Below are 288,358 nucleotides of genomic sequence, written 5' to 3' on the forward strand. Positions count from 1 at the left end.
TAATTAATGGCAATCTCACGACCTTATTTAGCCTTAATTAACTGGTCAATGCATCGTTTTATAAGTATATCAGGATCATAAATGCCATCATTTTTTTGGGATATAACATTGTCATGGTTATCATTTTCAAGGGAAACAAAGCAAAACAGTAGGAGATATATTATAATATATCATTATTTTTTAGTACATAATGCTGTTTTTAATGGCCATTGATTGTCAAAATAACATTTTTCTGTGTGCAAAAACCGTGAAATGGCGACAAACTTATTTTGCTACCACCAGACATAGAAACGCCTTGTATAAAAATAGTTTTGTCATTTTTTGCAGGAGTCAACGGCTAACAGTTCCTAAAATTATTTTCGAGAGCAGTCAAACTTAATCATTTTTATGTTTATCATAAAAATATTCAAAGTATATTTGGAATCGTATTAGAACATTTGCGACAACGGCAGGCCAAAATATAACCAAATCTACTTATAAAAATCCCCATCTCAACTCATTCTACCAAGTAACATCAAAAGTTATTCAAATTCGTATATGTTTTTACAGTTTTAAAAACGCGCGTTCACTCAAAGAAATATTGATTAAATACTCTGCTTAAGATTTCATATACAGCCAAAAACAATAACTGAGAACAAATATGTTTTTAACAAATACTTTAGTACACTTTTTGCTTAAGAGTTTGTTTTCATATACTGATAATAAGTTTTTTATCAACAGATTCTTTAAGAAAATGCGTTTTAAACATAGGAAAAAACATACAATATTTTAAATTGAACTATGGAAGAGTGAGCTTGATTGAGATTGAGATTTTTATACTCGTATTTTTTGTTATATCGGGTCCAGATGTCAAAGTCATTATGACACTTGGTCACGTTCTGCTGGGTAACACATAGAATCATTCGGTATACCTCGGCCATTTTGCATCGAAAACATCCTCGGATGACTGTAGGTACATCGGTGGAAGTAGTTCGTTAAATTTTAAATAATAGTATTTATTTATTGTAGTGTTTTAACGTTATTTCGTATAACTAAGTTTAAATTGATTGCCAGTGAAGTGTTTTATGCTATAAATAATTAAGACTCCCAAGAATGAAATCATTGAGTTTAACTGTTAAATTGAAATCATTACGCGATCTTCTTGCAGCGTAGGTAATTGTAAAGATTTCTGACATTGTAAACCGTCCATATACCTCCGAGGTTGTTTTCCATGGAAAATGGCTGAGGTGTTCCAAATGACATTAAACAAACAATTTCGCCGAAAAGCGTTAGAAAGGACATTGAAAATAACAGTTTCTCAGGCTTGGATTTACCATATTCAGTTCAATTGAGTAAATATATAAAAATAATTCAATTTCAGCAAAACTAAACACCATAAAGTCCTTTAAAGCCCGATGCGGAAACAAAGGCAAACGTTTTTTTTTCTTAAAATAAAAAGTAAAAATGATACAATAATAAAACTTACGCATCATGTAGGCCTGTGAAATGGCTGAAAAAAAGAAGAAATAAAACGTTATAAATATGTGAACAAATTGTAGTTAATGAAAAAAAACGTTAATCATATACTCAGTAACTAAAAAACAGCACTTCAACGAATTGCGTTTTTGTTCTTTTCTCAGAATAAAAACATTACTTTCTTACTTTTATCATATAAAGTTTTTAATTGTTTAGTTAATAATATACGCAATTTCTTCGTTATACCCTCCGTAATAAAGAAAGTAATACTTCAGTAATAGTCATTATTACATATCAAATACTGATGAAGGTCTGTGCCCAAAATATTTATTTAGTGTATACAATTGAAAAAAACAACAACCAATAACAACCAAAATAACAACATTAAGTGAAAGTACCACAACAAGTAATGTTTTCGTTTTTAACCGAAATTATATGTGTAAAAAAGAGAGGCAAAAGGGCTTGTACTTACCCATAAAGCACACGAAAATTAGTCCTTTAGTAAACATGGTCGAAATTCAAGTCGAGAACTCGCAGATAGCGATGTTTCAATGGTCCCAGTGGTTTATATATACCCCTAAAAGGAGCTAGCCCAGACTGACCATCAGACTAGTTTGACAATTGGGGTCAATTAAGCTAATTTCTTTACGTCAATGTTTTGTTTCGGTGCAAATGTCTTCATTAGTTGCATAGTTGTGTTTTTAATTGCTGATGAGTTCGTCGTGACGACCCCTGGGGCATATTACGGGACAAATTGTCTTACTTTTAGGTAATTATCGGTGTATCCGTGTATTGATGTTAAAGGGACACAACTGCTTTACGTTTGGGTAATTGTAAGTGTACCCGTGTATTAATGTTTAAAGAGACACACTCGCCTTTCTTTTTTCATTTTTTTTTTCGGATCCATACACATATGTTTTTATTAATAACACATAATTATCTTAACACAATAATAGACCGAATTATACCACCTAATTTAAGTATACAGTATTTATTTCTACTTGTACACTCTACGTCGTCTATGCACAGTATACATAGCTCATACTAAATACAAGTTTTTCACAACGTACGACAGCATAGAAAAAATGCCAAGTAAAATTGCATCATCGTATAGAAAGCGTTTAGTGATAAGGAGGAGCTAGTGTTCAAAATATTCATAAAGCGATAAAATAATTGTGTCTAATAGTAAATACTGTAGATCCGTTGTAGACAATTTCGTTGAAATAATAATGCAATTCTTAACCAAATCGTATATTATAACATGCAGATATCACTAGCGGATCCAGGGGGTGGGGGTAATCCGGAGTGCCCTTCCCCTTAAATTTTCCAAGTTTACGTTTTATTTCGACAAAGAAAGTAAAAAGTAATAAAATACTTCCAAAATGCATCATTTCGGACTAAGAATGTTAAAATCTTCTATAGGGTCAGTACCCCCAAACCCATCTGCCAACACTTTAAACCTAATAAATTTCGGTTATTAGGGAGGGTGCAAGTTAAATGGTTATGTCCGTTATTTACGCTCCCTCTAACATCAAATCCTGGATCCGCCCCTGTATACGAGTATACATAACATCCACTGCCCCTGGCATGTACAGAAGTTGTCAGTTTCTTGCAGAGGTGAAGGCACCCAGTACTGGTTCTGCCCAGGATAGGTATGCGGTGGTTGAACTGCCACCTTGGGACCCGGAGTATAAACTACTAACACCACCTACATACATCAGTAACATAACGGTACCGCTCCCCGAATACCGGTAACCGTACTTTGCTACTGTGTCTAAAAGTGCTTTGTTAGCGCAATGAAAACGATTTTTTTCTTCCAAGAAACATTTTTTAAATGTTTCAAAGGACATTCATTCGTTATGTGAACCAATATAGTGAACAACAAAGAAATGAATAGCAATGTTTAACTTTATTTTAATTATAACCCAAAATAACATTTCAATAAGACATCATTGAATGGCACAATGTCTGTTATTGTTTTGTGTTGTTGTTTTTTTTGTCCCGATATATGTTCATTTTGGATGTAACGTACCATGCTATTTTAAGCATATTTGGTAGTGTCGCACTGGGATGGTGATGGTTTGCTTTTGTGGTAAAACCGGCATTTAACTTTAGGTGTAATCATTAACATGGGATGAGATGGAAGTTCTTGTAAAAAATACTGCGTTAAAAAATGATAGAAAATTGTATTTCTCAAAAAAAGTTGAATATTTGTAAACGTGATTTTCGATTAAATGTATGTAGATCCAAGCCAAGAAAATACAGGTTTGTGCCCCTTGATTTGTTTGTTACTTGAAACGTGCAGTTTTGGGGGTAAGTGGTACAAACGGTCTGGGAAGCCTTCTAAAATGTTCATAATGTATACATACTAAGAAAATGCACGTTTGTGCCCATGGATTTGCTTTATTACTTAAAAAGTGGGTGTTTTTTTTTTTTTTTTTTTTTTTTTTTGGGGGGGGGGGGGATAAGGCGTTCAAACGATCTACGATGCCTTCTTAAACATGTTTATGGTTATGTATATCAAAACACCATCCCCTGACCGGTTCTGTCAGATGAACCTCTTCAATATCCTGTACAAAATAGTGTTGAAAGGGAACAAAAAAGATATCAACATTTTCTGTCTGTATTTCTTTTCATGATAAGGTTTCTGTATATATTTCCGGGAAATACAAAAGTTATCCAGATAAAGGTCTCTGGGGTTAGTGTCAATAAAGGATTTTAGTTGACTTCAATAACCATAAATCTGTATAAACGTCATAAATGTCAACACATTGTTATTTTTTGTTAACAATAAGTCATGTGTATTGAAATAGACAGCTGCTTTGACGTCCTGTCTGGGTACAGGCGATGAATTGAGGACATGTGCACTTTTGTTGTAGTCTGTACTAATTGTGTGGACTGCTGAAAGATGATAGGAATGTCTCGCCGTTTGAGAGGCAATGAGAAACTACCCCTGATGGACATTGAATCATACAATGAAAACTACAGGAACAAGCCCAGTAGTCGATCATTCAAAATAAACCATGTTAAGGGGCACAAGGGAAGGGCCCGAACAACAATGAACTAGAGACACAAACAATTTACCCCCACATACCAAATACAAACACCACAAACAGACGACACATTCATGAAAATCGTGATTTCATTACCTATTGGGATAGTGGCGGTCACCTATACCGCTAGACCTCTGACCGAAATATACTTGTTAGTACACGGACATATAAGTTAACTAATATTGCGCATAAAGGAAACAATTGTATGCATATCTGCCCTCGAACTATCGCGGTGAGCCTAAGGAACTGCTTGAGTGTATAAAACTAACTTCCAAGATAGACTTTAAGTAGTTTTCCGGAAAAACGTTTAATATTTTCGAACAGGATTTTCACAAACGTTTTTGTGAGTCTTTTAAAATAAAATATGCTTGCATGCATGTGCTCATTTTTTTGCTTTATTGCTTACTTGTGTATTCGACAACTAGCAAATCTTTCTATTAGACAACACCTATGCGTTATCTGTAGGCTTGGTTTTAAACTACATATATATATGTATATATATATATATATATATATATATATATATATATATATATATATATATATATATATATATATATGTTGTATGTAAATATATTTCAAAATTAGTTGACCGTGATTTAAAAAAATATTTCAATCAAAGAAAAAATGATTATTCTATGTTTGCTTTTATTGTGCACAATTACGTTTCTATTATATCAAAATTGGCCTAAATGAAAGTGATATGATAAATAATGATATCCTTTTTGTTTTCACTCCATGTGATTAATATGTTAATTACGTGAGTTGAAACATAGCAACACACTAGTGGTATTATAAAGGAGGAATTCTGGATGTGTACTCGTATGGCCATCGCGGGTCTCTCCTTCTTACATTTCGTGTTGATGATCGTGCCTTTGAGGCTTCGCCAATGGGATCGCCGGGCAGATTTTCACGTTTTATCATTTAAAAGAGCTCTGACAAAAACAAATCCATTGGACCGATTACAACCGCTAAATTACCATTCAGTAAGGGAAACAATTTAAACATTAACAAGGTTTAATAAAGTGAGTTATATTAGCTCAAGCACACGCACGTGGCTAATATAATGGTTCTCATAGGACATTTCGCGCAGAACACTTTAAAAATAAGCAATTGTTTTGGTCTCCCTAACAATTAAGTTGGCATCGAACTGCACCTGGCCTTTCGCTTTATTTGTTTAGAAAGAAACAATAGTAAACTCGTGTTCATAGCACAAATGCGCCAATTGCATGCAAACTATAGCAACATGGGGCTGCATTTAACAAACACAAGATCGATCAAGAATAAAACGTTGGTGTTTTATATTGCCTTTATTGGGTGCGGGCGTGTGAACGTTAAGATGCGTCGTACATTGTATGAAATCATTATACGTATATTGAAGAAAAGTATGCGGGCATTCCCAACTAAAATGCCCTCCGCAGTGATTTGTCCCCACGATCTCATTAATGCAATTATGACATAAGCCTGTATTTGTCTTACACGACCAAAGGTGCACTTTGACAACTCTTGACCATATACTGACACGTTAAGTGCAATCACTGTCCAGTACATCTGCAATCCCCCTCATGAATGTTCGTTCAGACTTTTATGTGGCCAGAAATTGGTCACCGCATTGTGACCACGAAGTTCAATGAGTATTCGTTCTCTTTTTTATCATTGCAAGCCCTAGAAATATACTAAAGCTGACCGCTCCGAAGCGGTTAATTCTGGTCTAGAGACGAGCCAACAGTGACCGTGAAGTTTAGCCTATTCACCCGTATTCAACAGTACATATACGGCATAAGATCAGTGATCTATGAATATTACGAGTTAATGTGATACAGGAAGATGAATGTAAGAAGAACCATTTGTTTACTAATCTGAAAATAATAGGGGCCATATATTAGTCATAAACAACTAGGGATTCGTGGTGAAAGCGTTCTTTAGTTATTGAGCGGAACCCATTTTCACTGTAAGGTCACCGCCAACGAATCATGTTTCAACTGAACGTCACCTTGACCTTGACCTTTGACATCTCAAAATCAATAAAGGTCATTTACTAGTCATGCCAAACTAGCAAACCAAGTATATAACTCATGGACCCAAAGCATCTCAAGTTCAGTTATTGAGCAGAAAGATTTTTTCGCCTTAAGGTCACTGCGACCTTGACCTTTGGCCTACAACTTTCAGAATCTATAGGGGTCATTTACTGGTCAGGACAAACATGCATACCAAGTATGAAGTTGCAGGGCCCAAGCATTCTATAGTTATTGAGCGGAAAGATAGTGTAAAGAATGGACAATGTCGAAGCCTATGGGACCTCTGGAAATACTTCAAGATAACGAGCATTCGATATAAAAGAAATTCAAAACATGAATAACTTTACCCACCTAACACATTCAAAAAAATGTCGACATAACCAATACACCTAGATAAAAGGGTTTGGGATAGCGAGTATTGACTGTTGTTATTACAGTCTTGCGGATACCTTTCGATATAGACGTAAAATGCTGCTTAAATCCATTGATTACCGAAGACGATTCTCGATTACAGTACAAATGCCGAATGATGTATTAAAAGATTCAATTGCTGCCTTGCATATTTGAAAAAAAAAATCATATAAGATTTTTCAGATAAATTGTCCAATCATTGTCCAATCGGGTAGCCACTGAGGTAGAACATTTCTTACCTATATTGTCCAAGATTAGAGTCAAAGTCAAATTCTTTTTCTGCTGAACGTCTACATGAACTCTATTAAAAAGTGGCATTTATTTTTTGGCTCAGATAGATATCCATGCAGGTAGGAAGAATTCCTATTTATGAGTGTCTATTTCATTTGCACTGTCAAATCAAAAATCCCGTTTTTTCTGTCTATGTCAATTCAATAATATTAATCTCCACAATGAGCTTATAATGCTGAAGTCAAAATAAATATTCTGTTCTTTTCTGAACAAATTAGATTGTTTATATACTGACATAAGAAATTCACAGATAAGTTGCAAAGTATCACACTAAGTGAAATTGATTTTTTTTCAACGGACTGGTTTGTTTCCACCACAACCAATGTTGAAAAAAATTCTTAACGTGTATGTCATTCGCTTATCAAAATCTGAACTATTACATAAACTTTGTGATTGGAATGACAGCAACCGTGTAAGGGAGACTAATGCGGCAACCAAATAGTCGAATGTCAGGCGAAGATCACAATTAACTCCCTTGTGTAAAACCTTTCTAGTTTGATATCGGTTTCATTTTAATACACTAATAGTCGCTGTTATCTGTGTGAAAAGCAGCTTTAAACAAAGCTCGAATGCGCATCTGGAATATGTTGTTTACGCAGTTGGATAAAAACATTTAAGTATGGTGATGTCTATTAATACTGTTATATTTATTATACACAAGTAGCTTGTATATTTTTTTTAAATGGCCGCATATTTATATGTAATTGTAATTTCCTTCTGAGCCAAATAGCATCTTAAATGTCTTGCATTTCGTTTCGTCAGTGTATCTATCATTGCTATTTATTTATGCTGCTTCCCCTAACATACAATATATATATAGATATCATTCTAGAAAGTACTGCTCATTTTGAGAGGCCATGAGTAGGTGATCGAACCCACAACCTCTTAATTGAGAGGCGGCCATCTGTATCACTGGCCATTCTCACATCTAAACAGATTAGAACTCACATAGCACTTTTATCAGATTTTTTTCTGAAATCTTATAAGTGAGTTCTAACCTATATGTGGATTCTTTGTATCATATGTCATATGTAAATGTCCCAACCTACACCGCCCCCCTCCGTTAAGAATGAAGTTAACGATGAGTTTGCAACCTTTAGCAAAACTGAAATGTTAAGAATGAAGCAGATAAAGTTTAACGACCTGTGCATACATGTACGTCCAGTAATTTATATTATATTCAATATAAACTCGATGGAATTACTTCAATCACGGTTGCATCAAAAGAGTTATGTTTTTTTAATAAACTATGTTGCCACAACACTTGTTTTATCGGAGTTTATGATGGTCTGCCCGCGCCTAAATGACTGCATTATGGTGACAGTAAATAATTTTTTGATGCCAAAGAGGAAAGTTTATCCCACCGGTTGGTGGGATATGGTGTGGTATAAGAAAAATCCGAAATGATGTGAAAACCGCATTTTAATTGAAATCTGGATTGTCCTATTGCGCCGAAATTTTGTCTATTAGGGAAGGCTCCCATCTTTAGAGCTTAGTCAATGCTCCAACAACCGCATACAAGATACAGTTGTATGTATTCATCCAAGGGAGCCCCGTGCCTCTTTGCAGCGTGCATGCGCCAGCGGATTGAAAACGTGTGTTGTTGCCCATACACACTGTTTACGTGTGTTGTTGCCCATACACACTGTTTTATGTAATATTAATTATATCTTTGACAACCATACGCCATATAAATCATTTTCCTAACTTGCACCTGCTAAGCTGACCAGCAATACACATCCCCTGTCATCCAAGTCGTATCATCCAGAATGGTGGACAGGTGTGGGAGTCAACCACGGTTCGTGTGTTTATTTATACGATGGGCCTGCCACACACAGAACATTTGCTTTGCATTAACAGGGGGTGTACAAAACGTAAATGGAGTCTATGGTGGTTAAAGTATTTTTTAGTCTAATTTCGTTTGCGGCGAAAATGTAGAAATCGCCCCTTTTGGGCCATAATTTCACCTGGTAAGTTGTATTGATATTATATTTCCCCTAAATGACCCTGTCCATTGTTCTCTACTTTTTGTAGGCGTAGGCCGCAGGTATCGTCAAAACTAATTTTTGACGGGACATGCTAACAGAATTAAAGGGACTGTACACCAGATTGGCACCAATAAAAAGTCTTTTTGTAACGAATCTCAGGACAATTATTTAATAAAATGTTTTACTCTTTGATAACATAATTGTAAAAAAATGCCAAAATGTAAAATAAAAATCGAGTCGGAGACCAAGTTCGATCCGTTGTCGCCAAAATTGCAGTCCAGTGTTGTATCCACTGTGTAACTAGTAATCTTTTTTAATGGAAAACTACAAAAAAATAAATTAATTGAAAACTATGTGGTCTTTCAGTAAGTAAGTTTTAATGCATTGTACACATCGATACCAAGTTTATATCAGTTTTCGACAATTTTCTCTTTTTTCCGCAATTTCATCATACGGAGTACAGCCCCTTTAATGCGCCGGGGCATTCGGAGCTCCTCGGCCATTTTATCGAAAACAACCTCGGATGTATTTGGACGGTGTACATACTCAAAAAGAGGTACGTTTAAGTCCGCTGCAAGTAGATCGCGTAGTTATTTTATTTAGCAGTTAAACTTTGTGACATTACTCTTGGGATTCTTAAATATGTTTGCAATAAAACAATTCAATGGCAATCAACTTAAACTTAGATCAATAAATACAACTCTAAAACACTACATTTAATTAATGATATAATTCAGAATTTTACGAACTACTTCAACTGATGTACCTGCATACATCCGAGGTTGTTTTTGAAAAAATGGCCGAGGAGTTCCGAATGGCGCCGGGGTTACAGAATGGAATGTATGGTGTTATGCGGTTTAAAACAGTGCGAATTAAAATACCACTGTGTACGTTCATAAGATTGCAGCGTTAATGTAAATTTGAAAGCAAATCGAAGAGCCTTAAATTAGTCTTGGTGAGGAACTAAAAGGCAATTAAAATTATTGATAATTACGCACAAAATGGAAATGAGTTGGCTACAAGTCCCCGCCTTCTTTTTCAACTACAAATGGTCAAAACGTCCCTAGCCAATATCGGTTTGCATGAAATTAACTTTTCACTATTAATAGATTTACTAGATTAAAGCAAGGTTTGTATTTCTTAGTAGATATAAGTTTATAACTAAGTGTTAACAAATGTGCAAGCAATGATTTGGTACTTTGGTGTACTGTTTTTGTTCAAAATACATAGCAAATTGCAATATTTTCTCAGCCAATGTTAGAAAAATGTTTACTGTCCTGACAACAATTGGGTTGGAATATTTATGAGAAAAAATATATATAATACCTACCATGACTGGTGAAAGTATGTCCAAGGAATTGGTGGTTTCTACATTTTCAAGAATAAACCTCTGTCCTTTGATCATATTAGTTATATTTTACGTCAAAATTGACCAATTTTACTTTGTTAATCCTCTACAGCTTGCATTTTTTTATCCAATTTTTTATCAAACTTGGAAACAATGTGCATATGCATAATATCGCGACCTAGTTTATTCCATCTCCATATTGCATTATTATCTCCCTTGAAATTTCCGAACTTGATTGACCAAATTAACTTTGTTCACTATCTAACTTCTTTACAATATTTATGGCTACAATATCTTGTAGAAGTTCAATCAAAAGCCATATTGCATTAAAACTTGGGAGTTATGGTCCTTGATCAGTAAAATTTGGACAAATTTACACCGTTCTCTAATTTAAGCATTTCTTATAGAAATTTGACTACACTGGGTTACAGTATTTAAAAGTATATTAACTTATACAAGTTAATCTACAGCAATGTCACTTTTAGGTTACATGTAGGCAATTTGGCCATCAGATTGTCCAAACATGGCCCAAATCACTTTGTCCTCTCTCTTCCTGGGGCATTTATCAAATGCTTACAGGCATAGTTACACAACTGATTCCAATGAACAACATCATCAAACTTTACCAAGCTGTTACTGCACTTTTATTGTGAACATTGGACAAAATTAACCTTGTAGTTTCCCTAACTCAATTAATTTGTATGCAGTGATTGCCTGCAAGATTGTAATTTTAATTTTTTACTCTCTACAAATATAATATTAAATGTAACATCATTTTTAATATTTAATCATTTTGCTATGGTAGTTTTGGTCATACTTTTCTTTTTTTCCATTTTGAAAAGTTTACCCTTCAAGCAGGCGACATACAAATGTAATTCTAGTCACATCATGTAGACTTAAGGTTCATGATGCCAAGCATTCTATTATGTTTCAGGTATAGGGTCGTTAATGTGTCCAAAATATTATTGACATGGTTTTTACCTGATAATTCCCATAATCAAAATAAATATACATTTTACAAAGACAAATATTTAACCATAGGACTTTGAAACCAAAGCTTGCTTTTAAATCTGACTCAGCTCGTACGAAAACTGGAACCTTTTTTTAAGATGACTTTGGTACCCCCATTATTTATTTGGCTTGGTTTTAAACAACAAGGCAAGGTTGCTACGACAATTTAATTACAAAACGTCTACAAAACATGGTACATAAATGGTTGTCATGATAGGTCATGTGGCTGTACAATCAAACATAACATTTCATAATCATTTCAAAATATGTAACTATGGCTTTCAAGTATTTTCTTTACACATTTTACAATGGAAGCTACGGATAATAAATACAAGCAACTGGAAGCTTTCAAAAGATATTTACATTGATAACTATTACACTGCCTTTCTTCATGTTGAACGTTCAAAATTGTTATAAGTTTCATGACCATTGCACAAAGATGTATACAGCATGAATTTAACTGATCTAATTGGCAAGGTTTGACAACACAAAGCACTTGAATTGTTCAGCATAAACTTAGCAACATATTTAACCGGTTTCTGTTCATAAGAGTACATCAATTTAATCCATTGTCTTTTGCGTCAGTATCAAAACAAGAGCACTGTTAGCGGAGGCTAACCCTTGTCTGCTTTTCTCAGTCAACCTTGGGCATAATCCAACAATTTGACCTCTGCACTGGTTACGTTTATACAAAGTGTCATGTGATGCTCCAGAATATTTTGTTTTCTTTGAGTTAAGGCTTAAAGTCAGAGTATTTGCACAACAATGACGTAGTTGATACCAAGGCCACAATAACTTAACTCAAGTTTTTCTTCGAAAAACAAAACAACAAAACCTTATAATATATTTATAGAAAAATCTAAAATTTAACAATGCATTATGGGAGGTATTTCATCAGCTGTAAAAATTACCCCAAATTAGCCACAAGTTCTTTTTTCTGTGATACAACCTTACAATTATATAATACAATGTAATTCAATGATTGTGAAAACTCTTCACCTTGAATGACAAGCATTCAAGAAAAAAAGCTAATAGATAGATAAAATAAATGAACACTTATATCAAGCAAAACTGACATGGTAACATATAAATGAAATATGAAAACTGGTTTGTTACATATGAGATTTTATCACTACAATAACAAACCGAAAATTAATGTACATAAATAAACAACAGTGCTGTGGAGTGGACGTCAATGCTGTTCTGTTTTTTTCAGTTGCACAAGGGGTAATTCTGAACTATTCTTGAAGCAAGAGTTATTGGCCTTCCTTTACATGTGTTTATTGCCCTTAGCAACATATGTTACATGCTTTATTTGAATATTTTTAACATTTTTTGAGTTATGGCAAACATTTCAGTTTTTTAACAACAACGACAACGATATTGAAAACACCAAGGCTATCAATATATCTAACCTTTGTTTTGTTTTTCGGCTATCACAATACCTAAACAAAATATGAGAAGCTACTAAAAGCATGCATATTAAACTGATAAACCTCCCCATATCAAAACAATGGCAGTTGTCATATAACTGTGCATGGATTTTTGAATAAAACCAAGGCTACAACCCGATTTGACATTATTCGACATGTTTTATTATAACATAATAATAATATTAAGTAATAATTAATTCATTTCAGCATGACTAGAAAATACAATTTTTTTGGTTATTATACATTATGCCTAAAAGCCTTTCAAGGCAGTTAAAACACTTACTAAAATTTCAATTTCATTTTTCATGTCATAAAATTGTACAATTAGGAACCCACAAAAAATGAATTATATTTTATAACATCCATTTTGGTGAAATATATGCTCATTATTATCACATTTTAAGCGAAAATTATTAGATAACTGATTGGATCTAAAAAAAATATTGAATTTACCTGAACATTTCAGATCTTGAACATGTAAATAAGCGGTTAAAACGGAAACCACATTAAAGCCAGATTTTAATTTTGAAAAATGCAATTTCGCAGCAGCATTTTTTTTGACAAAAGGAAAAGTAAGAGATAACCTATATTCACACTCATTTGACCTAGTTTCGTATTGGTCTGTTCTAGTTTCACACTGGTCTGACCTAGTTTCACATTGGTCTGACCTGGTTTTTGACGTTAGCAGACTTTTATTCAGATTGTTTGTAAATATCATGCTAAGAAATATTCAGACTGAGTTTCTTGAAGACCAGATGACCACTAGATGAATTTGTGAAAGGAATCAGAAGCTTTAACATAAACATTTTGTCTTGATATTTGACCTAGTTTTACCAGAGATGACCAATATTCAAACTTGAGTTATTACATCATGACAAATATTCTGTCCAAGTCTCATGAAGATCCAAAACTGTGAGTGATATCGGAACACCTGTCAAGGACAAGCCCGCCTTCCTGGTATTCACTAATCTATAACCCTGATGAAATTATCGATGAAAAATGTGAATAATGAGTTTTATCTCTTCCTTTTTTTTTAAATTTATAAATTAAACACTCAATGCGATATAAATTCACACATTATCAAGTAGACAAATATCACAAAAGTTAAATCGTGTTCTAATGACCATTTCTGTAGAACATGTATGTTACAAAACTATATACTGTGAAAGAGAATGGCCAACTGGATATTTCTCAATTTTAGAGACAAAATTGATTGCATTAAAATTAGGGACTATTAGAACATTATTCTACAGACCTTTTCCCAGATTAACAATTAAACCAAAATTTGCACCAAGTTGATACAAAGAATAGCCATTCTCAGATTGCTTCAATAGCAATTTAATAGCTGAAGTATCCAAGCATAATCTATGAGGGGTAAAATGTAGCTCGGGTGGTATCTGTGAAAAGGACTACAGGAAAGCTATGCTAAGCATTACTGAAAAATCCTCACAAGTTAAACATGAAATGTGAGAATATAACTGCAAACTGACAATTTCAAATTTCCGTAAAGACACAAATCCATTCATCACAGTTAGTTCAACCTACAGTAGTATGTATATAAATATCTGCTTACTGTCTCTCTTGATTTAAGACTTTAAGAAGTCTAATAAAATATATGTCTCTAATTACTTTGTAAAAAAAACAGTATTAATTTACAGAACACACAGATATGAACAATTGCACAGGTTAGAAGTGAATCTATCACAGACCACAAGAAATACATTTAAAAGTAAAAATAAGGTAGGCAAAATATTTTCATTTCATTTTTTATGTTTTAAACTGCTAGACGCATTCCGATGATGAGAATGTTACAAAGTTCCCAATAACTAACATGTTACAAAGTTCCCAATAACAAACCCCTAAATATATAAATGTTGCTCACACTTCATAAAACCAATGGCATTAGTGGATGCTACATGTATTTCAATTTGTTACAACCATGAAACTTAAATTTAATAAAAAAATTTACAACACTTGGATGTACAATAAATCACCTGTAAGTAACAAAACAACCTATTTTGTATATTTAGGAAACCTTTAGTAAAAACCAAATTACAAAATTATTCATATAACACAAGCTATCAGGAGAAATACAAAACAAATGCAACATAAACAAAACTTGAAGCACCATATATATATAAAAAAATTAAAATCTACCAAGCAAAAAGTGTATTATAGCTTTGATGTGATATGACCAGTTTTGAACATTTATTAAAGGCTTTATGTGCCTATCTTATGAAAAACTTGGATGCCTGGTCTCCCTATATCATTTTGGTATCGTTTGAAAGGGTTTTGTGTACAGAGAAAAAAAATCAAAAGAAAAGTTGAAACCGAAAGTAATATTACAAACAAGTATTTTTGTTCTTGAAAGATGGATGAAAAGGACATTTCAATCCTGATTTTAGATGAAATTGAGAACAAGAGTTATTACAAACTGCTATGTCTTTTTCTGTTATGTAAGTTAGGTAGTTTATTTTACATATAAGTAGTCAACAAGTAATACCCTTTCATATGATAGCACAAAATTACATTTGGTTACCAAGCAACAAGATTTAACATCACCGCAAATGAAACGATAAAACACATTTCTTATTTATACATCAAATACTTAAACACATTTCATTCCAGATACAATTTCTAAAAACAACTTGTAGTGTCCTTTGCGAACATTGTTTTACCATAAAAGGTGAAAATCCAACTAGAATACAATGCAACTCTTTAGTTTAGAAGCACTTGGAAGTATATTACCCTACATAAAATTCCCATTGATAAAAAAATCCAACAAACAATAAATTTCTTTCAAAAGAGTAAGAAAATCCACATGTCAAAATGTAAAGCAGAAATTCTTTTTGTTAAACAACTACACATATTAAAGTTACTGATATTAAACACACATGATTTTTTCATATACAACTGTGCTCTATGAACATTAGACCATGGGACTTTGCCATGGTATGGGAGAGAAACAAAGTCCTGCACTCAGTGGAACACATGTAACGAGGTTTAGAGCAAGTTTAAGGATGCGTCCAGATATACTGGTTGACTACTAAGCCAATGAAAATATACTAGTTTTTCTCTTAACACGCCTTTAATATTATGCTTCCATTAAAGCCTAAAGCCCATTTATTTAACATCAAAACTATGTTTGATTACCTCAGTTGGAATCTTTCAACTAAGTACCTCTTTAAAATACCTTTATTTAAGCTCAATTAAATTCATTTTATCGCTTGCTCATGAATTTAGAGTGAAATGCATTTTATAGAACAAATAATGCATGTAAAAGTAAAGAAATAAATTGTTGAATGAAAAATAAATTGATGATTGAAAACATATATTTGAGTGTCTTTATTTTTTTAGGTATTTTAGCAAAAACAACAACATTTAGGCCAACCTATATTACAAATGAAAAACTAAAAGAAATATACCTATTAAAAATAATGCTCTAATCCAAATTTTATAAATATATGGTACAGGGGGTCAATTTTTTATTTCTTTTATTTTGATTTAAAAGAATAGTGCCCGCTTGTTTGTTTTTAATCCTTTGAAAAAGGGGAATTATTCAACAGTTTAAGTTTACAAAGCCAGAGTTATAGGACCTTGCTGTACAATTGTGTGTATATTTTCTCTGGCAACATGTGTACCAAGTTTGAGTTGAATATGTTGAACAGTTCTTGAGCTGTGGCCAAAGTTAACGGTTTGGCAAAACCATAACATTGACAAAACCTTAAGACTATCACAATACCCTGTGTTTTATTCTTCGAAATAACAGACCAGATAAAAGATTGTGGTACATTTAAATAAAAAAAAAATTCATATAACTATTTAAAAAAAATATACAGAAAGGACAAAAGTTTTACATAAAAGAAGCTCATCCTCAGATGTTTTTTTTATGTCAAACTTCTGTGCTTTTTGTATCATTTTTTCTCTACTGAATAAAATTTTGATTAATTTGTATTAATACTTCAGATTGTTCACAGTTAGGGATTAAAGAAAAAAAAAACTACAATGATTAATTTAAGAAAATGTCATGTATGCGTAAATGGGTTTTTGTTTCATGTGAATAATTCATATGCAAATGAAATATAATATATAGTAATAACTAAATATATAATTGCCTTACTGCAACTTTAATATAAAACTCCATGCAAAAGCACTACAACAAATTCATACACGTATTTCTACACAACAAATTTATGGTCAAAGCGACCATAAATAGCTTTATAAGCTAGTAACTATCACAATAAAATGGAGGTCAAAATAACTACCATGTAAGCCTCAACACCCCTGGAAATGACTTAGCAAAACTATACACAACATTCATGAAAATATCTTATCTTTATGTACAAACAATAAGTTCATTCGGTCATGTAACAAAATTTCATTTTATTGCCGAAATTCGGCTCAATATAATATGACATGGAAATAAAATGTAAAAGATAAACTAAAATCTTAAAAGATATTGATATTACTGGGTGCCTGACAAAGTCTTTATTTTAACCACTGATTGTAATTTTTTATTTCTGTTAACAAATTTAGAACGCACATTTGTCATAAAAGTCATTTTATCTCAAATGCTGGAGCATATAATGTGAATCTCGTATTAATTTTGCAATAAAAATGAGTAGTTCCTGGCATTTCATTGACAATCAATGTAAATTAAAAAAAATAAAAAATAAATACAGAAAAAAAAATCACAACATAAAAATCATGCAACAAATATGTTTTCTTTTCGGCCTACATCAAGAAGCACTACCGTGTACATTTTAAATCTAATCATCAGTTCAAAATAATTTCTAAACAAATCAACATACATAAACACTAAGGTTCCTGCCTAAAAGTAAAGTTTCATAACAAAAAAGAATCAATCCTTTATTATTACCAAGTTCTATGGAATTACTGCTCATATCTGCAAATGTGTACCCATAAAATGATGACATCATCATTCATGAGCAAATCATGATGACATTTTGCCTCAAAATTCTGTTCTCATTTTAGAGAAAATATTTTGATTCACTGTATTTCAATAAAGACAAAATCATCTAGCATGAACACAATGTTAAGTTTAGCAACTAGTTATAAATTTTACGGGAAAAACCAATCTTACAGTAATGAACACATAAACTCATGGTTTCAATGCAGTATCAATAATAAAAATGGTGTCATCACTAAAATATTTACTTCCACGATTGTCAGGTCTAGCTATATAAAATATAAGGGTATTTCGTTCATCTTAAGTCACTCACAATAAGCTTTACAGCACTCAAGATGATATCAATAAACATTGTACACATGAAGTGTTGACATCAGAGAGTACACACAAACTGATGACATCATCATTATGAATATATAGTGATGACCTCACTTCCACTCCCGCGCACCATGAGAACATTGTCCAGACCTTCAGTGAGTACTTCAAGAAACTCCATATCTATAGCAGGGTCAAGGAAAACAATTACTTGTATATACATATAAATGATATGCTTTGTAACTTTATTTCCCTATCAAAATGAAGTAAATGTTAGTGATTCCTGACTTTTTTACCACAGATGAACATTTTATTTTTCAGACTTAAAAAAAGAAAGCTTGTACATCACTTGAATGGAACATAAGCATCTGTTAATTTTACATTCAGAGCCCATTGTTTTATAGAAGGCTGACTAAACACTAAGAAACTATGCACTTAACCCAAGCATTCTACTGAAGTTCAGCACTGTTAAAAACCCTTCCTCAGCCCCTGACTGTTTCCATAACAGTTAATTAAGCTATGAAAATTTACTTCAGCCTTATTGTTACAAAAGCGGATAGAGTATTGAGTAACCTTACAGCCAGTTTCCTGGGTAAAAACCCAGTTCAGTTCCGAACCAGTATTTATAAAACATCTTACTAACTTTAGTCAATTTTCTGAAATTTGCATCCAGCCAAGTAATCCAGAAACTATAAAGTAATTATATTATATGACCAGTGAAATACTTAAATTAGGAAAACAATGACTTAAGATGTTTTATGTATGCCAGCCTGTCATAACAGGCAATGAGCAAATGAATCAGATATGAATCCAGACACCTATACCACTTAACCATCTCATCCTTTATTCAGCCTACAACTCTTCGCAAGATTATTTCAAGGATACAGTTTAGTTCTCCGGCCTCGTGTTTTGGTGGAGCAGGCAGATTGAGAATGACAAGTTTGGCCTCATGGGATTTCTGGATGATCACTTCATTGAGACGAACCGCCGTGTGCATCCGGCGTACATTCTTCTGGTCTCTGAATAAAAAAGAACATAAAAGAATATTAATCTGGGCTTTAGATTATCACCGTTCATGTTTGAACAAACCTGAATTACAACTGCGCCAATGTTTAAAAATGTAACTAAGCCCAGACGCCTGGGGACTCGAGAGCCATGGCCTTTCAGGTTATGGACCAGTTTCAAGTAATTTGGGTAGCTTATTACATTTATTTGCCAACTTTCAAACTATATAGGATACTATCGGCTTAGGCGCTGCATAGGTGGGGTCATTATTCAATGATACCCTGAGTTATTAATCAGGCATCTCACCGATTATTGAAAAGAAGAAATTATCATGCATTATTCAGTTCAAGTGCCAGTGCCACTTTAAAGTACTATTTAATAATGTAAACAGTATAACATACGGTTTGATTTCAAGAAGGTTTTTATTGATGGTAGATGCCATATGTGCAATTGATACACCCTGGTTACGGAAATTGGGTGTAAATGTAAACTGGTTACGGTCTGACAGTGTCTCGTCCTCGGTGACTGATTCTTCGGTGACTGTGTCCAGATTGACTGTAATGTAAAGAGAACAAGAGCTGTCACAGTATGTGACGAATGCCCCCGAATGTGACATTGACCTACGAACAAGGTCAGTACATGAAAAGTTGATCTTGCCTTTATGTGTCAAATACATATGTCAAGTTATTTTAAATTGCCTCTGAACATAAAAAAATACCACCCATACTTGACAACCTACACTGTTATGTCCTTATATTCAGAATTCCCTTGTGAATAAACACTTAGTGTATCTTTTACCTTAGAGGTAGGGACATGGGTCTTGCACACGACACGTCGTCTTCGTATGTGGAACACATGTAGCAAGTGATTTTAAAACCTGTTCATACAAGGGAAAGTAACAGCCCGGACACGACAACCTATACTCTATGTCCTTTTATGCAGCACTCCATTGTGAATAAAACACTAAGTGTGACCTTGACCTTTGAGGTAGGGACACGGGTCTTGCAGGCGACAAGTCGTCTTGGTATGTGGAACACATGTGGCAAGTTATTTTAAAATCTGTCCATACAAGGGAAAGTTACAGCCCGGACACGACAACCTATACTCTATGTCCTTTTATGCAGCACTCCATTGTAAATAAACACTAAGTGGGACCTTGACCTTTGAGGTAGGGACACGAGTCTTGCAGGCGACACGTCGTCTTGGTATGTGGAACACATGTGGCAAGTTATTTTAAAATCTGTCCATACAAGGGAAAGTTACAGCCCGGACACGACAACCTATACTCTATGTCCTTAAATGCAGCACTCAATTGTGAATAAACACTAAGTGTGACCTTGACCTTTGAGGTAGGGACGCGGGTTTTGCACGCAACACGTCGTCTCGGTATGTGAAACACATTTGGCAAGTTATTTTAAAATCTGTCCATACAAGGGAAAGTTACAGCCCTGACACGACAACCTATACTCTATGTCCTTATATGCAGCACTCCATTGTGTATAAACACTAAGTGTGACCTTGACCTTTGAGGTAGGGACGCGGGTTTTGCACGCAACACGTCGTCTCGGTATGTGAAACACATTTGGCAAGTTATTTTAAAATCTGTCCATACAAGGGAAAGTTACAGCCCTGACACGACAACCTATACTCTATGTCTTTATATGCAGTACTCCATTGTGAATAAAACACTGTGTGTGACCTTGACCTTTGATGTAGGGACACGGGTCTTGCAGGCGACAAGTCGTCTTGGTATGTGGAACACATGTGGCAAGTTATTTTAAAATCTGTCCATACAAGGGAAAGTTACAGCCCGGACACGACAACCTATACTCTATGTCCTTATATGCAGCACTCCATTGTGAATAAACACTAAGTGTGACCTTGACCTTTGAGGTAGGGACGCGGGTTTTGCACGCAACACGTCGTCTCGGTATGTGAAACACATTTGGCAAGTTATTTTAAAATCTGTCCATACAAGGGAAAGTTACAGCCCTGACACGACAACCTATACTCTATGTCCTTATATGCAGCACTCCATTGTGTATAAACACTAAGTGTGACCTTGACCTTTGAGGTAGGGACGCGGGTTTTGCAGGCGACACGTCGTCTTGGTATGTGGAACACATGTGGCAAGTTATTTTAAAATCTGTCCATATAAGAGAAAGTTACAGCCCGGACACGACAACCTATACTCTATGTCCTTATATGCAGCACTCCATTGTGAACACTAAGTGGGACCTTGACCTTTGAGGTAGGGACACGAGTCTTGCACGCCACACATTGTTTTGGTATGTGGAACATATGTGGCAAGTTATTTTAAAATCTGTCCATACAAGGGAAAGTTACAGAGCCGGACGGACGGACGGTGCGATTTTAATATGCCCACCTTCGGGGGCATAATAAAAATCATTCGTGAACAGTATAGCTAATTGATTGTGTTTGGCATAATCAGGAAATGTAAATGTCGCAAAGTCGAAATCTGAGGAAAAAATATTATCAGACCATTTTACATTAGCCAAACACTACTTCAGAATACCACATACTCTTGAGGCAAAACTTACCGAAGAAACAACCTATATCAAAGTAGCACTAGCCAGTTAAATTATATTAAGTTAACCAATAGAAAAAGAGCATTTTTAGTGTTTGCATACCACAAAGACACCAAGTGTACGAACTACAGACAAGCTAATAATTATTGAAGAGCCAGCCATATGGTTAACTTACGTATATAAGTCATTTTTGGTTTGATTCTCATCCTGCTAGTATTTGTGTTTCATTGAAGGTTACCAAGTTTCATCCATGGACTTAGAACATAGAGATATCCTATTTTTCTCAGTATTTACCTACCTTTAACATCATTGAGGGCAGTAGCAGCCTCATGACTCCTGTCTACTATGGTCTGTGGCTGGGGCATTTTGCCGATCCTCATGTTCTTCAGAATCTCTATACACTAATACAGAGTCTACTATTGACCTACCTTTAACATCATTGACGGCAGTAGCAGCCTCATGACTCCTGTCTACTATGGTCTGTGGCTGAGGCATTTTGCCGATCCTCATGTTCTTCAGCATCTCTGTACGTTGTTCCATCATCAATGTACGCTCATATGTGTACGCAGTGATGTCACTGTCAGCCTGGAATAAGACAAGACAAAGTATGTATTCCATATTATGGCATAACTTATTTTCGACTACAGGGCTTGTCCCAGTATTTATCATTGTATTAATAAGATATGATCAATGATGTTATTCTAACAGCAACAAAAAATATCAGAATTCCCTCTAAAATTATTAATTTCAAGAATTTCCAGTATTATAATAAATGAGAGACATTTCTTTAAGATCAAAGCTGTTTGCTTTTGCAAAACCAATACACTATAACTAATTGGGGCTTGCAGATAAAACAAGAAGTGATATCAATTGACCGGATGATGCATTATCTAAAAAACAAACAAATTGAGAAAGCAATTTAGAGGAATAACTCCGCAAAGAGAAGTTTAGATGAGAGAAGAAATAAACTGTGAATCGCAAAACTCATTTTTTAAATAAGGGAAGCAATCAATTTATTTTATATTATGCTGTAATTAAATTCCATTTTAAAGGTAAACAGAACACCAAATCTGTATCTCTCTTCCAAAAGTATGACTCAGTTATACATATACAATAGAATTTAGCGACTTGTAATCTGTCACCTGTAAGAAGAAGAGCCCATCATTTTCTAGTAAAAGGTCACTACAACCTTGATCTTTGACCCCATTATCAACAGGGTTATTGCATCTACTGACCAAGGAGCATACCAAGTTTGAAGACTCTACAACAAGTCGTACAAAAGTGATTGATCAGAGATAGAAAGCGTGACGCTGAATCCCTATGCGTCTGCCATGCTTCGCAGTTGAAACAATCATGATAGCTCACCATTTCCACGACTTCAACATCAGCATGTATTCTCAACTGGTACATGAACTTCTGTAGATCTGCCTTCATTTGTATAGTGTTGTCTTCCAGTTCTGGAGGACTTGGTTAAGGGAGATAATATTTCCAGAAGAAAAATACTGTCACACTCGACTTTAGTCAGAATATGTGTTTATAATTCAAGATTAAGTTCACGAATAAAAATCCAAATTACTCATTGCATAAGGCCTCTTGAACACTACTTTTCATGCTTATGAACACTTTCATGCTTACAAATTTATTTCCAAAACTTTTGAAAGTTTGTATGTGGTAACTTCAATATCACACCTTGTTGGCCTTTTATTTTACAAAGTTTAAAATCTGAAAAATTCCGTAGGGTGTTAACATTCTGAATATTTCAAACATATTAGAATAAACGCATTAAGAATTTTAGACCTCACAAATTGGGACAAAACGTAAAACTGTGAAAACAACCGTGCATAATTGAAAGAATTTCTAGTAAGAGTATTTTATCTGGAAGCATGCAATTCCATTATTTTGAAGTTGCTCATTTTTCAGGATCAGACTGGATTACATTTAATTCAAAATTAAATGCTAAACCTAAAATGGATTAAGTGAATTAAGTCAATTGTGATGTCAACTTTTGAAGGATTGTAGGCACACAGACTGCAATAACTTGACCAGTATTCAAAATAACCAATTTTAAGAGCAAAAAAGAAGAGGTAATAATGTTGTTATTGCTGAAGTTAGTTTCCAAAAGACCAAATACATGTAGGCTGAAAAAAATATTACATGAAGACTTAGTCCAGTGTTTTTTGTGCAGTTTTTCAAATAGACAAAATATTTAAATCGGATTTGAGACTCAAGAACTCCAGCATTTATAACATAATCTTTTTAAACCAATTTGTCTTGAATGGAAACTATTTTATAAACATGCACATGTTTTTTAAACACAAATGTACACATATATATATAAATATCATTAACTAGAACTCCGCGAGTCGGATGTGTCGCCTGACGAATTATTTACTGTCGACATTATAGCTGTTAGATTGGCATTTTATTCATTTATAGACAATGATGTTGCCATTTAACTTTCAAGTGTAAGTGGCATTTGAACCCTCAATCAGATATACCTACGGAATAAGTTTCAGGTTGAAACCTCCTATAGTTTACGAGATATGCCACGGACAAAACCTAAGCATGAAAATTAACAAAGGGCAATAACTCTAAAAATATGGCAGCAAGAGTAACGGTTCTTGTGCACTGCACTTGCCCTCAATGAGATCTATCTAGCTATGAAGTTTCAAGTTGATACCTCTTATACTCTTCAAGATATGCCCCGGACAAAACTTTAAGCATGAAAATTAACAAAGGGCAATAACTTTAAAACTAAGAAAGCAAGAGTTACTGTTATTGTGCACTGCACTTGCCCTCAATGAGATCTATCTAGCTATGAAGTTTCAAGTTGATACCTCTTATACTCTTCAAGATATGCCCCGGACGAAACTTTAAGCATGAAAATTAACAAAGGGCAATAACTTTAAAACTAAGAAAGCAAGGGTTACTGTTATTGTGCACTGCACTTGCCCTCAATTAGATCTATCTACATATGAAGTTTCAAGTTGATAACTCTTATATTCTACAAGTTATGCCCCGGACAAAACTTTAAGCATGAAAATTAACAAAGGGCAATAACTTTAAAACTAAGAAAGCAAGAGTTACTTTTATAGTGCACTGCACTTGCCCTCAATGAGATCTATCTAGCTATGAAGTTTCAAGTTGATACCTCTTATATTCTTCAAGATATGCCCCGGACAAAACTTTAAGCATGAAAATTAACAAAGGGCAATAACTTTAAAACTAAGAAAGCAAGAGTTACTGTTATAGTGCACTGCACTTGCCCTCAATGAGATCTATCTAGCTATGAAGTTTCAAGTTGATACCTCTTATATTCTTCAAGATATGCCCCGGACAAAACTTTAAGCATGAAAATTAACAAAGGGCAATAATTTCAAAACTAAGAAAGCAAGGGTTACTGTTATTTGGCACTGCACTTGGCCTCAATGAGATCTATCTAGCTATGAAGTTTCAAGTTGATACCTCTTATATTCTTCAAGATATGCCCTGGACAAAACTTTAAGCATGAAAATTAACAAAGGGCAATAATTTCAAAACTAAGAAAGCAAGAGTTACTGTTATTGTGCACTGCACTTGCCCTCAATTAGATCTATCTACATATGAAGTTTCAAGTTGATAACTCTTATATTCTACAAGTTATGCCCCAGACAAAACTTTAAGCATGAAAAATAACAAAGGGCAATAACTAAAAATATGGAAGCAAGAGTAACAGTTCTTGTGCACTGCACTTGCCCTCAATTAGATCTATCTACATATGAAGTTTCAAGTTGATACCACTAATAGTTTAGGAGATATACCCCGGACAAGCGAAAATGGGACGCGGACGCCGCCGCCGCCGACAAAAGTAACCCCTATATGTCGTCTTTTCAGGCAACACAAAAATGGGCTTATTATGGGTTATATAAAAAAGACAAATCTAGAGTTAATCCATTCGGAACTCCTCGGCCATTTTTATCGAAAACAAACTCGGATGTCAATTGACAGTTTACAATGTCAGAAATCAGTACATTTTAACTACGCTGCAAGTACATCCTGTAGTAATTTCAATTTAGCAGTTAAACTTCATGACTTGACTTTTGGGAATCTTAATTATGTTTGCAATAATACACTTCACTGGCAATTAATTTAAATTTAGATCCACAAATACAAGATAAAACACTAAGTTTAACTTAAATAACATAATTCAAATTTTTACCAACTACTTCTACTGATCTACTGGCAAACATTTAAGATTGTCTTGGATAAAAATGGCTGAGGAGCTCTGAATAGAATAAATCATACTTTCTCTTTTTCTATTCATCTGTATACACTTAAAAGGAATTACAAGGATACGTGCTACAGTAAAAATGCGAAGATTGCAGTTTCTCCACGTTTTGTGCTGTTTCAATAAAAACGGCAACAACATGAGCAGCCCTCCGTCATGTACGATCCACCATATGTCAATAGTGCCTTTCAACTTCTCGTGACTACTGGGAAAGGTGTTGGTACCTTTGATCACCAACAACGCCATCTGACCAGCACCAACGTTGTTAATGGTGTCTGAAAATGATGATTCTTGCAAATACTTATGTTCTTCTAAAGACTTAACAAGCAAAATTTGAGCTTAAGTTTTGAACAATTAATTATCAGAGATATTCATTAGCTCTGTAAAATTTATTCTTTTCTTCACACACTACTTTTTACTTTGATACAAACTAACAGTGATATAATACTAAAGATTCAGATTTGTAAAGCCTTCAATTTGATATCAAAGTTCATGTATTTATGTATGAGAACCCCTCTATAGGGAAATAGCATTTTTCCACCCAAAACGTTCCTGCATTTCACAGAAAATTAGAATGTAATAACGTCAAATTTAAAAGTCATAGATTCTTTACAATGATGTGAAAAGTCTTAAAAATAGTACAACATATTTTTATGTCTACATACCTATGAAGACTTTGTAGCTGCGTTCATCCACATTGTGTCTCCAGCCGTATGGCCATCCCAGCACAACTGTATTGTGGCGTAGCCCTCCAAGACCAGAGTTCTGCACCCTGCATTGAGAAAATGTGACATCAGTACCGAGTAGTTGCATAACTGGCAGCATTGGCCAGAGATGGTGAAAAAAATATTGATATAATTATATTGTATTTCAGCCCTTGTCCAATAATTTTTTTAAGTAATAAAACAAAATTTATGGGCACCTGCATTTGTCTTAAAGAGCAAAGATACAGAAACACTTTGTGAAAACTGTGTTTAAAATGATCATGACATTTTGAAAAAAAAAATTCCCCCCCCTCCAAAAAAATCAATATTTTTTTGTTACCCACTCTAACTGATACTATCACCTATGGGTAGTTGCATTATTGGGTGTTGCAAAGCTTACTAATGTTGACGAGAAAATCACCCCTTAATTTCAAGGGGTTAGAGAGAAAACGTTCTATCTGATTCTATATGTGATGTCACTTAGAATCATTTCGTTACATATAGTTGGAATGGAGTTTGTCTGTCTTTGAGTTTGAGTCCTTACTAAGCACTATATAGTTGGACAAGACTTAAACATGTACATAATAATGTACATGTTTGATGCACTTCATGCTTACTTGTATTCAGGTCACATTGAGAAAAATTCATTGTTTGCTGGATAACAATTTTTATTTTGCTGTAGATTTCAGGAACAATAAGTGATAGTTTCTATAACTTTGTAATTTCTAAAGGCAAAACTACAGAAATAAATCACCCCCAAAATACAAATTCAATTTGAAGAATCTGTCAATTTAATTAATCCTAATTAACATTTAACACAATAACCTTAAAATTGCCAATAAAAGTGTAAACAAACAAGAAGAGCTAAAAATCAGTCGATACGTTTTAAGAGTCTAAAGGTGATTAAGGTGAGACTAAACCGTACAGATCTGGGGCCATGATTACAAATAGTCTCAAGTTCAAGTCCAGACTCAGACTCAGAAAAGAATTTTAATAAAGGAACAAAAAAATATATTTCTTTTACAAAAAGTTATGTAAATAACATAAAAAAATTCAAATCGTAATATATTTCAGCAAATTTTACCATCAATGCTCTGATAGAATGAAAATTACAATGAAATGTGAAGTTTTGCCGTTATGAGTCTTGAGTCTGAACTTACGACTTGAGACTGTTCGTAATCACTGCCCTAGGAGTTGTTCACTACATTCATGTATAATATCTAGAAGTATTTAAATCAAAAGTTATTCACTACATATATATTTATATATATATATATATATATATATATATACATAAAACTAAAACATGTCCATTAAATATAGCTGTTTATAACAAGTACCAAAACTACAGTACTAAAACTAGAAATGTATTCATTTTACAAGAAAAAAATTGGATGGGAGTTGTTAAAAAGGGAAATTAGAACAAAAAGGTGTAAACTAACAGATGACACAGTCCACCGGTAACGCTTTCCGACACGATCACATCGGCGAATCCTTTCACTCCCGTGCTGTCAATGACCTTTTGTAGGTTCTGCGGTAAGAGGCATGAAAAGCATGGTCAATTATGGATATGCATGGATCATGATGCAGTCTTACCAATGAGCATATCAATTTTTTTAAAGAAAAACAAAAACAGTGCACAGTGGACTAACATAAAATGTCCGAAGATCAAGAATTTCAGCTGACTATAAGTTTCTCTTTAGTAAAGTCATCGTCAAATAACCCCTATATACTACTAAGCTATTCTTCGTTGTGTACTGTTGGTCATTTGGCTAAGAAAATTTCCAAATAAATATATAGTTTTCTGCTTAGTATTATCAATTCAAAAACATAAACATACATGATAGTACAATATGCTCATTGATAAGACAGGGCCCATGGGAAAAAGCTTGTTAGCGTGTTAGAGGTATTGACCCAACAAAGACAGGACATTTTTTAATACTATGAAGTAGTGAGTGACATTTTTGTTAGGTAAAGATTCTTTTTATTTCAATCTAAAGTCTACTATTTTGTGTGAATTACTAAGTATTAGGTCAAAATTGTTTTTATTTCAATCTAAAGTCTACTATTTTGTGTGAATTACTAAGTAATTTTAATGTCTTACAAGGTAAGCAGTTCAAACTACATTATTTCAACTACACAAAATTACCTCCCTTTTATATAAATCCAACTTAAGGGCTCGTAAAGGACTTAGGTTAAGAAATAAGTCATGTAAGGGGTTTTGTTTTGCCGGTCCAGCATTCTGGCATTGTAGCACATTTGTGACCATGGTTTACCACCCTTAGAATAAAAATCCCAATCAAGGGCAACAACTTGGGTAAAGGAATAAGCCACAAATCAAGAGTTGTCTTACCTGTCTGGCATCCTGAGGATATTTTCCTTCCACTTGCTTTCAAGCACACTTGTGATCAGGGTTACCTCCCTTTGCATAAAAAATCCCAATCAAGGGCAACAACTTGGGTAAAGGATAAGCCACAAATCAAGAGTTGTCTTACCTGTCTGGCATCCTGAGAATATTTTCCTTCCACTTGCCTTCAAGCACACTTGTTCATCAGGGTTACCTCCCTTTATAAAAAATCCCAATCAAGGGCAACAACTTGGGTAAAGGAATAAGCCACAAATCAAGAGTTGTCTTACCTGTCTGGCATCCTGAGAATATTTTCCTTCCACTTGCCTTCAAGCACACTTGTTCATCAGGGTTACCTCCCTTTATAAAAAATCCCAATCAAGGGCAACAACTTGGGTAAAGGAATAAGCCACAAATCAAGAGTTGTCTTACCTGTCTGGCATCCTGAGGATATTTTCCTTCCACTTGCCTTCAAGCACACTTGTTCATCAGGGTTACCTCCCCTTATAAAAAATCCCAATCAAGGGCAACAACTTGGGTAAAGGAATAAGCCACAAATCAAGAGTTGTCTTACCTGTCTGGCATCCTGAGAATATTTTCCTTCCACTTGCCTTCAAGCACACTTGTCCATCAGGGTTACCTCCCTTTATAAAAAATCCCAATCAAGGGCGACAACTTGGGTAAATGAATAAGCCACAAATCAAGAGCTTACCTGTCTGGCATCCTGAGAATATTTTCCTTCCACTTGCCTTCAAGCACACTTGTGATCAGGGTTACCTCCCTTTGCATAAAAAATCCCAATACAGGGCAACAACTTGGGTAAATGAATAAGCCACAAATCAAGAGTTGTCTTACCTGTCTGGCAGCCTGAGCATCAGCATATCTCTCCTTCCACTTTCCCTCGAGAACACTCGTGACCAGGGTCAGCCCCTTACCTGGCAACATAGCAATATACATTTAATATCATCAAGAACCATTGATAATAATATTCACAACATGGGCAGTGATAGTTTAACTTAATGTATATTCATATAAGACTTGTGCTTGCACAAAGAATTTTCAAATTTTTGAAGTCAAAACTAAACAGTTGAAGTGTCCATACACACAATTAATATAGTGTTTATGCACATAATAAATGAAGCAAAGATGCACACAATACTGTTTCGAAAGCAAGACATAAATTTACTAGTTTTATATCAAGTTATGACTGTCTTCCAATAAGATATGAAGATGTATATCAAAAATATTCTATTTTCTGGAAAAGAAAGACAAACAAAATGTTTTGCTACGTAGAACACAATTTAACCACCAAAAGTAAAATATTGATTCAATTTCAATACCTGCTTTCAATTGAGTGGCAAACTCGACCATCTTGGGATATTTTGCCTGGAGATTCTCATCAAGTTTGAACAACACAAGCAACTGCGGTCTGAAATGAAACCATATACATGTTAACAACATGTAAATAAGAGCACTGCTACTGGATGCCAATGCTCGCCCATTTCTCTCAGTTGGTCAAGGGGCGTAATTTGATCATTATCAAAGCCTGAGTTATGAGCCCCTGCTACACATGTAAATGTTGACACTGGTTACAGGTTTATAAACTTTAGGGTAAATATCTCAAAAGTTTTTAGTTTCACCCTAAGCATAAGTTTTTGCACAACAATATCAATATGGTATATGCTATGACAATGCTTTGACATTATTTCTTTAAACAAGAACCACAGTATTAATGGATAGACAGAAACCGACAGACACTGTGACTACCATATGCCTCCCTTCAGGTGCATAAAAATGTTTAAACACGACATTTTGCATTACAAGGAACCTGTCATGCATACATGTATGAGTTGTCTCATTGTTTACACATCATGGTCCATAACAGACTGAAAATCCAAATCCTGAAATATTAGTACAAGCATGAGGCATTCAGACCTAAAGCTGGGTGAAGGTGATTAAGACCCCTGTGGGAATAGTTCCAAAGCCATTTATATCCATTTAAAGATACTTCTACACAATAGTCTAGCAGTGCAAATACACATTAGTCAAGCAGTGCACATGAACGATAGTCTGATATTAAATTCTCTCAGTCTTGCTTTCAAGACTAATCCTAAATTTTATGATACCTGACAGTACCAGACATTATTTTTTTCAAAATACTATCCAACATTCATGAATTTGTGCATGAGCCTGCTGACTACATAATGAAAGATAAATTACCCTACCTCCAGTTTTTGGTATGTGGTGGCCCCTGTTGAACCCTCAGAAGAGAGTAGCGGGCGGCAGACATGGCCAGACCCCGGATACCATCTCCCCACTCTTTCTCAGCACTGAAATAGTGGTAACAATTATTAATCAAAGCTTCCTGGCTAGAGCCTTCAGTGTTTTCATCTGAGAGTGCCTCTGTGGTGAACCCTAAGAAGAGAATAATGGGTTGCATACATGGCCAGACTCTGGATACAATCACCCCATTCCTTCTCAGCACTGAATTGATAGTGTTCTATGATAATATATTGCTTAGTATGGGAAGTCCTTTGTTGGACCCTTAGAAGGGAAAATCCAGCTGCAGACATTGGCATTGAACTCCCCATTCCTTTACAGCAATGATATATTATAATGGTAGATTTACAATGAAGACGGAAATAAAACTGCTTAATAGAATGTGTGTTTTTGTTAATTCTATCATTAAATTATGGGGTGTTTTCCTCTCTGAAAATCGATTCACAGTAATTGCATCTTACAAACTGATTTCCCACTAAATACCACTTCTAAAACCTGTAATTTATTTTTGTACATTCTGAAATGCAAAGATTTATCTCCTACTTCTTACCCTTGAAAATGAGGACTGGGATCTCCTGCCCTAACGTTCAGTGAAACTATGAATGTGATTTACCTAAGTCACAAACCCATTGTATTAAATGATGTTGTCCTTAAAGGATGAAAGATGAGGTGCACCTTTGGGTTAATGGTTTTCTTGCAGATACCCCCATTGATACATTTAGCACTTCAAACATTCACATCAGGGATGCCGACACAAATTTGTAAAAAAAAAAAGATAAACCAGTCAAAATAGGAGTATCCCCATCACACTATACAAATAGACATTTTTTTGTATAGATAAGATAAAAGGCAACAATTTAAATTTAAGTTTTGTGGCCAAAAAAGTGGAAATTAGTTGAAAAGAGGAAATTGGCACCCCTGGTTCTAGTACAAAAATGGATAACATCAAAATTGCCATTCAGAAGTGGATAGATTTTTTTAGCAATTCCGGTGCAAATTGGGACTAAAAATGCTATCTGCTACAAGGTCTATACAAGAACAATGAATAATTAACATAAACAACACCTTGCTCAAGGAGAGCAAAAAAGGGGTTAGTTTTTTAGCAATTCCGGTGCAAATTTAGACTAAAAATGTAATCTGCTAAAAGACCTATACAAGATCAATGAATAATTAACAAAAACAACACCTTGCTCAAAGAGAGCCTGAAACGGGCAGTGTTTTTAGCAATTCCGGTGCAAATTTGGACTAAATATGTAATCTGCTAAAAGACGTATACTAGACCAATTAATTATCAATACATCTTGCTCAAGGACATACCCCTTGTATTCGATGTACTTGTATATACAGACAGCGACGGCAATGGCTGTTAGGGCGTAGTACCAGCTAGAAATGAACATCAGGCACACACACAACGCCAGGCCCAGTAATGACAATGTCCTGGAAATAAATAATATCCTCGTGTTAGTAACCATGACAACAACATATTTGAACGTCCACAATGCTTAAAATTTTATCTTTTGACAACAATTGCCCTAATTTGCCAATATCCTCAATTTGCATATAAAATGATTTGAAAGCATGCAAGATTTCACATGTAGCATGTAATAAATGGCAGATAATTGTTGAATTTCAGTGCAATTTTAAAATTTATTAAGCAAGTCATAGCAAAAATCAATGTTTAAAAATAATATTCTGTAATGATCAATTTTGATCTAAAACCAAAATAAAACATATTTTATGTCTGTTTTCAGCTAAACTGTTTTTAATCTTTTTATTTGGTCTTCATTGGAATATCGCATGAGAAACATAATTATCATTGTGGAATCATAATTATGACATCCTTTAAAAATATTTTATCCAGCATGGTGAACATTGCATAGTTCTTAAGATTTAAGACTTGAAAAAATATCTATAAGAACAGTGATAATATGCAATGAAAATATTAGCCGTGAGAATAACATATTTATACATTCATAAGGATAAGAAGACCTCATACCAGTGGTAGAATCGGAACCTTGGTCTCCAGCTTGGGGTTCTTATAAGTGTCTGCAGGGCACAAGCCATGTTCACAAACCCGTAACACATCAGGAAAAACCTATTAACAAGAGTACTGGTTGAATACTGATGGCAAATAAAAATAAGAGTGCCCAGGATCAAACCCCAACGCTCCTCTGTTCTGTTTCACTTGAAAAAGGCGCATTATAAATTCAACTGCCGTACAAGTTCATATTGTCTCATGCAACATGTGTACTTAGTTTTATTATAATATTTTAAATAGTTCATGACCAAGGTTAAAGTATTTTACACACAGCTGATATGACAATATCTCAACATTTTTTTCATTTAAAAAAAACACAACAAGGTAAAAAAGGAGATTTAGATATGCAGTATAATTAAAGTATAATTTTGTTCACGATGAAGTTTTTTTTTTCATTGGTATAATACCAATGAAAAAACTTCACATGACCACCAATTCTGAAAACTTTTCAACTACCTGTGACAGTAGAAATGCCTCTACTGTTGAAAGAAATGAACCAATCAAAGTCACCCGACATGATGGTCAGGCAATGTACGCCATCATATAAATATGACCTATACTTAACTAAGATACCAGCCAATACAATTACACAAAAATTATGACCTATACTTAACTAAGATACCAGCCAATACAATTACCGGTACACAAAATTTGAAGAAGAATTCAAAATTGTAATTTTAATTTAAAGTAAAAGAAATGTGAATGTCATAATGTACTTGAATGGTGACCTTTAACAAAGCAATATTAAAATAGAATATTAAACTGCATTGAATGCCAGTTAAAAAACAAACAAGGCTGGAATATACATTCATGTCAAACAATAAACAAACTACCCTCCCACATACATTGTAATAACAGGTGCAACCAGATCCAAGTTAGCTATGAGAATGCCAATCTCCGAGATAGCAAGAGTCAGGAGCAGAGCTCTAAATGGCTCTCCGCGCTTTGTTGTCACGGAAAAGAAATTGAGAACCGGAATGACTCCATCCATCGCAATGGCTTGGAGTAATCTTGGAGCTCCTGAAAAAGAGAAGTATTTAAAAACAAAAAATTTAACTTCTAACAACCAAAAGGATCACTATAAGCAGATACCATTATTCTTGTCTATTGATGTTTGTTCCATTGAATAGGGGCATGACTCAACAACTATTAAAGGGACTAGACACCAGATGATACAATTGCAAGAAAAATAGAAAATTGTCAAAAACTTACATGAAATAGATAGTGTGTACAACACATTGAATCTTACTTACTGATGTATCACATCTCTTACAATACATGTATCTTTCACAGTTTTTTGCATATTTTTTCAATTCCAAATTTACTGGGGTTGTCTACTACATAAATCCCAGTTAATTTAAAAATAACATTGGTATATGTATCAGTACTTTTCATGTGAGTTTCACACGCTAAATATACACAATAAAAACTGGAAAACCATTATGCTCTTACTTTAAACAGCTCAGACAGGGACAAATTTTCTCTTAATCATGTAAAATGATGTATTATCCAATTTAGCTTCAGACCATCTGGTGTCTAACCCCTTTAAAGCCAGATCTTGAAACCTTGCTTCACATGTGCGTCTTGTCTCTTGCAACACTTAGAGAATTCTTGAAGAGCAATTTTTGAGTGATTGCCAAGGATAATGTTTTCATGGGTTTCGAGAGAGGAAAAACACACTATTTAATTATTGGCCCAACAAAAAAATGTAATTGTTTCTTTAAAAGAGAACTTTTGTATGTTATCCTTAATGCAAACTACAAGTACTTTTTAAGATAAAAGAAGATTAAAAGTATAACATACTTGAACTATGTCCTTTTTTATTGGCAAATAAAACAGCAAAAAATTAATCGAACATGAAATAAATGAAGATAAGGTCTGGTCAAAGTATGCGACTGGTTCAGACCAGCACAATGGCATTCATACTCAGATAATGACATCCATCCCGCAATTATTTCCTTAAGTGAGAGACAGTACCAACCTCTACTGTTGAAGGAAATGAACCAATCAAAATCACTCCACATGTTGGTAATGCAAGGACACTAACATGTGGCCAACAATTTTGAATATTTTTCATCTACCTGTGAGAGACAGTAGGCCAGCCTCTACTGTTGAAGGAAATGAACCAATCAAAATCACTCTACGTGGGTCATGCATGGTCACCATCACATGACCAACAATTCTGAAAACTTTTCAACTAACTACCTGTGACAGTAGACATGCCTCTACTGTTGAAAGAAATGAACCAATCTAAGTCACCCGACATGATGGTCAGGCAATGTATGCCATCATGCGACCAACAATTCTGATTTTTTTTTACCTGTGAGAGATTGTAAGCCTGCTCCAACTGTTGACAGAAACGAACCAATGAGAATCACCCATCTTGTTGGCCACGCAAGGTACGCTATCACAAGACCACCATTTATACTTTCTCCGAGCCTGGAAAGTGAACAAGCATGGGAAAAACTGATTTTTGGGGCTGTCTAAATGTATCTTCAAAACATGAAACAGCACAATATTGGACAGAATGAAAACTTTAACTGGAAACTTATTAGAAAGTGTTGTCTGGTTAGTGCACTTGCTTCTCACCAAGGCAACCCGGGTTCAATTCCCAACCTGGGTGCATGTGAGTTTGGTTAGTGGTCTCCAAGCCGGTCAAGTGGGTTTCCTCCGAGTACTCCGGTTTCCCCCACAACACAAGACCACACTCTCGCGCAACATCGTGCCAAAGAGAGTGACTTAGTATAAGCTATCATAGCTTTCTTTACAATCGTTGTAAAATATATAATGTTTAAACTATTAGAAAGTGTTCTTCCCTTGTAATTTGTAAACAAAATGTACATTTGAACTTACTTGTCTCTAAGTAGATCTCCCTCTATAGTTCCAGCAAAAAAAAGTGTACATGTAATATCTACAAAGTGGTTAAGAAAATAAAACACCGACCTTGAACAAGAACACTAAAGGACAAATGAAAAACGTACAGTCATCAAAAAGCTGTACATTTTTTTACATATATAATTTTGTTTGTGAAAGGTTCATCATTATACAATAATTTGCATAAATGGATGGATAGCAACAGCCAAGGTAAGAATAAGTGTGAGAAAACGCCTTGAATCTTAAAGCTTTGCATACAAAAATGCATTGGATTTCGTCAAAATGTCTTTCTTATCAGCCATATTGCATATCAGCACATGGTAATATGCGATTAATGTTGGCAGAATCGAGTATAGCAATATTCTTCACAGTGCTTTCTTCTCTTTAAAATATGTACAGTATACTTCAGGACTTTTAACCTTTTCTCATACAATGAAGAACAGAAGTTAATACAGCATTAAAGCAATTACAATCTGCATAAAGTGAAGGATACAGACAAGACTAGTGGTTACTATGGCTGCAATGGTTCCTACAGGAATGGATTTCTGAGCGTCTTCCAGATCACCAGACCGGTTGGATCCTGCCATTATACCTGAAATATATAACAATTGTCACCTTGAGAATACAATTATGAAAAGTTGCCGGAGCTGATGTGAAAGAGGCAGTGCTGGCGCCACAATATTTTGACTAAAAATGACTTAAAATGAATAACAGCAAGCTCCATTTACATGATGTAAATAGAAATAATCTTTCTTTCAAGCTATGCTTTGTGAATAAACTGTCCACATGTAAATAGCAACAGTGTCCATGGAAATTGCATTCTGTTCCCCCCCCCCCCCCTATCACCAGCTAACCCATCAATATATGAATATATAATTGAAAAAAATCAATTTAAGTAAAACTGTTTAAAATTGAAAACATTTCCATTTGTCAAAACTTTTCTAATATATCAAGTGAAGCTATCACAAAAACATATTTCAATATATTTGAGGGGTCCTCATTGGTTTGAATAATATACTTAAAAAAATACAACTTGTTAGTTTTGGCACGTATGCATTGACAAGACAATTAATATAAAAGCTTTGGTCTAATAGCATTATATTTATCTAACCTGGTACATTTCAAATTTGAAATTATCTCCTAAAGAAATAGTTCTTGAATCGAAAATTCTCCCTGGCATTTAGCTCCCATACTCAATAGCGATGATTCCCATAGCACCCTGCACTCAAGCAGTGTATAGCATGAGATAAAAATAGATTGAGTCACATGACTATCCCATTTTCGCACCAAGCTTAAACACTTTACGCCAGCACTTTCAATAACTACATCTTTGTTTAACTCTGTTCAGACTGACAAAAAACTGACAAATTCTCCATGGTTTTAAAACAAATTTGTTGACAACTAATTTTTAAATAAAAAATATTAAGCCATATGGAATTACTTTGGCCCCTTTAAAGCCTTTAAATTGCTTTTACCTGTACAAGATGGGAAATAAATAGCAAGCAGGACAACAAATGAAGACGTGATATCGGCCACAATTTCTCCGTGGTCACGATTTCCCTCTGTTCGCATTCCAATAATGTCTCCTTTCACTGTGTAAGAGTTATGAACATTTCCTGAAATATGAATCGAGAAATAACTTGTAGCGATGGATTTTCCATTCAAGCTATAATCTCACAAATTGACAGTTTTTACATTTTTTTATTTTTTGTCTCAGAATCAGCTGATTTTTGCTTATTATGCCTTCAATTAAGTCATATAAGATAACTCACTTTGGAACAGATCTCAATTGTTTGGAAAATTTTAGTTTTCCCTAAGCTTTCAGTGGTTGAAATTAACACAAGCCCGCAAGCACTGCACTGGTAAATTGCCTTCCGGGCTTGCTCAAATTTTGAATTTTATTTAGCAGGGCTTGTTAAAAAAAGTGATGCCATGCAATAGAATTAGAATTTGGGCTTGTTCATCCAAAAGTCTAATTTTGATGACTGAGCTTTAGTAACGCTTTAAGCCATAAAACATCAATTTATGCATTTTTGCAAAAATATTGGCTCGTTCCAAGGCAAAAAAATACAAGTTGTCAAAACAGTTAATCTGTGAGAGTACAGCTTTCAAGGTTTAGATACAGACTGCCTAGACTTACAACAGAAATATCGAAGTAGATGCTGAATTTTCATTTCATGCACATTTTTAACAAACGATTTGTGAAACCTTAATTTACAGATTTATAATACCGAATTATTTGGCACAATAGTGAAGACAGTTATTAAGGCTTATATGAGTCAAGCTTGAGTATATTTCCTTGGTAAAAACCATGACTACAAACAATCTTAAGTCCAAGTCTAGACTCAGACCCAGAAAAACACTTATATTAAATTACTAAGAATCATCTGTATTCCTTTCGTTTATAAAAATAAATATGAATATTTCTACAATTGTAATAAACTTTAGCAAATTTCATCATCAAAACTCCCCCACTTTTATGCCTGTACCAATTATTCACCCATTAAGGGAAATTTCAATTGATAATATTCTATGATTCTGGAATAATTCAAGAAAAACCTTCATTCCCGGGTGAAAATTGATTTTAAACCAATACATTATCTATTTTCATTTTCAAACAATATATTGCAATAGTCGTTTTGTGATGTGCTGATGAAATATTATGATATATGGTGATACGGTTTGTCAATGATATCCATCCCATATCGATTGAGATGACCACAATCATGTTCCCTTTCAAAGCAAAAATTTAATAATATTATGTCATGTGCTATGGAAATTGCGGATTTTGATAATTGCCAATCAGATTTAAATCTTAACCCTCCTTTAGAATGTTAACAGCAAAAACATGTTGTGCATTTACTAGTGCATTAATGTATAAACCAAAATTTAACCTACTATTAAAGACACCGCTTGCGAGTCCTGGAATTCCAGACTTTGTGTACATCTCATTAGCAGTAAAGTACGGATCACATTCTGTTTCATTTCCGACAAGGTGACAATATTTGTGGTAGATCGGAGCTGTTTCGTTCTTTATACACATCATTTCTCCATCCAATGTAACAGAGGCCGATGTCAGTAAGCGATCACCAAGGTAACATAAGCTGCAAAGACGGAGATAACATAGTAAACGTAAGATTTTGGCAGCTACTGTAATAGTCAAGAGAGTCCAGATATCACAAGGTTTTCATTGTAATGGTGGAGAGAATCCAACAGTAACAAAAATGATTTTCTAACTTGTTAATGAATTTTAAAATCCTGATTGGCAAATAGAAACCCAAATGAACTTTTTAGACATTGTACATTTTACATCATCATAAAATTTGCCAATTTAAATATTTTATAATTACTAGAACTGTAAGCCATAGGCTAACGAATACCCCCCACCCCTCCATGTCTAGGTTGTTTGCCCTGGAGTTAGGCCGGACAAAGCTAATTTTGCCTACAAGGGGAGATAACTCCAGTCAGGGTCATGTGACCTGTACCAAATTCACAGAGGTGAAAGTTTACAACATGGCCATTAATTTCTGAAAGTTTGATAAAGATTTGTTGAATAATAACAAAGACGAATCCCGGACAGGGCTTATTTTGCCTACTTTAACACATCAAGGGGAGATAACTCCAGTCAGGGTCATGTGACCTGTACCAAATTCACAGAGGCGAAAGTTTACAACATGGCCATTAATTTCTGAAAGTTTGATAAAGATTTGTTGAATAATAACAAAGACGAATCCCGGACAGGGCTTATTTTGCCTACTTTAACACATCAAGGGGAGATAACTCTGGTCAGGGTCATGTGACCCGTACCAATTTCACAGAGGCGCAAGTTTACATCATGGCCATTAATATCTGAAAGTTTGAAAAAGATTTGTTCAATAACGACAAAGATGAATCCCGGACAAAAAAAAACGGACGGACAGACGGACAGACAGACAGACGGACAACCCGATTCCAGTATACCCCCCCAAACTTTGTTTTGGGGGGTATAATAATCATTTAAGGTTGGTGTCTGCTTTTCTAGACCTGACTTTATTCATAAGTATGTGTAATGTCACTATAAGGATGCATGTCAAAATCAGCAAAGTCAGGTCTAGAAAAGCAGACACCATGAATGCATAAGGGATAAATACGGCTTTAATGTGAACTAAAGGTAAGTTATAAGAATGTTTGTAACCAAAACAGTAATAGTTAATTAATAAAATACTTATTAATTAGGTGATTTCATATTAGCCCAGTTATTTGTCCTCTGTCAGCTGTATTTATAAATACAGCTACCCTCGGACAAATAACTAGGCCAATATGAAATCTCCTAATTAATAACATTATAGTGTAATAATTTGTTTCACAATCATTGAAAAATAAATAAGTTTGAACTATAATCATTTTTGTTTACAATACAGTTATATTCAATGACTATAAAATCAAACTGTATATTAGCCAACTTTAATTGAGTGTTATTTGAGAATGTTCACAAATGAACTATATTATTTAATACTTTTCTCTGCAATTTCATTGCATGGAATCAAATTTCAAAATAGAAAATTTTCTTTCTGCACTTATTGACTATTTATCGAACCATAACAAACTTTATTGTCTTCAGAAATACGTCTCCTGTATTATTTAAATAATTCATGCAAGCTTTGGCCCACACTGGGAAATATGTGAGTTTTATGAAGACATATGTAGCCAAATAAAGATTTTATCAGGTCTACTTTATTATTCCACGCAGGCTGGTATACTAATCTGCTGATGATATGTATATTATTCCACGCAGGCTGGTATACTAATCTGCTGATGATATGTATATTATTCCACGCAGGCTGGTATACTAATCTGCTGATGATATGTATATCATTGTAATAAAACATACCCTGATTTTTGCTATGATGATCTACAAGTTGTTTCTGGTAAATGTAATAAGGTTCAAAACGTTTGGCTCTTTTCTGAATGTTGAAGAACATTTGTAAAAGGTTCATCTTGTAGTTCTTATATATGACCAGATGCTGACAGGATAACACTTCTTTTTGTGTGTGTGTGAGGGGGGAGGGTTTATGGGGTGTGGGTGGAATTACATGAAGAAATCAACTTACACAACGCTGTTGTCTTGATTTGCCACAAATATTCCAATGTATATAGAAAATATGGAGAGAATCACACAAGCAAGCGATAAAGTGGCAAACTTGCTAACAAACGCCACCCCGATAAACACGATCACACCCAACAGTAGTAGGACCGCGGTGCCATACACACGGTAGTTGTTTAATGCGTTGCTCTGATCTCCCACATCTCCAAATATCGAGAAACTTCGATTCATGTACGTCTGAAAAAATAAATGACCATAAAATTATATTTTTTGTATAAACATGTTTTCATAAATTGTGTAACATCACACGATTTGGGCTCATCAGAATGTTTTGTCGGCTATTTTATTTAATGTCACTAAGAGCCATTTAGTATCCACCCTTTATGGTTGATACATGTCAAGAGATGAAAGCGGAAACGTTTTATCTGATTCTCTATATAATTTCAAGTAGAACCTTTTACCTTCCACCCTTAATGGTTGATACATGTCAAGAGATGAAAGCGGAAACGTTTTATCTGATTCTCTATATAATTTCAAGTAGAACCTTTTACCTTCCACCCTTAATGGTTGATACATGTCAAGACATGAAAGCGGAAACGTTTTATCTGATTCTCTATATAATTTCAAGTAGAACCTTTTACCTTCCACCCTTAATGGTTGATACATGTCAAGACATGAAAGCGGAAACGTTTTATCTGATTCTCTATATAATTTCAAGTAGAACCTTTTACCTTCCACCCTTAATGGTTTACACATCTCAAGAGATGAAACTGAAACATTCTAATTGAAACACCTGAATAAAGCATTATACTTTTTTGCAACCCAAAATCCACATCACAGTTTTCCTTTTGTGCTTTAAAATTTGTTTTTTTGTCATGCAAAAACAACAACAAGGATTTCGTTTTATATTTAGTACAATTTCAAGCAATTCAAGTCCTACACGTATTTTTGTAAGTGAAATCACTGACAACTTCCCGGCAACATAAATGTGAACACATTATTCTACAACAGAGAAATATGAATGTTATGTTGGTAATAGAATGCCTGTGCAGACAATTGTTTCTGATATATCTATAAAGCAAAAACACAATATGTAGCCAGACACTCATCCTATTACAAATTAAAGAAATTCAAGGCCTACACCTTGTCTATAACAATTCAAAGCAATTCAATTCCTACACCTTATTTTTTTAAGTAAAATCACTGACAACTCCCAGCAGGCGTAACCAAAACAAATGTGCATGCTTTATTCTACAACACAAAAATATGAATATTTTTCGGTAATAGAATGCCTTAGGAGACAATTGTTATTGATATATGGCAAGAAAACAAAATATATCCAGACATTCAACAAGGCAGACTGCTACAATAACATATATGCAAGACATTGCGAAAATAATATCTTAACACGGCACAGTCTATTGTTTCAACAACATAGGGAAAATAAAGTCCCATTTAAATAAAACAGAAGCTTAAAATAAGATTGAAATTGGTGCTTTATGTCATTATTGTGAATCTGTCAAATGGCTGGGGATTTAATTCTCTATCTCCTCACGATATCAAACAGATTCTTGAAGCATTATCTATGCAACAGTTATGGCCAACCCTTTGAATGGTTGCTTAGATATGACGCAATTGCATTGAAGTTTAAAATGTTCCATAATCTGCACATGTTTTTATTCTTTACGATAACATTACATTTCTTTGGTGACTGAGCATGAAACATATTCAATGCATCCTTATATGATGAAATGACTATTTTGTGAAACATAATACAGTCAACATATCTCCTATAATTATAGAATAGGATGATATATTTTCAATCGAGGATCTAAGCCTCCCTTGGGGCTGATTATTGCAACTGAGCCAAGGTGGCAAGGTCGCGTGCACTAAGCCTGGTTGGCCACCATTTAACTAGGGCAGACACCTCTTTCTTCTCTTCTCTCGGTTGTCTAGCATTTTAGATGTTATTTATCATTGTTACACAGAACCACTGTTTACAGCTGAATTATTCTTTCAGATTTATACCTCGTTCAATGACGAGGAAAAATTTCCCCTTTTAGCTTCTTAATTTGTCTTTAAAATGTATTTGGAAAGCTGTAGGGTCAAGCCATAATGCATCCAATATGCCCGAGCAGACCTTAGAAACTCTTTAACAAATCTTCCTCAAATGCAATGTTAACATGGACATCATTACTAAATATGAGACTCTTACCACTAGAATCTCTATGGCCCCAATAATGTACATCGATGACGCTACTGTTGTACCAAGATAGAATAAAACTCCCACAGCACCTCCGAATTCGGGCCCAAGGGCGCGTGAAATCATAAAGTATGACCCGCCCGCTGGAACAACGCCATTGGTTGCAATGGCACTCATGGATATTGCTGTCAACATTGTCTGAAAAAAGAAGTTAAAATAACATGTAATACTAGTCTTATTTTCTTTGTTTCATTTATGTAGTTGATACATATAAATTAAGATTGACAAAATGTATTTTAAACTGTTTCTGAAGTTCTCAATAAGATGAGAATGCTATTCCAATTTGAGTGGTTTAACACACAAACAAAAATTCAGGAGTTCAAGAGTGGAGTTCTAACACTGGAAAGTTCGAACTGAGTGGTGTAAACACACAACCACTGGAAAAGTTCGAGCTGAGTGGTGTAAACACAGAACCGCTGGAAAAGTTCGAACTTCAGTGGTGTATTCACAGAACCACTGGAACAGTTCAAACTTCAGTGGTGTATTCACAGAACCACTGGAACAGTTCAAACTTGAGTAGTGTTAACCATAACCACTGGAAAAGTTCAAACTTGAGTGGTGTAATCAGAACCACTGGAAAAGCTCGAACTTGAGTGGTGTAAACCATAACCGCTGGAAAAGTTCAACCTTGAATGGTGTAAACCATAACCACTGGAAAAGTTCCAAACTTGAGTGGTTTAATCAGAACCACTGGAAAAGTTCGAAACTTGAATGGTGTAAACCATAACCACTGGAAAAGTTCGAACATGAATGGTGTAAACCATAACCACTGGAAAAGTTCCAAACTTGAGTGGTGTAAACCATAACAACTGGAAAAGTTCCAAACTTGAATGGTGTAAACCATAACCACTGGAAAAGTTCAACCTTGAATGGTGTAAACCATAACCACTGGAAAAGTTTGAACATGAATGGTGTAAACCATAACCACTGGAAAAGTTCGAACATGAATGGTGTAAACCATAACCACTGGAAAAGTTCGAACATGAATGGTGTCAACCATAACCACTGGAAAAGTTCAACCTTGAGTGGTGTAAACCATAACCACTGGAAAAGTTTGAAACTTGAATGGTGTAAACCATAACCACTGGAAAAGTTCAAACTTGAGTGGTGTAAACCATAACCACTGGAAAAGTTCAAACTTGAGTGGTGTAAACCATAACCACTGGAAAAGTTCGAACATGAATGGTGTAAACCATAACCACTGGAAAAGTTCAACCTTGAGTGGTGTAAACCATAACCACTGGAAAAGTTTGAAACTTGAATGGTGTAAATCATAACCACTGGAAAAGTTCCAAACTTGATTGGTGTAAACCATAACCCCTGGAAAAGTTCCAATCTTGAATGGTGTAAACCATAACCCCTGGAAAAGTTCCAAACTTGAGTGGTGAAAAGCATAACCACGGGAAAAGTTCAAACTTGAGTGGTGGAAACGCACACAACTCATTACAAGACATAAGATAAAATAGATGAATTATTTTATATTGTACATTATTCACATATAAAATAGTTGTACAAAGACTACAATCATGACAATATATCTTGTTCCGCTGTTTAGACTTTTATAAACTGCACCTTAGGAAAACATATGAGTTGAATCGGTTTTAAAATGGATATCTGATAACAGCACTTGAGACTTCAGACAACAAAATAAATGAAAGCATTATTTTAAACACTTTGCACAGAATTAATGATTGAGAAAGTTATTAAGACAGGTTTCACACCTCCATCAGACAGTATATTCTCCTGTGAGCTACACACTTCGTTTAAATGAAAGTGGATGCTAAGGACTGGAAATCATCTTGAAAATGTAATTAGTCGTTGCTTAGAAATAATAAGAATGTCTATTAAGAAAACCATAAATAAATATAAAAAATTTGTTGGAAAGAAAACAAACAAAGGTGTTTAATTGTTTCTAGTAATCAAAGTATGTTAAATTGTTTATAAAAAAAACACTAGACAAATTCAAAAATAATTGAGCAAAACATTCCCAATTATATATCTGTGTGTGAATACAATGTTTTCACACTGTATTCACACTTACTCATCATTGAAATAAATTTATTTTTAACAAGCTTGGATAGCTGATAACCCACAGGCCAGAATATAATAAACATACAACAAAACAATGTTTGGTTACATGTCCGGGCATGTGCTAATTGTCTTAGAAAAAAACGTTTTTTTCTTTTTAAATATCAAACTAAAATTGATGTGTATTTCAACTTTATGTTATTGGTACATTTTTTTCAGATGTGAATCTTGTAAATGTGAAATATTACAGTTCAGGAAATTTCAAATTTCCAAGAAAAGATAAAAATAAGGACATTTTTATGAGAACACCACATCCCCTTAATATTTTTGAAAACAAAGTAATACATATGGAATCATATGAAATAAGTCAATTTGCTATATAATCTGAAAACACCCGCTTACACATGAGCAGCAGACAAAGACAATGAAGAATCCTTCCAAGGCGCCGGCCATTCCAACAATCCACGTCATACGGATAAACAGCAGAACTCCGAAGATGTTCTGGATACATGGAAGGTACACACCGAGCAACGTTCCCAGTCGAGCCTAGAAAAGATAGATATATACATGTATTTTGTAATGAAAAATGTTCACCAGAGTTATGGGCCTTGATATATGTGTGTGAGTATTGTCTCCATGTGCATTTGGATATCTTGAATGGAGATGTATATCGTCTAAGCTAGAGATTTTGCATGCTGATGAAGCTGATGATAACAATGTCACATAGGCTATGGCATTACTATTCTTATTTTTTTCCTTTGAAAATCAGTCAGTCTAGCTAGCCTAGAAAATGTAGAAAATACGAGAAAAATAATGGCAAAAACAAGAAATACAAGTGTATTATATCTTCATGGATATTTCTGACAAAATTTTAATGAAATTGGCCAAGAACTTTGGTTCCAGAGGAGTTGATGTGTGAAGCAAGTGCTGACAATCCATAATATAATTAACGTCATAATTAATTGATAATAGCTTAATAACAAGAGCGCTGTGGAGCAAAAGACTAGTCAACTTTTCTTGATTTTTTTTTTCAGTAAAACAAGGGGCACAACTTGACAATGAAATTTAGCAAGAGTTATGGGCCTTAAAATACATGTTCATGTTGTTCCTGGAAACATGTGTACGAGGACTCGGTAGAATATCTTTAATGGTTTTTGAGTTATGGCCAAGACAATAATGCTGAAGATGACATGAAGGCTTATGACAAAACCTTGACGTTTTTTCTCAGTTTAATTTTTTTTTTCAGGTGAGCTAAACGGCATCAGGAGGTTCAATTTCACTACGTGTTTCAAAATAACCCACAATTATCATGATTCTGTTTTTCCCACATAAAAAAGATTCGGTACATTATATGTCTTTATTTTAGATCATTATTCCAACAAAAACTCATCAACATTTAAGCTTCCTCAAATGCCATGGGATATCAAAGAAAATAAAATAATATTTCACAGATCATTAGATTGAAAAGTTCTGCACATTTTAAGAACCAAGCCAGTAAATGTGTGAAACAGTTCCATTAATACCAGCGATTTGGGGCTTTAATAAACAACTTCCAGGAAAAAAATGATCAATCAAATGCATGTTTTCCATTAAAACTGCAGAATTTATAACTCAAATTACTGAACGACCGTGAAATTTCACACAAAAGTTGGCCCACAACATTAAGCATGTGTTTAATGATCATGCAACCATTTGATAAATAACTATTATTCCTTTCCTGTTTCGCTTGCCTGTTTTATTGGCAGGAAATAAGTCAAGCTATCATCTAAGCCGTGTTGCCTAAGTGCATTAAACCATTGCTCATAACTCAAAGATGTTCAAGTTAGTCCTATGAAACTTAGTAAACATGTTACCAGTGACAATGTCTAGCAAGGGTTATTACTTCGGCTTCCTATATAAGTCCTGCCCTTTGATCAACCATGAAGTAAAGAAGTGCATTAGCAAATTCAGTTTGTGTTCTCCACTGTATTAATGATAGCTTAAGGATGATTACCAGCTTTTCAGCCTACCGGGTATTAAACATAATCATATTCATGCAGGTGCTTGTATTATAAAATTCGAAAACATTTCAACAACCATTCAGAGAATAAACTTACTGGTCAAATATTATATAGTAGCCATATAAATAATTCTGTTGACTTAAATTCATACACATGAACATTAAAGAATAAAAAAGTACTTAAACAGTTAAAAACATCAAATGAACAAAATTGTAAGATACAATGGTACCATCGCCCAGGTTTTAGGAATCATTCACATTGATTCTATTTTCCTTAACTTGACAACCTGTCCATTTAGTTTCTTACAGACTGTGTCATGTTTGTATGCAATTTGATTGGATAAGAGCATTGGTTCGGCATGTACTCACGTGTATTCGCCATGTGGCATACCAAGGGTTGCGATATAAATCTGATTTAGCCAATACGAGGCAGAAGAATGCCAGCAGTTCTGACATTGGCAACCAAATTGGTTTCCCGATCGTGCCAAATTTTTGCCGATAGAATGCTTAAATGTTGCCCATTTGACAGTCGGGGTATATAAACGATGCATAACTACTATTTCATTATCTGAGTTGCTAGTGGGACACCATGTATGTTAGAAGCCTTCACCTTGCACTCAGTTTCAAAACCTAGCTGAAATGGATGTCATGCGTGCCTTGGCATTATATTTGAGACAGAGAAGAAGAAGAAGGCATCAAGGATTGTGTGTTCCGTCCCTGGCTCACAGACGACAGGAGGCTTCAGTATGGATAGTATAATACATTGATGCAGGAACTCCGAGATGTAGATGTTAACTCCTTCAAAAAGTATTTGAGGATCATAACAACAATATTTGACGACATACTCCAGCATCTAATGCCTTGCATTCAGAAAAAAGGACATCAGTAAACGCCCTTCCTGCTGGCCTAAAGATTGAGATGACACTGAGGTACATGGCATCTTAAAGGACACATACGCCTTCTTGGCGTATGACTTCCATGTTGCTGTGGAAGTGTATGTCATTTTGTCCCAGAAGTGTGTAATGCCTTGGTTCAGGAGAAAAAGGATGAAGTTCTGGCCATAAACGAATACCCAGTGGCCTGGCATAAAGTGGTCGCCCAATTTGAGAGATGTGGAACATGCCCCTTATGCTGAGTAAATGATGATGGGTTCCCAAACGTCCTGAATGGCTGCCGATGGTTTGCCGAAGATCCCAAAGCTGTCCCGAATACAACATTCAGTGTCCAAATTTTAAAACTTTTAGATTTGAATGGGGAAGATTTTTTAATACAGATTTTGCCCGAAATGTCGAGAGGGTTTCCAAAAGTGTTAATGAAGGACATGAAAGAATTCCAGATCATCGCCAATACATGACGAAACATCCTGACTATGCAAATTACCCCATTCAGCGACCTAATGGACAGCAGGTCTAACTGACTTCTAGCTCCTCCTGTCAAAGTTCATCAAGTGATATATGACATATATCTGATAAGTTTGTGACAGTTTATCATTGTAATAAATATGCTTGGACAAGACAAATGTTGTCGCATTTTGACAAGCTAATGGCCGTTATGAATTTTAAGGCCAATTTTTTTTATATTTTGTATGAGGTGGGTTTCAGAAGCTGTATAATGTTCCCATGTCTGTTAATAGATTCCTGTATATCTTTAACCCTCCCAGAAAGCGTAATTAACAATCCATTCTGTGTTTTTAGATTAAGTGTCTTAACAACTGTTTTCAAGCATCACTGAGTGATATTGCAATTGAATTCATCAGTATCCATTTTCTTCAAGATAGGTGGCCATAAAGCAGATAACATAGACAGACTTCAGCAAAAGAATTCAATATTTTTCATAATAGTCATTATGATTTTGATTAAATAATTAAGTATATCAGTGTTTAATCCTTTCATTTTATCATATGCATATCAATTTCCTTTTCCATATCCAAAAGTGAACATACAGCATTGCAATGATCAGGGTACCGCTGTGAAGGAATCGACGAGACCCATATGACCATGTCGTGTTGGCCACCTTCGGGTCCATCCACAGGTCCAGGACTCGAGCCTGGCCAGGCGGGTGCTGTATTGAAAAATCCATATCACACTACTGTCGTTGTCCAAACCAGTATCAGCTTAGTAGCATGTGTTGAGGGCTACCTTCTATAGACTGATGTCTTTGTTCAAGTTTTTTTATAATATAAACCAATCATTTGATAACACATTTTACACAGGAACGTCCTTTATTCCCTTAAGAAAGGATTTGGAATGTATTTAATTTCTGATTTGCCTTTATATTCAATAAGATGCACTGAATCATTTACGACGTCATTTCCGACATGCTATCTCCAGGAAAAAATCTAAGTGAAGTTCCGTTGGTTTTAACTTAAAAGCGGTGCATTTAAACATAGAAAAAATCAAAGGAGACATATAAGAAAAGAAATGTTACGATAAGACGATCTTTATCCTGTCTGGTTCGATATGGTGTAAACATGCATCATTCTTGACCGCTGTGTCAGGTCTCGACAGACAGGCGTTTACACACCAAACTCCACGTGACATAGGTAGTCAGAAAAGCGTCCTGTCATATGATCTTCAGAAGAATCTACCGTATTAAATCATGCATAGGACGCACTTTTTTACCCCAAATTCTCGTCTTAAAAATTGCCTGCGTCCTTTCTATGCTATTAGAATTTCATCTGGTTTTTTTCCCAAGTCCATTTCAGGTCGAAAATATCGGACCGGGGAAAAACACGGTAATAGTAAGTATCTGTACTGCGTCACCGAAGAGAACAACTGACCTAGGTAAAATCACGCAAGTTAACACACGCAGAAATATATTGAATGTTTACTTTAAAATGATTTATTGAGAAATAAATTGAAAACAAACATGAGTGTTTACTTTTTTACAAAAGGGACGCTACTCGCAAAAACTCGATGTGAGTCAGCATTTAACTGGATTGAGTTATAACGGCAATGGAAAATCGGGAAAGGAGGTAAATATCAATTAATCGTTGTTCATGATTTCAATGTTTCGATATTTTACAAAACATTTTGTTGTATGTTACTGTTTTAAAAAATTAATAAAGGAATGTGCATAACGCAAAGTAGCATTATTGTCACTATCAAATCTTTTCAAATGTGCGAAGGTGTGAAAAACACCAGCTGTCTGTCATTAGATAAACATCAATAGAACGAACTATTGCGATGGTAATACCGTATGGTTGTTTGTTCGCACTTTACCCATCGTGCTTTCCGCTGGCAAGGATAATTACCGACACGCATTAATTATGCCTGACATGCTTTATTCCGCGCAGCGACAAGCCTTATCAAAACAATAATCAGTTTTGACAATACAGTTTTGCAACGGTTGCAACGGTTGACTGTCATTCAGAAGGCATGTCGGAACTATTGCAACGGTTGCAACGGTTGACTGTCAGTCGGAAGGCGTGTCGGGACTATTACAGCATTTGTATAAGTCTTATAATATGCGTGAATGTCCTCAAAATGTCAAGACATATCATTGTTGTGTACACTAAATTACCGAAATGTTAAATTACCGAAATATGACGATAATTATCGAAATACACAAGACAGTTATCGAAATATGCCTTATATACATTTTTTTTTTTTTACTTCAATATATGTTATAAATACTTTACCAACCTCAATTTTTCGGGTCCGATTTTGACATTTTTCCGCTGCGTCCTATTAAGGGTTTTTACCCATTTTTTCAACTATTTTTTTGCCTGCGTCCTATCTATGCTAGCGTCCTATACATGATATAATACGGTATGTGCCCTCAAAGGCGTGTTTTCTTTGTAACTTCCAATATTGAATAGTACACATAGGTGGAGTTTAACCTTGCTGTAAGAAACGTGCGGTAAAAAACAATGCAGCTTTCCACTTAAACTTTTTATATTTATCTATTGAAATTATGATTTCAGATGATTTTTTTACTTAGCATTGTCCTTACAAACATCTATAGGTCAAACCGTTACTTCACCCAATACCTTTGTGATTGAAATTGAAGACTCACGCTGAAGCATGTAAAATAACCATAATTGGTTGTTGTTGTTGCAGTAACAACAACATATTACACCTAATATATATATTTAGTTTACTGTCATTTGCATAAAAGTCTAGAAATGCGTGCATTTATAAGACCTCCACAAACTGAGACAATGTTCCTTTGGCCAGACAATAAAAATCCAGTGTATGCAAGAAGGACAATTCAGCTAGAAAACTACACAAACCGATACAAAAGACAATAAAAAAATTCTACTATGGCTTAGACTATTTCTCCAAAATTGGGAAGATTCTTGAGAAAAGTTCATATCATGGTATAGGATCATATTAATCCCATTTTCCTCCGACAAAAGAGACAGCAATATTTCTCTTAGCAAAATGATAGTGAAGACTGCCTTGCGTCTTAAACAAATGGAAGTCAGTTTTGATTATGTCGAAAAATGTCAAAAAATCATACTTAGCTTTGATGTTTGTCAGTATAGGTATTGATGTTTCAAAGGGGGGAAGAAGAAAACACCAATATAAAACATTGTATAGGCACAAAAAATGGTTTGGTTAGCGTTATATCCTTTTCAAAAACAGGTAGGGAAGGTAGGCTATAAAAAAACAAAAATATTAGACTTTATGAGAGAATGCTATTGTCATCATTGGGGAATGGCGTTACGTGATCTTCAGGTTAAAGCGTTGAAGGTTTTAAACTACATAAAACACACACTTATTTTTTATTTTTATCAATTGACTATTAAAACTGAGTAGGGTCTACGTAGGATATTTTTTAAGGCCTAGGTTTTAAATAAAGTATCACAATTTAATCACATTTATTCCAAGCGTAGGATTTTTTTTTACATTTGAAATTACATGAACTATCACCATCTTAAAGGTTGAAACTCAGGTAAGCTGGCAAGTGTGACGTCACTGCCAATTATAAGAATCAACTCAGTCACATACGTAAATAAATGAAAAAAAAAAACAGGCATGAAAATGAAAAACAGCACATGAAAATCTTGGATCTGATTGGCATGTTTAGTGTTGTGCTATAAATAATCTTTATGTGCAAGCTTCAGTCTGCTTATAAACTACTACAATAGAATAGGATCATTTAATTGCTGCAAGATATTATGCATCCTCTGGAAGCTCGGTAGACGCATTTAAACAGACGGATCTTGAACTCACTGAACCACTTAAACGTTTGGGCTTTTGAAAAATAAATGTGTCACAAGATGCAGGAAGTTGGGAATGGCTTAATCATTGCTAAAAATTAACAAAAGCACCTGAACTTGAGTTTGATGTTTGCCAGGTTTCACAAAAAATCCCTAAACACAAAATTTTACGGGTGCAGCCTTTGATGATGCAGATAATTGAGTAATGACAATTAGTGCAACATCTTTTTGTGTTCTTTTTTCTTTTGCGTATCAAATAACCCTGCAGTTATACCTTAGCCTGTGTCTTTTTCTTTTCGCTGGTGTTGGGCTCGATGCCCGCATGGTAGTTGGCGAGCCGGTTGAGAAGTGTGGAAATACGACCTTGGTGGTGTATGTCATCCTGAAATGGTAAAAACATCACCATCACAATATGCATAATATAACTATGAATTCAAGATGAAATAAAAATTCAAGGTCAAAATCAGTGTTTTTTTTGGCAAGCTCTTAAGAGGCGAGGTTGTGTACGCCTTTCTGAAAATTGAAAATGGCAAAACACATTACAATGAAAAATGGGCCTATTAATATACAATCATAAAGCAGAATAAAAGTTGAAGGTGTTGTAGCAGACAAGCCACTTGGTTATATGACCCTGCTGGTGTATGTTTCTCTGAAAATTGCAAGAATTAATTGTGAAGGTGAAATCTGGGATAAACAAAGAAATAAAATCCGACATCAGATTAGATGCTGTCATGGTAAGTGGCATGTTGGTTAAAAAGTGTGGAAATTCCACTTTCAAGGTGTAAATATCTCCCCCCCCTCCCCCTTCGTTTTTTGGACTTTAAGATGAAATGTAGGAAAAACAAAAACAGACGATAAGGTATGATGCCTAGATGGCAATTGGAGAAGTGCGAATATACAAAGCTTGGGGTGTATGCCCTCCTAAAATTTGATCAATGTCATCATATCACAAATGCAAGATAAAACATTGTCAGAAATCAGACTCTCTGACGACATAATAGTGGGCAAGCTAGCTAAGGAACGTGGAAATAAGACCTCTGTGACAATAGCCTCCTAAAAAGACAGTTAAATTGCATTATGAAAGATGATGAAGACTTCGGGCAAAACACACAGTGACACTCAAAGGAAACACACCACAAATTGATCCGATATAATATTGTTATTTTATTTTGTGTTGAATTTTTTTTCTATGAAACTGAACATGTAGTATATATCCAACACATATATAAACAGTGAACTTATGTTATTTGTTTACAAATAATAAAATCAGGAATTGAAGGCATCAAATAGGAATTATTTTGTTGAAAAGCTTTGGTAATATATGTATTAGAATAAAATATTGCCTTGCAAAAAAAACAAATAAAATTCCAATCCCTATGACAAAAATCTGACTCACTGAGATAAAAGTATATAGAGATGAAAACTGGTATTTAAAATGTAATCATATGATAACAACCTCGCCAATGTCGGTCATTGCTTTCAAAATTGGGGAAGAGAACGACATGACCGACATCAGTGAAGCATGGAGCGTATATTTTCCATGCCTTATAACAACTGTTATTGACTTTGTTGTTTTTTTACTTTTTGACTCCAAAGCTGTCATTACGGTATATAGCGTCATTTACCAGTGTGTGTATACCACGAGATTAATTGCATCATAAATGCTACGTCGGAAGGCAACATTTTGCTTCGAATATAATCTTTAAACAAATATAACTTTCCTATTTCTTCACCCTTTTAAATAAAACATAGCGTAGTCTACGCCACTTCCGGAGCCCGAAAACGAAATTATAACGTGGTTAATACACACACTGTTTACGCTGTCAATATGATTTACTTTGTTATACTTTTGATGATAAGACTTTTAATTCATTTAGACAATTAATAAACATGAAGAGCCTTAACATGAAAAACATTTTTAACATTTGTATGTGGTGCATTTTCATTCACTGTCGTAATAGAAAAGCCACTCTGTGGTAAACGCAGTGTAACAGAAATATCACTTTATATCAAGGTGTCCACTTCACTTTCGCTTTTGTTGACATGCTCAAAATAACAAATTCTGTATTGAACTGCTTGTGTATGGACATCATCCTCTTTTTCTGATGCTGCCTTCTTATTTTATTTTCTGAAATGCATTTCAGCATTAAAATTTAGCAATTTCAAACAACCGGGACATTTTTTGATTCCTGGACAGACAATAAACATCTTCACATCTTAATACCACAATAACCTTAAACAAACTACATGCACACCAATTTTGGAATGTTAAGAGTCTGCAGCTACAGTTATTTAGCTTCCATCTTTTGCCCTGTGAGTCCGATTTATATACACATGGCTTAATGCATTTCGTAATGCGAACAATTTGTTATCTCTTACTTCACAAGTTATTTGCATGGCATTCACTATACTTTAACATGACAAGTATTAAATATAGCATTTATACAACAGGATTCAATGACATGCTTTATCTTTTTATTCCTTCCCTGGTTATAATGTTGGGGTTATGTAGTGCTAAAAACAAGCACAATTTTATAACAGAAAACGATTTACTAACATGAATTTGCATTGTTTGGCAGTTGTAATATAATGGATACTCGGCAGTTGTAAATTATAATGGATCATTTGGTTGTCAGACTCTAATCTAAATGATTGAATGTGAATCTGTCTGATGATATTATATATAGGCAGTGTGTGTACACTCCGTGATAAATTACGTCATACAGTGAAACTGCTTTCCCTCGAACAAGCGGTCGCTCGAGAACCGGCGTTCCCTCGAGGTCGGAGCTTGGTCCCGAACTTTTTTCCTTCTATTTTCATATAAAATATACCCACGCTGCCTCGAAACCTAATTATGTCGAGCAGTCGAGCAATATCCTCGGTCCCAAGTACACAAATCGTGCACAAAACCTTATGGCTCCCTCGAGGTAATAATTTCACACTTTTTCCCGAACGCGTGTTCCAAAATAAACAAACAATTGCCAGGTGTTAAATTTTTCGCAAGTTGTAAAAATTGCAATGACAGTTAAAAGGCAATTTGATAAGGTGTGAAAAACCGTTTATCACTGTTAACGCATGACCGATATTAGTTGATATGGGCATTTGAGATGATTATTATGACAAGTTAATGACGAGAAGTTAATTGTGAGAAATTTAAATGAGTAATAAAAATATGATTAAAACACTACCATATCGATCCAACATCGGAATCTCTGAAAAGAATTCCTTCTTGTCACTTTGTTTTGCAATATGGCAAATGAGAAAGAACTTACAAATTGTCGAACACCTGAGCAATCTAGTGAAGGACCCATGACTGGGGGGATAGCTAGATCGGGTTCCTTACTTTCAAAATGTCAAACCCAAATGAAAGAAAATAATTGTCGAACACCTGAGAAATCTAATGAAGGACCCATTACTTATACCAAGACACCAACACGCCCACTCACGTCCTTTACAGGAAAGAATCGGTGTCTTAGTAAACAGTCTGTTTGACGACTTCAAACTTAAAATACACTGAAAGATATTTCATATCAAACTGGAAAATTGAAAATCGGGTCGCTCGAAACATCGGTTCCCTCGAGGTTTTGTCTCGGTCCCTGGCGACCTTGAGCGATCGCAGTTTTACTGTATATGCTAAGACGGAAGGCAACATTTTGCTTAAAAAGAAGACTTACAACAAAGATATCTTTTCGTTTACTACACTATTTTAAATGAGACAAAGGGCAGTCTATGCCCATAAACAGCCCCTTATTCATTTTATTTTCGAAGTTTGATAAGTTTATTAGTTTCATCAAAAACTTCGACAAACCTGATTCCAAAATAATGTTTTGACAATGCTGCGTTAGACAGTCATTTTGTGAAAATGTTTAAAGAAACTGAAACTCTCAATCAAACTCTGGTAAAAGACCGAAGGCGGGCTCCATAAGCGGCGTAGACTGCACAATGTTTCATTTAAAATGCTGAAGAAATAGTGAAATTATCTTTGTTTAATGTCTTCATTCGAAGCAAAATGTTTTCTTCGACATAGCATTTATGACACAATTTATCACGTGGTAAACACATACACACTGATAGATTGGGGCATAAATTAAAGCCTGTAACATATATATTGTATGTAATTAAATGTGGATTTTACAGTGGTATTGCTTCCACCGCTCAATCATTTAGCAAATCCACATGTACCATACCTCATAAAGGGCCATCTGATTGGAGTAGTCTGAACTTGTAAGCTCATCTGCCACTGCAAAGGGTTCCTGGTCCGCAAGCCGACTGCCGCCATCTTCTCCTGAAATCGGTTTAACACATTATGAATAATTGGTTAACCAAACCAGCATCATACATTATGAATATTTGGTTAACTGAAACCAATTAAAATAGCACATTATGAATCATTGGTTTAAATGAAACCCATTTAACATATTTGCGAATAATCGGTTAAAACATCTCATAGAACCGGTTTAACACATTTCCAATTAAACTAACTAGGATCTTAATAATCAAAGAGAGAAGAAATTCATCCCATAATTTAATTATTACCAACAATTTTAATTAACAGCAGTCGCTAAAATTGCTTTTAATTAAGAAGAATTATAAAAATGATAAGATGAAAATCTGATTTGTTTATCTTGAATCCAGCAAAATGTATTTTGGATATAATGCAATGAAGAGATCATTTATTAAAATCATGCAATGATAAAGTGAAAGTTAAAATTAATTGACATTACAACAAACCACCACAATAAATTATTAATATTCTTAATGTTACACCAATGGAGCGATTGACTAGTCACATGATAACTCTGGATAAACAAACGCAGGAGTAACTTTGCATGATTCAATATATTCTTTCGTTGAACATTATTATTATAACAGTAGCTATCGAGAGGGGCCTTAATTTGATTAAGCATCATATCAATAGATATAGCCTGGAATTCACATAACTGGGTTTTCCCATGCGGGTACAAAGAAAAGGTGAATTTTGAGCTATTGAAATTCAAGTAAGAGACCAATGACTATTGTTTCCGACGGAACATGTGTATATTAAAACTGTATATTCTTGTTTGTACGGTATGAATATATAAACGGTATTTTCTTGTTTGTACTGGATGATAATATATAAATGGTATTTTCTTGTTTGTACCGGATGATTATATAAACGGTATTTTCTTGTTTGTACCAGATGATTATATAGCTTTGGAAAACCAGAATATTTATAATTCCAAGCTTAAACTTTTATCAGTACCGTATTTTCTCGACTATAAGACGGGGAAATTGGGTCCCGATTTTTACCCCCAAAGTAGGGGACCCGTCTTATAAGCGAGTCGATAAAATATTAAAAAAAGATTCAAGTCAAAATCAATTAAATTTTACATAGGGTATTCGTCTATCCAGTCTATCGTCTGCTGATATAAGTATGGGGCAATTAAGTAAACAACAACACGAAATCTCTTCACCGCGCGTGCTCTGACGTCACACAGTGTACCGTTATATCTGCATTTTTTCTCATGGCGCGTGTCAGTATAATTAGTATGACAGATATATCAAATCAATAAATTGGAATGTTAATATGATGTAGGTACCTAACTGTCTTTGATTAAGCAAACAAATGACAATGCGAATATGAATCATTTATGTTCGTCGCCAATCAAGGGACAATATTGCCTAAAGCATTATTGCTAAACAAACACCTATTCATGCCTCGGCTTTTCGCAGTTATGTTATTGAAGCCATTTATTTTGCCGAAGAACTTCATTGGTGTCTTCAATAAAAAATAAACTAAAACAAACATATGTTGTTATTAATTAATTATTACAATTTCGATAAGTAACGACCTGTCCTGCAAACGTATGTACTCATTTTTAACCTACCTCCAAATAGAGAGCTCACAGTTGCTCGCCATTTTCTTTGAGTAAAACAAAAACAGTTACCGCGAAGGTCGATAATTGTCCGTTGAGCTTGAACATTTTTACACATTAGGAAGAATTTTAGCATTTTAGATTTGCTTAAAAATTGACCCCGTCTTATAAGCGACTCGAAACAAAAAGCACCAGATTTCATAGGCAAAGTTAGGGGGCCGTCTTATAAGCGAATCGCCTTATAGTCGAGAAAATACGGTAATGTTTCTAAGAGTATAATCTTATTTAATGGTATTATTATCAATTATAACAGGTTATGCTGTTACTTGAAATGAGTAAATATTGTTCAGAAACAGCATTGAACAGCACAGAAAATCCTGTATATAAAGCACAAATTCAGGCCAAAAACCATGAAACCCACTTTCCGGAAAAATTCCAAAACCAGTCAGAGAATGAAACGAGTGTAAAAGACTTAATTGGTTTTATTTTTATAGGAAAGAAAGCAACCGCATACGTCAGTAAAGAGTTCCTTTTCTAATTAGTGAAATTTCAAGGGATGATCTTAGAAAGCCAATAAAATGAATTATTGCTCTTTAGGTTTTAAAACAGGATCTTTTATAGTACTTCCATCAAAAATTCAGGGGTTTACCACCTAAAACGCTCATAGACAACCAAGTTGAATGATTTGCTTACAGAGCATTTGGACCAAAACAACTCTGGATTTTTTACAACAGCTCAGTTTCGCAAAAATATACAGCTTTTCCCTGCAACCCGATACTTCAATTGTCTTAAAGCAGTACTTAAGAAAAAAGATCACAGATAATTTCCTAATTAACTGTATTTGAATTTCTTTTAGCTTGATTGGGAGCACAGTTTCAAGCTGATATGAATTACTCTGGAGTAGAAACAACTTCAACCTCACAAACTTGTGTCTTTAAAGGGACTATACACCAGATTGGCACCAAAAACAGTATTTTCTGTAATAATCTCAGGACAACTATTTAATAAAATGTTTAACTCTTTGATATCATAATTGAAATTATTTTAACCAAAATGTAAGAAATGGAATATTTAAGCTATATTGTAACCTAACTTGCATGGTTACAATATCACATGATAACTAGCCAATCACGCATAAGAATGAATTCTACTAGGTATACATATATATATATCTAGTGATCTTTTTTTAATGGAAAAATACGATATTACTGCGAAAAAGAAATTAATTGTAAACTATGTGATACTTCAGGAAGTTAGTTTCAATGCATTGTACACATCGATACCAAGTTTATGTCAGTTTTCAACAATTTTTTTTTTTTTTCGCTATTTCATCATACGGTGTAGCCCCTTTAAGAGTTTAGGCCTAGATAAAATCTCCTGGTGTGGCTCGAACCCAGGGATGATAAGGGCTTGAAAACAGGCCTTTTCAAGCAATCGTCAATTTCACTACAAAACTTATTCATGTCAAAATGGAAAGAAATGTTTCAATCACTTGTACAATAGTTTTATAATAAGATCTCCAACTGTCACAAAAATTTGCCTGTCCTAATTTAAGGACACCAAGTTCGGTGATAAGTGCCAGGTACATGTAGTACAGTGCACTCAAAGAGTTAGACCCACTTTCCACGCTCACTCCAAGGGATAAAGTCGATGATCGCGGATTTCCTCCGAGGATAAAACTGTTGCCCTCCCTAAAATCCCCCCAAGTTCCTCCGAGTGGTTGGCTAACCGCCGAGTTTAACGCTGGAAATAGTCCGATTTTATGATCCTGCCGTGGAACTCTGTGTCTAATCAGATAAGCAAGAAATCATTCTTGTTATTTGTTTTTATGCTTATACACATTGTTAATCGTAAAAGATTCTTACCAACGTTTAATTTGTATTTGTGTCCGTAAACGCCAATTGAATATTGTCTTGAATAAAAAACATTGAATCATTAAAGTATTGCCACTAATTGTATTGCATAATAAAGCAGCCAATATTTTACACAATTTTGAACCATGACCTCTGACATCAAGCGCGTGATCAATACAATGTAGAATATACTATTTATTATTGGTGGTTAAAAATAGCTATGACGTTTTAGGGAATTTTCCACAGAAAACGAGGCAAGATGGCCTTCAACCATGCGCTGTGAACTTTGAACGCGTGTTTGACCTCCTGATTTTCCAAAAATGTGTAACCTAGCCTTTCTCTGGTGAAATGTGTTTATCAATGTATTCAGTCATTAGCAAAAACACATTTATTAGATGCATGAACAACTAATGAATTACGACTGCGTACTTGTGGTATTACTAACTTCATGCAAAACGGGCAGAGGAAAAAGAATAATAGGGATTATTAGAGCCGTCCTTATCAGCTGAAAATTTAACAAGAGCACCGCGGAGTGGGTGCCAACGCTCGTCTGATGAAATTCCAAGTCGAAAAGGGGGGATAACTCAATATTAATTAAAGGCAAAATTATATGACCTGCTATAAACATGCATAGTGTTAATAGGAACACGTGTAGCAAGTTTAATGTGAAAATGTTGAACGGTTTTTGAGTTATGAGGTAAGGTTAAAGTTTTTGGACGACGACGACGACGCAGACGCAGACGCAGACGACGCCGACGACGCCAAGGCTATCACAATAACTCGACTTTTTTTCTTCGAAAAACAGACGAGCTAATAAAAAAGATAACTTTAGCTTAGATTCTTATCAAGCGTCCCCAGAGTTTAGCGGAATTAACCCCTCCGAGGAACGCCGCGTACCTTATTCTTATGTTGACTGATCACCCCCCAAGGGCCTTAAATTCAAACTCTGAGGAACGTGGACAGTTGATAAATTCATTGTGTTGCCCGCGATAGCGAAAATCTGCAGAGGGAAATGGAAAGTGGGTCTAACTCGTTAAGTGTACTGTATGTTAAGTCGAATTTAGAGAGCGGCCACTGTATTTATATACAGTTTTGGCCAATTCAAGGGTCATAAATCTAGAGTTATTGAGGTGACATGGCTGGTTAACAAATCTAACCAAGATATTCTGCCCATACACATTATGACCAAATTTGATGATGATAGGACAATTAAGGCTTCTCAACTTATTGATTGGACAAGATCAATTTTATGTTATTTTGATAATTAAAGGGCGATTTCTCTTGAGTGACTCAAGCAATATAGCTGAAATTGTCCAAGATATATTGCTCCCATAGACATTCTAAACAAATTTGGTAATGATTGGACTTAGGGTTTTCAAGTTATTCAGTCAGATCAGAGAATACTGATTTTAGGTAATTTCTATAAATAAAGGGTGATAACTCTCCAAAGACTCCAAGTTATTATGCCCCTACACCTTCTGACCAAATTTGGTGATGATTGGGCAAAGACTTCTAAAGTTATTGATCGGAGAAGACCAATTTTAGGTAATTTCTATATTTTTAGAGCAATAACCTGTCCTAGGATTTATGACTATACACATTCTAACCATATGGTTAGACATGCCTGGACATTTAAGGCTTCTATAATTATATTGATCAGACAATACCAATTCATATAATTTAAGGGCGATAACTCTCGAGTTACTCAAGCATAATGGCTGGTTACCGAAATTGTCCAATGGGATGTAAGGTTCTGAAAACTGCTTAATAAATTTTCAAAGCAAAAATAACTGGAATTTTAACAATTTCTCAAGATTCTTCAATGCACATCAATCTATTTCGAATGCAAATCGGGAATGGAACCAGGATTTTTGTTTGCAATAAAACATGAAACTTCTCCTGCATCTAAGCCACAGAATTGTTACAGAACATTCCCCTGACATAAAATCCAGTGCTTAAACATTTATATCTAAACAGATGCAGTATAGTTTTATCCTTAATGGTCCAAAAAGTTCTTTATATTGTGTAAACATAATAAAAGATGAAAACAAATCATTTTTTCTCCTTGCATCATTATCCTACTTTGCGGCTGAACCCCTCGTTTTAGTACATAGCATTCAAGTACTTTATAAGAAATAGTCTTCGACTCAAGAGGTTAGTGCACAGTTTGCAGAAACTAAAAATTGGCATCAATCTGTTGGCAGTTAAAAAAAAGAAAAGTTTAAAATGATTGTTTATAAGTTACACAGGATAAGCTAGGGTAGTTAATATTTAAGAAGTCTTCGATATGCAAAGGGGGCAAGCTTTCCAGTTTGTCAAATTTAAATTTTTCATTATATGCTTGCCGGTGATTTATAGAGATTTATCAGTGAAATAAAAATAATATTTCACGGTTTTAAACAGTGAAATAACATTTTGATATTTTTCACTGTTTTGAAAGTTTATCCTGCTCTCAATTCCAAATCAAACGTCACCGTACACAGGGCTGGGACACAATTTCAATGATGTCATTCAGTGAAATATATTACCATCTTATACTGAGAAAATAATTATCCTATATGTATACATTTTAGTACCAGACTTGTCGGCAGCTTGCTTCTAACTTCAATTTCAGACAATATACTTAAAATGTATTCCGAGATTTCCGGACTTATCTACCTTATACTAAATTATCTCTTGCAAACATGTTCCCTATTTCCCAATTTGTAAAGCATTCTCTCATCTTTCCCTAATGTTCCCTCATGCTTGACAAATTGAGTTACAAGAATGGTAAACTTGATTTTTCACCAAATAGCCACATAAAACATCATCTTCCCTTGTGGATTTTGAAAACATGAAAGATTTCTGAAAGGTCAATGTGCTAAATAAGCTGTTTTGACATCAAAGATGGAATATACAAATATTTATTGTTTGTTTTTCGGTGATTTAAAGGGGCTGTACTCCATATTGCTTGAAATGGCCTCTCCAATTATATGCGAAAATCAATAATGTTTTTTGTCCATTTTTCATGCCCTAATCATCCCTGGGTTCGAGTCCCACCAGGATATTTTATCTAGGGCCTAAACTCTTAAAGGGGCTATACACCGTATGATGAAATAGTGAAAAAAAAAGAAAATTGTCAAAAACTGACATAAACTTGGTATCAATTAATGTGTACAATGCATTGAAACTTACTAACTGAAGTACCACATAGTTTACAATTAATTTATTTTTCGCATTTTTTTCGAATTTTTCCATTAACAAAGATTACTAGGTATGTCTACCTAGTAGAATTCATTCCTTATGCGTGATTGGCTAGTCGATGTTATCACGTGATATTTCCAAGTTAGGTATATAGCTTAAATATTCCAACTGTTTAGGGTAAGCCTTCATAGCACAGTGGATTCAACACTGGACTGCAATTTTGGCGACACCGGTTCAAACCCGGTCTCCGACTCGATTTCTTTTTTTACATTTTGGTTGTTTTTTTTTAAATTATGATACAAAAGAGTAAAACATTTTATTAAGTAATTGTCCCGAGATTTGTTACAGAAAAATACTTTTTTGGGTGCCAGTCTGGTGTACAGTCCCTTTAAAGAGATTTATTTAATAGCAAAAATGCTATTACACTGTTTCAACCAGTGAAACAACACTTTGATATTTTTCAGATCTGAAATTATAGCAATTACTCACTCTTCCAAATCAAACAACAGCGCGCACAGGGCTGGGACAAAAATCAATGATGTCGTGAAATATTATAGCTTTTGGTGCTCAATCGGTGAAATAAATTACGATCTTACACTAAAACAAACAATTATCCTATGATGCCGAAGGATGAAGGTAATGCTTATTTAAATGTGATAAATTTGTATTTGTAGGGATCGAATCTAAAAAAAAAAAAAAAATGAGCTTGTTAAGCAAAAAACAACATCAATAAGCAAAAAAGTAAATTGTATAAATAGCTTGAACAAGAATTAAATTGCTTAAGACATTTTTCTGTGTAAAAAATCACTTTTGATCATGCAGGCAAACATTTTTCAATTTGGATGTGTAAATTTGTACAAAAAAATGCTTTTAAAACCAAATAAGCCTTTTCAGATTATGATATTGGATGAGTATTATTTTGTGGCTTGAATTTAAGATAAATAGAAAAATTGAATGCAGATACTTAAAAAAAATGTACATCCATATCACGCTAAAAGACTAACCATGAAAAAACCTAACATGGCACCTTTATCAAAATCATGGTCACTTTTAATCCTTGTTATAACATGGTCCCCGTTGTCCGTTGTTATAGTGATAGTTGGGAGCTTCTTAGGGCTCTCCGGTGCGGGACCCCCATTGGTCAGAAGGGGATCGCAGGGCGCGGGGCCTTCCCCACCCTCCCCATTCTCATGGTGATTATTCTCCTCCACGGGGCACAGGGGCTCCAGAGGAATGTTGTCTTTTTCTGGCACTTCCTCGACACTGAATCGGCGTACCATCATTTCCTTATTTTCAATATTTGTTCAAATTCTTTGTATTCTCAATTGTCATCCATTGAAGGACTAAGTTGTGATTTGTAAAATTTATAACTTCATAATATCTTATATATATATATATATAATAAAATATTCCAATTTTGCACTCCTATTTCACAATTTATTTATAACTTCTTATTTCATCTATTGGAAAACATCATTTACTCCTTTTTTCTACACTTCAGTTTCATTAATAAAATTCACCAGTCATTTATAAATACTGTTAAATTTTTATTCTTTGTGGACAGAAAAATGATAACGATCCAATTCTATAATTCAGGAAGTATTTTTTTCATCTCATAAAACACTTACAAACATTATATATATTCCCTGTAATTCCATTAGAAAAGCTTTGTCCCCTATCTATTCAATTACGATGTTTGAGTATAGCCTCATGGTTAGGTATGTTAAAGTACAAACTTATCCAAAAGAAATCGAGTGAACACCTTAGTGAATGAAAAATTCGATTAATCCACATAATATTACATCAGAAACAGACATCCTTCCACAATTAATTTCCATGTTTTTTACCTCCACAATTAATTTCCACCTTTAAAGCAATACGTGCAGAAAACTGCTCAAAAACAGAACGAGAACTCAAGTCATAATATTTATATAGCCAAAAAGCAATTGAAACAATCCCTCTTGATCGAAAACCTTGAGAGAACAGATACCCACACCAACACAGAGAGCAGGGAGAGAGACAGAGATAGTCGACTTGGGAACATCTGAGATACCAATATATCAGTGATTATTATCACTATGAACAAATCATCTAAAACCTTGCACAATCACTTTTCTTATTTTCAAATGATATTTTTGTCTGAATCTTGTCTATTGTAGGTAAGAAACCTGTACATATTTTAAGAAGAGGAATAATTATCAGGAAAATTACAGAAAAATTTAGAAACATTAGATTAATGTTGTATACAAAATCTATAAATATTTCAAAGAAAAACATTTTATTTTGGACATTTTCACAAAAGAGTGTTTTTTTTTTCATCTACTGAAATGCCGTTTAATTAAGACATTTAGGACTTGTACTTTCATATTGGGAAAATTAAAAGTTCTGCTGTCCAGCTAAGCACAGTGTGGCTGAACACCAGATAAAAGTCTCTGAACCTCAGATATATTGGGTCCTAGCAAAAATGTCAATTTTAAACGAAACACAATCGCTTGTTCAACGTGTAACCCTGCGTTCATGAGTGTCACTTATATCAAGGTCTGCCGAGTAATTACATGTTTTTTCCTGCCACTGTTGGCATATAGATAGGGCCACTAGAATTGCAAATACATTGAGACATGGAACGTTTTTCTGGCACACATATGGGAAAACTGGAAAGATAGATGCGAAATAATAATTGTATCTCAGATATTTGGGCTAGACTTATATTCCAACAAATTGATGCAAAAAGGCAAGAAATCAAATTTGTGCAAAGGGCATGATTTATACAAAAAGTTTTGACAGTATAAGAATAAGCTTCCAAAACCCTTTGTCTGACATTGGATAATAATTTATCAGAGAATTGTGGAGGCTGGAAAATTGCAAAAACGTGGCCCCCCTGTCCAGCAATATATTTTGGATATTACTAATACATGATCACCCATGTGTGGTCAATTGGATACAAGTTATCATAATTGCAGCATGATCACCTTAAAATCATTGGGAAGATTTATCCCTTATTCTTTTATCAAATCCCCCACTGCTCTGTCCACATTAGAGTAAAACATTGTACCTGCATTGATCACCCTGCATTGGCATCACCCACTGCTCTGTCCACATCAGAGTAAAACATTGTACCTGCATTGATCACCCTGCATTGGCATCACCCACTGTAGGTCATATAATCATTGTATAAACTTATTTATAGCTCCAAATTTTGTGAAGACACCTGTACTTTAGCTAATCTGAATCAGTCTCTCGCACAACCAGATCCACTGAGGGGCGCCAGGCCCCGCCCCACCCACTCTAAAATTGTCTAAGTTTACTTTTTATTTTAATAACAGGAGTAAAAAACAGTAATAAAATACTCCCAAAATGCACCATTTGGGACTAGAAATTGTTAAAATTTCAAACAGGGAGTATAGAACTCTAAGAACCCATAACCTTTGGGATGATCAAGAGGCAGATACAACTTCACCAATGAGACACATCAGTTAACATATATACTTAAGTTAATTAGTTAATTAAAATGTCATGTCTTGTCTGATTATAATTAAGTATATATCACTAAATATTAGGGTAAGTGTATAAAACTGCTTTAAACATGCCCTTAACACTATTTGAAAAACATAATAAAACACTGGTCAGATGCATGTAAAATGATGACTTGAATATCAGAGAAGCAGCAGAGCAGAGAGAATCTGCTGTACTTAAAAACCCATACACCTGATAACTGTTGATGACACTAATTCTACTCCCAAACGTTTTTCTACACCCACCATTCAAGTACCTGTATTTGTAATCTGACATTGTTGGGAACAATATCACTGAAAACAAAAATATAATAAAATGCTGATTGTGCAAAAATATACCAGTGCAAAGATTTACAGATCAAAGCACATCACCAGTAAAACAAAGAATATGCATCCTCATGGTCTTAATTTACAGGTTGGTTATCTTTTATTTACTTAGGAGATAATAAATATTGCAAAGCACGCAGACAGTGCACTTTAATCAGACAATCTGACGTAAGCTATGTCACACTACTGTTCATGCTCATCCAAATCATTTGCCACAATTTTTCACTTTTGTCCAATAAGTTTGTTTGTCGAAACTCAAATTAAGGGAAACAAAACGTATTAATTTCCTCTCCGAAAGTCAGGACTTTTGTCAAGATCCATTGTCAAATCTCAATGGATTTCACTGTTTTTTCTTCCTTTCTCCATTGAGAATCATGTTTTATACAAGTGTAATGAATTATGATTGTTGATATAACTACCATAATGTTCTTGATGAATTAATTTCCATATTAAATGAAATGCAAATCTGTTCTAAGAAGCAACATAGATCTTAGAAACGACCAAAGTCATTATAAATGCACAGGTTTTTACTTTGATTTGCGTCATTTACAAAGATGATTTTGTTTTATCAGTTATGAGAAACATAAGCTGTGTTAAATATATTGAAAACAGCGTTATTATACAAAAGTTGATATGTGAGGATTTTCGGAGGTCATAGCGGATAGCAAAGGCAACTGATAAGCCCCATCTCATCTGGATGCTGATTGGTCAGTCGGGTATCGACCAGCTAATTTGACTTACAAGCCGCCTCATGTTAAATTAACAAGGGCAACTGATGTGGACATTTTTCTATGAAGAAAATGGTTATTTATTTTTGTGTATTTCCATAAATATGTGAAATCAATTATGACAATCAATTTTGAATTAAAAAAAAGTTTTACCATAGTCATAAACAAAAATAAAGATAAAACAATAAAAACAAGAAATACAGAGACTTGCGACAAAACCAGGTGACCCTCACCTGATGACTCCTAAAATCAAAAGCGGTCATCTACTGGTAAAGCCCAACCCCCAGGGACATATGTGCAGGATTCAAGGTCAGTGACCTTGACCTTTGACCCTATGACTCCTAAAATCATTTGGGGTCATCTGCTGGTCATTCCCAGCTTCCATGTCAAGTTTGATGATCATAGGTTAAGGCATTGTTGAGATATCACTCAGAGAAGCCTTGTCAACCTTTTTGCGTTAAAGGTCACTGTAACCTTGCTTTTTGGCCCAATGACATCTAAAATCAATAGGGGCCATCTACTGGTCATTGCCAACCTTCATGTCAAGTTAAATGACCAAAGGTCCAGGAATTGTTAAGTTTGTGTTCAAGGTCACTGTGACCTTGACCTTTGACCCCTAAAATCAATAGGGGCCACCTACTGGTCAAGCCCAACCTCCAAGTAAAGTTTGGGGCCATGGGTGCATGCATTGTCAAGTTATCACTCGCACAACCCTTAAGCATTCAATGTCACTGTGACCTTGAACTTTAGTTTAAACTTATTTATTTTACAACGATTGTAAAACAAGCTTGTCCTCCTTGGTGATCACAAACCAAACTCAAATACACGTGAGAAGAGAGTGCACTAACCACTGCGCTAACCAGACAACCTTGACCTTTGACCCGATGACCCCTAAAATCAATAAAGGTCATCTACTAGTCAGACCAACCTTCATGTCAAGTTGGATGACCATACTTCCAGAAATTGTTGAGCTATCACTGAGACAAGCTTTGGTCTACCGAAAGAGTGACCGACAGACCGACTGACATTTGCAAAGCAATATACCCCTCTTTTTCGAAGAGGGACATCCTTATATATTCAGTACCATCCTATTTTTCTATTTTTTAGTAACAGTATACAACCTTGACCTTGACCCTAGGACCACAAACCCAATCCCATAAAAGATCTTGACAAACTCTTCCTATATACCAAGTTTTGTCACAATATGTCATCCCTGACAAAAGTTATTGTTTCACTATTTTTCTATTTTTAGTAACAGTGACACTTGCGCTAAGGGGCCCTAAATGCAATCTCATGAAAGGTCTCCATAAACTTTTCTATATACCAAGTTTGGTCAAGATATGTCAACCATAACTAAAAAAAAATGAAGTTATTCAGTTGCAACTGTTTTTTCTATTTTTAGTAACAGTGATCTTGACCTTCACCCAAGTGGTCCCAAACACAACACATTTTTTTTAATCCCATGAAAGGTATACATAAACTCTTCCCATACATTCCAAGTTTGGTCACAATATGTCAACCCTAACTCATATTATTTAGTTTCATTGGTGATGAACAACTGTCCGCCCGCCCAAACAACGGCATAACCTGTAGGTTTCACAATGTGAAAACCTATTTAATAATTTAAGGATACCTGTTTGCTAAACGCTAAATGTCATAAAAGATATGCCCATTCTTATTATAGTGATATAAGTGGTTGTATCATAAGCCAAATTGAGAGAGCAGACACTGTAAACACACAGTTTTTTGCCAATTTAAGGCTTATAACTCTAGAGTGATTGAGGCGACATGGCTGGTTATTAACCCTGACAGAGATATTTTGTCCTTACACATTCTCACCAAATTTGGTGATCATGATTGAAGAAAAAGGCTGGTTATCGAACTTGTCTGAGATATTATGCCCATGTACATTTTTACTTAATTTGGTGAAGATTCGATAAAGGCTTCAAAAAGAGCAGACAAGACCAATTTTAGTTTATTTCTATAATTAAAGGGCAATGACTCTTGAAGACTAACCTGATATGGCTGGTTATCAATCTTGTCCAAGACACTATGCCCATGCACATTCTGGCCAAATTTGGTGAGGATTGGACATAATAAAGGCTTTAAAACTTATTGATCACACACGACTGATTTGAGGTAATTTCTGTATTTAAGGGGCAATAACTCTCTCAAGTGACTAAAGCCAGTACGCTTCAGGTTAAACTACAATAGGTCCCGTTTATGGTTTCATAAACAGACATATATAAAGAGAAATAAGCTTCAATAAGGAAAATATCAGAATGTTTTTAATAAAAATGTCTTAAGCATTGAAAAACAACAATGATTTTATTATAATATGGTTGAAAATATTTTTGAATCAATGGGACAACAGAATTTAAGAAAGCTTCTAAGACTCCCCCATCTAAAACCTCATCAAATATACATCAATCTCAGAAGTGCCCCTGGAGACTCTACATCTGGATTTCTGGATTGATCCATAATTCAGAACCCCTGATATACCCCTCAAAATATACAAAAAACCTATAATTACAATCTGCATGCAGGATATTAAAGATGAAAAAAATGTTTTGAAACAATTATATGTATATGAATTTATATTTTTGTAAGTCCTCCACTGTGTTTAGAATAGCAAGATGGCAATTTTGTACAACTCATTAAGTGTTGCTTTTATGTTATAACAAACCCTATAAAGGGAGATAGTAAACCATGCCAATGTGACAATTTTAACATCTTGACAAGTGATTTCCCATGAGAGCTAGTAAACACATATTTTATAATGAGACTGAGATTGTTAAAATATTGTTAGCACTTAGAACACCCATATTTGATGTGTTTATTAAAGGATATTATTTTATGCAGGAGACAAAAAATAAGTCTGTGTAAAAAAAGGACCCAAGAGAATTTTTGCTGATCATTTGTTTTCGTATCACGTGTGTCCAACATGGTGAAAAATATGAATCGCCTTTTAAATAAAATATTAAATTAAACCGAGGCCTGGCTAGCCAGACTTTGCAAAATGGTACAAAATAAATTGTAGAAGTTAAATGGTACAGTCAAAACCCGTTGGATCGACTCGCTTGGATCGATTTTCTCGTTTGCTCGACCTACATTTTAAGCCAATGCAATTGCAGATAGGCAACCATTGGCTGTACCAGACTTAACCATTAAGACTTTCACCTTTCGCGGGTGTTTAAAGGTCTGCCTTCTGCCAATCATCAGATACGCACTCCCTGCGTAAGATTTTGCAATGTCAATTGATGAATCAGCCAATGAGGTAGTATTTTATAGTCATTTAGATGACCTGAAGTACGCTACCCTCACTCTGCCTATTCTTGTTCATTTCGAATTTACTTCCTGTCCTGTAACTATAACATAAAAGTGAAGCTTCTCTGCAATTCAGCATACACATCCCATCCACATCTTAGAAACCTGTTCCATCTCATCATGTGTTTGCTAATCTGTCAGTTATGACTTTTAAAACATCTTTGCAACACTCAGGAATCACCTGATGCATATTGCACAATCTTTGTTGAAAAAAGACCCGATTCTCCACTCAGAAAAAAACACTGATCTTTTCCGATGGATAAAACAGGCCAATTACACGGATATTCACTTGCGAAAAATATCTGAAATAATAATTATTTCTGAAAATTACAAATAACATTCTTCCCTGTACCCTTTCATTAACCAATATTTATTACAATTTTCGCATTGTAGTTCACTTAAATATGGCCTGCTCAATTAACTATAGTAAGAAGATTAGGCAAAAGAAATATCTATTTCAATATTCTACTCTTTTATTTGATAAATTTCTGGCTTGATTACAGAAATGGAGGAATTTGTAAAAAAATAATGTGGAAGTGGCGTACTGTGTATATTGTTTTCAGTTGGGAGATGTATGACTGGTTGTTTTGGGTGTTTACTTTATAACAGTATTATGATCATTCTTTTTGCATTATATTTTGTTGCAAAATATTAAATAATAATGTTTTAAGTACAATAAAAAATAAACATTTAAACTTAAAATTGACCTATCATATTTAGTATAGAAATGATTGTCTATTGATATAGAATTGACTCAGATAACTTACAATATCATAACTTGATATTATAAACATTATATATTATATTTTGTATTTTTGTCATCATATTTGCAACTTGCATAACTTCAGTAATTTCTTAAGCAAACACTTAATTCTTATTTTTGACTGTTGTCACTACATTTTAGCACCTTTTTTGTTCTATGGTTTTGCTAATCATAAGAATTAGGCTTAAACACCTATGCAAGCCAGACATGTTGTGATAAGCATATATTAGATCAAAGAAACAAAGATTATCTAAAAGGAAACTCTTAATTCTAAGCCAAGTAAAACTCTTAAGATGACAGTGCCAGTTGTTGGCAACTTAGCCTCAAATTTAGTATTTAAACCCATGACTTCCCAGTCCAGGTTGTCATTTAACCTTGGACAATAAACATCGGAAGTCTGATTTGGGTACTTGTCATCTTATTCACAGGTATGTGGTTTTACTCTGTTATTAGATTGTTATTATATTTTTGACTTAAAAGCTTGGAATTCAATTAAAAGTTCTTTAAATAGGCTAAAATAAGTATATGTATATTGTTGTTACAATTATGTTGCAAATACACACTGTTGACTTTATAATTCACTTGTACTTTATATTAGTCATACAAGTTGTTTCTCTATTTTAATACATTCATATTTATTGGTACCTTTCACATTGCTAAGCGTTGTTATTATCAATATTCCCCAAATATTGTTAATATTCTTAATAATCACATATTCATGTATTTACATCATTATGCTGATTTACTTTAATATTTTGTTTATTATAATTGGTCATTTAACCTTGGACAATAAACATCGGAAGTCTGATTTGGGTACTTGTCATCTTATTCACAGGGTCGACCCCCTCTAGCAATCTTCGCTGTGCCGTCTTCGGGTAGTAGTCCGACACCGAATTAGCGTCATAAAAGAGTGGTGAGAGAAAACCGGGCACATAGGACTTTTCAGCTTCTGTGTCAATCCGTTATAACATTGACATCGGCCAGCTTCTACAAGCCTGACCTCGTCGTATACTGACCTGACGAGAAGCCAGAAGGAGGGGAACCTGCTGAGTGGAGGTGACAAGGTACCATTGGATTTTAGCTGGTGAGCGTTCACAGGAAGTGTGGAGAGCGAGCGTAAGCAGCCGTTGCCATAAAAACCAGTTGAACAATAGCTTACTTTAGGAGGAAGGCTTTCAGTCAGTTTCCTCCAACAGCAACATTTCTGATGATGTTCTGGGAATGACCCTCGGGCCAACCACAACTTAGACTAAGGAACAACTTCTTATGAACTGTTCCAAGGTCAACCTGTTGTCTGGCCTGATGTACAGCTCAACCTGTTGCGACCAATGGTCCTCTGTCTGTTTGAGTTTGCAGACAGTTGAGACTGAGTGTCCTCAGGTTGAAACCACCGAACCTGTTGAGACCAGAATGAAGTTTCAAGGTCCTCAAGTTCAACCTCATTCAGGATGCCCCTTTGTGTGGCCAGAAATTAAAGGAAGTTATCTACAGGAAGTGCATGAATCAAAGTGTTGTGGATTAAGGAGTTCAATGACAAATAAGGAGTCATTGCTTTTCTGTGAATAGCTACATGGCTTGTAACCTATGTTATTTTTCATGAGCATGTGCTATCGGGACTATACACCCTGCTCACAATTATTACAACAACCTTTGTTTATTTTGCTACTTCCTCATGGTGCTACCTCGCTTTATTGCTGTCGCCTCTGGCGCTATTTTATTATGTCGACATTTTTTTTTCTTTCGTCATGACATTTCTTTTTCAGGAGCTCCATGTTGTTAATATTGACGTCATTGTACAAATATGTATATACTTTAATTTTTCGAATTTCATTTCTTGAATTCTTTTTGTTTCTTATTTGTATATAGATGGTACATGTATGTATATATGCAACCAAAAAAAAAAAAAAAAACAATAACAAAAAATACACAAGTTGAATACTAATGATTGTTTTTCTATGCTTCAGTATATTTTTTGCTGATCACTTAAACTTTACTGATGTGTGACCTATCAATCTTAGCTATCCACACGGATTACGATCATTCTTTTTAACCTTTGGGGTCCAAAGCTTAGAGACTCCAGGGGAACTATTATGATCATTCTTTTTGCATTATATTTTGTTGCAAAATATTAAATAATAATGTTTTAAGTACAATAAAAAATAAACATTTAAACTTAAAATTGACCTATCATATTTAGTATAGAAATGATTGTCTATTGATATAGAATTGACTCAGATAACTTACAATATCATAACTTGATATTATAAACATTATATATTATATTTTGTATTTTTGTCATCATATTTGCAACTTGCATAACTTCAGTAATTTCTTAAGCAAACACTTAATTCTTATTTTTGACTGTTGTCACTACATTTTAGCACCTTTTTTGTTCTATGGTTTTGCTAATCATAAGAATTAGGCTTAAACACCTATGCAAGCCAGACATGTTGTGATAAGCATATATTAGATCAAAGAAACAAAGATTATCTAAAAGGAAACTCTTAATTCTAAGCCAAGTAAAACTCTTAAGATGACAGTGCCAGTTGTTGGCAACTTAGCCTCAAATTTAGTATTTAAACCCATGACTTCCCAGTCCAGATTGTCATTTAACCTTGGACAATAAACATCGGAAGTCTGATTTGGGTACTTGTCATCTTATTCACAGGTATGTGGTTTTACTCTGTTATTAGATTGTTATTATATTTTTGACTTAAAAGCTTGGAATTCAATTAAAAGTTCTTTAAATAGGCTAAAATAAGTATATGTTTATTGTTGTTACAATTATGTTGCAAATACACACTGTTGACTTTATAATTCACTTGTACTTTATATTAGTCATACAAGTTGTTTCTCTATTTTAATACATTCATATTTATTGGTACCTTTCACATTGCTAAGCGTTGTTATTATCAATATTCCCCAAATATTGTTAATATTCTTAATAATCACATATTCATGTATTTACATCATTATGCTGATTTACTTTAATATTTTGTTTATTATAATTGGTCATTTAACCTTGGACAATAAACATCGGAAGTCTGATTTGGGTACTTGTCATCTTATTCACAGGGTCGACCCCCTCTAGCAATCTTCGCTGTGCCGTCTTCGGGTAGTAGTCCGACACCGAATTAGCGTCATAAAAACAGCAAAAAGGCCATTTCAGGCCTAAATCTTGACAACGAAAAGCCTCGGGAAGGCGTCCACTGGTTAGAAATAAGCTCAGGTTATCTCATCACAGAAATTTATTTTGTTTATAACTTGAAAAAAAAATGTGAATAGAGGATAAGACAAAACTGCTTTTATACAAGCAGTTATCAGAAAATGAAATTGTTCTGCCATTTGTTACATTTAATGAAATTAAATCCACTATTTACTGTGAATTACCTCAAAATACAATGTGAGCTAAGTTTATTACAACCTCAAAATACCATTGTGTAACCTTAAAATATAACTTGAGCTTACATTAGTTAATTGTGACCTCAGAATATAATGTGATCAAGCTTTGACCTCAACAACAAAGTGAGCTATAACTTCAAAAAACAATTTGAGCTGTAACCTCAAAATACAATGTGAGCTATGACCACAAAATACAAAGTGAGCTATAACTTCAAAAAACAATTTGAACTGTAACCTCAAAATACAATGTGAGCTATAATATATTATTTATATATAGGTGTAAATATCTACTTTAATTAGACAATATTATAAGGGAATAAAGAAAGTAATAAAGTTGCAAGTTGATTTTTCATTTTGCGAATAGCCTCAAAAAGCACTCGCAAAATTTTGCGAGTGCTCCTCAAAGTTTAATTCGAACCCTGCTGTCATTTATTTATGTTTTTAACCAAGACTATCCCATTCTAGACATCATATTTACTCCACCAAAAGCCTGAATGTAACAGCCAATGATTAATGGGCACGACTGTAAAGGTTTATCATCTTCTTACATTGATGTTTATCGATCTCGATTGGCAAGGCAAGTTTTCCAAAAATATTGTGGTTGTAATAAACATTACCAAAAATGACAGTGTTGTTTATTTCTTGTCTAAGTAATGATCAGTTTATTACGATGTTGAATGAAAACTATTTGTTTATTGTTCCTCTGCAAATCTTTAATCTATGGAACTTGTTTTCCTAAACATATGTGGACAGTAAAACTGGAAATTATTATGGAAAATATTGTGATTTTCACAGGCTTCGAAAATAACAAACAATAACTTAAATCTATTCAAGACTTAATTAAACATGATCATGATTAAGAGCCAACATAGCCCTATATCACTCACCTTAACACCTTGAGAAACAAGATAAGCAAGCAGCTATTCTTATAATCGAAGCTACTGGTTTCTAAGACAATATGTGGTTGTTTAGGAAGTAACTGGTTGCTAAGGAAATCCATGGTTGCTAGGGAAGGTAATTGTTAAAAGGAAGGCAGGCCATTATAGTGGAGGAAGTCAATGGTTACTAAGCAAAACTGTGGTTGATAGGGAGCTCCATGGTTGTTACGGGAACTTCGGGAAGTCATTGCTTGGTAAGTCATACTAAGACAAAAGTGGTTGCTAAGGAAGTAAGTGGTTGCTAAGGTGGTCCATGATTGCTAAGGAATGTGATGGTTAAATAGGGAAGCAAGCCACTGTCAAGTTAGTAAGAACAAGAGGGCCAAGATGGCCCAATATCGCTCTCCGGATTGGACAATGGATTCTTAAGTTATTGATTTTAAAACATACTATACTCTGCCTGCCCATCCTAATGCCGAAGGTGAAACTATAATACTTCCCTTTCTTAAACGGTTGTATTAAAAATATAAAACATGTGTTTATTGAAAAAGTAACAAAGGGCCATAACTCTTGCAATATTAAACTTGGAGTAAAAAATGCACATTGTTGCTGTTGACAAGTTCATGATGTTTGAAGTTGAGATTCTTCAATAATTGTAAAACAATAAAATAATTATATAAAATGAAATAAAACAAGAAATGACTAAATCAGGTTTTCAATGATTGACAGAAGAACAAATCAGCCTTCATTGTGAGATTCAGTTTCAACAGTTTTTCTATTTTTAGTAACAGTGGCCTTGACCTTGACCAAAAGGGCCCCAAATGCAATCCCAAGCAAGATCTCCAAAAACTCTTCCTAAATACCAAGTTTCAACAAGATATGTCAATCCTAGCTAAAGTTATTCAGTTACAACCATTTTCTTATTTTTATTCTATTATATAATTATTATTTTTATTTCTACCATTTTTCTACTGTTGAAGTAACAGTGACCTTGACCTTTATCCCACGGGCCCAAACACAATCCCATGAAAGGTCGCCATTAACTCTTCCTAAATGCCAAGTATAGTCAAGATATGTCAGCCCTAACTCGAGTTATTCAATTTCAACCATTTTTCTATTTTTAGTATCAGTGACCTTGACCCAAGAGTCCACAAACACAATCCAATGAATCCTTTTTAATTCCAAATTAAGTCAAGATATGTCAACTAAACATATTCAGTTTCAACCCTTTTTCTATTTCTAGTAACAGTGACCTTGGCCTTGACCCCAAAGGCCCAAAACTCAATCCCATGAAAGGTCTCCATAAACTCTTCTGATAAACAAAGTTTGCTAAAGATATATCAACTGCAATTAAAGTTAGAAACTAGAGTTTGACGCCGCCCGCCCAATCCGCCCGAACAATGGCATACATCATTCAAATAATATATAAATATATACCCCCTGGCAACCATTTTTTTATGAATCACAATGGGGTGAAGGAATTCGATATATGGTCACCCTAGGAACATTTCTGTGAAATTATTTTAAAATTGGGTCAGTCATGGTTTCTGAAGAAAAGATTATCAATGTCAATTCCATATAGACATGATTACATGATTCAAAGTGGAAATTAGCCCAGCCCCTGGCAACCAGGTTTTCTTTATGAATCAATATGGGGTGAAGGAATTTGACAGTGGGTCACCTTAGAAACATATTTGTGAAATTATTTTGAAATCAGGCTAAAAGTTTCTGAAGAGAAGATTTTCAAAGTGTTCCATATAGACATATAGTAAACAGAAGCCGTGGTTCTGGTGGCCATGTTCTCTTACAAATCAACATGGGGTGAAGGAATTTAATACTGGGTCACATAAGGAACATTTCAGTGAAATTATTTTGAAATCAGGCCAGCGGTTACCGAATTTCCAAGTTTTTCTTTTCAGTTGCCATGGCTATCAGAGTTCTGCATGGAACCACTTTTATTTAAGAAATCTGGAAGAGGACCACCCAAGGAACATTCCAGTGCAGTTTGACTGAATTGTCCCAGTGGTTTATGACAATGGACAATGTACAATGGACATATGGATGACAACAAGCAGATCCATGCTTGTTAAAGGAAGAGATGGTTGCAAAGGAAGCAAGCTACTGCTAAGGAAGTCATAGGTTGCTAAGAAAAAATGATGGTTGCAAACGAAGGAGCCAGGTTCATGAAGGCTCATTTTTGGTCCCGCAAATTCTCAACAACAAAAACCCAAAGGTGTTTGAACAGATTAGCAAACATATAATCAGATGAAACAGGTTTCTCAAAAGATGCAAATTGAATCGGTATGTTGCATGATGCAGAGAGATTGAATAGAAGCTTCACTTTGTCAATCAGTTATTTTTTTCACAGACATGCATACAGATACACATATTTGCATAGCCACTACACTTTTCAAGTGGTTCAGTTTTACCATACTGATGCAGATCTTAAACATTGATTATAGACACTAAAACTTTTTACAACAAGTTCATTTTTTTACACAGTATATATGCATTATATCATGAGCATATGGATGCAGAGACATTTAATGCATTTTTATTTTTTTATTCAGTTACTTTTTCATGAATGTGCATGCAGGGTGAGTACATATTAGGAATACAGCCTTCTAAAATGTAGTTCTCTGTTTGGACATAACTTCATAAATAACAGGCCACTTCATATTGATATTTCGATGTACATTTTTTTTTAAATTGCCAAAAAGTTTTTCAAGAGGCTGTTCCTTAGAATGATCAACTACCGTAATGTGACACACTTGATTACCAAACAGCTGCTAACAGTTGAATTTCTAAATCCTAACAATGCTTTTTTGTTTCACCCTTTAATAAATAGCCTGTTGCCCTAAGCCCCTGTCACACCTAGCCACGTTGCCACTGCCATTGCATGGTGGCTTTGTTAAATTTCACAGAGCGCTGTCAGATCGCTGGAAAAATGGATATTTTTCATGAATATGGTAGTGTCACAGGGTTCTCATGATGACCTTGGCGTTTCTATGGAGTTCCATGGCATTCTACTGCGTTCATACAGAGTTCTAGTTGGGAATTGTCTGCTCTCTCATGGTGCTCTCATGGCGCTTCCACTGTGTGCATCAAGTTGTCATGGCGCACGCACCTCATGTGAACTGTGCTTTCACGTAGCTCAAACTGCGCTGTCTGTGTGTGATTTTGCACTGCCTACAAAAACGATATCCCCATCAGTTCTCCATTCTACCATTTGCTCTCAAAGAATTTGAGGCCATTCTGCAACAGACTACCTTTGTCCACCCATGGTCGAAGCCAAAGCCTACTACGCCTTGGGGCACTCCTCTGTCATCGTCTCAGATTGAGATTCAAAGCATCTGCATCATTCTGGATCTGCTGGGCCTGTCTGCGTGTAGATCAGCATTCTTGATTTTTCTGTGGGAACGCCCTAGTGTGACAGGGGTATTACACACACTTTTACTTTTACAAAATGGAGTTTTTTGCAATACATCTATCAAATATGAGTTTACCAAGTGCTGACATTATTAAAACACTCTCAGTGACATAAAGCTGTGTTACTCTCATGGGAAATCACTTGCCAACACGTTAAACAAAAAATGTCACATTGACATTGTTTTCTGTCTCCCTTGATAGGCCTCATTTGTTAGAGCAGAAAAATTACCAAATGAGTTGTGCAAAAATGCCGAGATGACCAGCTAGCTTTTCTCAATTCAATTGTGGACTTACAATTACAAATTCTGTGATATTTTCTATGTGATAGTCTGACAGGGTCTGTCAAATCCTCCACAGTGGAAATCCCCTGCTTTCTGGTGAGTCTCATAATGTAAATCATATACCAGATGCTGACCCCACAGGCTGAGACAAAGCAGGTTTGGAATACGGGTTTTAGTATCTGAATACAACTGTGATATGTCTTTAAGCACGACTGACAGAGATTGAAGAAATGATCCATCATAGTTATTACACATATATAAGGGTATAAATCTGCACAGCTATATACAGCAACATTAATCTACTCTTTTGTGGCATCCCAATCATCATTAATGTAAAGGAGACTTGTTTTCCCTTTCTTTAGATGTTCATACATGGTATTTCTTCGATCTAATTTGGTAGTGTTTAACTATAAATAGAAAAATAAATAAAATAAAGACTATGTAATGACTTCTTAATAATCATTCTGATGATGATGAGCAATTATTCTCCCTCTATTGCTCTTCAAGTACACTCGTCAGCACTCTAAATAGCATACTTAATGCTAACAATATCCTCTCCCCACATCCCAGATAGGAAATTGACAGACTCTGTTACTGTATTGCCCATTGTACCGGCGCCATATGCAATTCCATTTAGGGGAAAGAAGATACTGAACTATATTGGCAGATTGGCATTGGACAGTGCTTTGCAGACAGTTATTTAATAACAGAAAGGGGAGCCAGTTCAAGACAATATTAGGTCAAAACCTTTTCTGGCCTGCATTTAAAAACTTGCTAAAATTTTCTTTCTCCAAATTTGCCTGAAAGATTTATATTAACATTTTTATCTTTAATTGCAGGTTTAATACTTATTACTCTGTTTCATTACTTTTCACTCCTTTTATCCAAAAATACTGCGGGTAACTTTTAAAGAGTTATGTCCCTTGATCAAATGTAAAACTGCATGACTGACAAATCATTTGCTTGCAACTTGTGTACTAATGATTGAATACAACCAGTCTAACTCTCTCCATGGTTGCAAGTTCTAACAGTAAACTAGAAATGTGTCCATAGGACACGGATGCCCCCACTTTGATTTTTTGTCACAGAAAATAAGCCATAATGATTATTCAGGATAATCTGCACATATAGGATAAGTTGAGTTGAGTTGGGTTTTACGGCATCGCAAGACTGTATAGGTTATATGGCGCCATTCAGGCAGGAAAAAACTTGTTGGATCCACATTGGACACATACTTTTCAAGAATTAGATTGGAAACATATATTTTTGAAGTATTTTTGGCAAAAAAGGGCCGTAACTCCTAAATGACTAAAGCGATTTCCATGACTATCGAACTTGATCAAGATATTATGGTCACAAACATGTGTTTAAAGTTTGGTGAGGATTGGACAAATGGTTTTCAAGAATTAGATCGGAAACAATCTTCGGGACGTACGTACGTACGTACAGACAGACAGACAGACAGACAGACGTACGTACGGACAAGGGCAACCCTATATGCCGCCACTTTGTGGGGGCATAAACATGTATAAAAAACAACAACACTGAATTATTTTGTAATAATATTAGTGCATCAAGTTTATGATTTCACCAAATCTTATACTAACAGGATAATTTTCTTTGGAAATTTGGTAGTTGCCTCAGGTGTAGCCAATTCCTGGTAATCTACCCTATCTCAGTTAAGGTGTCTAATGTTTTCTTCTGATTAATTGGGATCAACCCTGCTGATGTCAGATCATAATGATTTTAGGTACTCAGTATATTGCCCTCAATATCTCTTTTTTATACTTCTGGAAACATTAAGTATTACAGGCTCTGGAGAAACATTCTCAGTGATTTTTGAGTTTCTTGTCTGACCTTATGTTGATTAAGTGGTTGATTTAAGTCTATTGCCCGTAAAAGTGACAAAAATACTTAACATTTTCAAGTAATATTTATACATATTTATGTATAAAATCTTAAACAACTACATCCAGAAACAATATAAATTATAGCAGCTAGAGGAACATTAAACAAACCAGAGCTGTCACAGGAGCTAAAAATCCTCCCACCCACCCGCCACTAGGAATGGCAAATGATTTCTTTGAAAAGGGGCCATAACTCCACCAAACATTGGTCGATTTTAACAGAGTCAAACTTAATCTGTTGTTTATGGGCTGTGTACCATTGAAGTCATTTAAATCTGTTCAATTGTTCATAATCAAATTTTAAGTTGTAAAAGGGACATTACTCTGTAACAAATTGGTGGTTTGCAACCAAAGGCAGAATTTATCTGTATTTCTTGGTGTTACCAAAATCATTCTTAACCTTCTACCCATTCATTTGTTACCATATTTTTGCAAATTTTCATTTGGAAATGGAGTCAAAAACTCTGTCTAAAGTCAAATTTAAACTGCAAAGCATTCAGTGAGGTGAGCATTTATACAACATTTGCAAACTGATTTGATTCGTTTCCCTGTTTTTCACTGCAACACATACACTGCAAGCAGAGAACCAAACAGCAAGCGTTTGCCGCAAACATGTTAACTGAACGCATATAGCTGTATTTTATGTTGTTTAACATGTATACTAAAACCTATTGAAAACTGTTTGTCCTTTCATGAGTTATCATCCGGACAAGACAGACCATTCGAGCATGACAGACCATCCGGACAAGACAGATCATTCGAGTGTGACAGACCATCTGGACAAGACAGACCATTCGAGCGTGACAGACCATCCGGACAAGACAGACCATTCGAGCGTGACAGACCGACCAATCGCCAAGCTCAATCTCATATACCCTCCCAAACTTTTTTTGTGGGGATATAATAATTTTCGGATGATGTAAAAATAAAGTGATCATTACTGACAAGATAATAGCTTTACCACTGTCATTTTGGGTAATGTTTATGACAACCACTATTTTACAAATTTGGGGAAAAACTTCCCCTAGGGATCAATAAGCTATTAATATAACCATCAAGTGACTGAACTGCTATTATACAAGTTTGGGGATATTTCTAAATGGTAGCAGAGGTGTAACATTTTTAGTTCCACAGCTCATCAATCACAGGATGCATGCAGACTTTTGGTTATAATAAGTCTTCAGCCTTGGTTAAAATATAAAAAAAATCATCAGAAAATGACAGCATGCAGACAAATTAAAAAAATTTGGGATTTAGATCTGTCGAGATAATCTGTCATCTAAATGAAATGAAATATGACAAAAAGCTATTCTCAATGTTTGTAGGAAAATATAATTCAAAATCTTGAGGTTATTGATTATTTTATGGTCTTATTTTCCATTATTTTTATTCATTACATGTACTGCTTGCACAAAGCATTTTATTTCATTATGTAACAAGCAGGGTGATTATTTGTTTGTCTTAAATTGTCAGTAGATATTACTTTATTGTCATATATGTTGCTTGCCAGTAGATATTACTTTATTGTCATATATGTTGCTTGCCAGTAGATATTACTTTATTGTCATATATGTTGCTTGCCAGTAGATATTACTTTATTGTCATATATGTTGCTTGCCAGTAGATATTACTTTATTGTCATATATGTTGTCTAAATAAAAACAAAATATATTTTCCCCTGAAGTTCTTTAATCGTATCTGAAACATTTTATGGTTTTCCCAATTTTGTATATTGACGACATTATGGATATCATAAATATTTTTGACACTTCCAAAACCTTTAAAAAACATAAACATCAAACACTAAAAAAAGTTGGGCAACAAAGTAAAAACCCTTAGAACAGAATGATTCTGCAAAGCCTTATACTTGAGATTTCCAAAAATAACCAGTCCTAGAAATGTCAAGGGAAAAACTAGAAACCATATGCTTCTAGGCAATGACAAACCAGTCCTATCCATCAAATAGGCCAGCTATAAAAGATGCAAAATGTCAACATAATTCCTGTGACCGGCTTTGGTCAGGCCAGAAAAGATTTTGACCCAATATTTTCTTGAACTGGCAACAATTTCTGTAATTCAATAACTGTCTGCAAAGCACAGTATCTGAATGCCGATCTGCCAAAATCTTTCAGAATCTTCTTTTTCCTAAATGGAATTGCATACAACATTGGTAATATAGGCAATACAGTTACTTAGGAAATTTCCTATTTGGCATGTGAAAGAGTTTTGTGGAAAAGGGATATTGTTACATCAAGAATGTTACATTAGAGTGCCAAAGAGTGCACTTAAGGAGCAATATAGAGGGTATAATTGTCATTGAATGATTATAAGGAAGTCTTAATGTTCTTTTTATTGTATTTTTTTTCTTCCCTATGTTAAGCTACACATTTCCATTTATTCATGAAATACTGCATGCAATTAATGTATAAATGTTTAAACAAAAGTCTCCTTGACAAGAACATAGGATTCTAACAGGGTGGATAATGCTCATCATTCTCCTGTGCTTGGTTAAGCCGGATCATTTCTTCAACCACTGTTCAAATACTTGAACCCATCTTCCAAACCTATTTATAATGTACGTATCAATTATTTGTTTTGTCTTTTCCTGTGGGCTCAAGAAAGCAGCAGATTTCCACTGTGGACAATTTGACAAATCCTGTCAAATATGGCAAAAGGAAAACATTGTATCATTCATACATGTACTTGCAAGTTCTCAATTAAATCTAAGAAAGCAAGCTGGCAATTTTGTTTAACTCATCAGGGCTCCTACCTAGGGAGACAGAAAACCATACACCAATGTGACCATTTAACATCTTTACAAGTGATTTCCCATTAGAGAAACACAGCAGAGAGTATTAAACAGGATTGTTTTGATATTGTCAGTACTTTCAACATTCATATATGAATGATGATTTGAGTATTTAAAAAAAAAATCCCCATGAGATAAAAGTAAGTCAGTGTAAAACAAGAGGGTCATAAAAGATGGCCCTAAATGCTCACCTAAGTAAAAGTGTTTGGCCTTTGTAATCAATATAGCTTGATATCTGTTCTCAAGGCTGTACATGTGGTCCAAATTTCTTCAAAGATAAGAAAGTAGGTCAAAAGATCCCCTGACAAGGTCAATATTGATATTAGCTTTCAAAACTGTAAACATGCTCGAAATTTCATAACAGAGACTTCAAAAATAAGAAAGTAGGTCAAAAAGTTACAATTAAGGTCATCCAAGCGCAGCATTGATTTTTCTTTTCAAAACTGTATACATAGTCAAAATGTCATTGCTGTAGCTTCAAAAAAATAAAGTAGGTCAAAAGGTCACAGTCAATGTCATCCGAGGATAACATTAATATTTGTTTTCAAAACTGTACACATGGTCAAAATTTCATTGTTATAGCTTCAAAAACAAGAAAGAAGGTCAAATGGTGACAGTCAAGTTCATCCGAGGATAACATTGGTATTTGTTTTCAAAACTCTAAACATGACAAAAAATTTATTGCTGTAGCTTCAAAAGTAAGTAGGTAAATTGGTGACAGTCAAGGTCATCCATGCACAGTGTTGATATTTGTTTTCAAATTTGTGAACCTGGTCTAAATTTCTTTGCTGTTGCTTCAAAAAAAAGAAAGTAGGTCAAAATGTCACAGCCAAGGTCATCTAATTTCAACACTAATATCTGTTTACAAAAATGTACACACGGTCCAAATTTATTACTGTAGCTTTAAAAATAAGAAAGTATGACAAAAGGTCACAGACAAGGTCATCTGAGGAAACAATTGAAATTTGTTTTCAAAACTCTACACATGGACCAAATTCCATTGCTGTAGCTCCAAAAATAAGAGTAGGTCAAAAGGTCAAAGTCATCCGAGGACAACATTGATATTTGTTTTCAAAACTCTACACATGGTCCAAATTTATGATTGCCGTCGCTTCAAAAATAAGAAGTAGGTGAACAGATCACAGTCAAATTCATCCAAGCACAACATTGTTATTTGTTTACAGAATTGTGAACATGGTCAAAATTGCTTGGCTATAGCTTTAAAAATAAGACAGTAGGTGAAAAAGGGTGGGACCAGCTTTGACCAAAGGGGCATAATTTGCACAATCTTGGTAGAGGACAACTATATGATGCTTGTAACAAATTATTAAAGGTGTGGGCCTAGCAGTTTTAGACAAGAAGATTTTAAAGAATACCCTATATAAGTCCACAGAATACCTCAGGGGGTGGCAAGTTTTGACCACAGGGGCATATAATTTGATGTTCACAAGCAATTGTACAGACACACAAACGACGGACAGTGCACCACCCAATAAACTGCCTTAAATTAACTCTGAGGATTTGATAAAACTACACCTTTACCTGACAGCTTCAAAAAAACAATGTCTCATCTTCCATCCAACATATCATAGCATTCATTCTGAAGACATCAGTTTTAAATTCTTGTTTATATAAGGTGTATTCACTATCCACACAAAAGATAAGATTGTAGATTACAAAAGTATACATGTAGTTCAATGGAAAAGTCTGATTATTTAATTCATCATTAAGTAAAAATGAAATTCTTCTAAAAAATAAATAGATATAATAATTACTATTACCTATAAACCTATGAAAAAACAATCATCACCTTAGAATGACTATTTTGAAGAATTAATAAAATTTAAAAAATACTCCCTTATAAAAATAGACAATCTCCAATAGAAAAGGAGACCATATGTAAGACTTGCTGCCCTTGCTTCTAACCTTTACATAACTATCAGATTTTGTAACCCACAGGATGGGGCCAATTTTGACCCCAGGGGCATAATTTGGACAACCACTAGACAATGTTACACACCAAATATCTAAGCTCTACTAGGCCTCATGGTTTTTGTCAAGAAAGGTTTTGTAGTTTTTCCTTTAGGATGCCATGGCAACCAGAGTTCTGCATGGAATTCATTTTTTTGAACAATTTTGAAAGAGCACCAACCAAGGATCATTCCTATAAAGTTTCATTAAAATTGTCCTAGCGGTTTAGGAGAAGATGATGTTAATGGCAACAGACGCCGGACCGAGACCGATCACAATAGCTCACCTTGATGACTTTGTGCTCAGGTGAGCTTAAAACAGCCAAATATCAATTTTGATGAGAGGCAACAATTTGGTTTTAAAGAGTAAATCTTTAAATAATTTAAATATTTTTTGTGTGTAAGAAGAACTTTGTTTTTTAAAGTAAACAGATGATGGTAGGTAATCCATGCATCCCCGGACCCGGGATCTGCATCCGTATCCTCACACACCATGTTTAAATGAATAGATTGAAAAGTGTAGTGTCTATTCAATGTCCCGCAACCATATATATATGCCCATCCACATAAAAATGGTTAAAACTTGTGTCTATTCATTGTCTTTGCAACAGCATAAGCATCTTAGAAGCAGGTGTTTCCTCTTGTCAAAAGTTTGCTAATCTGTCCACAATTTATTCCAAATATCTTATTGCACTGTGGGAATCACCTAATGCATATTGCTCAGTCTGTGTTCAAATTGAGCATTCTCCACCCAGAAATAAAAATAAAAACAGACATTTTCAGAATGATAAAACAGGCCTATTACATAGGTAATCATTTGTGAAAAGATCTGAGATAATAATTATTTCAGAAAGTTACAAATCACGTCTATGCCCATACTCTTTCATTAACCTGTGAGTACATATTCTAATGTTGCTGATATGGTTCACTTAATTGTGGCTAGCTCAATTTGTAAAAGTATTGAAAAAGAGTCAGCATAGCATATTACAATGATCTATCAAAAATTCTTTTTTGGGGTTATTATAAAACATTCCAGCCAAGTTATAGTTGGATGACATGAAGTAAAATTTTCATGATTCAGAATGGGCGGAGTGAGTGTAGCAAACAAGCCCCTCTGAATCATTCAGATATTACTTCAGGTCTTATGTCTGTCTTAGAATACTCCCTCAATGGCTGACACATTATCAACGCAATATTTGACACAGGGAGTCACGTGTGTATCGGATGACTGGCAGTAGGCAGACCTTTAAACACCCGTGGTAAGTGAAATCATAATGATTAAGCCTATATGCAATTTCATTGGCTGAAAATGTAGGTTGTATTTTATGTTACAGATACAGTGGAACTGGGTTCTTTTGGTTAGTGTTGTGTTTACTGAAAAATGGATAGACTTTCATAATGGAGAGACAAGGAAATGCTAAATGGGAAGGAATCAGCTGATCATTTCATCATAGAATTTGTTCTTTCTCGTTAATTAAAGATGGCAAAATTATGTGGAGTCATTAGGCCTGCTTCATAATGAAATTAAATGCTATGTGAAAGCAGTTTAGGTAAAATGGCTTAAAATAATGAAATTAAACACACAAAAAAAATCAATAACCTCAGGTTTATGAAAATATTTTCCAACAAAGCTTTTAAATGTCATATTTCATATTGAACCAGCTCACAGATTCTCTCAACAGATCAAACTGTTCACATAAAAAAACCCCAAAAATATCACATTTGTCTGGCAACATTTTATGTTGTATTTTTTTAACCTGAAGGCTGTAGACTAATTTCAACCGAAAGTGACTGCAAAAGTGACTGCGTGCATCCATTGATTGCTGAACTAGAAACTAAAAATGTTGATCATCTTCTTCCATTGATGATTTAATCGATCCCTTTTGTAAGTTTTCCCCAAAGCTTGTATAATAGTAGTTGTCATTCATGGGTGAAAGCTTGGAAAAATCAGAAACCTAAACAAGAGGGCCCTGAAGGCCCTGTATCGCTCACCTGATCCAATTCAAGTGTGAAATAAGTGTTTTCAGGGCGAGGGCAATTGTGACAGGGGGAGGGAATAAGTGTTTTTCTGGGCGATATAAAGTGAAACGCAAGGGGACTTAATCAAAACAAATTTAGGACTAGTTTTCAATGCTACCTGTTAAATATTATAGTTGAGGGTATTACAGTTTTAGAGAACTTGAAATGTCAGTCTGGTGGTCTGCTACCTTTGAAAAGATGCGTACTTGTCTTTGTTTGTACATTTTTATTTTCTGTTCTTGTTATGGTTGGAGTATAAACATGAAAAATGTTTCATTTAATTCAGAATGTAATTTAGTAGTGAGTATGATTTAAGCACTTGTTCTACATGAAAATGCACGAAACATTGAAAACTTATTATACATACTTTTGACTACATCATGGAAGGACTTTTTTTATTAAATAACAGAGTATGTTTTCAATAAATCTGCGAAGTGTCAATATGTACATTTTTTTGTAATATTGTTTAATTTCTTATAGAGGATTATCTAATTTTCATTATATGGCAAAAAATGATTCAAGGGGAATTAGGCAAGTGGATGTTTTAATAGGTAGACTTAGAGATGATTAATATAAACATTCTGACCAACTTTCATGAAGATACAGTTATAAATGTGACATTTCTAGAGTGTTAACAAGCTTTTCCTTAAATTTGACCTGGTGACCTAGTTTTTGACCGCACATGACTCAGATTCGATCTTGGCCTAGAGCTAATCAATATTAACATTCTGACTAAGTTTCATGAACATACAGTCATAAATGTGACCTCTAGAGTGTAAACAAGCTTTTCCTTAAAATTGACCTGGTGACCTAGTTTTTGACCAAACATGACCCAGATTTAAACTTGACTTAAAGATTATTAATATAAACATTCTGACCAACTTTCATGAAGATACAGTCATAAATGTGACCTCTAGAGTGTTAACAAGCTTTTCCTTCAATTTGACCTGGTGACCTAGTTTTTGAACGCACATGACCCAGATTCGAACTTGACCTAGAGATTATTAATATTAACATTCTGACCAAGCTTCCTGAAGATACAGTCAAAAATGTGACCTCTATAGTGTTAACAAGCTTTTCCTTTAATTTGACCTGGTGACCTAGTTTTTAATCCCAGATGACCCAATATCGAACTCGTCTAAGATTTTATTGAGGGTAACATTCTGACCAAGTTTCAATACGGTTGTGCCCAAATTGTGACCTCTAGAGTGTTAACAGTCAAATTGTTGACGTCGGATGACTACGACGGACAACGGACACAGGGCGATCACAATAGCTCACCTTGAGCACTTCGTGCTCAGGTGAGCTAAAAATTAGCCTTGGTTGGGCCCCCTAGGAAACTCTTGAAAATTCATGTTTTTGCAGGTCTTAGACAGAATTATCCAAGTGCTAAGAGGACAATTTGGAATCAATCATTCAAGCCAAATTTATCTTTCCTCGTGCGTGATGGATCACAAATTGCAGTTTAACAAGTAAAGGCGACTTTGTGGACAGGAGCCAAAGGATTGAAAAGTTCCGGCAGTGATATGAAATTAGTAATAGGTTATAATGAGCTTCAGTATCTGTCCTTCTCTTTAACAACTGCTCACCTGTTACATCCTGACTTCTGTGAAGGAACTATTTTGTGTTGTCAATCAGAAAATATTTGGCTATTATGTAATGTTGCTTTTCCAAGATGGCTGAGAAGTAACAATTGGTCAGTGTTTCATCGCACAGCTGAATTTCTTTTATAAAGGAGATGTTGGTTGTAATTACTTTGATCAAAAAGGGATATATATGTACATACACTCCCCCCAATTCCCCCTCCCCACACACACCAGAAAACTCACTTACATGATTTGGAAAATGACCCCAGGAGGCTTAAGCTAGCCCTTTAAAACCGGAAATCCAGAATAAACTGGAACACTTTCACCCATATGTCATTTCATTATTATTGTAACTAATTGATCCCAAAGGTAATTTAGTTTTGTCCAGAATTTGTAATATAGTGGATGTCATAACATTACCTAAAATGACAGTGTTAATGTTCATATCTTGTAAGTAATGATCTCTTAATGCTTATGTTGTCTAAACATTATTTGTTTATTGCTCCTCTGACATTATTTTGTTTCTGTTTCCCAATTTTATGCATTCAATTTTGACAGAGCTATTGAAAATTGTAAGTATTTGTGTCACATTTATGGGCAATAGACAACAAACATAAACTTGAATCAACCACTTTATCCAATAAGTCAGACAAGAAAGTTAAAAAAAAAACACTACCAGTAAGAATGTTTCTCCAAAGACTATTCTTAAGATGTCCAGAAACATCTAATAAAAGAGAAGTTAGGGGCAGACCATGCTATAGAAATTGGCAGCATTGATCCAAATTAATCCAAAGAAAACATTATATAGACACTTAAAACAAAATGGATTCCTGAGAAAATCTGTGAATCAATCTCTTTTAGGTGCATTCCTGTCAATTTCCAAATACTGCAAAATCGTGAACCTTAAACATATTTACAAAATTATTCAGTGCTTTCTTAAATGTTTTATTGTTAAAACCAAGAAAAAAATTAGACTCGCTTGTATATTTAAGATTTACATTAGAAGCAATTTTTGTGTTAACGCTTCTGCAGTTTTTAATTTAGAACAAGGGACAATTATGAATCTAAAGTATATATCTCCTTGAAAAACAAAGTGTAATGGAAAGAAGGGGTTATTGTGAACTCGTTGTTGCTTATACCGAGACTAATGGAACTAAGGGACAAACCCTTTAAATATTATATCCAGAGTAGTGGAAATAAGGGTCATAACCCTGAGTAATGGAACTAAGGGAAATAACACTTTAAATAGTACACCCAGAGTAAAGGAACTAAGGGAAATAACCCTTTAAAAAGTACACCCAGAGTAAAGGAACTAAGGGAAATAACCCTTTAAATAGTATACCCCGAGTAAAGGAACTAAGGGAAATAACCCTTTAAAAAGTACACCCAGAGAAAAGGAACTAAAGGAAATAATCCTTTAAATAGTATACCCCGAGTGGAGGAACTAAGGGACATAACACTTAAAATAGTATACCCAGAGTAAAGGAACTAAGGGAAATAACCCTTTAAATAGTACACCCAGAGTAAAGGAACTAAGGGAAATAACCCTTTAAATAGTACACCCAGAGTAAAGGAACTAAGGGAAATAACCCTTTAAAAAGTACACCCAGAGTAAAGGAACTAAGGGAAATAACCCTTTAAATATTATACCCAGAGTAAAGGAACTAAGGGACATAACACTTAAAATAATATACCCAGAGTAAAGGAACTAAGGGACATAACACTTAAAATATTATACCCAGAGTAAAGGAACTAAAGGACATACCACTTTAGATATTATGCCAGAGTTGAAGAACTAAGGGACATAACTCATTAAATATTAAACAGAGGAATGTAACTAAGGGACATAAACTTTTATAGATTATAGCAAGAGTAATTGAGCCGAAAGACATACCTCTTTAAAGAGTAAACCAAGGGGAAAGGAGCTATGTTACATAATTCTTGAAAAAATATACAGAGTCATGGAATGAAAGGACATAACTCTTTAAAGATTTTACCTAGAGTAAAACAATTAAGAGACATTAACCTGTAAAGATTATATTCAGAGTAATGGAACAAAGGGACATAACTCATTACGGATTATACCAAGAGAAAATGAAACTCAGGGACATCACATCTTTAAAGATTTTACCAAGAGTGATTTAATAAAGGGAAATAACCCTTTAAAGAGTATAACCAGAGTAATGAAACTAATGAAAAGTCATTGAACAGATCTGCAAAAGGTCAAAAAAATTCCTGTGACCAGATTTTGAGATCCTGTGAAACCAATTTCAGTGGATTTACTTTTATGGCCATGAGGCTTTGACCCAATATTGTCTTGAACTGGCTCCCATTTCTTATATTAAATAAATGTCTGTGTTGCACTGTCCAAATGCCAATCTGCCAACATCTTTCAGTATCTTCTTCTCCCTATATGGAATTGAGTATGGCGCCTGTACAATAGGCGATACAGTTATATTGTCTGTCAATTTCCTATCTTTCACATGGAAGCATTTTGCAGGGATACTGATTGTAATCATGTATAGGTAGTGTTATTTAGAGGGCCAACAAATGCATTTAAGAGAAATAGAGGGAAAATAATTGCCCATAAATGAATATAAAGAATTCATAGCATTATTTGTTTACAACTTCTTTTTCCTCGAAAAGCTACAAAATAGCATTATAAGATCCAAGAAATAGCTTCTTCATTTGATAAAAGGAATACCACAAAAAAGCAAATGAGAAAACCAAATCTCACTCAAAGGATCATAATATTTTGATGCTTGATATTAGAACAGAAAGCAGGGAAATGCTGCCTCAGCTGTACAGTTATCTTGAGGGTTCTGGAGCATTCTCAGTTCAATGACATTTAATGCCCACATCAATGCTTTGCCTCAATACCTGTTGGCCACATCATAGCTGATAAGTCAAACCCCAATGTTGTTACAGGAAACTAGCATGTCCTCATGTATTTAAGCTGCAATTTTCCATTCTATGACATCCTTATTTGTCGTTCAGGCCCAGTAAAAGATATTTTGTCCAGGTATATGGAAAAATGTAATCCCGAGTTTGATTTAAAAATAAAATTAGCATAAATTTTATTGGGACCTCACAAACACCACGAATATAATCATGCAATTTAGTTGTGCATCTATACCTATGTATACACTAATCCCATTAGTAACAAATAGAAACCCAAGATCCATGTTGTATGTCTTTAAGTAAGCAGATGATTCCCCACAGAATGGGATTAGACACACCCAGTAAGATCATGAAAAGGTGATAGAACAGGCCACGATTTTCACTCACAGATTTTTGATGCCTGTTTACCTAGCCTGGCCCCACCTCTGCAGCCAGGCCCCACCTCTGCAGCCAGGCCCCACCTCTGCAGCCAGGCCCCACCTCTGCAGCCAGGCCCCACCTCTGCAGCCAGGTCCCACCTTTGCAGCCAGGCCCCACCTCAGCTATTAAACAAGCCTGACATTTCTTAGTTCTTTCAACTAAGTTAAGCCACTTCTGATAGTTATCACTGAAGGTTTGACTGTAAAATATATTTATCCTCAGCACCCCAGCGTATCATCACCTATATGATACCCTGGACAAATCAGCTGTAAAATTCTTGTACTCATGAATAATTAATAAGGTGAAATCCAGCTGCTTGATTGGTCCCATGAGACACACCTCATATGGTGCGGAAATGGCCAAGAAGTTAAGGATGTAATATCGGTTTGAAATAATCCAATGAGATCACGGCTTACAAATCATTTTAGGCAGGATATTGTTAAATTTGCCATTAGCTCTCCACAAAGGAGATTGTTTCCTTTGTGTTATCGGCTACTTCATTGGTCAGAAAATGCTTATGAATATTCGAGACTTATGATGTTTCCCTAGCCAATTTGCCCAGGGTATCATAAAGGTTATAATACGCTGGGGTGCAAAGGATGAATATATTAGGCAGCGCAATAAAGTCTTCTTCGAGTATAACCATAATTATTAGCTCAATCTTTTGGGAGAATGAATAATTTCTTGCAATAATTTCCACAAATATTGAAATCAATGTAGACAACTGACATCCGTGTGTAATGGTATTGACACAAAGCAAACAGGAAACAGAGATATCCATCACTTGGCGGCCATACGTTTGTCAATGTTTGCAGAGATGACAGACACCAAAAAAGCCCTGTAACCCTCTAAAACCTTATATCTATCCATTTACCAACCGCTCAAATAACTTCTGACATGCAAGCAATCTTAAGTAACAAATGAGAATATTAATGTCCGAAAGAAGATGTATGGTTGGTTTTGACAGGATGGTTAATGTGGACAGACATCTCTGCAACTCAAAAGCTTATCACTTGATTGAGTCTTCCTGTCTTTGCAGCTTTTCTGCTAAATAAGACGTTAACATTTAAAACAGACAATTCAAAGAAATATACCACACACTTTTCTCATTGTTTTCACAAGACATTGTAAATGCTTAACCAAGAATCTTTCCAAATGTACCAAAAACTTTAGTAAGGATTCAAAATGATTTTTTTCTTCTTCAAGGTAAGCTGAAAATGAAGCAAATGGTCTGATAAGCCCTGCCAGTTGTCTTCATAGGAATTGAAATAGAGGTAGAATGCACTAAATTTGACTCTTTTATCATGATAAAGTACCATCCTATCTTTGATGTGTCGAAATCCTGAATGTACTTGATAACCATGATGAAAGTCGTATTTTGAAATTTTAAAACCACAAACCTATCTTAAATATAATATTTTCCTAAAATTGCAGCATTTTCAACAAACAATAACAGTTTTAAATTAAAATTAGAGCCATTTCTGGCTTTTTGAGACAAAGACTTAATTTTCTTGTCAAGTTTCTGTCGGTGATTATAGCTCAACAATGCCTTTGAACCATTTTCTATGGCAAACAGTTACACTGCAATAGCTGTCATCAATTGTGAAGGCAGTATAAACAGCATTACCTGACATGTTTGAATAATCCTCATTCAGGTAGACATGTACTGAAGTACCATTTCTTGTAAAAAAAGAGAAAAGATTATGATCTCAAAGAACATTGTTGCTTATAGTATCTTTCAACTAACAACTGTGATCCCTTTCCATATGTTTTCTATAAGAAAGACCTTTGAATGTCTGCCCATGCATTAAAGTAAATTGTTTAAAAATATATGAACATAATTAGTGCTGTGTAACCTTTTGGGTCACAGTAGCGTGTATGTAATTTCATGCATAAACAACTTTTACTCAGGTTAAGCCATGTTTAAGTCCCAGGCCCCAATTTCTCAAAACTTCTAAAGCTTAATAGGCTTTAAAGTCACTTATTTCAATTAGACAAAACTCATACTTATATGTGATTTTGAAAAATAAAATATGGTTTATTGTGATAACCATAACAGTAATTCCTATTTAAAGTCCAATAATTTTTATTGAAGTTGATATTACGCGAATTAAAGACAAAGAATTAATATGCCCTTCTGGGCCATAAAAATAGTGTGATTAGCTTAATCCTGTTGTAAGGGACTTAAGAAGCTTCGAGAAACTGGGGCCAGATTCAGAGAAAAACACCCTCTCAATCTATTTAGCACCTCAGACTTTGATGACATATTTCGTCACTGAATGCGAGGTATCCTTTCTCATTTCCACCTTTTATCCCCCGCTGAATCGAAGGTTTTGGGAGGGAGATATTGTTTTGGCCTTGTCCATCCGAATGCCCCCCTTGATAAAATCTCATTTTTTATAAATTAGGTCACTAGGTCAAATCTTAGAAAAAAAAACAAGGGGTTTATATTATATTTATGGACAATTCTAAGCCATTGCAGAACTTGAACATGCAGTGAAAATGATCAGCCGGTACCATTAAATGTCATTTTTCACTATTTACGTACTGTTATTACTGCAGACATATTTAAACTATCACTTTGAAATCATTCGAATTCATAGGAAACAATTATAAATGCTATTCTATAAAAAAAGCTTTTAATTCAAATAATTCCAAACAAACTAAAACTCATATCCAATATTCATAACAGTGCATCTCTCTGCAGCCATATTACATGTTAATAAAGTAATATTTCACCAACTTTTCATTTCCATTCCATGAACTTTGCCAAATCAGGCACGGGATATCTATTGAAGAAATTTGATTGTTTTATTATTTTTAACGCTGGATTTGGATAGAAAATGAACGAGCATTCTGTATGAAGGAAGGAGGTGGGCTTCTCCCTCATCAAGTAACTGCAACTTGAAAGAAAATTATCATTTTTTAGATTCTTTTAAATATAAAAACATTAAATTTGAAAACCAATCAGCTGATTTTCTCTTATTTATGTTATTAGTTTTTTTAGACTCATTTGGATTTACTGGCTATAATTAAGGGTTGACATTTATTATTTTTTACATTAACATGTTACCAAATTTTCCAGAAAATTTGATGTATTTATTGCAATATTTGACGTATTGACTGCAATATTTAACACACATTTTACTCTCAGCTATATCAAATATTTATAAAACTCATTTGGCTTTATTCCTAACAATGATTTAGGCTAGTACTTTATTCTCAAGTATGTAAATTATATATGAGATGTTAGAATGAAAGGATGCAAATAAAATATCCTGTGATTTATTTCAAGTAGACAATGGCCTCAATCCTGGAGATAATTGATTGTTTTCGTGATACCAGTGCTATCAGCATGAGGCGTAAAAAGTGGTAGATTATGTGAGTGGAAGCTTTTTAACACCATTAGAGGGACTGTACTTGACAGGTTTTTAACTTACTTTTAACAAATAAAGGGAGACCATTCTAACTTTTTAGGTATATTTTATAATTCATTTTAACACCATTTACCTCCCTTAGACAGCTTCTTGTATTAAACACTTAAATTAACTACACTATTGTACCCTAGTTTGACAGATAATCATCTGCAACCACTGAAATATTGCAGATTACTGAAATTATATCAACCCAAAACTGACTGCAACAAGAAAACTATCTTATGCTGTCTAGACTTTCCCAGAAGTGCTCAGAATATATGTGATTCGGAGCATCATATATAGGTGTAAAATCCATGTGTGAAAATATTGTCAGAAGTGTTCAAGAACCCTAAACTTAATAGTCTCTAATGTAATTTACCATAAACATTTCTTATATCAGTTTGCACAAAATGACAAAACTGATTTGCTATCTATGAAACAGACTAATACTGGTATAATAATCACTGAGCAAGAAAGCTTCATATTAGAGGCTTTTAGGCATTTTTGGCAAATCACCAAAAACAAACAAGAGCGTTGCAGAACCAAATTTAATGCCAACACATGTCTGTTTTCTCCCAATCAAAAAAAGGGCCGTAACTCAACAATTACTTAAGGTAGAGTTGTGTACCTTGTTGTACTTGTACATATTGTCTCTGTGTACCAAGTTTCCAAGTTAAGGATCTTGATTTTGAAGTTAATTTAGTAACTCAACAACAACAACAGCAGCTGAAGAAACCACCAGCATCCCAGTCAACATTTACAAACTCAGTCAAACTACGGCAAACTTTGTATAACTTAAAAAGGCATTCAGGAATATTAAATACATACGCAGCACAACTAACACAAACGTTTATTTCTAAATGTCAACAAAGTTTGGGCATGCAAATTTCTTTAAAACAGCCACAAGTTTGCCACCGTTCGCTGGCAAACATCAACCCTTATACACTTTTAACAACGTTCAATAGCGTGGCTGGACTTTTGCTCAATTCTTGGTAAAGTCGGTCCAAATGTTGTAGTGTGAACCACGCTTAAAGAACAACCCAATACCAACATTAGTTCAATAATAAATCCTTTATTCAACACCTAAGTCAAGGTTATTACGAAATAAATGTATGATTGAAACTCATATATCTCGATGTTCTTCTCCATAGACATAAAGACAAAACCTTATATTCAAAATGTCATACAAGTAAACACTTTGTTAAATTTAAGGAAAGGAGGAATATGTGTCATATTACAACTTGAAAGAGGGAATTACAGTTGTATCATGCATTATAACAGTTCCTAACAACCTGTATAGGCACTTTTAGATATACAACTATAATGTAGATATGAAAGCAAAATTTATTATTGATTGCACCAATAAGTGATTTCTGAACTTCAGACACAGTAACTGTTAGTCATGACCTAGGAAATACCATCAGTATCTCTGCTTCTGTGTTTAAGATAATATATCAACAAAATATAAAAGAACATCACATACGACTGCCACGCCCAGGGGATTTTGACGTCACATATGACTGCCACGCCCAGGGGATTTTGACGTCACATATGACTGCCACGCCCAGGGGATTTTGATGTCACATGACTGCCACGCCCAGGGGATTTTGACGTCACATATGACTGCCATGCCCAGGGGATTTTAACATCACATATGACTGCCACGCCCAAGGGAATTTGACAAATACCACACCTCGATCATGCAAATTTGATAAAATTCTTGGGTTCAGAGATGTTCTAATGCCTTTAAAAAGAAAATCTGAGTTGTGGTGACAACTTGCCTGTCAATCTCCTGCTAAACAAATTCCAACCTGTAAGGAATCACCCACTGTGTATAAAACTGTTTATCCATTTGGGGCAAAACATTCCATGGGTGCACAATGTGATATGAACAGTACAAAATTTATTACAAGTGCAACTAGCAATGCAACTGCAAGCATACCAAAGTCACAGTATAAGAAATGATGGATATTAATGATTAGGCGATTACATTTGGATTTAATGTTTAAGACATTATTTCCATACCTGAAACTTGTTAGTCAAATAAAAAATGTTCTGTTTCTCAGGTCTATGAGTGTTTTACCATTTTAAAACTGATAAGAAAGTCTTAAAGCTATTTGGTCAGTAATTGCTGTAAAACTGATAGAACAAGAACTGTCACTGGAGCATGACAAATGTCTCTGAAAGACCTTGGTGGCCTGTATTGACAGACAGCCTTGAGTATGTTACATATTCTCATGATGATCTTCTAGTCATAAAAGCTTGTCCACCAAGTTTGAACTAAGAAACTGTGGTAATGGACAGATGGACAGACAGTCTGATTACTATAATTATGCAGTCCTTCAAGGCATAAAAACTAGACTCACCCATATTATAAAGATGAACATTAATTATCAGATGCTTGGTATGACCAGAAACAAAACATTTTTTCTAGTCTTAATTAAATCAAAAACAAGAATAAAGGTATTTACCCTTGAGTTTTTTATACTGCCCCACTACAACAGAAAACAAAACAAAACATATCAGGAGTGAAGACGGGTGGTGAAATCATTTATGGCAAATAAAGTCCGATTTTTTATATATATATTTTCTATACAGTAATTATAGTTACCATACATTGTCATCAACCAACAAAATAATGCCATAAATGATTTATGAAACTATTGTATAGTAGGGCACTGTGTTTCACTTTCATTTTATCATGTTCAGCATTAAAGCTTCCAAAATCTTTAATGAAGCAAAAGTTATTCAGAGAAAAATATTTTCCAAATTATTATGCAAAAAAATCATTATTTTTTCATAAAGTGAGTCACAGTTCCTACGAATGTAGGTCTGAAAGATTTGTATCTAATTATCAATTCAATGACGAACAAAGTTTGTTAATGCCTGTAGTGCTTACATTTATGACTGTGCCAATTGGAATCGCCTATGGATTCTGATTTAATCATTTACAAAGCATCCGACAAAAACGAACATCAAAGCTCCATTTAGTCATAAGTGTTTTTATTAAGTGGCTCATTTGGTGGTTTGAAGAGAGCCAGTACAGAGGCATTTGAGCCAAACATTTAGATTACGGTATGCTATTAATAAATTATTTGTTTTTGCTTTCTAAACAATTCAATAAGGATCTGGGCTATGCAGATTTGTTGATTTTCATTATTGTAAAGCAAAAATAAACAATAACTAAAACTGAGTATTGAAAACTGTGATTCAGACTTTGAATCATTTAAAGGAAACGTTTGAAGAGACATTTTGAAACTCAGAGCTATTACCATCATAAGAATACATCAGATATTATTTGTACACAAGAATGTTTAAATGTCGAGTTGTATGAGTGAAATGTGACAAAAGTTGCCGGTAGCCAACAATCCAGTGAAGTTTCGTGAATATAGGTGCAATACTTTTGATGCTACATGAGAAATAATATTTTTCAGACCATTTTTTAATAAGTCAAGGGCCATAACTCTTGTTTGACAGATGAAATGTGACAGAAATGGTATATGTGCACAACAAAACATTTCTACAAAGTTTCAGTTGTTTAGGTCAAATAGTGTGGGTACATGCAATACAAGATTGTTCAGCTACAACACATGACGCGATGGACGCAGCTCAAATATAGCCCCCCAAATATATCTATATCGGGGTGAAATTATAGAACAAATCTTTCAAACCCACAAAATGAAAAATGTACACTAAAAGATTGCAAACTATCAAGCATGTTAATTTCATCATCACATTAAAATAACATTAGAAACAAACAATTTACATCTGAAAATTCTGTTGCATATAATGCGAAACAACTTCAAAGTCATACTCAATATTTTGAGCCAAAGTATGTTCACCCCAAAACTTCTTTCATATGTATGCATATTCAAGGCAAAAAGTCTCACTTTCATAACAACACCAAAAGCTTCTGAAAGTGGCATTTTGTGAGACATTTAGAGGCAACTGCGCTGAGAGTGGAAATAATTCACCTTTCTTGGCTAATTTTGATTTTTTTTTATTAATTCTGGATCTATGAAAGGGTTTTCATTTTAATTACTCCATAAGATATTTTAAAAAAATGGCTTGGATATGACATGAAAGTTTAATGTAACCCAAAATGTACACCAATTTTCCATGGGAGCTAAATTTTGTGTTTATGTTCCACTATTAATGAATTGTCTCCCTTGACAGCCCCATGAAAATGATTGGTGACTATTGTCTCCTATTTACATATATGTACTATTCTTATTCATTATTTGTTTTCAGTTTGATTTCAATAAAATGGCTTCTTAAAGATTGCTACTTCAAGAATATTTTAGAAAGTTCAGGAATTCACTGCATTAAGACAGGCAGTAGACCTAATTACATGTACAAAAAAGAGACTTCCTTCCACTAACAGAGCAGCACATAATTGACAAGTAGCAATCAATAATAAAACAAATATTTAGACGACAATCCAACACAAACAAATACCTTTGGAGTCGCTGTCGCTGAACTGTATTGCTGCAGCTCCATACGTGTCCGTTCGACCTGTTTCTCCAATTGGCTGTTCTTCTGACGCCCGCGTTACAGTAAATCTGTCTGTCATTTTTCACACTAACTGTTGATTGGAACACACTCTGTTTTGCTAGTTTCTAGGATAGACAATACCCTTATAAGTGTAATTTTTGTTAACTTGTGGAACTAGTCTGTAATTTGTGGTTTTACATAATTCTTTAACTATGTTACCCACTATTTCCAAAAACGTAATCAGTTTTAACTGGATTATGGTCCATAAGTTTTTAACAACCTATCACTCAAGTAAAACTTCTAGGCACCAATAATAAAGGACAATTTAACACTGAATTATATAGGATGAGAATGGATGGAATATTATGCAGACATAGAAAATGTTCTTAGACTATTCTGACCTCAAAAGTTTGTCAATGGAATATTTTTTCCTTTCAAACTGGAGAAATCTGGATATATTTGGTTGTTTTCATGACAATGTTGCTAGAATTCTCAATCAATTTGTGATAATTAATATCAGTTTCTCTCACCAACTATTTTGATGAATATTTATAATTTTATAAATACGTCTGCAGCAAAACAGCCATTAGCAAAAACAACCGATTGAGTCTCAGATGTGTCCAATTATCACAATATTAGATCTTCTAATTCTCTTATTTTCATTATGACAAAGCATTCCACAAAACAAGGGAATATTACTTTAATATTGTATATCGGTTCAGTGCAATCAATTATATTCTGGAACAAAAGTATTGTTGGACTTTTGTATAACTATTCAGACGTCTGCTGTTGACTTCCAGCTATTCAAGGTTACTCTAAACTGGCCTTTTCCAGAATAATTCAGATGCCTGCTCTGTGCCTTCAGAAAGATTCTGTCTTCAGCTTGTCTACAGATTTGCTAATAATGGTCTGATGATGGAATTTTCTATGTAGTTGCTGAAGTCTCTTACAGGTGAATATTGGATATGCCTGAAAACATAAAGGAGTAAAAATCAATGCTCAAGATGTTCTTGTTTCATAACATTCTACTGCAGACTTTTATTATCATGCAATTCCTGTGTAATATTAACGGTTACAAACAGATTTAATTAAGAGAAAGGGCATCACCATTGTTTTTCACTGATTTGGTATTGTGGGTGTGCTGACGTAGCTTAGATGTAGGCAAAACTATGAGTTTATTAATAGATATTGGGAATGTTTCTGCTGAAACTAGGAAAAATAACATTTAAATAACATTTTTTATTCAATAGGACAATGCCATTTGGAAATTGGTCCAGCACTGTCATAGCCTGGTGAAGGAACAAATATGAGGTATAAATTGGGAATTTGGGCTGCTAAAACTTTGAAAGTTTTTTTGCCCATAAGGAACATCATTTCACAGGACCCTATAATAATCATCATTAAAAGTAAGACAATACCAGGGCACATTTACACCCTTTTTCTTCTGTGTAAAAGCTTAAAGACAATGTTCTCATTGAATACCTTCAATTTTTCATTCACTGACCTTCTAATGTGAGGCCTTATAATGACTGAAAATGGTTTGCCCAGATTTCTATATATCATTGGATACAATTAGTGTGATCAATAATTTGATTTTAAAACAAAATCACCAATAAAGAAGCTTTATTGTGTTGCACTAAGTGTGCCAGAATTATGATCAAGGAACTGGTGCATCAGATAACAGTGAAAAAACACTGTTATCAATAGATATATATTGAAGAAAACAAAACCTCAGTGTAGTGAGTTTTTAAAATATTGAAGTGCTCCACATTTTACAGGGTGGTAAATGTCCTTAGTATACAGACACACAGGAACATGATTCAGTAGTTAATGGCTACAATTTTTACTTCTTATCAGTAGTTCATTGACATAAAAATCAAGTCAGACCTATCGAAATAAGGAGTGAATGCATTTTTGATATTGTTTTAGGACATTGAATTGTAGCATTTGGCTGATAATAATCATTTGAGTACTAGTTTAAACCACAGGGACACGGTGCATGATTATGTACCCCTGGCTAAAGCCCCCCACCTCAAATATATTAATCACAATTGGGCAAAACTGTTCCCATGTTTATAATGATCATACATGTAATACTTTAATCAGTTCTAAACAAGTATTATATTTTTTAATAGTATTAATCGCTAATATATATATTGAGAGCTGACTCGCCCCTGTATTTCATCATATTTAGTTGTTTACCCAACGCATCATGTCAAATTTCAACAAAACTCAAAAATACCTGATTAAATACCTGATTTGCTTGGAGAGTTGCTACAGCTCTTCATGAAAATGTTAACCTGTACTGAACTGTAATGCCATTTTAAAGCTGAACTGCATAAAACATGTTATTCCAAGAAATAACTACCAGGTACCTTCTATAATAGTGGTGTGGCAAAACCATGCATCCTGCCCCTGTGGTTTTAACTCCCATTAAGCACATACTGTTTTAATGACACTGACTTTTCCAAGGCCTTCCTGACATTTGTTAATTTGTTAATTGAAATATTTTGATGCATGTGTGATATATCTGTGGTATCATGCATGTGTGATACATCTGTGGTATCATGCATGTGTGATATATCTGTGGTATCATGCATGTGTGATATATATGTGGTATCATGCATGTGTGATACATCTGTGGTATCATGCATGTGTGATATATCTGTGGTATCATGCATGTGTGATATATCTGTGGTATCATGCATGTGTGATATAGCTGTGGTATCATGCATGTGTGATATATCTGTGGTATCATGCATGTGTGATATATCTGTGGTATCATGCATGTGTGATATATCTGTGGTATCATGCATGTGTCCTCTGTTTGTGTCGTTGTGCGTCTCTCGCTGAGCGTCTGTTGAGCTTTGGCCTTGTGCCTTTAAGGTCAACAAAAGCAAGACTATGTATAACAACCTAATAAGTAGACTTCTGTGTTTAAGCCACTGAATAAAGCCTATGATCACAAATAAATCAAAATAAGGGATATAAAATGATAAGCAACTTTATTTTGAGAAATCATCAAAGATGAATTAGATAGTTTATTTACATTTGCTGTTAAACTGGTAGATACATAAATTTTCTAGTTTACAGAGTTATCAAGGCAAGCCTTGTGTTTTTTCTTATTCTATAACTTGAGAAATATTACGCCCTAATATTTTCTTCAATGTACTTAAGAACAGAATAATCATATCCTCACTGGAATTTTTACTGGTAGCAAATAGAAATGAAACAATTATCTACTTAAATAATGAAATTCTTAAAATCATCAAATGCACTTGAGTGCAACAATTTTCTACATATTCGGTTCAAGAATGATGTAATTGCATAAATTAATATTTGAATACCACTGAGAATTTTTGTGTGAAACAGTTGAACAGCATTTAATTTGAAGTCCAATTTGTTTACGACTAATTTATATGCATCTATATTTTCAAAACAAAATTGGGAATTTTATTTTCACATTTAAAAAAAATGTATGATTTAACATTGGGAAATTGATCCAACAAAAAAGAAAAAGAAAAAAGAGGTAAGTTAAGAGTCTAAATCACAAGTGATGCCCATTGTTGTTCATAATGCACCCATCTACATTATTCGACATATGTTTTATGATGGGCCAACATTGTGTACTTGTCGTTATCTTTTTGGCATTACTCCCATCATCACAAAGAAGTTGAGCCCCTGTTACTTTTTATCACTCTCTCTGTCTATTGCGCTGAGATTTAGAAAATAGTGACAGCATTCCTCCATTGGCAAAAATGTTCTCTCATCGCTATTTTTATGCCCTATGTCAGTATGATTTAAAAAAAAAACACACAAAAAAACAAACAAATGAGTTTAGGGCTTAAAGTAGGGTGGGAAAGTTTTTTTGATGAAGTCCAGTTAAAACAGCAAGGCAAGTTGCGACTGCTTACCATGACATTTCGGTATACTGTGTATTAGATATTTAATTTTAATTGAAATAAGATAAGATAATCTTTATTTAAAGTCAGTTATGATAAACATAAATAACACTAGCTGATAGCTATTTTCCGGCAAATCAAAACAAATCATGGTCAAAAACATATAGTTGGAAAATCATATATTTTTTATCTAGGGTCGAGAGAAGCCATTACGATATGAGCATTATGGGAACTTTTTTTACCATTTAGATATTCATTATGTTCCAAGAATAGTCGGCAAAACAAATTTCATATAAGACTCCGAATCATATTTACATGGACTATGGTCGAGGTGTTTTGCCAGGTAGGGTCAGGTTATTAATATATTAATAATATAAATATTAATATTATTAACAATGAGATCATGGAGATTTTGAAAACAAAGAAATGTCAGAAACTGACAAAGGGCTAAATTATCATCATCAAACAGGGCTAGTCGAAAATAATAGACGTGTTATACGGGATTCTTCCAATCCCTAACGTCTAAACGGGAATGTGCAAAAAACGGGGGTGTTTTAAAAATATTGAAATTGTTTTAAGTGAAGTATTTTATGGTTGAAATTGATCATAAAGAGTTATATTTATATTTTACCATGTAAGTGAAATGTTATTTTGCACTAAACAAGCAGTTAATGCATTAAAACAAGTTATTTACCTTTCCAATAAAACGAAAGTTGACTGACACAAAAACAATTATGCGAAGGGGAACAACTCGATACAATCGTAATAACTCGGCCTCCTCCGACAAAGCTTCGAGATAGACCTCGTTATACAATCGTAACAACTCGGCCATGGCCGAAATGTTCCGAGCAATTTAAAACTGTGCCCTGAAGCCTTGCAGGTGCCCTTCATGTATATATCGTTATGTTTTGACAGAATGAAATGAAAAAAAGCCGTCAAACTCATAATTATAAGTTGGATATTTATTTTTTTGTGTACGGAACTAATAAAAAACAAGAGCACCGCGGAGTGGGTGCCAACGCTCGTCTGAGTTATGAGGTAAGGTTAAAGTTTTTGGACGACGACGACGACGCAGACGCAGACGCAGACGCAGACGACGCCGACGACGCCAAGGCTATCACAATAACTCGACTTTTTTTCTTCGAAAAACAGACGAGCTAATAATATTATCTGGTAATATTTCTTGTTTTTATGATATTTTATAGACTCTATATGCTTTAACCCGGAATCCTGATCGGAACAACTACCCACTTTTGATACTAAACAATTTGTACGTGAAGGATTTGCCATATCAAAAATCTAAAAAAAAAATCCGCCAACGTACAATTATTTGGACTACAAACAGGGCGTGCCTTTACTGGGAGACAGATAGGTTGATAATGTTGAATTTAAAACGCACCATATTTGCGTCATATTTATCATGTAACTACCTTGCAAAAAATGAGTCATGAGTTCTTGGAATTTTCCTGAAAATCCATTAAAATTAGCAGACTCCTCATCTACAAACTCAAGAAAAGTCACAACATTCCACATTTTCAAAGCAAATTTCTACAATAATATAATACAAAACCTAAAAGATAATCATTAGCTATAAAATCGTTCAATATCCACAAAGGAAAACAAGTCTCTTACCAGTTTATTTCAGATATTACAGGTTTTTTCGTGGCACCTGTCAAACTTGTTTGATTACTCAAGGGAGGAAACTCTTGTTTCCATTTGCGATTTTTACAACAAAATAATTTTACAAAACTGACAGCAGCAAGTTGCAGCACGAAATTTAAATCATTTAGCTAATTTTATCGTTCTCTGAAGCAATGGTCTCATAAAACAGGTTTAGAAATTGTATTGGTATGATGACAAATTGACCTCAATAACTTTCAATTAAGATCCATCGCAATGGCGGCCAGAGACCTTTCCAAAACGTTTGATGAATTTGAATCTGAGGATTTAAGTGGTTTTGAAACTTCAGTCCCTACAGATCTCACTTTATCACCTGACAGAACTGATAGACATGAAAGGAACAGAAATTCAAAAATTACAAAACAGCTTATTGAGCGTAAGCAGTTATCACATGATCTCCAGTTGGTACGGATTGAATTGTCGCAGAAAAATCTTCAAGTGGAGAACATGAAAGCTGAATATTTGCAAAGGGTTGATGATCTTGATGAAAAGCTGAATGATGAGCGACATCAAAAGCAGATTTTGCAGGCTCGTCTTGAATCACAGTTGACGATACAACAAGAAGAGGCTCGACGACGGCAAGAGCTAATAAAGCAAGAACTGGATGAAGTTCGACAAAAACAAAGACAGCTTGAAGCTACAAATGAAAGGTGTTTATTATTTTATTAATTGTTGATATAACATATTTACATGTGCTCAACATTGCCAATCAATTATAGTACAGTTGTGTAATTATATGAGATGCACCAATTGTAACCATGGCCCCTCCCCCATGTAATGTATTGAATAATTTTAGGTTTGACATATCGTGACCAAACTTGGTATATAAGAAGAGTTTATGAAGACCTTCCATGGGATGGCCTTTGAAGCCCCTAGGATCAAGGTCAAAGTTACTATTAATAGAAAAATGGTTGGTATTGAATAACCTAAGTAAGGCTCGACATATTTCGAGGAAACTTGGTATATATAAAGAGTTTCTAGAGACCTTTCATGAGATTGTGTTTTGAGCCCCCAAGAGTTATGGTCAATGTATACTTTTTTAGTTTGATTTTTTATTGCTTTTGACAGGCACATACATCATTAATGTATTCACTTCTCAGTCAAAGTGTCGTAGTCGAGCGCGCTGTCTTACGACAGCTATTGTTTGTTCTCATGTTTAACAGTTTTCTTTTAATAGTTTTACATCATTTTTCTAAAATCCATTGTACTTTAATTTTTGGCATTTTTCAGATTGCAAGAGCGAGCTGGCAATGTTAGGAGAACGCTACGGGATTTGGACCTTACTGAGGATAAATTCTATGAGCTGAGGACAACAACTGAAGATGACTTGTCTCTGAGAGATTATGTTGCTGTATGTTGGTCTCCAGATGTCCATTTATAATTATATATTAAATCAGTCTCAGTTTCACTAAAGTTCTGTCAAAATGCATGCATCCTGTTTCATTAAAGCTTCATACATAGTTATTATCTGAAAATCTCTCTTCATGTTTTCAGATGTATTCTAATGCATTCTACTATTATTAGTTATTAAAATAAATTTTAAAAAACCCAAAGAACACATGGTTGTTCAATTTCAATATTACCCCTAATCACCAGCAACAATTGCTCAAAGAGATGTGTGATTGTCTTAACACAAATCTTTCAAAATGCTAGAATATCCTATATTGTAAAGAATAACAATGAGCTTCACACTTGTGTATTTCTAATCTATAAATATTTACTATTTTTACAGATGAGACTGTTTGAAAAAACAAAACCACTAGAGACAGAGGTTGAACAGCTAAGAATGAAAGTTAAGAGTCTTGAGGATACAGACAGGAGCCAGTCAAAACAGATGCTTAAACTGCAAGAGGTAGGTATAAACTACAAGAGGTAGGCATGTAGTTTTAATGAAAAATATTTCAATATGTTAGCCAGTGAAAGATACATGTAAATTGAAATATTTATATGTGCAGTGTAGATGTATGCCTTTGTTGTCATATAGTAAAAAATTTACTGACAGAAATTTGTTACCTGAATTGTTCAAACAAATTATTGACCATTTGCCAGTTGTCAGTCAAGCAATCAAAAGGATTTCATTTTGTTAAAGAACAAAGTCACATGGTTGCATTCTTAAATAGATTACTTAATAATCTCTGCCAAATTATCTGAACAAGTTGCTGTAATTGGTTAGGCAACTGGTCAGTCCATTCATGTCATCTACTTAACAATATTTATTTGTTAAATTGTGAACTTAAATAGGATTTGTGAGGAAAGGCATGTCTGTTAATAATATGAGTGATTTGAAATTAACTGAAAAAAACTGTTGATTGTGCAGTTATTGCTAAGGCCAAATAAAAATTATTTTCTAGTTACAGTTAAATATGAATCATTTGGCAGTATTATTTGTACAAGGTGGTATAGTTTAACTGAAAGTTAAACTTAATGCTCTTTAACTTAATTCACAGTAAGTTGTTCTTTTCTTTTGTCAGGAGCTTGAGGAAGAACGTCAGTCGCATGGTGAAATACGAGTCAAGTACCAGAAGTTGGCGCTGGCCCATGCTGACACAAAAAATCAGGTGAAGACAGACAACTACAAGGTGGAGAACTATGATCGAATCAAGGGGTAAGATTGTTTAGGGGAGGTTGGTTGGAATAGATAATGGCCCAATCTTATCAAAGATTTTGTCATATGATTTTCATATAGTATAAAAAGTAATAATTGTTGGTGTCAGTTCAAACATTGTTTAATTGGCTTAACAAGCAACATACTTGGTTTAAACAGTATTTATTCATATGCTGTTAATATATCAACATGTTACAAGTATACAGGGTAAAGGATTCAAGAGATAGTTTAGAGCTAATATTAAGACTTCTAAACATGTTTAATTTAATTGGCAACTCTGACATAATATCGTCCCGAAATTCATAATCTAACAATATTTTGTCATACATACATTGATAACATGGCCCCAGTGTAAATTAGTTCTTTTACCAATTCTGGACAGCATACATGTCATCAAATTGAATGGCAGTTATATGAATCTTTAAATTAGATGCCTGGTAGAAGTCTTATACATTCACTTATGTCATAGATCAAAGAAATGTAATGAAAAAAGGATAAAGCTTGAGTAATCATTGAATTTATTATACAAGTTTCCTAAAATTGATGGAAAATAAAGTTTTTATCAGTTTTAGTGAACAACTTTAATCATTTCATATTGAATTACCATAAATTTGATCTTACATGTTTATCATAAAATCTAATTCAATGATTTCCAGCTCTATATACAAAATATGGCGATACTATTTTCAATGCTATTCATTTATAATGTCAGGTCGGAAGTTATTACCCAGTTTATATAATTAAAATATATATATAATTTTTTCATGATGTTAAAATGGTTTATTATGATTTTGTGATAGAAAATATAGTTTCATTAACATTAACTGCTCAGTTAATTAATAACAATATACACACCACATGTTTCCAGGGGTTATGTATTTCACTTTTTTTCCAACTCTTAGAAAATAGGACAATCTAGAGGAGGAGGATTTGACAATTTATTTCTAGCTTGGGACTGCTGATCAAAATATGTGCATTTTAAAGGATTAATGCGAAATATTGTTTAAGCTATCATTTAAAGGATTATTTTTTGTTTTTAGAGAGCGGGATAACCTTGAAAAAGATGACTTAGATGTTCACCGGCAGCTGTCAACACTTGAGGCCGCCCATCAGAATGTTTGCAAGGAGAGAGATGAGCTGAGAAGAGAGGTATGGCACTCTTATTCTGGGCTTAGTAATTTCCCAACAAGGCTGTGTTTCGGAGAAATGGGGCTAGGGCCCTTCCAAAGGGAGATATAAAGAAATGTAAGAAAAAGGGAAATTTGAATAAACACAAACAGTTTGTACCTGGGATATTTTAAATAAAATGTTATGTAATTAAATTCTCATGTCTAACATAAAAGACTTAAGTATATATCTTTGCTACTATGGCCCAAATTATACTTGAGAGAAATGTTGACCAAAACAATGCAAAAAATATACTTTTTCAGGTGGGGAATGTGTGAATTTCAAACCCCAAATCCTTTTCATTGACTGACATTATGAAGCTGGCGATCAGTGAAACAGTTACCCATTGATACATTTATCTGTACATTACTAACTTCTGTGTATTGTTTCCTACAGCCATGTACTACATCATCATCATACAAAAATGTCCAAGAGGTTGTACTACATGTATCAAAATGTGGTTTTATTAGAATAGCTCACAGACATCAGTTTATATTTGACATTTGCATAGATTTGCAAAATCACTCTGTGCTTAATTTAATTTGCGCATGTTTATTCCATTTTAACTGTGAATGCTCAAATTACTGTCATTCATTTTTTAAAGTTTCATTGTGCAATTTACGGTCATTTAAGATGGCATGTGTTAGCACTTCAACATCATCTAAATCCATGCTTTATTATTTCACATTTCCCTTGGAATAATTAGGCTAGCAAAACTTTGTAATTGTAATGCATGAACATCTCAGCTATTTCTGTATTGCTGGTAGTGTATCTCAGGGCTCCAATCATGACCAGAGTTCACCACCTTAATTATTCACAAGTATGAGGTTTCTGCAGTCAATTTGCTGGGGGTATTCAATGGAGTTATATATATATAATGAAAAGAATGGGTACCGGGGATGGAGTTAAAAGAATATCCACTTAATCTGATGAGAATTATGTTTCATGTCAGATATTCACTTCACTTTCCTTTCAGTAACTAAATTATTTGAGCACAATGATACATGTCATATTTTTCAGAACACCCAAATTCATTTATGAAACTTAAATATATACAAACAATATGAATCAATTTTTGTCTTAAAATGTCTTATTAATACAAAGTAAAAAAAAGATATTTTTAAAACAGTAAACACAATGAATAAGCATTGGTGTAATGTTGCCTGATACATATAGCTGATTTTAAATGTATACAAAAGAGTCTTAAAGGGAATAAATATTAAAATCAATGTTTCAGTACCATAGTAAAAAAAGGCTCAAGCCAGCAAAGAAAGAGAATGCAAAGAAAAAGTTTGCAAAGCTTGTTCAAAACCTGAATTTTTGCTAAGAAAGACTTAGTAGATTTCAAAAGTCAAGTTGGAATGCTAAACATTGTTTCATGACTTGTGTTTCAGCTCTCAGCAGCCAAGCAGTCCCTTACACTACTAAAACAAGACAAGGATTACCTGACTCGACAGTCTGCCGATGTCGCTAACAGGTTACAGTTTGCTGAAGAAAAAATGGTGCAAATTAACCTCCAGCTTGATGACGCCAAACGATCGCGAGAGGATATGTATGAGAAATATGTATCATCAAGGTATGAACAATTATGTCTTCCTTTAAAGAAGTGTACAGAAGTATATTTTAGTCTTATAGCTAGAATCTTTAATGAAATGGTCCCCAGATTGTTTTTTTTACAAGAATCCATTCAAATATTATGTAGCACTTATTTTGAACATGCAGCTAGCAGTACAAGTCTGAAAAGTAGTCGATGCTTTCATGAAGATGTAAAATATACTAAAGTTTGAACCAACAACGAGGTGTACAATTTTGTATACCCAATAAATAAATACATATCACTCAAAGAGCAGTACAAGTCAATATACAAGAACAAAGTTGCAGTCGAGAATGAAAAGAGCCATTGTATGTACCAATGTACAATGTACCAACAAAAAGTGAGATTCACCATTTTGTATGCCAGTGGTCTGTTTCATTAAGAATTCGAGGAGCAATTTTGAACATAGGAAGAATTTCAACAATTAGTACTGATGCACTATTCAAAATCTCTCCTAGGTACAGAATCAGTTTTAGAATTCTTGATGAAATAGCTCTCTAGTATATACATTTTTGCCTTAATTTGTAATTTTATCACACTGTGAGCACTACCAGTTCGAATATGAGGCCAAGCTTTATTAGGAGCAACAACCGATCCATGCACAGATCAACAGTAAGATTGAACCATTTTAATTTTAATTGATTGATAACTTCATAATTTTATCTCACAGGGAGCAGTACAAGTCTGAATATGAGAACAAACTACGCGATGAGCTAGAACAGATCCGTGTACGAACGAACAGCGAGATTGACCGTCTACGTACCAGCAGTAAGGAGATGTATGAACGAGAAAACAGGTAGGCTCCTCTCAATTTACTTTCATATCATTCTGACCACAGGCCTCAATTTCTCAAACGATCTCAATTACTGTATAACAGGATTAATCTAAGCTCACCATTATGTTTTGTTAAAAGAATTTTGAGAATTTTTAAGACTCATGGCTATGATATGATTTTATGCAAAAAAGATAAAGCAAGTTAATTTGCTGAATAAAAAATATGAAACTTACCCTTGTTGTGCTTAAGATTTGAGAAAGTAGGGCCTGACCTTTTTTGCCACATACTTGTAAACAATAGTTTAAAAGTATGGAGGGATCCTTACATCTATGTTAAAAAAATGCTGTGTCTTGGGTTATTGTTTGAGAGGTAATTTTGTCCTGCACCCAAATTTTGATCAAATTTACTAGCACAGATTTTCAAACTCAAATTAAAAAAAATCAAATAAAAAAAAATCTTATTAATAATGTAATCTAAAACAGTTTATTTAATTGTTCATTTTCATTAACATGCACTATTTACTGTTATATATATAGACAATACAAAGTGCATATTTTATTTTTAGCATGTTCTCCTTTTTTTTTTTTTTTAATTTATTACAAATTCATACACCTAAACATGGAGAACATTTGTAATATATATCAAATATTATTTTTCATATGAAAACTAATTGCTTTGCTATTTTATTGATAAAGAAAAAAGGGAATGGGGCGAAAAAAAATAATAAAGAAATAAAATAAAATGAAAAGGCCATAAAAAAAGTGCATATTAATGAACAAAAAAATATTTCCAATAATTGTTCACATGTTTGGCAACATTACTTTTAGTTTGGAATAATATGATTTATTTTTTAAAACTGGTGCCAGTGATCAAATTATGTTAAAAGCGGCAGTGACCTCTCCTTGGTAGAATAGAAAGTGTCTCATCTTAACGTATTCCATTTTCAAATATTCCTTGTCATTTCATCTAGGCATAAGTAATAATGTTAAACTTAAATGTTATTCATTGATCAACTGATCAACAAATGAAATATCTCTAGTTTAAATATAGTTTACAATGATTGTGAAGAAAGTTATGATAACTTAAACTAAGTCATTCTCATTGGAACAGTGTTGCTAAGAGTGTGGTCTTGTGTTGTGGGGGAAACCTGAGTGCCCGGAGAAAACCCACTTGTCTGGATTTGTGATCACTAACTAAACTTACATGCGCCCAGGACGGCAATCAAACCTGGGTCACCATGTTGAAAAGCAAGTGCGCTAACCACTGTGCTAACCAGACAAACAAATATCTAACAAGTATAATCGTGGATGAATCATAATGGAGAACACGTGTAAAATGTTATGTTACTTTTTTTCCTAGGAATCTCCGAGAGGCAAGGGACATGTCAATATCAGAGAAGGAGAGGGCTCTAATCACTGAGAGGGAAACCAACACTAAATACGAACAGCTGCTTCAGGAGTGAGGGTTTTTCATTATCTTGTTTTCATTTGAGTTTCATATTTTCAATTTTGAAAAGGAGAATTTGATTTGTTGGCTTGTGAAAGGAATTCTAGAAATTGTTACCCTTTAAAAGACTGCCACAATAGTCAAATCTCAATCTCAACTCATTTTACTATTTAACATCAAAAGTTATTTAAAAACGCATATAACTTTACTCTTTTTTAAAGCATATTTTCTCATAGAATTTGTTGGCAATATTTCACAAAAAATGAACTTGAGATACTGCTAAAGAACGAAGGTTTGTTCTAGATTACTTTTCTTTGTGTTAAATGATTTTTCTTTGGATTCTCGAGAACAGTTTTAATTTAACATATTTTATGAGAGAATGCCATTTTAACAATAGTAAAAACATATGATTTTGAATAACCTATGAAGTTAGTAATTATGTAAAAAGAGTTAAACTGAGATTGAGATTAGACTTAAGTTAAGCGGCCCTAAGTTAAGTGTTAGGATATTGGGACCAGGTGGTTTGATTGTGGATACCCTTAGGCAGGCATCATTGTGGATACAATTAGGCAGGCTTGCATCAGACTGAGTTAAATATTCTTAAATGCCATTGTCAAAGACTAAACCTAAAGCGTTAATTTTTGCTATGAGCAATATAATTTTGCGACTGCTTCCAGTACTTTCTAGGGTCTAATACACTGATCAGGTATTACATTTTCTTTTAGCTAGATCAACTTTAACTTGGTGGAAACAGTAATTCTCCCACCTCAGATAAGTAGATCCAATCATTTGACCAGGCTAGAAATTCTTATCTTGGCCATGGGCAAAGATAAAATGCCTGTATGGAACTCCTTTTTAATGGTCACCACATTGTAATTACGTCCCTTGTTGAAGACTGTCGTCATGAAAACCTTGTCTTGTGGCAATATTTAGAACGTTAGTTAACTATTTCTCGCTTCAAATGCTTTAAAACAGTTTTCACGCACCTTCCAAAAAATAATGTGTCACTCTCAAAAGAACTATTTAACTGAGACTGATTTGACTATTAACATAATCAGAATCACTGCGCGTATATCAATGACGACTTTGAATTATCGCATATCCATACGCAATTATTTTTACTAAGCACAAAAGAGTTCCAGCAAAAAAATACATTTTAACTTAATTTTGTTTAACTGAGATGGGAGAAAAAGCATCTACCACAGCCGCTCGTGTAAGATAGGTTCATCCTGATCCTCACGCAGGGTGTTTTGCGGAAACTTGGTAAACCTCGTTTCCGCAAAACAACCTACGCTCAGGTCGGAATGAGCCTATCTTACACGAGCGGCCATGGAAGATACTTATAATTTTATACCCTGATCGAGCATTTATAAAACACCTTATGTCATTTCTGAACCTAGGTCAAATTTCTTAATTTGTCTACAATTAAAAAGACAAGAAAATGAAGACATTCAAGTTCATGTTTTTAACAAATAGTTTTTTTACTTCCTATGCATTTTAGCATCTTATACATCAACTAATACTGTATCATAAAAATATCCAGGTGGCGCCAGCTACAAGTTAGTGGAGACAGCCGGGTTTCGGACCTTGCTAACGACCTGAAACTGAAGACATTTGAACTAGAGAGAACTCAGCTGGTTTTGGAGGAGACAGTGAAAAATCAGAAAGAAACACAGCTGGAGGTGGAAAAACTGACAAAGAAGGCTGAGGTGGGTAATAAGATATTGCCGCAATCTCAAATCTTTTGGGGTACTGCTTAAGGGTTAAATTTCCCGAGGTTTAAGAACTATTTACATTTAGAGTTAATAATGATTCACTGCTCAATAAGAAAAGTTCAAGGCATAAATACACAGTAGTTCAATGTACTAGTAATTAACAGTAAAAAAATCTTTCAGTCTATATAATGGTCAGGAATATAAGCAGACTTGGGACTAATGCTTGCTGAATTTCTTGCATACTAATAATATAAGCGGCAGAAATTTTTTTTACATTGCTTCAATAACAAAATGAAATCCCCATAGAATATTATGTTTCCCTTCCGCAGGTATTAACGAAAGAGTACTACGTTCAACAAACAGGCCTAGAGAAGAGAATTGCAGAGTTAGAATCGCAACTACAAGAAAAAGAAGGGCGGTTACAGACATATGAACGCATGGAGAAGGAATTGGATGATGTTGTCATGCAAGCCGCGGAAGGTAATAGCACAGTTTAGAAGTCCATATAAACAGCCGCTTCAGAATCTTTGACAATTTTTGTTTTAGCCACTTCAAAGGGAATGTAATTAATGTCCAAATGTTAAAAAAGTTCTCTTAATGTGCATTATTGTCGCTAAGTTGTTAAGTCACAATATCAATGCTCATAGATCATGGTCTTATTTCTTTAGATGATCTTTACCATGATCTAACATTAAGCTATATCATGCAAAAACAAATTCTTTTCTCAGACATTTATGCAATGCATTTTGAGGCCTTTATTAATTTTCAGTTGACAATGAGGAGGAGGCAGAAAAGGTGTTGTTCTCATATGGCTATGGCGCCAATGTTCCCAGTACCGCGAAACGCAGGCTGCAACAAAGGTACATGCTACATGCTAAATTATATTTTTCGACTCACTTTGATAATCATTTCAATTTGAAAAATAATTTCATCATGTACAAGGTATACATTATTTTCAAAGTTTTTATGAGGTCAGGAATTAGTTTCACAACACTATTGATATTATTTATATCACAAGCAAGATGTATTTGAGATTTGAAAGATGAAGGAATGATCATTTTGGATATTATTAAAAGGTTATTTACCCTCAATTATTTCTTATTCATCTTTTTTGCGGACAACAACATTGATCCTGTTTTGAGGATGGAGTTTAATTGCAGTGTTCATCTGGCAGAATGGGATGAACCACTGGAAAAGTTAGGACAGGAAAATAATAATAATTTTCAATAATCATTTTACTGTAATATTATCCCTATATAATGATTTTGTTGATGGGACTGAAAGTAGTTTGAATAAGATATGATAAAAATACACAAGCTGTTAGTTTTGAGTATGTATGCATCAACAAGCGTTTGAATATGTGAAAGTGTCTTATAACACTATCGCTCAAAGCTTTTTTATCCCCCCCCCCCCCTTGAAAAGGCGAGGGGATATAGTAATGGTAGGTGTGCTTCCGTGCGTGCATGTGTGCGTGTGTGCGTCCGTCCGCCCCACATTCATTTCTTTGCATCTCCTCTTACATTTCTCATGCGCTTTCTTCCAAACTTTCACAGATTGATGATCATAAAGTGAAGCAGCGCATATTGTCCGGCTTTCCATATTCAACTATTTTTGAAGGAGTTATTGCCCTTTGCTTATTTTACATTTAAAATTGGTTTCTTCGCAACTGCTCTTACGTTTTTCATGCGATTTCTACCAAACTTTCACAGATTGATGATCATAAAGTGAAGCAGTGCATATTGTCGGGCTTTCTTGATTTGATCATTTTTGAAAGAGTTAGTGCCCTTTGCTTATTTTACATTTAAAATTGGTTTCTTCGCAACTGCTCTTACGTTTTTCATGCGATTTCTACCAAACTTTAACAGATTGATGATCATAAAGTGAAGCAGCGCATATGGTCGGGCTTTCCTGATTCGACCATTTTTGAAAGAGTTATAGCCCTATCTTTATTTTACATTTAAAATTGGTTTCTTCGCAACTCCTCTTACGTTTATGACTATAATAGTGACGCAGTGCATATTGTCAGGCTTTTGCAATTTGACCTTTTTTGACAGAGTTATTGCCCTTTCTTAATTTTACGCATTTCTTATGTTCCTGAGAAACAACCCTTACCATTGATTGGCTTTAGTTACAAAAAATGCCCCCATGAGGCGGGGGATATAGCTGTCTGTGACCGCTCTTGTTCTTGATAATGTTGATAATACTCTTACAAAATGTGTTTGCAGTGTCCATCTTGCCAGACGTGTGCTTCAATTGGAGAAGATCAACACATCCCTGAAACAGGAAGTGAATCGAGAGAAGAAAAAGATTCTGCAATTGGCTGATGAGGTGAGTTATTCATGTTTGAGTCTTGAGAAATAGTGAGATGATCCTACAACTGGCCGATGAGGTAAGATATTCATGAATGAGGGTATGAGAAATAGTGAGATGATCCTACAACTGGCTGATGAGGTAAGATATTCATGTATGAGGGTATGAGAAATAGTGAGATGATCCTACAACTGGCTGATGAGGTAAGATATTCATGAATGAGGGTATGAGAAATAGTGAGATGATCCTACAACTGGCCGATGAGGTAAGATATTCATGTATGAGGGTATGAGAAATAGTGAGATGATCCTACAACTGGCCGATGAGGTAAGATATTCATGTATGAGGGTATGAGCCTTTAACTTGCTGATGAGGTAAGATATTCATGTATGAGGGTATGAGCCTTTAACTGGCTGATGAGGTGAGATATTCATGGCCTGTGCACGTGGGATTTCCTGATATCCATATATTTATGTACATTTAAGCATCTCAACAAATCAACATGTTGTTTCTATATAATTTATGAAAATTATTTCCCTGCCAGGTGAAGAGCACAAACTCGCTGTTAGATCAGTCCCAGCAGCCGTACAACTACCTGATAGATAGTATGCGTACACGGGACACACAGATATCCAAACAGAAGGACTACATCTCTCAGTTGGAGGAGGAAAATCAGTAAGAAACATGGACTTTGTCAAATTAACTTTGCATGGGGGAATCAAAATATGGTTAACTTTAATCCATTATGTTTATCGTATTATTAATATATATCATTATTCACGAAATTACTCAACACTGATGTTGTTTTGTTTCAGGCGACTTGGAGAAGAAAGGGGGGAAGCTGTAAAAGTGAAAAACCAGATGGCTCTTGACCTTGAGAGACTGCTTAATCAAAGGGAGGTATGTAATTGTTGGGCTAACTTATACTGATTGTTACTATCACAAAATAGACTTGGTTGAGGTTAAGAACAAGATATTTCTGGACATAAAGGGGCTCCTAAATCAACGAGAGGTATAAAAAAAATTCCAGTTTAACAGGATCGGTACATAAAAAGTGATGTCTTCAAAAAGATGGCAGCTTCAACTCTGTCCATGAGATTTTTGAATGTGGTTTTAAATATCAAGATATTTTATTTCATAATTTGATAAATTCTGAAAATATTTGTAGTGGCTAATAATCAGAGCATAAAAAATATTCTTATCTGAATTATAACTTTATTTACAGGAGATGTCCGTAATGAAGCAGGTAGTCCTAAGCATGTCTACACGTGTCCCTGGGGAAAAGAAAGCCCAACATCGGGAACATCTGAAGCCTAAGAGCGCCTCGATGCACGTACCAAACAGATCATTTGAGACCTATGATGAACCAAACATATCCAAACCAGGGTCTATCTCACTGGTAAGTGAAATATTTTTTTAGAAATTTCAATTTATTGATACCTGGGGCCATCACTAAGAACAGTCTCAGGTGAAAAAAAAATGCGATTCTTCCTTTCATTGCAACTTTCCACCTAGTTGCATGTTGATAAAGAAATTTGCTGAATTTTATGACTAATTGATATTTTATAGAAACATACATTTATTTTTTTGTAAAATCAATGAGATAAAGATGATTCTTTGTCATTTAATAGAAGTGTTTTTCTTAGTCAAGACTCAGCTTGAAGACTGTTTGTAATCATAGTTCCGGATGTTAATTGTCAGAAGATCTTTCTGCTCCATTCAGCCTCTGGCATCATGAGATATGATTGAACTCTTTTAGTTTGCTCATGATGATAAACTCTGACTTTATTAATTGTTGATTTATGACCCTTGATGTTGGTGTTGTTGTTGAGTTTATAAAGGTCTGTCCTCACCCTATAATGGCTGCATTATGGCTTGAACCCATCACATCCCCAAGTGTGACTTAAATAAAATAATGTAGCCAAAGGGGGAGTTTTACCCCCACCGGTTGGTGGGATATTCACCAAAGGAGTAATTTTGTACCAAAAATGTCAAGTACCCTTCTGTATGACCCAAGTTATGCAAAAACTTTTACCTTGGCCCAAAATGACTACAACGTATGCTTACTGATTAACTGACAAAAAAAGGTGTTGTAATCTGTTCTCATTGGCAATCACATATGTTGCTTTTGTTAATTCTTCTCAATTTATATTTAGACCAGAAGTTCTCCACCTAAATGGGCCAAGAAATTGAAGAACAAGAACATGTCACAGTCAACGAACTACTCCAAAGTGTACGCCACCTCTACCTCCTAGACATTGGACATTTTCAAGAATCTATGCCAATCGAGTCAGCACAAATACAGCATTTATGATTTTTAACATGTCCGTTTCTCAGAAAAAAAGGTTCAGTTATTGTCTTGGTGTCCTTATTGTTTTCTCCCAGCAGGCGCTTCCGACAGATGTGGCAGCTGATTCATGGAATTCTTGCTATAATCAAGAGGTCTACACTTTGTCCAATGCAAATTTATTTCGATCATTGGGTAAATGTGAGACTGAAATACATGTTATCTACATTTTTATTGTCATCCAACTGCCATTTTCCTTTTTACTTGATTACTTATAATGAATTGGTATGTTATATTTGTACCTAATATTATAGAAATCTGCTACTGATTTGAATTTGAAAAGACTGTCAAGATTAAATTGTATTGTGAAATACATGTACATATTACTAGATTGAGATTCTGTGATATTCATTTATTTTAGTTTTAATGTTCTTCTGTACTTTAGTTGTGTATGCTAATATGTCACATTAACAATTAATTATTGGGACTTAACACTGATGTTACAGTGATTGAAATTAGCACAAGTCTGCAAGCCTTGTAGATTGCTTTTGGGCTTGCTCAAATTCTGGAATTCATTAAGCAGGACTTGTTAATTTTTTTATGCAAAACACTTTTGAAAAAATTTGTACTTCTTTTATTATATAGTCTAATTTTAATTTTAAGCAATTTTAACTGAAAAATGTATAAATTTTGACATTCTCATGATTATAAATAGCAACCAATCAGCAGGTATACAATGTTATTGTTATTTTGTCACGACTGTAACAACTTATAAAAGCTATGTGATTGATGAGATCAAAAGATTTTTGAAAAGGTTTATAATTATGTCTTCCCATTATTTGTTTGATAGTGCGACATAGTAGCTTCCATTATATCAAGTCATAATATTATAGGAGACAATAAAGTTAAAGAAATATCACATTGTTAATTTCTATGCAGGAATTCAAGCGTCAACAAGAGATATTTGTAAAGCAAAATTCACTCTTTGTCAAAAACAAGTGTCAGATGGGATTACAGTCCTTTAATAAGAAATGTTATGACTGTGACCTTGACCCATATCCGTAAGCAATTCTGATAAGTCATCTATTGAGCAAGTCATCTACTGAGCAATAATGTTTCATAGTCTTGACCAACCAACCAACCGACTGACCACAGAGTGATTTGTGGTAAAGATGTCCAATCAATATCAATGACCTTTCTCTACTGACCAAGAACAATAGAGGTCATCTTTTAGTCAAGTACAGCCTACCAATAAACTATACTTGTCCATCCATTGCAGTTATTGTGCGCACAAATAATAAAAACAGTGCCCTTGACCCCAAACTATAAGGGTCATCTACTGGTGAACCAGTGACATTTCACAAACATAGTTTGAACAGTTCTCAGTGTATTTTGTTATATTAACTTCCTTTTACAATACTTTCTCCAATCAAAAACGTAAGGAGTCACTTGGTCTTGTACAACTAAACAGTCAAGTCTTATGCTCCTATGTGAAACATTTCGAATTTTATAGGCGTTTACAAATTACTGTTGGCTGTGACAATGGGTTGTAGTACAACCTACATGTACAAATGGGAGTTAAGGTTAACGCATCGTCTCATTACTGTAGATCATTTAAATATGCTGTTGGCTATGACCTTGACCTACTGAAACAAAACACAACAGGGATCATATTTTGGTCAAGGTAAACTAAGTACAAAGTTTCATGATCCAGGGATCATGAAAAAGGCCAATGGGGTCTGTCAAGTATTACAGATTCATGTCCAAATGTTCATGTTTCACCTTTTGAAATTGTTTCCCTCCAAGTCATCTTTACTCGTTTGAAGGTATGTCCTACTGTTTTTCATGTAAATGTCTGAGCAATAAACAATCTTTACAACTGCAATAGTCTGTTTAAAGTTTAAAGATCTCGATCCTGATTTCTAAACTAATCCTGAACTTTAAGAGCCCTTGCATGAGTTACTACTTTCGGTGTGTTGTGTACAGTTTTCCATAGAAAATTAACACTGACCTTGTTAAGTTGACCTTAAACTTGAACTACCCTTGAGAATACTTGTCTGGTACAAAGCTGGAATTTCATGGCTCTTAAAATCAACAGGTACAATCTACTTAGGTAAGGGGTAACATACAAAATATCCCTGTCGGAAGTAACAATAAACCATTCTTGTATTGTTGGATGGGCAAACTATTCAATACTAGAAAGAATATTAAAACACACTTGTACAAGTCTTTTATTAACAAATTAATATGTTATGCAAAACACAAAGTTTCTCTCTAATAACTAAATTCTACATGTAGTATGTATGCCTAATAAGGGCTACTGCATTTAAACATACCAGTTCATCCCTTTTCAGGAAGCAAAAATGACCTCCAGCCTTTTATTTTCTATTTTGCCCTCCTGGGGTGGCATATACATTTAGGTTTAATGTCTATTTGGAAAGCACTTAATTTGTATACTACCGTAAGAATGGTCAATAATGCCACGAAACGCGACTTATTTTCATTTCATTTAATTTGAATAAAGTCATTTCATTCACAACAATAAATACCAGTAATTTTATAATATAAATCACATGTAGTTCATAGCACATATGCAGAAAGATCTAAAGCAGACCTCTCATGAAGATTTTATTTCATTAATTGCTAACACTCGTAGAAGTACATGTACATGTATTGAACACATTATGGTGGCCGGAAATTCACAAAGATTAAGTTACTATTAGGACAAACAAAATAATTTTGTGGAAACCAACCGGACTGACACTATTTTAAAGTCCTGGCCCCAATTTCTCGAAACTGAAGTTTGGTCAACATTCATGTCAGAATGTGTATACAAATGTAAACAATACAGCGATATGCATACTATATATGCCATAAAATAACATTCCAAAATAAAATATTTCCCCCATCTATATTGGCATGTTAACCTCAACATTATTTTCTGTTGGCCTTAAAAGTGATATACTCACACTTTGAACATCAGGTGTTTAAATGTATAATTATCATTATATTGAACACACAATGAGTTGTTTAAATTGGTGCATTCTAGGGCCCTTTCCTAATTCATTATTCATTTCATGATAAACATAGAATAGAAATAAGCGCTTCAGTCTTGTGTGAGCTGCGTTCCCCTACTTGACATGTTCATTCTGAGCACGTGCAATTGGTCCAAAGCTTTCGTCAAGAATGGTCGTACGGTGTTCAGTTCCATCAAGGTCAGGTGATTCAACTGTAATCATGATAATTGAAATGAAGCAAATTACTAACATTTTTTTTAAAACATTATAAATTATATACATATTTAACTATCAATGATGAAAAACCATCGAAATGTAATTCAATAATGTCACTCTCATACTTAAGAATTCCTAATTTAATCTTTACTTAATTGGTAAATTTGATTATTGGCATACATGTACAATGTTGGAAAATTTAAGTTTCGGTTCTGATATTTTCAAATTGATCAAATTAAAAACAACAGTGGCATACTATCACAAGATATGACCGTCCATATTATCATTTAAAAAAGTTTTATTATTTATGCAATTCAAGGGCCATAACTCTGAAGTGACTGGGACCAAACTTGGAGGTGATATTCCGCCCATACAGCAATAGTCCAAGTTTGGTGGTGATCAGACAAAAGCTCCATTAGTAACAGTGCAGACAACATTAAGTTTGTGTAATTTCTGACATTCAACTGCCATAACTATGAAGAGACTAAGGGTTATCAAAGCTGGAGGAGATATTCTGTCCATACAAATATTGTCCATGTTTTGGTGATGATTGGACTAAAGCTTATTAAGCTAGAGCGTGTACAACAGAGTGGACGTATCTTGCCCAGTGCAGGTGAATCCTTAATACGTCTTATGTTGGACATATTAAAAGAGACTGCTCCAAGCAGGAAACATATTAAATTGTCAGAATTCTAGGTTACCTTGGCATGGGTAGCATCACTTTTGACGAAAGTGTCAATACTGCTTCGTAGTTTTGAGATCCTCAAGTCCCAAATGTCTTTAATCAGTGTTCGTGTCTCATCGGCATGTGGGATATCATCTACAGCACTAGATGATTGAAATAAATAGAGGACATTACACAAGTGGTCATTCAATACAGGTTATTTAGACAAGTTTCTTTAAACAAAAGGTCAAAGACATCCTACCAATGAAGTCATATGTCAAAACATTCTCAACTGACTTTGTGGATAAAGTTTTCATAAGACAGCTGACTGTGATCTATAAACTACTGATCCCATATTGTTTTTATAAGACTGTCCACTGTGACCTTGACCTTTGACCTAACTGACCCCAAAAATAATAAGGGTAATATACTTGTCAAGGGCAATCTACCACTTTAGTTTAATGTCTTAAGTACATCCAATCTGGAGTTGTTGTACAAGAAAGACATGGGCTAATGACTGACGAACTGACCAACCAACCATCTGACCGACATGTGCATAACGGTACATAATTTTTTTGAAAAAAGCATCCAAATACTTTGTAGAAAGTGTATGCTTTATATGTGGGATAGAATTTAATTGGTAGAAGAAGTCAAAACTTGAAGATATTATTTTATAAAAATGTCACTCCTGACTGGATAAATACTTCCCTTTTTTATTTTAGCTTTATCTCTGACTGGTTGTAATACTTACTATTTCAGCAGCAATGTGGTCATCTCCATGTAACACTTGCACGGCATCTCTGTGAAAAACTTGCTGTCTGTTTCCTCCTGTTTCTTCTCTTGCAATTTTTCTGAAATAAAACTGATGTAATAGCTACCTGAACTAAATATTAATACACACATAAAAAATAAGATGGCCCAGTTGTGAACATTCACATTTAAACTGCCTGTTTAATCCATTTTTCTTAAACTGTTAAAACCTAAAGTTGTTTAATAGATTTTTAGGAAAGTTCTAACAAACATAATAGTATGTATTGTTAGAAAACAATCAAAAACATATCAATAAGTTTTGTGTTTTATAATGTTTTGAAAAAAGGGAAGGATGCTCAGCTGTAGAAAAGGCAGATGCCCGTGTGCTAAGGTTGAAAAGGGCACATTGCATTGAGCTCACAAACTGCTTAAATATCAATAATTTAAAAGAAATTGTGTTTTATTAAAGCAGGTTTTAACTCTATTAAGGCAGATACGGCTGCTGGTCTCCATGAGGGCACATGGGTGCTACCAAAAAATTACAGCCCTTCCTTAAACACAGACTGACAGAGCATATACATCACAAACAAACATGAGCTCTGCAGGGCTTTTAAACTGACTGTAGAGGTGCCCTGAAGTTACTCAGTCTATCAATGTTGCTTAAAAGCTTTTACCAACATCCATCCATTCTGGTGGTCTAATGCGAGCTTTCTGCCTCTGCTTTAGGTTGACAGCCATCCAGAGTGGTACATCTATTGGCAGACCAGGGCTGAATGGACCAATGTCACCCTGTAAATATATTTTATGACATAGAATTGATAATCTGTTGTTGTTTTTTTTCAGTTCAGTTTTTCTTCAATTACTGGATACAATGTTCTTGTTTCATTCCAGGTATCACAGGTACAAACAATGGGTTTTTTTATTTATTGGTATGCCAATTGCTTTAATAAGGAATTTCTATGCCTTGTGACCTCATATAGTTTTGGTATCATTTGGAAGGAATTAATTATATGCTAAATAAAAGATTAACAAATCACATCCTTGTCCCCCTAATGCCGAGCTCCATGCAAGGGACTATTGGTCATATCTTTTACGTCTTAGGTATGACTTAAGTCGGGATTGAACCTAGGGCCTCATGCTTCTGAATATTGAATGCAGGGATGGCAGACTTAAGGCCACAAGGTAATTCCGTACAGGCACTGGCAGACATTCAACACTGAATATACGTCAGTGAATAAGAGTTGAGACATTAAAAAATACATAAAAATGTTAAAATAATACAATTTCCCACTGTCAGATGTTGGCTAACCACGCCCACACGGCAATGACAAACCGCAACTGACCAGATAAAGAGGACAATCAACTTTCGGTGACTTTGGGGCATAACTTACACTTATAAGGAATATCTTTTCCAGCTGAAAGTTCGGAACAATTGTTATTACATCCTTTTCAGCTATAAATTCAACTTCAGCTGGATCCATCGCTATTTATTTAGAAAGTTAACAGCTGTCACTTTGTTTACATTTTTTCCCGCGAAAATATCGGGTTTAGATAAAAACTTTATCGTAAAAACAGCAACAAATAAAACGATATAGGTTACAGGCCACTAATTAATTTCTGATACATTTTAATGTTAATAGGCATATTTCAGACCGGTCTAGCGTTTCACGTATTTGAGAACCATTTACATATCCTTAGAAATCAGTTCAAATCCAATTTATTTAAGGAAAAAAGGTATGCAATGTTTCTCCTTAGTGAAGCACCGTGTTTTTTTGTTAACCATTTTTTGTCCATTAATTTAATAAAGTATAATTATTATTCATGACTTTTGCTGTCTGATTGCAGGCATTGGACTGGATTCAAAGTAAAACAACTATTAATTATTTGCATTACTTAGGTATTGGACTGAAATTAAAGTATCGCATCTATAAATAATTTGCATTACTCAGACTTACACACAATATTAACCCGTAAAGTAGCAAACTCAATCTTAAATATAGAGAGCGCATCGTAGCTGTCTGGGATCACTCTCCCAGAGCCTAGACCACATCCACGCACTTTGCATTTAGTTATAACATACATATTTAAAACAATTTCGTCTCCAAGATGATCAAGGACCTCTACCGGATGAATCATGAACAGCTTCCTTAACACAACAGGCTGCATATAAAAACATTTGATGTTCAAGGTCCATGAAGACCTTGTAGACATCCACGCCGAAAAATACCACCGCAAGGTCGACTTACACAACAGAGGTCATCACAGACTGTACCAGGAGCATATCAGGACCAGACATTGGACAACACCTTTACAAGAACTGTGAATGACTGGAACCTCCTGCCAACTAGAGTTGTATCAGCTCCTCCGCTGGGGGCATTCAAGGCTCTCTTGGGCAGTCTGCCAGTAAACACCAGTGACACGTATTTGTGTAATAATAATGTAAAAAATAAGTTTTAACATTTTTAAGACATTAAGTTCGCTACCGCCACCGTCTAGTGTCAGGTTTTCTAGTTCCACTGGCTGTCATCCAAGCACCTACTAGTATAGATGCATTTATAATTCTTAGGCGTTTTGGCCAAAATGCTTTTCCTCTAAGCCTAATATCAGATGGAACTCCAGTGGCAATATGGAGGCATGAGATTGTGGAATTGTATATAATTATTTCCGTTTCAAAATTGACGGTTTATCGTCTGCTTCAGTGGTGAGACGGTTGGCAGAAGGATAGTGGCGGGAATGGACGAGGTTTTCATGCTGTGCTATTAACAAAAGAAGGTTTAAGGGGAGGTTTTTTTGGCAGCGATAACATTCATTTATTTAGTCAATACGTCCAACCATCCGACCCTTGTTTTTCAACGATTTTAATATATACATATATATATATATATATATCGTCTGATTTTTATATTACAGATAAAAACGTGTAGGATTTTCGTATGACAAAAGTATACATCTATGGTGATGTTTTCTAATTCTTGTATCGGACCATTTAGCATTGCAGAAGAAGACTTACACTAAAAGAACGTTGCCTTTCGGTAACGTTCAAACGAATCGTTTATAAATAGCAAGTTTTCAATGATTAAATTAGTTTCGTTCCAATTGAAGCAAGCATTTCAATGTCTACATCGCCTTTTGGACGGAAACTTTCGTGTTCGGTTCTCCTTGTTGTAAAGATTTGAACGGTTGATGAAGCCGTCGTCAGAAATCTTGCCAAAACGACAGAGGACATCTGAAACCCCAATGGACATCAAGTTTAGGAATTGCTTTCGCATTTCACCTTTTTAAGCGTTTTGGTTTCATCTCTGGTTTACTCTGGCCTAGCGCATCGTTGTAGGCGAGTGTGCAGTTTGGTTGCCAGTAAGCGTAATGGTGTATATATGGACGATTTGAATGGAATTACGTTTACAGAAATATTGTGTTGTTCGCCTTGTATGTGTATCTTTCGAATGGCATTTATCGTTTTTACTGACCCCTTTCATAAACACTAGCAGATTCAGGGTGGAGAGGCCGTCGAAGGCACCCGGAGCCCGCCCCCACCCCCAGCAAAAAATGACACAAATATACTTTTTATTTCAATATAGGTGAAGAAACGTAATAAAATATGCCCAAAATGCACCATTTCGAACAAGAAATGTTCAAACACACCTATCAAAATTTAACCAAAATAAATTTCGTTTCTGAGGGAGGGGGGCAAGTAAAAATGGTACGCACCTAAGTTATGCTCCCTCTAACGTCGAATCCTGGATCCGCCCCTGATAAATGTATATGGCATGCGATATTTACTTATCACGCTTCAATACTTTGTGCAATAGATATACACAAAGCCCAATTCCTAATTTGTGTTGTGGTTTATATATATCAGTTTAAATGTATAGTTTATGTTAAATTTTAATATGGAAATAGTTGTTTTACTCACGTAAAAAACGCACATATTTCAAGTTCAAGAATTGTTCATGATTTTCTTTTCCATTTTGCGTGCTTATAGGAGTGAGGACAACCCAATATTTATTTTTGGCAAATATATGTATGGTATAGTTACTTTGATCGACCGGACAAGATCATTGCATTTTGTATTTATAATTTGCCAGAAATAGTGAAATGCAATACATTTCTTACCAAAAAATGACACTACATGCATTTAAACAAGAGGGCCAAGATGGCCCTATATCGCTCACCTCAGTAAAACTTTGTGCTATATACTTGTTGATAATTAAAGGGCAATAACAGGGATTTGGCTTCTCTGATGTGTGAAATTGTTACCTCTAGAGTGTTAACAAGGTATTTCCATATTTGGGCTCTGTGACCTAGTTTTCGACCCCAGATTACCAATATTCAAACTTGAGCTAGAAATCATCGAAACAACCTTTCTGACAAATTTCCAGGATATTTGGGCTAAAAATGTTGTCTCGAGAGTGTTTACAAGGTTTTGCCATATTTGGGCTCGGTAACCTAGTTTTTGACCCCTGATGATCCATATTCAAACTTGAGCTAGAAATCACCAAAACAACCTTTCTGACAAATTTCCTGGATATTTGGGCGGAAAATGTTACTTCAAGAGTGTTAACAAGGTATTTTCATATTTGGGCTCTGTGACCTAGTTTTTAACCCTAGATGACCCATATTCAAACTTGAGCTAGAAATCATCGAAACAACCTTTCTGACAAATTTCCAGGATATTTGGGCTGAAAATGTTACCTCTAGAGTGTTAGCAAGGTATTTCCATATTTGGGCTCTGTGATCTAGTTTGTGACCCCTGATGACCCATATTCGAACTTGAGCTAGAAATCACCAAACAACCTCTCTGACAAATTTCCAGGATATTTGGGCTGAAAATATTACCTATAGAGTGTTAGCAAGGTATTTTCATATTTGGGCTCTGTGACCTAGTTTTTAACCCTAGATGACCCATATTCGAACTTGAGCTAGAAATCATCAAAACAACCTTTCTGACAAATTTCCAGGATATTTGGGCTGAAAATATTACCTCGAGAGAGTTAACAAGGTATTTCCATATTTGGGCTCTGTGACCTAGTTTTTGACCCCAGATGACCCATGTTCGAAATTGAGCTAGAAATCATCGAAACCTTTCTGACAAATTCCAGTATATTTGGGCTGAAAATGTTACCTCTAAAGTTTTAACAAGGTTTTTCCATATTTGGGCGCTGTGACCTAGTTTTTGACCCAAGATGACCCATATACTCGTCTGAGTGGGACAAACATCCTGACCAAGTTTCGTGACAATTGAGGCAAAAATGTGACCCCTAGAGTGTTAACAAACTAAGTGTGGACGGACGCCCGACAATCATCGATCATAAAAGCTCACCCTCAGCTTACTGCTTAGGTGAGCTTAAAAGCAGTATGGCCCCTTTTATGGTATGATTATGTTTGAAGGAGGGATTTTCAAATACGTCACTGAATTATGCTACGTGTAAGGTGCGAAACACATTATCTTCAGGTGTTGTACAAACAATGGTAATCTCTGAGAAGGTTAATGTTGAATCCCCAACTGAAAATGGTACATCTGTATTAAAGTTTCAAAAATAAATGTGACTTTGTTATCTGGCATCTAATGGATAGCATTGTTAGAAGATACAAACTATTGATAGTAGAGAGCTCTTTAAATAATACGGAACAGTCTAATTAATTAGAATTAATAACTGAAATTACATTAGTCTTGCTATTAACTTTATATCAACCACTTAATAAACACCATCATAGTAATGTTGGTCAGGAAACACAAGATAAGATAAATGATAAATGAGAAGTACCATACAGTAAATAGCCAAGCAGGATTGTTTATGGACATGTTCAATTTCCTGGTAATTTCATGAACTAAAAGCCCTTCCCTCAACATGATTAAGTTTAATGGGCAATTTCCTTACACTGATCACATCAAAAGGTAACAATTTGTACATACTGATAGCAATAACTTGATGAATCCCAGATATGTACCGATTTTTCAACATAATAAGTTAATGTGTTTGCTGGTTCTTATTCAGCTTGGGCTTCAAAACTAGTCTGCATAAACCTGTAATATCTTTGTGTGCTCTCATTCTCTTATTTATTGTTAACATACTGATGCTTGTTGGTAATTTGGCACGACATAATGCGAGGTACGGGAGTGACGTAACGCGCGAATTGTATGACACTTATGTAACGTAACTTCCTGTTTTTGTTGTTATTCTATGTATTACAAAAAATAAAGGAAACGAACCTTGTGTTTTACCATGATCATCCCAAACAATGCTATTACATAGTAAGACTCTCCACTCTTTTTAACCATAACATCAAAAGCTAGTAAAAATCATATAATCTATGTTTTTATACTGTTTACACATTTTTCACATTCTCTCATAGAAATTGTTGATGAAAACTTTTATCAATTTTCTGAAGAAAAAATATTCAACAGCAAAGAATGTAATTGAGTACAACTCATTGTTTTAGTGATGTCGGTATTTAAAGAACTCAGAACATTTTTTGCCCTACTGAGCTCATATATCATAAAAAAATAATTTCCAGTATTCATTACAATTAAAAAATATCAGTTTCTTCTGCAGTTGCGAGTATTTGTTCGTAAAGAAAAGTAAAGGACAAAATATTTTTGTATAAAAGAATAGCTGATATTTGTAATGTTGCATTTCATTGGCAAAAGAAATTGGAGCGCAATATTGAATTGAGTCTTAACTCGTTGCACCTTATACAAGATGAACGTCAAGTTTTGTCTATACAAAGGACTTGAGGAATGTAAATATAAAAAATAACACATTCACCATGTAAAGTGAATGGGATAACATTTGGTTTTGTACCTTATTAAATAGAAAAACTTTCAATTAAAAGCATGGATGTATACATCCTCAATACTTTAAGGCATTTCAACAGTTCAGATTTATGTTTTACATAATATCCTGAGCTTTTTTAATTCTTTTCCACAAAGATATGCCTGAATCAGGTCTGTCATGATCATAATTGGGTGATAAATGTTTTTGTCCACAAAAACAATTTAAGCCAAAAATAACACTATAAATCCAAAACAATATTTTTTCAATATAAAATAATTTATTCAATAAAAGCATTTAACAAATGTTCCAACAACCTCAACACAAATCTCATAAACGACTTGCATATTATGAACTGTAAGAAGGTCTTCATCATAATAAAGATCTTGTAAATTATGGTACACTGTATAATGCTTTTCTGGTATTATACCACTAATCATATTGCAACAACTGCAGCCAGTTGTATTAACTGGTTCATTCTTTGGTTTGGTTAAATTAGCCAAAATGTTTATTGATTGGCCAATATTAATTCAAAAATTAATATTGACCAATCAAATAATTGAAATATGCAATCTAGCCTTATATTGACAGACAACAAATTATCCAAGTTTTATACAACTAGCTGCAGTAAACTGTCTCACTGTTTTAAAAGAGAACTTGATTCATTTGAAATATCTCTATAAATTTATATATTGAACTGCTAACAAATAGAATGGGGTTATTATTCACAAGAGTATAAATTGCACAACTTAATTTCTTCATAGTGGAATGTCTTTGATTAAGGCTTGTATGGCGTGCTTGGAACAATCGGGTCTCCGTAAGCACATCGTGACTCAATCCCAAGGTTATATTTTCCACCCTTTCCATCCATGTCCTTACTTGTGACAATCTTGAACCAGCCATCCTCACCCTGTGTTTCAAAAAAATATAAGATATATACTGGCTTGTTTACAGGGCTTCTAAAACCCGGCAATTTGCCGGTCTGGACCGATCTTAACTTTGCCGGATCAGTTGCAGTTACAGAAAATGGCTAAAAAAATGGTTCGAAAATTGTGGGGTTTTTTTCAATTTTGGTCCAAAATGGCTTAGTCAGTAGAAAAAAACAACAGTAATTGTAATATACAAACAGTGTTTGTCATACCACATCCTTAACTACCAGGGGACATCGTATTGTAGCTAGGGGACATATCCCTGAGGGCGATTACTGTCTGTGTTTATCGACTTTGCTGTTTTCATTACATAAAAGTGATTCAGATTTGCCATTTTTTCTTGTGGACACATTTGTCACACTTTTGCTAATAAATGTAAAAATATTATATGTATACAAGTTGTATACATGTATATAATATTTTTACTTTTATTATTATAGCAGTCATGCATCTGACCACAATTTTTCAAACAATCTGAAGTTCCTTACAACAGGATCCAGCTCAACACAGTTTACTTTCCATGCAGGATATGAAATAAGTTGTGATATGTTACCTTTCAAAGTGTTTTGAGACTTTCATAGAAAAAAATATTTAAGAGAAGAGCTGTCACATTCACATGACAAAAGTCTCTCAATGGACAGCCAATATTACAGCACAGGAGATGTTTGATAAACATGTGTGCCCCACTTATGCCAGCCAGTTGGACATTTCACATTAAATGTTTTTGTTATGAGCAACTTTGAGGATTTAAGGTATAGTTGAACCACTACGACCTAACACTAGCATAAATCCATGCATGCATTGAAGGCTGGCAGTGGGCAAGTACATTACTTTATAAATGTGTTGTTTTAAAAAATGTTTTAGTTCCATAAAAATGATTTTAAATAAAAATAAAATAGAAGCAATAAAAATGAGTACCCACCCAAGGAGTACCCCAGGAGTTACGCCCTATCCAGTACTCGGTGCCATTTTCAGAGACCCCCCAGCCTGCGACAGAGATGATGTGGTTGATGCTAGCAAACAGGTGGTACTCTGAGTAGATTCCGCCTGTGTATTGCTCAAACAGGTCAGTGGCCATTACACCACAGCTGAAAGAAACCAGGATACAAAATGTCACATGGAAACTAGATTGGCGAAATCGCAAGCTTCATCACAACTTTGTAGAGGAACGTCGTAGAACACATGCAAACGCTTATCTGTCATAGTTTTTCAGTCCAAATATGGGCATAACTCAAAAACTATAAAACTAAAGGGAGAGTTATGGGTCTTGCTACACATAATGTCTGTGGCAACAAGTGTTCCCAGTTTCAATTGAATATGTTATTGACAAGGTAAAACTTTATGTATTACAACACTGACTTCATCCAGGCTATAGCAAAAATTCAATTTTTTATCTTCAAATAAGTGATAGGCTAAAATTTAAAATTTGATTGTACATTTGTATATTCATTTATAATGTGCACCCCCATTAAATGTCCCTCCCCGAACATGATTAATATTTACAGCGGGGAATCAAACTTGCAAACCTTGGATTGAAAGTCAAGTGAGTGACCATTAAACCACCACTAGACCACGGATTTGCCACAACTGTGACTCTAACTCAGTCATTCGTTGTTCCTTGAATCCCTAGTATACACCTGTATTTACCTGATTGGTCCGTTTGTGTAGATTTCCTTCATCATGTTATCTCGACCTTCAACAGTTCCGTAGTCCGCAACTTTGGTAACGTTGTACTTCTGCAGCTGCGCACACTTGCCGAATGTGGTGCAGGTGCCACACTGGTTGAATGGGTCACATTCTGAAGTACACGTTTACAATGTCATTATGTGAAGGTATAACTTTTAAAAATCTTAAATCTAGTTTGAACCCGAACATTTTACAACAATTGTGAATACAACTATTTACAAATGGTAAATACAAAATAAATGCTGACTTATTTTTGGGATTGTCAAGACAGCTTTAATCTGGCAGGAATCACTATTGTGTCAGTTTTAGTAAAAACAAGTACTATATAAAGCAAATTGGATAGTATCGGAATTGATGCACCATTACATATTAAATTAATATACATAAAATTATCATAGTAAACTCATGAACTAATTTCAATATATAATTGTATATCTTAATTACAGACATAAATTGCCTGTAATTACTTCACTTTGTCAGAAGGTATTATATGCCTTTAATATACACTCATTGAAATTTTATCATTTTCAGCATACTCTGATCTTTAGCTTGATAGTTGTTGCAGGTTTCATCTGGGATTCCCTTCTCATGAGCATACTGGTACACGCCTCTATCATCCCCACCCTCACAAGTTCCCGCCCCGCCGCAATCAATCACATTCTGGATTGACAGGTATGCGCTTGGCCATTCCCCCTTGCGTTTGATGTTTATACGGTCAGCAAGGGCACTGGTGGATCCCATACCCCAACAGGAGCCACAGTCTGAAGATTATAAATGAGTTTAAGTATACATCAAGAACTATTTAAAGGCATTAAAGTATTGAGTAATTCAACCAGTAATAAAACTGCCCCAGTTTATCTAATTAGAAAAATTGGTCTCCCAATCCAATTGATATGACGCTCAAATTGATTTACAACCAACTTTGAGAACAAAGATTGGCATTAAATTCCTGGTTCCTTATACAACATTTCTGCAAGAAGACATATTTCTGTATTTTGGGTGTTCATTTGAATTGATTTAACACCTGGCCTGAATATGTAAATTTAGATTTGGCCTTACATTTACTGCCATAGCAGTATAATTTTCTCTTTGTTTTGTTTGGATGTAGCTTGCGAGAACTATTTAACAAAGCAGAGACAAGCAGCAACACGCGATATGCTTGAAAATATAAGATGAGTTGTATGGTAGATATCTTATTAATAAATATTAAAATAGCAAGTGATTGTAGCCAGCGAAAACAAAAAAAACAGTTACAATGTTGTTCAAAGAGAGTTTTTTTTCAAAATAAAAATGACCAATCATTCAGCAATAACATTATTTTGGTCATCGGGGGTTGGAAACAACCAGTGATAATAATATTTGATTTTAGGCCTAAGAAGAAAATAATTCATTCCAACTGGTTTAGGAAAAGCATATTTTCATTCTTATGTTTAATGTTATGCATTTACATTAACTTACACTGCGGAATGTGCTGGTTACGAGTGGTGCTTGCGTAGTTGATGCCCTTCACGTTTCTCCAATCCCAGTTGGCTGGAATGTCCGCCATGTAGAGCTCCTCATGTCCGCGACTATAGGTCCTGAAACATAAACATGTACATATGCAAATATGCTCTAAAAAGCCTTACTTCTTGCCTCCAGTTTATGAAACTTGCTATTGATAAGCCATACCTTTATAAATGGTTGGTGAGTACCAATAATAAGCTTTAAGCTTCTTAAACTAAAAAGCCTTTGTTAAGTGCGTTTAATTTGTTATTATGACCAACTGTATAGCCCTCAAAATATTAACGTGTACACAGGGCAGGTTTTTTACCATATAATGATATACCAGGGTAGATCTGGCTGAAAATGAAGATCCCATCCCAATTGAATTTTACTTTTAAATAATAAAGATTCTCAAAAGTCTTCATGACATTTGACCACCTTAAAATCTTTCCTTAACTAAGCATTTGTTTTTCAAGAATGATTAAAGTATCTTTTTAAAGTGAATGCTGTTCTTAGCCAGTTGTTTTGTTTTTTAACAGTGTTACATAAGACTCCATTTTTCCTATTCTTCTTCCTTATAATATCCCCAGAACACCAGAAGCCACACTGTAACACATCATCTATAATTCTAAATCAGTTTAACTTCCTTAATTATTTTACAACCATTGTGAAACAAGTTGTTACAACTGTATATAAATCACTCTCATTGACACGATGTTATGGAAGAGAGTGGTTTTGTGTTCTTGGGTAAGTAAGAGTACCCCAAGAAAACCCACTTGTCTGGCTTGGTGACCACAACCAAACTCACATGCAACTTGGCCACCCAATTTTAAATTAAATCAATAGTTCAATGCAGCTCCTCACACTCCCTTGATATAAAAACTAGGACAATCATGCCCCTGCATGCACTTATGCCAAACCTTGTAAGTAGATGACTTACAGATTATAACAATTTTGATGCAAAGTGACAGTGACGTAGAAAAATCGTTCTTCTATTTCGTATGTGGAGTGGTCAATCATTGCGTGAGAATAAAATCAAACAATAAAGCTCTTATCTTGCCCGACCATACTCGATCCTGCTTAACAGTAATCAATTTAAGCAATTTAATTATCATCGTAATGAAATACAGTGGGTTACCAAAATGGCAGTTTGCATTTTTACAGTCATGTAGATTTTCAGTTTAATGTAAAACCATTGTCCTGCTGAGTTTGAGGCATAAATTGTTACCAAACATTATAATTTTATAATTACCTTTGCTCCCAAAATGTAAAAAAAGGGACAAATACAGTTCAGCAGCTTTGAACATAATAACTTGTCATTGAAATAGTAATTTAACACTAAATTTAAAACTTGCAATTTTTAGTTTCAAACTTTGAAACCAAAAGTTTGTGAGTATCGAATGAGCTCAAATTCTAAAAGGGACATTCTTACAGATCATCTCACAGATTTGAAAATATGTTCTTGTGAACAGCCTTGTTTTGACACACCCGTTTGACCCTCCCCCATTTTAAAAAAAAAATCCGGGCTTATTAATAATGATTCGGGAACTGTGATAACTTACAATTTTTTTATATTTTTTTCTATTCTCTTTGTATAAAAATTCATTTTTTTTAAGTTATCATTAGTAACAGTTTCCCCAGCATTAGTACTGGAGTTACGGTAGTCCAAATAATTGTACGTTGACAGATTTTTTTTAGATTTTTGATATGGCAAATCCTTCACGTAGTTAGGGATTGGAAGAATCCCGTATAACACGTCTAATATTTTAGACTAGTACTGGAGTAAGCCTGGAATTTTTGGGCTAAGGGCGTGGTCAAAGGGGTGTGGCAAAACAATGCACCCTGCCCCTGTGGAACAGAATACAAAATGCTAAAGCCACTATACCAGCAAATCATAGGTTTAAGGTTTATTTCTTATTTTTTATTTCATGACAAAGATTTTTTTAATACATTACTTTAAAGTAACCTTTTCCATCTAAATCTTAAAATAAAAAAAGAATATATCGTATTATTATGCATCGCTTTTGAATAATAATGACAAAGTTGTTCAATACATACCCGACAGTGACTTAAACAGGATTTAATTTGTCATTAGAGTCGTTATTTTCACATAAATACATTCTGGGTCTTGAATACCATCATACATGTACATAACCTGTCAGATTTGTCCCAGATTCACAGATATCGGGATACCTGATAAACAATCGACACATGTAAGTTTTTTATGATATCTTAACACCTTTTTTTTGCATAATGACATAAATAAATGTGTGTTTTCATAGAAGCCAATAATATTTTCGAAGAAATTTGAATTTATAACGTAGATAATTTCAAAATTGTGGCCGCGAGGATTCTCTGTGCAAGGACCGTTGGCTACTTTTTGCTGGGATGCTGGACGTCACGAGTCTGCCATGGTAAAAAAAATCATCAACAGACTCGTTGACGGCCCATTTAGGTGGACTAACCGCCAGACTAGTCTAAAACAATAGACGTGTTTTACGGGATTATTCCAAGGATTTGCCATATCAAAAATCGTAAAAAAAATCCATCAACGTACAATTATTTGGACTAACCCCCAGACCTGGGGGACCGTGGTCACTCCTGAAGTGTGGCGACTAATGACCAATCTGGATCATCCATTCATACAAATGTATTTTTATGACACACAGTTTTATTAGTTGTGGAGATTATGTAAACCTTGAACTTACTTCACTCCAAAATCCTTATCTTCAATCATCGGAATAAAACCATATTTGCTCGTTGTTTTCTTTCCAGTGTATGTTGCTGGTTCTAAATCGAGCATATTAAACTCCTCCACAACGGCTCCACAAGAAAAAGAGACGAAAATCGCCGAAAACAAAATCTGTAACTTCATAGTTGTTTCTTCCTTGTTATGTTTACCGAACTGAAAGTTAGCGCATGACGAATCACATGACTTTTTATCATGTGACTTACGGGAAAGACCGAACTCGCATCGGACAGTTCCGTCAGAAGGTTGGTCAATCGGAACTCCTCGGCTAGCATCAAGATATGTCTATTTCGAAGCTTGCCGGAGATGGCCGAGTTGTTACGATTGAAGGTTGGTATCCGGAGAGAAATCGGAACGAGTTGGTACGAATGATCTGGAAAGTTCACACCCTTATCGGTTCGGCCCCGAGATATTTCGCCCCCTGTAGTTTTCGGACCTACTATTTCGGTACCTTATTAATTTATAATCCCTTACTGAAAATGTATCGAGATATTTCCGTGTCAAGAGATTACGAAGCATGGTCATTACGAATCTCACCACACATCTTTTGATAGGAAAATTTCTTTGGAATGTATTGCTTAGAGGAGGTATTATAGTTTATCATGTAATTTAATTAATACTAGATTTTGCTGATATTATAAGAAAGAGTAGCTACAAAGGCATTGTCGATCCCATGATTGGTTCAATCCCTACCTTCAGGAAACTATCTAAACCTCTGCCCGGCCACTGTCCTCACAATATCAGCACCTACCACAATGTAAGAATGTTAATTGCAAATGCCAAAGTCGTAACACCTAAATAAAAAAATACTTGCCGAAAAACCACACAAGTAGTTGTATGTGTTCGACAGATGTTATATAAATTTGAAACAAACATAAATAGATACTAGCCCTTGTTATCTAATTTGTTATTCGTATCAAGAATTACCAGGATTTCGGTAATTCCACCGACCCAAGAATGTCCGCTGAAATATTTTGTAGTATTTGAATGACATTCATATATCTTGTCCAGTGGGTGCAGGCCATCCCACTGAAAACAAAAATCCTTTTCCGTTGAGACAAAGGATAAAAGATATTCAGTGAAAAATTTAGTAATTCTCAATTTCTTATTTTTTTAAAGCAATAAAATATTATTTGCATATTGCCAGTATTTACAAGAGGGACCTCCAGGTGCGGATCCGCTTTCAAAATTCCAGGTAGTTTTGAGAGCACCTTATTACCTTTGGGAGGCTGTTCCATACCTGACTGGTCTCAAAGCGAAAAGAGTTCTTCCCATATATATGTAAATGTAACGTTGGCAATTAACACGGGGGATAAACAAAAAAGTCACGTTACCACAAATGCAAACGCAAACTTGTAGTATTTTGGATCCATTGGTCGTCAATCCAGGTAAGTTTCTTATCGATATTTTTGTTGTACTCGAGAGTTCGTTAAAGTGACATATAGTGCAAAAAAGAATGTATTGTTTTGTCTTTCGATCGGTGTATTGGTCACCATTCATGTTTGCATAGTTTCCAGGAACACTTCGATACAAATAGTGTCCATGAATGCAAACGTAGCTAGTGTAAATATGTCATAGCTTTAGCCACATTGTTTTCAAATGTATCCTTTTTAATTGCTCAATAATGGTTTTTATTTATTTTATGAATGTTTTGTGCGATGCAATGCATTTTCTGAAGTATTTTAAATTTGACGAACGCACTTTGGAATTTTCATGAGGCAAACGTACGTACTGGGGCATGCCCGTCAATGACTTGTTTAAATAGGTGTTCGTGAGCCAAATTTATATCATCCATGTCCTCAAAGATATAGGCGAGATTAGAAAAAACCTCGGATGGGTATGAACGGGGCCTTTACATTAATTTAGCAGTTAAGCATAACTACTTTACGCTTAAGAATCCACATTTTTCCTTCATTGTCGGTACCGTGATGATGAATATTCCTGTCCAGGGGCGGATCCAGAAATTGACATAAGAGGGGGCATAACTTAGCGGCGCAACCTTTTGACATGCGCCCCTCCCTCAAAACCAAAAACATTTGGCGTAAACTATTTGCATGTGGGTTTGGAGTTACTTCTTCTAGACCATTGTAACAATTTGTTGTCAAAAATGGTGCATTTTGAGCATGCTTTATCACTTTTTTTCTCTCCCATATTGCAATAAAAAGTTAATTTGAACGACTTAAGAGGGTGCGCGCGCCGGGTGCGCCGCCCTCAAAATCCGCAAGTGCTGTCCATTATTCTTGAAAACTTTAAAATAATATCAAGTCGTGTGAGAGTAGCTCTCCCTGAAATGTTTTATGAAAATCAACTCAAAAAAGATCAAAACCTCTTACAATGGGTTTAAATTTTACTTGTTATTATGACCAAGTGAAGTTCAGTTAAGGAACACCCTTGATCCGTTAACCTTTCTTTAAAGGTACTCGCTTATGCTTTTGCGGACCAAAATTAGTTTTCCCAAGAATGCATCTATAAGCACTTATATTATCATTATTTTTACTCTATGATATCGAAATTGCAGAAAAATAAAATTATGGTATATAAAGATAATTTGGTTTTAGTGGGCTGCGAACCATGCAACGCCGGTAGAGTCTAGAAAAAAGAAGAACACGAACGCCTTACTACTAGGCAATCTGGGCTTCAACAAAATAATTGGATAGTTTGACTATCATGCGATAATGTCAATCAACCAATCACGTAACAATGAAATCGCTGAAATCGCTGAAACTCGTTAATCACAGTATTGAAAATCGCTGTTTACAAATGCGATATTGCTGAAGGGTACAAGCATTTGGTATTTTGGATCTGACACTCCTTTTAAGTTGCCATTTTCTTTTCGTAACAAAAATGCCTTTTACAAACCATGTGTACCGTTAAAAGTTTACTCAAGAATCCCAAAATTAAAACAATACACTTATTTGTTCGGGAAATCTTAAGTATATTTTGCAGAGATAAGCGTTTTTAAGATCTACTGGACGCCGGGAGATTACAGTGCAAGCAAAGTATAGATCTGTTCGCATCTGGACTCATCTCATGCCCGAAACCCGGGGTTAGTTTAATACTAAAAATGTGGCATAAAGACATTAACATAACTGTTATTACATTTAATTCAAATATCAATGAAAATATTGGTTTGCATGTGTTAGATCTACTGTACATATATTATTCATTTTGACATGAACATGTGTTATTGAATGATTTAATACAAATTATGATTACCTTTTAGCACGTTCAAGCTGGGATTGTGGCTTAAAGGGGCTGCACACCGTATGATAAAATAGCGAAAAAAATAAGAAAATTGTCGAAAACTGACATAAACTTGATATCGATGTGTTCAATGCATTGAAACTTAATAACTAAAGTACCACATAGTTTACAATTAATTTATTTTTCACATTTTTTTCGTATTTTTCCATTTAAAAAGATTACTAGGTATGTCTACCTAGTAGAATTAATTCCTTATGCGTGATTGGCTAGTCGATGTTATCACGTGATATTACCAAGTTAGGTATATAGCTTAGATATTCCAAGTGTTTAGGGTAAGCCTTCGTGGCACAGTTGGATATAACACTGTATTGCAATTTTGGCGACACCGGTTCGAACTCGATCTCCCACTCGATTTTTTTTTTACATATTGGTATTTTTTTACAATTATAATATCAAAGAGTTAAACATTTTATCAAATAATTGTCCCGAGATTCTTTACAGAAAATACTTTTTTGTGCCAATCTGGTGTAAAGTGCCTTTAAAGAAAGCTTCAATGTTTTTAACCTGCCCTTGGTTTGCTCACCGTGGTGCGGGACCAATAATGAAAGTCAGGACTTCTCCACACCTTTACGATCCCGTAATGACCTTCGTATCCTTTTCCAGAATGTCGACATCTCATTCGCCTATTGGCATTGATTCATTCGTTGTCAGAAATATCGCCATGCTCTAAAGTTTTCAACAAAATAACATCAAAGATGTTTTTTAACAAACACGCCGATTTAACGTTGGAGTCACAGCATTTTGATATGCATTGGAAATTAAATTTCAACCAAATTGTATCATCAGATTTTTTTGTGTAATTTTGTGAGATAAGACCCATGTAATTTTGTAAGTTGAAAACTTACCCAGGACCCTGCAGTTTCATTTGTATTAAGATTTAACATATACAAAGTTTGACATTTAATTAAAATTACCATACAGAAATAACAATGGATAAACGTGTTTGATGATGAAATAATATATCAGCTCGAAAAAAATATATAACATATCTGAAAGAAGAATTAAATGTGACCTAACATTACGTCATTATAGTGCAATGGCATGCGTCCTTCAGATGTATTCCATTTATTTATACTTGACCTTGCCTTGTTTTCTGAAAACGAACTGGCGAATTTCAAAAAATAAGTTTCGATTTGAAGGGTATTTCCATTAATGAGGGTCGACAAAACAGTTAAAATAATTCTTAAGACCAGTACTGTACGTGTTTCCTTTATTTGAGTAGTATCGATGAGATTTGGTACTTGCACGGTTTAAACACGCCAAACGATAAAAACCTTAAATTATGTTCATATTTGAAATTAACTTGGCATATGTATACAAAGGAAGTTTGGAAACAAAACTGTTTCAATGAAAAAATTGACTGAAATAAAACAAAAAAGCTGGCATTCACTACGCAGGCCAGACTGTTCGTAATATACAGCTCGAGGGTTTGAATAATGCAGGAGGCAGAATTCTTAGTTATTTCTTTATCATGTCAGAGAAAAATTGGAGCGGCACCATTTAGTCTTCTGTAGTTCGAGTTATAATTAGAATTTTGAGAAAGACGTGCCATTTATGATTCACTACGTGTTATGTCAAACATTAACGTTCTAAACAAAAATATGAAAAAAAAACGTCTAGAACTTGCATTACTTGCCAGAGCTTGATGTTGACAACGTAGGTCAAAGCAATTACCCATATACTTAGAACTAGCCCTTTATTGACAAAAAACAATACAAATGGCATACCTGTCAAGTCACACGGTTTCGCCGTGAGTTTCACGATTTTGGCAATGAAATCACGGTCTCACGCTGACTATCTAATTTCTCAAGCATTTGCATTATAACAAAATTACGAAAATAAATACTACAGTACAGTCTATGAATAAATCGGTAAAAAAACAATGGTTCGTGTATTAGTTGTGTCTGACCTAATGTTAGTCACCGGAACCGGTGTTAGTATACAATATTACCCCGGTGTCTATGTAAACATCATGTCGTCTGCTAGTGCTAGTAGCTCGCCTCCAAAAAAGCGAAGAAATATGGTGGTGCGACCGTATATATAAGCAAATATGATGCTAAATGGTCCCAGTAATATACCGTTATCTCATCAAAGATTGCAGGCAATTTTCATTGCACCGTTTGTGGTAGTCCAAATAATTGTACCTGGTATGTTGACGGATTTTTTACGATTTTTGATATAGCAAATCCTTCACGTACAAATTGTTTTGTCCCAAAAGTGGGTAGTTATTCCGACCGTGTTTCCGGGTTGAAGCATATTGCTTAAAAAATGCATAAAAACAAGAAATATTACCATTTGAAATCCACGAGTTAACGTATCCCCAACGTACGAAATACCGGTGGTTACCTGTTACCGGTGTAATCCGAAAAATCCAATGTCTAGGTCGTGAAGAGCACTTCCGGTATCCTTTGTTTACGATATCTCTTGGTATAATATGTCAATATAAAACTTTCAATAAATATTTAGTTTCTAAGGGTAAAAAACACATTCATAAATATCAAAATTAATTGGAAATATGATTTTTTAACTTCTTCATGAATTACTCTGTATTGCTACATAAGACTTATGTAAAGAGGTCTATGTAAAAAAAAGTAAAAAAAAAAAAGTAGGGGAATATTTTGTTTAATATACACTTTATTTCTGCAAGGTGTACTACAATTCTATACACAGACCTGCCAACATTGCTGACATAATAATGTTAGCTTACTGACTGGAAGTTTAATGCAGTAGTTACATTTCCCATGATTCCACCGGTATTTGGTAACTGAAAAATCCAAGATGGCAGCCACGGTCGGTATATAGCCAGAACATGGAATAAAGTCAATTTAAACTGAACACACACACACATACGCACGCACGCTCGTTCGCCCGCACGCACGCACGCACGCACGCACACACACACACACACACACGCACACACACACACATGTATATATGATTGTTTAAGTATTAGAATTATGTGCATTGAAAGATATTGGCAGATATATATCGATTAAGACCGTGGTTATTAGTGCCTTAAAATGTCTAGAAATACAGAATTGATCAAACACTTGGAATAAACAGGCTTTTCCCAAAACGTCATATAATAAGCAAATTGAAATGCGTTGTCAAAACATATGAAAACAAACGACATATTCAGTTTCGTTTCATTAAATGCTTTAGTTTTTTCACATGACGTTTACTATGTACTACGTTACAATGCATGAGTAATGACACCACAACATTTAGAAAATGGAGTCTAGTGTGCCAAGTATATGAGATGAAGTACTGAAACAAATTAAGAAGTTACCTTTATAATAAAAAGCTACACATATGTGAAGGAATTTATAAAGCATACATAACAATACATATCATTCTCAACGTTTTCCTCCATGTTCAAACAAGTGGCACACCAATAAAAGACCCGTTGGAGCATTTTCAACGCTTAACAAACGCTTAACAATATGTTATGGCTCCAAAGATTCCCTGGCTAGTTTATGTCCTCGCTCATGTTCCAATATCTATAGGTTTATAGTTTTGTTTCTTAACATCCTGAATATACATATGCATTATATAGTAAAATATTTGAAAATGTTATCAGACTTGCTGACGTGGATACCATAGGTTATAGGGGAGCATTAACAGCTAACGCATTTCGGTGCTTGCTGTTGGCATTACATGATGGTCAACCCACAACGAAACCAGACAAAGGAAACTATATCATCATATGACTTGGCGCGTTTCACAAAGGAACATTACAAGTTTGCCTACTCTACAATTGAGGTAACTTTTGTTTTTTAGCTTCAAATGCATAGTGATCATGTGGTGCATATTACAATGACACGTTAAATCTAAAAAATATATACGTTATATAACCATCCAATTCATGTAATCACGTAGGTTTTGTACTATAGAGATTAGCTAGATATGATTTGGAACTTAATAAATTCAATTTCATTTTGTTTTCTTTTTTATACACAAATGAATGTATATAAGAACATGTTAAAAAGAGACGTAAATAAAACATATATCATGGGAATGACATTTTGGCAGGTACGTGATCATTTGAACGGATTACTAGTAATTTATGTAATTGTCCAAGGTCAAAGTTACGTTATGTACAGGGAAGTCGAACTAGTATGGATTGAAGGAAGACAAACACCGTTTGAATGAAAAACGGTCATTTATTAAAATGCCATAAATATTGCTAAGTTATTCAAAAGGTAATTTAGAAAAGTTGTCCGAAAAACATATCTATAATTATGTGATATTCATGTTCGCCATATTTGCGCATGTCAAAACAATTATTTGTAGTTAAGCGGCGTTTTTTGTGTTGGTATATAATTCTTTATTTTTTTACCACGACATGTATAAAAGTGACATGTAGGGCCAATGTTCATAAATCACAAGGGTATGCGACTTGAACATCAACCATAGTTTGCATACCATATTAAGGTATTAGGTTGAGTGCTTCTCACGGCGGAGCTCGTCAATAATGCTTGCCTGTCATTGATAACGATTAGTCACGTAAACAAACACAAGTTGTATTCACTGCTATAACAGGGAATGCGGAAGATTTAATTGTATTATTCGTTCTATTTTAATTGAATATCTTTTTTTTAAAAACACAAAACAGAAAGTTGTTTTACTTTCTTTTTCAAAGTTGTTTTGCACTACAGACAGTGACGTAAATAAAATAAAAGTCTAAAGTTGATGCACGGCATCAAAGACGCGACGAAGGCCGCAACAAATGGATCTTCTGTTCTGAGAATTTTCAAGAATATAATTGGACGAGTGAGTGAAAAGAAATTATATCTATTTTTTCCATTTCAAGGATATAACGATGTGACTTAAGGCGATTTCGAAACCGCATTCTGAAGGCGAGCCTACACTTGTATAAAGTATTTGCTGCACATATTTGATGCACAACTTTTACTCTGATGTATGCAGGTGTTGTTAGCATATTATCCTTTTATACAGACATAGCATAAAATCAAATCACCATAGCAGTAGTTTACACGAACCGTTTTAAATTGAAAGAACACTTCAATAGTTGTATTTTTTTGTTGTATTCAGAATGTTACACCACCCTGTTATATAATTTTATATTGTTACACACTGAGGAGTTGACATAAGGAAAATATAGATTCATGTGCACCACTGCAGTCTATGCGAAAGACACAGGACCCAGGGCATGTAAACTAAACTGAACATTGTTACAAAACTGAATCATCTTCTCTAACATGCCACTTGTTAATTGGGTCGTCGAAAGCTGATTTGGATTACACACGGTGATGATGCATAGCGGATTCTTTCTGTCCACATTTTTCATTTACTGGTTTTATCCGGCACCGATGCGGATTCTATCCGTACAAATCGCAAATAAGTTGAGTATATCTCAGCTATTGTTCGCATGTTTACTGTTATCTTTTTGGGAATACGAAAATATCTTTATTTGAAAGAATGACCATATTATTAGAGACTTTAAATTAATTGGTATTTAAGAAATGTCGTTTGTGTCAAATTAACCAACAAAATGAAAAAAAATCACATGAAAAGCGTAGGCGACGGGCAGAAACGGTGTTATTTGAAATATCACTTATTTTAACTTATCATATAAACGCATAGCAGTTTTATCTTAAGAATCATGCTTCAAGTTGATCAAAGTTCATCGTTTAATCGTGTTTTAAGGACTTACTTTTGTTTGAACACGGCAACGGAAACTAGCCATTGTGGTCACCGGATTTTACTGGTATTGACACGTAACATGCTATTGTTTTGGGGTGCGTAACTTGTTAATGCTAGAGGATTTTATGTGTATTTAGTAAGAGAATACTCTGGTATACTCGACTGAAAATATGGTTGGGCCTAAAGTAGGTCTAAAGAATACATAAGGGTTAGAATAGTGAAACCTGGTTATTAGAATTGAATAACTTTAATTAGGGTTGACATATCGTGAGAACTTTCATGGGATTGCGTTTGGGGTCCTTAGGATCAAGGTCAAGGTCCCTGTTACTAAAAAAAGAAAAACAAAACGGTTGAAATTGAATAACTTTAGTTAGGATTGACATATCCTGACCCAACTTGGTATAAAGGAAGAATTTACGGAGACCTTTAATGGGATTGCGTTTGGGGTACCTAGGGTCAAGGTCAATGTCATTGTTACTACAAATAGAAAAACGGTTTAAACTGAGTAAGTTTAGTTAGGGTTGACATATCTTGACTCAACTTGGTATAAAGAAAGAGTTTATGGAGACCTTTCATGGGATTGCGTTTGGGTACCTAGGGTCAAGGTCAAGGTCACTCTTACTAAAAATGGAAAAAAAAAACGGTTGAAACTGAGCAACTTTAGTTAGGGTTGACATATCTTGACCCAACTTGGTGTAAAGGAAGGGTTTATGGAGACCTTTTATGGGATTGCGTTTGGGGTCCCTAGGATCAAGGTCAAGGTGATTGTTACTAAAATAGATTGAAATTAGAAAAATGGTTGAAACTAAGTAACTTTAGTTAGGGTTGACATATCTTGACCCAACTTGGTATAAAGGAAGAGTTTATGGAGACCTTTCTAGTTTCATTGGATTGCGTTTGTGGTCCCTAGGGTCAAGGTCAAGGTCACTCTTACTTAAATTAGAAACACGGTTGAAACTAAGTAACTTTAGTTAGGGTTGACATATCTTGACCCAACTTGGTATTAAGGCAGAGTTTATGGAGACCTTAGTTTCATTGGATTGCGTTTGTGGTCCCTAGGGTCAAGGTCAAGGTCACTCTTACTTAAATTAGAAACACGGTTGAAACTAAGTAACTTTAGTTAGGGTTGACATATCTTGACCCAACTTGGTATTAAGGAAGAGTTTATGGAGACCTTAGTTTCATTGGATTGCGTTTGTGGTCCCTAGGGTCAAGGTCAAGGTCACTCTTACAAAAACGGTTGTAACTGAATAACTTTTGTAAGGGTTGGCATATCTTGACCCAAAAGGAAGAGGGTCAAGGTCACTGTTGCCAAAAAAACAGACACAGGCTGAAGTTCTTCTGTCAATCATTGAAAACCTGGTTTCGTCGCATTTCGGCGTTTCTTGTTTTTGTCTCAAATATGGTATGAGTTGTATTTTTTTATATGCATGGTAACTGGAATTATATAATCTGCTTTTTCCGGATATAGGAAACGATCACTACGCGGGGAGATAAATCAAAATTGCGAACTTAAAGTAATAGTAAAAGTGCTTAATTGTACTTAGGGGTGAAGTATTTTAGTTTGAAGATTACGTCCCGGGGAGTATTGCAATATAAAAAGATTGCCCATGCCTCGTGAATGCCTTAATATTTGGCAGTGCACATGTGCTTCTAGATAATTCACGTAATTAAACCAATTAATGACTAAACGAATAGTAATCAAAGCTAACCAACCATTTATTTCTTTTCAGGACTAATGTTATTAGCATATCTGCTCCAAAAATAACGGCCTTTTTGAACCAATCGCCCATAGAAATCAAACAATAAACATTTACTTGTTTAGGAAATGATACTAGTCGTGACAGGCAACAGCTAAGATCTTGAGCATTTAGTTATTATAGTTCACTTTAAATTGTATATGCAAATAATGCACATTTTACTACATATAATAACATTTTACTATAGAAATTCGTTCCCGCAATAATGAATATCATTTCCAATCGTGAGATTATCACGGCACGTCAGGGCGACTATGGCATAACTGTCTGTGGAAGACGAGCACGTGCACCACGACGGCATTTTCACGAAATTAAAAATGACTGACGATTTTTCATACATGTGTAATAATATCTGTCATGTGTTTCCGTTCCGGATAGAAAAATCCGACCCGATGGTATGATGGCAAATACATAGAAAGTGCATTTTTGTACATTTCACCAAAAATCGCGTGCGATGATGTTTACGTACGTCATTTTTATTCACTGCATACGTCAAGAAATTCCTTCAGTATCACGTCATTTAGGGGTAATTTTGTTTTGTTTTGAAGCGCTATTTTTGTAAAGTTATGGAACTAATCTATTGTCAGAATCATGATCGCTGTTTTATTTTCATTCGTTTAGATGAATAACAAGATATTTGGCTTTCATTTTATGTGTGTTTGTCGGTAGCTAATGAAGTTATTCTTAAGGTATCAAATCATTAACACAATTACTGCACTTGCTGTTTGTTTCATTGATTTATACTTCGACATTCAATTATTTACACGACGGATAGATTCCGTATCGGTGCCGGATAGAACCCGCAAATGAAGAATGTGGACGGAAAGAATCCGCTTTGCATCATCACCGTGTTACACATCTTTTAACCTCAGGAGTCAGTGGTAGAGTACCGAAGGTCAACTGTCAATCATTGGGCAGATTCTATGGACAGCCAATTTTATTATTGTTTCCAGTGTTTAAATCATTTTCAAATCCTCATCTACTTCCTTCACTCCAAATTCTCAACCCCAAAATGCCATAGCGTTTATTTTTATTGGAGCTTCATTACCTTTACCGGCAGTTACAGGTGTCGATAGATAAATATTCTGAGAATAGATGGAACAGTCAATCGCTTTAGCATATGTTTAGAATGGCCCTAAGACTTGAATAATAATTATCAAAGGATCTGCCTTTTTCTAAACTCGATCTTCCATCGTATATCAATCGGTTTCGGCTAAGGTCAGCCGCTAATGGCTAATTTAAGTACTGCCCAAAAATTAGTTCAATAACCTTGTTTACTTAAATTCTGTAAAAAAGGGTTTGGCCTAGCTAAATTTTACGTCACTGAAACTATTAATTAACAAGCTTGCGACGATAGCCAGTAAAATACTTTCATTATTGTCACGGGAGGTAAAAGGTATCCTATGAAGTCATTAAACTATTAAGGGGAAGTAAAAAACACTTTCTAAATGGTCAACTGCAATTGTGGTCAGTTGTGAAGTATAAAACACTTATCCGGAGATGGATAGTTAGTTAGAAAGATTTGACCCAGTCATTTCATCTAGGTCTGGGTTATATTCTGCAAAGTGGTTAAAATCTGAGAGAATGAAATTGGGTTAAAATTGTGATGTCTACGGACCGAGTTTAGGCAGATTGCCTAGTTAAGACCTGAGAGCCAGCTTGCTCCTGTTTTATAGAACAAATTAATTGACATGTAAGAAGTAATGAATTGCTTACAATAAAAATTGTATCATCGGACGTGGTTGTTTTGACTTTGTACGATTAAACGGCTAAGTGTAAACGACGCGATTTGTTGTGAGAGTAGTAAAATTAACTAAGGTGAAGCTGTTTTAAAATTGTTACATAGTAACCATGACCTCTTTATCAAGCATTGAAAAAACAAAAAAAAACATTAATGGCAAGAAAGCACTGTTGAATTGGCTAGTTTGAACAGGAACAAAAATGCCGAACACGCATGCGAGGTGCGGGGAAAATGGTCAAAGCCTCGTCATGAGGGGAAAGAGGTGGGGGGGGGGATTTATACCCTATTTATAGTGATTTTGAAATTCTTAACGCCGTTAATTTAGACATTTTTCACGTCTTACGTATGATATCAAAAGAACAAGTAGTATATGTAAACAATGAGCAGTATAAATTCGGTATGTTATTACTGGTGGAAAAGTTTTACCGATCTTAAAACATTTTTATATATCAAAGCAATAAGAGTGATGAATGACACAATGTCTTGCTTATACTGAGGCTCGATGTTTTGTTAGATAAAAGGAAAACTAGTGTGTTGAAACTAAAATCCTCGAAAAAGTGACATTGACAATGAAGTTCCTAAACTAAGTCGTTGGTTACTACATGAATGAAGGAAGTTTATAAGGAAGTCATGGTTACAAAGGAAGCCTTTAGTTGCTAAGGAAGTAATGTTTTGCTAAAAATGATTGGTTAGTTTGAACTAATGTAGTTGCTAAGGTTGTCATTTGTAACAAAGGAAGTGATAGCTTGCTGGGCAAGTCATGATTGCTCAGGTAGTTATTGGTTGCTTTCAATGTATAATGCCGCTAGGGAAGTAAGTGGTTGCTAAGGAAGGTATTGGTTGCTTAAGAAGTAAAGAGTCGCTAAGTTAGTAAATGGCTGCCATGGAGGTCATTGGTTGCTGTAAAGTAAGTCATTGGTGTCTATGGATGTAAGAAGTCGCCGAGAAAGTAAGTTGTTGCTAAGGATGTCATTGGTTGCTTAAACAGTCATTGGTTGCTAGAAAAGTGAGTTAGTAAGTCAATGTTTGCCAAGGAAGTCATTGGTTGCTAAGGGGAAAGAGGTTACTAATGGATACATTAGTTGCTAAGGAAGAGCATGGTTGCGGAGGAAGCCATTGAACGCAAGGGAAATCTTTGGTTGCCTAGTGAATAAGTGGCTGATCAGGAAGTCATTGGCTGCTAAGGAAATTTCAAACAATTGTCCAATCAGTGCATTTTGGTACTGAATTTAGAGACTTTAAAGAGAAACATTCATACACGTTTTTTTTTCTGATATGAGTTTAAGTTTTGATCATTTGAATTTGTAACCTTCATTTTCCTTGACATCCATGTTTGATGGTATGCGCGTGTGTTTTTAATGACTGAAACATTAATATTTTCAGTTATGTGACGAAACCGACGATGAAATGTCCTAACCCTGACTGTACCTGGTCCGGGGATGGGGACTTTTGCGAGGAGTGTGGTGAAAATGTACATGCATCACGAACTCCTATAACAGTTGTGTGTAATGGAAAGAAACCTAATGGCAATATATGCGATGTAGTTCTGGAGAAGGGAAAGAATTTTTGTAAAGGGTGTGGTACAAGAATTGATCAGGCACGTTTTGAAAAACAGGAAGAGCAAGCTAGAGAACCTGAAATTGAACAAGGTTTTTGTGAGGAGTGTGGCAAAACGAAAGCAAAGGATCAGAACTGTGAATTTTGCGAGTCAAAATCGAGCAAACAAGGTACATGTTCACTATGAATTTAGCAGATTAACCCCGTAAATATCATGTGAACAAAGGGTGAGAAACAACTAACTTTTTAAGCGACGATTGGTTGTACTATAAGAATATGTGTGCGTTGTTGTTTCGCAGCGTTTTATTGTTGTTATTAGGTTTAAATTTCCAGTTTCTGTATATCTTTAAGCAATTTTTCAGGTAAGTTACTTATGTGATGAACTCTAAACGACATGGTTCGTCCATTTTACAATTTATTTAGTACGTCATCGTATGAATGGTAACGTTTGAAAAAAAAACACGAAATTAAACAACCATGATTTTACGCTTATAATATCCATGTAACTTTCAATGAGACCCTTAAAGTACAGCTACATAACACCATTAACGTTTTGAAACTGTTTTTTTTTTCAGGACACGCTACAGCCGTAGGTCAAGGCACCGCCAAAGGAACTGAAATTGATCGAACCGAGGAAAACGCTTCCGGTATCAAAAGTTCCGAATCAAAACATGACACCAACAACAGCAGGGATGCGTTGGAAAATGTAGAGAGTACTTCTTCAAAAAAAATGACAAGACAGAATCCTGACTATAGCGAAAACAATTCTCGAACACAACAACAAACACGCACAAGGAAACAGCAACAACTTGAACAAACTCGTTTTAAAGAAACAGAACAAACCAAATCTGGAGCGAAGTCCAATAAAACCAAGTTTGATGAAAAAGAGCGAACCGAATCTGGAGCGAATTCCAATAAAACCAAGTTTGAAGAAAAAGAGAGAACCAAATCTGAAGCGAATTCCAAAAAAAACAAGTTTGAAGAAAAAGAGCGAACCGAATCTGGAGCGAATTCCAAAACACAAAAGTTTGAAGAAAAAGAGAAAACCAAATCTGGAGCGAATTCCAACTCATCAAAGTTTGAAGAAAATGCCAAAACAAAAAAGGTCAGTACAAAAAAGATACCTCGATATAGGTAAAGGACATTCAACAATTTAACTTAAGATAAACAGCTGTGTTTTGGTATTTCGACATAATAGTATTTAACAAATCTTTACAATTTCATTTTGTTGCGGTATCAATGAACATGTATTTTCTCATTCCAATTTGAAGAGAAATCAATGCTAAGCACATTCCTAAAATTCAACTTCTACTGTAATACTTTTAATTATTTCATTAAACATTCTTTTCCATTTCATTTCAGAAAGCAACAACGACGGAAAGGTAAAAAACTAATATTTTGTTCATAGACAAAGGGAAGTAGTTCCTATTTTTTGAATGTTTTTTTTTATTTAAGATGCCATTTTATTCAACTTTCATGCGTATATATGCAGTGTTCTTTCCTTGCTTAATGAAGGTCTCGTTAACATTGACACCGTTATAGTCAGCGTTATGCAAAGCTGTATCATTTGATCGTGTATTCTCACCATAAAAAGTTTAAAAAAATAATAAAAGAAAAACTGAAATACTTTGGAATGTTAATTGCCTGTCGCTGCCTGCAACCTTAAATTTTGCTATAACTAAAAAATCATTCAAGGTATCTAAATCAAACTTTGTACATAGAACGTTTCGTTTCCTTTCCTTTTTGGGTTAGTATTTATGAAAAACAAGAGTTATTCAAATGAAACTTAAAATATGCGTTTCGAATGACTTGGTGCAAGTATTGCATGAAAGGGATGATTATGTTGAGATGCAGGTTCCTTGACCAAATGCATAAATACGCAAGAGCGTTCGTATCCGCTCTCAGTGGTTTTGGTAAATTGAAGACAAAGGAAAGAGCCATTTTATTTAAGAATATACTTTAATACATCAATTTGTTTCATCTTCACAGTAAAGTAAAATCTAGTCTATGTAGTATTGAATGGTGAACATGTATGGATTACTCTTTTTGGCAAGGCTCCCTGCTTCACCTCCTAAAAATGCGATCCGTGTGGTTTTCCATGTTCTGGTAGCTAAAGACTTCCTGCAAAACGAAAACAACCGAGTTGTTCTTGTTACGGACAATAATTGGAATGACTTTTCGCGTGAAACGACTAAAATCAAGTAAGTTGCTTTTCTCAAGTAGTAGCACACGAAATTGGCAGTATATTTGCTCATCTTAACACATTTGCATCCGAAAACAAGATCTAAGGCTGTAGATGAAATTGTTACAGATCCATTTTTAAACATTTTAGCCACATATGTGCTTGTAGTCATTGGAACTGAAAACATTGGCATATCTGCTCATTTACGAAGTTTATTTTTCAAAAGGATCTTATTTGATATTCAATATTTCCGAGAATAACGTATATTGTTTTACATAAATTTAAACATTGAAAGAATATGTTAAAATGGAATTTGGTATGTGTTTTACTTATAAGATGGAACTCATCATATATCGAAGAAAGCTTAAAGATCCTATATTACAGATAGTAAATAGACAAAATGTTAGTTCAGTAAATATCTGATAGTAAAGTGTAAACTGCCAAGCATGGTAGAGGCATATGAACCACTATCCGGCACTGTAGTCCATTTACGCGGTGTCGTCGTCGGCCTCACACTTTCAATTCCGATCAAGTTTTGAACTACTAGTTGTAGGGACCAATAACTAAATGTGCACAATAGTGTGCATATTAGTTGACCCATGTGTATTAAAGGGAGTATGTCAAAGCTTGAAAGGTAAGGTCTTGCTGACGACAATAACATGAAAAACGTTTGATCCTACATACGTCAATTCAGGTAGAGTTATTCATCGTGACTCTTTGAAATATTAATTTGAGTTCATTACGTAAAATGTAAAGATCATAGTGACATTTACCCAGAAATGGTTTGCTGTTGATATGTCCACATATAGACATCATAGAGTCTTCAAACTTGATACGATTTTGGTAAAGATTAGTATTTGACCCCGCCCCTGTTGTGAAGGTCATCTAGTAAAAGGTTACTATCATCGTGTCATTAATTAATGAAATTGATTTGGCTAAACATATCCAAGAGACTTGTTCCAACCGCCCTTAAACTAAGTAGGATAATTGATCACGACCAGCAGATACAACCTACATATGGATTTTGAAGCCATTACGTCAAAAATCAAATTGGGCTTATCCTTTACTTAAACAATCGCTTTCACCCCAATTTATCCAAGGCACTTGATCCTTCGGTCCGTTAAGTTATTTGTTATATGGATCATGAACTGTAGGTGATCAATTTTGATTTAAGATCGGCAGGTTGTTAGTTGCCATTTTACGCTAAGATAGGTATTAAATTGGTCTGACAATAAAGGGTTCTCCTGACAGGCTACGCATCCAATTCGCAGAATTTTGATTTGTCTTTTCTTTAATTTTCAGAGATCATGACGATTGCATAGAGTATCAGTATACAATAGATATAAAAAAGGAAAACATCTATGAGCACTACGCAAAAGAATATAAATATTGTGTCCTCGATTCCACCGGTAAAGAGAGCTGGGAGAATTATAAAAGTTGGCCGCATAATAACCGTTCATTACACCTTTATGAACAAAAGAGAGCAAGCAAAAGTAAGTGACTAACGCAATCATTCATTGAAGTTATTTAGGTTCGCTTTTATATAATACGTAATATTGTACAATTAGACATTTCAGCTAACTAGTTGAAAGGAACCATTATAAACGTTCTACGATTTTTAGTGTAGTTGTCTAGTAAGACAATCCTATCGTCGTTGCAAATCAATAAGTGAATAATATAAGTAGAGCCGCATTGGAAGGTAAAACATACCGAATAAGCAAGAACACCACACTTATCAGTATTTGAAGTGGTACTTCTAGACAGGAAATACATGTGTAAACACACTTTGTTTTCTGAAATATATAGTAAAGGTATCCGATGTTCAAAATTGGTTTTCGCTTTGTCTTGCCATGGATTGTAGTGTTAAATATTGATGCCTACAAATCCCATAAAGTGTTTGTACCTTTTGAAAGGGTTTTCTTTACTGATTATTATAAGTAAACTAATTGACAGGAAAAAAACATTATAGATAAAGTTGTGGCATTTTGTATTTAAAAACAAAAAAAAATGAAAATAGGGAAAATTTCGGAACTGAAACTGGGTTTTTCTAACTTTTAGGATAAAAACAGCGTGTTTGCATTATTAAGATCTTTAATATATTTACATATCATATTCACATGATACGAAAACAATTTTGGGCTACTAGGCATTATGGTACATCGGATAACCATTATTTTGATCTGTAGTGTCTCTATTTAATAACCCAAATGTTGTTTTGCAGGTATATGGAACCAATACGATGGAGTATCGATTGGGTATAGGGAACGATCAACGATGAATTTGGTCGGTAAATTTCGTGATTACTTTTACGTTGATCACGATAAAGAATGCAAAGAGAATGCAATCAAAAGTGCAAGGATATTCTGCCCACGTTGGTTTCGATTTGAGCAAGATGGCTCTGATACGACAAATGCGGACAAGAGTATACAGGAGTCCCTTGAGTGTATGCAAAGTCTGTATACGGGGTTGGACAGAGTATATCGAATAGATGCCCAATGTTGCAAGAGCAAAGCAGAATTCATTGAAATGGTACACATATGATACCATTAATTATGCCCCCTTCGAAGGAGAAGGGGTACATTGCTTTTCACATGTCAGTCGGTCGGTCGTTAGGTGGTCGGTCCGTCGGTAGACCAAAGCTTGTCAGTGTGAAAACTCGACAATTCCTGTCCTATTGTCATCAAACTTAAAATGAAAGTTAGGCCTGACCAGTAGATGACCCCTATTGATTAAAAAGGTCATCGGATCAAAGGTCAAGGTCACAGTGACCTTTAACGGGAAAAGGTTAACAAAGCTTGCCAGAGTGATAACAATGTCTGGACCTATTGCCATCAAACTTAAAATTGAGACTGAGCGTGACCAGTAGATGGCCCCTATATATATTAGGAGTCATCGGGTCAAAGGGCAAGGTCACAGTGACCTTGAATGCTAAAAGTTTGTCCGAGTGATAACTCGACAATGCCTGCAACCATGGCCCTCAAATTTGACATTTATGTTGAGGTAAACAGTAGATGAACCCTTTGAATTTTGAGGTCTTAGAGTCAAAGGTCAAGGTCACAACTCAAGTTTAACGTAATAACAAGTTATATAAACGATTATTGTTTTTAAATGAATATTTTCAGTATATATGTATTTCTAGTTCATATTTAACAACCGATTCAAGTCTAGAGGTAAATAAAATCATGAATACCAAACTCACGAATTAGCCCATTTATAAAAGCTCCAAACCTATAGTTACCTTATATTCACTGGACAAACACGTATTAAAAAACATCATTGTAATTATCATGATATAAATAGCTCGGGCACGACTTGCAAATACTTATTGCTTTCTACTGTAAAATGTATTCTCATAATTTATTCTACATAATACAAATTTTCAAAATATTTAATTGTAATAAATTGAGAAAATTAGTTTATTTCTATAAAATATGAATTCATTTAAATATGTTGTGTACTTTTGCGTAAAACAATACATGTATGTTTTAATCAAATGGATATTTTGTTGCTGTTTTACAGTTAAGCCAGCCTTTCATTGAAAGAACGCTAACATCATTGATGAAAGCAACACAATCGACGCAGAATTATAACCATAGTCTTACAAAGATCATCGCAGTTGGTTTGTTATGCAAACAAATGGACATCAAGCTATCGCAAAGAAATTGGCAATGTTTCTGCAAATTGTGTTCTCTTTCCACAAGCAAGGACATGACATGTCCGTGTGAATTGCAAACAGTGAGAAAAACATTCAAAGATAGGTAACTATTGGTCGTTTGATTGCAGTAAGAAGACATAATTTCAAAGCCTTTGTTAAATCGTAATAATTGTGTTTTTGACTGTTCTCGTAAAGTCAAAATTAAAGTATGTGCTATGATGTATGTGTAAATTTAGAAGTCGACGAATCTACTCAGAGTAATATTTTAAATAGTCATTTTGTCGGTGTAAGATAACTGGAGCTGTTATTCCTTTTTGAAAAGTCCGGTTAAGCAATATCTGCGGGACAATGTTAAAACATATATGGTTAGTATATCAATAACTCATAATTGTCTTTTCCAGTACAATTAAACAAGCTGTTCTCCACGTCATCTCTAATGGTGAAGCGAAATGGAAGGATCCTTCTTGGCTGTATTGCCTGCCTTTATTGCATTTCACATCGGACCTTGTACGCCCATATGATAAATGTAAATTTGATCTGTCGTATGCGGATGCTGTGCCGACATGGTGGGGAATTGAGGACATTTCAAAATTCGTTGAAGCTTTCAAGAAGTGTAAGAAGGATTGGGCAATGTAAGCTGATACCTTTTTTCTTTTGTATGCTTTTGACATTGAAATGAAAAGAATGAGATTGTGTGCTTAACAGCACGAACTAAATTGAAATTGTCACTTACAGAAATGGAATTGGAAACTGGTGCCATTTAGCATCTTGAGTACAACAGGACATTTAGTTGTTTAGATAGTGTACAATGTTGGTGTATAGATAGCTTTGATAAAAATCTATCTACGGGTTGCTTTTGAGGGAGGGAGGGGGGCGTAAGTTAGAATTGAGTACACTTTATGAATATTTTAATCCGAATTGCTTTTAAGATTGATGGGGTCAAAGTCAAGATCAATGTTACTAAAACTGGAAATATGGTTTCCGCCTAATTACTTTAGTTAGGATTGATGGATAATGATAAAACTTGGTATGTAGGTAGCTTATGGGAAGAGCTAGCTTTGGATTGCATTTGAGTGGGGGTAAAGGTCAAGGTAAAGGTTATTTAATATATGATTGATGGATAGTAAATAAGCTTGGTATGTAGATAGCTGCTTACAGGGAGTCGGGTTCTAGGTCAAGGTTACTCAGAATATAAAAATAGTTTTCCCCGAAACCGTTGATATGAATTGATATATAGTAATAACACTCGTGTGTAGGTAGCTTACGTGAAGAGCTAAATTAGTGGGTGGGGTCAAGGTCAAGGCTACTTGAATAGAAAAGAGGGTTTCCGACCATATACTTTTGTAAGGATTGATGGATAGTAAATAAACTTGGTGTGTAGGTTGCTTATAAGAGGAGCAAGCTTAAAATTATTATTATTATTGATGGGGATGGGGTCATGGTCAAGGTGATATAAAATGAAAACTGTTTTCCGACCAACTTTTTTAGTTAAGATTGATGGATAGTGGATGTATGTGGTATGTAAGTAGTTAATGTGAAGAGAAAGCTTTCAATTGTTTTAAAGGGTTTGGGGTCAAATTTACAGTTACTAAGAATAAAAAAGGTTACCGCCCAATAACTTAAGTAAGGATATACGGATAGTGATGCAACTGCCTGTAGAGGTAGCTTAAGTGAAGAGCTATCTTGGGATTGCTTATAAGAGAATTGGGATCAGGGTCAAGGTCATGAAACTTAGCATGAAAGTTGCATCGAAACTCAACACATAAGATGCTTAACTACAGTATTTTTCGGTTATGTCTATTTCATAAAATCATCGCGAAAGGCTGCTGCTTTTTCTAACTCATACAAGAAATATATTAGTCATAATTTCTTATTGCCTATATGAAAAACCTGGTGTCGTCGCATTGCGGCGCTTTTAGTACCATTTTAGTTCCGCGCGTAGTCACATCCACACAATCTCTTTGAATATGACTTATTTTGATTGATGCTTTTGGGCTTGTCCCTATAGTGTATATTGTTTTATTTGTTTTGAAATTATGAATAATTAGCCACCTTCGTTTTATCTGTAAAAAGCTGTTCACTAGAACGGATATATAACCAAGGGTTTAAGTTTCCCAAAGTTAATGCATACTTAGATTTACCATTAACCTTTTTACTTTATTCAGGATTGTTGGGATTAGTGTTGCATATAAATATAAAATGAAAACGTCTTGGGTGGTTTTCTCATGCATGGGATTTCGTGTCTATTAAATAGGAATATACGTATTTGATAACGTGTCATTCACATGATAATATTATAAACATCTTTGTTCATTTAACCTTTTAAAACCAGTTTTCTTGCAACTTTGTTTAATATAGGATACCAACGATTTGAAATTATGAATAATTAGCCACCTTCGTTTTATCTGTAAAAAGCTGTTCACTAGAACGGATATATAACCAAGGGTTTAAGTTTCCCAAAGTTAATGCATACTTAGATTTACCATTAACCTTTTTACTTTATTCAGGATTGTTGGGATTAGTGTTGCATATAAATATAAAATGAAAACGTCTTGGGTGGTTTTCTCATGCATGGGATTTCGTGTCTATTAAATAGGAATATACGTATTTGATAACGTGTCATTCACATGATAATATTATAAACATCTTTGTTCATTTAACCTTTTAAAACCAGTTTTCTTGCAACTTTGTTTAATATATGATACCAACGATTTGACCATGTATTCAGATCCGAAAATAAATATAAAAGTTAAAAATATGCCATTAACTTTAGTTATACTATTTCATAACCATACAGAACCCCAGTGGAAATGTACAAGAACCTTCAAATATGGATGCAGATGGACTTTTATCTTCCTAGAAGCTTTGTGGCGTGTTTGTCTGCAAAAGAACTACTGGAAGTTCTGAAAAAGATTAACATTCCACTTGATGTGTGTGTTGCCTCACTGCGTTTTTGGGTTGACACAACAAACCCATGCTACAAAGACAAGTTTGTATACATAGCTCAAGGAGATGAACAGGTTGGCGATTTCTAGAATTATTCTAAATGACTAGATTTGTTATGGATTTACTTTCAAACAAATACGTACATTGTTATACCAATATTTCAACAATACATTTAATCCATTTTTAGATTGTTATTCAGTGTTTGGAAACATTTCTGATCAGGCTGAAATCTTCTGAAAGGTAAATATATTTTCAATGAAATTGATTTACCTAGGCAAGAACTTTTATTATTTTGTTTGCAGTATACAACGATGTAGTTTTTTTTGTACAGCAGTCAGAGTACAGCAAAAAATATTCATTCTATGACAATGACTTGAGAAATCTAATAGTTCGTACACAAATACATCTGATCACCAGTGACATGCATTAGACCACCGGAAAAACATTGTTTGCCTGACCACTGAATATATTATAATTTATAATCTTTAATTGTTCTAAATATTTTAAAATCTATCAAAGTAATGTGATACTGTCTATTGACACTTAAAGGCTGTGAATGAAAGTGGAATCCAATTGGATATAACCGTCGAACAATAAAGTAGCTTTTAAAATGTTGCCGTTTTTTAACTGCAGCTCAATTATGGTGAGAAATAATGATAACTGAAAGATTATTTGAATACGATGTATACATGGGCTCACTTCAAAACTTATTCATTGTAGCCAATAATTCCCTGGTTGATTAATTGCTAACTACCGCCTTTACAAAAAAGAACATGATAAAGCGTGGCTCACTATCGATCATTCGTTCTCATGTTTGGACAGTAACACTCTTTTTGATAAATTGTTTTAACATCATTTGAAATTTATGTATTGGTCTATGACAGTGACCATTTGTACACGTTTGAAAATTCATTATGATAATTGTGCGATCCAATTTATGTTGACTCTAAAAATCCTTATTCATTGATTTAATTGTATCATGTGTTTTGCATAAAGATACATTTACATAATACATGATAAAAACAGCAACAGAGAAACAGAAACAGTGCAATGTTACATTGTTTAAGTTCATAAACAAAGGGCATGGTTTTTCCAACATCAGTTACGGTCCTTTCCTAGAATGATTTATCATTCATTTCAGAAATGAGTCATCGGAACAAAGGGCAATGGCGTTCAAAATTGCCCAACAAATGTTTCAAATAACCACACAAACCGGTGTGTTTTTGAAGGTTATTCACTCGTCTCATATTCTCATCACTGTGGCAAGACATCAAGTCCAAACTGAACAGGACATAAAGTTTACAGAAATAGCTGCCGGGAAGATTGTGAATTGGTTGAAAAATCGTTGCATCAAAGAAGATAGATGGCAATATTACATGGACGATTACATGAAGGTTTGTATTTGTTTGTTTGTGTATTTGCTATTGGTGCACAGTTCAAAGCTTTAAATATTGTTGGATATCTTAACTACGTAGTGTATACTTTAGGACTCGTTGTGTTTAAGAACATTTGGGGAAATATTAATCAACGAGATAAAGACGAAATAATTAAATACTTAAAACTATTGAGTTAATTTATCAATTTGAATTAAAAGTTTGAATCGGAAAAAAAACATGCCTACACAATCAAATACAAACTTATGCTTTAATAATGTATTTTGACTGTACGATGCATGCATTAATAAAGATTCCCCAACTAGTCGGACATATATATTTTAATCTTTAGGAGCAAAGCAGACAGCAAGAAGTCGATTTCTATGATAATAAACTTTGTTCGCAACTTAAACACTCTTTAAAGATTAACTGACACACAAACATAACAAAATGAAAAAAAGACTTTCGACTAAGATCTTCCCACATCCACGTTATCAAACATTGGCACTAATTTGTTTGTCATATTGAGGAAAGGATCAATTTATCAATGATTGAAAACATCAAAATCAATTAAAATTGCAATGTGCAATGGCGATTACTTTCTGGCACTTTTATTTTCTAAGGATTAAACTGAAACATATATGGCCGTTAAAATCTCGGATGAAGAGTAAACACCTTCAAACCATACCTAATTGTTTTTACAGTCTAGTATGTTTTTGATTTCCCTAATCTTAAACATTATTTAAAACAATATTCATGTCATCAGAAGCCAATGCTTCTTGGTTTAGGGATAGAAAAGTTTAATAAAATCACTAGCTATGGCCCCCATTTCGAACAGGTTTTGCATATTTTATCATCAGCATTAAAGGGACTGTACACCAGATTTGCACCAAAAAAAGTTTTTTTTTCTGTTACGAATCTCAGGACAATTATTTGATAAGATGTTTTACTCTTTGATATCATAAAAAAAACATACCAAAATGTTAAAAAAAAATATCGAGTCGGAGTCTGGGTTCGAATCGGTGTCGCCTAAATTGCAGTCTTGTGCTTTATCCACTTTGCTATGAAGGCTTAATCTAAATGTTTGGAATATTTAAGCTATATACATAACATGGTCATATCACGTGATAACATCGACTAGCCAATCACGCATAAGGAATGGATTGTACTAGGTAGACATACCCGGTAAAACAAATAATGGTAGAATACGGAAAAAAACTGCGAAAAATGAATTAATTGTAAACTATGTGGTACTTCAGTTAGTAAGTTCCATTGAATTGTACACATCGATACCAAGTTTATGTCAGTTTTCGACAAATTTTTTCTTTTTTTTTTCGCTTTTTAATCATACGGATTGCCGTCCCTTTAATAAATTTCTTAATGAGGTGAAATTTATAGATCCAAAATGGTAAAAACTGGTGTTTATTATTTCTTCAGTATTGGAACGCAGCCTTTATCTCAAGCCCAACAAAGGAGTCAGTTGAAGAAACTTGGAATTCATTATTAGCAAACTCTCTGTTTTCAACACTGAAGGAAAGGGTAATTTCTAAAGATTTTTCACTTCTTGAGTACCTATCTGCAATTTCATAATGAATCGTAACTGTATTTGATGTGCAAAAGAATGAATTTCAAAGTAAAACAAACAAGATGATTCATAACATGAAATTCAAGCTAATTCTATACATTACAGTTCCGAACGTCTGAAGAATTGACAAAGTCTTTCGTGACATTATATTGCAAACAATTAGAAAAATTCAACACACCTCTACAAGAATGCTTGTCTTCATTGGCGGCTGAGGTATGTATGTATAATACATAAAAAAGAAAGCAAAACACATAAGACTTAGATAATAATACAATGAAAAAAATACGGTGAAAAGTGAAATAATTTAGCTATGTTCAACGCATGTGGTTCACGTCCTAACTTCTTTAGTGTAACAAGGAGTGGAATTTTGCGTAAGCCTATTTTATCAGAGATCGTTAAAATCACTTCTGAAGTTTTACTGAAATGTTATTTGATAATTTGAATAATAAAGTGTTCGTGTCAAAACAGTCCAAACATATTTGATAATGGCTTATTGATAATATATTTTCAAACATGAAAAATATCAAATAAACTAGTAACGCCCCCCCCCCCGCCCCCCCCCCCCCCCACTACGTTTTTGAAACCAATCCCAACCTATCTAGCCTTTTGAGATAAAATGCAGAGGCATTTTAAGCCAAGATTTGATTAAACGTTCTCCAGTAAAATTTGCTCATTTCTCAAAACACCTACATATATTGGTTTACTAAATAACCCGTATGTGAACAAGGATGCAATCTATATTTTAGTTAATGCATTAAAAGCATTAGGCAGTACTTTCTTGGGATGTATATGTGCCATATAAAATGAAAGTACAATGCGCAGTGCGTATATTTTTCCCTACTATAATGTATAACTTTTATGAGGATATGTCAGCGCTGCACTGAACTTAAAACAAGCTTTCGAGCATTTTATCAAAACGGCTCTGTGGAGTCATATTTATTGCGTTTTCTTTCTAAGAATAAACATGAAATACATTTGTTCGCTTAATTGGGAGGACAAACATTGTATTTCCTAGAAATATATAGTTGTTTTATATGTCGAATTCTAAAATCGCCTCTTAAAAACCCGAGTTTTATTAAGGAAACGCCATTTAATATATTGTAACCTACAAATGCGACGACTAATGTATTTTGCTCATAAAGTATTATTAAAAAAGAGAGTTTAGCTTGCTTTCGTTTTTTCCTATATATGTTTTTTTATTATATAATACTATAGGAAATTTTTGTATTTATTTAATCCGAAAGCATCTATAACAATTATTTTTACACAAAGTTTTGTAAAAAGTAATATGACATACGTTTTTCTCGCCAAACGACATTGCGTCGTTCTTGACGTAACGTCCGTTTGTAGTTGTTATTATAACCCTGAAGAAGGCGCTTGGCGCCGAAACCTTGGTTTATAATTAAAAGTAAAGTATACGTGTTATTGTTTGTGTTACTCAGTTAGCTCACAAAGTTTTGGAATTTAAAAATAAATTAACTTCGACCTTTTTATATTTTGTGTTTTAGACGGTGCACCGTGAACGTTCATTAATCATATACATTCATATACAGTAAATTGTACTTTGTATCATTATAGCTTCACCTTGATACGCACTGAATAATTCACCTCTTGAAAATAGTCTAGAGCATTCCCGTATACGCCATGATTCAATCAACAAAACGAACTTCTTTTTGTTAAACGATTATTAATTTCTGTCGCAACATTTCGGCCTCAAAATAATAACAGCTAATATGTGCAGTGTTTGTTGTTGCCTTCATTCAAAAGTTAAGAGAGAAAACAAACGTAACGTTTATATAAAGATATCGTTAAAGGAATGTCCATTACATTTTTGACGAAACATATCTCGTTGGAGAGAAATCTCCGATTCATATTAGAGGAGGTTACTGCGTAGGAGTTTATTTCTTATATTATGCAGTATATTTAACTAAAGCACCTCACTTTTTTGCAGGCTATCAGTGCGGCGTATACAGTACAATACAGCCACTTCCATTCAAACGAAAGAAAACGTTTTGGTGATCTTTTATCGACTTTGTTTGAAGACGAATACGTCAAACGAATCAGAGAGGATTCAGATCAACAGCACGTAGATATCATGCAAATGATTTTGGAATGGGAGCCGATGAAAGTTTATCTGCGAAGTATATCTGAGGGATATTTTAAATATACTTGGTGTTGTTATTTTAAATATCTGTACAATTTATGAAATATTTTTAATCATGTCTATGTGATTAAAGAAATATTTGACATTTTATGTTTGTTGACATGCAAACGAGCCCCTTTTGCGAACTTATATAATATCTATCAGTGATGTTTTGCATTTATTTGGTTAAATTAAGATTGTACCACTTTTCCATTGTAAAACAGGTGATGGTGCCAATAAAGCAATGATATCAGAGACCTGCAGAGATAAAATCGAACTGATGGCAGTGGTAGTGGAAAGCCAATGGAATGCACTAGTTTCTGGTCAAGTCGAAGTCCAGATTTTGAAACTGATTAACAAAAACCTAGCTTCATTTACGAATGCAATCACTTCTCTGGTGCCAGAAAATCGCGAATTGGCGCAACAAGCAAATTTGGTCATAAGAGCTAGGATGAAGGAACTTCATGCTGTGGAAACACTTTCTAAACAGATGATTACATTTCAAAACATGTGCCAGTTTCTTCGAAACGGTAGGAGGAAATACCATTAAAACGGGCATAGCAACTTAACATGACTGATGGACGATTATTTGATTTTTAATTGTTGATATGTCATGTCGTTGTTTCATATCATTTACGTATGTATTTAAATTCAATATAAATTGTAATTATGTTTTTTCAGTTGATTTGCAATCGATAATTGAAGGTATACAGTCAACAACAGAAGAAACGTTAGAAAACCAGCCTTTAGCAAAACTTTGTGTTCCAATAAAAGTTGAGTCAAATTTTATGTTGGATAAATTTGAGCCAGAGCTGTTGACATTTTGTGAGCACACAGATGTTCTCCAAGTCATTGGACAACTGAACACAATTCATTCAAGTTGTGTTTTTGACAAATATTGGATTGACACATGTCATGGACTTGACTTGAATACTTGCAAGAGTGCGAAAGACGTTGTGGAGTTCGTTTGGGTACCGGTGAAGGAAAGGTAGTTCTTGACACATTTTCATAATTTCTTATACAATATAATATGCTAATAAACCTCATTTGTTTTATAACATAAAAGTAGATTTTTTCTTTGAATGGTCGAAACAGTTGTCTGTGTACATGTAGTAGTAGATTTATGTATCCGTAGAAGTTCATGTTGAATTTGAAACGGGTTTACGTTCTCATGTTTGCTTGTATACATTACTTAATTTTATTTTGCCATGTATCAAATGCACATTTAAGTGATATGTTTCAACCTCGTTATTATTGTAATGATGATTGTCAATGTCTATACAACGTTATTGCATTAGAATAATTTTCTCGTTTAGTATATATATATATATATATATATATATATATATATATATATATATATATATACTACATGTAAAAATTAAATGCGCGTGCAAAAACGTTCTTTTTTAAATAGTTCGAGAAAGAGCGTTTATCTAACCCACTCAAGTCTTCCATAAGGACCCATGTGTATCAAAGTTATGCTGATTTGTTGAATAAATGAGGTGAACAACATTAGTTAACGAACGTCTATTTCCTATTATGAGCTGTTTTGGTGTGTGTGTGTGTGTGTGTGTGTGCGTGTGTGTGCGTGTGCGTGCGTTCGTGCGTGCATGTGTGTGTGTGTGCTCTGTTTGTGGAGTTCATACGTGGGTTTGTGGTATTTGTGCGTTCGTGTCTTTCATTTCTTTACCATCTGCTAGTATGTCTATCTATCCATCCATCCATCCATCCATATATATATATAGGAAGAAATCCTGCATGGCATATGCTTGCAATGGCGTCTATTCCACTTCAATAACATAGTTAACTCGAAAACTCCTGTATGGTTTACCTTGTATTTTAATTGTATCAATAATATGCTTTATTTTGAATAAAGATTCGACGAGTTTGTAAACGATCTGAAAAGTGGAGATATTAAAATGAGGACTGTTGAAAGGATGATTGGCAAAAAGTACGGCGATGATTTTGAGGGGATTCAGAAAGAGATGGAACGGTTTGAACTTCCGCAAAACATTATACTCGTTCGCTTAAATCAACTTCAACAGAACAGACGACTTGAACTGTGTGTTCGCGGTGCTGAAGCATTACTTCAGCTGAAAAAACGCTACGACCTTCAAGGCAACTTTCAACCAATTGAAACCATAAAACAGGTATTAACGAATACTGCATGTTTTACAGTGTCTTAACGTTCTTTAAGAATAAGCATTTGTTTTCTAAAAGTGAAAGTGTGCTGTCTCATTTCAAATACATTTTGATGTTTTCCATTTGATCTTTTATTATATATTCCAGTATTTATGTAATGCTTCTAGTACTTGCCAGTTTTATTTAATACAATTTCATTTCATCATTTTTTAATTTGATGTATCATTTATTCTCTTATCCCCTTTTTTATTGCAAAGCATTCTGAGAGCGATATAGAAATGAATAAATTCGATGAATCTGTTATGAACACATGCGATGTCTTAGTACGAATGACTGACAACGAAGTTGCGTGCATTGACGCATTGGTGAAAAGCAAACCTCTGGTTTCCTGGTTAAAAGAATCAATGCAAGAAGGTAACACAAATATATACATATATGTATATTTTAACCAGAATCATTCTTGGGGTTGCTTCTTCTAAGATGTTTTTTTCTTGTGCTTCAAAATGAAATAGCGCTGAAGCCGGTTTTGGTGAGCAATATCGCTATTGTTGTCTTTAAGCAGCGTCATTTCGATTGAGCATTTTGTTTTCTTCTTTTAGTATGTGCGTGTACTACCGAATGATCACTCATACAGGTGTACCTTAGTTTTAATTTTTAAATGCAAATAAATCCAAAGTAAAATCAAACTTTTGCCCAAATGTTTCAATTTATATCAAAGTATGAGAAAAAACACGTATAGATTTGGGTACTCACTTATATGATAAATATCAGCGACTCGTTTCCATGTATTTCCAGGCGGGCAAAAGGAATTGAAAGTTTTCATAGATCTTGCCATGATGTCAGCTGGAGAGAAGCCAATGGATATTCGTAAAGTCCAATGCCTGCATTCTGCAGTGATGGGATATTCGCCTTTGATATTTGACCTTCGAAGCAGCGATGGGTATGAAGAAGTTCTGCAAAAATGTGAACATGTGTGGAACTATACGGATACCAATCCGAACTTACCGCAACAGCTTGTACGTACAAAACATGATAAATTGTAAAGTATTTAATTCTTACTTTGTTTTGTAATTCAATGATAACTTCTTGGGAAAGCAAAACACATTAACATGACCCTGATAAGATGTACACGCTTAAGACACATTGGCACGATAGACAAACAACGTCATCGTATGACAACTGCATATTGATATGCACTAAAATATATCATTAAACCGTGTGCTTACCTTACATTAATCGATACTTGCAATGTAATTAATTTATAATAGGAATGCCTTTTCCGAGAAAGATATTAGTGTTACATTTCTTACGTCTGTTGAACACTTTTTTCCGAATATTTATATGAAAAACTACAGAAACAAGCTCAGTAGTCGAAAGTTTATTCATAAATCCCGTTTAAGGCACAGGGTAAACGCCGAAGACGTAGAAAACAAACAATCACAAACCAAAATCATGAACCAACAGCATAAAACTCAACAAACAACACAGTGCATATATACTGAAGTTCGCCTTAATGCACTAGTTTTTGTGAAATAATTTGAGACGTGTTTTTTTATCATTACTTGCTTTAGTGTTGTAATATATCGAACATGTTTTTTTTTCTACGCAGGTTGACACAAACAGGCATCTCAGCTGGCTCAAGGAGATCAAGATGGCACACGGCTCTGTAGAAGTATCATCCTTGATGCAGACAGATCTAATCAATACAAAGGGCACAATATACATTGGTAAAAAAAATCGAGGAGCCAAATCAGAGGCTGATACAAATTTGGTAAAAATTATTTTGTTCAAAGTTTTTCAAATATTGAAAACCCGTTAAAATTATTTTGATCCACACACTAGTTTCATTCGTTGGAAACATATGAGCTCATTTTTTTTAATGTCTCTGCGGGACATCGCCATTGTATTTTACATGTTACCTCAGAACTCATATCAGGCTGTGTATTGTATCTCAATGTTAAAACTGTGTAGAATGATCAGAATCATTTTTAATAATATTCGAAATGATTAAATATGATAATATTGTCGGTGAATTTATCGAAATAAAGGTTCACTGTTCTTTTATCGGTGGAAAATATTCGTAAAAGCACACAATGCTTGGAAGAAAAATCAATGACGCCATTTGCCTAAAATTTCTAATAAAATAGTATTTCATGAAACGAAAGCATACAATAAATTCTGTTTATATTTTCAGTGTAAGATTGCAATATATTTCAGTCCGTGAACACCTAATAAAAATATTTCACGCACGTCAGAGTCACTGGTGAAATAAAGCTTTATTTGCTCACCCGGTGTAATATATTGTTATTTATTATATACCCATCATAAATCCACACAAAATACATAAAGCGAAATACGGTAGTCCGTATTTCACTCCAGTGCAATACGGACGTATTCCACTCTTGTGACGTAACGTCATAACATGTATCGTTGTGCGATGTTAAAATGACGTCATAAAACAAAAAAGTGCGTCGTTAAAATGTCATTTATTTTGAAAACATGTGGCTTTTAAGTGATCTAACCAGTAATGTATATAATACAATAATTATTATCGTTATTACTAGGTTATTATAGACTCTCGTGGATTTTTGCAGATTTTGATTTCACTCGGCTAGCGCCGCGTGAAATCCGAATCTGCAAAAATCCACGAGAGTCGAATACAACCTCCCGGACCTAAACGCAGTACTAATAACCCTATTATATTACACCAAAACAGACACTTATTATCTAAATGTCTTGTAGTGCAAACATATAACTTGTCATGTGTATTTTCGATTTGTTGGTAAATAAATTAAATTCTAGATAGTGACATAGATTCGTGTCTTACAACTTAATACATATTCCTTTATTCATTTTAGGAAATTAAACATATATTGATGTTGTGCGTTCCAAAACTGGAAAGCCAAGAAATCCAGGAATATACGTATGATGACATTCAGGAACTACAGAGTAAACTGATGCTTGTAGTCGGAAAAGCAGACTCCGGAAATACTAGTGTGCAGAGATTTACAATGGTAATGCACTATTCATTTGATTGTGTATACTATTCCATTGTACATGGGATGTACATCGTTCTACTATCTCCTTTTCTACAGACATACACACATCTTAAAGCTATTGATAACTCCATACATTTCAGATATTTGAGAATGTCATTCGTCTCTGCAAAGTCTACATAGACTTGTGTACCTCTGGCTGTGTGATGTTTAATGATTGGAGCGTTGAATTCCTTTGTACTCCAGACCTATCGAAACCAGTATGCGCCACAGTGCAGTTTGGAGACACTGATGAATCGCTGAGATTAAAGGTTAGCATAGTCACATTATTTAACTATTGTACAGTACACAGGTATCAGTCAGAATACATTATTTTAACGAAATTATAAAATGCATTTAGAATTCAATTGGCCTTTCACTAGAGCTGTAAAATCTTGGCAGCAGTTGCCAATTCTTCGTCTTCATATGGGTACTTTGGAGTCATTTAAAATTATTCTTAATGCATGTTATACTGCAGACTTGTGATGGGTGTATGCTGTTCTTTTAGCGGATTTGATTAAAATAATTTACAGGGCATGAAATCCACGGAAGAAAACTTGCCAGAAATGATCCAGGCGATTGCTAGATATCTCGAAAGGTGTTTGAAAGAGTGGTTGCGTCATATTCAAGAAAAAAGACAAGAGCATCTTTCCCTGAACTACTTTACTACTGATCAACTCGTCATTTTGCAAAAAGAGTTAGTGAAACTGGAAATGGAGGAGGAACCAATCAAATACGTGTATCCTATGTTGTCTGTTGTTAAACATAACTGCACGCAAGGTAAAGTAATTGATAAATTTTCGGATAAACCCTTATCAGTTTCGAACTTATGAAACATTTATTGTGCAAACAGCACTTCAATTAAATACAGTAAAACTCGCTATGTCGAAGTCATTCGGCCCTGTGGAAATACTTCGAGCTAACGAAGAGTCGATATAACCGACGAACAAATAATGTCTTAATTAACCCAACATATTCGAAAAAACGTTTGACATAACCAGCATATCGAGATAACAGTGTTTGACATAGCGAATTTCGAATGTAAACGAATTTAAACGTTTGTAGAGGATGTACAGGGCGCATTGGAAGAAGCAAAACGGGAAGTGGACATACAGTCTGTAAAATTGCGATTAGAAAAAGACAATATCCGAAGACCAACTGAACCTGTAAAAGTGGAAATCGAACAGCAGCGAGAAGAATTTATTGATATGCTGGTTGAAAATTGCATTGCCCGTGATATAGCCGAGCGGTCCCTTGATCACGTTGAACTCGACGAGGTGGAAAACCTTGACATTTCAAACGGTAAAAAAGATTTACTCTAATAGCATTTACTGATATAACAAGTACGTATTTGCTATAAATACGAAGCAACACAAGAGGTAAAAGCGAATAAGTTATATTTGCTTCTTTCCTTTATGTCCGTGACATCTTTATCGCTTCCATCCACAGATTTGAAACCTATTTGCCTTTTTGAGGTTTTGGGTTATCTTCTACGAATCACATACATCATATATCAGAAAATACTGCAATAGTTGTATTATTAAAGGCGTGAGTTTGGGTCTTCCGACATAATCAAGTATTGGAAAATCGCGATAATGACAGATAAAAGTCTTTTTTGATTTTATTTGACAAAAATTTTTTTATATATTATTTACACATTACGATTTAAAGGTTTGGTTAATGCTAATTTATATTTGCTCAGTCGTAAAGACAGCTGATATTAATCACTCTAGAGTCCGCTACCTTGGCAGAAACCAGTACTGCGTCCTTTTTGAGAAGCCATGAGTTGGGCTCGAACCCATAACCTCTTTGGTTAGAGTCAAAGACCTATGCCACTAAACCAGTCTTACCCTTTAAACGTTTAATACTAATAGCTTGTCAAGTCTTTTCGAGAAAAGTAAAAACAGGATTGGTTCTTTATTTTTTAATACACTGCTTGACCTATTAGTTTTTATTACACTATTGAAACGTAACTATCTTATTGAATATATATATATATATATATATATATATACTTAAATTGTATAAAGCTAAAAAAATAACTTGGTGAACCCCGTAGTAATGTTCATAAAATAACCATAAACATGGACATAGCCGATGCAACATTTTAGCTACCTTATTGTTAACACATGATTATAGTATATTGAGATCTAAGATCTAACGTATAACATTTTGGAATAAGAAAACCACCATATTTGTTTTAGATTGCTCGTTTAGGTCGTATATCTATTGCTATTGTCCCTGGTCTAGCTTTATACATATTATCTGTTTTGAAGAAGTGGTATATGATAGTTATTGTTGCAATTGTTCTGTTTCAGCTTTGGTTTGGTGCATGGACGAAAGTGAAAGAGTGGAATCAGTCGGTGATCAGGATGCTTTCACAGCTTCCGGTCCACTTGCAGACTCAAGTGCTACAATTCTCTCAGTAATCCAATCTAAATTGAAAGGTCTTGTACGAAAAACGTAGGTAGCTTTTACTTATCGTGAAATACGTTCTATTAATTATGTCGTCAATAAGATATATTTAGTAGTATTATGTACCTCAATGTTAAACCAATAATGCAAAAAAAAAAACAGAACAAGACACTTGTATATATCTCCAAAGCCCTAAAAAAAATTGAAATTCTTTTTCAAATACAAGGTATGTTATTAAGGTATTTTTCGTGCAAATAAGACTTTATTGCAAACCCAACTCCATATATTGCTGTTGTTTAGATATGGAGTTGTTTATTTTGTCAAAAATTGATGTCAGACAGTATGATTGTTTTAACAATTTCATGTTTTATTTGGGAATACAAACTTGCCTTTAATACAGACATATCAAACTTATGCAGTATAATAAAAATAATTTTGCTTCTAAACTGACAATCAAATTGAAACACAAATACATAGTATTGACATGACGTGAATAGCTCAGTTTGGAGAGGGTTAGATTTCTAAATGTAGCTCATGACCTTTGTTTAGAAGGTCTTAACAGAAGGTCTTGAGTTCGAATCCTGGCTAGGGTATACATTTAACCCAGTCGTGCTTAATACATATATTTTGTTAACAAAGCATGGCCTATTAAACTAAAAAACTGACCTATTTATTAACATTAAAAATGTAGATATTAAGAAATATTTCAAGACAGTGCTTCCCGTTAAATGTTAATATGGTATTGACAGCTCAATTCTCATCAGCCCGTCCGGGTGGCATCGCATTTCATGTTTCCATCTTTGAAAAGGTTAGGCTTACGAAAACATCTTAACAGTGGTGCATGTTCGCATTTTGTCCTAAAGATATTGATGATAGACATTGTGAATTAAAAAGATTTGGTACTATAGTGGGCTAAAGTTCGAAAGCGCATTGTCGATTGGATAGCGGTATATCCAGAACCAATCAAATTCGGCGTTACAAACGAAGCGTCCTTCCGCGTTTATTTCATTTTGAAGCTCTCATTTTTTCACGTATGAATAAAATAACTTGCAGACGAATAAGAAAATCGTTATGGGAATGGGAAAAGTCGTTAGGGTCGGAAGGTTTTTTAAGGTAGTGTCAGGTTACCCGAAACAAACATTTTTTCTCTACGCCTAACGTAACATCACTTACTGCTAGATATTGGAAAAAGGAAATATGTTAGGCCGGTTCAATTGTGTCAGTTATTATATTATACAAGTGTGGTTTATGTGACGGGGTATTGCAATAGTGGTACATTACTTCAGCAGTAATATCGTGCACTGTAGGGAATGCAGTTTACGAATCTTAAAGGTAACGGGTAATAATGGTTTTGCTTAACACAAATATCAACAGTTCACTGAACTAGTTGTAACATAAGGCAAATAAACTGTAGTATACTGCTATTTCCTATTTTGATTAGTGAAACCGGTACAACTCCACTGATCATGAGTTTAGAGGAAATCTGGACGAACTTTACAGAATCAGTTTCTTCGAGCATAAGAGACTACCTTAGTTTGGAGCATCTTGGTATACTTTTGCAAAAATTGGAGAAAATGGGTAAGTTTTGTTGATGCTTTAATATTGTTATCCACAATACACGACCGGGTTTAAAAAGACATAAATATGACACGATTTCTGAACAAAACGATATGCGTTATGCATCAGGATATGTTTAATCAATGGTATGAGATGTATTTGTTTTTGAAATGTGAGTATATAAGACTGTATCATGTACAAAAATGTAGCAAAAAGTACACAGACTACTGGTAAATACACCCCTAAAAGGATTGCGAAACGAAAAAGTTTATATTACAAATACTCGCGATGGTCAATTACTTTATTAATATATCATTAATTTGCTGTCAAATTTTCCACTAATTGAACATGATTGCTTTGTTTTTATTGTTTTGTGCACTAGAATGTGTATGAAAAATTGCGATTACTTCTCTTATGCTATTATTGTTGATTTGGTTGAATTTGACAAAATGATCCTATCAATTAATTACTCAACATGGTGATTGCGAATTGTTATCCCCCTTGAATCGAAGATTTCGGGAGGGGGATATTAATTTGGCGTTGTCCGTCCGTCATTCCGTCCTTCCGTCCGTCCGTCCGTCCGGTAACATATCTTGGTAGACATTGATCAGAAAATGTTCAAACTTGGTCAGAATATTCCCCTTGATAATATCTTGACCACTTTTAAAAGTGGGTCATATGGGGTCAAAAACTAGGTCAGTAGGTCAAATCTTAGAAAAATCTTTGGAACATACTAGGCATTATGCAAGGTCAAACATTCATGAAACTCAATCAGAATGTTTTCCTTGATGATCTCTTGGTTGTAAATAAAACTGGGTCACATATGATCGAAAATGAGGTCACTAGGTCAAATGCTAGAAAATATTGTCCGGAACCATATCATGGTAATGATTTGTCAAGTTATGTTTAAAATTGGTCATGAAGTAAGCCTTGATGAAATATGGACCACTCTAAAAAAGTGAGTCACATGGGGTCAAAAACTAGGTCAGTATGTCAATTCTTAGAAAAATGTTTGGAACATACTAGAGGCATTATACATGGTCAAACATTCATAAAACTTAATCAGAATGTTTTCCTTGATGGAATCTTGGACTTATTTAAAACTGGGTCACACATGATTGAAAATTAGGTCACAAGGTCAAATTTTAGAAATTTTTGTCCGGAATGGAAATGATTAGTCGGATTATGTTCAAACATGGTCATGATGTACCCCTTGATGAAATATGGACCGCTTGTAAAAGTTAGGGAATATGGGGTCAAAAGACAGGTCACTAGGTCAAATTTTAGAAGAAAAAAATTGAAACACAGAGGTAATATGTATGGTCTTATATTCATAAAACTTGATCTTGTTTTAAACAGGGTCACATGTGATTAGAAATTAAAGGTCACTAGGTCAAATATTTCAATTTTTTTGTGCGAAACTATTTTATGGTGGTGATTGGTCTGATTAAGTTCAAACATGGTCAGAATGTTCTCTTAGGTTGAATTTCGACTGCGTTTAAAAAGTTGGTTAATGGGTCAAAAACTAGGTCACTAGGTCATATATTACAGAAATCTTTGGAACACTCTAGAGGCAAAACATTTGCTCTATTTTCCATGAAACTTAATCAGAATGCCTCGATGAAATCTTGGAATAGTTTGAAACTAGTATGTCATGTGGGGTTAAAAATGAGGTCACTGAGTGAAATCTTAAAAAAAACTTGTGGACACTGTAGAGGCTATTTTTATTTTTGCATATATCTGGACCAATCTTCATGAAACTTGATCAGAATGTTTGCCTTGATGAAATCTTAGATTAGTTTGGAACTGGGTAACATGGATTCATAAACTAGGTTTCTTGGTCAATTCTAAATGTTACTGTATGTACAAATTTATTCTATTTCAAACAGTTGCAATCAAACTCAAACTCATATATATATATATTTCATGAACCATTGATTTCCATTCCTTGACTTAGCCCAATCAGGCGGGGGATATCAATTCAACTAATTTGCTTGTTCATCACGATTTCTAAGCTATCCCTGCTGGCGAATAGTGCCATAACTTTATAAATTTATCATCCATCAATTCCGATATAACAGTATGATTTAAGACTGGAAATAATTAATAAAAAGAAGCAGTTGTTGCCAACGCATCAGCTATTTACATCAAAAGAACAGTTCATTATTTATATTTGTTATTAGGATGTATTTAATACCGCATTGTTTTTGTTCTTTGCAGACAATAGATGCATTAGACGAACATTTCCCCCGTATCTAAAAGAAGGCGAACCTAACCTTATAGTTTGCCCACAAGGTTGGTTTCTGTGTCGTTGTTATTAATCCTTCAGTAGCCTACTTACATACTTGAAACGTTGCGAAGTCATATTGTAACGTTGTAATATGTGTTTAAAGGTGTTGAAAGTTTACGTCGCTTTTTAAATGTTAATTGCAATTAAAGGGATCCAGTACAGGATTTCAATATGTGAAGATATCATACCCTCCATAATAGTTAACTTCCAGTAATAGCAAGGTTTTTTCCACAGACGAAATTCTGCAGACCATACTATCTCTGTACCAGTATGACGCAGAACAACCTCTCCCACAGTCTGATGAGGTCCTTTTGTGCCGTTCAAACACCAGCAAAGATGATGTAAATATAATAAGCATGGTACAATGGTAACATGGCTGAATTACAATTGTGTTTATAATAAACCAGAGCGATAATCATACTTAATGACAATAGTAATCCCTTTTGTTTCGGGTTTTAGGTGGATGTGTTTCTACGACGTGTTTTTTTGAATGAGAGCAGTAGAATTCATTGTTTGGCAAAAGTTGATAACCTGAAATATGACGTCAGTGAGCACACAGAAATAATGACAGAAAAATACATGCATGAATGCAGTTTAACCGAAGGTAGGCAGTGATGTAAAGGCTCTTATTTCACAAACACATATGGTTATTTGACAAAATAGCAGAACAATGATCGAATTCATACAATTCATTGAATCAATTCCAGGTTAATAAATGTAAGCCACCATAATTGATGCAAAATAAACAACCAAATAATTGATGGAAGATGTTTTCCATCTCTTTTCAATGGACCTATGATAAAACATATACGTTAAACTAGTTTTTATAAGTACGGCTGTTATTTTTGATAAGTTTACTCTACACAAAGAGCTACCTAAGAGTTAAATATCATTTAGGACAATAATTTTCAATTCAAATAATCAAAACATTTAAATATTTTATTTTTATCTCAATTGGCATTTGGCCGAAATCGATCCCTTTTCATTAATTTTGCTCGAGTTGAATGTAGCCTTTATTGGCATATCAATTCCGTTGTCCCTATGCCCATGGTGCGTTTATTTAAAAACTTCAAAGAATACACCGTCCTTACTTGAAGGGCAAACTATCTGGTCGAGTTTTTAAAAACAGCATTTATAACGTCAAATTAAACTCTAATTTAAAGTTTCGGGTATGTACGATGCTTGGCTGGCAGTCAGGCGAATATCGCCACCGGTGACCGCTCTTACCCACGGGTCGTGAATTTCGATTCGTCCCGCATACATGTGAACTTTTTCACATGCGCTCAATTATAATTGAGAGTGATATTTTTTGTTAAATCTGTACATAAACGAAGGAAATGCGCAGTCCGAACAGTATGTAAAACTCTTTTTTTAGGTCAAGCCTTTTTCAAACTGGTTGTTATTTGCGGTTCGGAAAACGAATGCCGGTCAAATCTCGTGTCATCATTGGACAAATACAAACGTACTCGCACGGCGCTGAAGCAGAAGGACCTGCAGGGATACTTATTTAGCAAAATGGTGCATATGACTGATCCCGAAGACATTGTTGAACCAGCAGCAGCTGTTGATCACGAAAGGTAACAGTTCGAGGGTTGAAAGCGAAAAGGTTCTAAGTGACATTAAATAAAGAAGCAGATAGAACCTTTTCGATTTTACCCCTCGAGTTGATGTTATATATGTATTATATGGTAAGATGTTTTTCTGACGTTATTGAAAACGCGCAGCTGTTGATATTGATGCCTGTTTTTTGAGTGAACGTAACGTGAAACGAGAAGTCGGAAAATCATCTTATAGTTATATTATTTATTATGTGCAGCTATTCATATAATAAAATATATGTTGTGTTCAATAATTATCAACGTTGATGTATTAAACCTCCAGACAGGTTAAAACATACCTGAAAAAAATAGATAAACTTCTTTAATGATAAACTTAGAAAAATAAATTGTCCAGTCCAAATATACGGCATATTTCTACACCTTTACAAAAGCCCAACACGTCTTCGTAAGATTATCACTATTTTTGTTGAGCAGGGGCGGATCCTGGATTTAATGTTATATGGGCACACAACCTTTTGACATTCGCCTTCCATCAGAATCGAAATTTTAATACTTAAGAACATTGGCAAAGTGGTTTGGCGGACTCCTCCGATAAAATTTTAACTATATTTATTAGTCCAACATTGTGCATTTTTAGAGTTTTTTTAAAACTTTTTTTGGCGAGGGGCTCCCGCCTGGTGCGACCCCTCAATAGATCTGTTAGTGTTTAGTGCGTCATATCCTAACGCAAAAGGCCCGAGCCTCGTTTTAAGTTGCACTTTGTTCACATAACTGACATAGCGCAGAAGTAGAATGTAATGAACTTGTATAAAATAGTATGTCATTACCTCTCAAGTATGTTGTACTTAAAACAAACAGCTTGGATATTAAAACTCCAATCGATCGTGTGACACATCGTGTATGTTTTAATGAACCATTGCAATCATCAAACAGAACCCCAATAACAATGATAATATTTTGCAGGTTGACGGTTCGCGTAGTCCGCTCCACAAGGGCGGGAGTTGGTAAAACTCTTTATGTACAGCGGAAAGAGGAAAAGCTGACTGCATGTCCTCGTGGTGCAAAATCTGTTTGTAAAAGAGTTACTATACCGCTTCAAACAAAGAACGTAGATATGTGGCATGTTACAGACAGGCTTTTGAAATACATCGAACTACCTTCTATCAATTGTACAAACCTTTATCACATCGACGTGTATCATGAGGTAAATAAAATTGTGAATAACTCTTATAGTGATAATCTAAAAAAGGGTCATAACCATTGGTGGCTGATGAGATCTTGTTTTATGAATTGTTCTTTCTTAAATGTTTTTCGGTGAAATAGACCAACATGTATACTTTAAGCCAATAATTGTTATGTTTACCTACTTTCCAAATGTCAGATGTATATTCTTATTTATAATGCCGTAAAACCAGGATAGTCATATATTAAACGAAACTTATATTTTGAATAATTTAATGCATCGCGTAAACCCTTATGTTAATATCATAGGCAGCTATGATTCCGATTGACCAATGCACGTATATTCATAACTTTCTGTTTTGCCTGCGGAAACTGGGTTTCATATTAAAATACTTTTGATAAGCTTCGTTGTTTGCTGATTTGTCCTTAAGACTGTAAAACATATTGTGATTTAGTTACCTGTATTGCGGAATAAATCATATTTTGAAAAATAACAATGTTATTCAAATGTTTCAGGTGCAAGAAGGGATCGACGATCTTCTGTTCAATTTAGTGGTATTAAACTGCCTTACAAACAGAACAGGATATGTCTGGCGACGATCGATGCGAGATTTGTATATAATAGAGACTATGCCAACTCTCGTATACTCACCAGGCGCAAGTCAGCAGGTACTGAGAGGGATTTAAGTTTGTAATTAAGTCGATTCTTAACCAAACAAATACATCTCACCATGCATGCATATTACACAGTATTTCAACAGTTGAATCGAAAGTACGCTAGTTATTCAATTTAAAAATGGTTTGAGGTGCTATTAGTCATGTAATCAAATGTATTAGTAGTATTATCTTCGAAGTGATGCAACACCATATTAATGGTCGTTTTTATTCCCAGTTTTTTCTTTTCTTTTCACTTTCTGTTTTTGGCCTCAAATTAATCGCTCGTTTAAATATTTCTTTTGTTAAAACTCATTTTAGGAACCAAAAACGCATAGTCGACAGGAAATGTTCCGCATCATGCCCGAGGTGAGATGTCGATCTCCACAGGAAAGCCTTGCAATACTTTCGGGAAAGAATCAGGAAGGTAAGCACATTTAATCTTATAATGTTGACCATTTATTGCCATGACCCAACATACCAGCAAACAATTCAATTGAGAAAGTACTGTAAAGTACACGTTTAATTTTATTTTATGTAAATTCAATTATTAAAGAACCTTTCAAGCTTATAATATTACTCCACGAAGCAAATAATGACTATTCGATACCTAAATTATCCTAAGAGAGTTTGACAATAAACTATTATCAGGTCAAATTTGACTGATTCATAAAGAAATGGAAATTGTCCGGATAACTAAGTTTCTACCTTGAGCTTGCAAACAAACATAAAACCAACGCCAAACAACAGCTATTAAGACACAAGACTCCAAACAATCAGTGAGATAAACACAACGAAGGACAACCAGTAAACTACCAGAAAAACAGCAAACAATCAGATACACACAAGACGACCACCACTCAGTAAGAAACATTCATGCCCAGAAACAAGGTTTCGTCCTTCTTCTATAGTGAATGTTATTTATGATTTCCCCTTCCAAAAGAGATCATTAAAATATGTTCTAATGATATGGACAATAGAATACCCCCAAACGTTGATATTATTTTTAGACCAATAAGCTGCAAATATTTTTCCCAAAACTCAACGTTTAATTTTAATATTGAACGAAGTTATGTTTGAGGTACTTTTTGGTTTAATTGCCAACACATTGGTTCTTCATAATCATGTCGTATTACAGTCTGTCGAGTTATAAGAAGCATATTACCAGAGAGGATGTTGTAAATACATTGTTAATAATTCTGTAAATTATACATGTGAATTGCTTACTTAAAGGTTATCATGTAAAAACTAATGGTATGTATTAAACAAATACTTAATATACATATTCTTCCATTGCCGTTGTTTCATTTGCCGTTTCTTATGCGTCCGTAAGGGCGGACGATTATGACGTACTGTAGTCAATTTTATTAACGGTGCCATGGGACTTTGTCAGTACACATCATTAATTTCAACAAAGTTATGATTAAAATGGAGCTTTTTGCATTAAAAAATATTTAAATGGAGTTTAAAATGAGACTTCAACATTTATCTGGCTCCGCCATTTTTGAAAGATTATTTTTAATATTTTGCATTTTTATATATTTTCATTATGTATATAATGTCTGATAGCGTAAGCAAAGCGAATGTTATTAATATTTTAATTCGTTCTATGTTTTGTCTTTAAAAAATACGTTTTTTTATCTCGGAAATGCCGTTATCTCTTACGAATGACAATTATCTAGATATATCTTTGTAGCATGTTTTATTTTGTCAGTCGTTAATTGGTTCTATTGCATCAACTTTACAATAAATGACTTTAGTGCCCTGCTCCGACGTATCCGTGTTCGACTCTCATGTCAGTCTTTGTACTGTTTAAAAGCACATCTACACTTTTACATGTTTAATGTCAGATGCCGTCGTGGACTTAAGCACTTACTTATGACAGTCATCACTTTTACATGATGATTTTATGAAACACTACGTGGGTTTGCATAGTGACAATTTTCACCATTACTACGGATGTTGGGTTACCGCCACATATTAACGTTGGGTTATAGTTTCAGAACTGAAATAACTGTCATGTCTATAAAAATGTTAATAATGTATTTGATAACAGAATTATATGTCTGATCCCGTTTTTTACTTGTGTATTGTGTTATGATTTTCCTATCTATTGTTAGATTTAAGGACATCTGACCAAACATTTGATGAAAAGGAATTCTTGTCGGATGTGTACCAACGTCCATTCCATTTTCTGCTGAACTTGGAAGTAGGCAAACAAATTTCAGTCGGAGGCGGCAAATCAATTTTATCTGGTACACCTACAGCTACAAAGGAAGAAATGCGTCACTGTCTAGATATACTGCTGAGGTTTGTTTGCTTATTCAGATCCATCATCTTTGGTACCAACATTACATAATCCGTTACGACTGTTCGCAATACCGAGAATGGAAAGGCCAAATATTAAAACTAAATGAAATTAACAGTTTCTAGATACTATTATTAGTTTAACCGTACAATACTAGAATATTGTACAAATACTGTGAAAAACATGAAACTTCCACAATTATTTTGCATTCACTATACATTACCAGAAGTACGATATTCTATGCAAAATGACGTAGAAATCAGCTTCTTTCCGTTTTGCCCTTTTTTGACCATCAATTTAACTGACCATAAAAAAATAGTGAGTTTTATGTGTACTTTTCCTTTTTAAATGTTAAAACAAAATTTGGATACTACAATGGGATAAGCATTAACACATTAATGTGACCTTGTTAACAGCGATTATTATCAAATCCTATCAAACACTTAACTCGACATGCAAAAGACAGAGTACGGTTATGAAGTCATAAAGGCCACATTTGAAATAGTGAATTCAATAGATTAGGCATGGTTACTATAACTGTATCGATTAAATTTCATTCCTTTAGCGAGCACGTTGTCTAGAAGTATCATTGTTTCTGCACAATTGTAAATTCAAGCGTTACATAAATATGTTAAATATCAGTTTCCTCAAAAAAGAAATTTAACGTATAAGTTTTATAACGCTACTTTTGTCGATAGGACATAACGCCTGACTTGCGTTTACCGAGATATTGTAGATGTGGCAATTATATTATTGTTATGAAATGTTACAATGTAATTAGTAAGATGTTTAGAATGTTGATTATGATTATGATACAAGTTTGTTTTTTTCGATTTGGTTTGCAAAGCTGCAGACTGCATACATGACTACTCACGTGGCCGTATTTAAGTGGAGCAGTAATGTAACCTCGCTTTTATACATTTTGCACTTTTATGTACACCCTGAGTTACCTTTCAGATATTGTGGTGTGCAAGATCCATCATGGTCGGAACTACAAAACTTTGTGTGGTTCTTGAACAGACAACTTGCAGATTTGGAGGAAAATGTGTTTGTAACAGCGGAGGAAGATTTGCCAGGAATATGCCGCTTTGTTTTGGAGTTTATGATTCAAATGTCAAGGGTAATTCATTTTGATACAGTTTTCATGGAACGTGAACAAAATACTTAGGGAATGAATTGCGGGATTGATGTCATTCTCGGGGTATAAACGCAATTGGGCTGGTCAAAGTGTGTGGAGTCCAAAGGACTCCACGCGTACTTTGACCAGCCCAATTGCGTTCATATTACCTATAATGACATCAATCCCGCAATTCATTACTTTTATTTACACAAATAGTCCATTATATTTTTTCAAGAATTGTTAAAAAATTGTTCATTTCATTGAAAAAAACCTTTCAGTAATCCTTTCTTACCCGTTCTGCAAATAAAACGACCCGACTGTAACCGGAAACGATTTATCAAATGACGTCCCGATAACGCGGGAAAAGATCAACCACTTGAAACCACTTTCAACCCTAAAATTGAAACACTTATGACAACGATACATTTAACATATCATAATTTAACACTTTGTAAAATGTTTTTTGATATTTTACGGCACCTGCTGATACAATACAAGCAATAACAAGATCAAAACTGTTCATGTATATTGTTATGCAATGAATTGCGATCCAAACATATCCGAAGATGTTGCGTTCATCGACTGATAAACGCAATTGCCGAAAGGCAGTTCATTTAGGGAATGGAAGTTGAGGTGTAAATATATAACAAACACTTCACGATTCTATATATTTATATATTCATGATAGCCTCCTTCCAGGATATTTGATATAAAAAAATGTTTTCTTTCTTATTCGAACGGCAGGATTTCTCCACGAGTTCAATTGAAATAAGTGAACAAACTCCTGACGTAAATGCAGAAAGTACTGTCGAATCAGACAATGATGTTGACATTAAGATGTTTAAGCTTAGACGAACATGGGAAACAAGGTTTGATATTTTGAGTTTATTTTTATATATGACGCTACATAATGATGCATCTCCTGTTTTTGTGGTGTGTATTCACGGCCACAATGCAGCATTCAAATGTTTTAAGCATTTATACCACTCAATATGACGTAGTGTATGTTTTTATATCAATCCCTTTATGTTTTTTAAATGTACATTATGTATGGGAAATATTTAAAAAGAGTGGTTTACCTGCGAATTGGCGTTGGAATACGTGTAACTATCAGTATGATATTCAAATCACTGCTGATGAATTGATATAAATTATGTACATATAAGTTATCAGTAAACAGAAAGTCACAATACACTGACAATTGGTTTTCAGTCCTCATCCATACATTTTTTTCAACTCGGACAAGATGACATTTACTTTTCTCGGCTTTCTTCTTGATCGGAAAACGGGAAATCTCAAAGATATACAGACAGGAGAAGTCTTAAAACAATCCATCGTAACACCAAACCTGTATGACGGACTGGCCAGAAATGGGGTACAAGTGCAGGACCAGTTTGATAAGTTGGGCAGGTATAGTACTTAATTTTCAGAATTTTCAGAATAGCATGTACCAAAGTAATATACATTAATATTAACGGACTTTTTTATTGATATTTTTATATAATTAATATTTACAAAGTGTTATTTTAAACACTAGTATATACCACAGAATGGATTTTCACAGGTCAGACAAACTCCTACGGTTGTGCAAGGTGATGGGCGTGTCAGTACCGACAGAAAAACAGGGCAAAAGGGATGTAGAAGTGCCTGTTGATCCCGATAGCACGTATGAGTTGACAACCGACAACGTGAAAAAAATGCTTGCAATCTATATGAGATTTAGGTATGAATATACTTGAATCTTCTTTCTAGAAATTAAACTTACTTGGGCACCTCTAATTTTCTTTTTCTGTATTTAAAAACAACAATCATCTTTTTTTATAAATATATATACACACACTCGCTATACAGATACATTCTCAGATAAATACGATACTAGCATTTCGGTATGTAATAGAAACAATATAAAAACAGGGTAGAAGACGTGTAGAAGTCAGTCAAAACGCGTGCCCTAAACGGCTTTTTGTCATATGATATTGTTTGCAGGTCCACTGCATGATTACTGCCCGAAAAAGCTATTTATGCGAATTTTGACATGTTCTCTTGTATTTGAATACTTCAGGTGCGATATTCCTGTAATTGTAATGGGTGAAACTGGCTGTGGAAAAACTAGACTGGTGAAGTTCTTGTGTGCATTACAATGTCCACACGATGCAAATGCTGAAAATATGATCATAATGAAGGTATTTATTTTGTATGAATAATGTGAACAACAAGTGTTCCAAAATGGTCCTTGTATTAGTGGCATTAAAGGAGCCGAGGAAAAGGATTCGATATGTGATACTAGTGATAAATGATATAAATAAAATAAATAAACGTCTCTTATTGCAGTGTATATTTTAAATACATTACGCACTTTGTTTGACCAAGCCCTTGTCACTGGTACACCATAAAAACACATATTGAGAAGAAACACTGACTCTAGATGATTGTAGGTGAGGCGAGGGGACGAGCGCGGAGCGCCCCCGCCCCACCGACACATTCGCCAAGTGAGGTTATCATGTCAATATGGTATAACGAAAACTATGCATAAACCAAGATACACCAGAATGCATCATTTTAAACTATAAGTTGCAACTTATGCATCCATGTTATGAGCTAAGTAATAGTTGTTCGTATCATCGAAAGTAGATGTATGTGAGTTTTATAAAGATGAAAGAGGGAGTATTAGTTGTTCTTAATAACACTGGGACTATTTATTGTTTCACATATGCAAATATTCCCTACAGAAGTGGTTTGTGTCATAGCATTAGTGTTTTTATCTTGTAGATTCATGGTGGCACAACAGTTGACGATATATCGAAGAAAGTGTTGTATGCCGAGCGGAAGTCAATTGAAAACGCAAACAAGTTTGGCAAAGATGTTTACACTGTTCTGTTTTTCGACGAAGCAAACACAACAGAAGCAATTGGGGTTATAAAGGAAATTATATGCGACAGATCTGTGGACGGAAGACAATTGACAAACTGCCCAAACTTGAAATTTGTTGCTGCATGCAATCCGTACAGAAGGTCTTTAGCTTTTCATTTTGTAACATTATTTAAGAATATGTAAAAACCTCTTTTTAAGGAACTATTTATATAACAGCTACATTTATTGATATCATATAATAAAAATCCTTTTTATTAAAAGGTATTTTGAGCAGTGAACATGTTTTGTGTTGTTAAATGATCGTATTTTTATAAATGATGGTGATTGTAGTCGCATTTTGTTATATTATAAAGAGAACTGACTATGTACTGACAGGCTAGAATATCTGCCTTTTCAATTTCTGTGTAGAACGTTTTGTACGGAATATCAGTTAAAATGGATCAAAAGTTGCTTCATAAACATAACTAGCACATTTTGAAGATGACATAACATCTTAAAATGGATAATTTATACGTTAAACGCATCGGGTTTTAAAAAGGATATTACGTTTTGTTAAAATGTAAATTCAACTGTCCTTTAAATTTTAAACCAAGCATTTTACGATGCTATGTATTCTACATACGTTTCATAGAAATAATGCTCAGATCATTGCTTATATACCAAGATAACGGCCGCAACTGCCCGGCAGTCATTAAAATATATTTGTGTTTAAAGGCAAGTATCAAAGACACAGAACGAAAAGACAATTACACTACAATTTTGAATGCTTGGTTCGTCCTTCTTGTGTTTAATGCATAGTTATAGTTGCATTGACAATTATGGTGAATAATAGCTAATAACGTCATTATTTATAATTACACATGTCGCTGAATACTAAATCGTCATTCGAATGCGGGAAATGCATCATATGTGAAGTTATTGATTAACGTATATTTTCTTTAAACTGAATTCAAAACTACATATACTGCAACTTATAACGGCAAAAAACTAGTCTGGTATTGTACTTTTGTAGAAGTGATATGTAGTACTGTTCTTTCTTTCATAAAACCATTTAAATAATACAAAAAAAATTTTATTTTGCGCCAATTAATGTACTAATAATTGTGTATGTGACAGAAACTTGAATATATTATTTACATTATAACGATTTTCACAATTTAAACAATGCCATAATAGTCGAACATATCACTTTATGGCGATAGTTGTGTATATACGTTGCTGTACTTAATGCTAATTCAATTTCAGACATCCCGAAGAACTTATTAAAAAGCTGGAAAACGCAGGCCTGGGATATCATGTTGATGCAGAGAAAACAAACGATAGACTTGGAAAGATACCTATGCGTAGACTTGTAAGTTTAAATTGATGATCGTATGTTTTTCAGGGCATAATTTCACGACAATACTTACGCCGTTCCTCAATTTCAAATTATTTTTCCTCAAAACAGCATAAGCTATTTCAAAATTACTCTTTTGAAAAGCACTTTCTCTTATTCATTATGTTGTTAAATATCATTGCTCAATATTGTTAAGAAACTTCTAGATGAGTATAACTAACAAATAATGTTAGTGTTCTATGTCTAAAGGCGTTTACCCTGTGCCATTAAACGGGGTTTATGTTTAAACGTTTGGCTACTGAGCTTGTTTCTGTAGTTTTTCACATAGGTATCAAATCGTAATCGCCATCTTCATAATAGCTCAATTAAAGTTAATTTTCAAACAACTAGCAGCTCAAATGCCGGTTTCGTTACAAAAAGACAATTGACAGCCCACGACGTGCTATTTGTGTCGATCATGTTCTGTCCTCTTATATTGTGATGTTGTCATTTAGGCTCTGGACCATTTTCATTTACACGCACATGTTTTTTTTTTACTAGGTATACCGTGTGCAACCTCTTTCCCGCAGCCTTCTGCCCTTTGTTTGGGACTTTGGTCAACTAAATACTGAGGTTGAAGTAATGTACATTCGTCAGATGGTGATACGTTACGTAAGTATAGTGACTTAATTTTTAAGTATTTTTTGTATTGTGTGTTTGGTTTTTATTTTTTAAGGAATCCGACCAAAAAGTATGTGAAATTCAGATGCTAGGTGCCCGCATAACATTTTGGTATTATTTGAGAGGTTTTTGTCTGCTGATTTGTACCATATGAAATACATGACAGGACGTGCACGATTTATAAAGTTGCCACAGTTTGTTAATTTGCGCTTTATTAAAACTAAAATCAGACATAAATGACATAATTTAATTTACATATTTATATTTCTGCTTACAAAACCCTTTCAAATAATACCAAAACAATACATGTATGTGGCCACCAGGCATTCAACATTAGCGTTAATGGAGCTATCTGAGAACTAGCATACTGATGGATTCCTCAATTTGACACTTTCTTCAATACTAGATTCAGGGAAAGGGACTCGACAACTCTGATAACCTCACCGTTGCAATTAGTGAAATACTCTCAGAATCCCAGGAATTTATGAGAAAGCAGAAGGTAAGACCAGTTTAAGTTATAGTAAATCAAACCTCAATGAACTCTTATTTAACCAAAAAGCACGAAACACATACTACGTTTCTTTTACTTGATGACTGAACTACAAAACGCAAAATAGCCATTTAATTGCATATTCTGGACGACATTAAAAGTGTTTAAACACATTGGTGTAAAAGGTTTATTGCTATTTTATTTTCTTCAGGATGAATGTAGCTTTGTATCGCTTCGAGACGTCGAAAGGTCTTTGATTGTTATGTTATGGTTTTACAAAACTGGAAAAAAGACGCTGTTTCCTGCAATGAATGAACTTCTTGGCGACAAACACGTAATGCATCATTTTAATGCTAAATGGCAATTAGATGTTAATACATTTCTTTTTTCACATTATAGACATTTTTTGTCTGATACAAGCATCAACGATTTAAGACTGTGACAGTCATGTTTGTTAATAGTTTTAGTTAAAAAGCATTAATTAAAACAGATAATGCAAGTAAGATGATAAAACCTTGTTTGTGCCTAACAAGCAAATACAAATAGAAACATATAAGAATAGACCCAGAAAATGCTTAATGAAACGAAGTAGTTCAGACAGAATTGAGAAGAAAGCGTTCAGTTTGTACAATGTCATCTTTCAACCTGCTTTTGAATATTTAGAGGAAAATAAGAATTTGATATCTAGTGTTTATTTTTTTTAGCGCTGAAGACAAATATCATACACAATGGCATGTAATGGCAAGCATATGGGACAAACTGTTCTCCGTAATATCTTAACAAGAATAATTTCTATAACTGTTGATTACGGCTTCCATTTGCGTTTCTATGCATATTTGTAGTATGCTTGGGCGAACAAATCAGTTTTCCCCCACAATGACAAATGCTAAACTCGCGAGATAAGGAATAAAAATATAACGTTTTAAGAGGTTATCCACTGGCTGTAGTTTGTCGTAATTTGACTGAAATTGGTGTTACGAATGCTTTAAAAGGTTTCTTGTGTGCATTTTTAAAAATTACGCCCAATCCAATGAAATACACGCACATATAGATAGCTCGATTATGTATATCCCTATGGCCATTGATATTAAACGTTTTGCAATAGCAGCTTTAATTGATATTTTGAAACGCCAGATTGTTTCTTATTGCTGATCTATATTGTATCAGGAAGTATTTGTATAATTTTGAAAAATTTGTAAGAATGTTTGTTATAATGTTAAAAGTGTTTAATTCGTAAAATACATACTAAATGCCTCTTATTTTCTTTCGCACAGAAATCTCCTGATGACATCTCTAGATCTCTTATTCTGGCTCTAGGAGTTTGCTACCATGCCTGTTTGTCAGAACGATCTTCATACAGAACTGCAATCGCGAGCAAGTTCAAAACACCATTAAATACCATACCAGACGAAAAGTATTTCCTGCAAGAGATTGATGCGTGAGTAATTTCTAATTTATGCATATGCATGGTTACAAATGAAGTGATACATACAACTTTATATAATATTGATTCATAAAATTTGCACTTTATAACTGATCGTGAAGCGTATATATCGCGTTATGAACCGTTGCAAATGATTTTGCTTTGTGTTATCTATACAACTATTTGATCTGTATTTTATTTAATGTTAAATCATATAGGCATAATTCATCATTTCCCATATTATCGTCTGTAATGGTAGAAAACAACACATTCTATGTCATTTCTTCGGTTGTTAAATGATGCTTACATGTGAAGAATTTGGATATCACACAATTGTATTCTGACACTGTCGGTATACTAGCTATATCAAGTTTAAATATTTGAGTATTTATTTATATGCATACACACATACACACGCACGCACGCACGCACGCACGCACGCACACTCACACATACACACTTTTTACGAATCTCAAATATCTTTTTTATTTTTGTACTTCTCCGCAGCTCTGTACGCATGGCACCGACAACTTATATACACGTAGATAAAATCCTACTTGGTTTGCTCTAAAAAGAAATACCTATCACCCGTCTGACAAGATTAAAGTTAGTGCATAATTTAGAGAATTAGCTGTATATGCTGAATAACATTAGTATTAATTGGTTAAACATTCTACAGTTTCATTATACTCGCATTGCACACCTAAATTTCTGCAATGTGCAAAACACATCGCACTTTAATTACTTATTGCCGACTTGTCCCTGGAGCTTATTAATAAATACAAATTTAATAAGCTAATGGAAACTACAGGGACAAGCCGTGTAGTCAAACAAGTAAGCGAATAAGCTGTTTAGAGGCACAAAGTGGATACCCAACATGTACTTAACGAGAGACACAAAACGTCACAAAACAACAAAGATTGATTACACATACATAAAACACATGCATTCATAATGTTTGGGCTAGATAAATTTTAATATCGACAAATACCATTTACATTTGTCATTACACCTCGTTTGCATATCAATTAATGTTTGTATACATAGGCACTCAAATGTAACATCACATATTTTTCATTTGTATAATGTCAGATATGTACTTAAACCTTTTATATCTTGATGTCGCTTGATACTTTATGGCAATAAACTCATAGACAACACTGACAAACTGTCGTGTTTTTATATCATATACAAGCTGCAAAAATAATCTTTGCATGCAAAAAAATACCGTTTGTTTTCAATTATCCTAGAAATAGCAATTATGATAATTAATGATCTAAAAAAGGCCATATGCTTTAGGGAAGTTCCTCTCTATATCATAGTTGTATTTTTGGCATTTCATAAAAGTTATCATCATACCAACATGGATCGACCTAATATGATTTTTCATAGATTTAAGTTTAATGCATTGTTTCCTTTTTCAGCTAGTGCATAATGAAATACATGTCGTTTAGCCCAAATAAAATCTATGAATATACTCGGTCGGGTATGCATTCTAGTATGTAAAACATTATTTGTCTGGACCGACACGTGGATCGCCTTGTAAATATTAGTTATCTCTTAGTTGCAATGTTTTTGCATCCATTGAGCTGTCGCAAATTTATACTAGTAGTAATACATTGTATTTATTTGATGTCACCGTCATAAACTCAATGTCCGGTTATTCGATTTATAATAACACACATCGGGGATGCAGGCAGGTTTGTTTTACTTTCTTCTTCGACATAGCGGCCTTTTGACAAATGCAAATGTGGGAATGAATCAAACATATAAAACAATTTATTTTATCTACGAATAGGTGCCAGTCTGTTTTCCTGAACAACGTAGATCTTGCTCAAAACATAGCGAGAAACGCTGCCTTGAAAGAGAATGTGTTTATGATGGTTGTTTGCGTCGAGCTACGGATCCCTTTGTTTCTTGTTGGCAAGCCAGGAAGTTCAAAGTCTTTAGCAAAAACAATTGTTGACGATGCCATGCAGGGTCCAAATGCGGCATATGACCTGTACAAGGAACTGAAACAAGTATGTACCTAAACAAACGGAAACTATTGGTAGCAGCGGTTCTAAAGTCTAAATGTCAGCGTACATGTGAAAAAATATGCTTAAATGCGTTAACTAGACGTTCGCCGTCTCATTTATCGCCACTTAAGGTATTAACATATTAGTTGATATAGTGATGCCATATCCAGAAAGCCAAATATGGTTACATCAAATTTAATGTTTTATGCTACCTGGGAAGACATTCGACAAACAAGGATTTCATTTTTTTAGGTACAAATCATGTCATACCAGTGCAGTCCTCTGTCAACTGCAGAGGGTATTGTTGGAACATTTAAGCAGTGTGCTGGACTACAGAAGAACAAGAACTTGGAGCAATTTGTTTCTGTGGTGGTTTTGGATGAAGTTGGTCTCGCTGAAGACAGTCCTAAAATGCCATTGAAGGTAATTTTTGTAAAAAAGGACCATTACACTTAAACTGTTTAAAAGGATTTCAAATGGCTAAAAGGAATAGCAATTTCATATCACAAAAATGATTACAAACGCACCAATGGAAAATTTAATTAAATGTGTTACGGTTCACTCAGTGTTGTTCAGAATAGGCATATTTTTGAATATTTTGATTTCTTTTCACACGTCTCTTGTTGAAGTACTTCTCATATATTTTTTTATTATTATATTGTAGACTCTTCATCCGTTACTTGAAGATGGATGTGACGATGACAGCAATCCTTCACCGGAGAAAAAGGTACAGTCTGGTATATTTTTGTATACATTATTTAATAACTATGTTTTATTTCGTGTTAACTGTATTGTAATTTTAAAGGTCTTCGGGTTAGTATAAATTATTCATGTAATTAATCGTTTGACTAATGATATTGTATTTTTACTAATTCAAAACATTTGACAACGTTTTACAAGTTGTTCTAAAGTTTTAGCATTAAATGTTACTAACTTATTATTTTCTTATTGCTTAAAAGCCTAGGGTTCCCTTTACAAAAAGCCAGACCATCTGAACGTGGACCTCTTGTGGTCGCTACTTATCTAAAAGCTGTAAAGCAACATTATTTAAAAGTGAATACAATCCCATTGACTTGCATATCCAAAAAATCAAAAATGCTTTAATTACACATCAAAAACAAAATACTTGAGTTTCTCAATAATTTTCTGAAACCGCACAAATACACAAGGGTACAAAATGTGAATACGAAAAATGACACGATGATACAAAATTATTCGGTATAAAGGTATTATACGAACACTTTAAATATATGCTTTATATATTCTAAGTCGCAAGATTGATTTCTTTGTTTATTATTATTGGACAGGTGTCGTTCATTGGAATATCAAACTGGGCTCTCGATCCAGCAAAAATGAACAGAGGGATCCTGGTTCAAAGAGCAGTACCTGATATAAAGGAATTGAAAATAAGTGCACAGTTAGTATTGTTATCACAATATAAAATACATGTTTTTACGCCTTTGTACATATTGTTTAAGGCGGGTCTTAGCTCACAATTAATACAAAACAAAGTATTCGCCCAAGGTAGAATCGGGTCTCTAGGTCGAGAGTAGTTTACTTACGTTTACTTTACAACAGTATTTTTAGCAATGACATCTTCGTAGTTACTAACTACCACCGACGTACAGTGCAGCATTATTGCTAATATTTGTTTTACAAATTAAATGTACGTATCCTACATTTCAAATGTGTTGTCAAATGGCTTAAACACTTTTTACATATTGCTTAAACAAATTAAAGAAGAGCTAATTTATGTTTAATTTATTTATAAATGATTTTAATTATGTTTAGCTATTGAAAAATAATGTATGAAAAGCGAAGACTTTGGTCTTAGATCTATTGAAATAGTTTTTGACTCCTTAAAATTTTGACCCGAACCACTTGTAGGGGTAGATCAAATTTGCCTAAACACTATCTTATCTTTGTTTTTCAGAGGAATTTGTGACACTACTGAAGAATTGAAACATTTAATGAACCACGTTATTGGACCACTAGCAGATTCCTACCTTGAAGTGTTTAAACTTGCCTCGAAAGAACGGCGGGAATTCTTTGGCCTCCGGGATTTTTACAGGTAAAAATATGTGTCATAATCACATTATCAAATATTATACCTTACATAAATGTTTACATTCTTTGTATGTAAAAGGTCGATTGGTTCGTAAATAAATGTATTTAAATAAAAATCAACTGCTATGACGTAAGCAATCTAAAGCATATTTTTATCATGCTAGATTGCTTGGTTACAGTTTCCCTAGGCATACTACTTTTCTACTTTAAAAAGTAAGGTTTGAAACAGAAACTTACATTTTAATGCACTTGTGTGTTTAGTGTTACCGAATGATATTTCTTTTATAATTTATTAAAATAGATACAAACAAATTTGTCTTCATCTTGACTGCAGTGTTGATCATATACTGCTTTACCTGAAAATAAATAAACGTCACAAACTGACAATCTAACACATGCTTCTCTCAAAAAACGTAAATGAAATAAAAACCACTATAAACTTATGTGGGAATAAAGCTATGCAACATACATAATAATCGATGTCAGTCAAAATGATATTTCACATTTTATCAAATTATCAAATCATTTACGATGCTGTCATTTTAAATGCATGTAGTGTTTCACGTGATTTTATATTATTAACTCTTTTACCAAGCCTGATGAAGATGGTGTACTGTTTTGTCAAACGTAAAAAGGAAAAACCTACGTGGCCACAAATTCTCTATGCGATAAAACGGAATTTTGGTGGACTTGACAGCGTGGATCCTGTTCATACATTCAAAGACAATTTGAGAGCAGTGGTTTCAACTGAGGTGAAATATTGTAGTAATTTATACTATTTTATATAGCACTTTTTTACATAACACACTGTATATATATATATTCGCCAGTAATATATATTTTATGAAGGTCGCATTTTATTGTATTTATAACGCAATTTGCCTCGTTCGCAGGAACACCCAGACGAAATCGATACGTCGCCATCAGGCCTCATCCAGGCTTGTCTGTTCGATATTCACAACATGAATATGTAAGCTTTGTTTTAGACCTTTAAATGTATTTACCTCGTCCATGTTAAACTATTATTCAGCCTTGTTTATATTTATGGCAATAAACGTCGTCTAATAATTATCAAAGGTCAACAGATTGCTTTAAAAATACAGTTAAAGATTCTTTTACTCTTACTATGCCCTTCCATTGTGAGCTATCTAGCTAACTATTTGTTGGATAACCATATTATCAAAGGTAAAAAAATCACAATCTGATTTAAGAATAGTTAAATACATAGTCTAGTATAGGGCCAAGCTCATGAGCTTGTAAGGTTAACTCGTGGATATCCCGCTTGGCCCTGGTTAAAAAGTCAAAGTAGTTATATAATTAACTGTATAATTACAAGACGGGAACTTATAATACACTAATAAACTATTAATAATTTATTAGAGAAAGTAGATATCTTCTGCTCCTGACTGAAAATTACGGAGCACTGACAATTATCCAACAGCAGATATTTTCTGGACCACATGAACAGAATTTACCGGAAACGATTTTCGGAAGCAGTTTCCGCAGTGACCAAGAGTACACCCAGGTATAACCTACCGTTTCATGTTTATATCGTTACATACAAACAGGATACTTCATGGGTGTTGGCCATTCCATTACAAATTTATTTTTTTAAGTTTGATAAATGTCGGGTTGCATACCACCAATGTGATATTTTATTTATAAAATAAATATTAATAAAACGCCGCTAAACAGCTCACATGTTTCAACTATCAACACTAGTTTTATATAAAACATAGCATGGTGTTATTTCATGTTTGCGATGTCATTTATGATCTAAAAGACAATCCATATGTTTTTTGTTTTTTTTTATGTTTAGATTTGCCGAAATATCAACAGAATTAAAGTCTGTATGGAAACAGGCCAAACAGTTATTCTTTTAAATTTGGAAAATCTTTATGAAAGCCTGTATGATGCTCTAAACCAATACTACGTGAAGTTTGGAGGTGAACGATTCGTTGACCTCGGCCTTGGAACGCACAGGGTAAAATGTCCTGTCCACAGAGACTTCAGGTACTTAAAATTTTCCTCGGATTTAAGATTATCTGACCTATTTGAGCTACCAACCTTCCTTTTTGTAAAGCTCAACATTTAATAAGATAAAAGGCAGCGGTTTTTCAACTTCCTAAGATTTAATACATAAATTAAATCAGTGGTTAAATAATAGCATGAGGAAATAAGATAAAAATGGGCTAGATCTAAAGGTGTTCACTCCCACACTCTTTAACCAAGATATTGTTTAAAAGCATTAGGGCCAATGCCAAACCAACATCATACAAGACACATAATACCATACGCATCTCTGATAATATCGCCATTAAGCTCGGAGTAACTGCCTTGACACGGTCAGTGAAAACTTAGTAATTTACCGGCAGCTTAGTTAAGTTTAAACATTATTTGACAATGATTTTGAAACAAGTTATTACAAAATTATATTAACCACGGTTGTACGCACGATGTGATGCGAGAGTATGGACATGTGTTGTTGGGTAAACCGGAGTACCCATAGGAAACGCACTTGTGCGGTTTGGTGATCACAAGCCAAACTCACATGTGCCTAGGTGGGAATCTAACATGAGTCGCCTGGATGAGAATTATGTGCGCTAACCACTCCGCTAACCGGACTACTGGGAGCTTAAACCAGTTTGTGAGCGTTCAACCCCACTATTGTCCGAACAGCAGTTGACAAAGATATTAGATCATTCCAGCGCAGAAGTAAACGTCAAAAACAAGAACACATATGACGAAAAATGCTGTACTGCGGTACTGCCTGGGAATGGTCAATGGAAACCCAAGTTACCAATACATATGCAGCGAAGTCTTATACGTCATCTAAATTGGTACTTTTGAAATAAGGCATCATTCTTCAGGAATTTACTCTACATGATAATGGATCATGCTTCTTTTAAATCGATAACTCTATGTTATCAAGCAAATATTTATTATATTAACAATAATGCACTGTTTTTGCAGACTTATTGTTGTAGCTGAAACTAAAACTGTTTATGAACACTTCCCGATACCACTCATCAACCGCTTGGAGAAACATTTTCTGAACATAGACACCATGTTGAATGATGAGCACAGAGACCTTGTCAAAGAGCTAAGAGCGTGGTCAATTGAGTTCACGAAACCGAGACAAAGACATATGAGGTATGCGTCCAAATGCGTTTTTTTTAAATCTTCGAAGCGCAGCATATGTTACTGCGCACTTAGCGGACGTCCTTGAAACTTTGGCGAAACATATTCAACAGGAATGGGTTATTCAATTGATTATTTAACGAATAAAGTAATTAAATAAATGTCAGTGTTGAAAAGGATTGGTTTAACCTAACATTTCCAAAGGTATTATATTAGGCCTTTATTCACAAATTTTCATATTTTAATACTTTGTAGAGGGAAGCAGACGTTGGAGGATGTGTTTGTGGGCTATCACGACGACACATTTGCTGCGATCGTCTTGTTTTTGTGGGACAAGTTCGCTACTGAAATCCCTCAAAAGGTAAAATACTTATGTAAAACACTACAGACACAAGCTCACTAGCTTTTAAACATAAAAACGGTTTAATGGCACTGGGTAAACGCCAAAGGCATAGAAAACAAAAACAAAATATTCACAATATGCCCTTGGTACTTTATGTCAACTTTCTTACTCCCAGACTTTAATGTTAAAAGCATGTGATTTATTTTTTAGCTCTTGGAAGAAGGCAAAAAAATATTGATGTGGTGTGCTACACCAGAGGCGATGATTGCGCGTGACGATGATTCCCTTATGGATATATACAGTACAGAGCAACAGCATGAAAGTTTAGAAGACTTTTTGAACGTGAACATAACACAAAACAAACAGAATCAGCGTAGATCATTTACGCAGGTGATCATACAACCATACTATTTTAGAACTGTTTTAAATAAGTAATATCTAAAATGACAACATGATAACAATCTATTTATCTGAGCTGACAAGTTTCGTCAGTATTTTTACAAGTAGGAACCTTAGATAGATATGATTTATATGATAGTCCTTTATTCTCATAATTGAATGACAAACGGTTTTGTTTCTTTGATAGGTTACAACGCATTCTAAACTGATGGCTGGGGTACATAAAACTATGTTAAGCACTGCAACAGATATATCCCAGAACAATACATTGTTGCTGGAGTCGCTTACGTCGTTTGATACAGAACAGGAGTTTACAACAAAATTGAAGTAATTTAACAAGAAATTACATTTTAAGCAATAGTTTTAGAAACATTATAGTAATTGAAAACTGAATAAAGTTGAACAGATGCACGTCGATCACTACGTCTTCCTGGCTGGACAAGCTCTAACACTGCGTGTGTTTTTAAGAACGTAAAAATATCATATTAATATATACTTTATTTATGATAAGAATCGATGGCAATTGCTCTTAAGAACAAGAACAACATTTTTAATGTTATGTACTTGTTGAGCATATTTTGCAATTATACTTGTTATGGTATATTTAACTAATAGCTTATATACAAACGTTACAAGGCCTTTGTCGTTGCAGACAACACGTAGATCAACTTGAAAAGAACACACCGAGCTTACTCGTTGTTCAATGCGAATCTGGTGACAAGAATGCAAACCTGATTGCCTGTGCAAGATATTGTATTATGGCCGAAGTGAAACATTGCACAGACATTCATGTTGTGTTCATAGTTCAGCTTCCAAGAAAAGCTGGTGGATCTTTTAAAGGATTCCAGGTGAAACTACTTATCCGAATTGAATTACTTGAGGACTTTAAACGCTTTATTCGCTAGAATGCTATCTTTTTGGTAAAATGACGAAGGTTCTTTTACTTGAATATATCATTGATTGATAGGTATATTTCGTGCAGTGGTTATGTTTTGGTCCAAGACGATTTCTTAATTTGCTGATTTTAGGTCTTAACCCTACAACCGTTTAACATCTTTACAATATTTATGCGAAAAACTACAGAAGAAAAGCTCAGTAGCAAAAAGTTTAAACATAAACCCGTTTTAATGGCACTGGGCAAACGCCAAAGACATAGAACATAAAAACAATCACAAACAAGAAAAATGGAAGAACAGGACAAATCTTTAATAATGCTTCTTGATCAACGTAAAATTATATGAATCATTGACCAAAAGAGTTTGAACTTGTTTAAATTGCCTTTTAAGTGACGACTTTATAGATAAGTATTGAACAACCTTTCTCATTTTGGGGGTAATTTATAGATAATATGAATTGTATTATTGTAATTGTATTATGACGCAGTGCTTACAAAATAAGAAATACAATGAGATAAAAATGACAACAAAATTTCTAAATCATGTGAAGAAACATGAATAAAGAGCGGATTCAATACATAACCAGCTTGTAAAAAAGTCTCGCCAATATAATATCCACGGCGCTATGTACATTCTACCACTTGCCAAAAGATAAATAGCATTTTAGGATATTATGGTTACTATTTTGGATCAGTCTATGCTTACCATTATGTTTTACAAACTTCAAGAGCCAGTATTGGTATTAGTATTAAACATCGTGTCTGTGTATGCTTACATTCGTACGATTCGATTCAATTTGTACGATCATATTATGTATATTTTAAGTGCGGGGTCTGGCGATCGGTGCATATAGATGAAATACATAGTGACGAGGAAAGTACACCGCATATACGTGATCTAAAGGGAAAGGCATTGAGTGAAGTTTTCAGCTACACGGCAGTTGAAATCCAAGAGAAGCCAACAACCGTACACAGGTAAAACCAACTATGTTTAATCATCTAGAATAAAGTTCAGAAAAGCAACATATTTCCTAGGTTGTTAAGTTTAATGAATTAATTGCGCTATTGTTTAAATACAATTACCTTTGTAAAATAGGTCAATAGTATACAGTTGTTGCATGGACATCCGTGTGACGGTCTAAACAGTTGTCCCGAGGTGGAAGGGATGATTTTTGAACTGTTGTCCCGAGGCCGGATGGGGACAACAGTTTTGATTGAACCTCTTGTTATTTGCCATAGTATGCTTGGGTTGGCTTCGTTATTAAAGCTTATCGTTTCGCTTAATTTTAGTGTGATATTCTGTTTCTAATAAATTTAAAGTACCCTGGGCGTTTTCAATTTTTAAATGATCTATCGTTGAAATAATAATTGCATGGTCCGTTCTAAAAAATAAACTATTTATGTCGTGAACATAACGTTATGGTGGACGTTCTCCTTTTCGTCGGGCAATAATGCCATCATCGCCTTCACGTAACGTTATAATCTCACGGTCGAAAACGACGCTCATCTTTGCGGGATCGAATGTCTATAGTATCATGTTACTATATATAGTAATATTGGGATGATTTAGCTATAATCCAATAAATGACCAAGATAATTACATTTAACTTTGTAACATATTACCAGGGACAATGAGCACATATGTTATAAAGTTAAGCTTCTTGTTCAACATAAAACAGACGACCACTAGTTTTGCACTTTTACTATGGTTCAACCATTGAGCAAGATATCAACATTGAACTTTGTAAAATTCTATCAGGGACAATGAGCACATATGTTATAAAGCTATGCATCTTATTCAACATAAAACAGACGAGCATTGTTTTTTGCACGTACACTATAATTCAATAATTGACAAATATATAAAATTATGCTTCTTGTTCAACATAAAACAGACGACAATTGTCGCTACACGTATACTAGTATGAAACAACGAAGTCAAGTAGAATCGACTGTATCTTCTTCAACAAAACAAACAACAAACTATTTACGTTTTAGATGTATGTAATTGGAATCAAAATTATTTGGGAAGATTGGGAAGATAAGGGATCGGGCTAGTCCTTGCATACGGTTAGTCTTTATTGTTTTAATAGTTTTTTTCATTGGCATTTAAGCAATCAAGCAGATGGAGACACATCAGACACAGATGATAGTGGTGATGAAGCAGAGACAGAGAGAAAAACTACTGACATTGATGATGAAGAAGATGCTACTGCTAAGAAAGAAACTACTGATAGACTTGATACGTCACAGAATACAATCGAGGGTCTCATTGTTTCTTGCGTTCAGTTAGCATTATCCCACGTGAAAGATGTAAAAGAAAATCGTCATCGAGAAACAGAGAGAATCGATATTGTACTGAAATGCTTACAGAGGGACAAGAACCTGGGTGCGTAATTCGAAAGATTTCGCTTAAAAACGATATGTATAACTAAACAATATTAGTTTGTTTATTATGCACAATTTCATGGAGTTTAATAGTGTTATGAACTGCACCTACCTGTACGATATTGTTCCTGACAGACAGAAGTACCCACGTTCTCAATAATACTTTCATACGAAGATAAACGTATAACATATGATCATTAAGTAATCAAATACGATCAAACTCATGAAAGATTCACGCAAAAGTTTGGTATAAACTGTTTTTATTTTTCAATATTTGGTTAAGCTCGAACTGATTTAGTCTAAGTTTTTCACGTCAAGTTCACCAATCTTTATGTTTGCAATAAATGATAATAATACAATTGTGACTACAGGAAAAAGACCAGTAACCAAAACCTCAACAAAAACCCTGTTCATATTCATATTGTTAAGGCCTAACTGTCACTGAATGATAAACACACGACGTATAAACAACACAGAATGACCACACATGCACCAACTTATCCATTTGTCATTTTGGCGGCACCGCCATTAATTATATACAATATCTATTATATGAGTACTTTATCTCACACTATTTTATATATATACGATCTAACAGCCACTAACACAAACTTCTCTAACAATAGCCGCGTAAGACAAAATCAATATCATTGAAAGTATGGAACAAGCTATTTATTGGTAAATATTGGGCCAATTATTTAACTGGGGCTTAAACTATTTAAGGAGTGCGCAACCTCACACATGCCTAAATAATTTCAACAAAGTTCACAAAACACTGCCACAAGAAAGACATAACGAACATTCCGTAAGACGAAGGAATAACAATTCAAAATATTTAATGATTGTTATCTATTGATAAATACTGGGTATCGCTTGGAACACTCGATGGGAATACTCAGTATTTCAATGTGGGCTTCAACCAGAGTTTTTATATCTTAAGCTTAAACATAATTAGAATCGGAATATAGTTCAACAGTGTCATTCATGATTCCGATTTCTTTGTTTCGATTAAAAGTCAATATAATGCATTCTCTGATCGCTTGATTACATGAAGGTCATGTGAATGTTCTAAATAGATTAATCGTTTCCGTGAACATTGAATATCGGAGTCGAATGTGAACGTTTATTTTTTACAACACTTTCACATTGTTCAGCTAATTAATGTAACAAAATAATATAATTTACCTTAAAGTGTATAAATATGTTAATTATTTCATCTGTACATTCTAGACAATGACAAAGTCTCGTTTGTACGTGGAATTCAAGCATGCCTTGCAAAACTATTGAGGGAAAAGGAAAACGATGTTCAGGGTCAAATAGAAGCGAGAAACTGGCTAAATGCTGAAGCAAGTGCATCAGAGGAAATTGCAAAAGCTGGGACATTCCGGTAATCCTATTGTATTGATTTAAACAACGTTGTTTTTTGTCAGAACTATGAATAATTTCAAATGAATTATCGCTGAAGAATATTAAAACCAATTATAATTGCTTTTTTTTCAGTCGCTCTTGCGTGAGAACAATCATGTCAAAAGTGTCACCTATTCTTGCTGGATTGATTGGATACATTGATACGAACAAACAGTTGGATATATTGTATGATGGAGAGGAATGGAAACGGGGGTTATTTTTACAGTTTTTGAATACCCCAGATGTTCTACGATTGCAGGTTTGACCATGTTTCTGGTTTGTGATTGTTTGTTTTAGTGTTATATGGCGTTAACCCTGTGCCATTAAACGGGGGTTATGTTTAAACTTTCGGCTACTGAGCTTGTTTCTGTAGATTTTATATAAATATTGTAAATCAATAACACATTTTTTGAATAGTATCAGTTTTTGATGAACCATTACATTCTGAGAATATCTAAAAGTCAATGAGCAGTCCTCACGTTTTTTCTTTATATTTACATGTAAAACAATGTCAACACATAAATGCTTTTTCAGTATTCCGATTTGAGATCGCCTACAGGAAGGGAAGTTCAAGATGTCATCGTCCAAAGGACGGGGTGTGATGGACATATCTTTGATGCTGAGTTTCCGTTCTCTTGGAGTATTATAGACTTTGTGAATGAAATCATGGGTGGATCAGGTAAATCATAGTGGTCAACCAGGACATAAATTGTTCAAGTTACACTTATGTGTCACAAAATGTACCCTGCTTGAGCTAGACAATGACTTAAAAGGTATGAGACGTTCCGGCGTAACGAAACTGAAAAAGCAACTGTAATTTCTACTGTGTGATATAATGTTATAACTATATAGTTGTTCAGACCTCAGGTCTAAACCAGAAAATACCCACCACGCCAAACTCTTCATTTCAAGTATGTAACGCTGTATACCAATTACCGGTGATCACAGGTACAGTGTATCTTTTGATTGACTTCTAATCTTACAATATGTTCGGCGACGGTTGTTAGGAGAGATTTGAGAGTGAGCGTTTATATATTTGAACACACAACAGGTATTCATAAACCGTGTTGTAGATTCGTGTGTAGTAATAGAAGAAATGCAACAATCACTTACGATGTGACAATTCACGGGGCGCGTCGAAAATAAGAGCTTTCAATCATGAAAGCAGATCAAATATATATTTATAGTTGAATGCAATGTTTTCATATTATATCACAAAAACGTCTTATGGTAAAGTGCTCAATGTCTGTGCTAAATTTGGACCACAAAGCCGGTCACCAAGCCGGACATGTTGGTTTTCTCCAGGTACGCCGGTTTCCTCCTCACGACAAGACCACACTCACGCGCAACATTGTACCAACGAGAGTAACACAGTGTCATAAATTTCTTCACAATCGTTGTAAAATAAAAAAATGTTTAAACTAAAATTCGACATCTCTTTGCGGTCAATAATTATCAAAAGTAAGAAAGAAAGTAAGGAGTTGCCTTTGAAATGACAGTAAAATGAATGACGTTAGGTTCGCACACAGAATATTACTCTGTCAATGAGGGTTTTGATAGCAATGGTAAATCCATCTTTTATCGGTAGAACGTTTTTTATGCGTGTATGGTTTATTTGTGATGTTTGTATTTGTGCTAGTGATGTTTATTCATTTGTGACTCTAGTTCATTTTTCTTTGGAGCCTTGCCTTGTGCCTTTGAACAGGGTTTCCTTTTTGAAATCTCGACTACAGGACAACTGTATTTCATTGAATTATTGAAAAAATATACTGTCAATTATCTTGTCGGCTTTTCTTTGAGCAAAATACTGATATCGATATGTTTCTACATAGCTATGCTGATATAATTAAACAAATCAGTAACGAGTCACAATGGCATTTCGTAAGTGATCATGACATTACAAACAGTAAAGCCCTAGTTTTTGTAGACAAACATCTGTTCATAGAATATAAACATAGAACAAATAGAAATGAAGGCAAAATTATCAATTTGTTATATTTAGTTAGTAGTTATTCCTTAATTCTGCAGGTATATCAATGATTTAATTGTGTGCCCAATTTAAACTTATGACTTCTAACTTTTGCACAAGTTGGGAATAGTTTGACAAATGTGAGCGACGTAACGTCTTTCTAATGTTTACTACGTATTTGTTTATGAAAAGCTCCTTATGTACTCGTTGATTGTAGTATCCATCTCAAACGTTATTTATATATAAATGGTATGCCGAATGTTTATTTATATCGTATAAGTACCTTTCCACCCATTCTTCAAACATACATATTTCTTTCGGTAATGTGTTAATTAATGTTTATTTTCATTAGCTGAACAGCTGTCGGTTTATGCAAACATCATGCGAAATAGTTCAGTTGGAAAAGTGTTAGATGGTCTACAAGGTGATGGAGTGGCAATGATTCGTCAAAACGGTATTTCCGGAAAGGTTTTGGAGTCCTATATCCATGACTTTGTTCATACAGTTTATCGAGTCGAACGCGAAACGGAACTGAAGGTATGGTTATTTCGACAATTTAACTTACTTGTGCAATCTGGAGCAGCATAACCTTTATCATGTTTTCTAATATCTTAAATGTTTCGAATGCAAACAATATATATGATAGCTTAAGGAATATGTTGCATGTAATTGTGTTCAAAACCAAACGAAATTAATATGCATGGACTTATAACATATCATCAATTGATTCTCTTTTATCTCGCTTTAGCCAGTACACTATGGAAAATCAAGGCCTCAATATGCAATTGTTATTTAACCTTTTCGCATGACGATCCTTTTTTTACCGAAAATTGAATAAAATATTTTTTGGCGAAGAATGTGTCATGTGATAAAATAAATCTTACATTTGTTGAAGAACCCTTTATATAACTTTTCCTTAACTCGGCAAAATGGCAACTCGTGTAAGATATGATAAAATAATTGATGAATGTGTTTGGTTAACTTTCCGAGGCCCTGCTGTGCTACTTTTTTATTTATGTTTTAAAATTTATCTCAAACTTATTTATTAACAGGTTGTCTCAAAATACCTTCAAGAACGGGCGTCTTCAGTTCTGAAAATGAGCCAAAGCGATGATGAGAAGGACATACATTTAGCCATAGTGTGTATCCATTTTGCTTATTTGGATGACAAAGATGCACTATTCGAATTCCGCTTCTTGAACACAGTTTGGAAAGATTGTTGCACAGCTATTATTGACATTCCAACTACGTATGAAAAAGGAGGATACGTACGTAAACTATCGACTTTGTATTATTATACGGATGGCCTTAACATATGTCGAAATATGCTGCCATCATGATAATCAATGGCCGTGTTAAAAATATCAAAATTGAGTCTCCGCTGTCGGGAATCGAGCTTTGACTTTATTTGCTGGTACACTACTGCGCCACTGCACTGCATATATATATGTTAAATATGTGCGACTATATATAAAATACGTAGTCGTATACAACGACTTAAATTTACTGATTACAACGCTTATGTGCTTGACAATTTAATTGTTGTTTATTTTTATTATTTTTAAATATATATTAATATGATACAAAGCATATCGAAAGGGCAGGTTACATGGTCAATCTTTAACACAGGTTAATACAAACAAATAAAGTTTTGGAAGTGTGTTGTTTTAAGAGTGAATAAATGCGTGACACACCATCACATACTGCATAAATAGGATGGTTTTTATCTTCTACAGTTTTGTGAAAACGTATGTTGTCAATGTGTATTATTCAATTCAGTTCAATTTCAATTAACTTAGTTTATTCAAGTAAACAAAGGACACTGGCCCAAAATACACATCATTTACAAAAGTAATGTAAATGCAACATAAGTTATATATTTATCATGTTAAACAGATGGAATAGCTTGTTAACTTTAATATTGTATTATCATTTTCAGTAGACATTTGCTAGGACAAATCATTTAAATAAATATCAGATGAATACCGATTCAAAATATATTGTCTGCAAATACTATCGAATTTAGGTCATTGAAAGAATGCGTGGTATTCACAATCAGTAACTGTTAAATTTTTATTAAGACAACATATATATCTCACATCTTGTGGACTATTTATGTATCCACCAAGTTCTATGCTTAGTTTATGGTTTAGACAGCGAAATCTAGCAAAAGCAATCTTATATTTTAATGAAATTTCAAGATGCTGGTACCTTTCTGTAATTAATAATGTATTGTACTGTTTGTAATGGTGACAACTGAATTACTAACATTATTATGCCAGTTTTGGACAAAACAGTAAATCATTCGTTGTCTAAAAGCATGTATAAATAGATATATATTTCCAACATCTTGTGCAATCGTAATGTATGTTATTAGATAACAAAGATTTATCCGGAACAGATGAATTCAGAGATTTACCAAAACATTGAAAACCTGTAAAATCTGTATTTTATTGAACATTAAAATCCTTTAAATTCAGTATGACTTAAAATTTATGTTTGAACTTTTGCATACTGAGCTTGTTTCTGTAGTTTTTCACATAGGTATTAAAATTCATTGCATGCAGCGCCCTAAGTTTCGGAAAACAAAAGAACAAAACAAACATAAACATGTTTGATAAATAAATCCATTTCGAGCCTTCGTTTTACAAGCACATGTTAAAACAAAAGCTTTTTTGCATCATCTGGTCATTTACAGGTCTATTTGAAAAACAATATACTGTCGGTTCGAATAGTACGCAGAGTCTGTCTAAATATCAATTTAACATATCACAAAAATTTATTAAATGTATTGCGTTTCCTGCCACAACATGCATAAATTAAACCATATACACGCTCCTTACAATGTTTAGTGCAGTTTTCAAAGATTGTCTGGGTTTGTTTTGGTGAATGCATAGTCCATGGAGTACACATTGTATTATTTAAACATGATATTGGCTTAACTTAGGCTAATACGCTTGTCCCTATGATTTCCATTGTTTTGAATTGATTTCCGTAAATGTATTGATATTTTCTTTTTTGCAGTTGGCAAACGGATTAGCGAAGCTTCTTCATACAATAAAACCACAAAAGTCTGATTTGACGGATCGGGTTGCAATGATAACCTGGCTTCACAAGGTTCAGTCATGTCGACCTGCTGTTGAGAACGTTCTTTCATTTCTCACCAAAACTGATGAAAAACCAACGGAAATAGAAGATACCATCACAGTTGCAAAGTATTTCTTAATATATATTTTTATGTTTATCAAATACTACCTACGGAACAGTGCAGTACAAGTAGACATTAACTATATTATATCACTTGTGGTTACGGAACGGCATAAACTTAAACCACGGTCATTTGCAGCCTTACCTCTTTTACAATGAAAAGTCATTTTGGGGTAAATGTCAAATAGGTATAAATAATGTCATAAAAACAATCAGGTATGGCAGGTATTCACTCTTACAAAACCGATACGAGATTTCGTTAACAAGTGTAGTTATTAATAAAGAGTACGTGTTTATTTTTCGGCTTTTGTACAGTCATGTATTTTCTAATGATGCATAAGGGAAATTAAGACACAACCCTTTTTTACCACTAGGTCAATTTGGTGTCGAATATCAGTTATGAAGCTGTTTATTGAACATGTCTGTATCTCTGAAGATGATACCAAAGCAACAGTCAAACAGTGTTCGCCCCTTTGGAACGTAAGTATACGTTATCTTTTCAATAGATTTGTAGCATCAGTGATTAAAATTCAGTATTTATAAACATGAGTAAAATATGTTGAATTATATTTCAGAAACTGGAAAAGGGAAATATATCTTCATTTAAAGAAATTACCGGTCTTGAGTCGATCGAAACCTTCCTCAAATTCTGCAGCAAAATCGCAGGAAAAATATATTTGGTGTAAGTGAGACTTCCATTTTGGACTAATTTGAGTATCTTACTCCTCATTGGATATCAAAATGTGTCGACTGAACTGCAATAATCTTACATTTGAATCGGATGACATGAGTTAGCTCAAGTGTTTTTCGCACCGTAACTATTCACTTATAATATAGATTTGAAAAAAAAATGTCTAAATTATTGACTGTATTGCAAAGAGCTTGCTTCCGCTACTTTCCTTAAAGGAGAAGGTCACACCCCGGAGTCAGAGGTGAAACAAATGATTTAATATTTGAAATACGCATACCAGTGTAACGTTATTTGGTAAACGGTTAGTCCTTACAACTCGTTGGATTTTTAAGTCGACTTCTTACTTTGTACATTACCAAATAATGGCTGTAAAATTAAATAATTATTTAAATAATTAAATCATATGGTTTTGTTTTGTTTTGATCATTAAAGTCAAATAAGTGTAACACGATATTGCATTAAAAACAACAACAACATTTTCTATGCACCAAATTATATTGTGCGCCTTTAAAGCATATCAAAGGAACAGAAAAGCACTACAATTGTGTATATACCATCAGTAGCATCATCAACATCATCATATTGACAAACATCATCATCAGATGTAAAGAAATTCGAAAAGGACGATATTTATAATGTCCTGGTTTGACCATGCTGATGTTTTTGTTGACAAAGGTAATGGTGGTGGTGATGATGATAATAGTGTTGATGATGATGATGATGATGATGATGATGATGATGGCAAATTCTGCAATCAATGTTCTTTTTTTCAGAAATTAAATATGGTTTTACTTCAAATATTATCAAATGACTACTCACTTGTTCTTATAGTCAATTTTTAAATAAAATAACAGCAGAACACATGTTTCGTCTTCGCATCTTCATGGCCAATGCCACATTTACTGTAGTCAGTAATTATTGTAAAAGTTTAATACTAAGTGCATTGGCTGGTTTAACATAAATGGTAATTATACACGTAGGGACGAAATGGCATGCTGCATTTGTGGCACAAATATAGAAGGACCTCCAGTTACGTTGCCATGCAAACATTTGCTCTGCAATGGGTGTTATAACGAAAAGATTGCCTTGCCGCAGGCAAAACAATGTGTCGACTGCCAAGAAGTAATTCCAGACACCTGGAGTCCGGAACAGTCTCAAGAAAATTGGTACCACCTTTATATATGTTCAATTACATTGTTATATATGCAGAGCATTTATACACCATTTACGCACACTAAACCTATGGTATATCAAGTAAACGTTTAAAAACTTTCGCCGGAGTTTTACACACTTATTGCCCCTTAAACATTGAATATTTACTACGAAATAATATATCTCCTTAATTTCAGTATTATAATGTTAAAACTGTTTTTCCTATCAGGGCAGCCATTCAACGATTAGGCTACTATCAACGGAGATGCAACTCGTTCTTTATGAATATAGTTTCACAGTTATGTTTTGCGGATAACACTGCACCAAGCAAAGCGGTTATTTCAAAATTGCTTGGTTATATAACTTTTGTTTCTAAGGAAGGGAAACGATTTACAAAAAACATGAACATCTTCAATACTGGCGTAGACCTGAATCCAGTTTTCCGATCTTACCTGTTGCAGCTGATGATAAAAACAAGGTACCAGAAAAGGAAAATGCATTGTGTTGTTACAAAGTAAATACCAAGGAATCTTTGATCTGAAGTTTTAGAAAGTAGTATTTTTTCCTAAATGCAAAAAAATATTTTTCGGAAATTTTACGGTAATATGATAGTCCTAGGAACTGATCATTCTACTATAAACATAATTCACTGTTCTAGTGAGTCGCACGTCACTGGTGAACTGAAGGAATATTTCGACAACGCAGGAAAGACGATCGGTGAGCAAGAAGAGGCCAGGACGTACATGACCAATTTGTGCTTACTAGTTATTCACTGTTTAGAGGTATTATTCACTCAGGTTTTATTCCCTGTATGATTTCATGATCTAGTATTGAATTAATAAAAGCTGACACCCGTTCAAGTTATCACATTTACCGTTCGCACATACATGTGCCATTCTCTGTTCTGGCTAATGTGACAAAAACATATTAACCATATGTGCAAATAGGACCGTAATTAACGACTAAATTAAAAAAAACAACAAATCTTTAAATAAACATTTTCTCCCCCCCCCCTCCTATATATTGCTAATATATATGTCCTTACTTATATAGGGAAAAGTTCAATTTTACAAGTAGTATATGCACGTTTTAGGGAACAACTCTCATAATAGCAATTGAATTAATAAATACATAACAAAACATATATACACGTATTACAGGATGCTTTGATGTTGGATATGCTTTCGAAACAGAAGCAGGAAGGTGTGGCTGTGTGTTGTCAAATCGCAAAACAGATATTTGCTGATGCCATAGAAACATTGAATGGCCCTGGAATTTCTTTGGAAAAAGTGAAAGTTATTGCCAACATAAGGGCAGCTTTAACTTTTACAGCACAGTGTCTCGAACGGAATGCTCAATCTACGGAAGAAGTTGTTGATGTCAATGAAGTCACTTTGCTGCGAGAAGCCAACACGTTTTGCAGAAATTGCTCTACATTGCCTAAGTATTCATTTTTAATTGTTTGAACTAAATATTCGTTGTTGTTTAACTGAAGTTAGGTTTGCAACATAAACTCATTTTTTTGTGAACATAATGATTACACATCTGTATCAAAACACGATTAGAGTACCTGCTATATTCTTATTTTAGTAATGTTTCAAAAAGTAGCTTTTTATTACAGTAAGTGAACGAAGTAGCGTGGCATAACTTTATTGACACTATCAAATCTGACAAGACATCAATAATTTCTTTGGTTTAAATCATTCTTGAAACATGTAGCAAAACAGAGTTTTGTATGTATGTATAGATTGTCCTAATTGTTTTGTGATATTGTATGTTCAAAATGTGTTAGACGTGGTACCGCTATACATGATATTCATTATATTTTTTATTAAGAACCTTGCTAGTATTCAATCGGTCGTGAGTTCCAACACCTCATCGGGCGTACTTTTCATTCGATGTTTAATTTAGATTTTAACCTTATTTGTATCTGTTTTTCGCGGAAATGGTTCTTAGTAAGAAAGGCATTGTCAAGGTTATTCATTGTTTTGTGAAACCAAATTCATTACAGCAGGCTAACAAAGTAACATCCCGAATTACTTAAAACCATTTAAATAATTTTGTTCTAAGAATATCGTCACTAGGTCAATTATTAGAAAAACCTTGTGAACACAACAGAGGTCACAATTTTGACCTAATCTTTATGAAACTTGGTCAGACTGATCATTTCTATAAAATCTAGGTCAAGTTCGATATTGGGTCATCTGGGGTCAAAAACTAGGTCAGTAGGTCAATTAGTAGAAATACCTTGTGAACACATTAGAGGTCACAATTTTAGCCTAATCTCAATGCAACTTGGTCAGAATGATCATCTCTATAAAATGTAGGTCAAGTTCGATATTGGGTCATCCGCGGTCAATAACTAGGTCACTAGGTCAATTAGTAGAAAAACCTTGTGAACACAATAGAGGTCACAATTTTAGCCTAATCTCAATGCAAATTGGTCAGAATGATCATCGCTGTAAAATGTAGGTCAAGTTTGATATTGGGTCATTCACGGTCAATAACTAGGTCACTAGGTCAATTAGTACAAAAACCTTGTGAAACCAATAGAGGTCACAATTTTAGCCTAATCTCAATGCAACTTGGTCAGAATGATCATCTCTATAAAATCTAGGTCAAGTTCGATATTGGGTCATCCGCGGTCAATAACTAGGTCACTAGGTCAATTAGTACAAAAACCTTGTGAACACAATAGAGGTCACAATTTTAGGCTAATCTTAATGCAACTTGGTCAGAATGATCATCTCTATAAAATCTGGGTCAAGTTCGATATTGGGTCATACGCAGTCAATAACTAGGTCACTAGGTCAATTATTAGAAAAACCTTGTGAACAAAATAGAGGTCACAATTTTAGCCTTATCTTAATGAAACTTGGTCAGAATGATCATCTTAACATAAGCTAGGTCAAGTTCCATATTGGGTCAACCCAGGTCAAAAACTAGGTCACTAGGTCAATTAGTAGAAAAACCTTGTGAACACAATAGAGGTCACAATTTTAGCCTAATCTCAATGCAACTTGGTCAGAATGATCATCTCTATAAAATGTAGGTCAAGTTCGATATTGGGTCATCCGCGGTCAACAACTAGGTCACTAGGTCAATTAGTACAAAAACCTTGTGAACACATTAGAGGTCACAATTTTAGCCTAATCTCAATGCAACTTGGTCAGAATGATCATCTCTATAAAATCTAGGTCAAGTTTGATATTGGGTCATCCGCGGTCAATAACTAGGTCACTAGGTCAATTAGTAGAAAAACCTTGTGAACACAATAGAGGTCACAATTTTAGCCTAATCTAAATGCATATTGGTCAGAATGATCATCGCTGTAAAATGTAGGTCAAGTTTGATATTGGGTCATTCACGGTCAATAACTAGGTCACTAGGTCAATTAGTAGAAAAACCTTGTGAACACAATAGAGGTCACAATTTTAGCCTAATCTCAATGCAAATTGGTCAGAATGATCATCGCTGTAAAATGTAGGTCAAGTTTGATATTGGGTCATTCACGGTCAATAACTAGGTCACTAGGTCAATTAGTACAAAAACCTTGTGAAACCAATAGAGGTCACAATTTTAGCCTAATCTCAATGCAACTTGGTCAGAATGATCATCTCTATAAAATCTAGGTCAAGTTCGATATTGGGTCATCCGCGGTCAATAACTAGGTCACTAGGTCAATTAGTACAAAAACCTTGTGAACACAATAGAGGTCACAATTTTAGGCTAATCTTAATGCAACTTGGTCAGAATGATCATCTCTATAAAATCTGGGTCAAGTTCGATATTGGGTCATACGCAGTCAATAACTAGGTCACTAGGTCAATTATTAGAAAAACCTTGTGAACAAAATAGAGGTCACAATTTTAGTCTTATCTTAATGAAACTTGGTCAGAATGATCATCTTAACATAAGCTAGGTCAAGTTCCATATTGGGTCAACCCAGGTCAAAAACTAGGTCACTAGGTCAATTAGTAGAAAAACCTTGTGAACACAATAGAGGTCACAATTTTAGCCTAATCTCAATGCAACTTGGTCAGAATGATCATCTCTATAAAATGTAGGTCAAGTTCGATATTGGGTCATCCGCGGTCAACAACTAGGTCACTAGGTCAATTAGTACAAAAACCTTGTGAACACATTAGAGGTCACAATTTTAGCCTAATCTCAATGCAACTTGGTCAGAATGATCATCTCTATAAAATCTAGGTCAAGTTTGATATTGGGTCATCCGCGGTCAATAACTAGGTCACTAGGTCAATTAGTAGAAAAACCTTGTGAACACAATAGAGGTCACAATTTTAGCCTAATCTAAATGCAAATTGGTCAGAATGATCATCGCTGTAAAATGTAGGTCAAGTTTGATATTGGGTCATTCACGGTCAATAACTAGGTCACTAGGTCAATTAGTACAAAAACCTTGTGAACACAATAGAGGTCACAATTTTAGCCTAATCTCAATGCATTTTGGTCAGAATGATCATCTCTATAAAATCTAGGTCAAGTTCGATATTGGGTCATCCGCGGTCAATAACTAGGTCACTAGGTCAATTAGTACAAAAACCTTGTGAACACAATAGAGGTCACAATTTTAGGCTAATCTTAATGCAACTTGGTCAGAGTGATCATCTCTATAAAATCTGGGTCAAGTTCGATATTGGGTCATACGCAGTCAATAACTAGGTCACTAGGTCAATTTTTAGAAAAACCTTGTGAACACAATAGAGGTCACAATTTTAGCCTTATCTTAATGAAACTTGGTCAGAATGATCATCTTAACATAAGCTAGGTCAAGTTCCATATTGGGTCTACCCAGGTCAAAAACTAGGTCACTAGGTCAATTAGTAGAAAAACCTTGTGAACACAATAGAGGTCACAATTTTAGCCTAATCTCAATGCAACTTGGTCAGAATGATCATCTCTATAAAATGTAGGTCAAGTTCGATATTGGGTCATCCGCGGTCAACAACTAGGTCACTAGGTCAATTAGTACAAAAACCTTGTGAACACAATAGAGGTCACAATTTTAGCCTAATCTCATTGCAAGTTGGTCAGAATAATCATCTCTATAAAATCTAGGTCAAGTTCGATATTGGGTCATCCGCGGTCAATAACTAGGTCACTAGGTCAATTATTAGAAAAACCTTGTGAACACAACAGAGGTCACAATTTTGACCTAATCTTTATGAAACTTGGTCAGACTGATCATCTCTTTGAAATCTAGGTCAAGTTCGATATTGGGTCATCTGGGGTCAAAAACTAGGTCAGTAGGTCAATTAGTAGAAATACCTTGTGAACACAATAGAGGTCACAATTTTAGCCTAATCTCAATGCATTTTGGTCAGAATGATCATCTCTATAAAATCTAGGTCAAGTTCGATATTGGGTCATCCGCGGTGAATAACTAGGTCACTAGGTCAATTAGTACAAAAACCTTGTGAACACAATAGAGGTCACAATTTTAGGTTAATCTTAATGCAACTTGGTCAGAATGATCATCGCTATAAAATGTAGGTCAAGTTCGATATTGGGTCATACGCAGTCAATAACTAGGTCACTAGGTCAATTAGTACAAAAACCTTGTGAACACAATAGAGGTCACAATTTTAGCCTAATCTCAATGCAACTTGGTCAGAATGATCATCTCTATAAAATGTAGGTCAAGTTCGATATTGGGTCATCCGCGGTCAACAACTAGGTCACTAGGTCAATTAGTACAAAAACCTTGTGAACACAATAGAGGTCACAATTTTAGCCTAATCTCAATGCAAGTTGGTCAGAATAATCATCTCTATAAAATCTAGGTCATGTTCGATATTGGGTCATCCGCAGTCAATAACTAGGTCACTAGGTCAATTATTAGAAAAACCTTGTGAACACAACAGAGGTCACAATTTTGACTTTATCTTTATGAAACTTGGTCAGACTGATCATCTCTTTGAAATCTAGGTCAAGTTCGATATTGGGTCATCTGGGGTCAAAAACTAGGTCAGTAGGTCAATTAGTAGAAATACCTTGTGAACACATTAGAGGTCACAATTTTAGCCTAATCTCAATGCAACTTGGTCAGAATGATCATCGCTATAAAATGTAGGTCAAGTTTGATATTGGGTCATTCACGGTCAATAACTAGGTCACTAGGTCAATTAGTACAAAAACCTTGTGAACACAATAGAGGTCACAATTTTAGCCTAATCTTTATGAAACTTGGTCAGACTGATCATCTTTATAAAATCTAGGTCAAGTTCTACATTGGGTCATCCGCGGTCAATAACTAGGTCACTAGGTCAGATAGTAAAAAAAACCTTGTGAACACAATAGAGGTAACAGTTTTAGCCTAATCTTAATGAAACTTGGTCAGAATGATCATCTTAACATAAGCTAGGTCAAGTTCCATATTGGGTCAACCCAAGTCAAAAACTAGGTCACTAGGTAAATTAGTAGAAAAACCTTGTGAACACAATAGAGGTCACAATTTTAGGCTTATCTCAATTCAACTTGGTCAGAATGATCATCTCTAGAACAATATAGGTCAAGTTTGATATTGGGTCATTCGCGGTCAATAACTAGGTCACTAGGTCAATTAGTAGAAAAACCTTGTGAACACAATAGAGGTCACAATTTTAGCCTAATGTTAATGCAACTTGGTCAGAATGATCATCTCTATAAAATCTGGGTCATGTTCGATATTGGGTCATCTGCGGTCAATAACTAGGTCACTAGGTCAGATATTAGAAAAACCTTATGAACACAATAGAGGTCACAATTTTAGCCTAATCTTAATGCAACTTGGTCAGAATGATCATTTCTATAACATCTAGGTCAAGTTCGACATTGGTCCATCCGCGGTCAATAACTAGGTCACTAGGTCAATTAGTAAAAAAATCTTAATGAAACTTGGTCAGAATGATCATCTTAACATAAGCTAGGTCAAGTTCCATATTGGGTCAACCCAGGTCAAAAACTAGGTCACTAGGTCAATTAGTAGAAAAACCTTGTGAACACAATAGAGGTCACAATTTTAGGCTTAACTCAATTCAACTTGGTCAGAATGATCATCTCTAGAAAAATATAGGTCAAGTTCGATATTGGGTCATTCGCGGTCAATAACTAGGTCACTAGGTCAATTAGTATAAAAACCTTGTGAACACAATAGAGGTCACAACTTAAGCCTAATCTAAATGTAACTTGGTCAGAATGATCATCTCTATAAAATCTAGGTCAAGTTCGATATTGGGTCATTTACCGTCAATAACTAGGTCAATAGGTCAATTAGTAGAAAACCTTGTGAACACAATAGAGGTCACAATTTTAGCCTAATGTTAATGCAACTTGGTCAGAATGATCATCTCTATAAAATCTGGGTCATGTTCGATATTGGGTCATCCGCAGTCAATAACTAGGTCACTAGGTCAGATATTAGAAAAACCTTATGAACACAATAGAGGTCACAATTTTAGCCTAATCTTTATGAAACTTGGTCAGACTGATCATCTTTATAAAATCTAGGTCAAGTTCCACATTGGGTCATCCGCGGTCAATAACTAGGTCACTAGGTCAGATAGTAAAAAAATCTTGTGAACACAATAGAGGTCACAGTTTTAGCCTAATCTTAATGAAACTTGGTCAGAATGATCATCTTAACATAAGCTAGGTCAAGTTCCATATTGGGTCAACCCAAGTCAAAAACTAGGTCACTAGGTAAATTAGTAGAAAAACCTTGTGAACACAATAGAGGTCACAATTTTAGGCTTATCTCAATTCAACTTGGTCAGAATGATCATCTCTAGAACAAAATAGGTCAAGTTCGATATTGGGTCATTCGCGGTCAATAACTAGGTCACTAGGTCAATTAGTAGAAAAACCTTGTGAACACAATAGAGGTCACAATTTTAGCCTAATGTTAATGCAACTTGGTCAGAATGATCATTTCTATAACATCTAGGTCAAGTTCGACATTGGTCCATCCGCGGTCAATAACTAGGTCACTAGGTCAATTAGTAAAAAAACCTTGTGAACACAATAGAGATCACAATTTTAGCCTAATTTTTTATGATAATAGGTCAGAATGTTTACTTTATTTAGCAAAGCTACAGGTGAGCGATACAGGGCCATCATGGCCCTCTTGTTTATATGTGGTTTCAATTAAACTTCATTATTTTTAATAGCCCAATGGAAAGTTATTCACGAATATACATCATGCTCTCACTAAGTGCTCATGGTCATACTTAAAGGTCTATCGCGTTCAGAGGTATATTTTGCAGTGTTTGGACTTTGTAACTATTGATGGGTTTGTACGGGCACTGACTCTCATTTAATAATGTATTTATCCTAAAAATTGCAAAAAAACGAGATATAGGTGTTTAATTTATAACTTGCTTTGCAGGATCATGTCTAATTTACAAATTCATGTGTATGTTGTAGAGTGCCATTTTAAGGCAAATGTTTGGTTCAATTAACTGAGCATGGTGCGGGAATCCGAAAATATTTTACGTTGTGTGATCGAGATTTCATTCTGTCTGTACATTAACTGAAAGGAATTTATTTTCAGGCGCTTTTTAGTGAAGTACATTTGCCGAAAATACGGATGTGCGACATACCAAAGTCTGTGCGATAGTACTGCGGAAGCATTAAACTGGGTGGACATGCATTTTCAACAGGTATGACGCTTTATCATTATTTCCAAAATGTGATACAAACGCAATCTCATTTTTCAAGTTTTAATCATAATAAACCAGAAGGTCGTAGACCCATGAAGGATAAAGTGCACAATGGTGACATATAATATGTACTTGTGCAATAACATATTAACTAATAAATGTCATACAAAATTAGATATAGAACATGCACACATTTATAAAACAACTTTTCGAGTAATTTTACTCTTACTTTTCCGAATTTATAAAACATCTTCCCTTTCAATTTCAGTGCGAAAATATAATTACCTATTAGTGTATACAGGAAAGATATTAATGTAAATAATTTGTATATGCATGTTTGTGAAGTTTTATATGCTTATGTTGAAATAGGATTGAAAAGGAAAATGTAATACATATATATGTATACATTTCAAATACAGTATGTACAATTGACAATGTTCTACCTTTAGAAATCTACGTGCATGAAATCATATCTCAACAACAGAAGAGTTTATGGACAACCTATGATAATGCCTATTATACTAGGCTGTTACAAAATGACTATTTGACATAATGTGAAAAGCTTTATAAACAAATACACTCAAATTCTTCAATGTTCTTTAATTTTTAGTGTTAATTAACTCTATAAATTTATGCATACTAGGATGTCGTAAATAATAGGAAGGCAATAGAGATTTTCGAATAACATTATACAATGGACATCCAATAACAAAATGGTATTCGTCTTCTAAAATATTACATTCGATACATTTTCTCTCATGTACAGGTTTTGATACAGGTCTAGCCCATCTACCAGTCTCTATACATAGTTTATGTGAGGAAACTCGTAATTTTGCTAAAGCTATTCAAAATTTAATAATATTTATTACATCTTAATATGGCTGAGGCTTAAAACAAGTTATAAATCTATAAAAAAAATCCCTGGTAAAATCCTGTATTCTTCCATTCCAGCCCTGAATAAACTGATCTCATTCCAGCCCTAGACCTCACTTACATAGAATAAAATAAGAGTAATAAGTTTATCAAAAAGTTCCATTCTATGACTCACTGATAGATCTGTAATTATTCATTGCGAAAATGCCTTTAAGTGTTTGGCCAGCTTTACATTTTTGTACTTCAAAAATGACCTCGAAGTGGTAAAAACAATACCTAAATATGTAGACTTACTTACGATATCAATAATTTCAGTTTTATAATAAAACACATTGTTTCTAGGTAGGCAACCTCCTTTCCTTAAAATCATTACTTTACTTTTCCTGGTATTAACAACAAGTTTACAACGATTGCAATAAGAGTCAAGTGTATTTAAACTTAATTGTAATTCCTCAATACTTTTTGCATAAATAACTATGCCGTCTGCGTATTACATTTTGAACACACCAACCTCTTAAGAATCATTTTAAACACATCAACCTCTAAATCTTCTAAGCAACTTGAGTTAAAAGAATCTTTGATGTCATTCAAAAGCATGCTAAATGAAGACGAAGACAAACATTCACCTTGACGCACCCCTAACACACAATCAAATTGATCACTTAGTTCATAACATTGTTTCCCTTGATTTTATAGACAAGTACATAGATATAATGATGACAATTATGTTTCTATATATGTCTCTCTATTTCCAAATTCATAATTTTCATTCACAAGTTCTCCCTAACAACATAAGCAAAAGCTTTAGTAAAATCAATAAAAGCACAATATAATTGTTTACCTTCATTCAAAATATGTGTAATTAAACCATGTAACACAAAAGCATTATCAAATGTACTCATATTAGCACGAAATCCACTTTTGTACTTCTTTATAAACCCCATATTCTTCTGCCCAATAATACAATCTATTTTTTAATGTTCGTGTAAAAGTTTACCTAGAGTGCATAACAATGTAATTTACCGATTGTTTTTCTAATCATTTATAGAGCCCTTTTTATGTTATGGTATTACAAAACCCTCTGACCAGCTGCAAGGTGCAATAATATATTTAGAAGTTATAAAAAATAATTTAACAATAAATCAGGTCTGCACATACACTTTACATACACAAAAGTGAATAAATGGAATGGATGTTGCACTGTTCATGTTTTATGTTACACACAAACTGTTTCCCTTAGAATCCATCATCATATTATTAAATAAAGCAGAGGCGTGCCTGTAGCTTTCCAATTTTCACATATGTGACAGCAATCGATAAGTAAAGACGTTTCATTTAAGTCTTAATATGTTGTACGAGGTTTATAAGCATTCTTAGCGACAACATTCAAAGGAATAAGGGCTGACTCTAACTAGTAAAATATTACTTCCTGATCTTTTAGATTTAACCATTTGCCAGTTCGGTGAACCAAAGTTGTAATTGTATACCCTAGTGCACAAAATATATGCGTAGCCTGTTTAGTGCAGAAAACTCCGCAGAGTTCAGTTTAGCATTACTTTTATTGCTACATACACTATTGTTGTAATTCCCACAATTTGTCATTACAATTGTATATATATTTTAAGCAAAACCTATGAAATTCAATTTGCGCTACGCTTTGAAAGTAGTGTTAAATCACTATAGAAACTGACATCAATTGTATACGTTTCTGTATCATTTGAAGGGAGACAGACAGATATCTGGTTATTGGTGATATGTACATTCAAATGCGGACTGTAATATTGCATGCACTTCGAACGGGAAAGGTCGATGCAGGAGCTGACATTTTCAAGGTATTGATAAAGTATTTGTTGATCGTTTTTGTTCTGTTTGAAACTGCAAAAACTACTGAGATGAAATCCAGTTTGAACCGCAACGTTTTTTGTCATTTAAATACGACATCGTACTTGATGTGATAAGAACATAAAAATATATTATTTTCATGAACTTTTCAAGTGAACAAAATGATAACATGCGGAACGTCTTGAAATATATGTATTAGAAAATCGAAATAACAATTAACTTGTTTCCCAGGATATGCAGGGTACTGCTCAGCAGCTTTGTTTCTTGCTCAGTTTCTGCAAAGCAGCCTTTGTGGACATCGATGAAGAGGAGAATGAGCAAAAACTGGAGGTAAGTTTTGCATCGTTGTATGGATATATACATGTGCTTAATTATCCGATTAATTAACGATTTCAGTCCTTTTCATTTTTTTTCAATTACATATAACACAATCATTCTGTTTCAGGCGCGCGAAATACTCTACAAACTAATACCAGAAGGATCACCCTTAACACAACAGGTTAAGTAGAGTTACCTTACTTGTTATTATTACATGTACCTGTGAAACCTGGATATAACGTTTCATTTGTTGTCCTTGTTACGATAAGTTCAATGGTTTTATGAGAGTCTATAGAAAGTGGTCTTTTTTAATTTGTATTGGCCTCAAAAAGTGACGTGGATGTGATTTATAAATATATATAGTCTCTTATTTGCCTAGAGCACGATTAGCGACGCCATTCCTATGATTTTCTTTGTTTCTCCTACTCATATTTATAATGCCCAATGCATACCCGTTTTATCATCAAACGATAGAGCGCTGACTTCATTTGGTGTCCATTTAAATTTGATGATGATTATTGCTGATGTTATTTTTTTACATGGTCATTACGGATTTGGTCATGAAAGTTCGTTTTAATCAGGGAGCCATATACTTGTGTTATACTTCATGAATGTATATATATATGTTTCATCTACGATCTATTTGTGTCATAGTCTTGCGAAGAGGTGATTTTCTCACTTGAAACCTAGAAAAACTGTGTGTGTTAAATAAATATTATTATGTTTATAACTAATGCAACATTGCAAACTTTATTTGAATCAATCTGTCAAAACATTAAGGTATGGTGTGACATTGTGCAGATAGATGGATATTTATCTCATCATTATATACAGGTTTGTGTTATATTCATTCAAGTCAGATTTGTTTTGTTTTTCAGGTTCAACTGACACTTGGAAAGGACCTATCCTGGTGTAATCTAACTGTACAAAACTGCAATAACACGAAAACGAAGGGTATAGGCCTTCTTCTAATACACTATGTCGCAGTGATGAAATGTTTTGAAGCAAATGGTACCATATTACAGCCACTACAAGTCCTGATGTTTGATCCAAAAAATGGCAGGGTAAATATTTTATAACATTTGTGATTACATGTTTTACTTTTATCTTTTGATAAGCATGCTTCTTTTCGTAAACAGACCATTTAAAAATGTGTCCTGGATTTTTTATTGTCAATGTGACATTTATCCATGTGTATACATCGTTTTACAATATTTACATTGTAAATCAAATTTTATAATTGAGAATTATTTTGTAATATTTACTCAGTACTTTGTGTAAACAAAAACGTTTAAGTATTAATCGCATGTTTTCTTATGTAAATGCTGTATGCACGCAGTAGGGCAAGTTAGCAAATGACCAAGAAGTGCTAGCTCGCTTCGTAGAATTTGCTCGCGTGCCCTCCTGCCTTACTCAGCATAAACGCAATAAAAATGCGATCAATCAATTGTTGTTTTTCATAAGGACATGATTTTGCCAACAATGCAAGAATACAACACTGATGAACTTGAAACGATACTGAATGCGATGAAGGCTGCTGGGGACTACGGTGCAAGTCTCTACTGTATGTAACTTGTTTAGATAAGGTAGTAAATTATGAGTAAGTTTTCAATGGCATATTAAAAATCGCCAAAAGTGTAGGTCTAAAGGGTGAATACACAAAACAATCAAACTTTCAAGCGTTATGTCCATTCATACATGATTTAAAGGTAAGGTTTTATAAAGGCTTATATTTTTAATCTCTACCTAAATCATATGCGTATTCTTTTTTTGTTTATTTCGTTTAAGACAAATGAGTTAAACACGGCAATGCATCAAACTAAACGAACTCAACAGTTCTGCATCAGCCTTTATTGTGCGCCTTTAAAGCTAACGATATCACTTACAAGGTAACAAGTTAGCTCAGTTGGTAGGACGACTAGATAATTAACCGACGGTCATATGCTCGAGCTCACATCGTCCCTATCAAGGAGCATTAAAAGCAAGTGACCAAAATGTGAATGACTACAGTGGTATTGACTATGCGGTAATGGAATTAAAATGAATCGGCGATGCAGACGACGACACATTTTATTATATTCTATTACATTGCATTTGTTTCAGTGTGCCCAAACAACCACCCGTTCATTGTAGGAAATGTAAGTGTTCCGTTTAAAGCTATCACAATTTATGAAATAACTTTGTTTTGTTCAATTAATAGAGTAAAACTAAAATAACGAAAGACTCGCCAAGTTTGTTTTCGTTTTAAATTCGAAAGTTACGTATTAAGATACAAAAAAAATGCGCATAATTTGCCTACTGTTGACGTTCTGGGTTGATATTCAGTATGCGACCTAAGGCAATCCTATAGCCATACCTAATATACTTTATTCACTGTTTTATAGGTATTTTTTTAAACCACTCGATCCGATTAGCTACATCAATCTTAGACACAAAAAGGCCGATATTAAATACCGTCCATTTGGTAAAATGATAATTGGGGTCTCAAATAATAAACAAATTTAGAATAAACGTTTAAACTACAGGGTTTTTTGCTTTTCATCTTTTTAATTCACATTTATCGAAATGAACTCAACGTGCATTATTCACATACTTTAAAAGCATTGTTTGTTTGTTTTTGTTTTCAATGTTCATTAAAGAAATTAAGAGTAATAAATATGTTGTGTTTGGTTGTTTTTAAGTCATACATTCGAATCTTTGAAATAAAAGAAGTATATTTAGTTTAATTGGGTTAGGATATGAAATAACAGGGGAAAAGCTGTACTTTAAGCCCAAAAGAGGCGTGTGTTCCTGTAGAACCGTCAACATATATGTCAAATAGTCAACGAGAAATCGTTCTTTGGAATACAAACAGGAGATAATTGAATTATTTATATTTTCATTGATTTACAAGTACATACCTTGTAATATCGTCACTGGTATATGACAACGTCATTAGGAAAGCATTTTGAATAACTGTTTAAGGTCGAACCATGCAGCAAGTAACATGTTCAGGATTTTTGAAGAAAATGTCAACAAAACATCATTGTAAACCAAATTTAGGTTTAGACACTGCAAAATTTCCATTCAAATATGAATAGTTTTAATGTAATATATGCGTGTAGATTATGAGTATATTGTATAAGCTATGATTTCATAGTGCGGGAATGCAGTTACCGCTGAAGGAGGGGTTAAAGCATGTCATATATGCAAGGCACCCATCGGAGGAGAAGATTATGCAAAGCCGTTGGAAGGCAATTTACGGCTCAAATCTGCTGCGTACGTATTTTATATTTTATTTGAACGGTAAGAGTGTGCGTTGTTTACTACACATTCGCTTTTATATTGAGTCTTTTTTGATAATGACAACATATAACTGTGTTTATTGCCTCTGACATTGAAGGTGCAAACATGTAAATATATATATATAGTTTATAAATATTTAGTATATGGTCCTATTCAATCTATTATTTCGCTCTTTGCCATTGTTGGTTGTTTCACAACAGATACTTATGATTAATAAACTAAGTATCTGCCTTTATCTGATTTGTAGTTTTATGTGCTACAACTAAACAATGACCCCAAAGAAAACCTCAAAAAGAAAAAGCAATATTGACATTCATAGAATATAGTATTTTATTCAATGGAAACGATTTGAGATTCTATCACGAAACGGACATGCACGTATTAATTGTCTATCTGGAATAGACATTGCATAATAGAGTGTATAATTTATTGAATCGTTCAATTTACTTTGTTATAGAATGTGTTATTGTTAAAAAAATAGTACTGCACTCGTGTGGTAAATATTATACGTGAAACATCTATACAACTTGATTGTTCGGTAAAGCATTCGTCCTGGTTTAAGAGCATTAATCTGGCTATAAATTTTGCTAATCAATCATGTTGTGTTTTTATCAGCGACATAAGTAAGGGGCATAACCTCGGTAAACCAGAAACAAGAAATCCGATAACGACAGTGCGAAACCTACGTCCTCCAAATGTTGCAATTGTTCGCCTTCTCACTCATATGTCCATGTTTAACAGTTCTTCCGACGAAGAAAAGGTAATAAATACATCATATATTTGATATTATTCAAATATTTAAGATTTATAATGGAAGGGAAATTGTGAAACTTTGATTTTCGAAGAGTTTTAATGCACAGTACGTAATTTTGATATTGAACTTAAATCAAATCTTCATGACATAAGAGCTTGCGAATTGCTGTCAGTTACAGGAATTAGGTTTAATGGTGAAAACCGCCATTGAGCCGACGAAGCTTGGAGAATTTTTCTGGAATCACATGGAGAAGGATTTGAATGATCTTTCCAACACACTGGGGATCACATTTGATGACGCACTACTACTTATGCATTTTGTTGTACAACACATCTTTGGAAATATAGATAAAGGTACAAAATATATGATACATGTTGCTGTTAACATCATGATTGATTCTGAATTGTGTTTTGGTGCTGGAACAAATAAAGCGTTTATATATTACGATACAAATAAAATATAATAACTGTATATGAACTAGATACATGACAGACAACTGTTTTTGGTAAAACAAGTAAAGTAACGTCATAGCTTTCATCTTAACATAACAGGCATAAATTAAGTCGGTATAGCCTTCCTCGTGTTCTCATTTTATACTATCTTTCGTTTCTGTAAATATCATTGTTTTCTACATGCAAGGGAAATAAGTATTACTCATATGAACCCAATTTATATCATACTTCCCCTTAGATATAAATACAATTATCCTGGATTCATTGGCTGACATGGCAACTTGTATTTTTTTATCAAATACAATCTTCCATTGAAAATACTTTACTGTATGTCAACCTTGTACTCCTATTGTCCTCATTAACACAGGTGTTTTCTACAACCTCAACTTTTACAACATCATTACTAGTATGTGTTTCGAATCACCATTCTGTTCAGTCCAGGTAGTTAAGGACCTCCACCATCTTCTCCACGCGTACGATCCTGGCAGAGGTGGCATCTACATATCGCGCGCGTACTGTATAACTACTTACTATGACCCCTTATGCATTTATCGCGCTCCTCTACAACTAATGCATCTCGCCATATTCACTATATGATATTTTTAACTAGTTACCATAGCTGACGCCTCAGGTGTAACCGGTTTCGTTGTCACTTATAGATTTCTTTTAGATAGCTCTTGTGCATTCACCGCCCTTTCAGAAGTTTCCAAAATAACTGCATCGGATAAGTCTTACAATAACGAAATTTTCTCTCAATAGTTTTGTTATGCTTCGAAGTTTCTTTTACTTTTTATACTAGTCGCAGCAGGTGATGTTTATCCGAATTCTGGCCCCTTATCAACGACATCAAGCGTTCCCGTGACTTCCATTTCAGAGCTCATCGACTCTGGCCTTGGTGCTATGCACATTTATATCATGAGCATCTAACTCCAGATTTATATTAGACAGAATAAAGATCAGTCCTTTCATACTCGCATCTTCACAAAAACATGGCTCCATGATTTTAAGACCATTACGTTATGGCGGTGCTTCAATCTACGTTTGTTCTGGTATTCAGTGTTCTAGTAGGTCTGATCCTAAAATCATAGGTCTTGAAACTCTCATGGTTAACCGCACCGTACAGCACCGAAGACTCCTCAGCGCAGATATCTACAGACCCCAAATTCTAATAAAAACTACTGGTCACTCTTAGAAAAGAGCATCGATAACGCATTCACAAATAATTCAAACATTTTACTTACAGCCGGATATATTAATGTCAATGTTTTAGATTCACCTACAAACAATAATGCTAGACTTAATACACACATCAACTTACTAATGAACCAACCAACTTCACTGAACATTCATCGTCCCTAATTGCTCATATGATCTTGAACCATTCAGAACATATTTTCACAGCGGACCCTTTATACCTGACCTAGTACTTTTTTTTGTCAAACGATTACTCTTTAAAAAAATAATTAACATTAAATCTTCACTATCAAAAGGTAAATATTGAGATTCGACCAGGCTGCTTTGATAGTTTTAAACACAAACTTGTAAATGTTGATTGGAGCAAAATTATACAACAGTAACAATTCAGACCGAGCTTTCGATTTCATAAAATGAAACCTTATTAAATGCAGCCTTTAAAACTATCCCATCAAAAGTTGTAACTCTCCGCCCAAATGGCACTCCTGGGTTCACTTCTAATCCCCGCAAATTAATACATAACGTTAAACTCGACATAAAAGATTGATTCACAAACACTGAAAGCGCATTGTCAAACTTTAAACGCATACGTAACGAGCTCACAAGAGAAATATTCAAAGCTAAACTCGATTTTTAAAACGAGCGCATTTAACGAATAAACAGCGAACCCATAAATATTAATGAATAGATCAAGATATTTAAGAAACTATAAAATAAAATAAAACAAAAAACAATCAAACTCGCCGTCCACTCTAATGGCTAACGGAATTACTGCAACAAATGAAAAAGGTAAATAGCATGAATGCGCTCGTCTGTCAGCAACTATATCTCACATCCTCTCTATCTTGCTGCATCCGCGGAGATTCAACGGTAAATTAACTCATTAACATATACAATGGCATCTGTAAAGTCAACGACAAAAGTAAGGTTGTCCGTGCTGTTCTTTTGCGATATATCCATGGCTTTTGACCGTTTATGACACAAATACTTTTTCAAGCCACTGCATCTCGGTATTCAATGTAGTTTCTTTAGTCCGTTCACTTTATAATTGTTTCCGCGTAAACAAAGAGTAGTCCATGCTTACTTGCACCCAAACTGGTCAAACATCTCATTCGGGGTCCCCCAAAGATTCATCCTTTGCCCCTTATTCTATCTAATAAGTATCAATGACATAGTCTCCCACATCCGTTCCCATGTCAGACATCTTGCTGAGGACACTAGAGTGCATATAATTGTTACTGTTGATTGTGCAATAACTTTGATTTCCACGCTATGCACGATTGGTCCAAGGCATGGAAGGCAGCCCGTTTCTGAACAGAAACACATAGTACATAGACAACTATAAGTGGACGTCACATATAACACCATTGTCAATAAAGCATGGAAACGGCTCGGTTCTCTTCGAACACTTTAGTTCCTTTTTAAGCCTTTCTCGAAAAGCTCTATCTTACAAACATTCGCCCTTGCTCGGGTACGGTGACGTGATCTGGAACAATGTGTCAACGCAGCTCAAAGTTGTACAACTTTAACTGGTGCCAAACATACTATAACAATAATAATCTAAAATCTACAATGTTAACGGAATAACTGCAACAAATGAAAAAGGTAAATCGCAAGAATGCGCTCCTGACCAGCCCAGTCATAGATATACTTTCAGAAACAGCAATTCCATTCAACCTATCGCTTGCAAATCTCAACTTTACCAAATATCATTCCTTTCTTCTGTCATTGGTGAATGCAATCTCCTTTCCCAAACTGTTTCCTGACACCCGTCCCTTGTAGCTTTCAAAAAAACAAAAAACAAAAAACAACAACAACTTTCAAATGAGCGCTATATTCCACGTCTCAAACCTAACCCGCTTTTCAATGTTGGTCTGAGAAAAAATGAAGTTTTTCACACCTGGCTTCGTCTTTCCTGTAGGTAAGTAAAACATGACCTTCATCGTTGTGCTCTCATTAACTCATTCTTGTGCCTGTACTGCCAATCAGAAACCGTAGCCTATTTCCTTTTGCACTGTAGAAACAATGAGCATTTGCGTCAAGTCTTATTTTCTTACTTTCAATGCGCTCTGACCCTAAATAAACTTTTACATGATGATCACTTAACCCATAAATCAAATAAAGACATCATCTTAAAGATTCACCTGTTTATCGCGGCGACACATCGTTTCTCCTGTCCGACTCAAATAGGTTGAGGTCTGATTTCTTCATTATTCATGCGAAACACTGCATAAACAAGCTCAGTAGCCAAAGGTTTAAACATTAACCCCGTTTAATGGCACAGGGTAAACGCCAAAGACATAGAACACAAAAACAAAAAACACAAACAAGAAACATGAAACAACAGCACAAAACTCCGCAAACAACACTGTGCATATATACTATATATTAAATAAACTAGGTGTGTTTATCAAGGATTGTTAGGTGCCGCTTTGGAACGGTCAGAAAAAATAAATTTACTAGGGGTTTAAACCAGTTTACGTGCACAAACCTCACTCGTATCCCAACAATCCTTAATAAAGTAAAAACGTAAACGATAAATCTTATCAAAGTATGCATTAACTTGAGGAAACTTAATAATACAACAAACACTAATAAACTAATAGGTAAACACCAAGTACTTCAATGATAAGGGATCCCAACTCTATCTGTAGACGGAGCAATACTATTCAGTGTACCAAATGCAAAACTTTTCAAAGACACGATGCAGTTCTTGTTTGAAACTATGAGCATCGCACCCAGTCTGCCTTAGATAATAAAGGGTTTAAGACTGAGCGATCATACAGTTTCATAATAAAATCATCATAGTTCTAAAACATATTACTGCCATTACAACTGCTACCTTTGAATTTTCACCATAGGGTTTTACAAAGGTTTGCCCAACTTGTTTTCCTATCCCTTATTTTGATTGTAATTAATGTTCATACGTGAATTTAATTAAAAAAGTCTGTTTAAACTAATAAAATATAATTTCTTTAAGACCTCAAGACAAAACCAACTGTCTGCAACCTGACAACGAACGAAGATAGGGCTGAATGGGAAACAGAATTTTCCGAAAGATTCTTACAAGACATACTTAAGGCAAGTGCGGATCTGGTAACGAAATAACACTGATAGCATGTGTTGATACCAACTCTAACTGAACAAAAATTGAGAGTTATATTAAGTGTATGTAAACGTCAATAGTTGTTTTAAGAAACGAACTTTTTATCCTTTAAAGTTATATATTTTTATATGTTTCATATGTTAATCATTGCTGATATTCAACAATGAGAACTAACATTCGATCAAAAGGCTACACAATGACGTTTTTTTATCGATGTGTGCGAATTGTTGTTATTATTGATTGACTATTTTACAGATGTGACATCTGGTTTATTTTATACTGCTTGTTTTAAATTTAAATTTATCATTTCATTGGATATTGTTTTGAACCGTTTCAGATCTATAGATATATAATTATCTCATTTTTTTCTGTGTAGGATTTGGATAGGCGTTTGCAAGAAATCAACAACAAGTTAACAGATGATACTGAATTAGGTAAGTATACAACTGGTCTTATGGGCTCAGCTCAAATTGTCATGCGCGCGGAGGATATAATAGTAGTCTAGTCCGATCAATTCTGTCGAAATAGTTACAACCATGTAAATAACATAACATAACATTCATTAAGTTTTAAATGTAACAATATTCCTAATTCCTATAGAGAAACTGACATGACAGTGTTATCATAAGAAAATAGCTAATACCGATGTTAAATAAATGAAATTAATGTATGAAATTAATGTTTTTAGACCAATGATATGGTTTAAGGTGCTTAAAACATTTAAACTGTTCAAATAAGTAGAAATGGGGCTCGTTTTCTATCACGTTAATTTAGCAGTGCGTACATATTCTGCTCGAAGGACGTTAAAATGTCTATCCTCTCAAATAAGGGGTCGTGTAATGACAAACGAAACCTTGTTAATGCTTTTGTAGTATATTGATTTTATAATGTCAGGGAGTTTTTAAATGAAGAAGTACACAGTAAAAACCGCCTAACAACAATAAAGAGCATGTGAAAATGCACTTCTTTAACAGGGTTGCATGAGTTACAGCAAAGTATGATTATAAACATATGTAATTCAGGATGGTATAAATATTTTGTGTTTCACTTTAAAAATAACAACGGTAAGTTCAACAGTCCACGCCTGTTTCATTTGATATTTTGATTTTGTTTTTGTTTTAACTGATGATTACTCATATAGGTATTTCATGAAATTAAGCAAACAACGTCTATTGAATTGAACAGCCAATATGTATATAGTTAACAGTATATATTTATCGCAGTACATGTATATGTTCGTTAATTTAGTAGTAATATGTTTAAACTAAATGTTGATAACTATTACAAGTACATGAGTACTTGATGAGAATCTATCATGTATATTATTAAAAGATGACAAGACACATGTGTGTTTTCTACCTTGTACTTAAAGAAAACAACACAAAAGACCTCATTACAAAACAAACGTCATAATAGTGTTTAAGTATGAATATATACCGTAGTCATTTATCATTTGGACCCAACACATATGATACATTCGGGGCTTATTCTTTTTTACATGTTACGTTTAAATAATAAACTTCATGTGCGTTTTTAAAGAAAAACAAAACCGGAGAATACTGGAAATATTTAGGATATTTAAAATATTTTTTTAACCAGGTCGGTTGATTTACGAACAAGAAATGGAGATTAAATCTGAACAACGCGAACTGCAGGACGAAGCACTTGTTTGGAGATACCGCATGCCCGTAACTTTTCAACATATGAGACAATCCTTTGAATCCACATATGGCTCACAGGCCAGACGGGATGAACTGATTGTTCTGGAAAACTTTGTTAGGGAGGTAAGAAACACATCTAACATGTGTCTTGTGTATGATAGAGTTTCGTTCAAATGGCATTACAGTACGTTTTGAGACTTTTTACAGAGTCTCACTGTTTCCGGTTTCATGGAATCGTTACGTACAAAATTGTCCCATTTATTTTTGTAAATGCATACCAGTATCCTTTAACACCCTTAAATATATTTTTCATCTGTTAAATTTGTTTCGAGAACAAGAACAACACATTTCAATATTATCAATATATTCAAAATAATTTGTATTTTCCCTATGGTCTATCTTTTCGATTTTTATTTGAAGGACGACATACTGAAAGCTCTACAATACATTCCGAATATCATGAAAATGCAGCGTGTGCTTATTTCCAAATATCAACGGAGAATAGACAAACTAGAAGCTAGAGAAATAACAGTGAAGCAAGTGATTGCAGGTACGTACTCGTATATTTGTGTTAGTTGTCGTTAAATTATGTTTACATACTGAAATAAAGTTTTAACTTGAAATTCTATTTTCATTGATGTACTTTGTACGTGCAGCTGTATGTAATAAAAACGCATGAATGAAGCTATATAAAAGTTCAATATACTTTTGAACAAACATAAAAACTATGTATTTTGCGCCGATGTATGCTTACAGTTATGAGTTTTGTAAACATCTCTCAAAATTGTGTTTATACTCAGAGAAAATGGCTGGCCCTGACACTTCACGATTGATAAGTGACTTCGTGCAAGCTTGGGACATAGTGAGAGGGCACCTAAAGACTTACTGTGAGTATTGCCATTTCTAGCCTATGTAGGTAATGAAATATATTTTGTAATATAAGTACACGGCCTGCACGCATTTAACGTGATGTTTAAGTGCGGTCCAGGCTTTAAAAGTGGAATTCATACGTTTATTCATATTCAGTATAAATGACAATTCTTAAACGCCCGATCTGATCATGTGATGTAGATTCTAGCTTTTATACTTTTATAGTTTGTGTCACTGAACTTGGAAGAGCAGCTGTGAAATCAAGCCTATGTGACACTCCGATTACTGAGGACACATGTTTGTTGGTACTACTCCCAACGACAAAAGAAGAAGGATTATGCTCATACGCCATGCTAGATTTTCTGTTTAGACAGCAGAACAATTTTCTGGATGAGTACTTAAAAACATGCGGAAGGTTTGTATTATGTAGAACTGTGTTGTTTTTGGGCTATTTCGTGTTATAATTATTAAGACTCTCAGTGTAGTTAATTGCTTTCTTAAGCCGGTTCAGTAAAACGCTGACAATAAACCTTCATAGGCTCTCTCTTTCACAATTTGTTTATCATATTTTCTTCCATTATGTAAATATAAATGGTGGGGTTTATGCCAGAAAGTACCAAAACACGAACAAATCAAGTTAAGCAAATGTTCTTGTCGCTCGGTTGCTTACGGCATTAACCCGACAGCTATTTTTTTAATAAAGCTTTTGAATTGAGATCATACTGCTACTTTTACTTCTTCAAATAAACCTCAACAACTGGACATCTTGTACTTTTTACAGCTATCCCTTAAACAACCGAATCAACACAACTTTTGGCAAAACAGAATTAACAAAGAAAAACCCTGATTTAACGACACATTTTAATTTGTGTGTATATGGCGCATTATTTTTTGTCAATGTATGAAAGAAATACATTTAACTGAGTGCACCGGACATTATATTTCATTCGTGAAATATTTATTTTTGATATAAGCGAGATGAAATGTATTATAATATTTAACTTAATAGCATATTTGTATTTCATGCTTATAAATCATCATAAATAATCTATGGATGGAAAGATTTTCCAATCGATACTTTTTATGATAATTAAGCAAAGAATACAAAGATATATTTTTTTTATCTCCCAAGTAACGCGTGCTTGTGAATTTGTGGTTCACAGTGGAACCAGCAAAGTCAACGTCATTTTTCAAAAAACAGCCGAAAAGCATGAAATAAGAATATAAACTGATGTTCTTATTCAATTTACAAATATACATTTTGATTTTCATATCATAGAAAGATCAACAGTATCCCGACCGTTTCTGCCATGGATGTCACATCAGCTCATTTGATCAGCTATGATCATGCTCAGGACATTCTCCCCTTGATTCATGGAAACAGTCAGTATACATTTAAAATGGGAGAAGGAACAAATATTGAATACGACTTTGAAGGCATTCAGAGACAACTTATTGATAGGTTCCTATTCCCTAAATCCAAAGTCGATATTCATGTTGGGTATAAGGTATGCATTATCGTATTTACGTTGTATTGTATTGAAATGGTTCTATAAATTTTAAAACATTTCTTTACAAACAGTTAAGTGGTAATGCAAATATATACAAATAATAATTAGAACAGCATCTGTCGTTTAGAGAGATATTTTTCTTATTTTCTGGCCACGCAAATTGTATGTTTTGTGGTCTAAACTAAGTGATGTACTTATTTTTAGATGCAAGTTATGGTGTACAGATCAGAAGTTACCGACGTGGAAATGTTCATGATTTTGGACAGAAAAATACCACAGGTTAGAAAGGGCATTTTGAAAATATTACGTAAAAAGAAATGACACACTAGTTTTAAAAATTTACAATGCACGAACATACAATTGCTATCTATATTTATTAGTCATAAATGTATCTATTTCGATTCAATCTTATTTGAAGATATCAATAAAAAAGGTCGTGTGACATTTTTATTGTCTGTGAGAAAATGATTATCGGTTCAATTTATAAGCAATTATACACGAATTATCAATATTTTAAACGGTGAAACAAACATTCAGTTGTATTTTTTTTCGGAATATCGTAAAAGTTACGTAATGCTCAGGCAAGTAATAAGTTGGACAAATTTTGGAAAACATTTCAATTTCCTTGTTCAGGAAAAGTTAAATAATGCCCAAAAAGTGCAGATTTGTGAAGATTTGAAAAATTACCCCGATGTTTGTACCTCAATTGAAAATCTGGACATCGCAATCGGCTTCTTGAAAACGGCTGGAGGAACTCCAAGATCGAGTCTCGATGAATTTATGTCGAAAACACTTCGAATGACTCGCCCCATGGTTAGTAAAAAGGTAAGTACTTCATTTAAAATAATATCACAGTTAATATTCGTTAACATTTTACACTATTGTTCGGGAATATATATGTTCTAGTTTATATTTTTCTCACTTCCTATAACCTGTTTTCCGTTTAGTCACTCTAATATCATTTCAAATGTATTTGTGCGATAAAACGCCTGGATGTGCATGAGGTTTTCATAAACTTTGTGTACCAGATGGAATAGTGTCTACTTTGTTTATATTATGCATTTTAGAATCGTTTAGAGTTAGAGTAATTGACATATTTAAAGCATTTTTACCTAACGTCAGCCAATTAAAGCTCCACGTATTCATGCGACAATAACGTCCTTCTCGAAATGCAGATCTCATATCTTTATAGAGTATAATTTATGATGCAGTTGTTTTGTTCGATTGTATGCGTGAACATATGCAAAAATACTTTATAATCATTGTTATATGTTTTAATTACAAAAGTTCGTGCCAATTAAGACACTTCTAAATTTCAATTCATTTAATAGTTTATGTTTTAAATATAGGCTCAGCAAATGTGCGAGTTCCAGCATTGTAAAGCCCTCTGGTTAGTTTTGATGCTTCACAAAGCAAAACTTGTAAAAGATAACTTTGCGGAGAATCAGGTATGTATTATGTTTATTATTTCTAATCACAAACATTTTTGCATCGACTAATAATTGTATTGATTAATTTTAATAAACGTTCTGTGCATTTTTGCTATTATTTTGTACCTCTGTTCTAGACTTCATTTGAAACAATCAGTGAAGATTTCCAAGAAAGTTTGCCTGAAAACTGTCAATCAGACTTGAACACATTCCTTAAACCTTTGTCGGTCGACAAAGTTGGAGTTTTTGTCGAAGTTTTGCACGAGTTCATACTACTGCATGTTGGAAAAAGAGAAAATATCGATGACGAGAATTATGTAGAAACAACACATCGCGCGTAAGTCGAACAACGAAATCATCATTTTCTGATCAATTGATTTCTTTTCTTCCTTTAATTTATGTAGTAGACTTCAAGCGAAGTAAAATATAAAAATGGTCATTGCAACCTAATGTTCTTAAAACACTACTCTCATTGAAAATACAAAGGTTACCCTCTTACTGTTTTACACTGTAGAAACAATGTTGATGTAACTTTAGGTATTGAACCTTAACAATTGGAGTGATTTTTCTGGTTGCTCTACTTTTAAATGAAATGAGATAGGTATTGAATATGTCCAGTAAACTAGAACCATACGACTCGTCTCAACCATATATAGTGAAATGTTTCCAAACTTTTATTCATTACGCTACAGGTGTTCATGGCATCACAGTCTCTTTGTTTTTCAAATGAATTTTGGGTTTCAGATTCAGAGAAGAGTTCTATGCCTTCCTTGATGATGCGGATGATACCAGACTTGATCCAAATACTATTGTGACGGAGTTTCCTGAGAGTATTCGTCTGAAACACTGCACATCGACATGGGATACAGCATACTTTGTTTTGAAAGAGAAAAGAGGAATAGTGTAGACAGTAACGATTCCGAAGTGGTGTATAAAAGTGTCATTTGACATGAAATATGACACTGAAACACAACGTGGAGAAGCGTTGTTTGTTGTATTCGTTAACACATGCATATTAAGTCGATGTTGTTGTTTTTATGTACAAAGATGGCCTGTAAATAAAGCTTCTATGAAAACTGACAATATATTTGATATCTATTTTATCATTATAGTTTGTAAAAAACTTTTTCAGTGACTGTACGATTGGTATTTTGTTTCTGGTATAACAATGTGTATGATTACAAGAATCTTTTGAGTAGTAGTGTTTATATTCTAACTTGTGTTTGGTTTGTATTAATCTGACTGATGGCTGTGAAGGCCATTTGTTGTACCTTTTGAATTATTTTATGTCAAACTACTTCACTTCTTGAATGTTTGCACACGGTTTTCTTTATCAATATTTAGAATATTTTCAAAAAAGTCGTTAACTAATATTTAAATTATAAAATGTTTATTATTGTATAAAGTTCCAGATATTTCTGTATAGTGTTTATATTCAAACTTGTATGTCTTGAGTGTTCTTGATCATTTAAGATATTAGATTGATAATGACTGATTTTTATATCTTTAACAACATGTATATAATGAAAGCATGTTAGACAATTGAATTTAAGAATGCTTTGATATACTTATGCGTACATGTAGTGTTGCTTTTTTATCTGTGTCCAGAATATTGTCGTTGATAGTTTTTTTGTATTATTTCATAATATCATTACAGTATTGTCAAATATGTGTTTGAGTAGATTTGCAATGTATTCTTGACTATAAAAACATTTGTTTAAAGATTGTGTTTATTTTTTTCTGTCTTTCTTTTTCTTTATATTTGAAGGTCGCATGAAGTGTGAATTAAAGGTACATGTGATGTGCACGTGGGAATCTGACTTTTTATACAACTTTAAAATTACTTGCAAGCTTGCACATTATTTCTGTACAGATATTTTGATTTTTCTCATTTTTCTTCTATAACTGATGTTTTATAGAATTATGAAATATGTATTGTTATATAAACTTCGTTGTTTTATGATGAACATAATTATATCTAAACTGGTAAGCATTGATTGTGAAGAAATCATCTCAGTGTTATATCTGTAACAGCAAGTGAAATTGATCATTCAAGCCGATAAGTTGACAATGACTTAATTTTATGTAGTTAGCAACGTGTATATTTATATATGTATATATATAATTCATGAACGCTTTGATATAGTCATCCTTAAATGTACCGTTGCTTTTTTATCTGTGTCCAGAATATGGTCGTTGATAGTTTTTTTTTGTATTATTTCATAATATTATTACTTTATTGTCAAATATGTGTTTTGTAGATTTGCAAATTATTCATGACTATAAAAACATTTTTATAAAAATTGTGTTTATTTTTTTCTGTATTTTTTATTCTTGATATTTAAAGGTCGCATGAAGTTTGAATTAAGGGTACATGTGGTGTGCTCGTGAGAATCTGACTTACTTTTTCACAGTTGTTTGAATGCTTGCACATGACTTCTTTATATTCTGAATTTTCAGACTCCTTTCTGTAACTTATGTTTTATAGAATTATGAAATATGTATTGTGGTATAAACTTAGTTGCTTGATAATGTGTATATTTTAATTGGTGTGCATTGAGTGTGAGGCAAACATCTTAATTTTATATCTTTGATAGCATGTATGTATTTAGCATGTTAGACATGTATTTATTATTTGCATTCAAGATTTTTTTATACAGTTATGCTTACATTTAACATTGCTTTTTATATCTGAGGGCTCACATACACAAACGTCTCTTCAGTCTGAGTTTGAGACTCAATAATTAAAAAAAAAAAATTAATTTATTTTAAAACCGCTCTTACAAGAGCAATAATGGTAAAATTTGAATTATATGATACACATAACCTATTCGACAAACGGGCATTCATATTTTGTCAAAATTGGTAACATTATAGATATTTTGAAACAATTAAGAATGCAGTTTTCCGAGTCTTAGTCTCAAATTCATACTCAAGATGATATTGATTAAGTGCCCACAAGTTGTTCTTTGATTTTATTTGCACTTTTTTAATACATGATGGTTTATTGTCAAAATTGCTTGCAAGTAGGCTGGCAATTTCCTCATGATAATTTCTATTTTTTTTATTTTGAGTGATTTTTTGTCATTTTGTATATACTAGAAGGTCGCGTGAACCAAGCTTAGGGAAATGTACACGCGTAAGGCTCATGCTTTTGCTGCTTTTTTATTTAATTTTTTTAAGTTTTGACATTACAGTTCATACCATAATTAAGCTAATGTACATAGTTCAAATATATGAAATGCAATTATCTGTTAGTAATTAGTTGTAATTATGCTTGCTAATAGTTATAAAACCTAATAAAAAAAATAATAAAAAAATGTTTGAGTGGATGTTGCACAATGTAATTTTCAGTGTTATGATAATCAGTTCATCGATAGTATTGTGCTTTGAAACCTCGGTTGCATGAGTGTTGAATTTTAAATCAAATATCATGTTCATGTATGTATGAGCACAACTATTTCAAATGTTTGATAAAGTAGGAGCCACTACCCATTTGCGCAGTGTATGTCGCGCAAATAAATCAAAATCATTAAATATTGCCATGATTTATTTTGAGAATGCTTTGATATATTTGTAAATACGCTGATATGGATTTATTTTATAATATTGCTTTGTGCTATTTGAGTAAACGCTAAATTTGAAAATATTTCTACATGTGTTAGTATTATTATTGTACATAAATATGACAATGATCATAGCTTGGATTGAGAGGTGACTAGTAAGCAATATATCATGTTTATCATGTGTATTTTTGCTCGTAATAAATAAGCTAATGAACATATCTCGTATTGAGAGGTGACTAGTTAGCAATATATAATGTGTATTTTTGTTCGTAATAAATAAGCTAATGAACATATCTCGTATTGAGAGGTGACTAGTTAGCAATAAATGATGTGTATTTTTGTTCCTAATAAGTACGCTAATGAACCTATCTCGTATTGAGAGGTGACTAGTTAGCAATAAATAATGTGTATTTTTGTTCCTTATAAGTACGCTAATGAACATATCTCGTATTGAGAGGTGACTAGTTAGCAATAACTAATGTGTATTTTTGTTCGTATTAAGTATGCTAATGAACATATCTCGTATTGAGAGGTGACTAGTTAGCAATAAATAATGTGTATTTTTGTTCCTTATAAGTACGCTAATGAACATATCTCGTATTGAGAAGTGACTAGTTAGCAATAAATAATGTGTATTTTTGTTCATAATAAGTACGCTAATGAACATATCTCGTATTGAGAGGTGACTAGTTAGCAATAAATAATGTGTATTTTTGTTCGTATTAAGTATGCTAATGAACCTATCTCGTACTGAGAGGTGACTAGTTAGCAATAAATAATGTGTATTTTTGTTCGTATTAAGTATGGTACTGAACATATCTCGTATTGAGAGGTGACTAGTTAGCAATAACTAATGTGTATTTTTGTTCGTATTAAGTATGCTAATGAACATATCTCGTACTGAGAGGTGACTAGTTAGCAATAAATAATGTGTATTTTCGTTCCTAATAAGTACGCTAATGAACATATCTCGTACTGAGAGGTGACTAGTTGGCAGTGGTGTTGATACTCAAATAATCATAGTAATAATGTAAACGAACTTTTTCTATTGTACGTTGTTGAGGTGATCAATTAGCAAGAAATATTTTGTTTATAAAATTAACAATTCACATGCTTACAAAAATACTTTGTATGAGTTCACTTTGAAGCAAGACTCCTCTCATACAATACATAAACAATGCTTAAAGCATGTAATGTGTAAATGGAAATTTCAGTATTTAATTGCAACAATCGTTTGATGGTAAGATTCAAATTCAATTTAGAGATCGTTGTCGGTAACTTAGGATTTATCTGATGTTTTGGTATATTTTGTATCTCTTTTACTCGTTTGTAAATTCTTCTTCAAGTCCTTCGGTCAGAATTTTGGTTTGCTTGAACGTTAAAATGGTTATTCGATGATTTCTTCATTTTAGAAACGATTTGCTGAGAATGAATTATATTTAAATTAAGAAAATCGGTAATTTATTTACCAATGATATTTTGTTTACGGTTTATTGCATTTAAAAACACTATACTCGTTGTAGTTACATTTACTATGATTCTGACCGAAGGACCTTGTTTGTCCCCGTGTGTTTATGACGGTAAAAGGAACTCGGCCAATTCATATGTATAATTGAAAACAAATGGCAAACTTATCAATATGTCGATACTTAATTCTTGGTATGGTTATTTTAGATACATAATGTGTTATAAATTATTTTTATTTCTAGATAATCAGTTGAAAAAATGTATGTAAAGAATTATATTTTTAAACACTGCTGTAGTTCATTTTACCTGATTTGATTTATTGATTGCTGTAAGGGTTAACTAATCCATTTGTGATGATAAATAAAACATGGCTTGGACAAAAATAAACAGATAATAGAATTTTCGTTTGCTGATGTTTTATTCTTTCCGATGTTAAACTAACATATTAAATAATAAAATGAAAACATCTCTGATAAGCCTTGTAGGCAGTCAAACCAAATATATTTAAAGCCTGTAATGAGGCCTCAATCGACGCTGGACGAGGTAAACATACGTGCAAACAATACACATAGACACTCATGAAATAATCTTAAATCCAAAATGAAAAAATGATGTGACAAATGTAATTTATTCACCTGTTGTAATCGTGTAATAAGACGACCAAGCGTCATCAAAAAAGCGGGAGATTTAAATCTGTAGATAGCAAGTTTTGTATTACTGTATATCGCATAGAGGCGACTGTTCAACATTAATACGCAAAACGCCTGTCGATGTCAATGCTCATTTGTGTTTTTCATTTGGTTAACCACACATAACAACAATTACAGTCATAGTTATGGGCTTGCTAGGTGAATGTGTATTCTCAAAAATGTACAAGCTCAGCAGAAGCCAAATTTAACGAAGGCTCTCTTAATAGGTACTTGTTACGTCACGAACAAACAACACCTCGGAACTAGGAACTAGTATCACAAAGTTTCACGAGTATCTTGATGACTTGTTTTAGTTTTGGTCCTATATCTTTTGCCACGCTACTGCTGACGATGGCACCAATGAGTAAATGGAGCCTCTACAATTTCTATCAAAATCAAGCTAAGTAATGAAGTACGGAAAACGTAACCTTGATTAGGTTTGTTATCATTTGATAAAAGACGTAAATTTCATGTTGGTCCATGCCAACATATATAAGTAATTTCATTTACAAACAATACAAACTACTTATAACCCAAACTCATAGTAATGATGTAAACGAACATTTTCTTTTGTACGTTGTTGATGTGAATAATTAGCAAGTAATATTTTGTTTATAAAATTGACAATACATATGCTTATAAAAATACTTTGTATGAGTTCACTTTGAAGCAAGACTCCTCTCATACAATACATAAACAATGCTTAAAGCATGTAATGTGTAAATGGAAATTTCAGTATTTAATTGCAACAATCGTTTGATGGTAAGATTCAAATTCAATTTAGAGATCGTTGTCGGTAACTTAGGATTTATCTGATGTTTTGGTATATTTTGTATCTCTTTTACTCGTTTATAAATGATTCGTTAAGTCGTTCGGTCAGAATTTTGGTTGGCTTGAACGTTAAACTGATTGTTCGATGATATCTTCATTTTAGAAACGATTTGCTGATAACGAATTATATTTAAATAAAGAGAATCGGTAATTTATTTTACATTTATATTTTGTTTACGCTTTTTTGCATTTGAAAACACTACACTCGTTGTCGTTTCATTTACTATGATTCTGACCGAAGGACCTTGTTTGTCTCCGTGTGTTTATGACGGTAAAGGAACTCGGCCAATTCATATGTATAATTGAAAACGAATGGCAAACTTATCAATATGTTGATACTTAATTCTTGGTATGTTTTTTTAGATACATAATGTGTTATAAATTCTTTTTATTTCTAGATAATCAGTTGAAAAAATGTATGGAAAGAATGATATTTTTAAACACTGCTGTAGTTCATTTTACCTGATTTGATTTATTGATTGCTGTAAGGGTTAACTAATCCATTTGTGATGATAAATAAAACATGGCTTGGACAAAAATAAACAGATAATAGAATTTTTCGTTTATTGATGTTTTATCCTTTCCGATGTTAAACTAACATATTAAATAATAAAATGAAAACATCTCTGACAAGCCTTGCAGGCAGTCAAACCAAATGTATTTAAAGCCTGTTATGAGGCACATGATAAGTGCTCAATCGGCGCTGGACGAGGTAAACATACGTGCAAACAACACACATAGACACTTATGAAATAATCTTGAATCCAAAATGAAAAAAAAAATGATGTGACAAATGTAATTTATTTACCTGTTGTAATCGTTCAATAAGACGACCACGCGTCATCATAAAGGCGGGAGATTTTAATCTGTAGATAGCAAGTTTTTATAACCGTATATCGCATAGAGGCGACTGTTCAACATTAATACGCAAAACGCCTGTCGAGGTCAATGCTCATTTTTGTTTTTCATTTGGTCAAGAGGTTGACTCATCCACACATGACAACAATTCCAGTCATTGTTACGAGATACCGAGATTGCTAGGTGGGTGTGTATTCTCTCAAATGTACAAGCCCAGCAGAAGCCAAATCTAACGAAGGCTCTCTTTAGGGGCATTCGTAACGTAACGAAACAACAACATCTTGGAACTAAAGTTTCATGAGCATCTTGATCACTTGTTTTAGTTTTGGTCCTATATCGTTTGAAACGCTATTGCTGACGATGGCACCAATGAGTAAATGGAACCGCTAAAATTTCCATTAAAATTAAGCTAAGGCCACAACAAATTGATCATTTGTTCGTCGGATTTGCCGCACCTAAAATTCGAAAAACGAAAAAAAAAATAAAAAAGACTTTTTTTTTGCGCCCGCACATACTATTTGGCCGCGCATATTTATATTTTTTGTTGACTTCTTAATTTCCTCTATTTTCTGAAATTCTTTTACTTAGAATTTAAACCTGCAACGTCGACCTCGCCTTTTTGAAGGTAATTCCATGCTTTACATTCTTAGCGAGCAAACTTTCCTCGTGTCATGACAAAATAAGGTCCGGGTAACCGCAAAATAGCCGATATTTGTTGACAGTCTTTTTTGTCGGGAATATTTTGCAGGACGCACCGTTGGTATTCATTTTTCGGTATTAAGTTTCAGGTTACTTTCAGTATTTGTAATGTAAAATACACGTTTTAAGTGAAAATCAGTGTCATAGTCAATGGATTATAGTCTTCAGTAAACAACAAGAGTTTCACAGCGAAGGCAATAATTATTTATGTGTGTTTTAAGTAATTTATTGTTTTGTACTCAAAATTTAGTGTTAAATAATAACTAAATCGGATTTTGAGTGCAAAACTTATATTAAAATACACGAACACACGACTTACGGTACAACCATTGAACATGCTTTCGTGAGTAATTTTTTTAAATTCTTAAATGTCTCAGTTTTCATATAATCATAATTGTTTAAAACAGATAAAAATAGTAGGACTTGTAAATGTTTTAGAAACATTCTGTATTTATGCACCAGTCAATTGTAACCACGCACCCCCCCCCCACACCCAATACCCTCCCCTCAGGTCCGAGGATAGCCGGGTAAATGAACCGTGTTTTAACCTTGTGGATTTGCCCGGCGGGGTTGGCTGGACCGAAAGTCCCCGCTATTCCCCAGACCTGGAGGGGGGGGGGGGCTGGTGGTTACAGTTGACTAGTGCATAACACATACAGTTTGAAAATAACATCAGTTAAATCAGAAAATAAAACCTTTTATAAGTAAAATGACTGTTTTAATTTTCTCAATTCTTTGTGCTTATCCAATTTTTTCTTTGACCGAGTTGTAGTAAAGTGGCCTGTTTCTTAAGGTCATTGAAGCTATGGGGCCATCATGTTATTCTTTTTAAGGCACAGACCTATACAGCATAGGTTCTTGGTCAAGGCGCGGTCTTGAAAGGGAAACACCACCTGCTTTAAAATAATAACCGGTGCCACATTCGCAGAATTGTTTGATCATGCTTCAAGTATGATGTTCCGCAATTCAATCCACAGTGTTTCTTTTTTTAGAAATGTTCTCTGTGTTATTTACTTTTTCAATCTTCTGCAATGTCAATGTCACTACAATTTTATCATGTGCTTCAAGAGGTTCAAATTTAGACCTGACCCAATATTTGGAAATGCTCAAATGATGAATTACTCTTACTAGTCTAAAATGTTTTTTTTGTGATAGTAAGTAGTTAATAGTAAAACACTGGATCTCATTGCCATTTGTTAAATATTGCGACAGATTTTCATGTGATACAATCAAAACCTTTTCATTTATAACTGAGAACCTTTGTTTGTAATTGAAAAGCATTTCTTGACATAATTGTATGATAAATTTGGTAAGAAATAAACTTTTTTATTTATTTTTTAATTTTTCGCTCTTCGCTCGCCCCTGATTTGCCTTAATTTTAAAAAAAGTATTTTTTTTTTTCGCTCGCTCGCTCCTACTTTTTTTTGGCAAAATCCGTAGAACAAATGATCAATTTGTTGTGGCCTAAGTAACGAAGTTTGGAAAACGTAACCTTGATTAGGTTTGTTATCCTTTGATAAAAGACGTAAATTTCATGTTGGTCCATGCCAGCATATATAAGTAAAGTAATTTTATTTACAAACAATACAAAATACTCATAAAGGTCGACCACCAACAAAATATCAGTCAGTTCACGGATAATCGTGAAAACATTTGGACTCAATTAACAGTGCACTGACCTTATGTTTTCATACACTAAGGGACCGCAGTACAAAAACATTCAGTCCTTAATTGATTCCAAAATCTACGTAACTGGTACGAAAAATAGATCTCATATTTTTTACAAAAGATGCCCTTGAGCAAATCCTCTACGCAAGTCACAAAAATGCATCATATACAGTATGCAGGTTTATACATAACTCCCTGTTTTGAAATAGTTCATGACTCAGATAAAAATAAATAAATATGAGTTTTAGAAAACGATATATCTTTGGTCGATTAAGATTTTGGTAAACGTTTCTAAATGCTGAAAACCTAACCACCCGATTATTCTAAACATAGCATCAATTGTTTATAGCCTTACTGATGTTCAATGGCATTTTTGAAATTATTAAATCAGTCCACATTTGAGAATTTTACAAACTGTGCACTGTTCAAATGTTTCCCTGAATACTATTCTTTAACCTTCTAAAGTATAACAAACTCAATACTATTTCAATTTTCTTATTTTAGGAAATCTCAGAAAAGGCACTTGGGAAACCGATTAACATAAACAGCATGAACTTGCAACACGAGCAAAGTATGATTAGGTAACAACATGAAAGAATCAAAGCGCGAGGCGCTGAAAGACTGTCTGCAGGCAAATATGTGAGAACATCAGCAATAATTCCATTCAAGATGCACAGCTTATCACTTAAGGCGACGTATCCCAATGTATTTAAAGTCACAATCAGAGGCGTAGCCAGACTTTACCGAATGTTACGCACTAAAGGGGTAGGGTGTGGGATGGTTAATATGCCTGTAGCCGGTTGGGGTTTCGGGGGGTTTACCCAGTGGAAAACAATGGAAAATGGAACGAACATGTTGAGCTCTGTGGTGTATTTGGAAGGATTAATAGGTTCGAGGCCGCCGACTTTGTAGTACCAAGTGATTGATTTCTGCTCAGAAAGCGATCTATCACAGGGAAGCAACGTTTACTTTGGCTGCTCTTCCTTTTATTCTGATATCAAATTTTAGCTTAGCCCTCGACCTTTCATTTTTCAAATAAATGTTACGCACATGTGTAAGTGCGTAACGCTGGCTACGCCCCTGACAATGCATGCCCCTTTCAATCGCTCCTTAAGATTTGCAGTGCTTTGATTAAATATCATAGGTTATGCAAGTTTTATGAACATAGACGTTTTAATTGTTTAAGGAAAATGATTTTGTTTTTACGAATAACTTAAGCAATAATTCCTATCAAAATGCAGAGTTAATCAGATGGTCGTTTTCCCGCGGTGAGCGCAAACACGGGTCAGTTTATGTATGTAGAAACTATTTTTAGAAAATCAGTCAGTTAATGTATTTGAAATTGTTTCTAGATTATCGGAAATTGTCTGTTCTAAGAATGGGAATATGATTGTGCTTTTTCAAGTATTATTGATCAATAAATGTTTTGTTTTTTATGTTTTATGTAAGTATCTGTTTAGAAATAATACTAGTGCTGTTATGAATGCTTCGCACTCTTTAACTGTGTGTTTTACAGGTTAAATCCGAACTAATTTGCTTCATCAAAAGTATGCATAACTCACTGTCGTATCAGGGCAAGTGTGTTAGAATAAATTGAAAGGCTAATGTCCAAAACTATGCCAAGAATACACCAGAACGAAGCTTTTAGGCAAAAAATGTAAACATCTTATTAGAAAAGTATACGCCTAAAAATCATAGAATGAATAGTATTTTGTTATTGTATAGCAGGCAAATCATAGTATTTGATGCATTAGCAACGCGAAACCTGGGATACAACTATTTTGATTTTCAGACAATCATTTTTGTTTCTTAATTCATAAAAGTAATATCAGAAATACACCCTTACAAATAAGCGTGCTTCATGGTCACACCAGGTTATAATAACAAACCCTGCAGGCGATGGTACAATTGCGGTCGGTAATAATTTCTAAAACATCTTGGGTTGAACTCAGAGTGAATATCAGTTTGTTACCTTCCTACCAGAGCATCTATTATTTTGACCCACACTAATCTGATAAATATAACGATCTATAAATAGTTATATTCTGCTAAAAATAAAACGCCGAAATACAAAAATACAGCGCGGAAATTGCCGAACAAGCAAGAACTCATACTCGGATAATCTATTTTTATGGTTTCGACGTCATTCTGCTACTAAACATAGAGCGCATTGAGACAAAAAAAATGGGTTAAAACGACATGAATAGAAGTAGTTCTTTTGAGTTTGAGGTCTTAAAACTACTTGCGCGCATGCGCAGATAGTCTTAAAATGTAGCTTACGTAAGTGGTCGACTGACCGAGGAAAAACTGAGATAAAACCCTCCTTCTGGGGGAAACCTCAGAAACCTCCGCCCTTTGTCATCCAGATTTACAGGATTTGTTGTATTACCACTAGATGTCGGGCCTCATAACCCATAAGCACCTTAACGAAAATGTATAGAAAACATATCATTTTCATGATTCATGCATTCGTACTATATCAAACTGTACGATTGTATATAACATCGCTAAATAGACAAATGAAAGCTACGAGTGAAAATATAGTTTTTCTATGATCACGAGTGGAATAAATTACGATCTTACACTGAAAAAAACAAATTTTCTTGGGGGTTTTATGCTTTTTTCCGAGTTTTATAGAATTTAAATTTATTTTCTTAATTACCGTCTTTTCAAAAGGGTGCTTTTTACGCCGTTAACCGTGGGACGTCTCTCATGTAAAATTATAGCTGTCAATTTTCTACTTCCAGCTTTTTGGGAAAATTGGGTACCTCGTGTCGAAGATCAAGCATCCCTGCACGTGCGGAAGTTGGGACCAATTTTTCTGTATAGGGGTTGCTCATACCTACGCTGCGCAATTTTCGGTTTGCCTGGGACGTTATTCGGTCACCGGTTTCTTAGGCCGCAAAGTGCGCCCAAAACCGTACTTTTTCAGCGGTTTTGCCATATCTTATAATGTAAAGATAATGCCGACAATATCTCCGGAGCCAAAAATCGGGGCGGTCGGGACCGGTATTGGCGTTATGGATATCAATTATTTACGTGTCGGCGCATCTCTGACGTGCTGGCGTCAACGTTTCCTTGCGCGTGCAACTTTTTCGCTTGAGATCTAATCGGCGCAAAAATGCCGTAAAATAGGGTCAAAGATAGCCAAGCATTTCTGCACGTGCGGAAGTTGGGACCAACTTTGCTGTGAAGAGTTTGCTCATACCTAAATGGCGCAATTTTCGGTGTGCCTGGGACGTTATTTGGTCCCAGGTTTCTAATACCGCAAAGTGCGTCCGAAACCGTTGTTTTTTTAGCGATTTTGCCATACCTTATAATGTAAAGTTAATGCCGACGATATCTCCGGAACCAAAAATGCGGAGCGGTTGGGACCGGTATTGGCGTTAAGGTATCTCCATTCCCTACGTGACGCGACCGTCGGCGCATCTCTGACATACCGGCATCAACGTTTCCAAACGCGTGCAACTTTTTCGCTTAAGATATAAATGGCGCAAAAATGCCGTAAAATGGGATCGAAGATAGCCAAGCATTTCTGCACGTTCGGTAGTTGGGACCAATTTTGCTGTGTAGGATTTGCTCATATCTACGTGGCGCAATTTTCGGTGTGCCTGGGACGTTATTTGGTCATAGGTTTCTAAGGTCACAAAGTGTGCCCAAAACCGTAGTTTTTCAGCGGTTTTGCCATACCTTATAATGTATAGTTAATGCCGACGATATCCTCGGAACCAAATATGTGGGGTGGTCGGGACCGGTATCGGCGTTAAGGTTTCTCCATTCTCTACGTGACGCGACCGTTGGCGCATCTCTAACGTGCCGGCGTCAACGTTTCCTAACGCGTGCAACTTTTTCGCTTGAGATCTAAATGGCGCGTAAATGCCCAATAGTGGGTTACCTTGTGTCAAATATAGCCAAGCATCCCTGCACGTTCGGAAGTTGGGACCAATTTTGCTGTGTAGGGATTGCTCATACATACTTGGCGCAATTTTCGGTGTGTCTTGAAGAACGTTATTCGGTCACCGGTTTCTAAGGCCGCAAAGTGCGCCCAAAACCGTAGTTTTACAGAATTATCAAAGGGGTCACAACTTTCTAGCATAAAATAACTATGAATTACTGCACTTGAACAATCTCCTCTATTTAGGCATTTCGAGATTTTCTGACATTGTTAAAATGCAGTTATTCATAGTTATTTTATGTTAGATAGTTGGTAGGAGTGACACCTTTGATAAATCTGAAGAAAAAAAAATATTAGGTTAAATGTCACTGAATTATGTACAGGTCAAATGACACCAAAGCAGGAGTTCATTCCCATCAAATCATTGTGTAATATTACGCAAAACGCAGTTTAATCGATCTATATTAACCGCATAACATAGATTGAAAACTCACTACAGCGCTATTTATAGCAAGCTAATGAACAAGCAGAACGCAGTCCGTAGCTATTATAGCAGATTGCTTACTCGGGGGGTCCAACGTGTTTTGTGTTTGCCGAATTTTAAGTGAGGGAAATGTGTGATGCGGAAGAAAATGGCGGTGTTCGAAGACATTTTTGTGTTTTGGGAGGATATTTTCACCTGGTAAGTAAGTTTTATCACTTTTCTCGCAGTATAAATATACCTACCTTGAGGCCACACATGTAAGCTTCTCTCAGTTTTTTAACCTATGTTTCTAGAGCCATTAACAAAAACGTTATTGAATGTATAAGCTGAGCGATAAGTTGTTAAAAAAGTGAAAATAGAAAATTGCATGACTTAAAAACTGTGTTTTTTAGTCAAAGTGCACCTTTCTTGTACCTATTTTAGCTATTTTTCGTTCAGTTTTTGCATATTTTCTATTTTCGACTGTAAGTGCACTTACATGGGCACTATACGGCCGATTTTTCTATGTTTACACTTCCCGGTTACTAGGTACTTTTGATGTTAATGTTGATGTAAATTAGGTCGGTGACCACCGCAGTTCCAACCGCGCTGTGATTGATACGTCTATGCGCGCATTAATACCCCAAATGTTGAAAAAATGTTATCTGCTGTTTTACAAAATCCATAATATAACAGGCTCGCAGCAATTTATTATCAGTATTGAAGTCCGTATTTTAAAAAAAAAACGAAACACAGGTGATACAGAAATTATTCTATTCAGAAACAAACTGTTATAGGATATTTCTTGATATATATACGAATGACATAATAGACCCAGTATGTGTTTATCGGTATATTTCAATATAATAATCTTCAATTTCTTTCTTTAAAGCTGCACACTCACAGATTTACCATTTTTACAACTTTTTTATTTTGTGTATTGGAAAGGGCAAATTTTTGCGTAAATATCTGCAAACCAGTGATATAAGACTGTTGACAAAAGATCAGATCGCAGATTTGCATATTTCCGTTCGAAAATTAATGTTTTATGGCTTAACGGTTTAAGAAGTGCATAAAACATCAATTCATGAACTGATATATAAAGATCTGCGATCTATTTTTGTCAGCAGTCTTATATAAATGGTTTCCATGGATTTTCGCAGAAATTGGCTCGTTCGAAGACAACAAATAAAAAAGTTGCAAATTGTCGAAATGGTAAATCTGTTAAAGTGCAGCTTTAAAAATGTTGTCTTTATTGACATGCAATATTATTCTATGTTTGTAATGGAGCAGACAACTGTCATCAGTAAACAGATTTAAGGTTTACTTAATGGTAAACTTACTGGCTGTATACAGTATACTCAAATAAACGGCTACAAGAAAATCGGCCCCTTACTAAATCGGCCCCTACTTGAAACGGTAACCTTTTCGGCCCCTTACCATATCGTCCCCATCCAGTAGACGTTTCGGCCCTTATTTTTATTTTTGAATATAAGAGAAAAAACATAAAATTTCAATTTTTATTTTTATAGAAGTTGTAATGAGATATTTTATCACATAAAGCCATAATGCATTAAAGGTATTGATAAAAAAAATCGATTTAAAAGAAAATAACTTTATACTTGAACACAAATATACATATGAACGAGTTAAAAAATAAATCTTTATACTTCAAACAAATCTTGAAATAATCTTCAAACTAATATACTTAAGTATGTCTTAAGTATGTTGCTAATAAGAGGTATGATGATAATTGTTTTACTTTAAGTCCACTGAAAAAACTGTATCAAGCACCTATCGCATTTTAACATTTTTAAAAAACTCCTCGCACGTGACCTCATGCGAGTCATATGAGTCCCAAATAGCTATGATCTTTGCGTCAATGTCAACTAGATGATTTTAAAAAGCTTAGTTTTTACAACTATTAAGTTATGATTCTTATATTTTGGGCACAGTGTCAAACTTTAATATGTATTGAATGCAATACAAATATTGAAATAAGGGTATATATTTAAAAAGAATACCACAAGTAAGCCTTCATTTACCACATGTTATCAGTTGAATCTGAAGGATCATAATATGGAAAGACATATTATTTAGGTATAGAAAACCAAATATTAGCTATATTTTGACGCCTTTAAACGATTTAATTTATGTCCACGTAGCTTTTAATTTAATCATGCATTATCTTAGATTTATTGATACTTTTATAACATGAATTTTCAACTTGACATCAACTAAGCCGGACTTCAGTAATTTACAAAAATAATAAAACAAAAACATGAAAGAACCCCGCTTATATAGATTTTTAAATGTTGATAATACCATGTCAGACACGCGTGTGTTTTATAATGTCCACAAATGCCTACGTGCCAATGTGAGTTATAAACAGTTTGACACATATTTTGCCAGTACAGTGTCAATGACATCAACTTTGATATAATTTGGTAACGTTTGCATTTTACTCTAAATAGCATGAAATATGGGATAACTCGCTGTTACATACATAGCCATATCTTGAAAGATTTATGTCTATTTGTGAATTAACAGATCTCATGTACAACTGCTTTTGAAATACAATTTTAATAATTGATATGTTTTATCTTTATATTCAAAATAAAAAATAAGGGGCCAAAATGTCTCTGTTGGAATTCAGTAAGGGGCCGAAACATCTCGAGTCAATTAAATTAAGGGGACGAAACAGCAGGGCCGAAACATCTTAGGGGCCGATTTGGTAGTAGGCCGATTTGGTAAGGGGCCGATTTGTCTCGCTTCCAAATAAACAGTGCTTGCCGCTGTACTGTATAGAGAAGAATGACAACAGGTCGACATTTTATTCTATACACGCTCAAGCACTGACCACTGGAATCTATACAGTCCCATTGAATACAGCCTCAATTTAAGACAAACATTGGAATCTATACAGCCTCAACTTTAGACAAACATTGGAATCTATACAGCTTCAAGTAGGGACAAACATTAGAATCTATGCAGCCTGAAGTTGGGGGAAACATTGAAGTCTAAACAGCCTTAAGTAGGTAAAACATTAGAATCTATACAGCCCCAACTTAAGACAAACATTGGAATCTATACAGCCTCAACTTTAGACAAATATTGGAATCTATACAGCTTCAAGTAGGGACAAACATAAGAATCTATACAGCGTCAATTTGGAACAAACATTATAATCTATACAGCTTCAAGTTGGAGGCAAACATTGGAATCTATACAGCCTCAACTTTAGACAAACATTGGAATCTATACAGCTTCAAGTAGGGACAAACATTAGAATCTATGCAGCCTGAAGTTGGGGGAAACATTGAAGTCTATACAGCCTCAAGTTGAGGAAAATATATACAACCTTAAGTTGGAACAAACATTGGAATCTATACAGCCTCAATCTTAGACAAACATTAGAATCTATACAGCATTAACTTTAGACAAACATAAGAATCTATACAGCCTCAACTTAAGACAAACATTGGAATCTACATGTATACAGCCTCAACATTAGTCAAACATTGGAATATATACAGCTTCAAGTTGGTACATACATTAGAATTTATACAGCCTCAACTCAAGAAAAACATTGGAATCTAAACAGCTTCAATTTGGGACAAACATTTGAACCTATACAGTCTCAGTATTGTCTTTGAAAGCTTTTAAAAAGTATTTAACAACAGCTTTAGTTTTTTATCTGTTTTATTGATCATATATAATGTATCATATAACATGGGGTTCAATGAATACAGCAATCACATGCGGGAAACCCTTAGATTATTTTGTAAGAAAAATGCTTAGTGTTGAGTTCTCTATAGCCACTCTATATGTTTATGCGTGTAATATTATACCGGTACTTCCGGAATATATACTATCATGAATAAAGCTAGTGAACGGCCATCTTTTGTTTCTAAGAATATCTAACCCCCAAACATATCACTAAGATCACATAACACTTGTAAGCACTGATGCGCAGTGGAAGTACTAGGACAAATAATTAATTAAATGAGACAAGAATAGAAGACAAAACTCATGAGCCTGAGCCTTGTTAGGAAATCAGAATAGTTTCTAAGAGATGATCTGAACATAAAGAACACATTTTACAACAAAGAATATATCTGGTTTCAACTTGAAGGCCGGGAATGGACATATACCCTATGACACTGATACAATATAATCAAAATAACAACACGTTTAAATTTGTTGAAAAAAGTTTGATAATATACAAATATTCAATGAAGAGTATAATAAATACAGTTTAAAATGATTAAACTAAAATGACACATTTGATCTTGGTTCATACAAAAAAATGAACAGAATGAAGGAACAGATAGTGTCATAAATACATACTTTCCCCAAATAAGTTAATGTTGTGAAAAAGGCTTTTGACTCGCAACTTAACCTCCAAAAATGGTCACAAGACAAATGTGTGGATGAAACAAATAGAATACACCCAAGTTAATTGAAGGCTCTGGCATATAAGGCATAAATGGCTTATTTACCTAACGAGTATGAATATGTGGATAGCATTAAATAAGGCAACTATTTCAATCACAAATCTGTTTGTGATTGACTATGAATATAACAAAAATTAACGAACTTGCCCACATAAGTGATTAGAAGAAATACATTCACTCTTTAGCTGAGAACAATTTAAATTTGTAAAGACACAAGTCTGCTATGTCTGGATTTATCATATTGTAGTCCATACTTGTAGTGTAAGCTATAACAAATCATGTTCAAATAACAAAGGAAACACATCCAGATTGTCAACTGTAGTGTGAACTTCATTATTTCTATACTTTTTATGTGTAGAGAACCTTTCTGTTCTTTGCCTGAAAAAATAAATAAGATATAAATCAAAAGAATCCCCATTTATTAAAGATTAGCAGTTTAATAGCAATATTTTGGCAATCTTAGGCATTTATCAGATTATAGGCAATACAGGAATAAATGTTGTTCACAGGAGTTGACAAGAATTTCACATGTGTAGAATACATTTTTGCACAAAATTTTGTTGTTGAGGATCTTTTAGGATAATGATTTAGTAATACTGGCAATATGAAATTGGAATTCATGATACTTATTTCATGGCAAGATTTAAAGTTTAATTCTTACTTTAATTTTAAATGATTTGGTTAGCTTGATTTATTTTTTATGTTAAGTAATTAGTTTAAGATTGTTCTAAGGCTAGTGATTTAGTTTGATAGAATAAACAAATGCTAACACCTACTCTGTCCGAGTCGTTAAAGATGAGATGAACTTCCTCTGTATGGAACCAAATGGTAATTTCTCAGCCACTTCATATGGCATGTTGGTAGCCTGAAATTAAAAGTAAGGGTTCCCTAAGGTAATTGCTAAGATAGTAAATAGGACTGTCTAACACTTGCTAAAACAAAACCAAAGTGCTATCTAAAGCACTTTAAAATCTTAAAGATTTATTTATGTATACACTTGAGGTTTGAAACCTATTTTATAAACATTTAGCATAGTATCTGCTTTGAAAAATTGGCAAAGTTTAGTTAACAAATTGTCACTTCTTACAATATTGTGCATAGACATGACAGATGTTGTTACCTTTTCGAATATGACTAGAAGTGCTTCAGTGTATAAAACACTTTTACATATACATGCGGCAGTCTGAAATAAAACATGGTCTGAATTATCAGCATGCTAATTTTTAAAATGGATTTTAATTCATAGTTCTTCCTTATTATTTCCATATAAAATGAGCAAATAAACTGCACAGTGTATAAAAACATTTAAGAAAAAATGTCTTCTGTACACTGAGTGTTAGTAAATTCCAGTCACATTTTAACATGGCACTTATATCATAGTATACTGAAGACGCATTCAACATTGCTGTATGCAAAGCTGTATTCATGTTCCATTGTTTGGTATAATTTGTGTAATATTCTCAGGTTTATTATTTTGAGATACATATGATAAAATAGTTTATATTTATTATGTGAGTGGAATCAAATACTACAGCTTAATTTTACACAATTTTCAAACAAATTGGGACCATTTGTCAATAGACTTCCTTTTTGGACGGTGCCCCTCAGGGCCCGTCCTAAGTAGGCACATCAGCCGAGCAAACTACACGCCAAAGAACGCCAGTGCGCTCAGTAAATAGTTCTCATCATTGTTTTGAATACACAGCTGATTTAAAGTGGTTGTTACATAGTTTTTTTCTAAAATGTCTGGGCGAATAGTGAGAGAAGTGGGTCATGTATAATTTATTGACAATTGGTACCGAAATCAAATATTTATATTGATAAATCATTTCGCCAATATTGACTACTACATGGAAATAGTTCCACTACATTACTACAAATTTTCATTCGGAACTCCTCGGCCATTTTACTGTATCGATAAAATTAAATCCGTAAATGTTTCGAACTGAATACTGAAGTACATTGTTGCTAAACATAATTAATTCAATACTTTGAACTATCGAAATATTTTAAAATATATATCATACTGTAGACTCTTTTAGTAGAATCATCAAAATATGATGTGTTAATGGCACGACCCAAAATGACCCGGTTTATCCAAGATGGCGGATGAATCAACACATGTCCGTGGAATTTCCGATGTCAAATCGGATTTAAGGCATCACACTCGAGTTTTACAATGAATTGTTAGTGCTAAAAAGGAGAATTAAAAATAATTAATTGAATAACATCATCACCTTGTGGTCAAATTGGCTGAATTTAACGCAATACAATTAATGACTGAAATACATCTGGTGAAAGGTCACCCACCACTAAAAGTAAGTTGCAGTAAAACACGGAAATACAAACTAAGGGAAAATCCAAAAAACAATGACGTCGTTTTGCTTCGTGCCATTATTAGCATTAGTAGATGTTAATAATTGTTGCAAATATTGATGTGAAAAATAATGATTATATAAATAACTCGAAACAATTTGCATCTGCGTCACAGTTGTCATCTTTCTGCATAGTTCAGTAGGGTATTTCAGATTTTCTTTAAAATTGTGATATTAATGCAACAGTCAGTTGTAACCACGGCCACCCCAGGTCCGGGGAATAGCCGGTGAAATGGGTCGTGTTTATGCTTTTCAGGTGGCCCCACATTGCCGGGTAAATGCGGTGGTTTTGTCTGTTTTAAATACAGCGGGTAATTGGCCTTGCCTAGAGTCCCCGGGGTGCAGGGACTTTTGGTGGGGATTTTACCAACTGTTCGTCTCCGCATGGTATGGAATATGGAACATGAAAGTTTCACATAATTTATCTTGAGCCAATATTATTGTTTAATCACACAAGTGTGTATAATTACACAAGTGTTTCATTAAACACTTAAATTCCGATCAGCTTCTGTCAACATAGCATTGCCATTTTGGACCTATCTGGCTGATGCGTGTCATCTTGAAGCTCAATATGCATCAAGTCGAAAATTATAGATGTGTTCACTATGTGATGTGCCATATCAAAAATGGTAAAAAATCATTCGATGTACAATTATTTGAACTAAATAAACTTAGTGCTTGAAATGTCATTTTTGGCTAGGAGAAAAAGTTGGATGTGGACATGAAGACTCGCCAAAACAAAACTTGTCCAAGACTCTGAAGTTGCTGTTTATTTGGACTAGTCAAGTATTAAACTTTTCAACAAGATAAAGTTACTATAAATGATCCTGGCATTAGGACACGGAGCTAGCCTGTCTGTATTATCTGGATGGTGCTAAGCCCCTGGTGAGCCTTAAATGCCTTGATTTGAAATCTGCCACTTATTATTCTCTATCATTTACTACACTTTTTTCAGGTAAGTGTAAATTACAGTATTTTCTTGTATGTTAAAATTAACAATGGTAAAAGATAATGCATAACTTAATTGTGCATACTGGGGATATCAATATTGTATACATGCATATAGCTTTACGGATATTTACAGTGTTTAAATAGCTCAAAAAGGGTCTTACTCAATGAAAAAAAAAATCAAAATACTAGAATGTAGACAGGATTTTGACATTTTTTGGCAATTAATTAAATTCAAGGGTGTAGCCAGGCTGTACTAAATGTGAGAGGCTATGGGATGGGGAATTCCTGTAACCGTAGGAGGTTAAGGGGGGGGGGGCTGCTCCCCACGGAAAAAAAATTAAGTGCTTTTTAAGGCTGTGTTAGATATCTAGCACAGAGGAACAATGCTTTCTATAGCTGATCTTCCCTTTAAGGTTTTATTATGATGTCAAAACATAACCCTCGACTTTGATGCCATGTTTGGCCATTTTTTCGTTTTTCAAATTGATGTTACGCATGTGCGTAAGTGTGTAACGCTGGCTACGCCCCTGAAATTGTTCTGTTGCAATTTTGGGCAAATCATTCTCATTGGTATGCCTATCAAGCATCAAACATGTATGTCTAAAAAAGATCAATAAAAACAAGCCATATTACTGAAATGTTCAAGGCCAACAGATCCCTTCAGAGAAAATCATGCATAACCCTTGTATATACATATACATGTATTCTTCCTCCAAACAGAGACCTGGTATGTTAATTTGCATATTTAATCCAGGACATCCACATACTATGAATGCACTTCCCCCTTTGGCAGAATGTTACATTACCCTTATTCGTTATTTCAATTTATTTCTGAAGACAGCATGAACTTTTATAGAAAAGGAGTGTCAGTTATTTAGTCTGACAGCCTGTGATTTTTTTTCAATCAGAAGGAAATTTTGCAATTTTAACATGGCCATGTTTTGACATGCTTGCACAGTGTGTGAATTGTGATCAAAATTGTGCTTGGTTTATTTTGTGCTAATGCGTATATCTTGGACTTGACATATTTCTTAGTTACCACATGGCTTGTTCCAAAGGGTAAAGCATTTGGAAATGTCAGTTCAAACCTGATAAATATGAAATTATTTTCCTTAATTCAATTTTGATATTTTCAAAACACCCTCTTTTTTAAAAACTTGTTTTAATAGATGTTTATGGATAAGAAGACTCTTAATTTGAACATCAACTTGTTTAGACTAAGAAATAATGAGCCCTTAAAGCTGCACTCCCACAGATTGACTATTTTAACAGCTTCTTTTATTTTTTGTTTTGGAAAGAGCAAATTATTGCGTAAATATATATGTGCAAACCAATAATAAGATATCTGACAAAATATCAGATCTTAGATTTTCATATATATGTTCAAAAATCGATGCTTAATGGCTTAAACTGATACTAACGGTTAAAGAAAAAATGCATAAAACATCAATTTTTGAACTTAAGTATAAGAATCTATGATCTGATTTTTTGTCAGCAGTCTTATATTACTGGTGTCCATGGATTTTCGCAAAAAATGGCTCGTTCGAAGACAAAAAATAAAGAAGTTGTCAATACTTTCAATCTGTGTGAGTGCAGCTTTAACAACAAAAATAGAATAAACCTACAATTAAGCAAATGAAATTTCAGATAGGCATAAATGAAGTGCTATCCTTAATCATTAACAATTTCATTCTTCAAGTTTGGTTTTTCCTCAGCCTACTGTCACTCACCTGATGCACAATCCCTGCATAAGATTTTACGTCGACAATGAATTAGACAATGAGGTTGTTTTCTTAGTCAATTGAATGACCTAAAGTAACTAGCTTAATGATTAAGAAGGGCTCATTATCATCGATCAGTCCACCCATTCTGAATAATGTTTATTCATAAAGATTTTTTTTTTCGTGTTTTTTTTTATTTACTTGTATACTTTATATCCAGTTAAATACAGCCATCACACATTTGTTCTCTCCTAAATACACATGGGGATATCAATATAACATTGGTCTATTTCAATTGGTCAAAAAAATATAACAACTCCAATATTTATGAAACACCGCTGTTGGTCAAGGACAGGTCACGCGGTGACACCACATTTTTCCAAATTTAAATTACACCAAAATGGCATCTTTATTCGGATTTGATGAATATTTCAATGAATAAATAAAACATTTAAACAGGGTAAGAGGTTGTCAACGTTATACTTACATTACAGGGTTAGTAGGTGACATAATATTGGAAATATGGGGGGCAAGAATCCATATTTAGGTTCGAGCTTCACTCCACCGCAATATGGTTTCCTTTACATTGAATATCCCATATCGCGGGCTACCTACTGACCATGGAACTTATAGTATCCTTCCACATGTTTTTAAACAAATTCATAGACAAGAATGTTTTTTTTCAAATGACAATTTGTCATTTTGTATTCATTGTGATGAAAAAATGTCAAATTAAATTTCCAATCAATTCTTAAGAGGAAAATGTGATATTTATCTTATCTCCTGATAAAAACTTTCAATCACGTTGGGTACTGAATGGGGTACTATATTGGTTTAAATAGGAAATGACGTCATGAACACATAGTAATCTATGACTTCATCTTACCGGTGACCATTATGATGTCACAATTAAAAAAAGTTTAGTTTTTTGTTTTTATTCCTTTCTGCTGTACTTGATATCACCTTTATATGTATTCTTCTTACAAACAGTGTGAGAATGATCGCATGATTTTTTGGTTTGAAATTTTTACTAATACAAATTTTTGCAATGCATGCTTGTAGTGCAGAGAATAGCATCGCTTTAATGGTACATGTATCCTGTTTTTAGCTCGACTATTCGAAGAATATGGAGAGCTATACTACTCACCCAAGCGTCGACGTCACACCTTGGTTAAGGTTTTGCATGTAAGCACCTTTAATTATCATTGTCATTATCTCAGCAAATACATCATGTATTGCATTGAATCTTTAGATATGTATTCCCAACTATCTAACCTACTAAATTAATGAAGTTAGATAACACTTATTTGAATTTAATGCAAAAAATGGGCCTTTATTATTTGACTTTGAAATTCTGGTTAAGGTTTTGCATGTAAGCACACATAGGTTGATATCTCAGCAACTACTTGATGTATTGTATTAAGATTTTAAGCAATGGTACTCAACCATCCAACCTTCCTAATTAACCAAGTGTTCCGACGGAATACCGGACTTCGAAGTTCAGGTGTCCCTCCTGAAAAATTGGTGTCCTCGGGATCCCGGGACCCCGTTAGTGTCGAACACTGCTTTATTATTCGACTTAAAAATTCTGGTTAAGGTTTTGCTTTATTATTTGACATATAAATTCAAATACATCATGTATTGCATTGAAACTTTATACACAGGGTCCCAACTATTCAACCTTCTTAAATAATCAGGAAAGATAACTCTATCTTTTATATTTTATTATTTTTGCCCCTTTATTATGCAACTTAGAAATACTGGTTAAAGTTTCAAGCATTGGACTTAAAATTTTCCATGTAACCACATTCATGTTAATATCTCAACAAATACATAATGTATTGTATTGAAATTTAATCTAATTTTACAGTGATCCATGTTTCGACAAAACTTTTTAATCCTTACACTGAACAGCGGCGTAATAGTTGAGCACGCAGTCTCAGTGACAGCTCTTGTTTACTAAAGAAGTAAAACATTTTTGAAGCAACAGCAAAGAAATTTAGACCATGTGTATAACTTTTAAAACAAATATCAATATTATTGTACTTGGATAACCTTTATAATTACTGTTTGACCATCTTTTCTATTCTAAGGTACTGCAACGAAAGTTCAGTAAGTTTTGCAAAACAATTATCAATATTGTCCTCAGATCTTCTTTACTGTGACCTTTTGACCCTCTTTCATAAAATGTACTGCTTTAAGAATAATTATAAATGTTGTGTTTGGCTAACCATGATTGTGACATTTTCACTTACTTTTTTTATTTTTGTGGCCTCTGCAATAAAATGTTGCTATGTTTGGAAAACAATTCATCATTGTTGTTCTCGTGTTACTTTAAAGGGACTGTACACCAGATTGGCACCATTTTTTTTTTCCTGTAACGCAACTCGGGACAATTATTTAAAAGAATGTGTTATGCTTTGAATCATAATTATAGAGAAAGGACCAAAATGTAAAAAAATAGCAGTCCAGTGTTGTATCCACTGTGCTACAAAGGCTTACTCCAAACCGGTGGTATATTTAAGCTATATACCTTCGTAGACATACTCAGTAATATTTTTAATGGAAAAATACAAAATCACTGCTTAGCCAAAATAAATTGTAAACTATGTGGTACTTCAGTTAGTAAGATTCAATGCATTCTACACATTAATACCAAGTTTATGCCAGTTTTCGACAATTGATTTTCTTGCAAATTGATCATCTTGTGCACAGTTGCTTCAGCTAAGGCCTACGTTTTTAATTTTGAGGACAACATTGAACTTTGGACCATGTATACTGTTTTAAAAAATATCTGTTAATGTTATGCTTCAGTTATCTTGATTGTGTCCTTTTGGCGTATTTGTTATGCAACTGGAATGAAGTTTTGACTATGAAGTAGTTCTGCAAACAAACATTAACGATGATATTGCCAGGTGACATTTTCATCAACTTTTCAAAGCTACAGCATTAAGATGAATAATTATGTTTGGAAAATAAATATCAAGCTCAGATATTTGGTTTGAAGCATTGTCTAATTGTCCTCACTTAAAAGTGTTCAAATTATGCTTCTTTATTCAAGATTAGGTTCCGATGATTTTCTGTGTTTATAAGAGGAAGGACTTAGTTCTGCAGACCGAACAATGTCACCGTCCATCAGCACTTTCAGTGCTTTGATTTCTATTACATCAAAGCGTAAATAGTTTAGTACAAGAAAATAACTGTTGAAAAATTGAAAATGATAAAATCTATTGCACTTCATTTGTATTGATAAGCTAATGTTAAGAGTTCAAGTGAGTGTCAATATTTCCATCTCCATTGGTGAATGGTAACACAGTATTCATATACAAGAAAACAAATAATACATACATATTATCGTTCGTCAATGCTGCTAGCAAATCCTTATTCGCCATCTCTCGAACACCATTTGGCCACGAGTACATACTGCAATTGAAGCATAATATTGCTGTAAGGTTGTGAATATCACATATAAAAGAAAATTCTACGAAAAATCATTCTTTTTATTGATCACCTCCAAAAATCAAATTCTTAAAACCTCTTGTGCAAATATTAAAATGTTATTTACAACAAAGGATGCTTAATGGATGGCCTGTAGGATAGTAAAATAAATTAAAACCTACATTGTGGTTTGCTTTACTGACGTAACTGTCATGGTATTATTTTTAAGTACGAAGCAGTTCAATATTCATAAAAATTCAATAAAGTGAAAAGACCTATTTGTACCCAATTTTAGGATCACATAATATCATATATATATATATATATATATTGGAAAAATCATGATTTAAAAAACGAAGGTGTTTTACATATTTCTTAACATTAACATTACCAGACTATAAGACGGGTATACATCCTTCCTCTTTCCTGCCTTCCCTCATGATAATATTGCTCTCAACGACCTGCATAACCTGAAATTATATTTGAATTTTTGCAATACTTGATACGTTTGTCATTTTAATATATAATCAATGAAGACTGTAAGTCTTGGTATAAAACCTTTTGATTCCCACAATCTTTGATATTCTTCAGGACATTATCATATACCTATTACCTAGGGTCTCCGGGGTGCGGGAGCATGGGTGCGGAAGCATTTGGTGGGTTTTACCATCAGTTCTTCACTGCAGGGCGGGGATTTTAACCCGGCTTGGCTGGACCGAAAGTCAAAGTACCCTCTTTTCCCCGGACCTGGGTTGTGGTTTCAATTGACTGTTTCACAATAGTGACTACAACTTTGAAGTAGGTTTGTGGGTCTTACACTTGACAAAGTGCCTTTATGAACCAAACATATATAACATTAACATTCAAATATTCGTCTATGGATATGTCCCTTAAGTTAAACGTCAAACAGTGTCAAAGTAAAATCATGTATCTTTTACTGTTAGCATATTTGATCCCAATCCTTTCGTACATGGCACAGCGAAACATCATAATGTAAACTGCTCGTGGTGACGGAGCAGTTTCAAAGTTGACTGGAAGCTGTTCACCCATGTCGTCATATTGGACGTCCAAGTTATAATCCCTTAAAGTAGTTATAATACTTAAAAATTGGAGCTTGAAGTATTTTCCGGAAACAGAAATAGTTGAAATGGTCGCAGTCAACAGTTTCATGGTTTACTTTACGGTAATACTTCAAGGCTATATAGATTCCAATGGTCAGTACATGAGCGTTTATAGAATAAAACGCCGACCTAACATCATACTGCAAGAGAATGCGGGTCGAAAAGGCCCACTTCCAGAAAGGTCCAGTACCAGATAGGCCCGGTCCAGAAAGGCCCAGTTTGATGTCTTATCTTTGATAACTATTGTTATCTTAGATATTTAGAAGTGAATATTTATTAAAAATAGCATAATGTCTTAAATAATCGTTTAAATCATTTCAGGAATTCGGAATTGCACCATTTTCAGTGGGTACAGAAAAAATCAAAAGGCGTTACATTAAGATTTTTTATTGACAGACATAATTATACATTTTTCATAAGGTCAATGTATTTAACAATGTAACGATGTAACAAGATTGCTGACGGAGAGATAGAATACTAATAGTGATGTAGATGTGGCAGCAAATTACTTCTGTATACGATACACGTCTCCAATCCTTCCTAGGTACTTAGAAGTCCTAATGTCTCCATTCAAGTACTCGTCTGCAAGCGTCCTTATGGCGTTGTCTTGACGCAGACAACGGACGTTGCCTCCTCTCTCCAAGTCCTCAGACTCTACAGCCATCTGCACAAGCTCGGCCTCCCGTCGAAGTACTGGCACGAGCCTGTAAAACCCCAGTCCACTCCCTCCGGCCTTTTGGTTGAGACGGTTGTGCCACCCTGGAAATAAAGAAAATATACTTTGATTAAAATCAATATTAACTCAAATGTTGCTTTTGATTTAATACAATGTATTATTTAAATATTTTATTTTGTTTTTGTATTACAAACCTTCGACATCGTTGTTGGTGCGAATGGTCTGTCTGAATACGGACCAATCCTCCACCGCAAAGATCCTATCAAAGAACAACACCCTCAAACAAAATACAGGTGTTTCCTTTGATTTAAAAGTAGGCCTTTCTGGACCGGGCCTTTCTGGTACTGGGCCTTTTTGTCCCGACTCCCTGCAAGCTATGGCGGACAAAAATTAAGCTTAAGGTAATTAATCGTTCTCTTTTCAGTTACAGTTTACTTTTACCTAAAGCAAAGTAATGATATAAATCGTTGGAATTAATAACATTATTATTTCTATAGATGAGCGTTCAAATGCGATAGGTGATACTGATATTAAATGAAAACTAAATGCCACTTTCGTTTTCATTGATATTTTCAGTGACAGTAAATAAATTGGTGAACACCACTTGGAATCTACACTCTTAACTTTTGTACCTGAGTAAGCATAATTGTGTTACCTTATTATTAAAAGCATCGTGCAGTGTTTTGTTAAATATGAATGTCAATGATAACTCAAAAGTTTTTCAACTTTCGATTTCCATACACGTACAACTGGTGGTGATCACAGGCGTCTGACTCATTGTTTGTATCTAAAATGTGGATTAATTATAATATCATTTTGAGTATATAATTATATAATGAGATAAACAACACAGCCGTAGATATTTAATGCCTTTGATATATAGTACATGAAAGAAAAAATGTATTTAACCCCAACTTTAAGACAACTTGCCGGATTTTACGGTTGAGTCCATTTTTTTTTTAAATTTATAAATACCTTTGTTTCTTTCTTGTATATAAAAGCCATTCAAAGGCATAAAATATCTTCAGATTTATTGTTTACCTAATAATATGTGCTCAAAATGATATCAATCCACATTTTAAGGACAAAGCGACAGACGCCTGTCGTAGTGATACTATATGATAAATAGGGAAATCAAAGTAAACTAGAATAACAAAAATCATTAAATATTTTTTTGTAAGCAATAAAGTAAATGTAGTTTGACTTCTTTTTGGAAATTGTTCACAATCTGTTAAAGCTGTTTTATTAGGACTGTGAGCATCAACTATGTACAGTTACAGGGCCGGATCCAGACAGATCATATGAAAACTAGCTGCAACTTTATAATTTAGACAAACAATATGACATTGTCATGCCACTACACTCCGCAACACTGGCAGCTAATAAAACTTTGCACAGACTGATTAAATGGGATGATGGCCCTGCACTTTTTGGCTTAAAGGCCGGGGTGCATGACCCCAAATGTCCTACAGGACAGCAATTAAGCTTATTTTGCAGAGGAGGCGTGGTTAATCGGGTTTATGAGGTCTGCTCTGGTCAGCAGTTTTGATTGTAAACATCCACATGGCTTGTGGTGTTTATATGATTCTGATAAAGTGGTACAGAAAAAAATGTCTATTGGTTTCTCATTTGCGATTAGATAAATGTAGTTTCATATAACATGACCAATTCTTCTACGAATTGTGTTATAATAAACCATTTGATAGTATATATCACCACAATTAATGAATGTTTCCCAGCATATGGCAGTTACAACCTCATACTATGATAGTGAACCTGTAGTAAACAGTAATTGGTAGTGAAATTCAGTTGGCTGTTAGAGGGTCATGAACTTTCAAGATCTGCTAATCAACATTGCTTGGAAATTTGAATTTGTTTGACAGTTATAAAAAATATTTTTTGAAAGTAGTATTTATAACTGTTTGAGAGACTTAAAATTCACAAAATATGTTTATGATACATTTAATAAACCATCTTGCAAATTTTAGAATTTTTTGTTCGTTAGTTATTTGTATATTTGAAAAAATGTACTTGCAGTCTGTACTAGCAGACAGCTCGGTGAGGTCAATTGAAGTGGCCATTTTTGACTGTCTGCCTTTTATACTATTACCCCGGCCTTTAAACACTGTCCAATAGAAGTTTTTCAAAACTTAGTAGAGCCATATCCTAGGGTTCTTCTTTGCAGACAGTGCCACGACCTTGGCATTGTCTATCTTAACATCTTTGTGGCCACATTGTGTCTTTGAGAACTCAAACTGTGGTGGAGGAACCCAGTCTTTCTTTAGGACATGATGCCTTTCACTGTCTGTCAAGGAGCTCTGTCGCTTAATTTACGAGCTGATATCTTCGACAACAACCCCTTTCAGAGAGCTGGGAAAAACAATTTTAAATGTTTGTAAAATACTAAAATAAAATTTGCAACATATATACAAATGGTAAGCTTCACTCCAGTTTCTCAAATGAAAAATGAAAGACACTAAACTAGTGAATATCTTAGGTAAATATTTTCTTAAATATCAGGAAAAAATCACTAAAATATCACATTTCTGATTCAGATGAGTGTCATCGTAATATTGAACGCTCTCAGTGTTTTTCGTTTTCATTGGTAATTCGAGCAGCATACATGTACATCCAATCAAATTCGCCGTTTCAATTTTCACAACGTCACGGTATTCTAGACTGCTTGCTTGTTTGTCAGCTGTACACTTAGTTAATTGCTCCCAGCAAGGGATAAGCGGCCTACTGACGACTGTAATAAACCATGATGTATACATGGTTTATTAGGAAATACTCCACAAGATAATTGAAAAATCAGCCCTGCATTTCTTAACGATTAAAGAAAAAAAGACCAGCCCGCCCCTATGGGTATCTTTGAGCCCAGCTTGGGGGGCTTCAGCCCGAAAGCCCAGGGCTGAAACCGTGTCTGAGTAAGGAAGTCTACATGTTCATCATTGTGTGACTAAATTATCATTATACTGGAGTTAGAATTTAAATGCTAAGAGGATTTTATGGATCCCAGACATATAATCCCATTACCAATTCAGCCCAAAGTTGAAACATGAGACTTTTCGGCCCGTTTACAGGGGCGGCTCCAGCAATTGACATAAGAGGGTGCATAACTTACGGGCGCAACATACGCCCCTACCTGAGAACCGAAAGTATACGGCGCAAACTATTTGCATGGGGGTTTGAGGTTAGTCCCGCAAGAAATTTGAACAATTTGTTATCGGAAATGATGCATTTTTATTGTATTTCATTACCCTTGTCTCCCATATTGAAATAAATGGTTAACTTGGGACAATTTTAGAGGGGGAGCGTGCCAGGTGCGCCCCCTCTGAAGCTGCTAGTTGGCTAAACTACTGGACGCACTAGTAATTTTAAGCTTGACTATTCGAAGAATAAGGAGGCTCGATTACTCATCACCCATCATTGGCATAGGTGTCGGAGTCCAGTTGGAGTTTAGGGCAAGTTGACATTTTCACTTATAACTTCAATACCCTTTATTCAAATCACTTAATTCTTCATACAGTTGTTTGGCACTAACACACAATGAGGTAACAAAAATGGCAGTTGGTGAAAAACTGAACTTACTTAATTTTTTGGATGGCATTTGCTGAAAAAAGACTTAGAAAATCTCAAGAGTTCTGTAAGATGGAACTCAGCAGAATTCACCATTACTTATCATCATGGAATAAGAATAGCATTAAGTTGCTGTTCATGCTACTGTTTTAGCATCATTTCGTATGCTACTATTTAAAACTAACTGGTATTACTACTTTTGGGGATTTCTCCCATTAACTACTATAACTTCATGTCCTACTACTCTTCATCATGTTGGTGGTTCTATTGATGATGATTATGATGTTGGTGGTTCTATTGATGATGCTAATAATGTTGGTGGTTCTATTCATGATGATTATGATGATGGTGGTGGTGGTGGTGGTGATAATGATGATTGTGATGGTGGTGTTAATGATGATTGTGGTGGTGATGGTGATGGTGGTTGATTTTTACAAGTCTGGTGTTGTTGGTGGTTCATAGTGGTGTTGGTGAATATTATGATTGTGGTGGTATTAGTGACTATGATGATTGTGGTGGTGGTGATAGTGATCATGATGATTGTGGTGGTGATGACAACAACAACAACAACAACATGATGATGATGATGATGATGATGATGACGATGATGATGATGATGATGATGATGATGATGATGATGATGATGATGATGATGATGATGATGATGATGATGATGATGAAGATGATGATGATGACAACAACAACAATGTGATCATGATTATCATGATCATGATAATGATGAGTGAAACTAAGTTTTCTGTGTACATGTGCTCTGTTGCTATTTCCCCAAAGGTACAGGGATCCCATTAATGTTTGATTTAAACTCAGAATGACCACTCTGCTGGAAAATCTTCTCAACATATTTGAATCTTTTGACTGTTACTAGCATTTGTGGAACTTTGAATTGTGAGAAAAAAATGGTGCAGTTTTGTTTAATGAAATGGATTGATAAAAGGTAACTGTTTTTATGCCCCCGAAGGTGGGCATATTAAAATCGCACCATCCGTCCGTCCGTCCGTGTGTCCGGCTCAATAACTTGTGTCCTGGCTGTATCTTTCCCTTGTATGGACAGATTTTAAAATAACTTGCCACATGTGTTCCACATACCAAGACAACGTGTCACGTGCAAGACCCGTGTCCCTACCTCTAAGGTCAAGGTCACACTTAGTGTTTATTCACAATGAAGTGCTGCATATAATGACATAGAGCATAGGTTGTAGTATCCAGGCTGTTACTTTCCCTTGTATTGACAGATTCTAAAATAACTTGCCACATGTGTTCCACATACCAAGACGACGTGTCGCGTACAAGACCCGTGTCCCAACCTCTTAGGTCAAGGTCACACTTAGTGTTAATTCACAATGATGTGCTGCATATATAAGGACATAGAGTATAGGTTGTCGTGTCCGGGCTGTTATTTTCTCTTGTATGGACAGATTTTAAAATAACTTGCCTCATGTGTTCGACATACCAAGACGATGTGTCGCGTCCAAGACCCGTTTCCCTATCTCTAAGGTCAAGGTCACACTTAGTGTTTATTCACAATGGAATGCTGAATATAAGGTCATAAGAGTGTAGGTAAACCACAAGATCAACTTTTCATGTACTGACCTTGTTCATAGGTCAATGTCACATTCGGGGGCATTCGTCACATACTGTGACAGCTCTTGTTTATCATATTAACAACCAAAAAAGATCATGACTTTTTTTAGACAAAACCCCTCATTAAGATGGCAATGTACTTGGCCAAGATTCTAAGACCTTTTTGGTAAATATTTGAATATTGCAATAACTTTAAATGAAGACTGACCTCATAGTGTTATCATATTGTATTAGCTTATACTTTATTTAAAAGTGCTAAGAGCTAAAAAAAAAAAGTGAGATAAACGATATAAAATGCCAGTCAAGAAAAGATGTAGAAGATGTATATGATCTAAAGGGTGCGTGTGTTTTTAAGAAAAACAGTTGAGGTATTGACAAAGCCTTAGTGTTTTTGATGTTGGTAGCATGATTTTGAAAAAAATAGAGATATTCAAGTGAATCTTGGTGTTCACATGTTTCCATAGACATTTGTAGAACTAATTGTAGAGCAAATAACAGAACAGAACAGAAAATTTATTTTGACTACTAAGTATATATAGTGATAGAGAAAAAAAAACAAAAAAAACACAACAACAACAGCTTTCATCGCGCCTATAGATACCCGTGAGTGTTCACTCCCTACTCTCCATAGAGGAACGTTTAGGCAAATGTTAGGCAAGGGTACTTTAAAAGAATACAGTGGTTTGATCACTGTGCTAAATAGTTATAAGATAAGTGCAAAGATAACAGTACAAATACAACTTAAATCTTAAGACATATACAAAACACATGGAATAACATCCAGTACAAGGATATAAATATTTCTATAAAAAGCATATATATATTCAAACTTAATCATTTCTTTCTTTGAAAGCTTTTAAACAATAAATAGCTAGTTTAACCAGAAGAGATTTATCATCTGTTTGCAGTAGAGTAATAATTTTTTCCATACTAGGATGTCTTGAATAGTAATTTGGCAAATACCTTCTACGAATATCAGCATATAGTGGCAATCTTAAAACGAAATGGTACTCGTCTTCTATATCGTTAAGGTTGCAATAGGTACATTTTCTATCATGTCTTGCAATACCATTATATCGGCCAACTTCAATATTTAATCTATGGGAAGATAGCCGTAATTGTGCAAGCACTTGTCTGTATTTGATATTGTCTAATAAAGAAATATAATTAGAAACTTGGTAATTACATTTAAATTCTTTATATATATTAAAAGAACTAGAGCTATCCATACCCACTCTCCATTCTGAAATATAGATATCTCATAATCTATTTCTAAGCAGAGGTACAAATGCAGACATATTCACTGATTCGGGGAATAACCAAACATCATTAAAACCTGAGCGTTGTAATACATCTCGAACATTCGAGGCCCAATTTATGACACCACGATTTAGTTCTACTTCACTAACTTCCTTTAAAATGATAGTTCTTAAAATACAATTCTTAGATTTGCATGTAAACAATTTAACAAAGTATTTAATGCATCGCATGTATCTTTCAATATACAATGGGAACAGGCCCAGCTCGCTATATAGCAAAAGAGTATTTGTCGACCTTTTCACTTTGAGGATCCATTTACAAAACCTTTTTTGCACTCTTTCCAAACATTCAAACTTACCAAATCCCCATACATCAAATCTATAATTAAGTATAGACATAACATATGCATCAAACAGATTAAAAAGAATATGGACAGGGGCGAGTGTATCTTTTATAACCGCAAATAAACTATTCATAGACCTTATAGCTTTGCCAGCTAAAGTTTTAGCTGCTTGAGCAAATGAGCCACCAGATGAGATTACAACACCAAAATAATTGAAGGAATTAACGATTTCTACAACAACACCTTTATATTTCCATTCAACATTTTGTGACAATCTACCGCCTTTTCTAAATACAACAATTTATGTTTTTTCAACATTTACAGTGAGATTCCAGCGATCACAGTATGTTTGTAAGTTATCTAATGACGTCTGAAGGACTTCTTTCGACTCTGAGATTAACACAGCATCATCTGCAAACAACAACAGAAAGATATTTATTTCATCCAGAGAGATCCTGGCATAAGTTCCTTGTTGCATATGTAACTCTATATCATTTAAAAACAGAGAGAAACAAATCGGGGAAGTTATTTCCCCTTGAAATAATCCGACATTACTATCAAAGAAATCAGACAATGTCCCAACATGTTTAACACAAAGCTTCACTTCCTCGTACATTGAGCGTAAGAGGGCCAGTAATTTACCATCGACGCCGGATTTAATTAGTTTATACCATAGCCTGCTCCTACTTATACTGTCATGCGCCTTTTAAAAGTCCACAAAACAACAATACAACTTCTTCTTAAAGTTTAACTGTCTTTGGATCAATGATTGTAATATAAATATGGGATCTACTGTACTACAATTATTCTTAAAACCAAATTGTGCATCCGTGAGAACATCGTACTCCATCGCCCATTTCTTAATCCTCTCATGAAATATACCGGTGAACAACTTTGCAAAGCAACTGATCAGTGTAATCCCCCTGTAATTGTTAGGGTCCGAAAGATCTCCTTTCTTATATATATATATGGGAATAATAGCCCCGTTAGCCCATGACTTTGGAAACGTCCCCTTGTTTAAGGATAGTGTTGAAAAACAAATGCAATGGCTTGATCACCGGAAAACTGGTTTTGAAATATTCGTATAAAACATTATCTATGGAACATGCCTTATTATTACCAAGTCTTCTAATCGCCTTTAAAATTTCTTCTTCACTGATTAATCTATCAAGACAATCAAACGTAGGTGAACAACCATTATTGTTCCTATCAAAATCTGCTAAATAACATTAATCTGTGTGGCAAACACTGTTATATTGAACAGATTTAATAAAATGTTCCCTTTTTCAGAAAGAAATATGAATAGAGGACTTCTATAGCAGAAGAAGTATAGCCAAACTTGCAGAAAACAACAACCGGATGTGCATCACTAAAGAAAAGAAACAGGTTATTGACATTTCAATATTCAAAATACCAAAACCGGTAGTTAAATAAACTTTTTACCTGTATTGTCATTGCTAATACGACAGAAGAGTGCTCTTGTAAAACCCATTTGCAATGATTCAATGGAAGAGGCTAAGATTCTAATATTTTGTTACACAACAAAGAAACTGAACGTGGCAACTGATGGAAAATTGGTGGAAAAAGTTCCAATACTCCACCAACTGCCACGTTGGGGTGGCATATGGTGAAAAATTTGCCACCAACTGCCACTTGGCATTTGGTGGAAAACGTCCAATACTCCACCAACTGTCATGTTGGGGTGGCATTTGGTGAAAAAATTTGCCACGTGGCATTTGGTGGAAATTGTTTTACACCAAGTGCCACCTGTTCCAATACTCCACCAACTGCCACCCATTTTCCACGCCCAATTTGTGCCAAATTTAGGATAGGGTCATTCAATATTCTAGTAAATTATGTGATGTTAAGTTGGGGGATAATTGAATTCATAAAAGATGATTTTCATCACATTCTGAGCAGTATGAATTATTACCCGATGCTCTATTTAAATGTAATTCACTATTTTACTACCCAAGGATTGATATTTCCGCTATTTAGGTTTTTTGAAGGGGCAAAGAAACTAGTATTTAATAATTTTCTTATTCGCAAAAAAGCTTGTTCTTTTTACTGTAAATTTTCCAAATTAGGCATTATTTTAGATACCTTTGTCCAATCATCACAAATTTAGTCAGATTGTTTATGGAACAAATGTCTTGTTCAGGTTTAATCAAAAGCCATGTAACTCAAGAGTTATGTCCTTGACTTGGCAAAAACTGTATTTACAGCACTCAACCACTTTATAAATTTGGCTGAACCACCTATCACCAAACTTGGTGTCCTTAAATTAGGACAGGCGTATTTTGTCACATTTGGCACTCTTGCTTTAAATGATAGTACTTTTCTTCCCTTCAAAATACATTGCAGCATCAGTGTATTGTACACACTAAGTACAAGTCGATTTCGTTCAATTCTGATTAAAGGGACTTGCTCATGTTTTTGTTAAATGTTTTTGTATGACAAAATAAAGTGTGGCAAATAATTAGCAGTGTTAAAACTAAAATACCTAAAGCTAGGACCCTTCAGCAAATGTTGATATTTGTTCAAATATCGTTTTGTAAGACCACAACTTTCAGTAGTGTGAATAAAACACGTACGACCTTGTTGTTGTGTGATACTTTGATTGACATAATCATGTGATGTTATCAATGTATTGTTAAAAGATAAAAAACAATCCATTAGTATATGTCCTGGTGGCTTAGTGAGGAAGATGTTGGTTATCTCATTTGTTCTTTACTTTACCAGCATGGGTTCGCACCTCACTAAAACCAAAATACTTTTTTATGCTGGCGAAGGTCAGCATATTCGAATCGCACCCTCTATCCGTCCATCCGTCTGTCTGTGTGTCCTGCTCAATTTCCTTTACTTGTATGGAAAGATTTAAATATAACTTGCTATATGTATTTGACGTACCAAGATGACGTGTCTTGGGAAGCCCTGTGTCCCTAACTTTAAGGTCAAGGTCACTGTTTTCCTTTGAAAGTTGCGTAAAAAGCATAGCGCATACACATGTAGGTGGTAGTGTCTATGTTGTGGCTTTCTCTTGTGTGGACAGATTTTAAAATTACTTGCCATATATTTTCGACATACAAAAAAGACTTGTCACATGCAAGACCAATGTCTTTACCTCGAAGGTCAAGGTCACAGTCTTAGTGTTTAGTCACAATGCAATACTGCATATAAGGACATAGAGAATCGGTGGTCTGAGCTTTAACTTTTTCAATTTTCTGGCCTTGTTCATAGGTCAATTTCACATTCGGGGGCATTCATCACATATTGTGACAGGTCTTGTTTTTGCTATTTTCTTCTGTAATTTCGATATCATGGAGTTAAATAATGATTAAATAATAGTGTTTAATAACTGGTCCAAAAACATGAAGTACCTTTAAAAGAATAAGAGACAGGAGTTGACATCCACTCCACCTTGCAGTGACTTGTCATGTTCGTGTTTGTGTTTGTCTTGATCGCTTTGAAAATTTGTTACATACTAAAGGCTATCTGCTCAACAGGGCATTTTGAGGGAATATTTCACATTCATGTGACACTTCTGTTCATCTTGTTTCAATTACAATTTAAAATACTTTTGTTGTTAATGTTTCAAAACTTAAAGAAAATATTCATATTCTGATTGACATGAATTTATTGATGTTAATACTATGAGGAATTGAACAAACTTCGTAAGCTTTTCTGATATACATTTGTAAGTAATGCAATGAAAACTACAGGGACAGGCCCAATGGTCAATAATGTAAGCAAAGGCCCTGTCTAGGGGAACATTGCTCAGGCCTAACAAACACTGAATGATTTCCATCGTGTATCGCGATTTGAATTTATAATTGAAAATATGAACTTGTGAATAATTTTATAAAATGTATGCTATTTTCATCATTATTTCATTTTTAATAGACAAATGGATAATAAAGATTGTGTAATATATTTTCTGTGTTTGACTAACTTTAAGTTTCTTTTTTAGCTCAACTGGCTCAAAGAAAATGAAAACGATACTACACACTATTGGCGTTGGTGTCAAACCTTGGTTAAGGGTTCGCATGTAAGCACATTTAAGTCACTATCTCATATTGCAATGAAACTTATAATACAGCTTTAAGATTATAAATGGTTATTTATGTTAGCACACTATCAGTCATTATCTCAGCAAATAATTCATGTATTTAATACAATGACACGTTAGAGTTCCCAATCATGCAACCTAAATAATTTATCAAGATGAATAACTGCTTTTTACGTATAATATAAATTATAATGCAAATCTTTGCCCTTAATTATACGACATAAAAGTTCTGTTTAAGTAAATCATGTAAACACACACGTCAATATCTCGGCATACTTGATGTATTACATTCATGATTGATACTAAGTTCAAGGATTTTCAATCAAGTAACTATATCTTTATTATGTCTGGTTGAAAATGATTTTTTCCACATTTCAAAACTCATCAGTGAATCTGGTAGGCAGGACTTATTAAAATGCATTAACAGAATATTCTATAAATAAAAAAGATACTAGAAATATCCCTCCGATGCGTAATGATAAGTATCCCTCCATCTTTTATTAGCAATATATCAGCTTATCCAATAATATTGAACATCCCTAATTAAAATACCTTTATCAATGTTGAAGTTACCGCTTTGAAACGCCTTAAACGATATAGGTGTAGTATTTGAAAAAAAATCCAGTTTGTTCACAGCCCTTTCAACCTGAAGACTCCCTTTAGAATACCGCTTATCCTTGATGCTTTGGGCATGTGTTTGATTTTACATAACTCATTTACAGATAATTATTCTATTTGGGAAAGTTTGTTTGGGTCATTCGTTTCGTATAAGATCATGTGATTAAATAATCATTCTGATTGCAATGAAGGAAAAAGATATTTTATCAATAGTTGTCATGTAGAATAACTTCATGAACATATTTCAATTATATTGCTTCAACAAAACACACACTATTTAGTACTGTTTCTTGTAACCTTCAGGTAATTCCCGAGATTCCTGTAACGTCAGACAACGTGGAGTCAGATTGACTTCACAAGCGTGTCCGCGGGAGGCTCAGAACACAAATGGCTTCGTACAAAGACATCCTTAAGGAAAAGGATAACCAAAACTGGCACAAAGGATACCTCGCCCTTAGGATCACCAAGGCCGGCCTACGAGGCCTTGTCGAAGGGGACTCCAGTTGCGTTCAGCAAAAGATCCACTCTTCAGTCCTCTATGCCAATCACCTAGCTGCTGGAACAACATGCAGCCTTTGTCTAACAGAAAATGTCTTGCAGTGTCCAACAAAAGGATTGTGCTCAGTTCCGCGACACTGCAAGTACCACAACTCTACATTGAAGAAAAACCGACCTTGCCCCACACACATATGCGATGTCTTTCGGGATAAAATACGCGCTGTCCACAGATATGGTGGACCGTCCTGGAAGAATACCACAGCCGACCAATGGTGTACGAACCATTGGGAAGTAGCCAAATGCTTTATGCCACCTGACGGCTATCATGACGTGACGTCGTACGACAAGACAGACTTCAATGGTATCATTAGCGTTATGATCAACTGTACAGAGTTCGAACGGCGTATGTCGTTCCCTATTGGCATCACACCCAACGCCTTAACTGAGGTAATATATACGCGCGATGTTCTGCCAGTGAATTAAAATAAGCATAACATAGAACTTTTGGCGTAAGGAAATCTGGAATTTGGCTGCAATTTGCATTATATAAGATGCACAAATACAAGTACAATTTACGATGTTTTTGTTTGATAAAGATATTGTTTGTGTGTTTACGTTTAAAGAAGCAAAATAATTAGAATAATAGAAAACTTATCTCTGTGGTTATTTTGGAACCTTTATATACATGAACAAAGGGCTTTATCAAACACAAACTACATATATATGCAGGTGGGCTGTGACCCTTTTAGTCAATGTCAACAGATATTGGTTTGACACAATAATCTTGTACATTTTATATTTAGTACCTATTATAATTACTATAAGTTACATATATTTGAATATTAGGCTCGTGTGATAGGCCGCAATATTCGCCATTCCCCGGATCTCAAGGTGACAGACACAGACCTAGCTGACTACTTCGCCACTCTGAACGCGCTTCTGACAGACTCTACATTTCTGGCTAGTGACAAGGATGCCCAGCAAGCTGTCCTTAAACTGAAACAGGTTAATGTTTGTGTTCATTTGACACACAGAGCTTAAAATGGTCTTTAAAATTGTTCAAAAATGGTTTTATTCTTAATTGATGTTTTTCTTTCTGTTAGAAAAGTTTATATATAATATATTAATGAATTATTCTGTATTTTTTTGTCATTTTTTAACATACTTGTAATATAATACAACTTGTTAAGGAGGCATTTATTGACGTATTGTCCATTTTATAAAGAATAGTTTTAATAAAGGTGTTTAGCTGTAATGTTATTCTCCAAATACGTAAATACAGTTTAAAGACAAATAATCTGAACGGTTTACAGCTTGAAAAGGGCACCCTTCCAATAACGATTGAAGAATTACGTGAACTACAAGAAGAAGTTAGCGCGATGGTAGTAGCTGGCAAACTTCAGTTAGCGGATACTGTTGAAATAGGGAAGAAAGAGATAGAAGACGTTGTGTTGCTGGGTAATACTGCCATTGAAGCTGGAAAGATTGAAATGGATAAAGCGGTGTCTCAGGGAAAAGCGATCCTCGAATCCGGGACTCGTCAACTGCAAGAAAAAGTGACAGAGGGTCAGGCTGTCCTTGTTACAGGGAAGCGTCAATTAAAAGAAGCAACGGAAACAGGAAAGAGTGACATAGAAGGCGTTGTGTCGCAGGGTAAAACTGCCATTGAAGCTGGAAATCGTGAACTAGTTGAAGCCGTGACTCATGGAAAAGCTGTCCTTGAATCCGGGTCTCGTCGACTGGAAGAAAAAGTGTCGGAGGGTCAGACTGTCCTCGTAACAATGAAGCGTCAATTAGAGGATGCCGCATCAACTGCTATTGGGGTCACGAAGAGAGCGAAACTCGATATTGAAGACGCAGTGACAAAGAGCAGAGATGATGTTCAGGCCTTGCAGAAGATAAAAGCTGTTTCTTCCCTGTCAGAGGCAGAACAAGAAGAAGGTAATTGTCTAGTAATAATAGCACAAAATAACAATAATAAGTAACATGTGTACACTAATTATGTTATACAGTGTGACACTTATTGTATTGGTTAATATTACGTTAAAGATCGCGATAAGTGTTTAAAAAAATATTATTATAATAGAGTATTTCGTTATTCTAGATGGTTAATTGAAGAAATGTTGGTATTTGCGGTTAAACTGAATAAAAAATTGATTTATGAATATCAATGAAATTTTATAAAGAATAAAATAAAGACTAAGCAGCCAAAAAATAGAGAATAGTAGATGAGGTTTTCTCTGTATGCCATGAGAAGTATAACACAATGTTGTGGTTGGTGCTTACAGGCTGGTTTTGACTGGTATGGTGATGATGCATGGCGTATTCTTCCCGTCATCATATGGCAATTGGGTTTTTATCCGACACTGATGCGGAATATATATATATGATGTGCCTATGTGCATTTGGAAGCTTAGAAAAAACGCACTGTATAAAATCAAAAATCAACTAAATGGAAATTTGACGTTTTTTTCGTTAATAAGTTTAAATTAGATGGAATGAAGTAAAATCTGAATGATTAGGAATGGGCGGCGTAAGTGAAGCAAACGAGCCTTCTTTGGTCATTAAGATATTACTTCGGGTCATGTACCTGACTGAATGTTCAACCTCATTGGGTTACGCAGGGAGTGTGTATCCGATTAGTTTCAGTAGGCAGACCTTAAAATAACCGCGAAAGTTGAATCAGGCCTAATGCTTAATTATTGCCTATCTGCATTTTCATTGGCTTAACATGTAGGTTGTATTCTAAGTGGAAGTTTGGCTGTTTTGTTATCTGCTTACTGGAGTTTGGGTTGTCAGAGCTGTTCTAAATGACTACAGGTGGAACTGTCTGGCGATCCCATTGCCGGAGGCATGCTCATGATCACTTAACAGTGTTATCGTTTGAAAAAGAAAATGATATGGAGTAAAAACTTTGTTGGCATTTGTCTTTAATATAGATAGATATGATAAATTATATAGAAGGAAAATGCAAAATTGAAGACTTATGAAACTTGGGTATAAGAATGCAGTACGTCGTTGTTCAGGCGGGCGTGCGGCGTCAAACTTAACTATGAAAACTTAATAACTTTAGCTAGGGTTAACATATCTTTAACCTGTGGCGTTCGGGAGGATGGCGTCCAATATGTTGTCCGATCAATAACTTAAAAACTCTTTGTACAATCAAGTGATCAATAAAGGACAATCGTGGTACTCTTGTTAATAATTAGATTATTAAGATTAAAACACAATCATAATTATAACATTTGCTGTTTGTCCGACCAAATTCTTTGGGAAACATCCCATTTTTCAATATAAATATTTCGAATAGGATATATTTTACATCGCTGTCGAATATAACTCATAATTGCCAAATGTTGCTGAAATTATCCACAATGCATCATTACCGTGAGTGAATGGTTTTTAATACAAAAGTGGCGATGTATGTGTTATTTTGTTATAACGGTAACAGCTCAAGATGCACCTGATGTATAGGAATGCAAATGTTGTACGAAAAAATTAGATATTCTTATCATTTTGCTTCAGTTGTAACATAAATCTTTGTAGTTTTCTCTTAATAAGACAAACTGCAGTAAGAAGAGCACGTAATGCAGACGACATGTAAACTGATTAAATAAAAACAGAAGCAAACTTTAAACCAACTTTGCCCTTTATAACCTTTACTTTTCTGGAGCACAACTAAACTTCTGGATGGAATTTTATAAAATTTCATACATTGGTTAAGAACAATGAAATGAAGTGCAGTGTATGAGAACCATAACTCTGTCTTCACTAATTACAAAGTTGTTGCTTTTTGTATCTTTTTCTTGTCCACAGCATTTCTTCTGAATTCATCGATTGAATTAAATAAAACATGCTTTGGTTAAGCATGATAATCGGATATGCAATGTACAAGAACTCTAACTATATCTTGACTGACTACAGAGTCATAGCCCTTTATTACTCTTCATTTTGGTTCTTCTGTTACAGTTCAAGATACGCTTGGTGTTTAAGGACACAAATGTTGTATGAAAAAATAAGAAATTCAAATCATTATAATTTAGTTGTAACATACCGTACAACTTATTTCTATTCAATACGGCATACTGCTGTAATACGACATTCACACTCATTAAGTTTTTGACAGAGTTCTTGCCCTTTGTTACTTTTCATTATCATTCATAGCAGTTAAAATAAAGTTCATGGAAGATCTAAGTTGATGTTTACAAAGATTTTTTTTATTTTTATCATGGACCTTTATAGTGTTCTTTAATTGTTTAACATATATTGATTTCCATGTAAGATTGTACACTGCAGCAGATAAACATACTTTTTTTCTATTTAAAAAAAAGACAATCCAAAAATGAAAACAATATCTCCACATCAGTCATTTTACTGCCATTTCCTATGATGGTGGCGTTCGGAGTCATAATCAGTTTAGTGATAGCTCTGGTGTTGCCAGGTTATTTCCGTTGGTTTCAGAAAAGGTGGTTAATAGATACAACTGTAGTAGTTTGTAACATTATCAACACTTATTTATAGTGCAACGTGAATATATAGCGAGAATGAACTTGCATAATATTTGTAGAATGTATACTATTCACAGATCTACGTCGACGGTTAGTCAAGTACTACCAGAAGCAGCTTAGCAGCGCGCCGATATCGCCCCTGCAGTCCAACAAGGACGAGAAACTGGACAAGTTTTACGTCCCTCCGAAGATCGTGAAGAAAGACCACAGAAGACTTGGAGTCGACCAACAACAAAACAGTTCCCCTATTACCACCTACAAACAGATTTTCCGTAAAGATAAGACATTAGCCAATACCGTTTTTGTAATAGGTGAGGCGGGTATGGGAAAATCATTATTCTCCACTATGTGCACCTTGAAGTGGGCTGCACAGTTCTCCGTATCGGTGGGAGACAAATGTTCGCTATTTGACAAGCCTAAGGGTGAATTTACGGAATACACTGAGTATTTAAAAGGTGTATGTTCATTTACTTTTGATGATTTCATTTATTTAGTTGGTAAAGACTGTCTTGAATTATTGTCACAGCCCAGGTATGATCTTCTTCAAGATAGGGACACTCTTAAAGACATCGAGTTTATGTTTTACATTAAACTGCGAGACTGCTGTGAAAACTGTGAACTGTCAGACATGATTCGAGATCAGCTGATCGACATTATTTACCGTCCAGACGAGAGGGCCACTGGGTACTCCACTATGATTAGTGTGTTGTCAAACCGAAAATGCGTCATCATAGCTGATGGGCTGGATGAATGGTTGCATCCTACTGAAAGAAAGTGTTTATGTTCGTTAGAGGACAAAGTTATCCCGCATTTATCGCAAACATTAGATGCAACTGTCTTGATTACATCGAGACCCTGGCGAATGTCCCGAAACCGCGTTAAAGACACCAAAATCGGCAAATACCTTGAAATAAAGGGAGTAGCTAGCACACCGCTATTGGTTCAGAAAACGCTTGTTTGCCTTAATGAAAAAGTAGCAGAAGAGAGGAGATATTATGATTTTGTCCGATTTGTTGCCAGAAAAAATATCGCACATCTACTCTCTGTGCCTATCATTGCAGTGTTGCTAGTTTGCCTGTGGTTTGAGGGAGAACATGAATCATGTTCTATGTGTCACATATACGCATACATGTTGGACATGATGTTTGGGAAAAAATCGCTTCCCGTGCTTAGTGTTTCGCCCGAACGCACTCCGTTGCTGCAATGTTTCAAGCAAACTGAACATGTAGAAAACTACTACAATATCGTATTGAAGCTGGCACAACTTGCCTACGAGAAATTGTATTCGAGGGACCGAAAGTCATCCCTGGTGTTTCAAAATGTCGAATGTTTTACACAAGATGAGCTCCTCTTCGTTCTGAAATCGGGTATCATGCGAGAAACAAAGTCTGAATCTTTGATAAGAAAATCATCGAGTTTCTCATTTATCCACAAAACTGTACAGGAATTCCTTGCTGCAGTTCACATTGCTCACCATACCGAAGAGGTTCAAAGAGTGATAAAGCCAAATTACCATGAATCAGTTCAGGCGTTTTCAGCTTCAGAATTCTCAACATTCAATGCAACGACATTTAATGAGACATTGCCTGATGTCTTGCAGGTTTTTATCTTCATGTGCGGTCTAAACAGTGAAGTTGCTCAAGATATGTCTGCTATGATGTCAACTGCTGTAGGGGAACACCCTGGTATATTGTACGTCTTGAATCCCGAATTAGAAGAGACACTTTGTTCTGGTTATAGAGAGGCTAAAGCCAACAATGTACATAATATTCAACTGCAACTAATGAGTCTTCATATTTATCCTTTTACTAAAGATGTGTCAACCTTAAAGACCTTGATATCGATGAACAAGTCTCAGTTACGTCTTATAAATATCATGGGAGAAACTGAAGCAATCAGCGAGAAGGAGCTTCAGGAGTTATTCATCAGTTCCAAGGACACTCTCATCTATGTGGATTTAATTAATATTGCTGGACAGTATGACCTTTCTGCTTGCTGCCGTCTGCAATATTTGGCAATATACTGTCGTTCGACATCCAATATGATTATTAATACAGATAGTTTAGTTGAATTGAAGTTATGTGATCTTTCGGAAAAGGTTGAAAGTAGTATTTTGCAGTCATTAGAACAAAGTTGTGAGCAATTACTGACCTTCATTTTTTACCGTATTAAGAACATCAGCTTATTTTGTAAGACACTACCCCAGCTCAAACATTTAAAATCAATATCTATCACTGATACAACCCTCGGGGATTACCCACTACTCATCCCACCCTTTGTCAACAATGTTCACCTTGACCGGGTGACAATGTCTGCGCGGTGCTTGAGGGAGCTGGTGGAGAGGATAGAGAACTGCTCTCACACTGTGAATTGCCGTATTAAAAAGTGCAATGTGGAACCGACCAATGAATATGAAGAAATTAATCGGTCTACTCAATCGAGAGAAAACATTATGTTTGTTGATGCTGCTGCTGATGATGATGATGATGTTGTTGCTGCTGTTGATGATTTTATTGTTGCTGCTTATGGTGGTGGTGATGATGATATTGTTGATGATGATGATGATGATGTTGATGAAGCTGATGATGATGATGTTGTTGCTGCTGCTGATCATGATCAAGATCATGATGGTGATGATGATGATGATGATGATGATGATGATGATGATGATGATGATGATGATGATGGTGATGGTGATGATGATAGTGATGATGATAGTGATGATGATGATGATGATGATGATGATGATGATGATGATGATGATGATGATGATGATCCTTTTGAAAATTCTAAAGAAAGAGGATAATTGTTTGAGATAAAGTTCTATGTCATTGAGTGCTGCTTCCACTACTGAAAATGTAAACATTTAACTGTATGATTAAAATTCTGTGTTATTTAATGGCGAAAGTGCACTGAAGTCTGGATGACTTCAAAACATTCCGGAAATGACGTTATTGACAAGCTTTGTGTGCGCTTACGTTGGACTAAGCCAGAAGTACGATCAAAGGAATGCTTTGTTTAATACTGTGTGAAGCTGTTTAAATAAATGTTTAATATCATAAAGTATTACCTGAAAAGCAAAGTTTTCTGTGTTTCACATAATGTAAAACCAAAGGCCGATTTAAGTTTTTTTCTCCCAAAATTTAAAGGCGCACAATCTAGGTTGATGCAATTTATTTTTAACTTTAATGCCTTATAGCGTTTAACTCATTTGACTTTATTAATTAAAACAATAAAAAACCTTTATGATATAGATACAGCTAAAATATTAGCAATTGGCGCTTTCGTAACTGGGAATTCATGGCCACGTATTCATTAATTACTTTTACAAATAAAGGCTTTCATTATTTACTTCTTTTTATGGAAGGGGGGAGGGGGAGGTTAAGAGAAGTCATTTTTTATTTATATACATTTCGATAAACATTACTAAAAACTAATATTCATGCGAAAACATCGTGGATTCAAACAGCTTGACGAGGGCGTAACCGCACCCTAATATTCATACGAAAACAACGTGGATTCAAAACAGCTTGACGAGGGCATTACCTCACCCCAATATTCATACGAAAACAACGTGGATTTAAAACAGCTTGACGAGGGCATTACCTCACCCCAATATTCATACGAAAACAACGTGGATTCAAAACAGCTTGACGAGGGCATTACCTCACCCCAATATTCATACGAAAACAACGTGGATTCAAAACAGCTTGACGAGGGCATTACCTCACCCCAATATTCATACGAAAACAACGTGGATTCAAAACAGCTTGACGAGGGCGTAACCGCATCCCAATATTCATACGAAAACAACGTGGATTCAAAACAGCTTGACGAGGGCATTACCTCACCCCAATATTCATACGAAAACAACGTGGATTCAAAACAGCTTGACGAGGGCATTACCTCACCCCAATATTCATACGAAAACAACGTGGATTCAAAACAGCTTGACGAGGGCATTACCTCACCCTAATATTCATACGAAAACAATGTGGATTCAAAACAGCTTGACGAGGGCATTACCTCACCCCAATATTCATACGAAAACAACGTGGATTCAAAACAGCTTGACGAGGGCATTACCTCACCCCAATATTCATACGAAAACAATGTGGATTCAAAACAGCTTGACGAGGGCATTACCTCACCCCAATATTCATACGAAAACAACGTGGATTCAAAACAGCTTGACGAGGGCATTTCCTCACCCCAATATTCATACGAAAACAACGTGGATTCAAAACAGCTTGACGAGGGCATTACCTCACCCCAGTATTCATACAAAAACATCGTGGACTTAATACAGGTTGGTGAGGGGATTACCGCACTTTTTTCATACGAAACATCGTGGACTTAAAACAGGTTGGTGAGTAGATTACCACACTTTTTTCATACGAAACATCGTGGACTTAAACAGGTTGGTGAAGGCATAACTGCACCCCAATATTCATACGAAAAAATCGTGGACTTAAACAGGTTGACGAGGGCAAGGCCTCACCCGAATATTCTTACGAAAACATCGTGGACTTAAACAGGTTGACGAGGGCAAGGCCTCACCCAAATATTCTTACGAAGACATCGTGGATTTAAACAGGTTGACAAAGGCAAGGCCTCTCCCCAATATTCATGACAAACATGACAAATATCTACGCTTAAATAGACGTAACCTCACCCCAATACAAGTTTTCATTGACCGTTCAAAGGCGGTCATCCCATTATTGTACGACTTATTGTTTAACTAATTGGATGATAATCTACCAAATAATTTCCTTTCGTCTAAATAGT

The 288,358-nt window shown here is 34.4% G+C and overlaps 6 protein-coding genes and 2 long non-coding RNA genes across 11 annotated transcripts; 3 read left to right on the plus strand and 5 right to left on the minus strand.

Moving 5' to 3' along the window:
- Positions 1–11,727: 11,727 nt before the first annotated feature.
- On the minus strand, positions 11,728–107,523 carry LOC128242843 (solute carrier family 12 member 6-like). Of its 3 annotated transcripts, XM_052960204.1 has the most exons (27): positions 107,452–107,523; positions 101,882–102,886; positions 99,895–99,918; positions 57,045–57,142; positions 53,132–53,239; positions 46,094–46,237; positions 43,616–43,801; positions 41,408–41,637; positions 39,216–39,421; positions 37,793–37,933; positions 36,811–36,909; positions 36,297–36,354; positions 35,764–35,882; positions 34,289–34,463; positions 33,402–33,500; positions 32,723–32,842; positions 31,351–31,455; positions 30,466–30,554; positions 29,981–30,060; positions 28,221–28,309; positions 26,740–26,846; positions 26,143–26,349; positions 23,173–23,264; positions 22,236–22,392; positions 19,660–19,813; positions 19,139–19,272; positions 11,728–18,436 (listed from the first exon to the last, which is right to left on the minus strand). In XM_052960204.1, the coding sequence occupies exons 2-27, from the start codon at positions 101,994–101,996 to the stop codon at positions 18,345–18,347; spliced, it is 3,228 nt and encodes a 1,075-aa protein (XP_052816164.1). In that variant the 5' UTR covers positions 101,997–102,886; positions 107,452–107,523; the 3' UTR covers positions 11,728–18,344. The 3 variants fall into 3 exon arrangements, with proteins under 3 accessions (XP_052816164.1, XP_052816165.1, XP_052816162.1); XM_052960205.1 differs by lacking the exon at positions 99,895–99,918; XM_052960202.1 differs by lacking the exons at positions 99,895–99,918; positions 101,882–102,886; positions 107,452–107,523 and adding an exon at positions 64,776–65,493.
- Positions 107,524–107,570: 47 nt separating this feature from the next.
- LOC128242382 (progesterone-induced-blocking factor 1-like) lies at positions 107,571–122,314 on the plus strand. Its single transcript, XM_052959514.1, has 16 exons — positions 107,571–108,149; positions 108,730–108,850; positions 109,232–109,351; positions 109,971–110,104; positions 111,145–111,253; positions 112,666–112,847; positions 113,536–113,661; positions 115,000–115,098; positions 116,630–116,795; positions 117,131–117,281; positions 117,571–117,661; positions 119,027–119,129; positions 119,656–119,786; positions 119,927–120,011; positions 120,337–120,510; positions 121,268–122,314. Exons 1-16 carry the CDS (start codon positions 107,716–107,718, stop codon positions 121,364–121,366), a joined length of 2,325 nt encoding a protein of 774 aa, XP_052815474.1. The 5' UTR covers positions 107,571–107,715; the 3' UTR covers positions 121,367–122,314.
- A 1,308-nt stretch (positions 122,315–123,622) lies between these two features.
- On the minus strand, positions 123,623–127,574 carry LOC128243889 (DNA replication complex GINS protein PSF2-like). The gene is made up of 5 exons (XM_052961874.1): positions 127,437–127,574; positions 126,720–126,834; positions 126,047–126,146; positions 125,333–125,459; positions 123,623–124,627 (listed from the first exon to the last, which is right to left on the minus strand). The coding sequence occupies exons 1-5, from the start codon at positions 127,524–127,526 to the stop codon at positions 124,505–124,507; spliced, it is 555 nt and encodes a 184-aa protein (XP_052817834.1). The 5' UTR covers positions 127,527–127,574; the 3' UTR covers positions 123,623–124,504.
- Positions 127,575–133,076: 5,502 nt separating this feature from the next.
- Positions 133,077–139,835, minus strand: LOC128242249 (cathepsin Z-like). The gene is made up of 6 exons (XM_052959341.1): positions 139,624–139,835; positions 136,892–137,010; positions 135,970–136,194; positions 135,395–135,545; positions 134,670–134,835; positions 133,077–133,728 (listed from the first exon to the last, which is right to left on the minus strand). The coding sequence occupies exons 1-6, from the start codon at positions 139,788–139,790 to the stop codon at positions 133,597–133,599; spliced, it is 960 nt and encodes a 319-aa protein (XP_052815301.1). The 5' UTR covers positions 139,791–139,835; the 3' UTR covers positions 133,077–133,596.
- Positions 139,836–146,634: 6,799 nt separating this feature from the next.
- Positions 146,635–223,967, plus strand: LOC128243372 (E3 ubiquitin-protein ligase rnf213-alpha-like). The gene is made up of 77 exons (XM_052961127.1): positions 146,635–146,690; positions 153,480–153,823; positions 154,229–154,758; positions 155,016–155,035; positions 155,708–155,854; positions 157,138–157,328; positions 158,057–158,364; positions 159,355–159,593; positions 159,892–160,122; positions 162,288–162,510; positions 162,624–162,676; positions 163,578–163,830; positions 165,247–165,348; positions 165,500–165,607; positions 167,346–167,535; positions 167,762–168,067; positions 168,219–168,525; positions 169,417–169,690; positions 169,940–170,096; positions 170,478–170,698; positions 171,292–171,453; positions 172,541–172,696; positions 172,822–172,989; positions 173,251–173,497; positions 173,783–174,019; positions 175,036–175,180; positions 176,574–176,710; positions 178,910–178,984; positions 179,214–179,320; positions 179,439–179,583; positions 180,355–180,556; positions 181,502–181,742; positions 182,237–182,389; positions 182,696–182,801; positions 184,495–184,684; positions 185,640–185,802; positions 186,547–186,671; positions 187,015–187,212; positions 187,367–187,525; positions 187,865–187,985; positions 188,572–188,813; positions 189,919–190,024; positions 190,550–190,660; positions 191,076–191,168; positions 191,371–191,493; positions 192,434–192,597; positions 194,381–194,603; positions 194,853–195,023; positions 195,265–195,327; positions 195,908–196,017; positions 196,534–196,671; positions 197,263–197,419; positions 197,561–197,637; positions 198,048–198,192; positions 198,487–198,680; positions 199,641–199,820; positions 200,064–200,169; positions 200,362–200,541; positions 200,738–200,877; positions 201,203–201,398; positions 202,272–202,420; positions 203,560–203,834; positions 205,064–205,220; positions 205,334–205,499; positions 205,775–205,919; positions 207,562–207,746; positions 208,262–208,477; positions 210,234–210,424; positions 210,791–210,896; positions 210,992–211,098; positions 212,088–212,273; positions 212,489–212,737; positions 212,918–213,041; positions 213,420–213,703; positions 220,814–220,922; positions 223,519–223,627; positions 223,869–223,967. The coding sequence occupies exons 1-76, from the start codon at positions 146,635–146,637 to the stop codon at positions 223,546–223,548; spliced, it is 13,095 nt and encodes a 4,364-aa protein (XP_052817087.1). The 3' UTR covers positions 223,549–223,627; positions 223,869–223,967.
- A 32,201-nt stretch (positions 223,968–256,168) lies between these two features.
- On the minus strand, positions 256,169–265,771 carry LOC128243375 (uncharacterized). The gene is made up of 5 exons (XR_008262823.1): positions 265,688–265,771; positions 265,207–265,281; positions 257,932–257,994; positions 257,588–257,676; positions 256,169–257,189 (listed from the first exon to the last, which is right to left on the minus strand). It is a non-coding gene; the product is annotated as an uncharacterized LOC128243375 (long non-coding RNA).
- Positions 265,772–266,902: 1,131 nt separating this feature from the next.
- Positions 266,903–267,996, minus strand: LOC128243376 (uncharacterized). The gene is made up of 3 exons (XR_008262824.1): positions 267,749–267,996; positions 267,288–267,467; positions 266,903–267,176 (listed from the first exon to the last, which is right to left on the minus strand). It is a non-coding gene; the product is annotated as an uncharacterized LOC128243376 (long non-coding RNA).
- On the plus strand, positions 267,441–286,632 carry LOC128243374 (uncharacterized). 2 transcript variants are annotated; one of them, XM_052961128.1, is made up of 8 exons: positions 267,441–267,494; positions 267,670–267,729; positions 275,168–275,263; positions 277,848–277,925; positions 278,868–279,509; positions 279,909–280,067; positions 280,376–281,003; positions 283,648–286,632. In XM_052961128.1, the coding sequence occupies exons 5-8, from the start codon at positions 278,952–278,954 to the stop codon at positions 286,374–286,376; spliced, it is 4,074 nt and encodes a 1,357-aa protein (XP_052817088.1). In that variant the 5' UTR covers positions 267,441–267,494; positions 267,670–267,729; positions 275,168–275,263; positions 277,848–277,925; positions 278,868–278,951; the 3' UTR covers positions 286,377–286,632. The 2 variants fall into 2 exon arrangements, with proteins under 2 accessions (XP_052817088.1, XP_052817089.1); XM_052961129.1 differs by lacking the exon at positions 267,670–267,729 and having other exon boundaries at positions 267,454–267,494.
- Positions 286,633–288,358: the final 1,726 nt, after the last annotated feature.

The sequence above is a fragment of the Mya arenaria genome, chromosome 8 (genome assembly GCF_026914265.1).
Source record: "Mya arenaria isolate MELC-2E11 chromosome 8, ASM2691426v1".
NCBI lineage: Eukaryota > Metazoa > Mollusca > Bivalvia > Myida > Myidae > Mya > Mya arenaria.

What these genes read in the sequence shown, in the direction of transcription:
- LOC128242843 (XM_052960202.1), bottom strand. Translation starts at nt 65,031, where the DNA reads ATGATGGTACGCCGATTCAGTGTCGAGGAAGTGCCAGAAAAAGACAAC. An exon ending in TGACCATGATTTTGATAAAG is followed by an intron (nt 57,143 to 64,775) that starts GTGCCATGTTAG and finishes AACCGATTTCAG; the next exon opens with GAGAAGATGGCGGCAGTCGG. An exon ending in TGCCACTCAATTGAAAGCAG is followed by an intron (nt 30,061 to 30,465) that starts GTATTGAAATTG and finishes CTATGTTGCCAG; the next exon opens with GTAAGGGGCTGACCCTGGTC.
- LOC128242382 (XM_052959514.1), top strand. Translation starts at nt 107,716, where the DNA reads ATGGCGGCCAGAGACCTTTCCAAAACGTTTGATGAATTTGAATCTGAG. An exon ending in GAGAAATATGTATCATCAAG is followed by an intron (nt 112,848 to 113,535) that starts GTATGAACAATT and finishes TTTATCTCACAG; the next exon opens with GGAGCAGTACAAGTCTGAAT. An exon ending in AAACGCAGGCTGCAACAAAG is followed by an intron (nt 117,662 to 119,026) that starts GTACATGCTACA and finishes ATGTGTTTGCAG; the next exon opens with TGTCCATCTTGCCAGACGTG.
- LOC128243889 (XM_052961874.1), bottom strand. Translation starts at nt 127,526, where the DNA reads ATGGATCCAGCTGAAGTTGAATTTATAGCTGAAAAGGATGTAATAACA. An exon ending in AAAAGATATTCCTTATAAGT is followed by an intron (nt 126,835 to 127,436) that starts GTAAGTTATGCC and finishes ATATATTTACAG; the next exon opens with GGTGACATTGGTCCATTCAG. An exon ending in ACCAGAATGGATGGATGTTG is followed by an intron (nt 126,147 to 126,719) that starts GTAAAAGCTTTT and finishes GTTTTATTTCAG; the next exon opens with AAAAATTGCAAGAGAAGAAA.
- LOC128242249 (XM_052959341.1), bottom strand. Translation starts at nt 139,790, where the DNA reads ATGAAGTTACAGATTTTGTTTTCGGCGATTTTCGTCTCTTTTTCTTGT. An exon ending in GATAAGGATTTTGGAGTGAA is followed by an intron (nt 137,011 to 139,623) that starts GTAAGTTCAAGG and finishes TTTATGTTTCAG; the next exon opens with GACCTATAGTCGCGGACATG. An exon ending in TACACAAACGGACCAATCAG is followed by an intron (nt 134,836 to 135,394) that starts GTAAATACAGGT and finishes GGTTTCTTTCAG; the next exon opens with CTGTGGTGTAATGGCCACTG.
- LOC128243372 (XM_052961127.1), top strand. Translation starts at nt 146,635, where the DNA reads ATGACTTGGCGCGTTTCACAAAGGAACATTACAAGTTTGCCTACTCTA. An exon ending in AAAATATGATCATAATGAAG is followed by an intron (nt 187,986 to 188,571) that starts GTATTTATTTTG and finishes TTTATCTTGTAG; the next exon opens with ATTCATGGTGGCACAACAGT. An exon ending in GAATTGAAAATAAGTGCACA is followed by an intron (nt 196,018 to 196,533) that starts GTTAGTATTGTT and finishes TTTGTTTTTCAG; the next exon opens with AGGAATTTGTGACACTACTG.
- LOC128243374 (XM_052961128.1), top strand. Translation starts at nt 278,952, where the DNA reads ATGGCTTCGTACAAAGACATCCTTAAGGAAAAGGATAACCAAAACTGG. An exon ending in CACCCAACGCCTTAACTGAG is followed by an intron (nt 279,510 to 279,908) that starts GTAATATATACG and finishes TTTGAATATTAG; the next exon opens with GCTCGTGTGATAGGCCGCAA. An exon ending in CTGTCCTTAAACTGAAACAG is followed by an intron (nt 280,068 to 280,375) that starts GTTAATGTTTGT and finishes AACGGTTTACAG; the next exon opens with CTTGAAAAGGGCACCCTTCC.